This window comes from Poecilia reticulata, chromosome 1, assembly GCF_904066995.2.
Source record: "Poecilia reticulata chromosome 1, P_reticulata-male-v2, whole genome shotgun sequence".
In the NCBI taxonomy this organism is placed as follows: Eukaryota; Metazoa; Chordata; class Actinopteri; order Cyprinodontiformes; family Poeciliidae; genus Poecilia; species Poecilia reticulata.
Genome location: NC_088830.1, coordinates 17,660,292 through 17,904,084, shown reverse-complemented (window position 1 = coordinate 17,904,084; position 243,793 = coordinate 17,660,292). Strand labels below are relative to the sequence as shown.

General features: G+C 38.4%; 6 protein-coding genes and 1 long non-coding RNA gene across 43 annotated transcripts in view; 3 read left to right on the top strand and 4 right to left on the bottom strand.

Annotated features, from left to right (window-relative positions):
• Nucleotides 1-363: 363 nt before the first annotated feature.
• Nucleotides 364-32,840, bottom strand: tbck (TBC1 domain containing kinase). 2 transcript variants are annotated; one of them, XM_008406208.3, is made up of 26 exons: nt 32,692-32,840; nt 32,202-32,419; nt 31,763-31,832; nt 30,997-31,111; nt 30,549-30,622; nt 30,252-30,393; nt 30,087-30,147; nt 29,929-29,990; nt 29,378-29,439; nt 28,546-28,694; nt 28,262-28,400; nt 28,038-28,137; nt 26,285-26,334; nt 26,038-26,167; nt 25,031-25,129; nt 24,883-24,945; nt 24,640-24,766; nt 24,399-24,449; nt 23,536-23,619; nt 20,982-21,067; nt 17,862-17,898; nt 16,212-16,373; nt 8,707-8,879; nt 2,817-2,980; nt 1,363-1,522; nt 364-629 (listed from the first exon to the last, which is right to left on the bottom strand). In XM_008406208.3, exons 2-26 carry the CDS (start codon nt 32,392-32,394, stop codon nt 519-521), a joined length of 2,664 nt encoding a protein of 887 aa, XP_008404430.2. In that variant the 5' UTR covers nt 32,395-32,419; nt 32,692-32,840; the 3' UTR covers nt 364-518. The 2 variants fall into 2 exon arrangements, with proteins under 2 accessions (XP_008404430.2, XP_081463889.1); XM_081607763.1 differs by having other exon boundaries at nt 32,202-32,342; nt 32,692-32,832.
• Nucleotides 32,841-34,985: 2,145 nt separating this feature from the next.
• On the top strand, nt 34,986-40,851 carry LOC103463107 (elongation factor 1-alpha 1). 3 transcript variants are annotated; one of them, XM_008406284.3, is made up of 8 exons: nt 34,986-35,119; nt 37,097-37,261; nt 37,495-37,674; nt 37,758-38,054; nt 38,449-38,599; nt 38,825-39,081; nt 39,453-39,687; nt 40,144-40,851. In XM_008406284.3, exons 2-8 carry the CDS (start codon nt 37,118-37,120, stop codon nt 40,266-40,268), a joined length of 1,389 nt encoding a protein of 462 aa, XP_008404506.1. In that variant the 5' UTR covers nt 34,986-35,119; nt 37,097-37,117; the 3' UTR covers nt 40,269-40,851. The 3 variants fall into 3 exon arrangements, with proteins under 3 accessions (XP_008404506.1, XP_008404509.1, XP_008404514.1); XM_008406287.3 differs by lacking the exon at nt 34,986-35,119 and adding an exon at nt 35,848-35,969; XM_008406292.3 differs by lacking the exon at nt 34,986-35,119 and adding an exon at nt 35,907-35,974.
• Nucleotides 40,852-41,766: 915 nt separating this feature from the next.
• Nucleotides 41,767-142,860, bottom strand: kcnq5b (potassium voltage-gated channel, KQT-like subfamily, member 5b). 4 transcript variants are annotated; one of them, XM_008406248.3, is made up of 15 exons: nt 140,156-142,860; nt 69,604-69,694; nt 67,692-67,818; nt 64,501-64,679; nt 62,056-62,181; nt 61,581-61,691; nt 61,071-61,166; nt 59,551-59,645; nt 57,530-57,556; nt 54,424-54,480; nt 52,785-53,008; nt 50,754-50,865; nt 49,066-49,197; nt 47,010-47,136; nt 41,767-46,839 (listed from the first exon to the last, which is right to left on the bottom strand). In XM_008406248.3, the coding sequence occupies exons 1-15, from the start codon at nt 140,536-140,538 to the stop codon at nt 45,583-45,585; spliced, it is 3,144 nt and encodes a 1,047-aa protein (XP_008404470.1). In that variant the 5' UTR covers nt 140,539-142,860; the 3' UTR covers nt 41,767-45,582. The 4 variants fall into 4 exon arrangements, with proteins under 4 accessions (XP_008404470.1, XP_008404479.1, XP_008404487.1 ...); XM_008406257.3 differs by having other exon boundaries at nt 50,754-50,862; nt 140,156-142,852; XM_008406265.3 differs by lacking the exon at nt 54,424-54,480 and having other exon boundaries at nt 140,156-142,851.
• A 2,691-nt stretch (nt 142,861-145,551) lies between these two features.
• rims1b (regulating synaptic membrane exocytosis 1b) lies at nt 145,552-209,677 on the bottom strand. 27 transcript variants are annotated; one of them, XM_008406321.3, is made up of 34 exons: nt 208,498-209,583; nt 190,564-190,777; nt 186,485-186,505; nt 178,286-178,581; nt 177,088-177,959; nt 174,187-174,227; nt 173,913-174,023; nt 173,201-173,300; nt 171,815-171,938; nt 171,324-171,370; nt 170,496-170,611; nt 170,291-170,421; nt 169,950-170,121; nt 169,427-169,580; nt 169,218-169,274; nt 167,354-167,507; nt 166,760-166,876; nt 166,309-166,371; nt 165,827-165,904; nt 162,938-163,057; nt 160,270-160,359; nt 159,509-159,586; nt 158,947-159,012; nt 157,346-157,462; nt 156,937-157,037; nt 156,452-156,555; nt 156,186-156,346; nt 155,825-155,977; nt 152,622-152,839; nt 150,848-150,986; nt 150,639-150,748; nt 150,006-150,107; nt 149,084-149,223; nt 145,552-149,008 (listed from the first exon to the last, which is right to left on the bottom strand). In XM_008406321.3, exons 1-34 carry the CDS (start codon nt 208,662-208,664, stop codon nt 148,790-148,792), a joined length of 4,953 nt encoding a protein of 1,650 aa, XP_008404543.2. In that variant the 5' UTR covers nt 208,665-209,583; the 3' UTR covers nt 145,552-148,789. The 27 variants fall into 27 exon arrangements, with proteins under 27 accessions (XP_008404543.2, XP_081463715.1, XP_081463724.1 ...); XM_081607589.1 differs by having other exon boundaries at nt 157,346-157,459; XM_081607598.1 differs by lacking the exon at nt 208,498-209,583 and adding an exon at nt 192,097-192,467.
• Nucleotides 180,687-185,987, top strand: LOC145551922 (uncharacterized). The gene is made up of 2 exons (XR_014087800.1): nt 180,687-185,297; nt 185,432-185,987. It is a non-coding gene; the product is annotated as an uncharacterized LOC145551922 (long non-coding RNA).
• Nucleotides 209,678-213,108: 3,431 nt separating the features above from the next.
• LOC103463245 (keratin, type I cytoskeletal 19-like) lies at nt 213,109-219,559 on the bottom strand. The gene is made up of 8 exons (XM_008406488.3): nt 219,176-219,559; nt 217,945-218,027; nt 217,585-217,741; nt 215,404-215,568; nt 215,165-215,290; nt 214,781-215,001; nt 214,505-214,557; nt 213,109-213,897 (listed from the first exon to the last, which is right to left on the bottom strand). The coding sequence occupies exons 1-8, from the start codon at nt 219,557-219,559 to the stop codon at nt 213,791-213,793; spliced, it is 1,296 nt and encodes a 431-aa protein (XP_008404710.1). The 3' UTR covers nt 213,109-213,790.
• LOC103463217 (keratin, type I cytoskeletal 18) overlaps nt 219,557-243,793 on the top strand; it is a 26,032-nt gene continuing 1,795 nt past the window's right edge. Inside the window, exons 1-7 of one of the 5 annotated variants that reach the window (XM_081607707.1) lie at nt 219,557-219,694; nt 227,584-227,719; nt 232,407-232,544; nt 232,751-232,981; nt 237,671-237,753; nt 238,513-238,666; nt 239,800-240,072. In XM_081607707.1, coding sequence (XP_081463833.1) covers nt 232,766-232,981; nt 237,671-237,753; nt 238,513-238,666; nt 239,800-240,072 — 726 coding nt within the window. In that variant the 5' untranslated portion in view covers nt 219,557-219,694; nt 227,584-227,719; nt 232,407-232,544; nt 232,751-232,765. The other 4 variants (XM_081607712.1, XM_081607700.1, XM_081607702.1 and 1 more) reach the window with 4 other exon arrangements.

Below are 243,793 nucleotides of genomic sequence, written 5' to 3'. Positions count from 1 at the left end.
TATGGTTATTCTATAAAAAATCTCTTAGCAGCTAGATGTTTAATTGCAAATACATTCTTTTAAAAATCAGACAATGTGATTTTCTGAATTTTTCATTTTGTCTCTCATAGTTCAGGTCTACCTATGATGTCAATTACAGGCCTTTCTCATCTTTTTAAGTGGGAGAACTTGCACAATTAGTAACTGACTAAATACTTTTTTCCCCACTGTAGATCATCAGATTCAACAACATACATATGAGAAACATCAACAGATATATATTTAAAAAAATCATCTATGAATTCATTTATAGATTCATAATTTCAATGAAAGTTATACACAAACATTTACTGATCACAAAACAACATTAAACAAACAATAATCAACAATCCAGTTAAAATTTTAATCAAGCTGATGTTTTGTAACACTGTAGCATGATAACATCTGTTTACTAACATTTTTCTCTTAATTTCATCTAGAAACCCATTTGTTTTTCAGTCCTCCTGGTTATCCTTTTAATCTGAAGGTGGATCATGAGTTCAGATCTGAGGTGATGGGACAGTGAGGAGTCCTGTGGGCTTCAGCTTGCTGATCCCTCCATCCAGAATACAAACACGAGAAAAATTCACCTTGACCAGATGTGCAGCAAACTGGGAAGAAGAAAAATATACGCAAGGTCATTTCTGAAACTCAAATAGCAATCCTAATACTCTTCTAGAGCAGTAACATCTCTACTGACATGTAAAACAGAATTGATGACCACAGATCACCTTCCAATGTGTTTCTGTTGTAACTGAGGCAGATTTAGATAGACGTAAAAGAAAAATAATGTCTCTGCACACAAAATATTCTGTATGTATTTCGGATGTTTGTAGTCCAGTGATATTTTAATGTTCATTTGTTGTAATTCAGAACTTTGGTTGCTATTTTTTTCTGTGGTCTTACTGTCTCTGTTTGTGCCTTGTTTGTACCTTAAACCATACTCCTCTACAAACACTGTCATGTTCAACATTAACATACACAAAAAAGCAACAAAGAGCAACATGCTAATGATACACATATACCTAGAAATTCTGATTAAAGCTTTGCATTAAATTAGAAAGTTCTGTAAATAAATTAATCACTGTGGTATTTTCTACTTAAACGCATACAGTATCAAGTAGTTTTTTAAAATCCTGTGTAGAATGCCTGTTTATAGCACTTGTCATTAAAAATATTAAAATATTTAACACTACTTTATTCATGTTCTCACAGGAGGTGCATTCAAGCACCATTTCTGTATAAGAGACTGGTGAACATTAACAGTCAAACATAACTACAAATACAAAAAGTTTGTAATGTAGTGCGTGGCATACTCATGTATGTGTGGCTCAGCTTGCTCACCAAAGCAGCACTCTTTACAGCATGGCTGACGATCACAATCACACGCCCTCTGTAGTTCTGGAGGACTCCTGAAGCAGGACACTGCACAAGTTCACCATCAGGCCCGAAGACGCTGTTAAAGGGGATGTTGATGCTTCCTGAAACGTGTCCTCTCCCAAAGCTGGAGACAGTAGAGTTAAGGAGTGCAAAGTTTGGCAGGTGTGCTAATCCGTCTGAAGCAAAGCCCACAACTGTGGTGAACTTTGTTTATCTTTCCCACAATACACGTCTTTGAATATTGTGAGCTGCAAATGTTCTTTAGCAGCATGAAAAATGCCTGATTTAGAAAAGAATGAAAAGGATAATCATTTCTGTTAAAGGGAATGCAGACACCAACACTACATGAAAGAGGAAAGATAGAGCATTCAAAAGCCAAAACAATGCTCGAGTCCCCTGGTTAATCTTCCTACTTTATGCTATCCCCTCTCCCAGACTGCAGTATTTGGTTGGGCAGCTTTGTGCTGGGCTTACTGCATGTTACAGAATTTGGATGAGAAACTAAAAAAGCTCATCCCTCCTACATTTCTCTCCACTTCCCTTTCCCAGACACGGAGCCCTTTTAGTCGGTGATCTTTGTGTATTTGTAGCTCTACCAAGAAACCTAAGCATATCAAAAAGTAACATACATAAGACGAAAAGAAGAACATTTGTATGCATTTTTTTATGTAAATAATAGGTTTTAAGCCACGTTTGTTTGAACAAATGTTTCAGTGAGCCAGTCTGGTTTTAGGTAAGAGGTTTCAAACAGGTTATCAGAAAATGAGATTTAAGGTAACATTAACAGAGGTAACAGTGTAATTATGCAGTTCATCACATAAATAAACACTCAACCTTCAGAAAATACCGCAATATACTGTGACGATGAAGTTGGACAACATATATTTGTTAGACGGCTGAGAAAAATGTCTTGCTGAAAACATAAAAGCAGAAAAAGAGTAAATATTTACATAATTTGCTTCAGTGTCTGAACATGTAAACTGCTGAGAAATACATTGTTATCAGATTGGATTGGTAACAGCAGTTATCCTACAAAAAAATAGAAACATTATTCTCAAACCAGAATCCCAGTAGCCAACGTTAATGGTAAGCAGCAATGACCCCCACATCACCACAAACGATCATAGTGTGACCGTGCTGGAAACTTCGGTTTCAGATGACAGATTTAACTGGCTGTATTTCTGTGAAGAGAAGCTTAATGATGTAGCAAGAAATGAGGGGCTGAGCGCTGTTGTTGCCAGATTGTTTGTCCTTGTATCTCTGCAACCTTCACTGGGTCACGCCTTTCAATATAGTAAAACCCACCAGTGTATCAGCATCCACTTTTATGTAAGAATTTATATAGTAGTTTCAGCATCGATAAGCTCATAAACAGCTTAGAAACAAGACAAGTCTGGAATGATATTTATTAAGGATACTCTTCCACATTGCGAATGTCGACGGCAACAATTTTTGGCTTGCCACTTTTACTCCTTTTGGTTGGTCCGGCGAGAGAGAGTTCACAGAGGTCAATCAGATCCTCAGCCGAGATTCGGGGAGACACCTCAGCTTTCAGGTCACACAGCGCCAGGGGCTCTCGGGACTGCAGGAGAGGAGGTCAGAGGAAAAGAGATGAAGCAGGACAGAATTTCTGAACGCTGTTATGATGAATCATTTAGGGAGGAAGTGAAACCTGCCAGCTTGATTATCGTCATTAAATGATCAATAAACAGACAATTAAATCTTAATGACTCCCATGTTTATCCTTTCAGATGTACGATTTTTTTTAACAATAGCCCCACATAAAACCACTCTCATTCTCCAACATAAATAAGCATTACAAAGAAATTAGATTTATTACACCGTTGACGATTTGAAAACAAAATGTCCCTCTTCAAATGTGTAACATCACAATGCTTATAATGCAGCTAGTGGTAAAAATCTGTCGTCAGTCTGAAAGGAAGAGCCATATAAATGATGCATCAGGACTGAAAGGGTTAAATAATTCCCCTCTGTAATACTGACAGATGAGCAGCAGCCGTGGCCAGAACATAATCCTGTGGTGGGTTTGCTCGTGAGCTGCCAAACAGATTCAATGCAGCAGGCAGCCAGAGGCATGGCTGCAGGACCCAGAGCTCTGGTGGCCAAGTGTTGTACCACCCAAACGGGCTGAAAATCATTCCTCCCTAAAAGGTAACATGTAAAAGCAACACGTCTGTTTCCTGAGTAAAGCAAAAAATTAAAAATCACAAAGCTTTCACTGTATTGTAAAAAATTTTTGACACAAAAACCAGGAGGGTTAAACCAGATTACAGCCGACTGCGTCTCCAGCTGGTTACGATCCGTTCTGATTTATTTAACTTTCTTTTCAAGCATACTTTCTGAATAGTCAAATGCATCTCTCGACACTTTCTAAAAATTCAAATGTGGATTTAAAAGAAAAAAATTTTAACAGCAATATTTGCAAGCTTTGCTTCCAAACAACAGCTCTGCAACTTTCAATTTATGTTTTGAGAAGAAATGGAGCGAAAGTTCAAGCCGGAAGACTCCGCCCCCTTTGTTCGCCCATCGCCGTCATGCTCATCTCCGACCTCAGCGTTGGTCCTCACCCGGCGCGTCCAATCATCAATCAAGCTCTGCATAAAAGGATCTACACCCAAGCCGTCAGCCAGTTCCCAGGTGCGTTTAACCCACCACTGCCCCTTCTCCACCCACATCCTTCGGCTCTCCAGGACAGCACCCTTTCCTGACCTCCACCACCAGTGTCGGGGCCCCGGGGGAAGAGCATCCCTAATCAGTTATCGGGATGTTCATCGAGTTCACATCAAATCTCAGCTCAAATCAGCTGCCGGGGCCCGAGCGCCAAATAACTGTTCATTCCTGTCATTAAATCTTTTAATTGTTCCTTTTTCTCCGTCTGAGTCTTTCCAGATTGAAATATATTTTCCCTTGTTTTTTTGCATAGGTGAAATAAATCACATTTATTTATTCTGTGCCATAAATGTCGAGTAGTCCGAGATCAAATTCTGTAGGCTGTGCTAGAAGGATTGCAGAAGTTTTCTACAAGGCAAAATAGAAAACAGCAGAGCAGAAATGAACAGTCATGACACGTTGGGTCTAATTTTAGACACATTAAGGGTTTTCAAATGGTTACTGAAGTCTTTATATAAAAATGATTAAAACAACAAACTGTCTGATTTTACCTTTACCAGCAGGGAAGGCTGAGCTAGTAAAGCTACATCAGGCAAATCTGCACTAGATTTGTTTTCCTTTAAGTCTCGTAGAAGGTCAACTGATAACATATAGTAAGAACAAGTTCAATATTGGATGGTTGTGCTTACTTACATAAAGTGGATGGAATTAAATGCAATAAATTAATCTCCCAGTTCAGCAGTTTTACTGTATGTGTGTCCCCACATAATGTGATGGCATTTATACAACCATCACATTGTGTATAAATACAGAAGGTTTTAAAACTTAAATAAAACCTTAAAGTTTGTTAAAGTTGTGTGCTGTATAATTACTCCACGCTGTAAAAAGAGCAGTTCGAATAAATGCTACATCAACCTGTGATTAATGAGTGGATTATGTGACCAGGATTGTATTGTAAGATAAAAAGCTAATGCATTACTAAGATGGTAACTGTCAAAAATGTAGCTAGGAACGTTGAGTTTTGAGATACCTCTTTCTTTAAATACACACATATACAGATACACATCTGTGGTACAACCTCCTCCATTGATGAACAGAAACAGGGAAAATGCACAGCTTGTCAGGGTTCTGGGCAGATGAAGCCCTGCATGGGTATTTAAATGTCAAAGTAAGCAGGGCGAGAGTCCAGGATGGCTTACAGGAACTGTGGCATTTCACTGAACAGACAGTGACGAGTCTAAACCAGACACAAATCTTCTGCAAGAGTTTGAGTCTGCGTTTGAGTCTGTGTGTGCACCTCCAATATTAAGCAATGTTCAAAGAAGGAAAAACACTGTTTACAAATGAATAGGTTGCTGTGTTTTGGGTACTGCTTCAGGACGCACTTAAAGGGAGGGTAAAGGTAAACGCTTGCTCTCACCAAGCACCACCGATTTCCACGAAGCTCCTCCTTCAGCCTGCAGTTTGAGCTTCTGCCTCACAGACTACCCGTGGCTTCCCCACACAGCTCCGATTATGAAACAATAAAAAAAACAACAACTAATTAATGGTATGTGTTTTTTTTCATTATTGTGATGCATTTATAGAAGTATAGATCTCGGGATACATACCACACATTTGAATTTCAATTTAATTTAATACCCTGAACATCATGGAAGCATTTTTAGCTTTTGAAATTGTTTTCACCACATGTCTATTTATATGTGTGTTCAATTTGCTTTTAAGCTTTCTAAGGATGTAGTTATTTCTCGCCTTAAGGATTACATCACCTCTCTCCTATTTCAGGTGCCTGAAGAACGTATCACATCTTGTGCTCTCTGTTTTTCCAAGTCATGTGTGTTTTTGCTCAGGCCTCTGGGACTGTTAGCTTAACACAATACACTGTTGACTGGATGTTTTAAGGAGAGAGGTGAGAAGCACACAAATGCAACAATGGATCAATACCGAAGATCATAAAAATAAGCCTCGGCTGAAGGAGAGAGCACAGCAATCATCGGGGAGCCCAGGAAATGATCCGTTTATTCTTTTGTGTGTATGAATACACTCCATCTTGCCAAAAAAGTATTTGCTTGTCTGCCTTCACACAAATGTAAACTTAAGTGTTATTCCACTATTAATCCAAACCGTTCAATATGATCTCTAACCACCCTTTGCAGCGATCACAGCTTTTGCTCTTCTGGGAGGGTTTTCTCCAAGGTTTGGGAATGTTTCTGAGAATTTTTAACCTTCCTCAAATTAGGGCTGCATAATATTTGGAAAATATTGGTAAATGTAACTTGTGATGAATAAATAAATACATAATAGAACAGTGTCTTTGTATTTTGGTTGCACAGCAAACAAGGACTCCAGATGATGAGCAGTCTAGCTAGTTGCTGGAATAAAATTATATTCATCATTTCCATCTAAACAAGGTTGTATTAATAAAGTTACTTTCAACTGATGTCTGCTGTTTTGAATTTGAACATTTTAAACACCATACCACCTCATTTTCTTCTAAAATATTTTAGTGTCACCAAACCTACCACAAGAACAGAGTGTCAGTGTGCATGGCACTAAACTACCTAGCTCACATTTATTGCAGTCTAGGCAGTAATTTGTGGTATAAATATGGTGTAAAGTGATACATTTGGAATAAACTGTACAGGAATATCCCAAATGTCTTCTGTTGGGGTCAGGACTCTGTGTTGGCCGGTCAAGTTCTTATTTGTGTCCTGAGTTTGTGTCCACAGGCTGCACAGTGGCGCAGTTGGTAGAGCTGCTGCCTTGCAGCAAGAAGGTTCTGGGTTCGATTCCCGGCCCCGGTCTTTCTGCATGGAGCTTGCATGTTCTCCCTGTTCATGCATGGGTTTTCTCCGGGTACTCCGGTTTCCTCCCATAGTCCAAAAAACATGACTGTCAGGTTAATTGGTCTCTCTAAATTGTGCATGGTTGTGGAGACACACAACCATGCACAACCATGTGTGCATGGTTGTGTGTCTCTGTGTTGCCCTGCGACAGACTGGCAACCTGTCCAGGGTGACCCCGCCTCTCGCCCGGAACGTTGGCTGGAGATAGGCACCAGCAACCCTCCTGAACCCACTGAGGGACAAGGGAGTAAGAGAATGGATGGATGGAGTTGTTCAACACAGCTACATGTAAATATCAGGAAATGAAAGCTGACATTCTTAACTCTTCTCTCCTGCTCATCTTTTGATGTTAAACCCAAATGTCTTCACAACAAAACAAAGGAATTTGCCTTGATGTTCCAATATTTTTGAAGGGGACTGTACATATACATGTCTTTACATTGAAAAGTACTACATATATGACTATTTGTATTTAAGGTGCTTGTAAATAATTTTTTAAAGCTCAACAGAAATAATCTTTGTGAAGATAAGTCTTAGAAAATAAAACCTGTTAAAATAACATCTGCAGTTAAAGCTCTGTTAGAGTGAGAAGTACATAATTTACACGGCATTGAGCGTCATCTACACTTTGGGAATTATCTGGTCGGAAACTCAAATGTAACAGATTTTCAGTTAGACATAAAAGTCTCTGACTGCAAGCGAGACAAGTAGCTCAGATGGAGATAATACACTTTTAATGAGCTTATTATAAAACTGTCAGCACCTATTACATCTCTAATGCCCAGGTCTGAAGGGATGGCACTGGAAGAGAAATGAAGAATACATTTGCAGTATGATGCTAATAATTTTCAATAGAATGGAAATGGGGAGGTAATCATATTTCAAATCAAGAAGCCTTGCACTGTCACATTTTAAATTTTAGTACCTTTAGTTTAGCACTACTCTCAGTGTTGATATCATGGTCAGCACTTGTTTATTCAGTGTAATTGCATTTATAATACATGGTCCAGCTACCAGTCTCAAGGTAGGCTGTGGTCTTGGGAAAAAAAACAACCTATGGTTTCAAAACATAAAAATTTTCACCTCTACATTTTTAATGGAAATGTTGTGGTTTTAATAAGTCAGGTAGAAAGCTTTCTGCACTGGACAGGTGTCAGTAACACTCAATTATGAAAATCCAGTGTGGATTTGGGAGGCAGAAATTATTTAGAGACGAGCTCCAGGCCCGCATGTTTGGGAAAGGGTCAAAGTGATAACAGATGGACAGTCCAACAACCAAAGAGCATCCAACATAACAGTGTGGAGGTAAGAACATTTACGTGACAGCAAACACTTAATGAATCTTTTTTTTATTTGTTTGCTTTATATTTTTACCTCATCATACTTTTATGAGGTATAAATATTCTATATTAACAGCCACATAATGCAGATCTTTATCTTAGCTTGATGGTGAGTTTCCAAGATGAAATCATGTCCTAATGTTCATTTTGAGACTGACTTACTAATTACTTCACACAACTACACTACAAAACAGATCAATTATCCCTGGTAAGCTAAAAACCAGACCCAAAAATCAATCAATAGTATTTTACAATTGATGTTATAATGTATTGTGAAGTATTTGATTTGCATTTGGATTTTGTTTTGTGTGATTCTGTCATTCTATCCCACGTTTACAGTGAACCAGTCTCTATTATAAGATTTACCCAACCTCTACTCTCTCTCACTTAATTAGTTCAGAAAATTGTAAAGCAAAAAGCAACTATAAATTGCCTCCACCTTATTTTTTTTTTAATGTAAATATATGGATAATTGTGTGTGTGAGACTAACCAGGTCCGTCTTCGGCATGTCTTGGTAGTCAGACGAGAAATAAGTTGCTGTTTTCCCAAAGATGCCGTCACCGCCAGCTTTCATTGGCTGAGCATACTGTCGGTAGGTTGCGCTCTTTGGAGTCCAGCAGAAGAGGTTGATGGATTCGCGAACACAGCGCTCGATGTCAATTTCTGTACAAACAATGTGAAAGGAAAAAATAAACATACATGTACGGCACTGTAGAGCTTTTGTCTTATTTTTCAACAGACAGAAAGAAAGGAAAGACATTCCCATGCTTTTCCAGACTGCATAGGACCCTTGAGTGTGGGAGGTTGCATTAAATTGCAGCAGCATGTAGTTTGACCTTGGCAATTTGCCTTCATTAGCAACCCAAGCATTCATTTAGCACTGCCAGCGGCCTTTAAGGTAATAACTGCCTTATTTAAGCAGGTGTTGCTCCCTTGAGTTTAGTATAATAGGTTATAAATACTCTTTCATCAAAAAGCAACTTTTTTTTGTTGAATTTCAATGTAGCCTGCTTCTCATTGTGAGAACAGAGAGGATTATGGATCTGGGACTTGTTGGATTAGCCGAGGATTTGGGTAAATTAGGAATGCTGTACCCTCGCAGTCCTTCACGCAGACAGCCTCTTTCATTCTGTCGGCTTCTTCGAGGCCAGTAAGCAGGTCTGGCTAATGAGCTCTTCTTGGTGTGACCTGCACCTGGGCCAGGCTGCGGAGAAGTTATATAGAAGATTTATCATGGCCTCCCTCCGCTCCATCACAGTGTCAAGGTAAGGAGGTTGTCAGCTCTCTGGGGATAGGACCTGACACACTCAGTTACAAGGTCCATTTCAGTGAAAAACACACCGAGAGTCTGATATTCCACACCGACAGGCTAGCAGTAGTTCAACGAAACACATTTTCCCTCCCTAGGGCCATGAATGCTGCCTACAATCACTCCTTCTGCTAGAAGAGGCAGAAATGAGGAGGAGGAGATTGATTGCTTTAACAATCTCTCGGCTCAGCTGGGCATTCTAACACAGCCAATCTGCTTAACAACCAACTTGTCAGAGTAAAATAATGGAGTAAATAACATATATAGTGGCATATAGAAGTGTGAGACGTGGCTCGTTGCAATAAACTTCTGAAAAAGCTGGATTACTTAACTAAGAGTGGCAATAGAAAAAACAGGAAAAGAATTTTCACGATTAAAACATTTTATGTAAAACAAAAACCAGTTTTTTTTCTTTCAAATACAATAAATGTTTCATTTATCACTGTTTTATTATTATTTTATTGTAAACTGAAATACTAATCACTTTACAATAAGTCAGTCCAGTAGTGACTAATCTAAATACAGCAGTTTTCATGCTTGTCCAATTCTTTTGTGGCCTAATGTCAAAAAATATTTGAAAATGTTCTATTCTTGTGACTTCACAAATACATTCTTGTGATTTGCCTAACAGAGCATTATCCAGTTCAGGTCTGAACAGACACATCATGTTCAATTTTAAATTAGTGGTGATCAAATCCAATGTAAACCCATAAAAAAAACCCCGTAAAGTAGCTGTTCGGTTAAGTGCTGTAAGCTCCCAGGCAGAGTGCCAACAAGACAAACAGCTTCTTTTACACTTCAATTTCTATAGAATACATAAACGGAACCATTTTACTCAGCCTGTCTGTTGCTCTAGTTGAGCTACATTTCACACATGTGTAGCATGTGCTAAACATGCTAATCATATTTATCACATGAACAGCGTTACAATACAATTATACAATTATAAGTTACACGTCTTCAAAGACAGATGGGTTTATTATTAGATTCAAGCAATATATTTCGCTGCACACCAGCCTACTGTCACCTTGAACTGAATGTTGTATACTGTTTGCACACAATTTCTGCGACCCGTGGCTGATTTCTCAGAGCTGACAATCAATAGCTGGAGATCATCAACTCTGTGCTTGTTGTGTCTCATTGAACCAAACACTAATGTCCCACGAACAATGCCAGTGCGTTATCTGTACACACAAGGTTCATGTCGGCTAGAGAGTCGCTCTTGTCCACTGTGAATCGGTGAAGTGCATAAACACAAGAGAACTCTGCAGATTACACTGAGCTACGTGCAAAGGGTATCAAAAGAGGAGATTAATTGCCATCGATCGTCAACTTGAGATGTCCGGCTTGCTAAAAAATTAAATGTGGCACCGCTATATACCCGTTTAAAATATTTAAAGCTGCAGTATGTAACTTTTATCTAAAACATTTTGTTGCACATTTGTTTAACCTGTTACTATGTGGTGACATTATGGCAAAGGCAGTTTATTTGTGAAAAAAAAGGAGCTTCTCCACTTTCTCCCAGTGTTAACTTGAAACAATCAGAGTCAGGAGGAGGGTTTTAGCACTGCCAATCATCCTCCAGGTAATGCTGCTCATCATTCCTTCCCCCCTCTGCTCTCCGTTACCCTCCAGCTTCTTCCAGAGGGCAGAGATTCTTGTGAAAGCTCAGGCTAGTTAGCATAGCCACCGATGTCAGTGGATAAACAAGTTTCCTGAAACAATAAATCATTTTGCTGCCATTAGAACACTGAGCATAAGTACACAGGAATGATTCACAGCACTATGACCATCCTCCTGGTTCTGATTGGTTGATTTTGGTTGGAAACAGTGCATTTCTTCAGAGCGAGGAACTGGAGGAGATTGATCATTTCACAGATTATCTCATATTATCAGAACATATTGACAGTTTTAAATATGTACAAAACATTTTTAATAAAAGTTTCATACTGATGCTTTAATGCTTAAAAGTCGGGTATGTAATCTAGACAAAGAAATGTGCAGTAGAAACATACAGACATTCCTAAATTTTATAGTAGTTTAGAGATGCAAACATTAATTTTACAATTGCAGGAAATGTAGAGAATGAAAAATATTCAACGCTAGTTTTTAATCCGGATGTCTTGTCCTTATTGGAATATGTAACTATTGAACTGGGTTCCATGTGTAATGGACTTGTCAGTGGGAATTACCATCACTGACTTCATTTACTGCTCCAGTTGTCCCAAGCAGGAGGGTTAAGTGTATGAATCCTGATGTGAGGAATCCTTTAGGAATCACTATCCTGGAACAAATCAGCTAGATCCGACAGCTGCAAACTGGAATAGAGAAGGACTGAATGGGAACTTTATTCCTGCACTGATTTAACACAGATTGAGAATCTTGTATAAAACTGAAAGACAAACTGAACTTTTTTCATAAATTACACTAGCGGTGCCCAAGTCCTGTCCACGAGAGCTACCATTCTGCTTTTAGATGCATCCATTCTCCAACACACTTGAACTCATGTATGGTACTTAGGTCAAGTAGCTGAATTCCCTTCCCAGAAGTCATTCAGATTGGTAGAGGCCTTTTCGCAGGACACTCATCTGATTCAGGTGTGTTGCAGAAGGAATGTGTCTAAAACTTTCTTTCAGTCTTGGCCACTATGCTGCAGATCAGTTTCACACTGTTGGCAGTCTTGTTATAGCCTGGGCCACCTTTATTCTTATTCATATCCTCAGAGTTCTTGTGTTAAACTTCCAGTGACCAGTATAAGTTGTGTGACCAATACCAACAACACACCTGTTCCCCATTCACACCAGAGACCTTGTAACACTAATGGGTTGCATATTATGAGAGAAAATAGCTAATTGGTCACAATTTGGACATTTAAATTTAACTTCATTGTTTCATTTAGTTGCCAGTGGTTAAGACATTAATGAATATGTGCTTAATTATTTTTGAAGGGATTAGAAATTTACATTATTAAACAAGCTGTACACTGACTTCTTTAAATTGCATAAAGGTGTCACGTCTTAAGTGTCGGCCCAAAAAAAGAATTAATGAAATATTTACATAAATATAATGGGTGTGCTCTCTGAGTGAGATACTGTTCGATGCTATTTTAAATTTGGGGAAGAAAAAAAAATATTCAGCAACCAGATATAGCACTTCATAATAAAAAGCAACAAAAAATGTGGGCAAAAAAAACAATTTCTGGTATTTCTGCTTCAATCTGTGCCACACAGTGAGCTAGACAACTTCTATTTGACCTGTTTTATAATCCAAAACCAGCAGCAGGCTGTGTTGTTCTGCCTCCACACACGAGGCTCCTGTAGTTGTGAATGTGATGCATGTGGTGCCGGCTCTGTAAAAAATGAATGGAAGCTTCAGCTCAATGAGGACATCAATTTTCCACGCCTAATGGCAGAAATGAACAGCTGCAGGCCACAAATCACAGGATATGAAGCATAATTCACTAGCCGCGTATATGTAAATGTGCATGTGCGTGACTTTGTATAAACATGAAGTAAAATTTTATTGCCGTCGTTTGACAAAGGTTGCCTTCACATTTACAGACCTGAGCAAAAATATTTGAAACATATTGCCAAAAGTGCATGATTTATGCCGTCGGCAGAGTTAGAAAGATATTAACGTTTCAGAGTGACTCAGCCTCAGCACCACCTTGAATGTTATAGTGAACCTGTGAAGGAAGCCAAAGATTAAGGTGACACAGCAGGGAAGCCTTCTGACTTGAAAGGTCGATCACCAAAGACAAAATAGCACTGGAAACATGAATAGAACTGCTCAGAAATAAGAATGGTTTTCATGTTGCAATGCGAGTAAATATTGTCCTACTGAATATTGAGAAGGGCATTCATTTGTGAGTTGCCACTGAAAAAAATATATTGTTAATTTCACTTTTTAATAAAAACAAAAAGGATATTTGGCTTTTAATCAATGCTGGCTGTGCACTTGCTTTCCAAGTCATCGTCTTCTATTTTTTCTATGAACATTGGGCTTTTTGATTATGGCAACACTTGCAGAATAAAGACATTAGCACAGTGCTTAAACCTATTTGTATTAAAATAAAATATATCCCAAAACTTTTAATATATAAAAAATGTTTTAATTTTAGTCTGGGACATTGTCTGTGGCTAAGAAAACAGACAGTACCAACATAGCTTATTTAGGTACAAATTAAAAATAAGTTCTTAGGTCTTCACTGTTTTAGAGATTATAAACATTTTGCTTAAGTGGGTGGCACCAGGCTTAGCAGGCCTTGCTTGTCACAGGTTGTGTAAAAAACTGCCAACATAAACCAGACCAGAACTTTGCTGGAGGCTTAGATAAACAGTCTTTCCACTCCAGAATCAGTTCCTAATATAGTGTAAGAGGAGTTCAAAATATCATGCTATAACAATCCGGGTATAGTTAGCTGGCAATAATTTACCAAAAAAAAAAAAAACACAGTTGGCAGAAGGAGCCAGTCAGTTTAGAATAACACTAGAGAAGCTGACTGCAGCTTCAGGCCAACATATTTTACCTGTATAAGGAAAACCTGGACTCCTTCTCCCTTCTGGCCCAGACATATGTTGAAGATTGACAGAAAAACACTGAACTTTGGCAACACTAAAAGTGGACACTAGCGGAAGCTTCTCTTGCAGCATTTCTTCATCTCTTCTGAGCAAATTTTTTCCTGTATACTTATTTCATCCCAAAATATGCTCAGTTTTTTTTTTTTTTTTACACTAAGCAACACAGCCTTTTAAGGAAATAGGTGGAGCAATCACTCAGCATGAAGTGTACACTGAACATCTCAAGACATTTGTACAAGACACTAAACACTAAAAGTAAGGGGAAAAAAAGACGACATCTTTCAAAATAAATAAAATCTTTACAATGCCAGCAAATTAGAAAATAAATAGGTAATCATAAGTTAACAGTACAACTATAAAACTGTCAAACTTTGCGTTTTTGCATAGGTTGAGGAGCTAACACTAGTTCTTGTTGCACCTGCTTTGGTTTTGCACTGGTTCCTGAGGGAAGAAGACTTTTGGGTCAGTGTGGCGTTTACAAATTAAGTCAAATGGAAGCACAAAAGGTGCAACAAGAAATCTCAAAAGGAAATGACCTTTTCTACAAGTCGAACATATTCTACTCAGTTCAGTTTATTATGCTCAAACTGAAGCTTCAATTTGGTAAATAGGTTTTAAAAAGTAGACAAAAAAGAAACACAAAACTATAGAAAGCCTCTAAACATTTTTAATTGTCACTAGAAAGCTTTCTTCAGTTTCTGCTAACCTTTTATTTGAAGTATGCTTATTGTCTATTCCAGTCACCTCTAAAAATGTTCACTCCAACTTGGGTCAACAGGGCTCTTTACGATGCAGTTTAAAGTTCCCTCATCTGCTCCTGTGGCATCACTCCATATTGCAATATCTGTATTCTGCGTTTTTGCAAGGCTTGAAAACATCAGACCTTCAACTTAAGCTTTTTTTTTTACTCATACTAGGTACTGCAAAATGCTGCAAATAGCATTAGCAATCTTTTGACTTCACCTTTTGTTAAATGAAATGCATCCATCACCAGAGCCAGTGAATCAGCCCCACAGCAGAACATAGTCCGAACCATATCTTGAGATATCCAGTGGTATTTTTCCTTAAGAGCACATTTTATTTATAATCAGTCTCTTTTTCCATTAATGAACATTATTCCAGAGGAAGCTTGTTTTATTAGTTTAAGTTACCGGGAAAAAAAAACAAAAACTTTTTAGCCAAAGTGTTTTTGTGTTCTAACACTTGTGGGAACCTCTTTCGATCTCCAGCTGAAACTAGAAGTTTACACAGAGCGACTGCATAGAGACGCATCTGTTTGAAGTTAAGTCAGAACAAACTTCTCTTGTTTTGGGTCATTAAGAATTTTGGGTTTAGCAGATGTCTACATTACATCAGAATTCTTGTTAATGCATTCAAATTCAGAGGTTTGCATGCTTTTCCTCAGCATTTGGCAGAATTTCCTTTGAACTGCATAAAACGTTAATTTTAAGAATGTAAATAATTCCAACCAGAGTGGTAAATAGCAATTAAGCCCATTATTATTCAAACCCCTGATATATATGACAAAATTATTTTCATTCAAGCAAGGCGTTTGCAGGCAACAGACAACTAAACTACCTGAAGACATTAAGACAATTTGAAAGACAGGGGCTTTCAATCATATTAGATTCAAGTCAAGATTCTGGCTGGGTTGCTGCAAAACATTATTAACGTCTGTAAGTAAAACTAAGAGATTACTTTAAACCCAAATGTGCCAAGAGTATGAAATATACGGGTTCACACATATAATTCAGGTGAAATGTCGATACTGTTCCCCACCCAATTTTCCAGAGAGCTCAATCCTTCTTAATCTGAAGTTTAAAAAGTAACGCAAAGCTGGAAAACTAATTTATGGCAGTACAGCAATGAGGCTGTAAATTCCAACAAATTGAATGGGTTGGTGAATGGATGGAGGATTTCCCATACTCTTATTAGCCAAATCAACCAAATTCTATACTTTTGCAGACTGTGTAGGAATCCCGTGAGGATATTAGTTACTGTCGGTCAGTAATTTTTTTTATACTAAAATATGAAATGGAACTGAAAAGAGAGAAACAGTAAAGCAATGTTTATAAACCAGAGCAAAGTACTGGCTAACATCCTTACCTGGAAGGTCAGAGAAGAGCAGGATGCATTCATTAAAGCCATTAGCCAATAGACGGTCCCTGAGCTGCTGCAGTATGGCAACGCCAATACAAAAGGGGAACGAGGAGCTTCCCAGTAGCAGCGTGTCCCACAGGTGGAAGATTTTGTGCAGAGGAAACACGTCTGCATGCCAGGTGGAAAAACAAATACAACAGGGGAAATGTGTCACAAATACCATATCAATGTCTGGATTTTTAAAAAATTTTTTTATGAGATTTAGTTGTTCCTGCACTGTATAAACAATTACAGAGGTGGACAATTACCCTGTAAGTGAAGAAGTATGGAATAAATTTGTCCCTGTGGATTAAAACTACAAGCTTACAAGGCAAAACTGAGCAATGCCCGGAAGCATATTTGGTGTAGGAGGCAGCTGGGAAAAGGTTTAGGTGGGCGATGTTACAAAAAAAAAAAAAAAATGACTGGAAGAACATCAGCAGGTTTAGGAGCTTTAGAACAAGAACTCTCATTATGAGCCAACTCTTTTCAGGCCAAATAAAACCACATCCTGATACCATGTCCCTCTGCAATTATTATTTCAATCATATGACTTTCCGTGCTCCTAAATGTAACACATCTCCTCTCTTGACATGCATAAACATGAATCTGACTTGGTGCTTCTGTTTATGCTATTCAGATTTTTATTTATTTATTTTTTTTCCCGTCTATATGGAGGCAGAATCCCACAGTGGTGCAGTGGGCTGAGTGCTGAGAGAACGCTTCAGAGGGTCCCAACACATTAGCAGTCAACTGAATAGACTGGTGGGTGTGAGTGACAGGTAGTGTGTCTGTTTGTGAAAGGAAGCAGGGCCTCCAACCTTGTTTCATATTGGACTGAGGACATTAGCAGTCAGAAAAGCACACCTGAATACCAGGCACTGACTGGCTCTGTGGGAGGATTTTGGACAAAAGGGAAACAAACTAAACTCTGCACCCTCACATGTAAGAGAATGTGTCTGATTAATTAAAAATGGAGTTATACTACCAAGAACAGAGAACATATTGGCAATCGCACTGACCAATTGCTAATAGGGTCAGTTAATGGAAATCACTATTTTCAGATTATATGTATGCATCCAAACTCAACGTGAAAGTTGTTCAAATAGTTGTTCTACTTATGTTACTTTTACTGGTAAAAAAAAAAAATATATATATATAGGTTGGTTTGATCAAGGTTATGCTTTAAAGTGTGTAAAGATAAGAGCATGAAATAAACATACATGACCTTCTCAGTGTAACAGATGTAAACATGGAGCTATTCACTGGAATCAGTAGAAGCACATAAAAGGTAGTAGTTTAACAAACATGAAACCGGATGATCTAATTGATTATATTTCACTGCTTAAATTTTGACAGCTCAGCTTGAGATCAGAGTTTGGTAGAGAGGTGACAATCAAATGCAGCTCATTTGTCAGGCACACATATTTGAACATCAAGTTATTTAATTACAATCCAATGAAATAAGGACACATTTAAACATGAATATAAGATATAATAGAAAAAATACAGGCAGTGGTGAGTGGATCTTATATTTCTCTAGATGTTTTTCATCTAGAAAAACATCTGAAAAATGCAATTATCTGCTAGGAACAACAACAACAAAATGCAACTTACGTGTAAACATTGTGAGGAACCAGGGAATAGCATAAAGCTGTGAAGGGGAAAAAAAACAGAAAGAGAGGGAAAGACTAGTTATATTTGGACGTTATTAGAATTTATTAATCTGGACTTCAAAAAATTACATAATACTGTACTTCACATTCACATCAATAACAACTTGGAAGCACAAATGTGCTGAAAACACAAGATTAGTTTGGTTCTTAGGCAGAACTGGGAAAGCAAACAAATGAATGCCACTATGCCAGTTCTGACATCCTTCCTCTTATTCTCAGCTGAGCATAAAAAACCCCACCTGCTCTCACAGAGAGGCAGTATTCCACCTTAAACTAATGGGGCACACATTTAGCCTGTTGGATCAGTTAGAGAAAAACTATAGCTAGTCTCAGAAAAGGTAATTGACCTGTGATTGTGCAGGAGCTGGTATCTATTCAATAATAAGGACCTCTGGTGTCTGAAATAGTGATGAACCAGAGCATTACTGTGCTCCCAGTATCATCCTGAGTCACAGAAACTCTGGTTCAGCCAGATTGAATTAGTGCAGGTGCAAATTGTATACTCTGGAGAGGAGATGGGACTAAATTGAAACAGCCTGAATTAAACCACAGACTATGTGTAATCTGATTGCTAACCATGCTGAAAAAAAGAGCACTGGAAACTTACCAAAGGTCCATAATGAGTTTCTGTGTCACTGAACAAATAGATGCTGCAGCATCTATTCACTAATGGAGAATGAGTTAGGAATCTGAAAAGTGCAACTACAGAGTTTGTTGTTTATTCAGTTTTAGCTAAACTTTTTTTTCCATGCAAAGCAGACATATTGGATGTTTGCTTTGCTGTTGCCACAAGAATGTAGACTTACAACTTGAAAATCCAAATTCAGGGTACTTCGTAGTTAAAATGTTCACTTTAAAATATCTTATTCTGAGTAAAAATAAAACATGATAAAACTGTCTTCTTCAATTTTGTGAGTTTTTATGACAAACTCCAAAACTTGTAGTACCTACTGTTTCAAAATGTCTCTATGTAGTACCCATTGGAAAACAGTGTTTTGTATATATTCTTTGGCTTTGTAGGGGCTGATGGAGTATTTGCTCAGTGAAAGTTAAGTGGATTTAATGTCTTTTGTCTAATTACATAGTCTGACGTGCATGACAGCTGTATCCACACAGATTATTTAGCATTATCCAAACCTAAAACTAAAACAGAAACACGGCCAAAGTTGGCAGGACTTCAAAGGCTTAAAATCCATCAGAAAAACAGTAACTTTTTTGTGAGGCTGATTAACTGTTTCAAGGCACAGGCTGGTTATAAACATCAAGGTATATCAAAGTTTTAAAAAGTTACATTTTCAAAACTGCTAAAATGCCCTGCCATAGCGTTTATGTAGGTTAAATATATTTTCATGAGAAACCAGAAAAAGTGGCACACGAGATTTTCTCTGGCTGTGTGGAGAATAAATAAGTCAGCTCCACAGCCTGCTGATCAGCACTGCAGCTCAGCTGGCTGAATGAAGGGTCCTACGTTCCCTTATATATAAAGAAAGAAAATAAACTGGTTGCAAGTATTTAGAACTGTTAAAAAAAACAGTCTTTTTCTAACTAAAATAAGACCAGCTGTCACTCTTATTAATGCTTATGGTGTTAAGTCAGCATTACTTTTCAGATCAGCTTTTTGCATTTTCGTAATCTGGCAAAAACATTACATTTTATTGTGGGGATCTTAGTATATCAGACAGGAAGTGGTAAGGATAGAGTTGCTAAAGAGTGACTGGACCACTTTCACAACTGCTTGCACTTCTAACTTTGTTTAAATTTATGTAACAATAAAAAATTATGCTTAAACATTGCAGATTACATCCATCCATCCATCTTCTTTACACCCTTGTCCCTTAGTGGGACAAGGGTGTATGTATTCCCTTATCTCCAGCTAACGTTCCGGGCGAGAGGTGGGATAGGGATACACTAGACAGGTTCGCCAGTCTGTCGCATGGCAACACAGAGACACACAAAACAAACAATCATGCACACACACACTCACACCTAGGGGCAATTTGGAGAGGCCAATTAACCTGACAGTCATGTTTGTAAATTGTGGAAGGAAACCGGAGTACCCGGAGAAAACCTACCATGCACAGGGAGAACATGCAAACTCCATGCAGAAAGACCCGGGCCGGGAATCGAACCCAGAACCTTCTTGCTGCAAGGCAACAGCTCTACCAACTGCGCCACTGTGCAGTCCCTTGCAGATGACATTTCAAGTCTAAATCCAATATCTTACACACTTATCAATAGTGGGGTCGCGAGGTGTGCCAGTGCCTAGCTCCAGCGGTCAACAGCTTAGAGGTGGGGTGGACCCTGGACAGGTCGCCAGTCCATCACAACAACAAAACTGCATTACTTAAACAGCTGTGGGATTTTTTTCAGTCTTAAATAAAACAGTAATTTTGTTTAAATGTGGTGAAAATGAGGTAGTTTTATTTAATGCTTTCTTACAATCCACTGGCTATGCAGGACATTTAACAAGAAACTAAATTTAATTGCAGTAAATCCAATTACCAATAGTAATTTTGTGTTTTAAATGCACCACTCAAGAGCTGCAGCGTCAAAAACTCAGAAGGAAGCTGCAGGTTCTGATACTCCACTAGCCAAGATGACACACATTCATCAGCACACAACTAAATTCACGGACAGGTGGCACAGACTTTAACCTCGTCACTGAGCAAAGCTGTAAGGAGGAAGGCAAAGGGCAGCAGGAATTGACCCATTGTGAAAGAAATAAGCCAAGTCCGGCAGAAGGCAGTCATTAAGTGTGCCTGGAAGACATGAGCCGCTGTATAAATTACTAGCTGTGGACTGTGGGGAGAACTTGACCGTGACCACAAATTCAGGAAGGAAGGATGTGGAACAAAAAGTGTCAGTGGCAATGAAGAGATATAACCGGCCATCCAAGGAGGTTCCTTTGCCCTCGGCAAGGAGCAAGAAAATAAGAATAATTTTCTTCTGAATTCCTATTGAAGTAAAACTTGCAGTGTAAGATGAACATAATCTGAGCATGTCCTGCACTGGAGCCTGTTGTCATCAGTCTGACAGGACACTTTCATCCTGTGCAACTTACATCTGGAATGAAGCCAATTTCATTTAGATGGTTGCTTAGCTCTGGGTCATGAAAGGCAATCATCTGGGAGAAAACAGTCAAGTACTCTGGAACAAAAGCAAAAGAGCAAAAAGGTCAGGAAAAAAATCTATTGTATAACATTTACTCAAAAACACACAATGAATGTGGCTTTGATAGCTATGAATCAATTCACCCCTTTGCAAATTAATGTGCCATTGTTAATCGTCAAGAGAAATAAATGGATGTTTTATCGCTGCTAGTAAAATACTTTTCATAAGTTATGAAAATAATCAGAAAAATGTTAGCCGGGTGTCGCCTTCCTAAGCAATTCCGCTCAATTCTCATCTCCCTTCAGTGCACCTTCTGGGATTTCTCTCATTGAGCTCGATTTCTCTGGCTGAATTTCAACCATGCCAATCAGCGAACAGAAGGATTAGTTGTGAAAGATGAGGTCAATTTTCAGCAGTTTTTGATTTGTAGTCTGCCAGTAGTTGGCAATAGCAGCAGTGGCAGTGAACAAAGCCATTCAGTCCAAGTTGGTCACGCTTCCAAATGTTGAAATAACAGCTGCCTCATATGGACTGGTACTTCTCTCTTAGCAGAAGGGGAGGGTTGTTTAAAAGTACAGACAATTTCCAATCAGTTTCATAGTGCCGAACTGGCGTATTGCACACATTACGACCAAATGTTATCGATTGGTCAAAATGTTAAACTTCGAGAAAGCAATCCTTTTTCAATGGCCAAGGGTTCAGGGTTTCTGTGAAAAAGTCTGCAAAAAGAAGAGCAAAGGCCTGGTTTTTACCAGTTTTTACCAAATGTGCAAATTCTACAAATGCTTGAACTTATTTGCATTTATTTTGTCACATAAACTGTATTTATGTATTTAATATAGTATTTTACCACTATATGCTACATGTAGTATTTTATTATTATAGTGCTAGGTTATTGCAAGATTTAGGAAAAATACCGAATCTTGCAATATTCAGTGTATTTACTGAATACTGCAAAAATTAAAAAAATTACAAAGGGTCAATATGACCAGCCGGATATAATCATATAACATCCACAAATGATTATTATACATTTCTAATTTAATTGCATCTTATTTGCTTACAACTTCATGTAAATACTCTGGTATTTTTCTGCTAAATATGTAATGTTTAGAAGAAAACATTACTTATATGCACAGGGTTTCTGCAAAAAAAAAAACATACATTAAAATGTATGGTTTAATGTATATATTAAAACCTACTTTGTGATTTTAATGTATGGTCTAGGTTACTCACAAAAACACAACTTCAGTAGGTAAATTTGTGTTTCAATAAAGCTTCAATAAAGCTTCAATAAGCCATGTACCAGGATTCCCTGCTACATCCATGTAGCTCGTAGTAAACAATAGAGTAGGAACTTTCTGATATTCATGTTCTTGTAGCTAAAAGACCTGCAGTTCTTGAAACAGATTTTTATTGCTGGTTTCCTGTGATAAATCTGGTTGTTCAGTAATGTTAGTTGACCTAAATGGGCCTTGCAAATTTGTTACAGCATAATAATATTACACAATTCAAATAATAATAAAATAATTAAAATATTGAAGATGTAACTAACTATGCAAATTTGGTGGCATCAATATGTTTTAAGACCCTACAGAAATCCAGATAATATGTGACTATAATGGTTCTGATCCCTATGTAAGCCAAAAATAACCCCTCTGCTAATAGACATTGTTCACTAGAGTCACCAAACAACAGTCTAACAGTAGACTATGACACATAAAATAAATACGTTAACTATTTGGGTATAAAAGCATTAACTCAATGTCAGAGTAACGTGTACGAATTGATGCATAGTTGGAAAATAACGTAATTTGGCCGATAGGTACATTGCATCCCCGTAAATGTTGGGTACAAAAAATGTAAAAGGCAAAGGGCCAAAAATGACCAATGTGCTATTTTAGTTAGAAATGGCAAAATTAGCACTTAAAAATAATGTGATAGTTATTTTCTTTTTTGGGGGTGGGGGGTCTAAACATTCCATTTGGAAGTAGTTTTCCCCCACAAACAAACATTAGGCACCTCTGCGTGGCACCTATTCAAAGGATACAATAACAGTCTCATTGACTGAGATTCAGAGGTGTGCAAGGCAGCTCTTTATCACACAGGAATTGATTATCATATTTCTCTGCAGGCATTTGCAGTTTCATTTGTTTCCATATTTCTAAATGATGTGGCTCAGCTGCAGACTCCATTAAGACAGACTGAAATTAGTTTTCACAGTTTAGAAGCAACACTGAGCCCAGATTTAATCAACATTAGGGTGACAGGCTGACAACCTGTCAGCCTGTGATAATTTGTTTCTAAACTTAAAGCCTCTGACTGCGTTTAATCATTAAAGCTCAACCTGCAGTGGAAGATGATAAACAGCCTTAAAAGCACTGAGAAAGGAAGACTATACTGAAAAGATGCCGTCACAAATGTACACTGCAACACGATTGACTTTTTTTTACCAAGAAATTTTACTTGGACACAAAACAAAGGTTTCCTCTTGAATATCTTACCTTGGATGACATGTGAGTTGTCCTTCAGGAAAAAGTTGTACAGGTACTTTGGGATGAAGGCAGACATGCAGGCATATGCTAATGCTATAGAGAGAACAACATGTATACAAATTTAATGTAGAATTAAACACTTAGCATTTACATTAACATGCATCAGTCAGAAATAATTTTAGGCTTTTCATTTTAATTATCTATGTTGGGTTTTTTTTTAGGTTCAACCAAACAAACTGGGATTTACAGCGATTAAAGCAGTTCCACCAAACAATGTCAAAGTTTCAACCATCTGACCTAATTTTCACCCCATCATAGACTAGAAACTGCTGAAACATCAGTGTTGTTATTCACAGTGAAGCTGGTTTAGCATCAACCTGAAGGTGCCCACAAATATAAAAGCTTCTGCTTCAAAACAGACACCTTTGAGGCCAAATGATATGTTCAGCTGCCCACATGGACAGGCTAAATGATGCTTGAAAAAAAAATGGTTTTATTGAGATCGAGATTCAGTCTTTGTTATCACAATGACGAGAAGTCTGTTTGGAGGAGTAAAAGTGAGGTAACATAACTGAACTACACTTTTGCTAGTGAAGATTAGTTAAATTTAGTGAGTCAGAGTTACAACTAGATCTAGTTGGGGGCTAAATAAGGCATCTGATTTCTCTGGAACTTGGAGAAGGATTTTTAAGCAAAATATTGTTCATGGTGTAAGTTATTGAAAACCCTGAATTATCCTTGAAATTATTAAAGGTGCAAGTTATTTGTTCAGTCAACCTTGAAAAAAAAAGAGGTCTTAAATAAAAGACCCAATTAAAATGAAACTTATGATCAGTGCGTCCAAGCTGGAAAGTTCAAACTGGGATCCTCACCTTCGTTATTGAAGTTCAAATATAAGAACGGAGCACAAAGTGAATCCAAACCTGAAATGGAAAGTGCATCAAATAAATTAAAGGTCAAACTAAAGCACCTGTGGTCAAAAAAAGGTAGCTTCTAAAACGAGGCGTAATTGCCATCTAGTGTTCATTTATGGGTGTTACCAGGATGAAAAAAAAAAAAAGTAAGAGGCTACAGATTCAAAAAGAAGAAGAAGATGAATGGGGAGTAACTGACCCTGCCAGTAGACCAGGTCAGGATGGGAGACCACCCAGGCTTTTAACACACGCCTGAACTTGATGTGACCCTGAGGAGATGACAGCAGCTCGTCATACTGGTGGCAGCGTGGGATATCCACCTCGATCTGAACAACAAAGAAAAAGAAAACATAAAAATAAACAACTGGACCATGAAATAACATACCTTTTAAAAAAAAATAAATAAATCGACTCAGTTGTTAGCTTTTATTCTTCAGCCTACCTGTCTGTCAGTTGGTATAGGAGTATCCTTGTCAGTGCTGTCATACTTCGCTTGAATGTCACCCTATGCAAAAAAATACATAGAACAGATGAACCAATGCACCTTTTCTCATTTAAATTGAGTTTAATTGTTGCTTCAGGTTTTGTACCTCAATGCCTAGCAAAGCAGCCCAAGCCAGTCCTCTAACCAGAGGAGGAATATCCACTCTGGCCTCTTTCCACATCAGGTTTTTTTTGTATGGATAGCCCTGAAGACAAAACATGTAAAGTATCACAGAGTAAATATACAAAGCAATTTTCAATGACGATTTCAGGGATAAATTATCCAAATCAAACTGGTCCTCTGCAAAAATTTAATTGTCCCCTAAATCTATAAACTAGCCTTGACGCCACTTCCAGCCAGTGCAATAATTGTGAAATTGGGGAAAAGGGAAAGAAAAAAAATGCATCCTTTTAAAAATCTTTTACAAATTAAAATCTGAAAGTGTGGCGTGCATTTGTATGCAGCCTCTCTGAATCAATATTTTTTTTAGAAGTGGCTTTCATTATAATTAAAGCTGGACGTCTCTGCCAGCTTTGGACATCTTAATGATGGAGTTGTTGCTCATTCTTCCTGCAAACTGGTTCGAGCTCAGTCAGACGGAACGAAAAGCAGCTACAAACATAAACTTTGAAGTATCGACACAGATCCTGGACGGAATTAAGGTCTCAAATTCGACACAGGAATATGCTTTGATGTAACTCTGGCCGTATATTTAGGGTTGTTAACATCTCACAGGTTCATGTGTAGCCTCTAACAGGTTTTCTTCCAGATTTCATCAGTGTTTAGCTCCATCAAACTTCCAAACAACTCTGACCAGTTTTCGCATCTATGATGAAGAAATGCATGCTCTCGGCATGGTGCTGCTACCTCCATGTTTCAAGATGGGGGTGCATTTACTGCTATAGATTTTTTTTTAACAAAAAATACTTTACAAACCCTGTGGTTGTCCTTCCCCTTCACAATTATGCTCTATTCTGTGTTTCTCTTTCGCATGAAATACCAATGAAATATGCTGCAGATTGACGTTGAGAACGTTATGCTTGTGTATTCTACCCCAAGTGTGGATTCTGAGCGTGTAAGGCTGATGTACACAAGGACATATGCTGCCCTGACCTTGAGCAACCTGTCAAATAGGATGATGCGGATGAGCTGGTACTCTGTGTCTCTCTCGCGGATGATGAGTGGCAGCGTGACAGTGGCCGACAGCTCATTGCTGCTGTTAGACTGCGGCAAACTCGACTGTCTGGAGGAGGAAGGTGGATAGGGACATGACATTACTGGTGCCAAAAGGAATGACAAGATAATGTTAAAAAATAGTGACATGGGAGACGGGAAAGGTCTTAGAATGGAGGAGGCTTACTCGTCTTCCAGCAGAGGGTAATAGGCTTCTCCAGCAACATCCTTCAGTCTCTATACCCCCCAAAAAAAAGATTTTCTTTTTCATGTCCTGATTTCAACTCTAGTCTGCGATAAGAGTCAACAAAACAAAATGTCCAACTCGACATACATGTGCTTGCCTCTCATTTATGCTTAAAATAAAGGGCCCACTGATCTTCAGTTTTGCACAGTTTAATAATCTGTACATATAGATAATGTGGACACTAAAAAGAAAATATGCCTTTTGTAAAATTAAAAATTTGTAAAATAATTATATATTATAATCTAATGTAACTGTAACTGAATTGCTCATTTTAAATATTGAGTATCTGTGAATGTTTTCTTTTTTTAAAGTTTGGCCCTTGAAGGATCAGTTTGAGGGGATTTTTGTTCAGGGTTACATAATTAGCAACAAATAGTTTTCGTGATGTAAAAAAAAATGGATGCACATGTTTGAATTTGTTGTGGATTTATCACTAATTTTAACAGAGAAAAGTCTCGAATATAACCATAAAGCCACAGTTATCAACAATCGTCTGAATCTTTTTATGGTTTAGTTTATTTATTTATGGTTGGTTTCCTGTTGCGAAGCTACCACTAAATTATAGTCAACAAATTTTGAATAGTGTTGAGGGGAGCACTATTTCACTAATTTGAAGTTTGCCTGCTTTATCCATTCCAACCAAGTTTTTGTTCATGCTTCGGATAATTGATCTGTTACAACACTCAACCCTTTCCAGGTTTCAAACAACTGTTTATTTAACATAAAGTTGACTTAATTTGTAAGTAGTCCTACAGCCCTTAGCATACTACTGCCACCACCACCTTACCTTTACGCCTCCTAACATCCTTCCTGTCACTGTGGCCAAACATTTCAATCTTTGTCTCATCTGATCAACAAACTTTTGTCCGGAAGGCATTTGACCTGTCTGTGTTGAACATTTTATCCATTATTTAATCTATCTATCAATTTTAAGCAGCAGCTTGTTTTTTTGGTTGGCACTCTCTGTTCATTCCAATGCAAATGTGTGTTCAGTGTGGATAATGAGACTGGTGTTGCAGCTGCTTTCATGTTATGATGGCTCCAATCCAAACTAATTTATTTTCATCAGAGGGAGACGGTTGTTATTTGGACATGACTGGATTCAGGACTATACGTCCCAGACACTGAACAAAACTGGATTTGGGATGCACAAATAAGACTCCTTCTAGCACCTCTTGCTTTGACACTGTTAAGTAAATTATAGGAAATATTCCTACATTATATAATTTCCAAGGAAATTTGAATGAATTCCACCATTTCTAATCAAAATTCCAGCAAAAATAATACCTGTATCCTGTTGATGTCTACAAAAATGTGTTCTTTCTCTGAGTCTTGCTAAGAGGTATTTATCAAAAAATTAGAGGGGGTTTATGTTCACTCATTTTATAAAAGACACATTTGGGTCTGTAGCAGTAGATATGTATGTAGTTAAGCCGGCAAGTATATTTTTATACACTTTTAGGATTCTAGAAATTACACTAAGCACTCTTAGTTATTGTGAAATTTAGCGAAGTTGACCGTTACAAGCATTATACCCTGAAAAAAAGAAAAACTGAAAATTGGTGACACACTTTTGTGTATTAATTATTTTTTTCGTTCGTTTTCTTTGTGTCTTTCACCGTCAACATTTTTTCCAGTGATACGATTGTCAAAACTCGCATCTTAATGTAGTAAGGGACACAAACCGCCTTACATTTCTGAGTTGGCACAGAGGCAGCTTCACTGTGGTGTCATCAAGCAGGAAGCTTCGATCTCTCCCTTGGCCAAATGACTCCCCATCCTCCAAGACAAACCTAAAAGAAAATATAAGAGCATGCAGATATAGCATTCTAAATAGGACATGACATGCTTAAAAATGAGCATATATTCAGACATCCCCCATGTGACTGAGTGCATGTCTGTGTGCATGTGATGTACTTGGGCAATGTGCAGACTGGCGGCTTAGACTGGATGATTTCCTTGTTGGTAAGCTCCTTCTCCAGGTCTCCACCCGCGAGGCACCATAGATGGTACACCTCATCTATGCCGCGCTCTGACAGGTAATCCTCATCATCATCTAGGATTACACACAAACAAAAGCTCAAGTACTTGCAAGCAGAAACAGCGAGACAAAACAATGTTTAGTGTTTTGGCCTACTGTTTCGGGTGTAGAAAAAGAGATATTTAACCAAACTAAAGATCAGGTAATATTTGAAGGAGACCTTTGCAAAGATCACTGATGTCATCTGGGAGCTCCAGGTGTGCACATCGCAGAGAAGATGAAAACAAACTGACAGGCTTTTGGAAGGGTGGGTAGTGGCAGGAAATGCCATCAAAAACAGGGTCTCCAAGCAGCTCAGCAGGGGTTGGCCTTCAGGTTACAAAAAGCAGAAAAGGGTTAAATGCCAGCATTTGTATTATGCTTTACCAAGTCTAAGGATTGCAAAATGCTTTACACTACATTCACCCATTCATACACACATCCACACACGGAGTAAAGGGACAAAAATTGAGATGTACCAATAGAATCAGCCAGAAATCAAAATCGGTCAATCTTGATAGGAGATCAGAAGGTCGTACACCGTAAAATCTGTTTTTTTAAACCCCTGTTTATATTGGATGCAGTACAATTGTTTTCGGACCATACGTGCAAAAACCACCTGCATTTTGATACACTTATCAAATGAGCTTATTAAAAAAGAAATAGTAAAAGGTTAAGATATGCCTGAATAAATAACATTTAGACAATCTTGAATTTACTTGAATTTACTTGGATTTCTTTGCGGTTCCAAAGTAGCTGATTGTAATTTTCACTATCTTTCAATAAACAAAATCAACAGCTAAGCCTCAGTTTTGTGTCTTGACTGACATCCTGTGGTGAGAGGCAGGAAGTCGAGTTTTGCATATCTGTATTTATATTCTACAGAATTCCTCGATACATTGAGGAGAGTGTGGCTAACATTAATCAGCAAACAATAACATAATATACAGAACACATCTTCAGCAGTGGCGTGAATAAATGTGGGGGGAATCTGTAGCAAACACTAGATTTACCTTTTGGATGGCAGAAAGGTCAAACACTTCCTTAATAATTCAACAACATTCTCAGGCAGCTCCTGTGAACACATCATAAATGTGATGATCAGCTACTTTCCTCATTCAAGTTATCGCAAAAGGTCCCATTTTCAATACATCAACACTGTCAATATGTGTAAATGCCTTTAGTATGCAAGTCCTTTTAAATAGGATTGATCAATTCCACAGAATAAGGATGATTGCATCTAAAAATTTATGTTATATATTTTTGTTGTTTATTTCATTACATGTGCTAAAAAATGGTTCCTAAAACCTGGTATGAAACAAGGATACATATTGCAGACATGGCCTTTAACACACATACAAGTATTAAAAACTGAAACTTTCATGAATAAAACTAGAACTAAAACTTTTTATCAATTTGTAAAATAAACTCATGGATTAAAATCCAGAACTAACATAATTTCTATGTCTATAGAGGTACGTACATATGCTTTCTACAGTAACCAGCAGTATTAAATAGCCGTCTAATTGTGTAGGTGCAGAGACAGAGTGTTTCTCAAGCGTACCTTAATGATTTCTAAACATCCATGTTCCTCAGCAAGGACAGTGACTATATCATCCATGCAACCTGGCAAAAACAGACAACGTCTCCTTATAAGCCCAGTTGAGTTTCAGAGCACATTGCTCTACAATCACATTGGGTAAGTTAATTCTGTTTACTTACCCAAGGTTAAAATGAACTTCAGTTTGTCACTTATTTCAATGTTCTGCAAGACTCTCCTTCCCTACAATTGATTAACATCATCAGATTAGAAACTAGTCATTGTTCGGAAAAATCCAGCTGAAAAAAATAACTAAATATTTCAGAGGGTGTAGGAGGGATTCTTACTGCACATAGTTCAAAGAGTAAGATTCCAAGTGACCAAACATCCGACTTAGGTCCTGACGGCAAGGGAGTTTCACTATGTGACGGATCACTGGGGTGGAAGCAGCCCAGGGCAATCACCTCTGGGGCAAGGTATGATGGGTTGCTGGAGTCGATATGGCACAGCACATAAGCTCACACTTATCATCCTGTATGTTACGCTTCTTGAAGTTTGGTTTGGAATGAAACCAAAGAGATAGAACTGTAGCTCTGACCTCTGACTCATAGCTACCTGGGAAAATTAAAGAGGAAGCGACTTACCCAATGGGAAAATCAACATCCGCCCCATGATCAGTCATGTGGTAAAGGCCGAACTTTGCCAGTTTGACATTGCCCTAAACAAACAAAATCCATCACAAAATGAGCGTTTGTAGATATTTCCATTACTATTTATTTAAAATTTACAGTCTGGCTCCTAAAGAAGCAGAATTGCTATCTAATTGATATAAAAACCTAACAGATTTCAAAGTTTTGAAAATATATGTTTGATTTGGTCATTTGAAAATAAGGTAATATAAATAAATTTTAAATCTTAATATGTTAGGGTTTTTTTTAAACAACAAATGCAATAATTCCGTTTAGTTTTAAATATTTTAAAATCATTGCCTTCTTATTTGTGACAATTTGGCAACAGGATGCCAAAGAGTCATTTTAAAGCATAAATGTATTTGTCTTTTAACAGGAGTAACTACGTGGTTACAACCAGTACCTTGCAATCCAAAAGTACATTGTTTGGGCTGAGGGCTCTGTGCACCAAGCCATGTTTGTTCATGAAGTCCAGACCTTCAAGAACCTCGTAGGCAACCTGGAGTACCTTTTCTGGACTAACACAAATTCAATAAAAAGGAAGAGTTGGAACATTTGTGTGTCAAGGTTTTCCAGACATATTTTTAGCAATACTATAATATAAACAGCTGACAAAGTTAATGCATGCTACAGTATCTACGTTGTAGCTACCTTGCAAAATTGATAGGCATATATACTCATTAAACTTTTTAGCATTTTGTCATCTTACTACCACAAATCTTGATTGGGATTTTATGTGATAGACCAACACAAATCAGCACAAATTGTGAAGGGGAAGGAAAAGAACAACACTTTCATGCCCCAATACAATTCTGTGCAACCAACTACCTAAAGAAGTCACATGATTAGTACATACATTCTACCAGTATGTAATTTAATCTCAGTAAATAGTCAGAGCAAAGACAGCATTAACTAGAAATGCAGCCAAGAGGTCCACAGTAACTCTACAGAGACAGTGCACCACTAACAGTGGCCCTTATAGAGGAGAGGAAAACTGTTAACAGGCTGCAACAGACTTCTGACTGGTGTAGATGTTCAACCAGCCTCAACCATAGAAGAAACCCTAAACATACATCCAGGATTACAGCATAATGATTTGGTTTAAAGCACACTCATGTTTTATAATGATCTAGTCAAAATCCCAAATGAGAATTTAGATCATAACTTACCTCACTGTTTGCTCTTGCCTGAAATCACCCAGGTTCCTTGAATAGTGCTCTGCAACAACAATCAGCCGTTCTATGCAGAAAGACAAAAAGAAATTGGTGATAGACATGCATCTATTTTTTTCTTTTGTTGTTGTTGTTGTTGTTGTTGTTGTTGTTGCTTATCTTGCAGCACTAAAATTAGTTGATCATTTAGTAAGTATTTAAAAAATGTCTTTTAATACAGTGTTTCAGAGTTTTTCTTAGCATATTAGGATATTTTGGGAGTTCAAGCCTTTTCAAGAAACTAAAAATAAACAAGTCTTCTTAAGAAATCTACTGGGATTTCTCACAAAGCTTTACAGTGAATTTTTGTAACACGCTTGCAGTAAACGCAGTGCATTAAAGCTCGTCACCAGCACAACAAAATATATCGTACAACTAACAGGGTTAACAGCCATACCATGTTTCCCTCTGGAGATGTCCACATACTGACACAGTCTGGGATGAGTGGTGGTCTTAAGGATCTGGAAACGCCCCAGGATTTTAATGGAGTTGGGCGTCAGAGGGAGGCCATTGCTTCCACAAACATCATGAGGGAGAGCTGAGGCAAAGAAGGTGAAAGCCCCCAGCTGAGCATCTCTAATGGGCTTCATTGACTCAGTGATAAAAGAAAAAGTCCTAGGAATAAGATACAATTTGCAGAACATATTAAAACTGGACGTGAAATTGACACAACTTCTCATTCATGCGTTGAACAGGAGCGTTACCAAAACAGGCTGGCCGGGAGAGACAAATACTATCACTGATCTTGGCATTAAAATTGCATGCCTACGGCTGAGAATGAGCATGTCTACGAATCGCGTAATAATGAGGATAATCGTCGGATATAAGGAGTCCTACTGAAACAGATGCATTTTCCTTTCAGAAAAAAACTCAACAATGTGCATTACCTTAAAACAATGTCTTCTCACACCAAACAAAGAGGCTCTATGTTCATGACGACAGATTAAACTCGAATATAATGGGAAATGTATTATTTTCCTGATTCTGCGGTGTGACGGGAACAGCTGAGTGAGCGTGATCAATGACGCAATTTTTGTGCGACAAAGCGGTAAAACTATTTTTCTATATAAAAACAAACAAAATGCCACTTAATCCATATAATAAACATTTACGTAAATTTATCTGTGTAATAAAACTACAGATATGAATTTTATCCCTTTTTTTATTTTTATTTTTATGCTTATTTCCTGAAGTCAATGAAGTGCATGCGCTGTCTGTTATCTCCTCCCTTTTTGTAGGAAATCACTGATGTCTAAAGCATATGAACGTGTAAAGCAAACTCTAATCTGGGGTTGAGTCCATCTCGATGGTTTAATAATCTAACTACAGGAACAAGACTGCCACCTGCCAGCGGCCTCAATGAATGACTTTACACAGACTGCATTTTTCTGCCCTGGGCGAATATTTAGGTATATTACAGTCTGTTTATTTCAAACAAACCTGTTGTGGGTTCTTCTTCATGTTAGTTTTTTAAAAAAATCTTTATTTTCTTTTAGTTTGACTGCTTTTATTAATCGCAACAGTTATTTTTATTATGATAATTGACATCTGATCTCAGATCTCATATCTGAGATGTCAGATAATCAGAAAATCATCAGAAAATGAATTAAGTTAAGCAACAAAATTAAATAAAAGATATTTGAATAAAAAACATCATTTTTATTAATTACACTGAGTGGTACATTTTTTTGAAATCAAAAGTTTCTTAGAAAAACTTAATACTTTTTTTTTTTTGGAACAAAGGATGTTTAATTCAGACATTGTGGACAGTTGAAAAGCATTCATGCACTGTAGAGAAATAACCCCAATGCTTGTTTGGGGATTAGTTTTGCATGAATTACTGTATCATGCTATAAAGTAAGTGGCTCCATTTGGGTATTAAGGGGTTCCAGTTTGCTTGCAGCCTTCAGCTCATCTACATTGTTAGGTGTGGTTTCTCATTTTCTTTTTGACAGTACTTTCTAGATTCTTTATTGGGACTATTTGTTGGTCAATTTGTTGGCCAGAGGAAACTGTCCTCTCATTCTTTTTCACTTTGCTTACTTCAGACTTTTAGTACATGTTAGATTCCTGTCATCTGCAGAAATACTCAGATGACTCTGCAGTTGTCAGGTGTATCAGAGACGGACAAAATACTAATGGGCTGCTTTATGCCACAGTAATGGATCAATCATCTGAACAAAACAAAGAAGATTATTGTAGATATAGAAAGAAATAGGGTAGAACAAACACTATTTCCATCAGGGGAGAAGTGGAAGTGGATAAGGAGTCCAGACCTTCAAGAACCTCGTAGGCAACCTGGAGTACCTTTTCTGGACTAACACAAATTCAATAAAAAGCAAGAGTTGGAACATTTGTGTGTCAAGGTTTTCCAGACATATTTTAGCAATACTACAATATAAACAGCTGACAAAGTTAATGCATGCTGCAGTATGCATTAACTGTAGCATTCTGTAGCAGTCTGTCCGTGTTCACACGGACATACTGAACAGAAGACGCAACAATCCAATAAAAAAAGGACAGAGCAGATTTTCCTTCTTGAGGAGTTCACTGAGTTTATGCCACAAGATGCTGCATATCTTTCATATGTGATTTTGTGTTATGCACAACTTTGTGACTTTGTGAATAAATCTCTCTCCAAACAGAATTGACCTTTTGTGACTTTGTCTTCTTGTCTTGTCAGTGATTATTTTTGGGGCAGAAGCCAAATCTGCAAACTTCCTGATGACAGAGTTGGCTCCAGCATGAATATAACATAATATTTCTGTACTAAATACCAGTTTTCACAGAGAATTGTTTGTAATCGTTATATAAAGGGATATGTCCAAATCTATAGTTCATTCTGATAAGCAGCATTCAGACACCTGTAAATCAAAAAAGACAGTAGTGGATAATCATGGTGGACTTAATAATTATGAAAGCAAATATAAAAACACACAGTATCTCAGTTAGATTTCAAACACCATAAGACATTCAAGTCTAGAAGAAGAAGAAGAAGAGAGTTAAATGTACCAATAATGCATCAGTTAAATGTACAAATGTCTCACATTAACTGGGTTATATAAAGACCCAACATTCTATCAGACTGAAAAAAGTAATTTATTACTGGAAGCAGTGTACCTTTTCGCCACCAAATTGTGCAGAGAGGCAGCAGGGCTCCATCTAGTGGCTGAGCCTCGCAGTTTCAGTAAATGACGCATTTGACGGCAGTTGCCACAGCAGTACCTTGTCTGCGTCAGTCCCAGGACGGCACAAAAGGCAGCATCTTCTGTTTCATCCCTACTGTGAACCATTGAGCACACCTTACAGGCAAAGGTAGGTTTGGTAATGGCTTCCCGAACGACTCCTACACAAACAACGTACATTTTATTCAGCTTTTTTCCATGCTCCATTTTAAAGGCAGCTGACTTCGGGGACGTGTTAGGAGAATATCCATAGCAAGTCTGCATCTGAATGTGGAGTGTCTGTGATACCTGTTGTAATTTGATGCCATAACAAGTGCAAAAGGGAGTTCTAGTGGTGGTTAGGCCTGAGTGGCGCAGTTTCAATTGAGAATATTTTTTTATGTGAGTCGTGCGGGGCTGATGCTTCTTCGCCCATCATGCTGCTGTCACATTAGAATAAACAGTGCAGTGTAACTGTCTGGGAAGATGCTGAGACATGCAGACCCAAATATCCCTTAACGCCCTCACCTCTGCAGTATTGCATCAGCACTGCGTTCTATGCTATCAAGTCCACACTGTTTTGAAGTCATACTGGTATTTTATTTTATTTTATTCTATTTTATTTTATTTATCTATCAATAATAGCTGTGGACTGATAGCTTGCTTTGCCATTTCAAATTACGAATCATCGTGGAACATATGGACATTCATAATATGTTACTATTATTATATATATATATATATATATATATATATATATATATATATATATATATATATATATATATATATATATATATATATATATATATAAACGTCAGACATGTTGATAAAACACTGAATTGATGTTTTCTGGTTCCTCTTCCAGTTACAAGTATGAAACTCAGAAACGCGCATGCGTCCTTTAGGAGTAGCGTCAAAGGCCTTTTGAAAAAAAAAGAAAAAAAATCGTGTGCTAACTGTTAGCTTAGTTTATCACATCAGAGAAAAGTAAGCCAACGGTAAGGTAATGTCTCCAAATAATTATTTAGTGGCATGGTTTTAAATTTTGTGCGTTTACATTCTTAATGTAAGTTTGTTTAAGGTATTTTTTGTGAAATATATTCATGTTCCACGGTGACTCGTCATATGAGTTGGTGGCCGCCATTAAACTTCAACTTATTTTTGTTTCGTTTAATAAAGAAAGGCTTCTGGAGGTTAAGTTTATTTCTACAACCAGCTGTATTCCGTGTTTTCTAAATTCTCCCTTAGTATACTACTACTTTGCTAAATACCCATGCACAACCCATTATGTCTGTCCACCTTTTATATTTGCATTTTATTTTGTGTGATCCTTACATAGTAAATCAACAAGTGGGGAAACAAACATGATGTTTCACTTTGTGAATTGAGTTTCGAAAATAAATTAGCTTTTCAATAATATTTTAACTTATTGAACAGGTCTGCATAATATTATGATAAAATACATTAAAACTTGTTGTTAGGTGTAATATACCAACAAGGGGTGAGTTTACTATTGCAAGGTGGTTTATGTTCAATAAAAAAAAATATCCAAAAACTGGTCAAATAAAAAACTGACAAATATGTTGTGATGATGTGATTTTGTAATTATTAACGTTACTCATCTAATGTCAAAAGTGTATTAAAAAGGAACTCCTTTGGTTATGAATTTTTCTTAAAAAATTAAAACTGAAAATAAATGATCAACTAAATGTAGTTGATAATTTTTATTACTATACAATGTTGTAATATAGCAGCATGTCTGCAATATTCCTTTGAGTAAAGTTAAGATTCAAATTTCACATTCAGAGGTTATTTGTCTACTTACTTACTTTAATGGCGATGGGTGAATTTCAGCTGAGTTTTTGTTTCAGGATTTCCTTGTTTAATTACATTAAATGATACAGTGTGGGGGGTAAAATTCAATATCTAGATCTGCACTGCAGTGTACCTTACTAAATCGAGGCATTGGCTTAATCAGATCAATTTAATTAACATATTAGTAAAGTGTGTACTACAAATTAAAGTTGAGTTGTTTTTGATTAGCATTGTCTCACTGTTGAGGTTGTATGCTTTCTATGCTGCATGTTGTTGATTCTGACATGTTTTGTTTGTTTCTATTGTTCAGCGTCTTCTCGGCTGAGCCAGGATGGGGAAGGAGAAGCTCCACATTAACATTGTGGTTATAGGACATGTGGACTCAGGGAAGTCCACCACCACAGGCCACCTCATCTACAAGTGCGGGGGCATCGACAAAAGAACGATTGAGAAGTTTGAGAAGGAAGCTGCAGAGGTATGATTTAAATAAAATATTTTTTAGGATTTTCTGCATTGTAACTTTTCAACAGCTCACTTCAGGGGAGCCCGGTTTATCCAGAGCAAAATTTTTGCGTCTTGTGGTTGACACAGAAAAGTGGATTAAAGCGTTAAGGACAAAGGTCATGTGACAAGCAACTATTTAGTCTTCTGTAGCTTCAATATTCCCAGTAAAACACTTATATTCGTATCCTTCCTCTGCATTCTTAGATGGGAAAGGGATCCTTCAAATATGCCTGGGTTTTGGACAAACTCAAGGCAGAGCGTGAACGTGGAATCACCATCGACATCTCTCTCTGGAAGTTTGAGACAAGCAAGTATTATGTCACCATCATTGACGCTCCAGGACACAGAGACTTCATCAAGAACATGATCACTGGAACATCTCAGGTAGAAAGAAAATAAATAAGTAAAAAAAAATAAATTAGATTTTCAGTTCCTCCCCGAAGTTTTCATCTCTTTATTTCTTTCAGGCTGACTGTGCCGTGCTGATTGTGGCTGCGGGTGTGGGCGAGTTCGAAGCTGGCATCTCAAAGAACGGGCAGACTCGCGAGCATGCCTTACTTGCCTACACTCTGGGAGTGAAGCAGCTCATCGTAGGCGTCAACAAGATGGATTCAACTGAGCCCAACTACAGCCAGAAGCGCTATGAAGAGATTGTGAAGGAAGTCAGCACTTACATCAAGAAGATTGGGTACAATCCTGACACCGTGGCCTTTGTACCCATCTCAGGCTGGAATGGAGACAACATGTTGGAGCCCAGTCCTAATGTGAGTTTGACACGAGATCTTTTGGAAAAACTCTTCTTATAAGCTATACTTATTCCACCCTTTTTTCAGTTGTACTGTCATGGGTGTTTAACATGCTGAAAGAGGCTTGTAGAATCAGAGATGCAGATCTTTTGAATGTTTTCCATCTGTTGCAAAGCACTGGTGTCAAGCTCCTACAACTTTTAGACGTGTCTCTGCTTCAACTCACCTGAGTCACGTGATAAAATCATTAACAGGACTCTAGAGAACCTGACTGCATACTGAGGAGGTAATTCAGCCATTTGATTCAGGTGTGTTGGACCAGGGACACATGTAAAAGTTGAAGGAAACTCGGCACCAAAAGCTATTGTTTTCTTCCCATCTCTGACATGAAAGTAACAATGATCTCTTACAGATGACCTGGTTCAAGGGCTGGAAGATCAATCGTAAAGATGGCAGTGCCTCAGGCACCACTCTGCTGGAGGCTCTCGATGCCATCCAGCCTCCAACCCGACCCACTGACAAGCCTCTTCGTCTGCCTCTGCAGGACGTTTACAAAATTGGAGGTGAGTTGATCTTGCAGTTTTGTGACTTAGATTTTTAAGAACATATTTGTAAAATATAAAAGCCTCATTTATCAAGCGGTTTAGGAAAGGAGGGCAGAAACAAATTAGGTTTTGAGTAAATTCCCTCGGGCCTTGTCTGTTCCGCATGTTTAAGAATAGTTTTTCAGCTTACATTTAGGCACCGGGTTCACATAACGTCCGGTTGCTTCTCCGCCTCTCCATCAGGTATAGGTACTGTGCCTGTGGGTCGAGTAGAAACAGGAATCCTGAAACCTGGCATGGTGGTGACTTTTGCTCCCGTCAATGTGACCACTGAAGTCAAGTCAGTGGAGATGCACCATGAGGCCCTGAGTGAGGCGCTACCTGGAGACAATGTGGGCTTTAATGTCAAGAACGTCTCTGTGAAGGATATTCGCCGAGGCAATGTGGCTGGAGACAGCAGGAACGACCCACCACAAGAGGCAGCTGGCTTCACCTCCCAGGTCTGTTCCCTAGTAACGACCGGGATTATTATTGTTACCCAGAACCTGGAAAACTGGGTGTCCATCTTTTAGCTCAATTTGAAGGAATACGCCAGAGACAAATGTAGTTAAATGATAAATATCCATTGATTTGTACAAGCCAGCTCTTTTAGTAACTTATTGGTTGGAGACAAAATCTTTCATTTTTAAAGTAAATTGAAAGTTGAGAAAATTTGTAAAAGGTCTTTAAAAAATGACAGCCAAGACATGACTAATATAAGCCACTGTTTTTTTAAATTTATTATTAATTCTATTTTATTTGTTGCCAAGCTCTTGTTTGCTGCTATTTTTTCCAAATTCAGTATTTTACAATGCTATTACATTTTTCATAGGTGATTATCCTGAACCACCCTGGTCAAATCAGTGCTGGCTATGCCCCTGTGCTCGACTGCCACACTGCACACATCGCTTGCAAGTTTGCAGAGCTGAAGGAAAAGATAGACCGCCGCTCTGGAAAGAAGCTGGAGGATAACCCGAAGTTTCTCAAATCTGGAGATGCTGCCATTGTGGATATGATCCCAGGCAAGCCTATGTGTGTGGAGAGCTTCTCTGAGTACCCACCGCTTGGTGAGTGTCCCATCCTGCAATATAATGCCTGTCTATTACTATAGTACAGTGCCTAGCAAAAGTATTCATACCCTGTGAAGTGCTCTGCTACTCATGATGTTACAATTAGAAACATAATAAGCTTTATAAATATGTCAGACAGTCTCAGGTTATAGAATAACATTCTTGGTTTTGAACATCTCCCAGAACATTGCTCATGATAATGTTGCAAATGGCACACAATTGCAGGACATGGATGACCTAATAAATATGCAGGTTAACATTTATCAAGAGCAAAATGAAAGCAAAATATGAAAACATCCAAGATGCATGAATACTTTTACAAGGGATTGCACCTCATAGAGTAACAAATACTTGCCTACAAGAAAAAAATAATCTAAAATCTTAGGGGTTTTTTTTACCTTTTTGAGAATAGATAAAAGTTTAATTCAGAGATTTTTTGTTTTTATTCCTCAGGCCGTTTTGCTGTCCGAGACATGCGTCAAACGGTGGCGGTGGGAGTGATAAAAGGTGTGGAAAAGAAAGCCGCTACGAGCGGTAAAATCACCAAATCTGCACAGAAGGCACAGAAGGCCAAATGAACGTTGTGCTGGGCTGCTGCCCCAAACGTTCAGAGAGGCAGAAGACCCGCAGACATCTTGCTCCATTTGCACACCATAGTAAACGTCTGGTCCATTATCACAATGCATCGCAAAAGCAGACGAAGGAAAAAAAATTGTTTCAGTTAGAGATTAACGCGTTAGCTAACTGTTATACGTACATTTGATCGTATCTTGTTTCGTGCTTGAACATCACTAAGGGTTTGCATTGCAGTTCAAAGATATAGTTCAAAGATGTTAAATTTACCCTGCTAGTTTATCTAGAGATGCTCTGTAGTAACACAGTAGAGATGTTCTTCTCTGTGGTCTCTGTACAAGTAATGTTCCTCGTTCAAGCTTTAAAACTGTTTAAACTCAGCAGCTAGAAATATACAGGATGTTTGCATGTTTGCTTGCAACACCTTAGTGAAACCAGCTTTGGAAACTTAAATAGTTAAACTAAACATCCTGCCTGATATAAACTTCCTTAAAGTAGCTCTGATCCACGTTACTGTAAAGTGTGTGCAACTTAAATGCTGGTACTTGTTAGAATATGTTCGTAAAAGTAAAATATCTTTAAAAACTATGTTTGTTTCCAGTGTTTTTGTTAACTCCGTAAAGCCTGACGTATGAAATAATTGTTTGAAAAATCTTACTTGTAAAAAATAGAATAATTTAACTGTTTTTATTGAAACGTCACATAATTTCTTCTGTTTTTTTCTATTACTATTGATGTATTTAGTTTTTGCATATGATGTTAAAACCCAATGTTTACATACACTCCATTAACAGACTCAACCTGTTCTTTCTCCCTGTTAGACATTCAATTTGAATGAACGTTTAGGGTACGATAACTATTTTTTCCCATTTGTATATTGCTAAATAATGAGATATGCCTTTTTTTCCCAGAACTTTACTTTCCTCAAATTTAGAAGTTTATGTGTATTTCTCTTAAACTCTAAATCAGGTTTCATCAGACCAATACATCTTTCCAAAAATAAAACTATTTGTCTCTCAGTCCATGTTCAAACTATAATCTATCTTTTGCAGTATAGACATCTTTCTTGCTGAGTGGGCTTTCAAATTATTTTGGTAATCTGAACTAACCTAATTAAATAAAAGTTTAGCTTGATTTAATCAGTTTAAAAAAAATAACATGCTGCATCTTTTCATGCCATGTATAAAAAGATCTCATGTCTGCAATAATGTGGAGGAAGATGTATTTTGCATGCATGGCACACTTGAACAACTTTTATTTTTCATTCATATTCATCTTTATAATTTTTAAAACTATTATACAAGTTTTTATATATGCAGTTTGAATTTTTCTTGAGACTGAAATATGTTTATCGATTGATTTACTTGGAGGGAAGTGACAAAATTGTTAAAGCCACTTAGGTATGCAACATATTGAAATCAAAAATGATATGTTTGGACTTGTAGGGTTGAGTCTCAGGTCAAACCGCTATGTGTTTGGTGCAATGAAAAACACAAAACAAAGTTTCTTGAAGAATTAATTTTATTCTTGATTGAGAATAAGAGTTCATTTGCATTGTTATTACATTACAGGCTTCCTTAAACTAACCAAGGTTATTACTAATGTGTAAATATGTGGACATAATTTAAATAAATAAAAAATAAGACAAAACCTTAACATGGCAATTGTCCATTTTATGCCCATTTGCAAAATTATAAAAAAAGTACTATGCCACAAACAGAGGACCTGAAATGTGTAGCAACTTTTTGTCACAAATCAGATGCACCTTCCGGAAAACTAAATAAACACGAATGTATCACAAAAGCAAGGCACCAGAATACAGGATTTTATGAATATTTTGTGGACCTAAAGAAAAAAGGTTTGGATGCTCTTGATCCAGTTGTTGAAAAACCAAAATACTTAAAGTTCTAAGAAACTTGTCATCTTTTTCAGTTAAAGATTCATTTGAACATGAAAGCCTCATGCAAAATACATTTAAACGTCAATGGGAAAATAATTTGAGACGTAAGATGAGAGCAAAATTATGATCGCACAAACGGTAAAAAAAATGATTATGCTGTTAACTAAAGGTAGAATGTGCTGTGCAAAGAAGCGTACCTCACATTTCCATTTCATACATACTATATGTTACACTTCACTTTGAAAACATACTTTTAAAGCTGCATCCTAACTAAGTAGTGTAAAATATTTTTGGACTAGTTACATATTTTTACAGTTAAGCTGACACTTTACAGCCATTCGTGCAAGTCTTTTTTTATTTTATTTTCTAATATCATAGTTACTTAGTAAAACTAGGAACTGTTGAAAGCAAAATGGAAAAAAAATTTAAGCCCAATAACTATAGTAGATTTGTGGAAAGCTGCACATCAGTCATGCAGATATGATAAATGGATGTTTTCTTTCTTTAGCTGACATTGTTTGCTGCACTGCTCCCTTCATCTAAGAACCTGCAGCATATTTTTATGCATTACATTCCACAGCAAAAAAAAGGAATCTGTCAAAATTAGAAAGACCAAATTAGAGCTTAAACTGAAACAATTTAGTTTATTTCTTACAATATAGTTGAACAAATCAACATTTGATTCTTGCCAAATTGCAAATGTAAGACACATTCCACATTTATTTTTCTTCTGTCATATTGGTGAGCTTTACAATGCTTAAAACGTAGAAAAATATAATGTGTGTTTTAAATTAAAAACATTTAAGTAAATAATTACTGCTTTGGTTTTTCTATAAGATCCTGCAGCTGCATTTCTATTTTTTTTTTTTTTTTACAAAGAGTTGATCATTTTTGTTCAATGGTATCACATGTAATGACACATTTTTGTGTTTCACGTTTTTACTTAAATCCATATTACAGCATATTACATTGCTTATAATCAGATATAAGTAATGCTCTGTTAAACTGACAGACTAAAAGGGTATGATCCACTCTCATACACACACATATTTTTACTTACTTAAAAATGATACAGGATTGTAGTTTTTATTCCCGGTTCAAAGTATTTAATATAAATCTACAAAATGTACCATGGTGCTCATGAACTAATCAGGCTTTGGATGTTTCAGTAAAAACATTTGAAAAATAGTAAGGCCTTGTCACTGCATCTTGGTCTACTCCATGCAGCAGAAAGGGAAAAATAGTGGTAAGTTGTATTTTCACTGCTCAGCAGTTCAAGAAACCTCAAGTTAATATCAATAAGATACACATTCGGATCTCAAGTCCAGTTCAAGGTGCCGGAAATAATCTCCATCAAGAGTTAGTTTAAAGCAGATGGCAAAAAGCTAAAGGGTATCTGTGTCTGAAATAAAAAGGTCACATATTTTCTAACAGAAGTTGTGAGCCAGAAAATGACATTCAACAAATGTTTCACTCCACTGCTGAACCGTCCTTACTGTGCAACATTTATCTGGTCATAAAAACTACACTCTGTCCACATGGGTGTAGTTCTACAGTTGTTCAAAAAAATAAAATAAAAAAAAATAAAATAAAATATATATATGTGTGTGTGTGTGAAACTGTTATCTGAAAGACGTTTTTTAATTAAATACGGATGTATCTGATGCCTAAAATCACACTTTCAGAATATTTTCACAGCAGCTTCAGGAAATGATGACATTTAAGTCATCATGAGAAGCTGCACAGAGCTGAAGTAAAATGGACAAGGCATAATTACTTCAAGTGTCCTAGTTGCCCCCCACTCATTTGAAAAAGCATGTATGAAGGTTGGAGCTTAGACATTGGCAGACATTAACAATTATTGTTGCAGCATGAAGTTAGATTGTGTGTTGTTCTGTTATGGAGATTGGCTGTGCAGTTCTGCTCCTGTGTTTTGCATGAATGAATTCATGAAGGGTTTTTTTTTTTTTAGAAAAAACTGCTAATAAATGGCAAAAAAAAGAAAAAGTTCTTACATATTGATGCAAGAAGGGCTGCTTACTACTATTCAGTTTTGCTCAGGAGATGCTGAAGTAGTTGCTCACTACAAATTGCACAGTGAAGACATACAAAGGTAAAGTCCCACTCATTATTTTGCAGAGTACTTTGTGATGTAAAAAAAATGAGACCATGAAGAATCTGTTCAAAAATGTGTCCCAATGTATTTTCACTTCCCGATCAATGCCGCTGAAAAACAAACACGTCAGAGGAGACATATAAAACATACTTAGATGATTTTGATTCATGCCATACTTGAGGAAACAACAATGCAGGCCTGCTCTTCGTTGACAAAGTCTTCAAATGTGAAATGTCAGACTGTGAGAACATTTCTTGTCTACAACCCTCTTCAGAGGATCCTACAAATATTCTTTTTGAGTTCAGGACGTCTGCTAGGCTATTCCAAAAGGTTTCATTCAGTAGTAGTCATTCATTTGTTGATTTGCATGTGCAGTGGTTTGGTTGTGATGTTGAAAAATTACATCCCTCTATGTCTTAGGATTTCTTGCAGATATATAAAGAATTTGGACCATAATTTTTATTTTTTTGGCCTTAGCCTGTTCTTCCAAATCGAAACTTAATCAATGGGACTTTTAACAAAGTTGGAGTTTAGAGGGTGTGTACAATTTTGCACCAGGAAATGTTTTAGATTTTCACTCAAAAGTAGAAATGTTGCTTTTTTTCAGTTGCGCTGTTGAAATTTTCAGAAAGGATTTCTTAAGGTCTCAGTTTTTATCATCACAAAAAGCTGGCATTTTATCAGAGATGTGCACACTTATTAAGTGGATTGTTCAATGAACATTATTCAAAAAGAGGCCTAAAATGTGTGGATTTCATGAAATATGTATTTCCTGTATCCCACAGAACGAACACAGGTCAGATCAATTACTTGCAGAGATCTGGCTTCCTAAAGTGGATATGATTTTATAAAAAAACAAAATGCCCACGTTTCTCAGCTGTCATGGAATACAACAAGCTTTTTAACTCACAATAAACTATTAAGGTGGTGGGTGGCCATGCTTGTAGGTGTAGTTTATTATCTGTGCTTTACTGAAAACATGCAGTTCATGCTACGTAGCACATCGACCCATCCACTACTTAATTTAATTCAAAAATCGTTCTCTCCTTTTTATTGGCATTCATCTTTTATCTCAGATCCATCAAACACACATTAAAACACAGAGTAACTCATGCCAACATGATTAGCCTGTATGAAAAAAACAGAATCCTATCAAGAGAATCAAGATAAAAAATAAACAAAAGAAGACAAGACCCCATGTAAAATTCCCACCCATCAATCTCCCCTCCAAAAAAGAAAAAAAAAAAAAAAAAAAAACGGTCTCTGAGGTGAGATTTGTATTTCTTCCAAATGTTTAGTGAGTCTATTTTAGCCGTACGTGTGGCATGTTCAGCAGTTCGACGTTGCCAGTGGAGGCTGACGACGATGACGACGGACCACCCGCCAGGCTCCGGTTAGAGTCCTGGGTCCCTGCCCCCGCTCTATCTGCTGTCCTCAGGCGCTCAGAAGAAAACGAGCGAGCCTCAGACGTCCCCTGTGACAAAAAGTCAAACCCTTGCCCCTCCATGTCCCTGTCACTGATAAAGAGGTCCTCCTCGCCCCAACATCCTCTTCTTGTACCGCCACTCTCTCCCGCAAGGTCTTGGCAACAACTGTTGAAACCTGTTGGAGAGTCACTGCTTGTACTTGGACTTGGAGATGAAAGACTGTGGCTTTGGTGTGCATCATGAACAGGACCTACCTTCACCAGGTCCTGCACTGACATGGATTTGCCCATTCCCTGGTCCATATGGTTGGGCCTCGAGCAACAACCTGGTGCTGATGGCACGAGTGGCTCCAGCTCGAGACTCATATGCCTCCTCCAGGAGCCTTCTTCCTTTGCGTTAAGCCTGCCAGTACCATTAGTGTTCCCTAGGAGCTGCTGCCCTAATGTGCTCAATCCAAACTCAAGTCCAAGGTCCTTCCCAACATTACTGTCTTCCGTGTGGCTATGCAGACCTCTGCAGAAACTCTTGATTTCAGGAGAAGTCTCTCTAGAGGTCCCTTGGATCAGTTTGCCAGGGCCAACAGTTTGTCTGGAAGGGGGCGGCGGAAGCCTTGCCAAAAGAGGAAAGCCTTCATCTCCTACTCCTCGGCCCCCAGAACTGCTGGTACTGTTCGGGGTGAGGACAGTGGGGGAGCTCCCCACAGCCTCATCAGTGCCACTTTCAGGTGACGTGGCCTGAACCTGTTTATGATGTTGCAGGTGATGATGATAATGAGGCAGCGGCGAGGGGCTAAAAGGGGAAGATGCGAGGCCCGAGGGTGGCGTGGACGACGAGGCGTGGAGATTAAGGTTGAGTTCGTTCTGAGGCGCGAGAATGAGGTGAAGCCCTCCTTGCGAGAGCTGGGAGTTGGTTGATGAGCGTGTGGCGTAGCCGCTCGGGGGAAGCGCTCCGCCGCAGCTGACTTGAGTGGAGCCGGAGAGGTCCTTACTAAAGACCGGAGAGTTGTAGTCAGAGGTCTGCTCCAGCTCAAACAGGGGCAGCGAAGAGAGAGTGAGAGCCGAAGAGGAGCCTTTACGCAAAACCTGACGATAAATGTCCAACAGAGAGTCCAACTTTGACTCAATTGACTGAACCTGTGTAGAAAAATAAAGCGGTGAAAGCACTGAAGGTTAAAAAATTCACTTTTGAACCAAGTAACTAAATTAATTGAACTTTCTGTTTTTTTACAGAGATGCACCGCTATTAACATCTCACTGGCGTTCACTGAAAGACAATATGTTGATCACCAAAACTTCACACACACCTGTCTCTCCACCTTACAGACACGACCCAGCATGCTCATGTCCTCCAACATGTCTCCATCAGACAGCAACTTCTCTCGTATCTTCTTGTCCAGAGGGACCTGTCCCTTCCCGAGGATTTGGTCCACCCTGGATGAACACAGGACACACACAGAAACAAGCAAACAAAAAAAATTTGTCAGGAAGAAAGATGATTAGGAAAATAAAATGCAACCCAAAGCCCAGAAGAAAAAGAGATGTTGGGAAAAGAGAATAACAGAGGATATTAGGAACAGTAGAAAACTCCAGAAAGGGCTTGAGACAATAGTAATGCAATGTTCATTTAGTTAGTGCTGTAGTCCTCTCCATATATTTACTTTTAGTTAAATTTTTCCCCTTTCTGTCGGAAGATGAAACTTTCGAAAAGAAAAATGTAAATGTGATGATGGTGATGCCAAAACTTCCATTCAAGTATTGACGGAATGCTCTTCCGTTTCACTTTTCATCTAACAAGTAACATGATGCTTTTTATTCCATTACAATTATAGAAACTGTGCCTAATAAAACGAAAAAAGCCTGAGAAAACCAAAGACACTCAAAGGATCCCAACATTTAGACTGAAGAGATGAGGTTTTCCTCCACCAGTTGTTGTGAGATTCATGTTTTCTGATTAACATGAGTGTGTCTAATTTGTAAAGTGACATCACATAAATACATTTTATTGACCTGCTTTAATTAGGTATTGTTTAAATTGATGCAAAACATTACCACACGTCAACTAACATGCCCGAGGCATAGTTAATAGTAGTTTCCTTAAATATCAATTAAAAAAAACAAAGTAACTTCAAAAGTGCAAGTTAACAAATTCAGTAACTGCACCCAAGTCAGTGTTATTACCGAATTGACATAATATGTGCTGTGTGAAGGCAAATTTTGTGTGTGTGTGTGTGTGTGTGTGTGTGTGTGTGTGTGTGTGTGTATGTGCGTGTGTGTGCGTGTGTGCGTGTGTGTGTGTGCGTGTGTGTGTGTGTGTGTGTGTGTGTGTGTGTGTGTGTGTGTGTGTGTGTGTGCGGGTGTGTGCGTGCGTGTGTGTGTGTGTGTGCGTGTGTGTGTGTGTGTGTGTGTGACACGCTTTAGCATGAAGCTCCAGACACCTGAGGAATGCCAGAATTTCAACCCAAGGCAGAAGTAGAATTACATCGTTAGTGTTTGTTCAGTGGAATAGAGGACATAGAAAAGAACAGATCTGCTTGCCCCTAACAACTCAGTCAATTCAAAGCCACTTTTAAAGCCTTATGTCAGACTGGGGTAGTAAAGTAGCAAACATATTGAATGAGAAGATTTTTGCTTTAATTGAACACCTTTTACGTAAAGGTTAGTCTCTCAATGTCTCAGAAGACCGTTGTTCATAACATTAAAAAAGGTAAACGAAGATTCTGGAATTACTTTTAATGCATAACACTTAAAACTGGAAATGCGCCGATCATGTCTTTCCAGGTCAATATAATTCCAAGCACAAAAATCGTGGATCAATCCATTTTGATAATGAATTCATTTAAAGGAAGAAAACATTGCTAGTTTTGACGTAATTAAGAAATTGGGGAGAATTTTATTGTATTTTTTTTTCCTGTATCTGACCTGGGAATTACAGATCAGATCGCAGATCTCTTACTGACTAATTAATGAATCTCTGCTTATGATTGGCTGATAAAAGACTTGAATTTGTTTGCATGATTTGACTGAGTGTCATATGACGTAAACCCATGTGAGATGGAAAACAATGAAGGACTATGGGGGGACTTCTGACCCCCTGATGGAGTTTTTCCTCCCCTGGCTGCAAAACACAGACAAAGACGGGGAGGAAAAGGTCTTAGCTGGGGTGCTCAGGGTCTGTGGGCCAATTATCAAGTCCAGCCTGTGAGGAAAGCAAACATATACACACACAGAGGTACATGTGTGCATAAAGAAAATTGATCATATCATTATCTTTATGCATATTCACAATATGTTTTCTCATAAATACACACGAACACATTCATCAGCTCAGAGGCCTCAGGAATGACAGCTTATTCTTCCTACCTGGTCTGCAGACTCTTGATGCGGCACAGCATGTCCAAGTGACCGGCAGAGTACTGTTCAATCACATCTTTGACATCATACGGACGCAGAGTCTCCTTAAACTTCTTCTTTGCTACGTGAAACTTCATGATCCTGCGGGAAAAGCAGAGAAATTTTCAAATTTCAGTCAAAAGAGGGCGCTCTGACCCAATCAGAAAGGAGAATCTGCTGCTACACCTCAAGGCTATAAAATAAAATGTATCTTTCCCTTTGAATGAGACATATTAAATCCAGTCCATTAGTTTGTCTACAATAGTCTGAGCACCTGAATATTTTCCTCCTAAATTTTCTAAAAGCATCGTGTGTAGTTGTGGTTGCGTATTTGAGCTGTGTGCGTGTTACACAATTTCTGTGAAAGGGTTTATTTACCTGTGGTGCCTCAGGGCTGAACTCAGAATAAATATAAGTCTACAGAAAAGAAAGGCCAGCAGGCAACAGAATGCAAACCTAGAAGAGAGCTCCTAGGTTTGGTGCTCTCTCTCCTAACCCAGGAGAAAAGAAGGTAGACAAAGATGAACATTAAGTAGATACAAAAAATGTGACACAATGTACATTTTAGGAACAAGCTCCTTCTTGCCAACATATTTGAATATTGCGTAATTAGTAAGTAAGGAAAATTCACAAGAAAATGTAGAATGTGGACAGAACCGTTCAGTGTGCACATGGTAACGGTGGGTATTACTGCAGCCTGAAAGCAACAAGATTCAAGGTTCATGCATTGGCTACACGCTGACTCCTACCCAAAGACAACTGAAGACAAGAATTGCCCCCAAAATCGATAAGAAAAAAAATGACAAAACGTACTGAGCAAAAATTCTGTCACCTTCTGAGTTTGCTGTACTTTGTTTCTAAGCAGTTAAGAGTTTTTTGTAATATTTTAAAGTGATCTTGAGAACATTTATCAGAGAAGCAGGAGAGAGGCCCATGGGAACTCTGGAGGAGTTGCCCAGATTTACAGCAACAGGATAACTAATAGCCTTGCACTCCACAAATTTGGTCATTTTAAATAATGTCATTGCTGAAATAAAGCCATTAATGTCCTGTTTGGAGTTTGTCACAAAACCATTCAGGGGACACAGTAAACATGTAGAAGAAGATGCTCTGGTTCAATAAGATCAAAAATTGTCAGTCTGCATGCAAAACACTATATGTGGAAGAAAACTGACATTACATTTGACCCAGAACAAACCCACCCACAGTGTTAGTGGCAGCATCATGCTGAGGGCAGATCTTTCTTCAGTAGAAGTTGGTCAGAGTTGATGAGAAGATGGAATAGGAAAAAACAGTGTATCCCAATGTATCCCATTGAAACATTGCAATGTTGTAAAATACATTTATGAAACTTTTGTGATTTCAAATACTTTTGCTAGGCACCGTTGTGTCTTTACTAATCATGCACAAGTTTGCATTGTTTAAAACCGTACTAACTATACTTCCTGCATATAAACTATGCCACGGAGGCTATACAGCCCCAAAAAAAGAAAACTAAAAAAAGAACGACTTCCGGTCATTTTAGTCCTTTGAGTGCAGACAATAAAGGGCAGCTGCTGGACCGCAGTGTGCTGCAATCAGGCTTTGTTTGCATTCAGAAAAAAAGGGGAAAGCATTAGCTGGATGGAAAAAGAAAAGCGTAATCTCCTTTGACAAACCTGACAGCTCGGATGACGGTCTTGACGGAGGGCAGCAAGTCTTCCACGGAGATCTCACAGTGGCAGCCCTTATCATCAAAGGCATCGTCCCCCGTCACAGCGGAGTCTGCTGCTTATGAAACAGGCAGAAGAGAAGGACTGTTGACTTACATGTACAATGAGCAGGAAACCTATGAACACAACAGCAGCCATCATGCACTGCTTGTGCAGCTGAACCTTGAAGTTACCTCATCAAGCCCCTAATCCTGATTTGTATATAGGTTCTGGGTCCAGGAACAAAGTATTTTGATGCCTCTTTATGTGTCTCATAATGATGACAGGAGGATTTAAAGTGATTGGAGAGGAAAAGAGGGAAGAACCGATTTTGAAGCTTCTGGAACTGCGGACTAGTTGTAAAGAAAAAGGCCTCTGTGTGCCTTTAAGATTTATCGCCAACAGCAGATCTGTTCATGGGCCTTCTGAGTTATGACATCATGGTGAAGTAAGCAAGGGGTCATGAGCTTGACTGCAGGCTCAAATATAAGGACTGTAGTAGTACAGAGCATGTGTGTGAACTCAAACAGCTTGTAGTACGGCGCATAAATATTGGTTTTGTCTGTAATTATGTCGCATCTAGAGGAAAATATTTAATATTTTGACACTGAGAACGACCTAATCAGCAAGATTTTGACTAACCTGGAATTTGTTTCCATTTAGCCAACTGTATGGCTCAGACAGCCCAGATAGTCATTGAAACAACACCCCATCTATCCAGCTGTCCAACATACAACAACTGGTGAAAGGGTAAGAGAGAGAGAGAGAGAGAGAGAGAGAGAGAGAGAGAGAGAGAGAGAGACAGCTGTTTTTCTCTCCTCAACTGTCTGTCGTGGTTTGGTACAGCAGTTGTGTTGGATAGGGTGGGGAAACAGATGAAATCAACACTCGGAGTGACACATTCTCTTACTGCATGCTTATACTTTAAAGAAAGAAACAAAAACAAGATAAAGCTTCAATATTTAAATGAATTTTAAACATTTTTAGGATTAAAAACTAAATCCATTACTGGATTTCTGCCGTCTGTACTGACAGCTTAAAAAGTCTGACGCCTGATTATGTGAAAAAGGGTTTCACAGCACTGCCGCATTTTTAATGTATGCTTATTTACACTTTTCCAACAAACAGCTGGTCTGACGTCAATGACCTTCCAACTGAAGTCCATATTGCAAGCAAAGTAGAACATGTTGAGTGTAACCAGGCAAAAACATTTGGCAATGAAAAAAAAATCATTAAAAGTGAAAGCAGGTGATTAGATATGAAATTTCTATCAACTACACCTAATTGTAGTTGATAGATACTTAACTGACTAACTCACAAACTCTTAGCTAAATCCAAAATGGGCATAATTAAACAAAACCAGGAAAGATGACAGCTGTGTAATTATATGGCACCTTTGATATCAATCACTACACAGACAGAAATCTTCAAATAAATAACAGAAACATATCTTGTCTTGGCACCACTCTATTACTTCATTGTCTTGGGTAGCTATTAAAACACATGTCTGGTCCTAATGTCTTCTTCTTTATTTAATCTTAAGTTGTTAAAGGATATAACTTCTGCAGATAAGATGTTAACTCATAAATTCTCCCGAATAACCTACTTAAGAAACAAAAACTAAAGAGATTTCTGCTGTTTTGTCTTTTTGGCTAAATTTAATATTTCAGATAATGGAATACACTTTTAATGTGATATAAATAAACCTGGGTAAATAAATAATAAATAATATTCCTCAAATGATGGTTCTATTTTATCAGAGGAGGAAAGCTATCCAGACCAATCTTGCCCTACATGAAAAACAAACTACCCTGGGAACTTACTTTTCATACTAGAGCTCTGTAAAGTGTGATGTTTTTTTTTTTTGTGCTGTTTTTGTTCTTTTGTTCTTTACGTTTTCTGAAGCATGAATCCTTCTGTAATTTCTGATTGGCACAGCCACAGCCAATGTCATAAAGCTCTCAGGGAAACATTCGGTGGGTGTGCGGTGTCACTGACCGTCAGTGGTGGAGCGGGACTGGCTCTTGAGCCGGAGCGAAGGTCTGAAGCGCGTGCGGTCGTTGAAGCTCCAGCTCTTTTGAACCTTGGCAGGACTGGTGCCCTCTGTGCCACTGTCGGCCACTGGAGAACGCCGGTCGTTCACAGAGGACGTCTGGCGGTTCTTGATGCTCTGGCCGCGGGGGCTTGCCATCCTCACACGCTCTTTGAAGCTTAACTTTTGGCTGAAGTTGGAGGACAAGTAGTTGTGCAGACAGAGGTATTTTGGAGTGTGAAAGAGAAAAAAGGTAATGATGTTGGAAGTGAAAGACGGAAAAACATTGGTTAATAATTCAAGCTTCAGCTCAGTAACAGAAATCTGACTCAACTTTAGGTAAAGTTTTGCTTATTTGCATAGTATTTATGTCATTTAGAGCTTTTTCTGAGATAAGAGTAAATAATTGGAGGGCAGGAGGAAAAGACAAACATGCGTATTGATGGGGGTCCTATATATAAAATGCTAGCTCTACTTTGGGATAATGTATCAGATGTGCAGTGATGATATAAAAGCATTTATTTGTTTTGAACAAATTAGTTAGCAAGGCACGACAGTGGACAAAGGAAAATAAAGTCTTTCCATTGCTGAATTTAGTTTTTAGAAAAGTAGAGCGTACTACACTCCAAAATCTCTACATAATAAAAAAATATTACCATAACATGATACTTTGTGTTGGTCCACTCAATGAACGATTAAAACACATTTATGATTGTGGTTGTAATATGGGAAATGTCTGACTCTCTCTCTCTTTCATGTTTCATACAATATGAAAGTTGTGAAACTTTCACATATTTCATAAACATATTTCATATGTTTACAAGGTCAGGGAATGTTTGAGTGTGCTTAATGCAGAGTGGTAACATGCAAAAAGCATGAGCAGTGCAACAAACTCAAGCAGGATTTATTTCAATTGGCTAAGTGCAATGCATTAAACGTGGTAATTTTGGTTTTAAGAATAAAATAAACATATTGTCAGCAAATTAATTTAAAAGATCAGTACTTTGTTTCTGCAAAATTATCCAAATAGCACCATAAAAAAAGTTATAAAAGTTATAAAAAATACTTTTGGTTGTGGAGTAATGCATACTTTGTTCCCATAAGTTCTATTCAAGCTTGATTTCACAGGCAAATTTTGCAGTTAGTCATGGTGACTTGTGATCTTTTTCAATGGATTTGATGACAATAAAATGTGAATACTTAAAAAAAAAACAGCAAGTGAGGTAGTGCGTAAGTTCAATTTAGAGAAGTGAATGAAGAAAAAAAAAACGATACCAGAAAAAGCAAGAACATTTCACTCAAGAAAAAGCTCATAAATGTTGATTAATATACTAAATTTGCAGCTCAGACTGCAACCCGGCACAATTCTTCATCAATTTTCTGCATATAATCAAGCAAAGTAGCACATCACTCAGGCACATATCAAGGAAGGCTAATTATTATTTTAAGAGCGACACATGTTTTCCCGCAGCACTAGCTTGCTCTGGTCTATCTGAGGCTCTGCAGCCTCAAAAGGACACCCATGCACCAAGAATTAGTCAGCATTCCCAAAAAAACAAAAAAAAACAACACATCATGGAACATGGGAGCAGGGATGCCGTGTACCTATGTTTCCGAGTGGTATAACTCCTCAGTAGCTTCTGCTTATTACTATGAATTTTACTAGAAACCAAGGAGAGATAGACACATGATGATTTTACTTGATAGGTTTTTTTAAGGTGAAAAATGACTTTGAACCTCATTACCTTTCCCACTGTCAGAAAAGTGAGATATGAGTTACATAAATTTATAGCACAGAGAGTTATACTGTATACTACAAGTGTTAATTTCGGTTCATTACAACTATGACTTGCCGCTAACGCAGTATGGAAACCCAATGTTTAGTTTGAGATACTTGGAGAGTCCTAAGCACATATTTGTAGGCCACAACATAATACATTAGTATTCAAAATACCTTTTCTTTATCTTTTGCCACCCGATTTTATGTGAAACCAATTGTGATTTTCATTAACCTTAATCATCTACACCAACAGAAAACCACTTGAAATGCATTTCTCTGTCTGCAATGAATCCATATCGCACATGCTTCTGTTTCTGAATTAAATTACAGAAATAAATTAAGTTTATGACAAAAGCCCCCACCGAGAATAAAGCAACAGCGGAGTCAGTGCTGATGTTTCGGCTTCCCGAGCGCTGGCATTTAGAGGGAGCAGAACAGTGGCTTAGTGGAGGAAAATTAACATCTACTGCAGAACCGTCCAAAAAAAGGCTGCAATTTGGTGACTCATGCACTTCATGTCGATATCACTCCTTTAACCATATGAATTCCAGCAGGCCATGGCAACAAGTGCTTGAATCACAGCATGAGGTCAGGAACCTTTTTGCAGAGTCTTGTGAATCTCTATTTGTTTGTTTCGTTGTCATTTACGCATTGCCTATGTTGCATTTTTGTTCCTAACTGCATAATATTCTATGGATTCATTTTATGGATAAAGTAATACAGTTTCTGCCCTCTGTGTGCAGAGGTTTCTTGATCCCTCCTGGGCTTATTCATCCCGATGCTTCGACATATTGCGCACAGCGCACGATTCAGGCTTTTTAATCTACCTATTCAATGGCTTTCACATTATGAACAACAAATGCGACGGCATCTGTGCTGCTGTGGTTCTTCACAGACAAACATTTACTCTGTTTCATAACGGCAAACACCCAACATATTACATCACACTGGCCTTGCTGCCTTAATCGCTATCCTCCCATAATGATTCTGGAAATGCATCAACACCATTAATACATATCCTTTAGATAAATGTGCTATATAAATACATACAAACAAAGAAGAATAGCTCATAAAAAAATTAAAGGCTACCTGAGGCAAGTAATGGCTGAGAAAAAGACAAATATGTTTATATTCGTTTGGGTAGGGGTTTTTTTTTGTCCTAAATAAAAAAAAAATGCTTTTGCCGTTATTGTTTTTGAGACGAAGCACTAAACAAACAGAAGCAACAATGAGTCATTGAGCGCCTGAGTAAAAACAGCTTTTAGTGGACTAAAATATCATTACCCTCTGCCTTTAGCTGCTCTGATTAGATCAACTTTGTTGTGTCAATGCGGTTAACACAGCCTGGCTGAAAGTGTTTTTGTCTCTCCTGTTACTGCAGAGAGATCAATGAAATTCTCCAAACCTTCGTGTGAAAAAAGGGAGTTTTTATCGAAGCAAAAACAGTTTTTTTATATGAAGATAATGTATCATTGGAAGCAAATCTGCGCCTAATTAGATCAATTTTGTGACGTCTTCCAATGCAGAACAACTAAGAATATTTGGTAGAAGACCAAATAAGTTGCCTTTGCATTTTTGCCCTTTTTCACTGTAATAAATGCATTTAAAACATGCAACATAAACCATGCAACTTTTGAAAAATAATGTAATCACATGACAAGTCCTGCTCCATCTTTAAAAGACATTATTCTACCAGCATGAAGGTAATGTCCTCCTAATTGTATAAATCTTTTAAAATTGCTCTTTATGAAGACAAAAGGAGGGATTTCAGTTTTTTTTATTATGACAGCTAATTATTTTTTCAAAATAGCTTTTTATAGTTTCCTTTCAAGCTGCACTTGTCAAAATGAACTGTGCGATGTGCTGAATGAGTCATTCACAAACATAAGGAGTTACGTCTCCTGAGGATATTTAATCACTTGTACAGAGTATTTCCTCGTCTTCTGGCTGATATTAGAGTTTTAAAGCACATCATTTCTCTTTGATGAGGATGGGAAACAGTAAGTTGTGTCCTGTCAGCAGGATTTTTATTTCCCAGTGATAATTAAAAACAATGGGTCATCCTGCAATAAATGATAACAACAACAGGTTATTCGTTGTTATTTGTCAGATTAATAGTACTACTAGAAATATGATTATTCCACTGCCAGTTCAACAAAAGTGTTAAGAAATGATGAGTTTGCGAGAAGTATGACTGAATATAATGAGTGCTGTTTAACAGCACAGTTGGTTCCAATTAATATAATTGATGTGATCAAGTGACACATCGTAATCATTTCTACTCATAATCATATGTTTGTAAGACTCTGAACGCTATGCATTGACATGTTTGTAGTACTTTTAATTGCTGCTTATTTCTGCTTTTTTGTAATAAATACCACAAAATTTTACGATGAAATTTGAAGTTCATATCCCCCCCCCATTCTTAATTGCTTGATGATAAAAAATTTACATGAGGAAATACAGTTAGGTACAAGCTAAACATTGGTTAAAACTTTGACCAAATCAGGAAAAAAGTAGATACAAACAATGGCACTGATTAAGTTAGTAATATAATGACAATGTGCTTCCATATCAGCGGGGTACTTAAATAGTAAATCAGTATTTGCAAAACTTAATGCCTTCCTTATTCTAGAATAACATGACTGCAGGACTTAGCAGGGTTTGGTACCAAAGGTAAATTTCATCCAAGTTAAAAAATACAATCAATATAACGGCAGAAGAATCCCGCCTCGTTTGTAGCTGAATGTATTGATTGAGGTGTCTCAAATAATGGCAGCAGCAAGATATTGTTTTTTCTGATTGTTACAAATAAATGGCAGTAATGACTAAGTGCTGGGGCAGAAGGCAACTACACAAAGTCATCATCGGTCCTGAAATTAAATTTCTAAGACCAACTAGCAGCGAATCGGCAGTGAAAAAGGTACAAACCTGGTGGTTGACTCTCCCTGATCCTTCCTGGAGTTGGCAGATGAGAAAAACAGAGAAAAAAATATGAGAAAACAATTTATACATGGCTTCTCTAACATATTTTCCTAATTATATATTAATAATAATAATGCTGATAATAATAACAAAGCTCAAAAGAAAGAAAAATGGTGCTTTTGCATATTTTAGCCTAATGGAAAAGCCTGCAGTTACAGCTAATGATGCAGCATTATGAATGAATGAAATATGAACTGAATTTAGCCATTGGTGACAATTTCTTTTTTCTTTTTACACAGAATGAAAATCTTTCAGCACGCTCATGTCTGGAAACTAATATTATTATTTACTGAACTTCAGCACTGTGAGAAACTATCAACTGTTTCTCATTGAAAGTTAATATGGTGATAGTTTCTTTTTTTTTTTTTGACATGTTTAAAAAAAGTCTATGGTAGTCGGGCTTAGCTGGAGATCTAATTGCAAACTAACAACATAAACGCATACTTTACTTATCTTCTAATGGTTCTTAAGATTTTAGTCCACATATTGAGTCTATTGATGTAGCACTGAAACCTAAACAGATTGGCTACTTTTGATGGTGCTTTCTATTTGTGGGGAGCTCAGCTTGTACTTTTCTAGTCAACATGACAAACTGGATGTAGACAGATGATGTAATTCAACACCTTTTAAGAAGCACGATGCTTTTCTCTAACAATTGATGTGATGTACTGAAACCAGCGGGTGTCGACAGCTGTGGTGTAGGGCAAAACCTTTGCACTCAAGATTTATTAGTGGATAACTAAAACTTGCAAAAACAACAATGTGTTTCTTAGAATCAGCAAGATACAAAAGTTTTTTTTGCTGAGGCACTGTTCCAGCAACTGCAGCCTTTACAAGTACTCATAATTTACAGAAGGCAACACACTAATTCCTGGCATGCATCTCAGAAAGAAAAACAATAGCAAAACACACACTAACTACTGCAGCATGCAAATGGGAAAAGGAATCAAAAAATATTCTTCCAGAAGGAGAAAGTTGTGTTTGTTCACTAGTCAATGCTTCTTTTTTTAAACTCATGTCTTTATAAATGCCCATTTTATGCTGTTTGGATGGTTTCTCAGTATTTTCAGGCTCCAACAATAGTTTTACTGGAAAAGTCAGTGAAACATTTGGGTGAACAGACACAGCTGAATAATAAATGGGTCTTTCTTTTTTTTTTTTTTTTTTAGATATTAATGTCATAAAATAAGTTCTTGTTTCTTGCTTTAAGGTTTTTCAAACATCTTTTTATTGACACCATTACACGAGACAGACCAGAATTGATAAGAGAACAGAGGCGTCCAATAAATCTTCTACAGACGGATTATTGTTCCCCATCTTTAAAGGGATGGGTCAGCTTTGTTTAAAATGGGGTTCTGCAGAAAGACTACGAACACAGCAGACAACTCCCTGAACAATGGAGGAATGGAGATTAACATTCACCCAGGGATTTCAGATGCTGAGCCAGACAGAATCAATCAGTTTACAACATCCTAAAACAACTCCAGGCTCAAACTGCTCATAGCAGTTTATGTGACTACTACTTTAAAAACCTTTACAGCTCCATCAGTTTGCATTGGGATTCACTTTGCGTTCTTCTTCCCTTGTTAATATCAATCTCCTGTTTTTGTTTACTAAATTTTGGTCTTTTGAGCAACAGACACAGGAAGACTACTGTACCTTGTGCCGTTTTATTTTAAGAGAGCTGAAGAACCTCAAATTCAAAGATTGATTGGTGCGGTAGTGGTGAGAAGGGATTGTTGCTTGAGATTTTAGGATTCAAATTGACTTTTGGATGTAAGTTTAAGCTTATGCAATAAAAGACAGATGGAGGATCAATAATTATGGAGGGTGCATGATAAATCTGATAAGGGAAATATGTAATATACGTTCAACAGCAACAAAAGTAATTCTTTTTAATCAGAAATCCAAGAGAGAGTGTGACAAAAACACCAAATATAGACATCAGCTGTAATAGTTGTACCTACTTTGTAGGGCTGCAGGTATGCAGTGCCTTCAAGTGAGGCTTCCAGGTAGCAACGGAAACCGAGTTCTCATCAGCTGCATAACTACGCCAAACACACTGCATGCAGAATACAAACAGAAAACACCCCCCCACCCGAAATCGAGGTAAATACAAAGCAAAAAAACAAACAAGTAAATCAGGATCAAAGAGGGCACCATAAAGACGAGTGCAAAGTAGATCAGGACAATGATAAAACTAATGAAGACAGGTGATTAGTGAAAAAGAAAAAAAAAAGAAGAAAGAAAAACACACAGATGTGTCACACTTCTGGCCCCGGATGCAGGTCAGGCATGGATACATGCCTGTTGATTGGCAGGAGGCTCTCATAGTGCCGCCACGTGGCATCCAGATAGGGCCTGTCAGTGGAGTAATAACGCCACGCAGCCTGGTGTAACAGTGAGGTGCACAAGATGAAGAGACGACGTATGAGCAAAAGAGGAGAGCAAAGAAGAAAATAAAGCATGAGGGGACAGGAAGAAGTAAAGGGAAGAAGATTGGTGCATTTTTTGGAAGAATCTGTGTAAAAACAGATTTTAGAGGCTACCCCTGGGTGAAGATGGAGGCGGCTAGAGAGAGTGAGATTTACTGTCCAAAAAGATGGAAAAAAGAGAAGCTGGAGGATGAGAAAATAAACATGTTTAAAATCACATCCATTAAAATTCAGATATTAACGTACAATACCTTGCAACATTATTTTTCTTCTTATTATTATTTTCATTGTTTTGTCATTACAACCACAAACTGCAATGTAGTGTATTGGGATTTATTGTAATGCAGCTCAAAGAAATACAATATTTTGTTCCAAAGATGCACTTTTGGTGATAGTGCTCACACACACATGCACAGAATGGTGGAAGGACATTTTTTTTATCTAGTTTCAATAGTTTTCACCAATGAAAATAAAAAAAAAAATGAGAAGAGACTCAATACCTTGTAGAAACATCCCATTACAGGGATTGAATGGAACTGCATGCCACTGTTAGCAGCTCTTTTTTCATATACAACATATTTTTAAAAACTGTTTTCTTTCCATTACACAAATATGCACTACTTTGCCCTGGTCTATAAAGGAACGTCAGACCGGATTGATCCGGAGTCCTTGAGGATCGGTTCAAAGTTACTTTCTCAGCCCGCCGTTAAATTCTTCAGAGGTCATATAATGAACTACTTATTTGATTCAAGTATGCAAAAGCAGAGACACTTCTGAAAGTTGCAGGGCCCTTAAAAGACTGGATGTTGACACCTGTGGCCTAGCAAATAAAAACCCAATAAATATACTGAAGCTTAATGGTTGTAACATGACGGATTGTAGCGTGAATACTTTTGCACAATAATGTAAACTTTTGCTTCTCTTTAGTCAAACCAGTTCCAGTCCTGGTTCAGTTAATGTGCTGCACATGGTATTGAGAAGGTTTTGTTACCACGGATGAGATTTTAAAGAACAGATTCAGGAAAAGGGTCCCTAAGAAATTCAAACTTTACCTGGATGAGGTAGGCTGCAGGGTTCCTCCTCTTCTCAAAGTGCTTTTGTCTGTGCTGCTCCTGGACCTTCAGGGCAAAGCCTGAGCCCAGAATACCCTGACGAGACATGCATCAGTTGGTTCTCTCTCATATACACACAGATTTCAGTATTTTCCTCAAAATAAATAAAAAATATAGACACATTCAGTTCAATTGTGGTAAAAAGTAAGACATTCCAGTTGCTTTTGCCATTTTCCTGTATTGATGACTTAACTTTAAGTGTACAAAACCACACACTCCAATCATTAATAAACAAAAGAAGTTTAAGTGTTTCAAATCTGGTACACACAGAACAACAAATGCATCCAAAATATGTAAAATGAGAGGACATGAAGTACATATATTTTTACCATTACTGAAGGTAACACAAAACTCAGCACAGTCACAGTCCTTTCACTGTTTTCATTGGCAACAAATCCATGAAATAAATACCATATTTACAAAAAACACACAGAGAGGGAAAATACTTACAGCAGGCAAGGCAAAGAAGGAAATACCCAGTAGTGCGAACCCTGCGGACAGCATCCGTCCTGTCCATGTCTTTGGTGTCTTGTCTCCATAGCCGATGGTCGTTAGGGTAATCTGTGGCAAGCAAAAAATTATCAGTTTGTGAGAACATTCATGTGGTGTATCACTTTATAAATGCAAAATATTCTACATAATTTGAAAGTGTGTAAATTTAAATTTAAACACACAATTTAAAAAAATGACTTTTTTTGCTACTAAGTTTTCTCGCAGACACATTGAATAAGAAAAAGAAAATGAGACGTTTTAAGCATTCAAAGTAGTAAAACTACAGAGAAACTACATTGTCAGGTGAACTTCACTGCTCCAAGACATCCAACTGATATATTGGGCTGATGCCTAGAAACTTTCAGGATGTCTTTCTTTTGTTACTACTTTTTTGAACACTACTGGCATTTACAGCTAATTCCTTAAAGCTTACCGTGCCCCACCACAATGCATCGGCATAGGTGGCAAACTCTTTGTTGAACTTGTTCTCCACAAGGTAGACGAGGAACGAAGAGAAGATCAAAACCAGGAAGCCGATGTACCAGGCAGTCACCAGCTCCTGCAGGAAGGAAATCAGAGGAAGCATTCACATTTAACTGTGGCTAAGTAACAGAATTAAATTCATGTATTTTATTAAAGAAATCATCCGTTCCCTCACTTTTAAAATTATTTTCTAAAGACTGGACACCAGAGGTGTCATTTTTTTATTAAGTCCAAGTCGTGTCTGAACCGTTGAAGCTGTGAGAAAGTGAGACTTTCTACAGGCATCTTTAAAGTTGCTCCTTTTTATCCTTTACAGCTGTAGACCTGTTTGTCAGGAAATGTGTTGGCTTTCAAAATGTTGGCAGTGTTAAGATAAGAGCCTAAATAAATGTCATGACTTTTTTGTAATGCTTGATGCACTACCAACGCTAATTGCTAATTAAAAAACTTAAAGCAAGTTTATAATCCCAAGTCTGTTATTTTGTCTTAGCAAAACCCACTTTTACAGTGACTGCTCTCACACTAACAAAGTCATGTTGCCTAAGCTCTTGATGTATTCCTAATGACTCCTCACTGCAGGAAGGCTAGAAAAAGAAATCTGTGTTTGTAATTCCAGTTATTTAAGAAAAACTGGAATCAGCTAAAAATCAGTATTGGCAAGACAAAGATTTACAAAAATCTGGGATGAAAAATGTGTCTTAAAGTTTGATTTATGGACCTTTGTTAATAAGGATTTCATTTAACTTCTGCAGATGTTGTAAATGGTCTGGCACTATGAAATGTTTACTAGCACCAACCAACACTTTGCTAATCTCACGTCATTTAAAACAGTCATTTAAAACTTCATTTGCAGCTAAAAGCTAAAAAAGTAAATGTACATGTGGCAACATTTCATTGAGGTATCAAAAGGGCATAAATGCAGGCATGTGATCCTTTTATGAGTTATGTTTTTTCCTCAAAGATCCACTCGAAACAAATTTTGCAGCCGAAAGATTGCCCACGGTCAGAGGCAGGAGCGGAATCAAAGAATTTTTATAAGACGCGTCGTCATCTTGTACTCAACCTCGACCTGTTTGTGTAGTGTGAAACATTTTACCAGGAGGAGTTTATCTGAATGTGCCGCTTTGAAAGAAGCAAAGAAAAGCAGAAATGACCCGCTGTGGTTTCTACACAAATATGTCAGGCAGAAGTAAAAGAGAAAAGGTTTGTGTGGGCTGTAGGAGGTGAAGGCAGATGGATTATAGTGAGTCAAAGGAAAAGAGCAGGAAGTGGAGGGGAAACTGTGCTAGAAATGTTTTGGCCGGAACTCTGAGTTTAAATTTAACAAGATTTTCACATAGTTGCAACACATAGTTGCAGGATTAAAAGCACAAATTAAACTGGTTCCCTTATATTTTCAGATTATTGTTTTAAATAACTATGTTTTATTCATTTTTCAGGTGTAGATGTTGAGTATATGTACTGATTCATATGTGAAAGATCTCAGCGTTATGTTTCTGTGATGTCACATGACAATCTATTATTAAAAAATAGCCTACAATTATACTTTTTTCCAGTATTTCAAACTTTCTTTAAAAAAAGTATGTATGTACATAGAAGTATATATGTAGTATGCAGATGTTCACGCTCACAATACAGACAAAACTTCAATACAATTTGCAATTTTGCCGTTTTTACGTCTAACTAGTATTTTGGGCCTTATGTGCGTAATATCAATCAATTAAGTTTATTTGTATAGAAGATTTCAGCAACAAGGCAGTTCAAACTGCTTTACATCTTAAAAACATAAACATACAAAGTTCAGTCAACAATTGAGAAAACCGAATTGATGTAAATTGATGTAACAAACATCAATGTTTCATTTATTATGTTTGAAAAGGAGGCGGAGTTTTAGTCTTTATTGAGAAGAACTCAGTGTTTTGACTGCTTTGCAGTTTTCTGGAAGTTTGTTTCAGATTTTATGGTGCATAGAAGCTGAATGCTGCTTCTCCCCGTTTGGTTCTGGGGATCCAGAGCAGAACCAGAACCAGAAGACGTGGGTGATCTGGAAGATTGATGCAACAACAGCAGATCTATAATGTATTGTGATGCTAAGCCGTTTAGTGATTTATAAACTAACAGCAGTAGTTTAAAGTCTATTCTCTGAGCTACACAGAGCCAGTGTAGGGAAGGTAGAACTTGTTTGATGTGCTTTAACAGCTGTCTAAGTGAAAATTAAAGCCTGACACAGAAGAGAAACTTTTGGTTGTTTTTTTTGTGTGTGTATAACTTTAGGTTTAGGTTGTTATTTTGTTGTTGTTTTTTTTCTTTTTTTGGCTTATCGGAAACCTGACCAATCAAAGCTTTACCGGCAGTCCATTCAGTGTGATTCTCTTTGTGTTTTGTTTCTGCTGACCTTACTATGAGCGTACACCACGGACCCCAGCAGCTTCCAGGTCCCGCCTCTTCGGTCCATCCGAACCATCCGAAGAATCTGCAGGAAACGCAAGCTGCGCAGGACTGAGGTGGCAAACATGTTGGTCTGGCTGCCTGCCGACGACACCACTGCCACTGACGCGATCAGCACTATGATGTCTGGAGGAGCCAGGCGGGAGAAAAGGCAAAACACAGAAAAAGAGAAGAGAATCATTATAAAGAAATAAAATAAAAACACTTTCTCTGTCTTAATTTTGTTTAATTTTTCATTGGTCTGATTGACGCAATGTTCTTATTGCAACAGCTTACACTCAGCTGCTGGCATCCACAACAATACAATAACTTTGACTCATTTGATGCTGTAAGTCATAATGTCATCAGATAGATCTGCTGCTGGCACAAACAGGACTGCACAGAGCGAAGTAAAATTCCTCGTGCTCTGGCGCATATTGTAAAATGTTCTGCAAACTGTGACAATCAGATGCACAAACAAGATCTCAGGCAGGCAGACAGACGTACACAGGCATGACTCAGCGGAAGTTCACACAGAAACCACACGTAATAAATGCATAACATCGAACCCACAGACAACCGCTGCAGCAATCAGCTCCTGTGACTTTGTCTCTTGTCGTCCCTCCTCTATGCCGTGTCCCATCTCAGAGACATGCCGAGTGAAACTCGTACACACAACTTTTACTTTTTATATTCTCTTTGTGCGAGTTCAGAAGCAGCTTGAAAAATACATGTGTGTGGGAGGGGAAGGAGGGGGGACCAGAGCGCATAGTTCAAGACCCTTTGGGGTTTACATGGAGCACATAACCTGAATTACCCCATGTTGAAAAATAAAAGTATTTCTATTCTATTCTATTCATTTTCTGTGTTTTGCCACTACATAGATGCATTAGTTTGCTCAGTTTTTTCATTAGTACTTTAATTTGTGTGTCTGTTTAAAACTGAATACATTTCTGCATGTCACAGTGCAGTAGCACTTATTTAACACTCAATTCTAATGAGGTTTATTTGTATTATGCAAAACAGCAGGTGCAACAAACAATTCAAATAAGGCTCAACACAGCTAATACTACAAAAGGTTTTTCAAAAATGTATTTGTAAAAGGTCCCTTTTGATTACTTCTGCAGTCTGTAGATCATTCAACCACTTCATGAACAAAATTAAGTACAGGACCCTAATTCCATTATGACCAGCTTCTGGGAGTATTCCCGAGGAACCTCATCCCACTCTTCCTGGGCAGAGACCTCTGGTTCATTAATGTTGTTGAGTTTGTGTGCTGCACCCGCCCTTTTCAAATCCTGCCAGAACACTTTAGCGTGTTAAGTGACATAAGTATGAAGGGCAACCAAGTAGGAAATCTTCTGAAACCAAGCCGTGGTAGATATTAAGGCATGCTGTGATCAGTGCTCTATTTAAATATCCAATTATGTCCAAGCTTCAGCTTTCTCTAAGACAACATGACAATTTCTTCCAGGATTCCCTGATGCTAAATGGTGTAGCCACTGTTCCTTTAACTTTAAACTTGTGAACTATGCTCCCAGCTATATCTCTAGCTTTAGGGCCTATTTTAAACATTTACTAGTCTTTTACTTGTGTACATAAGACAATGATATCTTCTCTAAGCCTTTTGGATGATTCTCTTGACTTATTTCATTAAACATCTCATATTTCTGATAAGGAATGAAACATTACTGCCAGTAGTTCTGGTAAATGAGATTTTCTCAAGCACACTAATGAAGCTTCACTGGTTACAGATGAGCTGTGTCCAAAACTAAGGCTGATTAGCAAATGTGTCGTCTGCTGATAAATTCCATTCAGCGGATTGAATCATTTTTTAAGACTGAAATAGTGACTAAAACAGGGATTTTATGTCCAATAGGGATAAAATCTTCATACTACTAGATGTATTTATGGGTGAAGATAAAATCTTGCAGCTGTTAGCTCAATTAGATGAAACTGGAATGTTATTTAATTAAACTGAGTTTTGCGTAAACTCAGTTTGTGGACTTTAAACAATTGTATTTTGAATAGAGTTTATGTAAGCAAATTACATGGGTTGAACAAAGTTTTGACCTTTTGGACATGCATGTGAAACAGAAACCGATCAACAGGGCTTTACCTCATCACATCTTGTCAGGATGTTACATTGACTTAATAAAAATACATGTTTCTTGATGATTCTCCATCAAAGAAGAAAGTGAGAAGAAAAGACAGATTTTTACTTGAGTTTTTTTTTCTTCCAAAAAATAAATTCCATATTCATCATCGCTGTTGTCTTTGAGCTTCATTTTTCAGATTTTAAATTGATTTTTACCGTGCCTTCAAAATCAACTCTATTTTTTGCAAAATGTTTTTTGTTGTTGCTTTTGTCTTTCAAAGAATGATTTTATTTATTTATTTATGCCAGGTTTTCTAGAGGATATCAGTTCGGGTCAAAGTCTTTTACATATGAAAGGGCTTTCTGCAGCAGTGATTTTTTTTGTTGAAAATAAAACCTCCTAAAATCTTGCTTTTATTTTTGAACAGGGAAGAGACAATTTAACATGAAAACATATTATCATTATCAACTACAAAAAAAAAATAATATATATATATATATATATATATATATATATATATATATATATATATATATATATATATATATATATATATATATATATATATATATATATATATATTTCTGATAAGGAAATATATATATATATATATAAAGAGAAGTCTGATGCAACCCACTTTCCAGAAAGCCACAGATGTCAACTTGATTTCATTCTATCATAAACATTTTTACTCTCTTTCAAAGTTCACTCAAATTTAACTTTTTCTTGGCGTTTGTGCTTGATGTTCACCCTTTTGCTTTCCTCTTATTCCCTCAGCCTTGCAAACGGCAGCTATGACCAGGCAAGAGAAGCAGCAGAAACCGTGCCTCTTTACCCCTCGATATCACACTTCTGCATGTTCCAAGCCAAAATATCCAAGTCTGAACATCGGAAAGGATAACAGTTTGCCTCCTCTCTGCTTTTTAAACCTCTGACAACTGCTTAAATGAAACCAGCAAACCATGGTCATTATAGTTTGCTGTGGGACTGAATTCAGAGAGAGTAAGTGTTCTCCATCAGTGAGGGGCAATGGTCAGAGTGATGGAGAGGTTTAACTCACCTATGACACAGAAGGGCTTCCTGGCGAAGCGCAGACGGCCCTGCCATCCTCTGTAGCGGCAGCAGCATCCTGCCGACCAGATGCGTATGATATACTCCAAACCAAACACAACGATCATCACAAACTCCTGTTGGAAAAATCACACAAGCAAATGGAGAATCTTGAGAGAAAGGTACATGACAGAAAGCACAGGCAGGAGGTGTTTTAGTTCAGCAGACATAAGTGTAGTCTTCTATGCTTGCTGGCAGATAACATGGCAGTTGCCATATATGTTGGCTCCTTGCAAACAGAAGCATTTAAGATATCACTGGTTTGCATGTCTGACCATTTCTTCTTGACGCCATGGATGCTGAATGTCCCCCACGAAACATATATTGCAAGATGCATTGCAAATTGTGGAGTGCAGATGTCCAGTCAAGAGAACTTACCGGGTGAATGTTTGCAAGCAAAGAAGGCCTGCCAGAAATTGGTACCAATGAAGTGGAGCAAACGTGACATTAACAACCTTCATCTAATCCTTTGGTTAGGTTTTTTTTTTTAAAGAGGTTGTGATATTTATTCTCCAAAGAACATATTTGCATTTCAAGCTTTGCTTGTTATTTTGTGGATTCATCACACATTCTGCCTCATTATTGCCTTATTGTTTGTCACCAGGTGCAGAGAGCTTTTTGTGTGGTAATGACTAAGGTAGGTCCTCTGTTAATGCACACACACTGCTTCTGCTTCCATTAGATGTAACACTGATGCAATTAGTGGGGTGCACTTTGTGAAATGGTAGCGACAGCTGCAGGGGCAATTGTCTGCAGGAATTGCTGCAGTGCACAAAAGAGTGACCTTTCCTTTTTGCTACAGGCTTTTCAAAGAAGAGGAAGGAAAAAAAACTCCACAAATGTAAAATAATTTTAGGAGACTTTTAAAAGCATTGTTGCTCCTGTGCCCACCAGTGGCTCAATCTGTTCTTCTTAAATCTCTCTCCAAATGGAGTGGTGTTATGGGTACTTAAAGAATCTATAACTGAAGGTTTGAAAGTTTGAGGCCAAAAACTGACGACTTTGTCTAGAGTCTAGACAGATGCTTGGAGAGATACTGTTAGCATTTATTTAGCCAGTCTAGACTCTGCTGACAGCCAAAAGTTTGTCCAACATAAAATCAAAATAGGGTTAATAAAAAAAATGCAGTTAATTAATAAGGCTCTTAATTTGTTTCTCACTTATTTGTCACAGAACTAAGTTTTCCTTATTATATTTTATACAATAAGGAAAACTTAGAAAGGTTATTTAACGTTTTCTCAAACAATGAGACTGAAACCAGCCAAATGCACCGATATTAACTGCAGTGAACAGTGGCATATGGAGGACATGGTATCTCATCAGCACATGAAAAACAAATTTACTTATATTTTTACTCTGGGAAAGAGTGCACAGTCTGCTCTGTGCACTCTGTGGTCAGGGTCTTACTCTCAGACAGGCCTGATGTAGAGCATTGGTTTTCAAACTTTTTGACAACTGCAAGAAGAAAAATGTAAAAAAAAAAAAATAACCTTAAGAAACGTTCTCGTAAAAATTTGAAACAATTTTTTTTAAGAATTAATATGATGCAAAATTTCTAGAAAAAAAAGAACTAATTAATATAAGAACTTTAATTTGACTTTCAGACTGAGCTTTTTATGTTTTTCATACATTTCTGAGTCAAGTGTAAACAGAGTCACGTGAGTGGACTGGAGCAATTCTTGTGACATCCTTATTCCAGCCCACAGACTCTGCTAAAGGTTTAGGGATTCGCATATTACAGAAATGAGAAGAGCCCTCAGTATTGGTCATTATCTCGCTCCAGACAGTTTAATGTTTAAAGTCCTGTGTGATGGGCTCAGGAGAACAAATGAGATTTTTATACTGGTTCAAGGTTTTCTTACCAGAATTAGTAGGCATTTGGAGGAGGTGTCCTGATGAGCAGGGATGGTTGAGAACACAGAAAGGACCAGGCAGGTGAATACCAAGACGAACCTGAACAAACACAAATAATTAGAGTTAAACAAAGTGACATCAATGAGACGAGAGACTCCTATAGGGTGCGACACTGAAATGTGATTGGTCTCTGCTTGTCCCTCTAAGACACATTTCTGAAGTCGCTGCTGTGTTGAGAAAAAGCAGAACACCAAGAGGCTCCCAGTGAAATCACAGAACTTATTTCCTGTCTGCAGTGAACCATGAGCCAGACCACTATCCAATTTCTCCGAGATATCAACCTAATCATGCTTGTATGCTCAGCATGACTGGGGAGAAGCAAGCAGTGAAACTGTAGCTCCTGAAAAGCAAGTAGCTTCTGACCATTTCCATATTCAGACTGTTTTAATTTTTTCTAAGACTGATCTTTGGATCAACAACGAGCATAACTTTTTGTTATATTTTAGTTAAAAAGTCAGTGTTGATTCCTAATTAGATTTTTACCATTTGTGTTTGTTTATTATAAACCTCTTGCTAAAGGCTTTTTGAGGGTTCTATGAGGGTGGCAAATCATTGATGATAATAATATAAAAACGTATTAAACTCTTTGACACCAACTCCATTAAAATGGGCCAGCATCAAGCTGTGAGTTTAGTCCATGTTTTGTTAAACTATCTAAAAATGTTGGGTTAATATAAGAGGGAATCACATATCTTTGCTGGAGCAGACTGTTCATTAGTCGATCACTAACCTCTGAAACTGTTCCTTGGTTTTTAAAACACCACCAACTCTACTGGTAGCACAGCCTGTCATTCAGCACATCTGTACTTACACAGACACCAGGAAGTTGTTCACCACAACATCTGACAAACACAGAGTATGTCCAGTTCAATGGTTCCAGGTTGAGGATGGTGAATGTACAGCGAGGCTCAGTGTCCGAAGCCAAACGAGACAATCTAAAGCTGTGGCTATCAAACCTTGTCCTCACTTACAAATACTCCAAACAGAGGTGTATATTTTACACAGTTATGTAGATCTCCTGTTGCTGCTCTATAACGGGTTTGCGGATCTCTGGGGGCTTCAAACTGAAATAAAAGCATGCAGCTCCAAAAGTTGGAGGTTTGCTCTGTTGACATTTCCAAAGATTTGAATAATGCGAATGTGACTGGTGGGAAACATTGGGTGACAGGCATTGTGGGGCTGTCAGCTGAAAGCAAGCTCCTTGTCACTGGCACACCTACGCCTCTCGCACTTACAAGGTTGTCAGACCGAAAATTACAGAGTGACAATCAACTCCCTCCATCCACACAGCCAAACTCGTGCCTCCACTTTCAGCGCACATTTACTGCAGAAGTGGGGAAAGAGCCACTGAAAAGCTCTCTGACAACATCATTAGGTACTCATTGAAGTTTGCTAATTAATCCCACGAATGAGCATGCTCAGACGGCCTTGGTCCGGTCCGCTGCGGTGCTCGGAGACGGCGTGATTAGTGTGGAGTATCTCACTCTGTCTTTCAAACAGAGTGACCATTCTCCAGTTTCCAACAAACGATAGCTGGCTTTATAGCGGCTCGCACACACACACACACACACACACACACACACACACACACACACGCACGCACACACGCACGCACGCACGCACGCACGCACACACACACACACACACACACACACACACACACACACACACACACGCACGCACGCACGCACATACACACACGCAGTCACACAGGCAGGTTCTGGCAAACACAACATGAACATCTGTCACCTACACCACATATTCACTCACAACAGGACAAAAGCATAAACAGCAAGTGCTACTCCTGTCTGCATATTTTAATAGAATTCTCTGCAAAGTGATTTAGACAACCAATTGAGTTTTGTCCACACAATGGTGTAACATCGATCGATTAACTTGAACCATTTTAAATTTGATGGGCAGACATAGGGCAAGCACCTCTGTTGCTGTCTTTGTTTACACAGGAGGGCCTGTAGAGTCTAGACAATCAGCCTGGCCATCATTATTTCACCTTTGTTTCAATTCAAATTATAACATAATTTCTCTCTTTTTATCTTGTTTAGTTGAGTGGTGCAGGCCTAATCTTGTTTTTCTCTAACTTATGTGGTTTGATTTGACCTTTTTTCTAGCACTGTGTAAAACGTGTTACACAAAGAAAAGCTACTCGACGAAATCTGAGGACGACAACCTCCTTAACATCGGCCTCTGTCGAGTTTCTGTAAATATTTATGACCACAAACTTTACAGAGATTAAATAAAATTAAATTCCAAATGATTTAAGACAGAATCACTGTGAAACGGTATAGATATACATATATAATATATATACACTTTCAATTCAGAAACACATTTTACTGCTGATACGGCATATTGAAAGTTATTCACCTTTCAATTGCTGCCCTAATCATTCAATTGCTTCTTTGGAAAAATACTATTTTAGAAATGTGCATGCTGTTGGGCACATCGGTGCTTGTTGCTGCGACATGTTTTGCATGACTAGCCAGAACTTTTGTACGTAAATAAAACATATAATTAATTACGTTAAAACTTATAATGCATTGAAATCTACGTATTTAATTGACTGAAATGAAGGTGTTAAAGTTCTGACCCTAATGTGTGTGTGACTCAGAGAGAGCAAATAGCCCATTTCACTCAGTCTTTCATGGCGGCAACTGTTGGTTCTCACATCCCCACGGCTACCAAGAGCACGACAAGAAAAAATATGATTTTGGACAATGATGTAAGTACACACAGCTCATGGTTCACTGCCTCGTCAGGAGCCGTGCTGAACAAGCAGCTGGTGTATAAACAAAGAGCAGAGTGTCATTTTTACATGTGCGTGCTTGTATTTTTGTTTTGTTTGGCTGTTGCATAATCCTACCCTGACTGAGATGATACAATCTGAAGAAATGTGCAACAACAAGGAAGTAAAAAAAAAAGCCTCAAAAAAAGATCAGGACCCTTTAAATCTGCCTCATTATTATGGTCAACAGCATAAAGGGAAGGATTTATCCTAACTGAAATAACAGCAACAAAATCCATGCAACCTGGTTCATTTTCAGGTTAATTAGGTCAGAACACACTAATAGACTGATGATGCTAGAATGACTGGTTCCCTTTCATTACATGGTCCCAGAAGGAGCTCCTCGGAAAAATGGCATGCAGGTATATCAATCTGAAGCTGTCCATGGTCCTGAAACCAAAAACGACTGTAGCCCATGTTTACATAAGAAATCAATAAAAAAAAATTTCGAAACAACTGCTACAACATTTATTTTACTCCAGAGAAAATGTGAAACAAAAGCGTAATAAAATAGTAATATTAACAAAACTGCTTCGCATGGCATTCTTCTTCTGTTATGACTTTAAATCACTCGCTACAACTGCAAGGTCACCTATGACTACTGTGAATTGTTGTTGTAAAGTGTGTCATTTATATATAAATCTTCCTGAATGCATGCTAACTATGATCCAAACAGGCCCATAGAGTTAAATATACATTACAGGAGATCTAAGCTAGTCTCAGATGTTCTCTCAAGATGATTGTGATGGACAGAGCCGGAAGCAACAGCCGTACATTCAGTAAATCATCATCTCACATAGAGAGTTCTTGATCGTGGAACAGTGTTGGTCAACTCAACCTTCAACAGGCTTCAACAGAACATTGAGAGCATCACTTGAGGGGAAGAGAGACCAGTTAGTGATGTCCCCTGAACTGTTGAACAGCAATTTCATCACTAATGTCTGCTCTTCAGATGCAGCCACTTGCTGTACCTGCAATGCTGACACAGAGCTGCGACTGTATATCCCAGAGGAAGCTTTTGCAACACTGAAGATGACAGAAGACATTTCCATAATGCACCTGAGTGGGCTCTGAGAAAAAGCGGAGGATGCAAAGTGTGTTCAGTCAAGCAGCAGGAGCGAGGGGGTTGGATCAGGGGCTCACATTGTGTTTCTCATTCCCCATAAGACTGATGTTACGCTTCTCAGACGGTGGGGAGCACTGAGGGAGAGCGAGACAAACCGCGTGTGTTCGGAGGATTAGACGCGTTAGAATGAGCTTGCAGAGTCAGCTCAAAGACACATTTTTATGATGTCTGACTCTTGATACAGTGAGGTGTTTAAGCGGAGCCTTGTGGGTCTGTTTATTTGTTGTGTGAAGTTTTTGTTGTGCAATGTGCTCAGGAAAAAAAATGAAAAATGGGCTTTAAAAATAAAGACCGCTGAGACACATCTGAACAGAAAACTCAGTATTGGAGTTTTCCTCCTCTGCCTACAATAGAAGTAACAATCACAATAAATATTTTGTACATCTTTTAGATATTCTGCTTTGTAATGCAGGGCTGCCATACTGTTTAGGGATTTTTCTCCTACCCCATAATAAGAGGCCTTCCATATTCACACCAGACTTGGTGTGTGCATGCACCTGGTGAACCTATGATAGACTAGTGACCTGTTCAGGTTGTACTCTGGCTTTTGCCATAAACTCCAGGTCCTCCCTGTACAAAGCACAACAGTACAAAGTACGGAGAATGAATACACATGCTACGAACCATAGAGTAATTTTGCACAAACTATTTATTTATTTATTTATTTTTGATGACCTTCACAATAGGTCAGCTAAATGCAACAACCTCAAAAATCATTCCGTACAACCATGATGTTCAGTCTGTTCCTCATTCACCTTTTCATCAGTCTCTGCAAACCTGCCCTTCATCAATAATGTGTGATTGTGTGCACTTATGTTTAAGATTGCTAGTTTTGCTTCTATAAATATATATAATGATATGATGAGTAATCACGTAATAAATATTTTTTTTTTTAAATGGGAAACTTATTCACATAAAACTGTTAATATTCTACAGATTTAATCATGACAATGTCATTCAGAGTTCACTTTCTAAAACAAACAACAAAAAAAACAGATGCCTTGAAATTGGCTTCTGTCGCTTAAATATGCTCCTTCCCTTTCCGACAGACCCTGTTGAGCTCCTCGTCACAACAATGCCGTTCACAACATCGCATCTTTCGAAGGAGCGATGGAGTCAGAAGTAGTTCAAATGAAGAACTCGGCAGCATAGCAGCTCCCCCCCCAGGTGTTTTCTAATTGCAGCTGCCACTAGTCTGATGGAGCTGAGTAGCGGAGGCTCGGGGGATGGGTGCTCTGTGGGATGGGAGCTCAGCTGGAGACTGCAGCTCCAAACACTTGACTTTGCAAGGCAAACAGATGAAATTTAAATTCTGAAATATATAATCAAATCAATCCTGTTATAAGGATAAACTTAAGTTTGGTAACATGCATTCAGATGTGATTCAAGTTATAACCCAATGCAGTGGAAAAAAAATGTTAAGAGTGTTGAAAAGGTTTTCCATCTTAGGAAAAAACATGCCAGCTCTAGAGAAACCATGCGATGACGGTGGGGAGCTGATTGCATCAAGTCGTTAACTTTGCAGCCGTGTGATGACAGTAGGGAGAAAAAAGACTCTGTTGGTGTTGAAGTGTACAGAGATTTAAAAATGCTTGAGCAATTTTTGTAATATTACTTTGGTTTAGAGGCCTTTTAGTGAGAAAGTCAAAGAAAGTCATTGCATGTTAAGCGCAGCGTATTTATTAAGCAGAAGACTGCAGGCCAGCTACCTGAGCAGCCGATATATATATATGTAGAAAAAAAGTATAGCATTCTGCAGAAAAGTCATTTCACGGTAAACTATTTGCCCTAATGTTTACTTAAAAAAATAAATAAATCACATAGGTTAGGAAAATAAAGATTAAAAGGTAAGAGGGACCTATTTGTATCCAGAGAGCATGCAGTCTGATGCTACTGTATTATCCAAGCATCTCATTTCAAGAGATTACTTTGAAACTGCATAATTACAGCTGCTGATTTGGGAGTATGTAGCCGCCTTTCTTCTCTGAACACAACAGACAGAATGATTAGGGATATGTTAGTTTAGCAGTGGCTGCCGCGCTTCCAGCTAACCGCTGACAGGTTTGCATGTGCATGTTTGGCATTGCTGTCTAGTTTAATAAGGGTAAAGCATGCTAATTAGGATTCAGAATCGAGCCACTTCGTTTGAGTTCAAAGTTGGAGGCTGTATGTTATGTGAGAAGGTGACTGCAGTTATCCATATCTAGATAGCTTTACGTTATTTATCTGTAACAGGGCTGCTGCTGAATGTGGCTAGAATAGCTGTAAGGCACATTATGTAAATAAAGGTTCTCAGAACATGATAATATCCCTACTTTGTTCTCGACTTCCCAAATCAGATGCAAATGCAGCATTTTAATGAGCGATCCCGCTGGCTTGATCTGGTTCAGTTTAAGGCCTAAAAGACACTGATCTCAGAGTGTTTTTTATGCATCGCATAAACGGCTACTTTATGGAAGTATGCCAAAATATAAGGTCAATGCAACACACAAATATGTAGTTTATATATATATATATATATATATATATATATATATATATATATATATATATATATATATATATATATATATATAGCCATCTTACAGTTTTTTTTTGCCACTGCATTATTAACTTTGTAAGATTGGCACTGGAAATGTTTTTTTCCACCACTGTGACTATTTCAAAGTGTTTGACTAAACGATTTTTAAGCATGGCATGTTTAAAGTGTTGTTACAAATTTCATTCAAGTTTGGAAGAGACATTGACTGCAGCTGGAGCCAGAGCTTCAAGAACTACAAACAGCTGTATCCAGGACATGGGCTCTTCTGCATTCCTTGTGTTTTACCAGGGCTAAGAGGTAAAACAAATGTACTGTTAGTTAGTGTCCAAAGTTCTCTTTTAGATGAAGGTTAATTTTCCATTTTATGTGGAAAATAAGGTCCCAGAGTGTGGAGGAACAGTGGGAAGTTTTAAATTATTTGAAAAATCGGTGCTGATGAAGACGAGCAAAGAAAGTTTACATTTCATCTCATTTTTTTCCCTTTTGCATCTAGATTAGATTGCTTTTGCTTAAATAATCTAAGACGTTGGTGTTCAAAGTGTGGCCCCGGGTCCATGTCTGGCCCCAGGAAAAATTTTTTGCAGCTGCCCAGTGCAATTCCAGAATAGTACATATGCTGTCCCATGTCACAAGTAGTTGACGCAAGTGAAGCCTTTTTTTAATTATTATTATTTTTTTTTTTTTTTCTGCCCAAGCTTTTTTTTTTTTACTGATATTCTGAAATCTTAAAATGGAAAGTGTGAAGAAATAAACATAGTATCCCCCATAAAATGTATTAATCAAATAAAGCAAGTGCGTAGCTTGCAGCAGTGCGTTAGCGCTTCTCTTTACACAACACCCCAAATCCCAAAAAAAGAAACACCAAACAAGAGGAGCCTGTGTGAGGGCACACATGTAATCCCCTGAGCTGTGAAATGAAGCTCTATTACAAAAGCTAAATGTGAAGGCGCTACCAGAAGATAAAACCAGGGAGACCACCCACAGTGTTCAGCTATTTGAAATCAGCACATCCAACAGACCACAACAAAATTCAGCAAAACGATGGAATCCTGTAAAATGAAGCAAAGAAGAATTTATCCATATAATCCCACATGAGTGCAAACTCATAAAGCAGCGTGGTGGTAGTTTAATGTGTCTGTTCTCTCACATCGAGGAACCAGAGACGCTGAGCAAATTAAAAGTCCATCAGCAGAGCTGCAGGAGAAGTAGTAATGGAAAGTAAAGGGGAGGAACTTAACAATTTACACTTCATGAAGGCAGCGTCCCACTGTTTATGAAGCTCTGCACAGTGTCAATTACCATCCTGCATTTACTGTAACTACTGTATGTTGGCATGACTACAAATGAGGGAGGAATAATGTTGCAGATTTAACTACATAATTCTTTATTATAAAGAAGCTGAAATCATATTTTTGGAAATATTTTTGGCAAATCTCAAATCATTTAGAATTTCCCATTTCATCTTGTCAGTCCACAGAATGTTTTCCCAGAAGTCTTGGGGGTTATCAAGATCTGAAAGAAATTTAAGATGGACTTTTACATTGCAGTCTTTACACACGTTGTGTTCTTTTTGGTAAGCAGAGGGTTTCATCTTGGGACTCTCCTACAGATGGAGGTTTCCTGTGCTTCAGATGTTCCTCCGGCTTCTTTTTTGACCTCTTCGGTGAGTTGCCGATGCGCTATTGGAAATAATTTTGTTAAGCCAAACACTTCTGGAAAGGTTCTCCACTGTTCCTTGAAGCTGTCTGAAATGCTGCCAGAGGTTTTATTTAACAGTTTTCTGCTTCAGTGGAAAGGTTTGACTGTTGTTAGAGAAATTTAATTCAAAGAAAGTGGTTAATTTCAGTTGACTGATAATTTAATAAAGGAGGAATTACATTCTTATGTAAGACTAGGTTGGTTTCTAAATGTTTTCACCAGATAAATACAAAAAATAAAAATAAAAACAGTAATTTGGTATGATAAACAATAATCTGTCAGGGAGAAAACATTTTTCACAACCTCTAAAAATGTTAATCTTTTGTTAACCTGGAGATTTGACTGAGCTTGTTAGATAAAAAAAATAACAACATAAAAACAATAGTTTCTAACACAAACTCAGGTCTCATATTTGTAAAACTGCTGTTATGTGTTTGTTGGCATATTTAACATTTTACCAAGGTCTAACAATAAACAACTGAACCATATTTTGTGAAATATCAAGACTTGTCATCTAGGAAATGTCTGTTGCACTTGATGCACTCCTGTTTTGCATATCGATTATAGGAACAAAACATCTAAAATGTAAAGTTTACTACTTCAAAAAGACAGTGGAAGTCACTTTTTGGCATGATGTCCTCATCTTTACTTTTCTTATTTCATTTTGAGCCTTACGTTCACTACTCTATATATAGTCCAGGAGTGACATGCAAAATAGAAAAGTAAATCCTCTGTGATAAGGCCATTCTTACACACTGCTCAAGTATTCCTGTTCCAGTTTTTATTATTCCTTTTTTGGAGTAAATATGATCTAGAACAATCAATGACATGGGTGTATCTGTGTCACTCCCAACCCTATTGATCCTATTTTACACCTGATAATGTCTACAAGGAATTTATCTTACAGTTTTTTTTTTTTCTTTTCCAGGACTTGACTCATCGATCAAAGGTATTTGTTTAATGCATCAATACCTGGACCCGTAAGCTCTGACCTACTTCTACATCCAGTCTCTTTCTGAGCAAACAAGAATTAATGATGCCAGGTCAGGGGATAATGAGGCGCCCAGACAGAGACTTATTGAGGCTGGAAGTAGCTGAAATTCAAAAGACGCATTAATATGACAGTGTACCATCAAACAGAGGAGTAAATCATTGTCCTGCGCCAACCTCACCAAGTTATGAAAAAACAAATACTTTTAGGTCTTGAATAGCCATCACCTGTCCAGATGGCGCTCTGGATAATCAGCAGAGCCGCCACACCCACAGAGCAATGCCCTCAGTTCACAGTACATCGTGTCTTTGGACAGTGAATCAGCAAATCGGAGGTAGCTTCAATTCAGTATTGTTGCAGCCAAAATTACTTAAAAAGGATCAACAAAGCAATTTGATAAAAGACAAATTGATCTTTGCTCTGCATCGAACTTTAGTGATGTACAGAAAACAAAAAAAGACGTTGACTCAAACGCCGCACACATTAGATTTAGGAGTTTAAAAACATCACTGGAGTCAGAGACTCTGCTGCAAATTCACTTATTCTTAGGTCCATTCAAACAAACCCTTGTGACCTGAAAATGATAAGCACCCCATCAATCAGCAGTGATGGGTGGACTGGTCGATGGGCTGACATCGAGCATCCATCCTTTTGCAGTCTAAATTCGGATGATAATGAACATTGAGGCTGATAGCTTAGAAAATGAAAATGGTCTGTGTTTGCAGTGGAAAAACTAATAAAATTAATCAAACACCAAATAACAGCAAGACAGCTTTTCATTCAGTCTGCCTTTTTAAGTTTAACGTCTGCATGTTTTTAGTGTGTTAGTTTTGTTACCAAACCTACGCTAACTTAGGCTAAGTTTGTCTCACTGTGTAGCATAGGAAACCTTTGTGTTTCCTACGTTTTAATCAATCAACAAATAAAACAATTTACAAAAATACATTTGCTGTAATTGATTTGTGTGTTCTGTAACACACACAAACCAAATGGCTGTGCTATCTCTTCAACATGCTATCAATCTATGCAGAGGCCAGTGAATGAGTTAGTTAGTGCAGGTAAATGTTACCAGGTAGAGTCTCTGGAGAATTGTAGTCAGAGACTCAGTCATCAATCCTGAAAATAGATCATCCAAGGCTGCACAACATTAGACAAAATGTGAAATTACAGCACCGCTTTTTAACATTCCAAGACTCTTATTGATTGATCTAATACCACATTTTCCGTTTCCTTCTTTTCCATGTTCAAGATGTACACAAAGGACTAAAAGATGTATTGTGATTGGCTAATATGCTCTAGACATTAACCTACTGCACATTGATACTGTAGTGATGAATGGAATTCAATATATTGTGAGACTCTAAATGAAACCATGTTTCATAGAGAAAGACTGAAAGTACGGTATGACAGAGTAGAACACGTTTAGAGTATTTAAAGATTCTGGTGGAAAATTGTGTTAAAGGCAAAGATTAGTCTAAATGGATCCCTGTGACCTTTGGTCCTCCAGATGGTCCAGAATCATTACAAAACCCCACAAAACACACAGACATTGGGGTACTTTGGGATAGCTTTGCAAAACAAATATCTCTTGCATATTTTCTGCACAAACAAGAAGGCTAAAATTAACACTGCATGAAGCAACACCAAATTCTGTGGGCTTAAAGGCATCCAGGATTGACCGCCAGACAGCGGGAACCCCGTCATCAATCTCATCTCATAAAAACTTTTTTCTGATTTTGCATTTTAGCAAATAAATTCAGATACATGAAGAATAAAACATAACTTAAAAGCACCTGAAGGTCTGAGAATGGATAATGATCCATCCAGAAGGCCTTTAACACACCAGCTTTTTTTCCCCAGTGGAGCAGGGGCTTGCAGCAAGGCCTTACATGCAGAGGAAAACCAGGGGAAACATGAAGATCAGAGGTGGGAGAGGATGAGAGACAACATGGTTATCAGCAAGGCTGGAGATGGATCCCTGTGGTAGATAACTTTCAGGCACAGAGGAGAGACAGAAAGACTTCAGTAAAAAACTTAGCTCCAATATTAAGTTGATACATTCAGTTATTCCAGTCTTGTTGATGCATCACTGTTATCATCTGAAGATTAAAAAAACAGCTGTTTAAAACTATATGGGATGGAAACTAAACATGTGCTATTTCTCAGTATATTCCCATTAGAGCTTTGTTTGAGCATGAGGAACATTACTACTGATGAAATAAAGGTATTATTAACAACTTCTGACCTGAAAAAATGCACTCTGGTTATTTATACCAGCATATATCCGACGCTTTATTGTTACAACAATAGAGGGAAAATATAGATAACCTTATGGTTTTAAATCCTTGAGCGCTCACTAGTTATGTTTCTGCTTATTTTCAAGGAGGTTGTAATGAAACAGCATAGACCATAAGAGGACATAAGCATGTCTCTCGTTGTTTCTAAAGCCTAAAATTATGAATTAATTTCTTTTAGCACCAATGTTGATCTTTTTCAGAAGCTTTTATTTCTTCTTTGATGTGTCGGTCATTGCCAAAGTGAGTTGGGTAAGGACTTTCCCTTCCACTGGGCTTTTGTGAGCATTTTGATACTCTAGTGAATTATTTTCATCAATCTTTCATGGAAAAAAAAAGCAGCAAATCTGCAGATCACCTGAAACAGCATGGTGAAGAACTGGAAAATAAATCAAACAGATGAGGGTGGACATAATAAGCAGCTTTTTGAGTGTCTGTTGAGCTCCACAAGCAGCTGCTGACAGAAGATGATGTAAAACCACAGCTCCACTGTCCACTGACAGTCTGATGAAGTGATTTTTACAGCATATTTAAAGACAGTGCAGTGCAAAGCAGAGAAATGGCAAAAGATTTCAGGTGATCTGAAGCTTTCAGTACAAAAGAAAGAACATAAAACAGGGAAAAAAAATATTTCTTACGTCACAGTAGCGCAGCAAAATTAAATTAGAGAGTCTTTTATGCCTCCTTGAACAAGTTAGGATAGATCAGTGCTTTACTAACATGTTTATAAAATTTTTTGCACAAAATAGTTATCAGATAATGAGAGTTTATCTGCCTATTTTTGAGCTAGTTTCAGAATGAGTTGTTGTAAGTCTATGTCTCAATGTGATGGGCCTGGGCTTGACTGTGTTTGCTAGGTGAGGGACAATGTCCATCAAATTTGACTTAATAATTAGGGCGTTTTTGAAGCAGCTCGATTTCCACCTAACACAGGATTTACTCATTGCCAAACGCTCAAACTATTTCTACAAGTCGTGAAGAAAGACGTACAGAAGTATAAAAAACACGCAAAAAGAGAATTTTGCAAAGTAAGTCGCTGTTAAAAAGCTGGTTGGAAAAGACGAGGAAGCATTCTGTATCCCATATCACCACAAATATTTATCTCTGTGAAAACATTCAGCTGCATTCAATGATGATGCAGCACAACTGCTCAGCACAATTCACAATGAGGGAGTTTCATATACGCTCCAGCTCTTTATTTCAGCACAATGCATTGTAAGCTGCATGCTGCCCAGGTCCTTTTCAGAACATTTTCTGTAGAAGAGAAAGTACATTGCACAATGGCTTTCCAAAGCACACCTAAAGCTATAATAGCAGGCGGTGCGTTTACATTATTAAGACCCGGCATGATGAGAAGGGACAAAATGTGTTTAGCCAAATAAAAGCAATTGTGACAAAGAAATATGAATAGGAGAACTAAACAAAGAGGTAGGGTGTATTCTCTGTGGCCGATCCTGTGTCATCATCAAAAACTTTTGACTTCTTCGCAGCTATTGTTTAGAAAAAAGGACTTCACCTGTTCCCACAACTTTCGAAATGGGGTTTTCAGCACTTTTCTAACTGTTAACAACAGATATTAAACAACAGAAAAAAAACTGAAAAAAGAAAACAAAATGCACCTGACTGCATGCTGCCGCTAATGGGAAAGCCATTCTCTATGGAGCAGTGTGGGAAGCAGTGAACTTCCTGCTCTGTCGTAGTGTGGCGAACAGTACATTCCTTACTGGGCCCTCTGAGTCTCTGTTAAAGGGATTTGTTAAGTCGGTTTTACAGTGTGGGCACACTTCAGAATGATGCGTGCGACTGAGGGAGCTGCTTGGTTTTTGTGGAGACAGTAATTGAGGTGCCAGATAATCACGCTCCCTGTTCCCTGGAAAAACTGTTGACTTTTCTGTTCAAGGTAATGTGAACTTCAAGCCACCGCAAAGTGACATCAGAAAGCAAGACGCACTCAAAGGGCTCCTCCAGTGTTTCAGATGGGCAGAGAAAGCTGCTTGATGGGACGTTTTATGGCGAAAGATTGTTTTTTAATAAGTATTCTTTCAAAAGTGACGGGCGCTCAGAGGGTCAGGAAGATAAAACCCATAAATACAGGAACAGCCCGGCTGTTTTTGTTACAGTAACGATAACAACCTTGCAGTAAATTACAACCGAGACAGCCAGAGAAAGCCAAATGGAAAGACAAAATAAATCTGAGATGCTAAATCTATTCACTTCAGAATGCACAAGTTGGAAATTATGAGACGGTTTCTGGTTAAAGGGTGTGGGGAGGATGAGGTCGGAGATGGAGGTATTTTCCATCCATTAGTGGTGCGGAATGAGATACACCCATAATTCACTTTCCACATCTTCGCCGAATTAACTAATCGCATCATAATCGAGTGAGCTCTGGCTGCATGTTTCATGTCAAAGAGAAGTTGTCAACATGACTCCTCTCCGTAGCGCACTTCCGCACGCAACTGTTCTCTTCAGTGACACAAATCAGCAGAATCCAGTAAGCAAGCAGGTTATAACATGCGCTTTAATGTCTGCTGGAGCATTTTTCAAAGCCAGAATGATTTAGGATGAATTATGCATTGTAGTGCTGTTGAAGTTTTGGCAGGTGTATAATGTACAATATAATTTTATAAGAAGAAACAGGAAGCAAAACTGACATATCAGGAAAACATCCACTATATTTAGACATTTTTCACATTTTGTTATATAACATCAGAAAATCTTTGTGTAATCTATTTTTATTTTTTGTGACAAATAGAGTTGTGCACCTAATTAAGTAAGGGAAAACAACACACTTTTTAAATTTACATACAAATAATATTTAGAAAACTGTGGCACATTTTTTGCCACACTAAATAAAATTCAGTTTAAGCGATTACCTTTAAAAATCCTCTTCTGAATTCAGAAGAGGATTTTGATATAAGCTCCATCCAAATCCATTTGTTTTTTGAAGATCTTTGCTTATTAGTGAACTGACAGCATCATGAAGTTGAACACAGCAGACAAGTCAGGGATGAAGCTTTGGAGAAGTTTAAAGTAGGTTTAGGTAATAAAACTAAATCTCAATGTCTTTGACCGTCTCATGGAGCACAACTCGAAATCATCTTACACCCAACCAAGCTAAACAAACGTCCTAAGATTTCTACAAACCAAGAAAACATCCACTGAAACATTTTTATCCAATCATTCAGAGTGAAAAAGATGAGGAAAGGGTGCATGTCCAACAGTTACAAAAAGAAACAATGTCAGTACCAGTGTGAAGGTGTGTGTGTGTGCGTGTGTGTGCGTGTGTGTGCGTGTGTGTGCGTGTGTGTGCGTGCGTGTGTGTGTGTGTGCGTGGGGGTGTGCGTGTGTGTGTGTGTGTGTGCGGGCGTGTGTGTGTGTGTGCGGGCGTGTGTGTGTGTGTGTGCGTGTGCGTGCGTGTGTGTGTGTGTGGTTGTGTTTTTTGGGGAATCATTCAATGAACAAGGTAGCTTAGCTGAAAGCATGCTAATGTCATATATAAAAACTACATTCTGTTGAATATGATATGCTCCATCCCAATGTATCATTGTCCTGGACGCCCATTAAGCCAATTTGACCGCTCTTGGTTACCATGCCAAACAGCCCTCTGAGAGCACATTTATCAGTGTCGACTAATACACTAATATTTGCACAGGCACAATTTGAATAATGGGCTTTTTTTTTCTTGACAGGATGAGCAGTGATGCAGCTGGTCAGCTCACAAACCGAATACAAACAGTCATCCTAACTTTCACAAGGCAAAGCACATAGAAAAAATGCAACAACTAATGGAACAATTAGGAATCCTTCCCCTCAAGCAATCCTCTCAACAAAGGCCTTTGTGAGAAGCCTGCAGTAATGACATGTACATTATATTTTGACCTATACAAACACCTGTCAAGGTTTATGAGATAAATAACCCCGGGTGGTTTCATTCACTCTTATCCCTCTTGGTTCTTTTTTTTTTTTTTGGTCAGATCATTTTAATTCCCAAAAGCCTGTTATTGTTACTAATTACCTCCATTGATTGGCTAGTCTTCATTGAGGCCCTACAACAGCAGGTACTTATCAGCACACAAGTCTGCATGCAAAGAGTAATTTGGGTTAATATGTTTGCAGCCCACTTATCTGCACAATGTGGAGTGTCTGGAAAGCAACAAAACAGCCCTGATTGTTAATTTTTGCATCTACAAGGTACAAGCAGAATGCTAAAATAAGACTAATGACCACCTTGTTTCTCAAATCTCTTCCTTTCAGAACAATTACATACATTAGCCTTGTCATAACTAGATATTATCGCTGACTTGTGGTTCAGCCAGCAGAAGGTGTTACATAATTTGTGATCCTTTGAATCAGACCTCTGTGGAGAAGCAGCGGCTCTACTCTGAGCTCCTCCAAGGTTCTCACCCTGTCTATATGGGGGATAACTGATCAAAATTAATTTAAGAACAAAAATAATCCAAGATAATCCTAAATAATGTAATCAAATCACTGAGAAAAGAGAAAACAAACACTACAGTAGGAGTTACATCCAGACAGATATTTCTACCTATGGAGAAATATTAAAATATAGCGTTTGGTCATGAAGGAACTCTTCCAACTATGTTAGTACCACAATGTGGATACACACAAACTCTGCAATAGATTTTTTTCTTTTTAACCGGAACGAACAACGTGCAACGAGTGATGAAAAATTACCAGCAAACAGTGAATCAGAAAGTGAACGTCTGTATGCTTAAGATGCTTTTTCTACCTTTACAAATGCAAAGTCAGTGAAGCGCCGACAGGCACAGAGAACAAATAAGAAGAAAACCTAGTCTTTTTCACCTAGTGGTGAGGCAGCAGGAAGCAAAACTTCTTCTGTAAGCAGCTGCGTCAGAACGGGTCTGCTATCAAATTCATGAGTGGACACACCACAGCCCTCATCTAGAGTTGTCAAATCTCTCAATTCTATTTACTGAGCTAACAATTTCCCCCGACCTGAGAGAGGCCGAGTTGTGGCCTGACTCATTATAATTACGCACCGTGGCAGTTTGGATTTGGATGGCTGATCACTCCTCACTTGTTGGGACTGTTGACACAGGAGAAACAACACAGCTCATGGCCTGCAAGCATAAAAGTATTCACTGTGGACTTTAACATCGAGCTTCACACTGTTCTTTTATGCTGCTTTGATTGTCAAGTACCATAATAGTCATCTTTCTTCATGAAGCACTGTTTCCATGGAAACAGTCTTGCTTTGACCCTTTTCTGAAGAGAAACTTTTCAGCAGGACTAAGAATAATTTATGCTCCGAGTCGGATTATGAAAGGAATTCTGAACATGCACACGTACAGAGGTGCACATCCCTGATACATCAGGATCTGGCCAACAGCCAATCACTTGAATTTGGTGTTTTTTAAATAGCCTTTTAGAATTTGTGATGTCCTGAAACATTACTTCAAAAAAAATAAAATAAAAATACGAATGACTCATTTTGTCAAACAAATTTCTGGTTCCTTCAGGATTACGTTTTGAGTAAGAAATGCAAGAAACAGAAACAGAAGAGAAAAAATTCAGTAAGTATATATTAAAATCCAAATTTATATTTTTCATATGAATTATTCAGAGGCCTACTGGAACAAGTTAAACATGGACAAAAAGAGAACCGGTGAGAGCTGAGGCAGAACGGTGGGAGTGGCAGATAAGTTAACTAGACTTGGGATGGCAGCATCATTTCTGGAGAGGGTTTGTTCACAAAGTTTCGATTCTAAAGGAAACATGTTAAAGCCTGAAGCTAAGACAAAGTAAGTAAGAGATCCAGTGGAGATTTTAAAGATGGGGACAGATTTACAGTTGATTTTAAACCAAAAATGATAAGTGATAAGTGATTATTATTATTACATCTGATGCATTTAAGAGTACCCAGTTTTGTTTAAAAACTTGAAAGGCACCTATAGGGCTTTTTCCAGCCTGATACAATTCCCAGTTTTGTTTCTATTTTCAACGTATCAAAAAAAAAAGAAAAAGAAAAATATATAAAGAACTGAAAAAAAGCCTTGCAAGTTCTAAGACAGAGCAAATAATATTGAATCCAACAGAAAATTAAGCATTTGCAAGATAATTCCCATTTAAAGCATGCAACGCTAACACAACAGGATGTTATTATAGGACATTTGAAAGACATTACTGTTTTTATATCAGTTGTCCATGATAACGCAGATGTTTTGAAATGCTGAAGGTGCTAAAAAGTCTCAAGATTCAAGTCTGTTAGGCTGACATGGTGTAAGATTTCCCAAGCAGAGCATTGCAGAGATACTCGTTTTACAGCCCTTCTGGATTGTGACACATGCTTTCTAATAAGAGGTTTTGCAAGAGTATTTTAAGGGATGAATTAAAAAAAGGTGTTAAAGCTATTATAGATAATCTCTCGCAGAAAATGTGACATCATATTTCTTTCTGATATAATTACTGACCATTCCTGGCCGGAAGGCTAGAAACATATTCAATGCTCCTCTTATTTATATGAGCGGGTATAGCTTCTATAGATTGAAAATTTGTCACAGATTTATTATTTTTGCATCTCTATAATGATAATATGTAATTGCTGACTATTTCAGTAGAACATCCTCCTCTAAATAATTCTAAAAATGCAACAAAATAACTGTGTGCTAAAAAATAACTTTGCAAGCTGTGATACTTTGAGACTCACTCTGGATCTTGAACCTAGCAAAGCTCCACATGGAGTCTTCCATCAAGATCACTTTGAGGTACAATCCCATCTGCAATAAGAGTCTTTAGCATCAGAAGCTGAGAGGCTGTCAGAGAATTCAAAGCAATCACAGAGAAACTCTAAGACAAGAGGAGCTCATCCTGCGTCTACATCCTCCTGAAAACACGCTGCAAAGAGGAAATGAATTGTTGTGAAAATCTGCCTCCAGTCAAGAGAGTGCAGAAAGACATCTGTTCCTGATTACACCTTGCAGAGACAGCAGGAGGTTCCTTGTTCTGTCTACATCGGTCCATCTCTACTGTATCTGCTTTTTTCAGTGAATTCTTCCTCAGCATCAATCCGTCTCCTTCTTTTCTCTCTTGTTTTCTGTTTTGTTTTTTGTTTTTTTGTTTTTTTTGTCTAGCTTAATTTCAGGATGTCAGCCGTTCATGATGAAGAACCTAATAGATAGCGGCTCAGTCTCCAGTTAACGATGCGCAGTGCATCACCTCATTTTGTCAAACAAATTTCTGGTTCCTTCAGGATTACGTTTTGAGTAAGAAATGCAAGAAACAGAAACAGAAGAGAAAAAATTCAGTAAGTATATATTAAAATCCAAATTTATATTTTTTAAATCCACCGTGGTTTGAAATATGCCACTTTTTCTACTCATTCAGTCCCTAGAATTGAATGACTAAGAACTGAAAACTGAGAACCCTTTACAGTTACAAAAAAGATTGCATAAACCATGAATATACTTTGAAGAGTTTTTACTAGTAATTTTGTAATAACGTAATCTTCTATAGGATTCAAGGTTATTTTCTCTGCTAAAGAACCAGCTGAAAATTTTTTTCTCTGCTGTGTTGTTGTCTTTTGGGGGGGGCGGGTGGGGGTGAGAGTCTGGGGTAACTGGCTAGATGCTTTAGAGTCAATATCATTTTTCCTATGTCAGTATCCAGTGAAATTACTACTAAGATAGCAGCTTTAGTACAAACATAAACGTATCCTGTGAACACTATTAAGGAACATTTTAATTTTATGCTAAGACCAGATCTTATCTGACGGTGCATTAGCATAATACCAGTTGGATACATAGTTCTGGTTATGTTTTATTAATAACTTCTACAAATCGAGAAATTATCAAACACCGATGAACCTTCTCATGAGAGGCTGGCTACCAAAATACTTCAAAACAAGGATACATATGCACCTTAGGAAGCAACACTTTCAATTATTCATCCTATGGACGCTAAAACACCCCGGAACCGGTGTGTTTTCAGGCATAACGTAAAAGTTATTTTACAGAAGTGCCAAAGAGCTGCAGAAAGAAGAAGAAGAGTGTTTTTATAAGATAGGAGATTTAAATGTTTTATGGGTTTCTGTCATAATGACTACAGGAGATAGAAGGCTAATTTCAAAGTGCTCAGATATGTTGGCATCTATGTGTTTGCAGTTAAAAGGCCTAGAAATAAGGAATTTGATATGACAGCAGGCCGTGCTGATTAGTGTAAAGTGCTTTTATGTTGTAAGATAAATCCGACAACTTTTCCTCAAGTTTAGGGTTCACGTTACACTTTTGTTAAAAAAGAAACACGTTTTAGATAAAAAAAAAACAGATACTGAATCAAAACACAAAAACAAACAGATGGTAGGGGTGGGTGATATGGACTCAGTTTTATCACAATATTTTGTGCTACTATTAACAATAAAAGTGATGACAAAAACTATTTTTCTACTTATGTTTTAGGTAACTGTATGAGACAGCCCCATAAACACAAAGGCATTGTAATATAATGTAATACATTTGTAATACGCTTCAAAGAAATGTGGTTTGTATCACTGAACTGCCCACAGTAAGTGCTCTTAATTATGTTTTCAAATTTATTAGTATTTATTAATGCTTTTATTTAACAAACAGTGGTGAAACTAGTAAACATAATCACGACTAGAAGAACAGCTCTGGGGGTTTTAAGTGTCATTAATTAGACGTGGCAATGATAAATCATAACACTTGTCATGATGAGACATTTATCACAGTAAATTATACAATAAACCCCTAACAGATGGTGAAACGAGAAGGACCCTAACGTTCTCCTCCGACCACCAGAAAAGATCTTCCGCCTTTCACTCTTACACCACTTATGTATTTTCCAGACATTGTGGCCTCAGACTAACAAGCTAAAATCAAACAAGTGTCTTTTAGGCACAATGTAGCTCCCCAAGTACCTCCTTTTTTTTTATTTTTTTTTTGTAATGTACTATTTCCAACTTCTACCCAATGCAGATAATTTGAACTGTTAAAAAGCCCAAAAGGCATGACGCTAAGTGGAAGTGGGTACAGAGGTCCCGTGCCTCCAGTGGCGCTCCTCCAGACAGCATGAACTCACCAGAGCAGCATGGTACGCTCATGAGACACAGGCCATAGTGGCTTTGGAAAACCTATTGCCTGACATTTTCCATTCATAAAATTCCTGGAATTGAGATGAAGGGGGGAAATAAATCAGACTGTTGCCTTTTTCTAAATGTTACTGTGATTGGCAGAGTAAGGGTTTAGCCATATGTTTCTTCCTGCTACCATTCTCCACAGCCTTCCTTTGTTTTCCTCTGAACATTAAATAGGCATAGAGATGGGATTTGCTGAGCTTGCGTTCGCGAAGTGGTTAGAAACGAAAGCCTTTTATGACATGGAAAGATCTTTATTAGTCTGTTTAAACAAGAATCTGCTATTGATGGAAAATTCAGCATCAATCCCACTCTTCAGATAGAAAGAATATATATATATATATATATATATATGTATATATATATATATATATATATATGTGTGTGTGTGTGTGTGTGTGCATGCGTGCGTGCGTGTGTGTGTGTGTGTGTGTGTGTGTGTGTGTGTGTAGAAAGAGAGAGAGAGAGAGACGTCTTCTTTAATCTCTTCCTAACAGATCTCTTCCCAAATTGACCTCAATCTTGTGTCAGCAGAGGTAATTTATGATACATGTCCTGAAACCTGAATAATTTTTTAAAATATATTTACCAAACAAAATTGCTTAGCTGGATTGAATAAGTTAATGCATTTCCCTTTCCACTAATCTGCCGTCTTTTGAAGTGGTTTTTAGTCTATGAGGGTCTTTTCATCAACGGAGCGCCCCTGCTGTGTCAATAACCATGTTCTTGGAAGATAAAGGGATCAACTTTGAGGTAAAAATAAAAAGTAAAAACATTTAATCGTCGAAACAGAGGCAATCCTTTCCTCTGATCCACAGCGAAACAGATCAGCCTCACTATTGTTGAAAAAATGATAAACTTCTTTTGCAGCGCGCGCATTACACAAAAGCGAAGTCTGACATCCTTGGCAAGAGCTTAAAGAAAGAGCAGGAGGATAGGTCAACACAAGTAAAAAATAAAATTAAAAAAAATCCATGTATCTGAATTTTGGTCCATCCATATTTTAATATTGTTGAATAGGAGTATGTCTGCTGTGAGAGCGGTGACAAACTCGTCCTCGCTTCAGACTTATTACCTCAAGACAGAGCCATTTAATTACCTTGTTCATTAAGTAATTTATTCCTTTCATCATCAGATTTACCTCTGAATGACCCCCTCTTTTCCCTAAACCCATTAATTTCTACTCATTAGTGACTCTGCACTAGACCTGAGAAGAGTAGGATAACATGCAAATAACAAAAAAGGAAAAAGCCCTGCTCCTTAGAGGATACTGCAGCAAACTTATCAATGTGCTTTATAGTATACAGTGCTTTATACTTACTCCTACCTCTTCAATGAACTTATTGTTACGTTAGTCAGAGAAGGAGGGAATAATCTTTTGACTTTCGAAATGTTGGTCAAAACAACAGAGTAAGTGGAATAACTGCTCCCCCGTTTTCTGACCCAAATCATCTGTCACCTTTTGCCATTCTCTGATAAGTATACTGACAGTTTCTTATCAGTATAAAAGCATCGATGTTGAGACATAAAATTAGTGGGTTTCATATTTTTGAGTTGGCAAATTTAATGACGGAGGAGGAGAATCCTAAGATTGTTCCTGGGTATCCACACACACACATACGCCATAAATCTGGCCTTTGTGAAAGAGTGAAGTGAAAGCTAATGCTGAAAGACAGTGATAAGACATCTGATTTTCAATTTGCCTCACGCCATGTAGGGGCCACGTCGGTGAGACCAAAGTTGTACGTTTTCTCTGAATATAACGCAGGGCATGTGACAGAAAACTAGCAGCTCACATCAACCTGAACATTCCAGCCAAAAATTGCTGGTGGCAGCATTGTGATATGGGCACAAAGCTACTTTAAGTTGGATAGAGAAATGGCCTAGTCAAAGCAATTAGCTGATTTAGCTGCAAATTTTTCTTAAGAGGAAAACTAAATCAAAGCTGACAAATTGAATTAAAGCTTATTCCCATCTAACTTGCGGACATGATTGAGGTCTTTGATCCAGGAATGTGCAGAAACAAAGTAATATTCTAAAACTGAATGCCATCCAGTACATCTGCAATAAAAATAGTGTCAGATTCATTGTGATGACTTGTATATGAGAGATAAGCGGACGTGACATTTTTGCATCAGGCTGTTCTCTTATATTTGGTTTCTATTATGTGACATTCCATCCATCGTGCCACGTATAATTGGGATTAGAATATTTCCTACCAAAACATATGAGCCTGCCAAGTCCGGTGGCCGGTAATCCTCCTGTCTCTGGAAATAAAGCCCAATGTAAGCACCTTCGTGCTATCTAACCCAGTGCAAATCCTATCATGGACCAGTGGGCTGGTGTTTGGACTGCAAAATTAACACTCCTCACTGATCTCCAATAATTAAACACAAGCGGCAGCAGATGACCCCGGCTGCACACAACAAGGCAACAGTATGGCTGAAAAACACATACACACACTTCTATGATGATTGTGTTGCAACAAGCATCAATCAAACACGTTGTGAAGACTATTGGGATTTTTAGTTTAAGGCTAATGTTTAAATAAAATTAACTTTAGTTCCAATCGGCAGTAATTTAGGAGTTAAGGTGCATCTTCTCTTTCAAAACCTTCATTTCAGTTTTAGGAGCATAAATGCCAACACTTAATGCTTAAATTCATCAGAATTGAAACTTATTAACTCGTGCTCATCTGAAAATGTAAAGTTTGGAAACATCTCTTAGTGCTTTTGTATTGTTTGGATTTTTTGAACTTTTATTGAGAGTTTTTAAGAGAAAACTATCTTTATTTGAAAGTGTATCCACACCCACGAGTCTTTATGTGACAGTAAAGTTTGTGCAAGCATTGCACATTTTGGGTTATAAAGCAACTTCATGAGAGATTTTGACATGTAAAGAATACTGTTAAAAGTTATGTCTTCAAATTAATGCCAATTGGAAGCTATGGATGTCTCAGAGTTTTCCAATGTTAAGAGACAAAACTTAACAAAACAAGCTTGAGATTTAGAATGAACGTGCACTTTTAAGGCAGGATCCAACATTGAACTTTACTGTAAAATAAAAAAAGGTACTCATCAGCCAAGACCCAAGTTCTCTCCACTATCTGAGTCATAGCTGTGCACAAGGTAAAAATGTTTCTAAAGGGCCAACACGGTTGTTAGATTTTACAGAAATTCAAAGAAAAAATGTGCAAAAGATATAAGAGTTGTCTCCACTTCTCATTAAACTTCAGTGACGAGGCCGGTGTGTAGTTTCCACCACACACTGTTTATTTTTCTGATCACAGAAATATTCCTAAATCAAATCTGTGTCTTCACAACCAAGGTTAGAAGTGCTGCGGCCTTCCTTCTAGGCAGCTGACCAGCAACACACAGCAGCAGGTGAGCTGAGCGCTTTGCTGCCCTTTGCTCCATAAGCCTTAGAAACCTTGGATCACTAAGAAATTTCTCTGGTGTCTCATTAAAAGGAACTTGCTAGAAATGCAACACTGCTACAATTTACAACGGAACATTTTAGCAGCGGTTTGGGAATGCGACTTTTTAAAGCCTCTGCATGCATCGAGCAAAAATTAAAATAGTTTAAGTGTGAGGGATTTTATTTAGATGAAAGAAATGTATGACAATTTGTATCTGTGATTCCAAAATCTACAATCCAGCTTGATGAAGTAATTTAGTTAAGTAGAAGCAAGGCTACTCGGGATGTTAAAGTCTGCTAAAAGATCTTAAGAGTGCTCTATACACCATGAGCATCTTTCAATAACATCTCGTGTCAGAAGAATAAAGATGTATAGCTTTTATAAGAGTCTTCCTGTGGTTCAGTCTTTGTTTGCACAACTGAAATCACTCACAAGAACACAAGTTTTACTTTTTGAGAACGAGCCCTGTGGCATTTAATGCTGAAATTGTGCTCATAAATTCTGCAGATACCAGTCAGAGTTTGAATATCAGATTAAGACTGACAGGGTTGTGATGCATTAGTTCAGCATTTCTGCACTGTTTCCCTGCTGCTTGAGTGATCAGACTTTTTTGTCAGATATAAGACGACACTTTGGTGTCACTATCAGAGCAAAATGTCATCCGTGCTCAAATAGAAGGCTGGGTGATCTGATAATCCATGCAGGAGAGGGATTTAAGTCAAATGCATTAGAGTATATTGCCTCTTAGAGAAAATGTAGTTTCAAACAGTAAAACTTGAGCATGTCTTTGCCTTTGAGAGCCACAAAAGAGACTAATCCTGACACTTGGTTACAGATATCATCAAACCTCAGGTGTTAAGCTGGTGCTGAAGCATGCTGTCTACGACATGAGTGGTACTGTATGAACGCATAGCGTGAGGAACAGTCCTGCAGTATACAGGCCTGAACACAGCTGCATCATGACACATAAACTATGAAAAGCCAAAATTATTTCATGATGGTCTGAAGCACTGGGGAAATATATATATATATATATATATATATATATATATATATATATATATATATATATATATGCGTGTTTTTCCCCACATCTGTTAAAAATTTTATGATTTCCACATCCTTTTTTTTACTGATAAATTGAACTAATTCCAGATAAATGTATTTATTAAGTTATATTTACCCTGCAGCAAGACGCCACGTTGAAAGGCCATATTAATGGCCTTGATCTGATGATTGATCTGATGTTGATGTCTCAGTTAATATTTCACCCTTTTCATTCAAATTCTACAAGATGGCAACAAGGAGAGAAAAAAATGTTTAATGCAATCAAAAATGTTTGCAGACATTTAGTGGTACGATATGTGAATGTTTTGAAATAATTATGTCCGTCTTGGCTCTGAAACTGACAGGTTTCTAAATATGTCAACATCAGTTGAAAACTGCCTCAAACCTCACAGCTGCAGGCGCAAATAAATTGCTTGAGGCAGAATAGCCGGATCCTCTGCTGAATATGGATCAGGTCTGTAGACACCGACTTGTCTGCTTACCCGGCTCCAGGCTGTAGCAATCTGGCTGTCTTTAAAAGTTGCATGTGAGAAGAACATCTAGGTATCTCAATCAAAATACCAAAGATTCAAAATTTTAAAAATATTAGATGTAGGAAGAGAGTTTAAGAGAGTTTGGAAAATGTCGAATGTATGAAGACCTTGGTGTTATCTATAGTGAAGAAAAATATAAACTAAGAATACTAACGGTCTTATTTATTAATATTGTATTATGTAGTAAAGTGTATGGCAGTTTATTGATGTATTTAATGAGGTGCTCCATTATGCTCCATTAGTATCTTGAAGCAGTGCAAAAAAATAAAATAAATAAAAAAATGAAGGGTCTGTTTAATATTTCACAGCTTACTGGTTCAGTTGGAATTAAAAATTAAACACCAAACATAAAAGTGCTCATAGTTTGTGCATTTTTGGGTTCTGGCTTTGTGTTTTCCTTAGCTTCAGGATTCCTTGTTTCAGGTTTGCAGCCTTTAAGCTTCTTGAAACCAATAACTTCCTGTTTACAAAAAGGTACTGCAGCAACCTAAAAAAACAGCACCATCTATCTTTTGTTTCAGTTATCTTGAGTCCCCGACAAAAATATCGGCTTTTCAGTAAATCCTTTCAGTAAGCAAAGCCAAAGAAGACATTCAGTAATAGCACAAATCAATAAACTGAATGAAATGTGCTTAAAGTCCAGCGAACCCGAGAGGTTATACCTGGTGTCAAACACTTTCAGTAAATGGGTTTGAATCATGGATGGAAAGAAGAAATCTCTAATTCTTCAGAAAAAGTTTTTGTGAAAACATCTGGAGGTGTAAAAATGACTAAAACAAATCAAAACTGCATCATGCTTGGGAAGGAAACCAGCCACAGTAAAAATGCCAGTGTTGAATTAACACCCAAAAGTGTCTATATGTGTCCAAGTCAGCTGGCGTTAAATTCAACAATACAGAGTGTCACATTAGCATTTACAACGGTACTGGTGTTAAAATATGTTAAAAGTAACACCAGTGTAGTGTTGATCACAAAACATAATGTGGTGTTAAAAAAGTCAATAATTGACCCACAAGCTGTCAATATCTATCAAATCCAGTGGAAAATATTCAAAACAATACACAGAAATGGAAAGTTTAACTTTTCTTAAACAAATTTCAGTGTTATAGACCAATGTTAATTTAACAAAAAAATGGGTGTCAATCTTTTAACACTTTCAAAAGTGTTACTTCAACACCTGCTGACTTGGACACATATAGACACTTTTGGGTGTTAATTCAACACTGGTATTTTTACTGTGTGTGTGTGCGCTCTGTAGTTTCTGGAAATTAAAGCGTCAAATCACTGACATTTGATGAATCAGAGATTCGGAAGAACATGCATCCATTCACTTCCAGAGCACATTCCGTCTCCAACAACAAGCAGAAAAATAAATGTTGTTTTTACACACTATCAAAAGCAATTACTTTTTAGTGTGCTCGGTTGCAAATTCCTCTAAGCAGCTTCCTTTGACTGCCTGGAAAAGAGACTCTAAATAGCTTAGCGCAGAATCACACCAACATTACTGGGATCGAAGAGGAAGGAGCCAATGAAATGAGGCCAATTTCCCCACGGGCCCCATATTCCCATGAGATGCACAAACAGGTTCCACACTGAAGAGCCAATAAACTATAGTGCTGTTTTTATTTCTAGACATTTTTGAAAACATTCCCCTTATTTTCCTTCCATTTCATCATTATGCACTACTCTGCTTCGGTCAGTCACAGAAAATCCAAAAATAAAACCGTGAACGTTTATGGTTGTAAAGTGACAAGAAGTTAAAAACTTATAATTTCCAGAGACAGTAAAAAAAAGGCAATAGCCTGAGCTTCAGTACAAAGTGTGCACGGTCGACTGCAAGTTGAGGAATTTCCATCCCGGCATGTGAGAGAAAGAGCAAGCCAGCTGGTGTCTGCCAGCAGCAGCAGCAGCACTCTGATTTTCCACAACGGAGGAATTATGGCGTGAGTTGCATGTCATCCAAACCGCTCTGTGTGGCGGGAAATCGGTGTGTCTGTGTGGGAGTGTGTGAGGCCATCTACTTAGCAGGATCTATGATACTGACTCCAAGAAAACGCGCAGGCACACAAACATCGTTTCGTTTTCCTCCCCAAAACAAGTGTGCCATCACGCCGGCCACACTGGCAGGAAGGCAGCAATTCCGAGACCCAGCACTTGACGTGTTCAGCTGTGGAATCAAAACTGCTGTGGAAATCGAGCGCATACCGCGGTTAGTCAAACACTAATAACAGCTCTGGTTGAGCTCAGAATTATAGTCGGGAAGGGTGATTTCATGTCAGTCAGCTCTGATGTCTTTATTTCAGATGTGCACGGCCGGCCGCCACAGACAAACCCGTGAAGCTCGCAAGTGCATCTGCGGGCTGGTCCGTTGCCTCTTTGGTTCACACCTCGGTGGTTTTTCAGCACACTTCTATTAAGGTGAAGGGGCGCAGGGGCACGCCGGTAATCAGGAAGAACATTTAGAGTCATGACGACAAAACAGAAGCCGCGTCTTGGGTCTATCATTGAGCTCCAGATTCTATTAGCTGCACTATTAGAGCTGCTAATGAGAAGGCATTACAGAGGACAGAAATAACCTGGCACGGCGCTGCTGCTTCATCCTCACCGGGTGCCGTCATCTATAAGAATAATACGGCCTGCGACTGCAACTCTGCATCTTACGTGTACCTCGTTAACGCGTCTCAGCGGCCTCCTGGCGGGGGAGTCTGCTCGGCCCTCGTACCAGACAGGTGGGAGGGAAACATCAGAAAGATACTCGGCAGTGCTCCGTCTGGACATTTAGCAGGGCAAGGTACATGAGAGCAAGTGATGGATGGCTGAGGACTGAGCCAGTGGACATCGTAACAATGCGTGGGTGGTAAAAACAGAGACCAAATCATAAGTGGAGATTCGAGAAAAAGCACGGGATGAAAAAGATGAAAAACGGGGGCCAAGAGGATGTGAGGGGGTTTGAGAGTTTAAAGCAATGTTTCTCTTACTCCCCCCCCTCCTTATTTTCCGTCTGAGTTACACGGTCATTTGGCGGCACTGTCTGAGACCACCGGTGCGTTTCCACTCTGCTGTCTGGTCGCCTGCCTGCATGTTTATCTGCCTGACTACAGGTTCTCGCTCTCCTCAGCTCGGTTTCTCTTTCCGTCTGTCGTCCATCAAAACCAACTGTTTCTCCAGCAGCTTTTCATCGCTCGTTTCTCTAAAAGCAGAGCTTTCATTTCCCCCTTGACGCACTTCAAAGACGCACTACGACATGTTCCTATTAGAAGGTTTTCAAATTTGCTCGGGGGATTAGATGGAAACGAAGGTGGGGGTTTTATGGTAACCTGTCAATTTGTGAAACTTTGAATGTTCGTCCACTACTTTGTTTACATTTTTGAATGGTCAAACATTTCTTTTACACCAGACAAAAGTAACGTGACAAAATAAAGTTTTTATTGAAATCGACCTGGCCCTACGTGAGAAAGTAATTGCCAACTAAATCTAATAGCTGACTTGAATGGGAACACCTGCAATCTGCGACTGCAATAACAGCAATGAGCCTTTTACGTCTTTATGGGGGAATTTTAGCCACCAACAATTTTGCTGAATTATTAATTGTTCATTTGGAGAGCTTGAAAATGACCAGCCTGTTACAGGTCACCATAGCATCTCAGTTGGATTTAAGTTAAAACTTTGACTAGGCCACTCCAAAATCCTAATTTTGCTTACAAGGGAATTACTTGTGTGCTTTTCATCATCTACTGCATGACTCACGATTGCTTAAGCTGAAGGTCACAAACTGAGCAACAGAGATGTTTATCTGGATTTTCCACTTGGGAGCAGAATTCATGATTCCGTCGAAATATCCAAAAATCCCAGACCGTTTACTGCAACCAACGTGTTTGACTGTTAATATAATGTTTCTTTTCGATAAATCCAGTGGTAGTTTTATATCACATAGTGGAAAACACACCTTCTAAAAAAAGCTTGTCAGTCTCTACATTTTTCCTCACAAGGTCTCATGATTTTTACGTTTTTAAATATGTAATGGGCCTTTGTGTTGCTGTCAGTCAGCAGTGGGGCTCTCCCATTGTTGTCCAGTCTCTTTCTTATTGTTGAGTCACGAAAACAGACCTTAATTTAGGCAAGTGAGGCCTGCAGAGTGTTAAATGTTGTGAACACCTGAATGAGTCCTCCGTGTGCTCTTGGAGTAATTTAGGTTGGCTGAACTCTCCAGGCAAGGTTCATAGTTTTTTAGTGTTTATTAATTTGTGGTTCACTGTAGGTCACAGTTGTCCAGAAGTCTTAGAAATGACTTTGTAGGTCTTTCTAGACTCATTTTGAGATATTTTAGCCTGCTTCATCATTTCAGACAGGATCTCTTTAGGTGATTTCACAGGTTTAACGGTAATCAGTTGTGGCTTTGTCTCAAATAGTAAAATGTGTGATTAAATGCAGTATTTATTTTTCACTTTGTTTGGGCTGGATATTCTTCTCCCTCAATTATTTTCTGTGTTCACTCACGTTGTCTTTACTTAGTTTTAACATTTCTTTGACGATCTGAATCATTTAAGTGTGGCAAAAAAAACAACAACAAAAAAACAGAAGAAATATATGAATACTTTTTTTCAGCTCTTTATTTCTTTATGTAGTGACAACAAGGTAAAACAATACAGGGTCTGGAAAAGTAATAAAATGTATTTTACAGTCTGATTTATAATGGAAAGAAACCAAGTGAAAGTTGCCATTTGATCTAAGCCAACATCTGTGTCTATTAATAATTATGTTTTAGGTTTTGGAAAGAGGAGAGGAACTGAAGCCAGGTCAGAAAACTGGTTAGGGTTTCACTTCACTACACTGCACTTTTTTTTCTGACTTCTACTTGCAGACCTCTTTAATTCGGCTGAATTAGAATTAGGATATTAACCGTCCTGCCGGTCCTAAAACATTAATGTTGCCTGGGCATAAACAGCTTGCTCTGAAATAAGGTCCATGTCAGAATAAAAGCTGGGGGAAATCACCTGTAGTACAGCAACCTTTTAACATTGACCTCTAACATTTTTGCTTTCTGTGGTTTTTACAGGAAAAGAACAACATGATCCCACCTCAACAGCAGTTGAAAGGGGACAGCGAGCGCAGTGCCTTATCTGGTAAACCCAGCATGGTTTCTTGTAGGCACATGGTCCACGTCCAAATTTGCTTTTGCAATTCAGTTTTTACCAACAGACCCTTCTGAATCATTTATTCCCTTCTTTGCCTTAAGTAGCACTGGAATCAACTTCTCCATTCCAAGGAAACTTGCCCTGTTCTTCATCTAAACTTTCACTTCTTCTAAGCGGCATATCATGTATTTTTACACATCGTTGGTGTTTTTATTATGTTTATGCTTCACTGCCTCCCTCCACATATGGCCACAAGCCATTTTGTGGCCATATGTGGAGGGAGAATTATTACTCGTGTCATAATGCTACATCAGTCTGTTTGCCCACAATGCCCTGCAATGCAGCCCACTGCTCACAGTTGTCTGACTTCAATTGGACAGAAATATGTTTCGCTGCGCATTCACGCCTGAGTTTGATTCAACAGGATGAGTGATGATAATAATAATAATAATAATAATAATAATAATAATAATAATAATAATAATAATAATAAATATTTTTAAACCATCTTCCATCAATGCCTTACATAGGGACAACAAAATGGAAATGGTACTAATTAAAAATACAATCACAATGAAAGAAATAAAATACTAAAAGGTAAACATTAAAAACCCTTTTAAATTAAAGGGTCTCAACTCTTAAGAGACATAACCTCATAACCTTGAAGGTTCACAGACCCAGTTCCCATAAATAATTTCTGCTCAACCCTGGTCCATTAGTTGTTGCTCCTGCTCCCACTAGAAAGGACTAGATTACGTCAAGAGCTTGTCATCAAGTCATAGCAAAGCTTGGTAATGGCCATCAGTTTAGACACATTTAAGCATGGAAACATCTAATCCTCAGAGAGCTCTTGAAACCTTTTGGTACGACAGCTCCTATTGATAGCCACTCGACATTTTCTAAAACCCACAGCCGCGCTGCTTGCTGATGCCGAGGGCATCCATCCTTTTGTAGCGTTGGGGTTATCTTCTAAAAGCTACTCTCAGCTACAAAACCCATGTCACAAAGATAAGCTAATTTTATGCTGCTATTATGATCGATATAATGAATTCACCGGACTCACTTTGCCTCCGCAGTCATCAAATCGGAGAACTGAGAATAATGCTGGAATGGATAAATGCTGGTGAGTGCTTCTGCTCACATGCAACAAGAGGATTTTCATAATGATTTCAATTACACCACTGTCACTTACTTCACTAGTGTAGTAGTTATTGTTTATGTTTGGATAATTCTAATAGGGTAAAAAAAATAAAAAATAGTGAATTACAGAATTTCACATACCAATAGTTTATTTTGACTTCATCGTTATGGTATGGAGCTTGATAAGACGTAATTTATCAAATAAAAGTTAAACAAATAATAATAATACAATTGTACAACAGATGAAAAGAGTTGACATGAGCAGAACATGACCTTTCCTAATGATGACCTCCAGAGCAACATCTACAATCCCAAAATGAGTTTTGTCCCAAAGATCACCTCCCGCTCTAAAGCAGACCACAGGCAGCTAATGACATTTAAATCAGGCTGCAACTGAGCAACTTGTGATTTATTGCAGCTCATGTCACGCATGATCACTTTTCTGGGTGTGGGACCATGCGAGTTGTGCCAAAGCCACAGAGGCGGAGAATGGAAAATATTTCTGAATGGTAGAAATAAAGACCCCGACGCAGGGAGGAGGAGGGGTGGACAAAGCGGAATAACTTTAGCCGGACGAGCTGATTGGCTCGATTCGGGTCAAAAGTGCACACTGGTTAAATGTAAAGGTCAGGTACAGTATAACAGAGATTAACCAGTCCAGGACGTGGATCACTGAGCTGTTTTGTACGGGTGCTTTATATTCAAACAGATTTGGTACTAAAATAACAGAAGCGGCGGTAGCTGAGAACAGCTTGTTTTAATTGTCTCTGAAGTGGAACAGCTGGCTGTGACTACCGGGCCTCACAGCATAATAGAGACAGACAGAGAAGCGTGGAGGCGGAGGAGGGGAGGAGGTGCAGGCCAAAACTTTAATGCAGTTCTCTGCTCCTAAAGAGACTCGGCATGAAAACAGCTCCATAAATACGGCCCATCAATACATTTTACTCGACCTGAACGACTTACAGCACAAGATGCTTTTCGACCTTGGATTGAAAGGCAACAAAATATATTGTTGATTTCTAATTCAGCAACTAATATTCATGTATTTACATACAGCCGGTTAAGGGGTAGTTTAAAATCAGATGTTTGCAAACACATAATGTGAATTAAGCTTTTACTGTGTTTGGTTTAGTTAGGATTGCTACAGTTATCTTGCTAAATGCAAGTTTGATTTTTTTCCAAAAATTTACGAGTATGTTCATAATTGGTGGCAATTAATGATATAACTGTAGTCAAATACGTTGATTATCCTTCCACAAGCTTCTAGTGGACGTTTGCTGAACATTTGTTCTTTTCCTCCTGACAGAGCTGGTGCCACTGAGTCAAATGCACTTTTTCAAATATTTCCACAAATATTCAGTGGGAATCAGATGAAGGCTTCTTGATGGACTTGACATATGCATTTTGGTAGTATGCATACGTTTATTGTTTATTTGGACAATTGTCTGACTGGCGTCTTGAGATGTGGCTCAATATTTCCACATAAATCTTTTTCACTCAATCAGCACAACATGATGCTCCAGAAGGTCTTTGCCCATCGGTGAGTTGCAAAATCTAATCTGGATTCTTATGTTGCCCTTAGATTAATAACTTCTTTTCATTTAGTCATTTAGTCTATGTTGGTACATTTTATTGTGGATAGTTACACGTACTTACCAGCTACTACCAGCGTCTTTTTAAGTTCATTTGCTACTATTCTGGGATTGATACAGACATTTTACAGGCATTTCATCTTTTCAAAACATTCATTTTATCTCAGGTTTCAACCGTATTTGACATGAAGTTACGTTTCATGTCTAATTAAACATAACACTGAATAAACAACTATTGAAGATATCAGTTTCTGGCATTAAAAGGTCTTATTGGTTGCCGGGGTTTTCCATCACTTCTCGTCTTGACCATGAACCTGAAAGCGGGAGCTGTAGGAGAATTATTCTATAATGTGGTTCAGCTGTCTGCCTGTTATTAGTGCAGTGAGCAGTCCGGACATAGTCGACTTGCTATTTTTAACCTGAACACTATTAGCCGTTGACTGTATTATTGTCGCTCATGTTGTGTTCACAGCTGCCTTCAGACAAGAAGTTTAAAAATACATTTTCCAGCACTGTTCTGATAATATTCATTATGAATGTGGGAGCAAGAGAAGAAAGTTGGCGTTTTATTTTTTTTTAAAATAATTACCGTGTCAATGACAATTAGAAATGTACAGCAGCAGTATTATTGTTATTATGACAGAGGTGGCCGAAGGAGGCTGATTGTAGGGAAACATTTTGAGCACATAAAGACAGCGTCACATGCGGGACGACAGAGAGCCAGCTTTACTGTACAGGGCAGTAAATGCTTGAGGCATCCGATCATAATGTGAATTTGATAGAAATTCTGAAAAGCAGTCAAAAGCAAATGATATGCAAAGTGCAAAAAGAAACTGATGAAGAGCTAAGATAATCTCAAGCAACACCAACCTAATTGTAGGGACAGCCGGAGAACTCTCTGTTGAATGAGGGGTCAAAGTGAGGAGAATAGAAAGATCATAACCCCAGAAGGTGGAGGACGACTCAACCTCACGCTCCTACAATGAGATCTAGTAAAATGCAAGCCACTTCCTATTTAATCTTGTGATTTCATAAGTGATGTACACGGGAGTTTAGGGGAAAATACCAATGCTGCAACAAGAAAATAAACTTTTAAGATCATGTTTATATGAGTTTATGAATTACTGTGAGCAAGAACTCTGTCTAGCTTAAATGAGCAGAAAATGATATCCTTCTGCAACGACTCGTTTAACAAATATTTATGACCTGTACCGAGATGTGCCTCTTTGACTGTGATTATTTAAATGAGATGTTTAATTTCTGCTCGCAAGATTATTAGAAAGGCACCAGCATATGCAGGAATCTCCCCAAAGCCTGCTTGAAATCACGTTATATGCCAGACTGAGTCAGTTGCTCACATACCAAGTCTGAAATTAAAGTAAAAATCGCCTGGGAGGGTGTCTCAGAGAGAGAAAAAGAAAAAAAATGTATTAGCCTGTTGGTGTTTTAAGCTGTTGGTAAAAACCAATAGATCTGCTGAGTAAGAGTTTGTGAATTCTGCTCAGCGTGACAAATCTTTACGGAGTGGCGGAGGTCTGAACTTTTTTTTATTTCAAAAGTGAAGAAAAAGCAAGGAAATACAGGGACAGAGCTTATGTGGAAGCTGATAAGAGCATAGCTTCTTGCTTCGTCAGATGTGAAGGTTTTAAGAAGTCTAGGGTTGGAGACTCCAGCAGCACTAATGTATGACAGCAGTATGATGGACTGCACTAGCTTATTGTTGAATGTCTCATAAGGCTAGTCAGAGATGCACAGCAGCGTTACAATCTTAACGCAGATAAGGCAGAACATTTTTAGTAAGGTTCTATTAAAGCCCTAAAAGTAGTTAATTTCTTAACCAAAAACAGTTTGATATCTACAAGCTGTGATTGTTTTAACAAAGGCTGTTTTGTGAAGCTTTGAACAGTTTTATGAAACTTTAAATGTTTCCACTGGAATGTTGTTTAAATAATGACTAAAAATACTTACGTTTCAAATTTTTTCAGGACTATGTAATAACCCTATATTCTACATCAATTACAGATTTTTTTAACACACAGAGAGGGATCTATAAAAAAAACTGTGATAACAAAAATTGATTTTTCTCCTCAAATAAACATTGCTAAAATATCATCTCATATTGTTATGATGAACCCATTATTTCACTTAGAAAGTCTGAGTATTTTAAATTATATTGCAGATTCTATCATCCCAACCATCAGTGTGGTAGTACCTGGATTTGCACTTTTCTTTGTCATTATGAGATTTTAAAAGTGAGAGATTGTTATTCTGTCAGTTTTCGGGCGTCTTTCTCCACCACGACACATAAACCGGCAGCTCACATCAGCTCATGCACTTGACGCATTGTGATTTTGTCTCTAGTTGGGCTTGTGGGTGAAGAAGGCTTTGCAGTCACACAAACTGTAAAAAGTTATATCCAAGCACGCGGTAGAAAGAGAAGAATGCCTAGAAATGTCATGATGTGAGACGTGTGAAAACTTTGACACATTCGGCAATGTGTCAAACACACACCCAGTGTATGTTTTCAAACGCCATAAACACATGCCGTGTTTTAATATGTCAGGCCAGCTGAAAATCTGTTATTTCTTCGTGCTATGTGTTGCCTTTCTGCGTGCATATGTATCTCTCTGGATATTTAGCAACTGTACATTTGCATCAAAGTAGTTCCTCCTCCCACCTAACATCCCTGCAGACATCACAGCTCATGGAGCTCTGCAGAGCGGTCATAAACTTCCATCTAACTCACAGCACTCAAATGACTCACCGCACTCTGGCCAAAGTAGAGGCTCTTGCATTTATTACCAGCACTCCTACACTCTGACCGAGAGCAAGAGAGACTGGGAGACGATGAAAAGAAGCACTTTTTATATTTACATCAGAAATAGAAGCTTAGGGAATACCAACAACAAAGGAGCCAGGAGGAGAATTTTTAAAAAGCAAAACAGCACAAGAAGAGAACGGTTACAGCACATGAGAGACGAGGCGAATTCTGCAACGTCGAAACGAAGAGATGCCGCGCGCTCTGAACCTTGCCGTCTGAAACGAAGCATCGCCTAAGAGATGCTCACCATCACAGAATGCCGTTGCTATACACAAAACTCTTGAGGAGCGATGACGTCACCCGTCTACCTATAAATCCTCAGTGAGTGGGAGGCAGGCTGACTGAATGTGATGAACAATATAGCCTCGTTAGGAGTCTGAGAAAGAGGCAGGACAGATGGTTATTTTCAAAATAAATGAAACAGTCCTCAGCAGCCAGTGTTACTCTGGCACTGAATACTGGTTTAGGTTTAAATTAGCCCCTCGACTGCACAGCAGTCTTTCTGTGAAGTATTACGCCATCACTGGACCGGGTCAGGGAAGCTGCCAAAAGGTCGACAGCAAGACAGAAGGAAAGAATTTCTGCCAAATTATGCTTCAACACTGTATGTGTCACAAGCCCTGCAGGATTCTCGTGTTTAGTCTGGACATTTACCCATAGTGCAACACTGATTACTAACTTGGGACACCTGATCACCTGCTAAGGCCTTAAGTTATTTAAACCCTGACTCGCCTTTTGCTTTCTAGATTTTCATTTCACATTCCAACGCTTCAACATAACATACTCCACCCAGACTCTCCAGACACCACTACAGACTTTCACCCTTCATATTAGAAATTTTGATTTTAGTTTGCTTTGAATTAACTTTTGTTTCAGAAACTCATACATATGGTGTGTCTTCCTTTTTGTTGTGACCTATGAGGCAGGTCACAACAACGTGTGAAGGTGATCAACAGTATTTGTGGGTGTGTTTTAAGGCACCATTCAAAAAGATGAATTTTTTACGCTAAAAAAGAACCTCAGACCCCTGATGAAACACGGTGGTGGCGACGTCATGCCCTGGGTTTAACTATTTGTTCAGAAGGAACTGAAGTTTTTGTCAAGGTGGATGAAGTTATGAACAGTCAAATTACTCTTTATCGGATGTGAACTTGAGATATTGGCTTTAAGTGGCTTTATTGCATTTGTCATGTGAAATTAATAGAGGAACTTAAATACCATTTCAAGCCCCTAACTCCCCCGACTCAGTGAAAATGCTAAATAATTAAATCCATTAAATAAGGATCAACAGAGCATTTAGGCTTTTTTTCTTTGCAAAACAATAAAACATTTTATTTATTACCGCCGTTCAAGACTCCCAAGGACAAAAAAAATCCTTGGGTGTTTTTACCTTTTAGTGCTGCTCTGTATTCTGGTTTTGATATTTCTAAGCTGCTGAACTAATTCATATAAAACTTGCTAACTCTTATCTCTGATTTTTACGGGCATTTTTAACACAACGCACACCATACAGAGTCGGCCCTGTTTGTAACATCAAAGAAAGCACTGACAAGTGAGCCTTTTTGTCTCTCCCAATTAGATTTACGAGCAGCAGAGAGACATCCCTGAGAAACTGCAGGCTGCGGTGAACAGAAGGTCCTCTCTGACGTCACAGTGCAGGGTGAACATTCACGTGTGATCTCAAATCAAAGGTGCCGTGTGTTCGAACAACACGGAGAAACCTTTGCTTCCCAGGTTGTAAGGCTGCTTCACTCAATTTTTGTCTGTCAGACTTAGGTCAGTGTGCCTTTTTTCCTTAGCGGATGCATGTTATGCATTCTTTCCAAAGATTTTTATTAACGTATATATTTCTACATGCTTTAACGTTTTACGCATTTCTGGTTTTAAAGTATGTGTGCTTATCGATGCAAATCTATCCCAAAGTTGTCCATTTGTCTGATGATCTCACAAGCAACATTTATAATTCATAGTTCTGTTTCTCATCACCACAAGCATGTGACCAGAGTTCACAAAATGTCCTGTATTTCTGGAAGTCAGACCTATGCAAGACTTCTTTTTAGCTACACCAACATACACACGTCCAAATAAAAGTCTGCCTAAAAGCAGCTTAAAGTTTGCCGGACTTCCTCAGGGTTTTACTCCATCAGAAAAGTTCTTTCTGGTTGCATGCTCACTTTAGAGACACACTGGAGTGACTTAAGATGCAGAGTCAGAAAGTATGCCAGAATCATCTTACCTGTTTTTTTAGCTAAAGTTGTTTTTAGTTTTAGGGTACAGATCTCTTTTTTGGAGTAAAACAAAATTAGGTCAACAGGACAAAGTTTTAAATCCTCAACATCCCAGAGAAGATTAATGAGAAAACTTTAAAGAAGAGATCTTCTTGTGGGAAACTTGTTGAAAGTGTTTACTTAAAAAAAAAAAAAACTTCTGAAGTCAGAAAGGAACTGTAGAGCCATTTTGTGTTGCTTGATAAGCTGGGTGTAACAGCTGCTGTCACACTTAGATCTTTTGATAACGTAGTGCTATCATTACTGCTATGTCAGTAATGAGCTAATAAAATCCTCTGAGAGCAACGAGTTGTCCATTCTGGACAAACCGAAGTCAACAGTGGCAAATAATTTCTCAGTAAACCTGCTCTAAGCAAAGGATTTCTTATTAACAATAAATCAAACATGAAAATTTCATGCTACTTTCAGTAAGCTGTAGGCAACCGCAGGAATCTTTTTCTCATTCTACTGAACATCATGCAGCTATTAAGCACATCAGAGAACCTTGTAGTGATCCGCCTATAGCCTTATTTATGAATGAAGTAGTTGACACAATCCTGAGCTACATGCTTTATCGTTGCATCAGTTAATAATTTAAACACCCATCACTCAAATGTGTTCAGGAGGACAACAGTTCAGATTTGACGAGCTGCTTGGCTGCGAGCGTGGATTTACAGCAGCAATGCTGATGGTGTACACAGAAGCTCAGCAGCCCTGTTTAAAGGTTAATAGGGTTTATCTATGTGGGCTGACTGTTACAAATAGTCAAAAATGGTGTGTTAAACAAAGGCTGGCAATGTATTAAAATCTGAGCTCCAAAGCTTGTTCGTGCGGGAAATGAGGATGGGGGAGGATAGTTTGGGCCTGGAGGGTCGGCAAAACACAAAAAGCTTTTGGGAAACCTCAGCGTTCTGAGAAACATGATCACTTTCTGCCTTTACTGTAGTTCTTCAGCTGCACTGGGATATGCAAACAAAGCTCACAGTTGAATTCCCATTTTAACTTTCCTACACTCACCCTCGCCTCTTTATCTCCTCTGCCTGGAGGCCAATGCACGCTTTGCCTTGTGAAACCCTCTACTTCCCTCCTATAGGGATGTGATCCATTTGCCCTTCTAGGTTCCTCCCTCCCGTCCTGAGCCCCACTCCACTCCTCTGCTCTGTGTTTCAGTTTGTTGAACTGCGCTCCAATTAGTATGGCCCCACAAGGCAGCACTGTACCAGTCAGGACACTTTATAAGGACATCTCCACACACTGAACACGCTCAGTGCTTTATTAACCGTTACGTTTTGTCCACACATATTCAATCAGCAGTAATGACTCAGGATTACAGCAGGGAATGTGTGTTACAATCGCATGCTTTGATTTCGCAGTGGATTTGGAATCACCTTGCGGGTCCCAACTGCATGTTTCATCAATTTTAAACAACAAAAGGCTCAGGAATATAAATTATAATTACTTTTTGCAATGCATTGCATCATGTGTAAACTGAGAATGTCACTACTGGTACTTTAAATGTGATATTTCTGAGAATAATAAGTGCAATATCTCCTGAACAAAAAGTTTGGTTGAGAAAAAAAAATAAAATTTCCACAGGACAATTGGTAAAATGAGCAGCTCTTGCGACACGTGGTTTCATGCTTCAGAATCCCTACTCTGTGCTTGTTAATCAGTGATGATTGAGTTGAATTTTTTCAGGATTACATATTTTCTCATTTTCCCCTCAAAACAAAGTTTAAAAAAATAAAACGAGAACAAAGAAAAGCATACTCTGCCTCTCCAATATCACACTACAGCAAAAATGGAGCCTTGAGTGTTCAAGTTAAACTTTTGTGTTTGCATTTCAGTTGCAGTAGCATAATTACCATGAACTGCTATTACACAAGCAAATAATTTTATGTCATTCCTCTTAACTACAACTTTTTTTAAAAACCAAAGAAAGTTCATCAACTGTTGGCATTTCTACTGACTTTCACCTGATTCAGTTTGCTGCTTGTCTCTTACGCTGCTCTTGTTTAAAAGACAGAAAATCTGTTCAGAAAGTCAGAGTTGATTCCATACTGCTGTCGTCTTCCACTATCACGTTTTCTGTCAAATTTCTTTAACTTCCTTTAATACATTGAAGAAAGTCGTGAGAGGAAACCTTCGTGTGCCTTCATGAACTGAATCCCTGGTGTCAAGAACCAAAGCTGATAACAGCAAATAGGAAATCTCCATGTGTCCTTTTGATTATTGTGAGTTGGTCAAAACTCAGTAATTTACACCGCCAAAATGCAGATCGGTCTATTTGCATTTTGGATTTCATAAGTGCACAGGGGAGAATTTTAGTTGGTTTTTGTTCTGACAATTCATATTTACAAAAAATAAACGACCACACCACTTATCATTGGATTCCATTGACCCTTGTTGTTGACACATCCACTTACACTGTGTGCAAATAAATTCTGAAACAACTTAATGTGCTAAATCCCTACAACATTATTTGAATAAAATATTTTTACTCAACAAAGAACTGCCTCTTCCACTGAAATTAGCATAGTCCAATAATACATGTATAGTCTTTCTTGAACTATTTAAACCGTGTATAATAAGTTCTGTGTATTTAAATATATAATTGTTTTTTTATTATTATTTCGTTTTCAATGTTCAAGTTTAATTTCTGTAACTAAATTTGAACATAACCTATCAACAAATATGACAATATAATAAGGATGTATTATTTACATAATAAGGATGTAAGCAATACATCCTTATTATTTACATACAATAAGGATGTAAATGTAATGTAAACCCAAGATAGCCTGAGGTCTAACAGCGCCACAGGCAGCTTTAAACATATATCTTACCATTTCTAAAGTGTGACAAACCGCAGCCTTTAACCTCACACTCAATAGTCCTCCTCTCTCGGGTCCAATCAGGCAGACTGAACGGCTGCAGAGGCAACACTTAAGCAATCCTCCTGCACGCTGAGTGGTGTACACGGTGTATTTATTTTGCTCTCGCTATCATCTTCACTGACACCTTCCATTTTGATCTAGAGTCTTCCTGAAAAGTACCAATTACCGAGAAGAGAAGGGGGACAAAGAGGCTGAAAACACTTTCGCCAACATGGACAAAAAGACAAAAACGCTCAGAACTGGACTATTTGCATGGAGATTTGCATGACAATCTTGTGTCCACATCCAGTTTTACTACTCCACTCTGAACCTCTAGTGGTTCAGAGTGGTTCAGAGTGGAGTACAGTGAGTAGAACAGTCAATGGACCATAATGTGATAAACCAACAACACTGTGGAAACAGGAGGAAAATGGTTCATGCTTTCCAACATCTTTAACAAATTTGTTGAAAAAATTAAATGGGAAAGACTTAAGTACTATGAATACTTTTGCAAGATAATGAACAGGAATATCTGTAGAGTGCTCAACTCACTTAGGATAGTTACTTGGCCAGCCCTCTTTGCACAAACTCTGACCTCCTTTATTAGCCAATGCCGTCAATAGCATTGTGTAGCATGGCTTTCAACATGCTACACAACATGGTTTGGCCCTTTAAAATAACTCTCCTGATAATTTCTTCCCTATTCAGTCTTTGAAAATGAGATTCTTTTCTTTCTATTAGTTTCATTACTGCCGTTTTTGTTACTTAGTTTCTTTATCTGCAGAAAGGTCAATTAACTTAGATGTTTTGTGATAAAGTCGAGGGAGGGAGGATTAATTCTTTTTTTAAGTAAGGAAAAATTTTTCTGACTTTCTTAGGAAAATCACTAATAAAAAGGCCTAATTATGTGTTTTATTTAAAACCCAGAATTTTGCAGTCACTGGATCCACAGTTTTACTTGTTAATGGTATTAAACTCCACGGCCGCTTTAAATCATCTTATTTCATTCACATTTGCAGCATTTCTTGTTTGTGCATCATAACAATTTTTCGGCAGTAATTACCAGTCTTTGCAGTTGCTCCATCTTGCCTCACTCTTGCAAGACCTGCATACATAATCACACCAGTGGAGGACAGATCAGCATGTTCACAGCATCTAAAAGACGCTGAGAGCAAGATCAGACCCACATGCTGGGAGCCAACACTGACACCACATTAACGCTCTCTCTTGGTGACCCTCGTTTGGTTTCTATGATGACATATCAGTCTTTCAAGACCCAAGGCTTCCATTAACGACTGGCTTCATAATTAAGACATGACTGCTCTGGGAAAATAGCTTAGCTGTGCAAGTGAAACAAGAGTGAGAGGGAACGTGACCGAGGGAGGAGAGAAATTCAAGCCTGCTTTAGTGACAGGTTTTAAGAGGAATGGCGAAAAGATTGGGAATAGTGTTGCAAGAGAGAGACGTGCACAGTGGAGCGTTGGAGGATAAAATAAAGATTTAGCAGCTCTTAAAGTATTTTAGAGACTATGTTATAAGGCAGGCAGCAGTTGTTCTAAGTATTTCTTTTAAGATGCAACAATTGATCTCAAATTTACCAAGTATTTGGCATTAACTTACAATTTAGCAGGTAATTCAGTCAAACCACCTACTTTCAAACTTTATCAAAGGGAAAATCTCATTATTCCATATGGAGGCTTTTTTACAAAATGATTATTCATGACTAGTATTCATAGGTAAGAAATAATTTAAAGTATGTCAATTAAGAAAACAAAGCAGTAAGTGTGAGACGTACAGGCATACTTTTTCTTTTCCTAAAACGAGTTCCAGTAAATGAAAAGATAAGGTGAGATGCACTGGGAAGGCAGTAGAAAGATTTCATGATTTTTCTTAAGTTGGTCCTGCTGATTTCGACTTTGATCATTCAGGGTTTTTTTCTGCCTAAGGAGCAATGGTTGAAACCAAACTCAACACTAATAGATGCTGCTTCTGCATCCGTGTATGCGACCGATATCCATTGAGCCACGTTTTCTGCATGTTGCTTGTTAATGTTCCCACAAAACTCAGCTGCAGAATGGGTTTGGAAGATTTTTAGGTAAAACATACAAACAAACTAAACCAAAACAAGTTTTTAATAAAAAACCTCTTCCAAATATCTCACGGAGCTGGGAAAGTTTTTTTTCATTTTGTATTATATGATGACTGCATCATTATGTTGTGGGATTGCTTTTTTTTTCCAACAGTTGACCAAGATTAACCACCTGGAGTAAGAATCTCCAGCAGAAGAACAACGATGAAAATTTGGGTCAAGAACTGAAAAGGGTAGATAGATGCCACCCAACCAGGCTCAGTGAGATCAAGCTATCTCCCAAGGAGGAATGTAAAGAAATTATGCAAAGCTATGGCTGACAAGTTTCAAAACGTGGTTTTGACTCAGGTGTCTCATTCCAAAGGCACAGCACGTTTCTTTGAAAGTCATAGTGAAAGTTTGTTGATTTACAAAAATTGTGGATAATTTCCTGATAAAACATAAGATTTGTATTTTTGGATGAAAGTGTTTTTTTTTTTCTGTCATTATTATCGCTTATCACCAGAATAATAGGAGTATCAAGTTTGCTTTTCACATGGCGTTCCATGTGTTTCATGATTAACATCAGAACAATCAGTAATTAGTAAGGTGATAACCCCCAGCCTTCCACAAAATTCAACAAAATTCATCACAGGTGCAAAAAGTTCTGAAATGATTTGTACAGTGCATACTCCTAAGGATAAGGGAGACACGTTGGAGGTGAACGAGGCCCTGATAAGGGGGCCTGATCCAGGCGTGGGAGTCCTGCTACAGCCGCCTGTGCAGCTGCTGTGTTTGGGTCCGCTGGCAGGTCAGATGGTGAAGAGTACAAGCTATGTGCTTGTGTGAACGTGGTGGAAGGCTGGGGGTTATTTTTAAGAGCCGCCGCTGATCTGAAACACGAAACCCCACCAACATCGCCACCTCGCCTCCACCTCCTCGACATCTTTCCTCTCTTCGCCTCCTCCATCCCTCCCTCTCCTTTCCCATGGCATCCCATTTCCCTGTGTAATTAGGCTTCTAATTAAGGCTGTAGATGTTGAGAGGATGAATGCCCACTCGGTCTCTTTCTCTCACTCCGTGAAGCCTTCAGGCTACGGCACAAAGTCTGCAACACAAAGACTTTGCCAGAGGTGACTCCTGTGATTAAATCCCAGATTTGGATTTTCGATAAGAAACCTTAATTTGGTTTGAAAATGTGTGGAAAAATGCAATTAAATGTTAAATCCAAAATCTGAGAAGCAGCACAAAGAGTTTGGAGGCTGGGGCTGTAATATAACCTCCGATTCAAGGCCAAATACAACTCCAATCCACAGAGAACCTGGAGTATCTATAATGAAAGGACAACTGATAACTATTAAAATTGTAGGACTTTTAAACATTGAGAGCCCTCAATTATCAGGGAGAGTCACGATTGTGGTGGCTGACGAACAAAAAAGTTCAGGGTGCGCATGTGTGCGCGTGTGCAGGTGTGTGTGTGTGTGTGTGTGTGTGTGTGTGTGTGGGTGTGTGTGTGTGTGTGTGTGTGTGTGTGTGTGTGTGTGTGTGTGTGTGTGTGTGTGTGTGTGTGTGTGTGTGTGTATGCGTGCGTGTGTGTGTGTGTGTGTGTGTGTGCTCATATGCGGGCAGAAGAAGCAAGTGACATCAACACTTCTGTACAAAGCATGTTGTGACACATCATCTGTTTTAAATACATTGAGCTGTTTGTAATCAATGCCACATGTACAGACCAGAATTGTGAAAATACTTGTTCCTTTTTTATTTTCGTCTTGTACAAAACTACAATCAGAGCATACTATTGATGGTGTTAAAGAAATTACGTTATTTCAGCAATTTTAAGAGTGTGAGGCAAACAGCTGGCATGAAAGAAAGAGAGAGGGCTCAGCTGGGACTATCGGTGTTAAAGATTAAATGACCAATACCACAGGGTTCGGAGACGCTCCAGTCAGGTGTCCTTTTCACATCACCGACAGACAAAAATGTCAAATTACAGACATTACAACAAGGGAGGTTGTTTATGGTGAGAATGTTGTAGAAGCCGTATTTACCCATTTAGACTTTAAACTATTGCATAGTTTAATGTGTTGCTCGTGTTACTTTTGGCTGACAGGTTTGATGAGTTACTGACTGAAAAGCATCTGCAAGCAGCCATTGGATTTCACTGAATTTGCTTTTTTTTTTTCTGAACACCTTCATTAAACGAAAGTATAGCAAGATTTGAGAGGTTGGAAAAATGCCTTGGTCAGTTTAGATGCACTTCCAGGTACTTATGGCTAAAACATTTAGCAAACAAGGGGAACAAAAATCAGCAAGAAGATCAACTTGATGCAAAAGAGGCTTTTGTGTAGAGCTGTGTTGAGACGCAGCTTTTTTATTTTTTATTTATTTATTTTTTATCTCCATTGACATTTAACTGATTTTCTTCAATTGGCAGACATTTCCAGATGTCTTTTAATAATTTTATTTGCACCTAGGCATTTTTGGCAATCAGGTTTTATTTTATCTTACCTCCCCTTTGGAAATAAAATGTCTGTCTTGCTTTTGTTGTCATGGCATTCAAGTACTACATTATCCTATTATTCAACAGATCAATTGATCTGTTGACACCAGATCAATTATGTTTTTCTCATCAAAATACGTGCATTTACATCCATTGGTTTAGGTTTTACAACAATTATATTATCTGTTTCAGGCATAATGTTTATTGCTCATCTTACAATTATTGACTGTATGATGATTTTATTATCTGATTTGATTATTCTGATGATGGCATTTGAAACAATGTAATGTTCATTGCACGTTTCACAATTGGTGACTGTATGATGTTTTTATGATGTAAAGCATTTTGAACTGCCTTGTTGCTTGAATGTGCCATGCAAATAAATTGAATTGAATTGAATACATTAATTTATCTCTTAATTCACACAACTTTCTGGAAAATCCAAGAAATACACATGTTGAAAGTAAAGCAGTGAAAATTTTGAAGTTCAGGTAAAAAAAAATTTTAATAAAGAACATAAGTGAATAATGATATGAAACTTGTCTGATGGAATAAAATGATGCTATTACTTGCCATATATGATGTAGCATCAAATGCAAGGTGAAAAGGCTGTTGTTTGCTTTTGCTGTAATCTAATCCTTTAGATTCAACATTATGCAAATAAAAAGACACAAATGGCTCCACTTGGCAATGAAAAACACAAATTTGCTGCTTTATGCTGTTTTGTACAGTCCTATACTTTAAAATTGTCATGTGTTCATGTCTGATCCCAAGAGGAGGTTTGTCAATCGATCATGTAAATAATTATACTCCTCCTTGCCATAATCTCAAAGGCCTGTTAAAACCTCCGTCAGTCACGGAGGATGGACACGGTGACCAGTGACTACGCACATGGCGAATGCTCGAGCAAAGACGACGTGTGAACATGTATGTCGAAGCTTGTGGTAGAGTGTGGACAGATGGACGGATCTGCATATGGATTGGATGTGTGGGCTTTAAGTGTGTGTGAGGGCTCACACATGTTTGTCTGCCTAGTGGGCAAGAGTGGTCACTGTTTTCTGTATGTAGTTAGATTGTTTGCGTGTGTGCGTGTGTGTGTGTGTGCGTGTGTGTGCGTGTACATGTGTGTATTAGAGTGGACCAGGGTGAGAAACAGCTGATGGGTTCAAATTTAAAGCGTGACAGTGAATGTGTGGGAGAAGCGATGAAGGATGAGTGGCCTCGCTGCAGCACAGGCAGCTGCCGGTCACATTCAAATCGCAGAAGTCTGTGGATTCCACATACAAAGGGATCCGCTTGTCAGAGGTTGATCTTTTTTGTTGTTTTTAATTAAACTTTTTGCTCCTGAAAAATTTAATCCCAATCTCTCATTTGTAGACAATTGTTCCTTACAGGATGACATTAAATCAGAGTTACTTATTTCTGTTCAGGTCATGTAGAATGATCAAAATTACTGCTAATGCAAAATGCCACAGAAGAATAGATTTTATTTAAAGAATTTTTTTCCAACTTTCTTCAACCTTCAGCCTATTCCTCTTGAGAGAACTACTTAAGCTCAACCTGTTTTAAAGGTACACTTACCCACAATTTTTTTATGGAGTGAAGTCAGAGCTTTGTGATGGTGTCTAAAACAGTGACTTTGTTGTCCTTAAGCCCTTTTGTAACTAATCTGGCCATTTATTTAGGCACATTGTCCATTTAATGTCACCAATTTCCCCCAAATGTTTCCTTGGAATGTTTTTTATAGTTCTTTTTCTCATAATGCCATATATTTCTGAATGACATCAGTTCATCCTGCACCAAAACACTCACACAACATAATACTGCTATTATGTTGTGTGGTAACTCAGTTGAGTGTGGTAACTCAACTGAGTTACCACACAACTGATAACTCAGTTTATTTTGAGTAACTCTTAGGATTGAGTAACTCTGAGTGCGGTAACTGAGTTACCACACAACCACCTAATGCTCAGTTGAAACTCCTAAGGTTGCGTTGTTTCTATCTTTTGACTCAAAACGATGCAACGACCAAAGATTTGAATTCTAGTCTGAGCAGACCACTTGGCACATTTCATGAAAAATTAAGGTTTGCGTGCATTTGAAAACTGCATTCTGGCGTTTTAATTTGTGATAACTCAAGACAAACAAATATTTTTGAATGTTGTTTTCTATGCAGGGTAAACAGAAACAGAAATTGACTAAAGTCAGGAAAGGTAGGTCTGGCTTTATAGAAACCAGAGATTGTAAACTGGCTAGGAATCTCTTGTTTGTGATGGGGGGTTTCATGTTTTTTAGTCTTTGAAAGAAATCAGTTCCATCCACTTTCGATATCCACTTAACCCTTACAGGGCTGGTGTCAAGCAGTCAGTGGGTGAGGAGTGGGGTTCATGCTGGACAGGTCAACAGACTATCACAGAGCAACAAAGGGACACACAGGACACAGTTAACTGCGGTACAGTTAATTGTGTGTACATGCTGAGGTCAGCCTAGATTTGCAGAAGTTAGAATACATTACAAAGCATGACCTTCTGGTTCATCTCTACGAGAAACTGCTAAGTTTCTGCGTTCTGGCACAAGAGAAGAAAGAAGTGAAACATGTAGATTTAAACTGAAACTTTAATTTGGTGCACAGCTATTTTTATCTTGTAGTTCTACTCTGAAACCTTGTGCATCTTTATTGATGTGTGTGAGACTGGGGGACAGCTGATAAAAATGTTAATCTATATATTGAAATACTCAATACTTTATGCCATTTTTGTATCAAAAATGGCATAGAGTATTGACAACTTCCCACCTGGGAGTCAGATCTCGACAGGGAGCTCAGATTGACAAAGCTCCGTCACTGGGCAGTCTGCGATTTAAACAGATATCGTCAGCCCATGTCATCATTTCTACTGTGCTAATGCAGAGAAAATTTTACAAATATTTACATTTTTAAGTTGTTCTCAAACATCAGTTCTGTCACGTTGGCGCTGCTAGCAAGTGGCATCTTCTGGAGTGTTTCTGCCACTGCAGCGGTGCCGCTGAAAAAAGCTCCACAATTTGGGCGAATGTGAATGGGGTTGGTTTATAAATGATGACGTAAATAAGTGTGTTTGAATATTCAACTTTTTGAGTACAAATAATATCATTTGACAGCCATAGTCCTCCAATCAGAAGCATGCCATGAGACGACACAAACAGCATGCAGCTCTTATCCTAGAATGAGCTCATGAAATATTCTCCCAATCAATTCTGACAGCCATATTTAACACATCATATTCTGTCACAGTTAACAAGCTAAAGCAAAGCTGCTAATCAAAACAAACCACGCAACATTTTGTTTGTTTGTTTTTTTAGATGCAGGCCCTCTTTTTTTCTTCCCATGTCTGTTCATAAGTAGAACGGGACTCTGTTGCACAATTTAGAGACGTTTTATACTATTTAGATAACCAAAGAAATAACAAAAGCAGTACAGATTAGTTCAGCGCCAACACCTTCAAACGGCACGTCTGATTACTAGTCAGCTTCCTGTTTAATTCATCCGTACGGACTTGATCGCTTCTGCGTAGAATCTGAGTCACAGAGAGAAATGCAATGAGACGAGCAGTACGGCTGTTGAAAGAGGAACACAGGCTATATGACAACCCTGCAGTTGTTTTTAACTAGACCACTGTCTCCTTGGTTAATTAGAGAGAAGGCAATGTGCACGCAACTTCACACTGTGTTTACAAGACTCTAAAAGTTTTCTCTCTGTTGCTGATTGGTGCAGATGTAATGACTCCTGCTAACATGTCTGCTCCAGTTTAACGCGAACCTCTGGCTCTTGAAAGGAGGGAGCATAGGAGTATAAAATTTTGTTGCACCAAATTAGCTGACTTTATCAGTTTAACCTGTGGTCTCACAGCTTGACTCTTTTCTACTTTCAACCTCAATAGTGTCTTTAGGTTTTAGTCCCAATAACAGCAGCAGGAGGTCCCATATCAAGGGGTTTCACTGAGATGAAGCTGAGACATCATATAGTTACAAAGGCGGGAGCGTGATATGGTGCATATATATATGTTAGTTTCAGTAATTAGTTAATATGTTCTCAGTCAGATGCCTCTTTTATAAAGGGAAAGCACACACATACCCAAAAACTCTCGAGCTGGACGTCCTTTTAAAGTTTAAACACATGCTAAAATGCCCATTCAGTTAAACCATTCTGGAAATGGATTGTTAATTTGAGATTAGAATATTAAAATTTTGCCTTGTACTAGCAACTTTTGTTTTTTCCTCAGGTATGAGATTGTACTACTTCACTATCATACTAAACACAAGGATGCATTCACATCGATGCTCTGGCTGCACTGATCAGAAGTAAACAAAATAAGGGATGCACCGATTTATCGGCCAGAAGATTTTCAGCAGCGAGTTTCTTAGTTTCTGGGAGATCTGTGCTCAATCGATACTTAAATGTGAAGTTTACCTCAGCAAAGGTCTAAAAATCAACCACTGTCCTCTTCTTCTGCTTGACTGGTAGAAATAGACTCATATTCTATTTCCTTAACTGTTATGTTGCTGAAATGAAAGCGTCCCCTTTGTCTTTTCTCTTGGGAGAGCCAGTAAAATCCTTTTAATTCCCTGGCAGCTTTTTTGGAGACCAGGTGTCCACTTGTTTAACTATGTATTGATCGGATTTCTGCACCTCTTCCTCATATAACAGCAGACAGGCTGACCTTTGCACTCAGTTTCCCATGCATGTTCATGTTAGGTCTTAAAGAAAAGGTCACTTGCGGGAAGTCCAAGAAGGAAGTTGCACAATTTGGTGGTTAAAGCAGTCATGGCAGGCGATCAAGGATCAAGTGGCTTTTGGGACGAAGCAGCAGATGGTTGATGACAAAAGCTGCTTGGCATGCATTACCATTTAACCAGGTGCATAGAAAGAGAGGAGGTGTGTTCATTTATTTCCTATGCTGCTCAAACTCATATGCATAAGAAGTGGCTTCGGTGGTTAAAAATTATTTTGCAGGAGCAGGAGTCTGAATACACAATAAAATAAAAACTGGACAGCTTTATTTACTGTGTAAGAAGCAAGTAAGCAACTATTTGCTTTTTTAACCTCAATAATCACATCACTTTTTATGAATAACTGTAAAGATGTCTAAAGGTATTTTTAAAATTATGTTATAGCTAATCTAGAATTGTCATTCTATGTTAACTAAAACTATTATCCTTCTGAGAAGATATTTAATCCATCATTTTAGCAGTTATAGAGTAATACCATTAGCAGATTGATATTAAAAACCAGTTTTTTCAAGCTTGTATTAAGTAATATCAAGCATTTATCTCCTCAAGTAAAATGCTGTTAGACAGTAGGACGATAAATACGACTGTCACCATAGGCTTATTTATGGCGGATCATCAATCATGCTATTAATTGATCGTGTAAATAATTAATTGCATGATCAAATTAAAATGAGCTCGATTTGTATATTTTTAAGAGAAATTGTGTTTACCAAGACTTTATAATCCATTGGTTTTGGTTTTAAGTGGTTTTTATTTCAGTTTTATTTATTACTTTTGGTTGTCTTCTTTTATTTTGAATATTTAAAATATTTTCCAGGTCTAGTGCCAAGTGTTCTTTACAAATTGAAAGTTTACTGGTCTTTGAGAAGGTGAACTTGCATCCTTATGCCCTTATCAATACATTGCTGGAAAATGGTCTCAAAACAACAATATTATTATTTCGTTAATCATTTCTGGGACAAGTTATCGTCCAGCAAAATTTGTTATTATGACAGGCCTGACGATATGAACCATTCACATCTTTAGAATAAACATATAAAAACTAGTTTGACTTCAGGTTATTTGATCAGAGATGAGTTAAAATTTCATTGAAATTACGAAGAAAACCCTGATTACTCCAAATCCCGTAGCAGTGAGGATGCATGATATGCAATGCTTACAAAGAAACAAAACCTTTTTCTGGAGTGTTTCTAGAGAAATGTTCAGTTTGGCTGAATTTTTTTTTTCCAGAAAGAAATTTTCCTCTGTATCAACCCACAGACCTAAAACTTAAATGGACATAAAAGGAAAATTTAGTTTCCAGAAAAGAAGTGGGACAATTTAAGATATTCATATCAAAAAATGTCTCTATATGTTTCTCTGTGCTGAGGGTTTATCAGGCTGAATGAGTATCATCAAAAAAGAAAACAATCTATTCTTGTTCTTTGCTATTTTTTTCTTTTTGTGACATCTAACCGGACAACAGAGCTTCTTTCACTGTCATCAAGTTACATTGAGCAAACAGAAAAAAACATTTTTGCAATACTGATTTACTTAGTTATTCTGATCTCACAGCAGACAATTTGAAAAAAATTAATATGCCTTTTTATACAGCGTATGTAAACTTCTGGTTTCAGCTGTAAAGATAATTTGTGTCAATGTTGCCGGATGAAAATACATCAATAATAACAAAGTTTAGTTAAAAGGAAGAGTTTTTCTTAAATTATAGTTATGATGGTGGTTTAGGTCATTTTACAAAATGCATTACTCTATATATACAACGAGAAACTTAGTCAGTCTCATGTGCTCAACAGTTGCTTTCATACTTAAGTTCAATTTCCTGCAAGCAGCACATAGAAGCTGCAGTGAATAACTTTGCAGCTCACATAGTTTGAGAAGTAGATCTAAATATAAGTTATGAATAAAATCTCTCATTAAAATGTATTTAATCCTCCTATAAAACCAAAAACGACGGTTGGTTTTCCATGTCCTCACAAACTGCCAAGAGCAATAATTCTACTTCACAATCCCCAGCACCGCAGCCAGACTCAAATATAAATTACTTTGACAAATATTTTTTTTCCAAAAACCAGCCGCTGCGCCTAGATTCGAGCTCTGGCAGTGCAGGAGCGTGACTTAATTGCTGCGACGAGCCATCATGACGGTCATTCAAACACGGAGATAAAGTGCTTCATTAGGGAGCTATTAACGCAAAAGGAACAGCTTTTATGAAATGCATTTTTAGAAGGATGTAAAGGGGAAAGAGCTTCAGCAAAAGCCTCTCAGATTGCTGCAAAACAGAAAGTCACAAGTCTTCCGTCAACAGACCTTTCACATCGCTTTCATCTCTGACATGTGATCGGGCTACTGTACCTCATTCTAATCTTTTCTCTGCAGTCAACCTCGGCTATTAAAAGCCAGTCTGGGTAACATGAACGCCGGGATGCAGTCACTTGAGTCACTCCTGTTATTCCAACAAGCAGCTGTTGAGTGTTTCTCCTCAGCTTGGTTCCCAAAAACCCGGCCTCCACCGTGAGCATTAGCTGACCGTTCAGCAGACTCCGGATGAAGTTTTTTTTTTTTTTTTTTTTAAACAAACACTCAAAGTTTCCTGCTTTTTGAATCTACAGCCAGACGTGACTTGGCAACCAAAAGCGATAGGCAACAGCTCAGAGACAATTTGACAGGCTTATATTGAGATCGTAAGTGACATTTGTTTCAGACTTTGGATACAAAGTATCTCACGCATGCTTTGCTACTGAGACAACTGGATGATTCAAAGCTGACATGACTTAACATTGCCTTTGAGTAAACTATGTCCTGTTTAAACATTACGCTACAATGGCGAACACTTGCAGGACTCACACACCAGTCATCATTTTAAGACCTGGATTGAAAACTGAAACAGCAGCCATGTCAGAAAACCACAATTCATGAGGTTACGTGAGATTACGTTTGTTCCCACATTTTTCACTTGGAGTCATTCAATTCCTACCTTTTAAATATGCCCTAATATTGGCAGGGAAATGGAAACTTGTTTTAGCCACTTGAAATAATCACATCTCCTCATTTACAGCTTCTGTTGGGCCGATCTGTGCAAAAGCAAACGCATAATAGAACTGGAACGGCATCCATAGAGAGATGAGAATAACTTAAAGAGCTTCACTTTATTCGTCTGGTAGATAAACATGAAAGTGCATTTCATTCACAAAAACCTTAAAATCAGTTTAATGAGTTCAGTCAGGCCAAAAATAAGGTTTCCTTTCTATTCAGAGCTGGAATTTGCTTGGGCAAAAAAAATTTCTGGGTAATTCAGTTTTCTGCTCTGTGTAAAAACACTCAACACAGGCAATTCTTCATCGGGCTTTGGTTCAGCATGAGTGTATTTGGTCAGTGCTACTTCTGAGACAGACACCTTCTTATGGCACAGGACAGAGCGATAACAGTTTCAGCATAAAGGAATGAATAAACAATTTTACTCGCTTATTCCTTAACTCGTTGAATGAAAAAGTGACAAAATATGATTCTATCTGGCCGTTGCAGAAATACATGTAAGAGAAATCAAAGTTAGCAAATCAAAAACAACTAATCTCACATTTATGAAACATGGTGAAAGTTGAACCAAATTCGAATCTTTATTGCTTCAACATACTCCATATTTATACTCCAAATAATTAAAATAATGAAATTTCCTCGGGTAACCGTTCACTTACCAAAAGTTTTACTTTTGATACATTTTTAATGCAACATTGTGCAGGAGTTATTTTTTTCTGTTTTCTTTGGCGAGACCGTCTTGTCCTTCTCCTACACACCTGTTTTAAGAAATACCAGGGTAAAGTATTTTTCCCATTTTACAACAGAAAAGCCAAGAACACATGAAATAACCTATAGGCCTGGCAGGCAACGCACTGCCTGATGGTTCTAGTTTTATTTTTGGCCCTGGGCCACAAAATCTGCTTATTTTCTTTCTTGCCTATTTGAAAAGAACCATTTTCAAATCCATTACTGTCCCTTAACATTAAGTCCCTTGTATTTCATTGAAGTTTGCCTGTGTGTGGGATAATAAGCCTCATTATCTTGCCAACAACGTCCTCGGTGACATGTTTTGGTTTTTCTGATGCTCCCGTGATGAATTTGGCTACTTTGCAGGTCTTTATCCTTGCCATGTTGTAATAAACTACCGCATCAAACATGTCAGAGCTTATGCAGCTTCATCCACAGTATCTAATATATCTCTTCAGAGTAGAATCCACTGTAATGTGTGTCAATACGCCTGATGTTAAGCCTCTATACGATGTTGATATGCCTACTCTTTGCTAATTACATTTCGAAAAGGCATTGCTGTCTGCCGGTCGGTGCAGCTACATTATGAAAAGCTGACATAACAATCCTGCAGGAATAAGTGCTGCACACACACACTGCCAGAAGTCTTGAAAAAGTCAAAATGAGAGGCACAAAAAGACCTCTTCATGTCAGCTGCATGTGTGTAATTTCCTCCTCCTTCAGCCAACCAACTTCCATTTCACACACACACACAATCATATAGCACTCTATCTAGATGACACTGGACTCTGCCTGGGGTGACCTCGGAAGCAAACTTGCCACTAATGTGATCTGACAAGTCCGCTACAAGAAAGTGCTAACAGAGCAGTAAATGGGTAAAAGCACCCTTGCCCTCATTCATACCTCAGCACTTTCACCTTAGCCCAAGTCCCAAATTTCTGAAGACAAATGAGGGAAGACATTGTTTGGGTTGTGGCTGTGTGAAAAAAAAAAAAGAAGTCGTCAGATATCAAGAGGACTCAAAACACTAAAGGACAGGGTCATAACTCTGCAAATAATGCAGGCTGACCAGAAAATTTAACTTCTTCTGCCATTTTGCCTCCTCGGGCTCTTGTGTCTACGAGGGATGTAACGAGATCTCACGATATTAAAACGCCACATTATTTCTTGTCTAAGCGAAGCCTGTCAGCACGCAGCTTCTTCTGGAGAAATACGTTAACGCTGTTACTTTGAAGTTGAACGCTTTAGGTGTGACACCTGGTGTAAACGTTGGAGACTCTTATTTTGATGGAGGAAGTAGCTTCTAGTTACCCTGCTCTGCTGACAGAATCAACAAATAATGTCTTCCTGCCAGGCAACTAATAATAATACTAACTTAGATAAACACAAAGTTACCACCAGTTTTTAAATGTTTGCTAGGAAAGACGTCTTTGCCAGAACACAAAAGCCATTAAAACTCTTAAATGTGTCCTTTTCAAATTTAGAACTAAAAAAGTCTAAAATATTTACAGACTCTGTAATTTAGGTAATGTTTTAAGTTATGTTTAATGTTTTAAATTAGTATCGGTCCTTCAGAGTCTTTTATTTATATATATATATATTTATCTAGTGATGGATTGCTCAATGTCTCTACAATGTCCGGAGTTGTCCTTGAACTTCCAGAGACACAAAGATAGTTGCAAATTGTTGCAAATTGTCACCTTTCTATATCACCTGAAGAACATTCCCAGACATTAAAGGACTAATGTCCCGACATGATCTTAAGAAACTCATGAGTTTTGTGATGTGGCTGTATCCTAACACTCCTAAATTGTTTTAGGTGGTGTTCATGAGATGATAGCTGGGTGTATGAGCAATACCTGGTGATGATAAAAACAGACTTCATTATGCACCGCGTCTCAGTTGAGATGAGTGATGCTCACAGAGACCTACACCAATGCTTGAGGTATGTGATCTGACAAGAAAACCTTAGAAATTATTTTAATCTACAAAAGAATAATGCCGTCCTGTTGGCAAAATAATCTTTTGCCAACAAAGGGGGCCGATGTCTAAGCATCCCTCCTTGCAGAATGTCTCTACAGTGTCCTGAGTTTTCTCTATAGTTCACTCGACAGATAAAATGACGAGTTTACGCCTAGAACTTGAGGTGGACAAGGACAAAGATTAGCTTTGTGTCTGGTGAATTATTTGTGTTGATATGTTTTTATAACCTTTGGTTCCTAGGAGACAAATTAAGCAAACTGGGGAAAAAAATGGCAGAATCTCCCTATTTTTGTTTTTTAAAGAAAAGTTTGGGTATTTTTTTTCTTCTGCTAAAGACATGTGTACATTGTTTTTTTATGTATGTCACCACAAGTTAAGTGGGAGCATCCATGTTGATGCCGCCGCATAGCAACCAAGGTCACAAAAATCTGGGCAGCACGATGATATCTATAGAGGGTCCAGGAATCCCCTGGTGGACGGGTACAGATGGCAAAATGTATTTACTGTCAGAGCAGACAGTAAATGTACTGACATAGGACTAAAGACTAAAGAAGACCAAAACCTGTCTGTCTGACTTAAAATGCATGTTCTCTTGTAATTCCAATATTGAACATAGGTTGAAAGAAATAGCCCTCTGCGTCACATCATGTTTAAACAGGAAGTTGTTAATTACAAATTAAGAGTTCCTAGACACTTAGACTAACTGAAAATACAACTGAGAACATTTACATCTATGTTACAGAAATTGTTAATAATTCCCCTATAAAATTGCTAATGACAATTATTACATAACATGGTATTTTTTCTTCTTTTATGTGTGAGATTATGCAACAAAAGATTAATTTATTTTTAAGATTTTTAACAAATTCTTACCAGGGGCTGCAAAAAATGTAGAGAGCTCTGTGTACGCAGGTTAACCTTGTATTTACCTCTGAAAAAAAAAATTAAGTTACCCTATAACATAATTTCAGCAGTGACAGTATGAATAATTCATCTGCAGTCAATATGGTCTTGGAGTGCTTTACTCGTGCATAGTGTGAAAGGGGGAACTAATGGGAGGAGTCAAGCCATAACAACCGGAGTATTCAGACATGTGATGTAAACATCGCTGAAGTTAAAGATTCTTCAGCAAACTACAGTTGAGCAGGAGCAATAAGGAAGTAATGAAAGCAAGGCAAGACAGGAAGAACAAAAAAAGCCCATCTGCTTCCTGTTCGTCTGTCCTTACTCACGCAGTCATCTCTGTCTGCTGTTTGCTCTTTCAGCTCTTCCAACAGACTATGCTATCTGCTGGGGGAGGTAATGCACAGCAAGGCTACCCAGCTGTTATGCTTCGCCTTGCGGGTAAGACAGGAAGGTCAGAGGACCTCTGGCCTGTCACCCAATGTGATGCCGTAACACCAGACTCATGCCAAAGTCGGAGCCGGCAGCACAGCCTGATGTTGCTGCTGTTCGCCCCCCGACTACAGGACCAGTTTTCAGCATGCATGATCTCTCTGCCTGGTTGGCTAGCACGGTAGGTGGAAGTAACTCCACTGTCCTTGCACTGGGCCACCTCCCCAACCCCCACCACCACCACCATCCTACACATACGTTGTGACTGCTGCAGTCCTGAATCCTTTCCCACATCACATTACAACAGCACATGTAGTCGCTATATTTAACCGTGTGCTTTTCCAGAGGCAACTCAGATTTTTTTGGGTCATTTTGACGTCAGCGCTGATGTCAGATAAGCATGTGTGTTGAGGCTTCACAAAAACAAGGTGATGATTTGTAGGAACTGTTGCACATTTAATATTTCTGGTCCATTCTGATCTGAGTCAAACAAAGACCAGTGTCAGCATTTGGAAGAACTCAGCTGGAATCCACCTTCATTCTGAATTATATCCCCCCCCTCCCCCAAATAAAAGAAAACAGGAAAAAATAAAAAGCAGCTTAAGCACCAGAAGGCAACATCTTGTTTCTATGGAAACACAAAAATTGCCCCTTCATTTTGGGACACACTAAGAGGTTGTTTGTGTTGTTTACATAAATAACATTAAAAAAAATGTCTTTCTCTGCACGAAGCTCCGCAGCAGGTGAGCAATCGTCTTCAAAGCACAATCTGCCGACATTGCACTCAACTTCTGACAAACCACTAAACTCTGAGCATAAAATTAGTCAACACCTCATCCTCTTTATCAAACTCCCCCCCTACACCCTCCCAGCACCAAGCATCTGTCAGCGCACTTGTGATTAACACTCAGACCAGGACCGACTAACACTGCCAAAGAAATGAGCTAATAGAGAGGACAGTGCTGTGCTCAAACTCTTTATTTGCACTGCAGAGCAGCCGCGCAGAGTGATGACAGAGATACAAACAGCACTCTCAGGAGAGACAAGAGAAATCGAGGTAAAGAGGTGAGGGGCGATGAATGCTCCAAGGAGATCTTGGTTTAACACCCAGACAATCATTCTGATGTGAAGCCTTTGCAAGGCTGCAGCATGAAATTTTCCCTGGAAAGGAAAATAAAATTAATTCACTTGTGGTTTTGAAGTAAATACAAGGACAAGAGGTGAGCCACAGGGGAAGCAAGAAAGGTTAGAGGTCTGAGGAGATGAAAAAGAAGAGGTGGGCAATTGACTATAAAGGTGACTCATTCCGTAACCGTGTCACACTTGTGCAATGAGTGGCTGAGGCAACCTGTGATGAAAACACAGAGACCAGAAAGTGACACAAGGGGCAATAAGCACGGAGAGAACTGGTGGAAATCTAAACGTTCATTCATGAGGTCAGACATGGGTCAGTGCATTGATGCTTGTTATGAATTGTCAAAGCCCTCTTGGAGCAATTTTGGTAGGACAGTTGCTTTAGCAATGTTCTCTAGTGATTTGTGTTTTCTCCATTTGTGTTTAGTGGTCCACTGGCATCCCAGAGCCTCAGAAATGCTTTCCAGGCTGGTAGATGTCAATGACTTTGTTTCTCGTGGGTTTTTTAATGCCTTTAGAGCAGGATATGATGTGGTGCCTTTTGGAATCTTTTAACTTGTTTCATGTTGTCAGATCTACTCAGATCACTTTTTTATTCTGCACCTCTGGCAGGAAATGAGCCTGTGGAACTGAGTTAGGTTAAAAGCAAGTGTGGATAATTTGTACTAATCCATTAATTGCTTTTGAAAATAGAATGTGTTTGATGAGCTGAAACATACATTGACAACTTAGACCCTTACCTTGGCCCAAATATTTTCAAAGCACTGCTAATACATGAACAACTGCCATGCATCCATAGATCAGGTCTATTCTATGGATGCATGCATCTTTTAAATATTTTGTCATGCTTCTGTGCTTCCTCTGACTTCATTTTTAAAGATCCAACATATAATGAAAAAGCAAACTTTAAAGTTATCCCTTCTCACTGCTTCCAAATGTGAAAGGTATTACAGAGCAATGCTGTAAAGGTAAAGGCTGATTCCAGTAGACAGACTTTCTTTTTCTGTCCATTTTCCCCTCTTTTAGAATATCATACATCGTTTCGGGTATTGCATAGTTATTGCTTTCTTATCTCCAAATCTTCCAACACTTCCACAACTGCAAATTGCAGGAGGCGACGGAGCAAACTCAGACTTTCAGAAGGAGCAAACAGGTGCAGGCTGAAGCACAATACCCACAATTCATGTGTACAGGCGTGTGCTGCACCAACGGCGTTGGCCTTGTGTTTGCAGACGAGCCATCTCTGACAACACAGCAAAGGGAAACTCCCCCAAAACAAACTCATGTCTGAAACACGAAACCTACAGCCGGTCGCCCCCATCAGCTATGACTGCTTCTCAGACAGCCACAGTAATTTACATATGCATCAGCACAACTTCCACAGGTGATTCATTTTGACTCTGAGTAAAAATGTAAAAATAAATCGCATGGCCATAATATGAAAAAATAATTTTTGTGTAAAAATAAATGAGTGTTCTTATTTGACTGTATTGTTTATTAAAATATAAGAGACAGAAACTGGAAAAAGCCCAAATGAAGAGCATTAATACACTAATGTTACACAACAGAAGCTGCAAAATGTGCTCAGGCAAACAAAAGATTATTTAAGATCACAAGTAATTAATATTTTTTGTCTAATTTAATATTTTACTGCTTTCTTTTTGCTTTGCATTGTTTTTTTCAACACTTAACTATTTGATTTTAAATATATTGAATAACAATGTCAAGTTTTAGTTTAAGATGGGTTTGTACCTGTACAAATGCAGTTTTCACTCCATAAATTCCTCAAACGTGTGTATATATATGTTTCCTTCATCCATTTCAAAATACTTCCTCAAAAGAAAGAACAGCAAGGCTGTATTTCAAAATGTGCTGCTAAGACTATTTCCCAACTCAAACTCTACTCAAAATGCAGCTCAAGCTCCAACTGCACTGAGAACGGTTAAGGACAAGAACGCTTCCCTTCATAATTGCAGCTGTGAGAACTAGTGCTGGATACTGTGTTGAATCACAATCATTAGCACAACATCAGTGTGTGTTATCCTGCAATTCCAAAAGACTGCTTGGACGCAATCGTTGATAGGACACTGTGTTTCATTTTGTCATCCATTTACAATTTGGATACCAGCAGTATATTTGGCCAGGTGGTTTAATCCTAGCTGCCTTAAATTGATCTATAATTATCCGTCCATCCATTACCTACATCCACTTGTCCATGCAGGATCACAGGCAGCCTGTAGCTTATCTACAGCGGTCATTGAGCGAGAGCTGGACAAGTTGCCAGTCCAGGCCGTATCAACTCAGAGACACACAGGACAAACAACCATGCATGGACAAACTCAAACCTATGGGCAATTTGGAGAAACTACTCAACCTAACAGCCATGTTTTTTTTTTTTGTTTGTTTTTTGTTGTTTTTTTTTTGGCTGTGGAAAGAAGCCGGACTACCCACAATATGCATGGGGACCACATAAAAACTCTGTGCAGAAAGATCCAAGCCTGGGATTCAAACCCAGAACCTTCCTCCTGAAAAGCAAAAGTTCTGCTTTTGTAGATGTTTTTGATAGAGTAAGGTTTGTGAACGCATTATTTCCAGACATCGAAGTGTCAATGAGCCATTTTCTAACATAAAGGTAGAGCTTTTTTTTACAGTTCAAAACTGAACACGGAGACGAGAACAGGAGCACAAGCCGTGGTTGATCTTTATCTCTGAGCGTCTGAAGAACACCACTTGAGCAACTGTCTGTGCCCAAGATGAGCTGGCATTCGGCATGACTGAAAGAATCCAGGAGGTTTTAAATAGGTTTCAGAGACAGTTGTTAAAAACACTACACTGGGCACAGATATGAAATGAAATGAGTACACGACCAGGCTGAGAAGAAGCTCTGCAGTGCTTCACAAATGAATCAGATGTCTTGTCAGAAGCTAATATACTCTGTGATGCTCTGCTCATCACTTTTGCATTGACTCAACATTTAGCGATAACCATGTGCTTAAAGACAATGCATTTCAACACTCTTCTGCTCAAACTAGACGCTTGTTCAACACTGGCTTGCATTTATGTGAAGCTTCTTTCCAATCAGTTATATGTCGAAAGGCTGAAAGCAGACAGGATGCAAACAGGCTGTGGAAAGCTTTAAAAGATTGACACACACACGATCTAAATATGTAAAATCTGTTTGGTTTCTTTGTTGTTTTTTTTACAGACAGACATAGTGATTGTAAAAAAACAAAAAAAGTTGTCAAACATTTGATTGAACTTTTATTTGTCAACATATAATTAATTAAAGATCTTGTTCCCACTGATCTTGGATTTGCAGTGCCTTATGAAAGTACTCGTAAACCTTTCACAACTTTTGTCAGTTTACAACGCCGTATTTCGATGTGTTGCATTGGGATTTGGGGTGACAGACCAACATAAAGCAGCTCCTCGTAATTGCAAAGCGAACACAAACTTACAAGGTTTTCAATTTTTCTTACAAATGCAAGTCAGAAAAGCATGGAACTCTGATCTCCCTGGTGAGGGAAAACTACCACAGCGTAATGCTCCCACCACCATGCATCATTTTGGGGATGGTGAGACAAAATGCTTGACTATAAAGAACAGCGAGATGAATACATCTGCAAAAACATCTAATTCTATCAAACATGGCAGTGAAGGGCTGGTGATTGGATGCTGTCCATTACGGAGTAGGTGTTAGACTATTTTCATCAAAGTTTTCTCAAATCAAATGTGATTCTAAGCCCAATTTGAGATCATCGCAACATGATAATGATCCCAATGAACAAGGAAACTATAGGTTACTTTTTTTACATCCTCCTAGACTTAGAGGAGCTTAGATCCATCCATCCATCCATCCATGAGAGAATAGACTTCAATCTGTGTTTAAAATATGATTTATGACTTTATACATTGTTTAATTTTCACTGAGCATATATTTTTTAATATGTCCTTATGAGTAAAACCTTGGAAATGAAAATATCTGGCCAAATAGAAAGACTTATTATCTCTTGGCAAACAGCAGAAAAATCTGCAAAAGCCTTCATGGAAAACAGATATGGATTTACAATAGCTGGGATGTGACAAAAGCGAAAATGTAATAAATAACAGCAGCAGGATTGATAGCAGCCTGTGATTAGTCATTCAGATGTCTGCAAAACATTTTATTATGTCTGTTTGCTCCACATGGCCAACAGCAGCCATCAAATGGAGCTTTCTGGATGAGCCAGGATCCATTACTGCAGTCTGTAAATCCACATATTTCCAACAAACAGCCAACGTTTAACAAGTCAGAGCAGCGAGTTCATGTCACAGCTCTGTGAACCCCACTCCCACTCCAGAAACCTGAGGTGTAGGAAAACTTTACCCCCCTCCCCAGCACCCCCTCCAACCTCTACCCCCAAACTTTTCCTGCCTGTGTGGACACATTTGCAAGGATAAGAGCTTGTTAATTCTGAGGTGGGCTGAATGGCAGCACTGTGTATGTGTGTGCTCGAGCAGGAAGGAGGGCAGCCTGGGACCCCAGGCACAACTCAGCGCAGCACAAAGATCGGCTCAGTGCTGTTGCTGTCACACGAAAGGGAAACGCTAAAAAATGAGCAGTTTGCAGGAGTCTCACAGGGTCTGAGCAACCGTGGGATCCATGTGAACAAAGTACGAGCACAGTATCTCCCGTCAGTCAGGTGGGTACAAAAGCATCCCTGGTGGTATCTGTGAAGCAGATCCATCTCTGATTACACAGCTAACACACACAGCTTGTGTGTGATTGTATTTTTCCAAAGCCACAAATCTCAAGACATACAGTGTTGAGGGTACGATATCGTTTCAGGCATCAGAACTAATGAGAATGCACTGTGTCGGCATGTCAAACGCGAGATAATAGGACAACTTGGGCACAGCGAGAGAAACCCGTGAGCCTCTTTACTTCCTTTACCTGTTCCTGACAGGATAGATCAGACGGCAGAGATAAAGACAAAAAAACAGAGATGTGAGGCTCGTATGACTTTTTGAAGGAGCATTTTCAACAAAAAAAAAGGAAACTGAAATGTTTTTGTTGCATGAGGTCCGGTATTTTTACGACCAAATCTTTAAAACAAATATGCTTTTGCGGAGCCCAGCTTAAAGACAAAAAAATTACTTTACAGTAGAGATGCACCAATCACTACAGATACCAAACTTTCCACTTTTCCTTAAGCATCTGACTTGCCAAGTCGGATGCCTTCTTTCAAAGCAGTGTAAAGCATAAAAGCAAAACTGTGCTGCAGCCTATTTGAAAAATTAAGTAGTTTAAAACCCAAACAGAAAATGAGGGAATATCAAAACATTTCCCATTCATCAGACAGCTTTTCCAGGCCAATACTGATTTTCAGTTGTCTTTGACATTTAATTATGCAGATTATAATTTTGATAGATTCTTTTTTTTAAGACAGTAAAACTTAAAAATAAAAATGAAATTGTTGCACACTCACTGGCAGAGATAGAAAAATCAGATAGGGAAATTCAACAAATCCAGTTTATGCATCAAAAATATATTCACACAAATTTTTTCTCACTTTCAGTAAGATAAAAAAAAGTGGATCAAAGTACAAGCCATTTATAATTTAACCTCCCTACTAAGAGTCGCAGCTAACTGGTGAAAACTGGTTATGATCTCCAGATGATCGATCAGTAAATCTCTAAGAAATGTGGATAATTGCTTCGTTTTCCATTGGATTCGAAACTACTAATTCCATCAAAGAGCCTGCTGAAGTTTTTTTTGTTTCGCCTTTGAATTACATGCCGTAAATTGAAAAATCAGAACTGGCAGGGGAAATTCTAACCTTTACCTGATTTTAATAAAATTCAAGAAGGAGCCTAAAGGAAAATGCCCTGGGTTGATCCGTTAATAGACCACAAATTATTGAGGTTCTCCATCTTAATGCATTTATTGAACAGAAAAGAAAAAGATTCTTCAGTTCCTGACCTGCTGCTAAATGTTTAGAGCTGATATTTTTCCAGCTGATTGTATTGGGTTGTATAATATCATTTTTAAATCTACCCCTTTATGAACTGGAAAAAACATGTATTTATACCATTCACAAAAAAATAAAAAATAAAAATATCTTGCTTCTCTGAACCAAATAATTAAATTCATGTCCCAAACACACACAGTAAAAAAAAAACACTTGACAGGTGAAATGAGGTTATTATCTTGTCACAAGGCAATGATCTTCTGAAAATTTGCAGGAAATCACATGCATGTTACTTTGATGGATACCAGCCCGCAAAGCTTTTTGAGACCTCGGCTAAAAGTGGATGAGAACAGACAGAGAGGAGAGTAGAGACAAAAAAAAAGCCACAGTGGAGCCAGAAAGCATGATCAGACACCCTGTTAAAGCCATTTTCCATTCAGTAAAACACTTTCAGAGCTGTTAAACAGTTTATACAAGCTACCATATTGTTTGAATCATGACGGAGTAGCCAATTAAAATCTGACACATTCATAGTTAAATTTATATGAACTGTTCGTAAAGCAGTATCTTATTTTTTTTCCACATAAAAATCAACTAAACATGCATATGCTTCTGTACATAAGTGAAATAAATAAGTAGTTGAAATGCATCATACCAAGATTACATTTTTATTATTGTGAAATGTGGATGTGAAAGCACTTTGCTTTTAAAAGATGCTCTAACACTTTTGGGCATGGAGGAAGGAGTCAGGAACTTTCAATGTGTAATCCATGACCTTCTGTTTCCCTAAAGTATATGTACAATATGACGAAGAGGCCCATTATTATTAGCTACTCTTCAAACGTAGAAAGATAAGAAACCATCCTATAATGTGTGTTGATTTCCACCAGTCAAAATATGATGCAAAGAAAATAGCTTAAGAGTAAAGACTAATCACTGTTTGGTTTGACTCTAAGATGTACATGTTTCAGAGTAATTTATTCTTAAAAGAAAGTACTGCAGTACCTGTATGCGAGAAATGGTTTTCTAGTTTCCTTTAGCTGAACAACAAACTGAAAGCTTCCTCCATTATCACCCTGGCAAATGAATGCTTTCTGTTTTTATTTCACCTGTGCCTTTGAACAAAAAAAAAAAAAATCTAGAAGTGGACAAAGCAATCAGCTGGCGTGAAGCAACCTGGATCGAGTTATTTTCAGTCTAAGCAAACTTCACCATAGAAGAGCAGGTCAAAAACTTCAAACTTTCAAATCTGCCTTTTTCCAATCAGGCAAGGCACAATGCCTCAGTCAGCTATGTAGCAACAACCTTCCTTTCTGAATGTGTTACTGAGTGAAGGGAACCTAAAGGAGGTTTTAATGTCGGTTATCACTCTCTATGATCCTGGCGTTAAAAGCATCACAGGTGTCACGCCTTTTAACTGCTAAAAATTATTTTAAAAATTAGCTGTCCGGACACTTAGATTCTTTGTGAAAGCCTTTCCGATGTATAACGTTTTAAAATTTATATTTTTTAAATGCATAGCTGCTTCTGCTGGTATTTCATTGTGTTTATTTACAATTTAACGACCAGACAGATGGTTTTAATGATCATTTCTAATGTAAGACACTATATAAAGATGGCATCAATTATTTTATTTCTACAGTTATCCTCAACCAAACAAATGAACCCTTTAGCGACCAGAGTTCCATAAAGCCCGCCTGCATTGATTTTATGGTTGCAAACTTTTAAAAAGTGTGCAATGAGTAAGTGCTCCTGTTGCTTTTTCCAATATAACTTTCAGTATCAGTAACTTGTTTCTGTTTTTTTCACTACGGAAAAACAGATAAAAAGGCAAAACCACCAACATGTGCAATATCCCCTCTGACAGGATGGTCATAAGGGAGTTGATATTTTCAGTTTTACAAAAGTCCACCTTGTATTTATTTATTTATTTTTTGACTAATGAAAATTTTCTAAAAGAACCAGGGAACAAGCCCAGCAACTTCCCTGAGGTGCTGCGGTGTAATGAGGCCTCTGAACACTTTGGTATTATAATCACAAATCAGGCAAAATTATGCATTATTAATCAAATGCTTCGCCAACACAGTAATTATTTAAAACATTGTCCAAAACACAAACAGACCTCTTGGAAATAATTGCGTCTTCATGTATTTTGCAACAGTTAAGTGTATGACTATTTTATCAACTTTGTTCACTTTGGTCATTATTATAAAAAAATAACCCTGCAAATAATTTAAGTGCATCTTTAGAAAAATACGCTTTTATCCAATTAAACAAAAGACATGGCCTACATGCATTATTTTCAGTTTCGGTTGAGAAAAATCGCAAAACCATTTTTTACAGCTACACTATTAAACTGGTCTTTTGATACACTTTGTTTCAACAGCAGTAAAATTAATAGCAAATACCCCCTTTTTAATAACTACATCCACTGACAGTGAAGGTGCTGGACTGCAAGAATTGTCCAACTTTTCAAGAACATCTTCAATCGTAGCTGCACTCATGACAAATCAAACAGACGGGCTGGGAGTTAAGAGTTCAGCTTCATCTCCAGCTTGAGCTCATGGGCACAGGAATGAAAGAGGGTCGTTCACCAAGTTCACAGCCAGCCAGTCGAGCTTCCCCAACGCTTACAGACGTCTTTCTCCACGAAAGACGTCTGTAAGCTTGAAAAAGATCCCTGTGGGTGAGTGTGAGTCAACATTTTCATAAGATCCGCTCATTTACATTTTTATTGCAACTTTTTGAAGGAACGGCTTATTGGACAAAAAGGAAACGGAACAACATGTTTTGTTGTTGTTTTTTAGGTTCTGGTTGAAGTTCCAGGGAAGGACGATGTTGAAAACGGAGACAGATGCCACATGAAGAACAGTGTTAGCCCAATTAAACTAACTTACTGTGCAAATATTTGCCAATAACGGTCTTAGGATTGCAACATGCAGTGATTCAAAAAGTGCAGCAATTTCTATTTCAATTGCTACTCAGCAATTGAAATAGAAGTAAAATCTGCTTTTTTAATATAAAATAGAATAGCCAACAGAGGAAAGTAGGTGTTTTTAATTTTAAACAAAGCCACCACATTTTAGGAAATATTAACTGTAGTTATTTTAAAGTTGATTATCTATTCACATTTGATGTATAGATTTGTTTATATATCTGAAGCACATTCGTATACATACTGAATATGAAGCACATGAAAAAATGAAATAGTCAAAATTGGAAATGGCAGGTCAGACTTTAGAGAAAACCACGAAGTGCCGTTGGGCAGGAAAATAATGATTGGTTTGGCACCAATGGTTTCAATGTCCTAATCAAGACAAGAATCCTGATTAAAGTATTGAAAATTATCTTTATCTGTGTCATCTGAATGAACTGAACTATCAATGCCTAGCATCTGACCTGATCTGTCCACAGCATTCACAGAGCGTACAAATGGGGAGAGCAGCTGAAACACTAAATAATAAATCTTCTGACTTTCAAAACAGTCCTAAGTTTTACGGGTGGAGAACAGTTTTTCTTCTATGAGTTGTTACCTGGAGCAGCACTGAAATATGTTTCAAGCAAAAAAAGAAAGATCAACAAGTCATATCAAAACAAAGAGAAACCACACAAAATTTAGCTTAGAATCGAGCAAACCTCTCCCTGATCGTTTGAAGCTGTTGTTGTATAAGCATCAAAAAGATATTGCTGCCCATGTAGAAACTTATATTGTGCAGCTTCCAAAACATCACTGGCATGTAAGTGTTTATAATGATAAAACGTAATGTGGTACTTCACTGCACTTAAAGACGTCTATGTTTTAAATTGGGACTGCATGAAATTTGGAGAAAACTAAATTTCAGTATTGTTACTAGATTTTCATGATGATAACTGTTATAGATAATCTACTTTTTTAAATGTTTTGTGCAGCTCTATTGATTCTATTGAAGTAATTGGCTCCAACACGCTTTTCTCCAATGATAATTTTTATATTACTCAGATTTTAGTGAGGAGTGACGAGCGACATAAAATAATTCATTTTGAGACATCTTTAGTGTCTGTTGATGTTTTTGTTTTACTCTGTCAAGCACATTCAACAAATTTTGAGTTGATAGTTTTTTTAAATGTATCAACACAAGATGTCTGAGCTTGAAAAAAATCCCTGTTTCGTCTTCTTGCTAAAAACATTATGACTTGTCAGAAAAGTTTTTTATGAAAAAAAAAATGTCTTGCAGGTAATTCAAGTAAAAAAAAAAAGTTTATTTACTCATAATTTTTCTCATATGACACCTCTGAATTATGAGCTCCATTTTTAAGACATTTCAGTTTGCTGGCTTCTGCGATGCCTGTGCCTTTATTTAAAATCTCTTGGACATTTGACATATTGGTACCAGGGACAACAGCCCCCAGTGCTCGCACAAAACATGAGTGCCACCCACCACCACTGATGACAATCAGAAAAAGTTGATTTGAGAATCATTAAAACAGTTTTCTTCTTGAGAACAAACGATCCACGCACCAGTAAAACCACATAAACGTTAAGAAAGTTGTACTCGAGAGTCGACATGTGTCTCAACTTACTTCCTCTGAGAAACAGTTCCACAACAACAGCAGCCACTGACTGGAAAAGCCAGAGGAGAAAAAGAAATACGCAGAGCTAAAAGATGTTTCAGAGTCCGCTGACTCCAGACCTGTTTGAAACATCATCACTACACAGAAATGCAGAAGCAAGTCGGATCATTTTTAGCAGAGCACATTCATAATGCAGTAAAATCACACAGATGTTACATCAGCACTCACCTTTTTTACTGCCATGCAAGAAGAAAAATGTGACCAAAAGCCAGGGACCCAACTCTGCTTAGCTTAACATATCATTTTTACATTAAAAAAATTTTGTTTTTACTTACAATTTTGGGAAAAATTTGGTAACATGACATTGTGTACATAGACATTTCTTATGATTACAACATAAATAAGTAGAACAAATAATCCAATCTTGGGCTGACCTATAAAGTTGTTAAGTCTCCCAATTATGTAGTTAGAAACCAATGCAATACTGAGTCACTAAAGTCTAATTGCTGCAGACACGATCCGATCTTTGATTTATTTGTATTTTTTTGTCTTGTATCTGCAACAAAATATTTTAAAATCAAAATCTTAAACATGTTCATAACAAATGTAATTTCAGCCTTGCCAATCTGGAAACAAATTAATAATTATTTAAGACAAGAATACTGGTGTATACCTCGTACAATAAATGTTGCCAACCTTACGTGGTTTGACGGTTTCTGGGGTCCCTAAACATCTGCTTAGTTCTACTATGCCTTCGTCTGGCTGTAACTGTCAGTTCTCCTCATCTATTGATGAACATCAAGCTGCGGGATTTTGTGTTATAAAATTAACTCCGTTGTTAAAATGAACCTGTTTCCTCGCCTGCGGGCCACCAACATCTACCCAAACAAAACTTGAAGTAAGCTTTGAGGCCTTCGTTTTTTCCAGTTCTGACCCGGCTCATCAACAGGTGTGTAAACTTTCAGCGCGTCTAATCTGATGTCTGTGCATGGAAGCGGTGAGATGAACTTACACGAAAGCGTGGTAGATGAACGCCCAGGTTCTGGGTCTCTCCAGGACGTTGTATAGGTAGTTTTGAAGCCGCCGGTAGCGCACGTTTCTCCGGCCGCTCTGGGCGCTGTACACCAGCGGCTTTCCCAGGAGGCTGAGTCGAGCTCCCTGCTTCCCTGCCAGGCTGTCCGAACCGCGACCGCCAGCTGCGCCGGTGCCGCCGCTGGCTGTGGTGGCAGAGGGGGACAGCAACCCATCTCCCGCGTTGTTCATCATCATCTTTCGTCCGGACTCCACATCTTTTATGCCGTAGCCCTCGTTATGATGCCTGGGTGATGCTCTCATCCAGAGCCCGCTGCCTCCACCTCCGCCTCCGCCTTCGTCTCCGCTGTGGTTCCTGGGCATGGCATCACCAAAGCTGGCAGCAAGTGCGCGGAGGGTCTCCAATCGTGTCCGATACGCACTACGGTCCTCTCGGCACGTGTGAGGCACTTAGCTGAGAGCGAGAGCAGCTGCGCCCGACACTGGCCCGGCCCGGCACACTTTCACCGCCCTCTTCCCCCCTTACATCAACATCCTAGTGTACACAAATACCCGGCGCGCCTAAAAGGTGCCCACATGTGCCTGTCTTGGTAGCGACAGACCGCAGGGTGTCCGCGCTACAGCGAGGCGAGATTCACGTTCCACTGCGCTCTGCTCCGCAGCCTGTTGCGAGAGAGCGGCAGATGCGCATTAGTTCTGTTCTCTCTGCATCACATTTGTTTCTGCTTTTCATTTAGGAATAAAGGCCTCCTGACTCCAAGTTTCTTTGTTCTCAGGAGGAGGAGGAGGAGGCAGCGCGCCGAGGCTGATCTGATGCAAATGAGTAACCGTCGCGTTTATGCTTATTTCCCACTAAAGTTCCGGACTAAACTTAGAGCCTGTAAATTAACATGCATTTTATTCGAGCTTATGTTTGGTGTACAGAATTTGCAGCATGCAATGTCAAATATCACACTTTTCAAAGATGCATACACTGTATTTACCTTTTAAACAATGCAACACAAAAGTGCTGGATTGCTATTATTATATTTATCCATATTTTATTGCCACGCCACATGTTTGCAGGATGTGATTATGAACGTCATCCCCTTTCTGGTTCATGTATTTATGTCGCGGAGTCACAATTAAAATGTGGGTGAAAAGGCTGCCAAGAACGGAAAACACTTCTTTCATTTGAAGTGAAAGTTTAAGGAGGGGGGGCGTCGCGGGGGGAACCTTAGCGTCAGTTATGCCTCCGCGTGTGAACTTCCTCCTCCTTACCCGTCGACGCCGCTTTTGTCGTGTCTGACTGGTTCCTATTTTCTCCGCATCGACCTGACCTTTGTGATAATCGCGTTTCTAAGAAGCAGATCTCGCACAGCGTCCTGTCGCAAAAAAAAACAAAAAGAAAACGCAGTAACCTGCATGGCGCTCAGGTGCGTTCTGAGTTTATTGCAGAGAAAGTGCAAGAGACGCTTCCTCCTCCTGGCGGATTTGGTCTTCTTACGAAACGACGCCATCTGCTGGTGGCTGACTTTCTGTTCAGGCTCCACTGACTCAAGTTTGAGAAAATCCCAAGACGCCAAGAACTTAAAAAAAAAAAAAAAGGGAGACATTAGTACAACACCTATTCCTAAATTTCGTAAATTCGTAAAGATGGCTGCATGTACCTGTACCCTGATGATCAAGTTGCAGATTTTGGATTTATTCTGCCCTTTCCAACACTGACCTGTAATGTTTACCCGACCCCAGAGCTAGGGATAACAGACTATCATTTATTCGCCGTCCATGGTTCCCACTGTACATAGGTTATTCTTCCATAATGTCCTGGGGGGTGAAACAATCCCCAATAACTTGACGTTTTCCTCGTCTCCACTGTTTTATCTCCATGGCTTTCTGACAGTCAAAGCTTGAGTCTCCACAGAGTTAACCCAAGGAAACATCCTCAGCTGTGTAAAATGCTACTTCTTGTTTACCTAATTCCTGCTGTTCATGTTGCCAGTTACTTACCAATCTGTTTCCTTTATGGAGTCTGACCCGGAAGCCATTCCCATGAAGCCATTCCTTTCCAGCTCTCACATTATCATAGACCGCTTACCTTTACTGAGTTGTGGTTGACTTTTCAGGTCCAAACCTACTATGCTTGTCACAATTACAGTATAAGTTGGAACTGATCAAATATAGCTTATGCTTACTTCTCACTCTTAAGGTCTATGGAGTTTTTCTGTGGACATTTCCTTCTTTGTCAAGTGACTTAGATTAGTCCATGTGTCATTTTCAGTTTTATTTTAAGACACCCAGTTTTGACAGACGAATCTCTCAAGCAGTAGAAGTAAACTTAAACGACATGTTTTGGTGCCTGTCGCCAAGACACAATGTGGCTTCCTGTTCTTACTCCAGCTGTTCAACAAATTCCCTTCCACAATGTTCAGCTCTGCACAGCTGGAGTGTAGATGACACTCATGGATGCTTCATTTCTCTCGGGACGGTTACGCTGGAGCACATTCTGAGCAGCTGACCAAAGGCTTCTGGGGAAAGGCTGACGTCGCTGAGGCCGTGACACGCCGCTGGAGGCTTCTTCAAAGCCATCTGGAGACCCATTACCAGCATCCCGGCACACAAACGTTCATCAAAGCCATAGAAGCACCAGGAAATGCACTAAAAAGAACGTTAGGGATCCTCAACTGTGCACCAAGATGGAGGTTATATGATAGAAAAAAAACTGCTCATATGTAAGGAACAGAGCATGGCACAGAAGTGAGGTGAAAGATTTTGTCACTCAAGAATTACATGGCATAGGTCTGGAAAATGTAAACCCAGTCAGAAGACCAACACAGAGGGCTCTGGATTTACAAAGAGATGGTCGGTGTCACAAGAAGGACATATTGTTGGCGTTTTTAACATCATGATTTAGAAGACTCTTCAAGTAGGGTAATAAAAGAGACCTGTAACAAAAAAAGTCCTTCAACATTAGAGGAACACATATGGTTTATTAGAGCAAAAAACACAAACTTAATGTTACTGCTGATTGTATGTTAAATGCAAGAACTGCAGTATCTTTTCCTGGAACACAGCAACAGATGCTGGTGTTCGGTTTTGTGAGGCAGAAGAATCAGAGGGCTTTTTGATGAAGTTTTCGCCTTCGTTTCTCTTGACTGGTATGTCAGAGCGCAAGCTACTGTTATCTTGCTCTCGTGTGGGAAAGCAACGATGAACTCAGAACCTTAAAACTGAGGAGACGTCATGTCATCTTTTCAAACGCGGTTTCCAGAATCACCCCGTCTCACATCTCCATGGAAAACATCAAAACAGCTCAGCGTTTCTTTGAGTCAGCAGAAGGTTTGCAGATTAGGAGCTCTAAGTTTTCATTTGCTTCGTTTAGTTTCTTTGGGAAGAACATCTCGACGGATTTCAATAAAGCTAAATTTGTGACATGTATATTCCAGCTCTTTCCAAGACTCTCTCTTACTCTCTCTTTCCACTCCTGTGGTACTTTTGACCTGATTTGATTAATCTTTTTCCATAGAGCGAGATGGAAATTTTATTGTGGCGTCTCTTACATGACATGTGATCAGCTCTCTGCTTTTCCACAAGGCCCCCATCCATGTGTTGAACCAGAGGGCCGTGACCCCTGGTGCAGCAGCGAAGGGAACAGAGAAGGCCCGGGGGCCCGGCTGGCATGGCAAGTGTGCTGGGAGGATTAGTTAAGATTGCCTGCAGATGTTGTTTCAAGGGGCCCTCTGTTTATTTAATGAGAAGAACATAAATCTCTCAAGCTCTCTGCTGCACTGCATTACATGTTAGGTCACGCATGAGGCCATGAGACTCTGACTTCCTCTATGGAAATATAACAGCAATGAAATAATCAGTAAATGGGGTACAGAGGTGTAATGAGCTTTCATCAACAAACACTGCTGTTTTCGGTCTTTTTCTTGGTTTGTGGCTTGTTGAGAATTTTGTGGTCTGTTCTGCACTAAAGGATAAATAAGTTTTACTTTGACATTGTTATATATTCATTCTGTTTATATTTTTCAGATTTAAATTAGTCCAATAAAAAGAAATTAATATAGGACAGGAGGAAAATATGGCAAGTGATATGAAAGAAAAAAAAAAAAAACCAGAGTAATAAAGCCTAAAACTTCAAAACTGAAATTATTGGTTTACTAATAAACTAGAAGAAAATGCACATAAACGTTAAGCTTAGTTTAGCGGGACAACAATTAAGGAGGTAGATCTTAAAATGTCATCAGGAATACTGAACTAAAAAGGCTTGAACATGACAGAAACTATCATGCTTCCTACTTTTCCCATATGCAAAGGCAGTTTCATCATTTTCTCCCCGTTTGAAGGCTAGAGGAAATGTTTTTTTTTCTTTTTTTTTTTTGTAAAAAATATTTTCCCCCAGAGGAGAAAACAATGCTTCAAATGTTAGCTGCATTGTGTAAGCTCGGCAGAAAAGTGTAAAGCTGCTCAACAACAGAATGGTGACTAAAAAGAGAAAAGAATAGCAAGTGCTAAAATTGTGCAACAATTCTTGAAGTGTGTAATTGCTTTGCTTCAGTGACTCATATGAGGGTTAGGCTATATGTGTATGCATATATGGATGCTGCAGTGTTCTCCCAGTGTGCTAGGGTGGAGTCAAATTAATGCTGGTGACATCATTCACAGCTGAGTGAGTGAGAATAAGGTGGAGACGTGGTGTTGGGCTTCCTCTTCCTGTTCAGATCACTTGCAATAAGCACTCAGTTCTCACTTCAGGCCCAGTGTTACCACTCTGTCATGCTCCACTCCTGTATGCTTGTTTTCATGAAACAGTCACTCACTAAAGCATTATCCAAAAAAAGTTTTCTCATTTAAGAAAACCCTTAGTTAGTTGATTTACTGTGCTTCTCAAATCTATTCATACCCTTTGCAGCTGTTCACTTTTTTCACACACAGGCGTTAATGTACTTTACTAGGATTTTATGTTGAAAACCAATACAAAGTAGTGTATAATTGTGCAGTACGTGCATGTATATAGGATTTATGTAAAATCCTATATACATAAATGTATGTAGGATTTGAAAATCCTATATATTTATGTATATAGGATATACACATATCCTATATATGGATATATAGGATATATCCATATATATCCTATATATATGGATATATATATATAGGATATATATATATTTCCTATATATATAGGATATATATATATATATCCTATATATATATCCTATATATATATCAGTGTAAAAATAATTTTACACTGATAAAATTATTTATCAGTGTAAATAATTTTACACTGATCAACTTCAAAAAGTTAAGTGACAATACACGTCTCATTTTAAGATGGCTAAATATTGGCGACAGAACAATTACGCTTGGCAAAAACTCAAACGATACAGATTTTTTTCCACACATTCGTTTTTTTATTTGTAAATAATAAAAATGAACTTTTTTTTTGATATATAAAACATACACATCATTTGAGCCACATCTGTTATACAAACAATAATTGTTGCAGTGAATGCTTTACTATTCTAATTTTCTCATTGCTTCAGTGGAACACAGAAGATTGTAAACAATTATCAATTTTTTTTCTCTCTCTCCTGTTAATACTGACAAAAAGAAAGGTGTTGAGGGAGAGGAGGAGGGTGGTGGGGGGCTTCACCAGACGATGCAAAGAAAACGCTTGTGAAGAGGGATTGAACTTGGCCCTTTCGGTTTCAGTGTTCAGACTGTATAACACCTTGTAACCCATTACCTCGATGCGTCCATCTGCATGGTCCCTAATCGTATGTAGTGTTATTACCACTTAAATGACTTGGCCCCTTTTACAGTAATCGATAGTCGGCTGTTGAATAATATGATTCTCTGTTTATTTGCTGTATAACTTAAAAGCCCACGTGTCACCATATCTGAAATTATTTTAAAACATAATTATCTCCATATAGTTTTGATGTTATTTGTACATATTTATTCATACATCACCTCAGCCCCCTGTGAGGTATACTGTGAAGTGGAATAATAATAATAATAATAATAGTAAGAGGGGCTGTGAGCTCTGCTCAGTATGACTGTACAGTACAGTACATCTTCTAGAGGATCAGGGAAAGACATCAGCATAATCTCGGGTTTCAGTTTGAAAGACATTCAGCACCAGACAGAGGGACGTGGAACAGACTCCAGCTGAGTTCAAATGTCTTTTGCGATATGGGAATGGCTTCTTGGTTTTTATCTCTTTAATATTCAAGTACGAGCAAAACTGTACAACTGCATGCAACATACAAGCGGCCCTACAGTACGTGGAACTAACACGCGTCAAGGTCAGTGTCTTTTTTTTTTCCTGTATCGGTTTTACAAAAAAAGAAGGAAAAAAAAAAGAAAAAGAAAGGAAAAAGAAAAAGAAGTGCATGCAGCTTGGAACGCATTCCCAAGTCATGCCGGCCCCTCCTCACGTGGTGGCGGGAGGTGTCTGCAGACAAGACTGGCAGATGAGTGTTGGTGTCCCGACTTTCATGTTCGCATAGATGCATGAGGAAACTGCGATCTATTCTTCTTTTCTGCTTCAAGACAAAATAAGTAACCTGAACCAACGGGATTGTTGCTTTTTTTTTTTTTCCTTTTTCATAACTACATGTTTTGTTTTGTTTGTTTTGTTTTTTTGAAAAGTTAAACTTTTTCTAGTAAAAAATCAAGCTTTTGTGCTTGTATTAAAAACAAGATAAACTAAGGTTTGAATAAAAACCTTTTAACGTGCTGGGGTGAGGGAAGGCACTCCCTCAGAAATGTGAAAAGTTACGTGGTCCAATCTAGCTCTGGCATAGGTGAACAATAGCATTTATTTATTTTTTATCTGACGGTGATACTCTATCTCTTGGACATTTCAAAGTGACATAACCTTGATTTATTTGTCAACCCCCTACAACACAATCAAACAAAGACAAGTGGTTGAACATTGATCTCATTATCGGGTGTAAAAATCTAAGACATGTCACTGCTTCGGTCCAACAATTTGCCTCCATTCTCGGCTCATTTCCTTGGCAACGCTCTTGGAGGATCATTAGGAGGTTTGCTGCATCTCCGAGAAAGGAGAGGGTTTAGGGGAATGAATGCCAGATTTTTCAGGATTTTCCTGTCTGTTTCTGCATTTCTTCTCCTAAAATTTGCAAAAAAATACATTGTAAACAAAAAGACATGAGGTTCCGTGAGGGACACTTTGAGCTTCTTAAGGGGACGTCGGTTTGGATCAGCAGGAGGATCTCTGCAATACATATCCAAGAAAGTGTGGGAACTCATTTTAACCCGCGCAGCTCTGAGCAACACTGCGCTGGACAGTCACGTTTAATGTGGTGCTCTGCCATGTGATGAACTGATACGGGTCAAAGGGCTGTTTATGGCAGAGTGGACCACATGCTGCATGTCTAATGGGTGACTGTTCAATACTTATGTTTGGAAAGAATAATTAAAACGAAAATGCGTGACACGGCATTTGCAGGAATGTATTCCCCTTGGAGAAATTTGTTTTTTTCATGGTTTACCATCCCTTTGGTGAGGCTGCAACTTTAAAATAAAATAAAAAAATTGAATTAGACAATTTAATGATGCTCTCCAGCCACCAGGATTATCAGTATTAGGTTGAATTGTCAAGGATTCTTACAGTTTCACGGGTCACATGTGGGAATTCTTCTACAACTTCTGCACCCAAATCTATTTCAGTATTTGACAAATGAGGCTTTACAACGTGCAGCAAGATCTCCATTGTTCCACCCAGGAAATTTCCAGGTGAACTCAGTGAAAGAACAGAGGCAAAATGGTGGACCATCCGTTATTATTACCTATCATCCCGGAGAAGAGCTGCAGACTAAATTTTGTGTCCTTTAAAAATCTCTTTTTTTCATCATGCACACTTCAGACTGACCACATTATCATGAACATTTTGCACACTGCAAAAACATTTTGTGCCTGTAGTAACAAAAGGAAAGAAAGGAACGCCACAGAATTCACTCTTAAAAGACTATGGCCCAAGAGTAGCCATGGTAAACATGTTGAAAAGAGAATATCTTGACAAAGAAAGGGACCAGTGATCTAGGCACCAGAAGAAAGCCCTGTGCTTCCAGACTGAACACCCATGCGGGGGAGGGCAGGGCGGCATCCTGACGGGGAGAGAGAGAGAGCAGGAGTACCGGCAGTCTGATGGGCTTCTGGAGGAGGCCGCTGCAGAAAGGACTGCGCCCCCTGCAGTCAGCGAAGGGATTTTACCTCTGTCACGAGGCCATACATTCCAATGCTTACGTACATTTCTTTGCTAGGTTGATTCGGTTAAAAACCACCCTGTTTCTTTTTGATTCACCGACACTCACAGCTATCATATTCCGACCGGAGAGCAAGAGATAAACCATGAGATTTTTCTTTGAATGGAAACGAAACACCGAAATATGACGCTCCCTACGACAGACAAAAATAACTGCGGCAGGAGTGATTGTCAGATTTCAACAAAGCTTTCTCGCTGTGACCGGTTCTGATTGTTGTTGTTCTATGTTTCTACCTTTTATTGTATGGGCCTCTCTTCAGTTTCTTTCCTTAAGTTTTTTTAATTTTTTTTCCCCTTTCCTTCAAGGGATAGTGTAGCACTGTTGGTCCACTAGGTTCGAACACCAGGCGGTCCCGAGGAGCTGTCAAGAGATGATTGGGAAGCTCTCCGCGTCAGGGATGCCAGCGTCGGATCGACCAAAGAGGACGGAGGGAACAGCTTGTACCAACCAATGACTGTGTTTGACAAGTCTAACTCATCCAGTAGGATCTGTGAAACTCCCATGAAACTTTTATGGTCCATCCTGCCATAGTCACCCCAGACGATAACCTGAGGGAGAAGATGTGCTTTAAGCTACTCAGCTCAATCATGTGATGAAGAGGGGAAACAAAATATGGCACTCACCTGTAGGACTTTCCCCTGTGGGCTCTCCTCAAACAGCAGTGCTTGCTGGTACAGGGGGTCAAGTGTTTTCCGTGCAATCTTAGTTTTCTTTTTGGCTACATATGCTCCATTATTCAGCAGGTAGACTTTGACATATGGAGCTAAAGAATAGAAAAAACAATAAAATGGTCTGAAAATACAAGATGATCCAGATTTTCCCAAAAAAATAAAAAATAAATAAATAAATAAAACTGGTTTTTGTCTAATTGGAAGAAAAAAGAAAAAGAAAAAAAATTGTTTGTATTCAGATCATATAAACATTGCAAAGCAAAAGAGAGCAGAGGACCAACAGTGTCTCGCAAAATGCATATTGAAGTTTTTTCATATTTTGGAATGTCACGGTCACACCCTTCAATGTTATTGGGATTTAATGTGAAAGACCAACACAAATGAGTACACAATTGTTAAATACAGGATTTTCAACTGGTTTTTAAAATTAACAGTCTGAAAGGTGTGCCATGCATTTGCATTCGGCACTCTTTACTCTGTGTGCTCACAAATGTCCCCCATACTCATTATGACTGGGCTTGAGCAACTGGCTAAGAAGAATGAAAAAAAAACAAAAAACGTCAGTTTTCACAAATGCAAACTCAAAAGAGTTCTTGGCAGTACCAAAACACTTGATGTACCAGCTGCTATTTGAGTTTTATCATACGACTCTGAGCAAAAAAACGGCTTTGCAAACAATCAGCAAACAAAGTCAAAAAAAGAGAGTTTTTGGATCAGGGCTAAAGAAGCAGCCATTGCTTCTTTAGAAGCAGCAGAGGTGCCCTGTACTCAGGGCTAAAGAAGCAGCCATTGCTTCTTTAGCCCTGAGTACAGGGCACCTCTGCAAATCATCTGCAGAAGCAGTAGCTGGGTGTTAACAGATGCAGGTTCTTACCAGGCAGAGATTTGGATCCTGGCTTTTGTACGAGTCCTCGAGCTCTGATGACCTCCACCTCCAGCTGCCCTTTTTTCTCTATCATTCCAATCTGAATGTCACCTGAGTAATGAGAGAGCAACGCTTGCTGAGAGGAACGACAAGTGGTTCAAATGATAAAAGGAGACAATGATGTGATGCTGTGAACCCAGACTAAACAGGACAGCAGCTAAGCTGTCACCTCAGAGCTTTGCTAAGACAATGGGAAGCTCCTGAAGTGGTTAATGACTGGACAGAGAAAAAGACATCTATATGTCTAAATAAACACGAGACAACTGATAGTAGGTATCGTCAAAAAATAACCAAATGGAAAAAAAAATCTTTAGAAAAACAAAACAAATAATTAAAAACTAAATTAGAACTGAACAAAGAACTACACATATTTAAATAAACAAAAAATATTTAAAATATATTTAAAAACTAACAAAGTTAGTTATGAGAGAGGAAGAAAAGACAGGTAGACAAGATGCGAAAGACTTATAGCAATGGGAGGAGAGAGAGCAATTTATATCATAGATGGGACAAATAAATGAGAAGAGAAATAATAAGCTGAATATATAGACAACAGCAGAGACAAGTGTTACAATTTAGTACCTATGGCAGGAGTAGCCAGAGTTTGCCTGCCCACCAACTGTGCTGGTCCCAGTCCATCCAGGAAATCGCTGAACTGGCTGCTGGCACCCAGATTTAAACTAACACAGAAACTAATACAGAAAACACAAACAAAACAGAGCAAACTTGTTTTTTGTGAAGTTCAGATAAATTTCATCTGTTTTTCAGGAGGAGATTTGTAGTTTACTCACTTTCCCTCAGAGTTGCAGCTGTTCATGCTGCCGTTGTTGGACTCCCTGCTGGGCTGGCGGCTCATGTTCCTGGAAAGCTCCACGGCCATGCCAGTCTCTGTGCTCCTCTGAATGCCCTTTTCCTTTTTAGTCTTCCCCTCTAGAAAAAAAAAAGATAGAAAAGAGGCAAGAGCAAAAAACTTTTAATCCAACAGTTTATGGCCTTCGAATTCAACGCAACAGATAAACATAAGCTCCCGAGGTCAGGCAGAGAGACTGATCCAGAATGATCCTAGTCTGCCGTTTTGATTAAAATTGTTGCATGAACATTTCAGCCCATGCTTTGGACCGAAGGCATGAACTTTGTGCGTAAATCTCTTTTGAAACAATATTTTAATACCGCAGAACATGTTTGTAAATGACAAAAACGCAACATTTTTCCAACATCTTTCAAGCCTAATTCTCTGATTTTCTACTTGTACATGTACAATCCTTGTAATCCAGGGAATATACATATTAAACAAAACAAAATAAACCACAATACCTACAGTAAAAAGCTGCAGTATTCCCACTCCTTGAACATTTTCACATGTCAGATTTTTATTATTTGAATGCCACATCTCCTTTTCCTTTCACTTCAGAATTATGCCCTACTTTGTGTTGATCTATAACACAAAATCCCAATAAGATCTATAACATTTTACAGATTCAATACAAAAGTGTATAAGGGACGTGAATGTTGCTACCATTTAATTTACACAACAGAAGACAGACATTAAATACGCAGCAATACATTTGAATAAACTAATTTAGATTCTAGTTCATTCTACGAGTTGCAAATCAAAACAGTCCGTTAGTCGCAAAACGTCAAATAGCATGAAATAGCTGGAGGATAAAGCTCAGCTTTGACCATATGAATCCAGCAAAACGAGGTTACAGCCTTACCTGACGTTGCTGTCATCCATCATGACCAAAATAGATTTTTTTATGAATTAGTGTTGGACTCTGTCCCGTCTCTCTCTCTCTCTCTTTTTTCTCCCATCTTTACATCAGAGATGAAACAGCGAAAGTAGGAGAACCAACCTCCGACTGCTCCCCCCCCCAGGCCAAGTGCTTTTTAATAGCTTTTTATGCCAGGAACATAAAAAGCTATTAAAAGCATACCCTGAGTGAAAAGAGTGGATGCTGGACATTTAAACTCTAAGGCAGGAGAAGATTTTGTCTTCTTCGGAAGGAAAGAGCACTTAAAATTTTCTGGGTCTGGACTAAAGCATGTTTTAATTTGTCAGGAAAAAATCATCAAGAGAACAAATATTTAGGATGTTGTAAATCATCATTATTTCCAATAATTTAAGTAACATTGTAGAGCTTAAAATGTAACTTAAATGAAGTCTTCTAAATAAATACAACAGTTGTTCTTCTCCCTCCCCAAACAACAAAAAAGTATTAAAAATGAAGGTTAAGGGAAAACAATAGAAAACTTGTGTCTTTTTACAACTTGATATTGAGTCAGTTGCTGACAACAAATTTTGTCAGTGAAGAATAAAACTGTGAAGATACCCAGGGACTAAAATCTCAACATGATGACATAAATGTTATCCAAATCCCTACCCACAAAATTTCTACTGTTTTCATCGGAATTTTAAATTTTATGAATAATTCCCCAAATTTCTTCTGATGTCCAGGTGATCAAAGACAAGGCATTCAAATTATAACTAAACCTTGAGGACTACGTAATCCTGTTTTAGAGGACAATAGTGATACAAAGTTTGAACAGTTTGTATGTGTGACTCACCAGGGTCGCTGATCTGTGAGGTGCTGCGGCTGCGGTTCTTGCCGACGATGGCCACGAAGCGAGCGCTGATGCTGGAGCGTCTCTTCTTGCTGCCGCCGCTTACGGTGCCCAAAGCGGTGTCTGATTGGCTGCCATCTGTGCGCTCCTGCGTGTAGATCTCACCGCTCACACTGGAGCTCTTCATCATGTTCCGACCCATAGAAGATCGCATCTGCCGACTGTAAGGTAGAGGACTCCGGATAAATCTAGGACCTTGTTGGTGTTATTGAGTGGGCTCTTAATTAATGTATGTAATAACATTCCAATAATCTGGGATAACATAAAACAGCAGGAGCAGAACAGAAAGTGAACTTCTGTTTATTACGCCAAATGGGAACCAAATGGAATACACCTTCTGTTTTAAATGAATATAACTCGAGTTTACAGTTGTGGTAGGACTGAAAAAGAGTGTTCATTAACCAAAAGCCATGATGTTATGAGTTCAAGTTTCTTCTTAAACATTGCACTAAACATGAGCAGCAGCAGCAGCAGTAACGTGAGCGGTGCCGCCTCCTAGGGTTTTGGAGGAGCCAGCGCACGTCGATCCCCTCGGAGGGCATCAGTGTGCTGCAGGACAGCGCGGCCACACTGCCTCTTTCACTCAGACTTTCCGCTCCCAGCGGCTCCCTGACAGCTACAGTCCAATGACCGAGAGGAGCAGGGGAGAGGGAGGAAAGAGGGAGTGTGGTTTGAGGCCTCTCCACTGCCTCCTGCAGGGGAGTTAGAGAATTTCTGGCAGAGGATGGGTAGGATGGAAGGGGAAGGTCCTGGTCTTGAGGATGGAGAGGGTCCGGGCAGTCACAGCACAGAAGGCATGCAAGGAGGGATCTAAGACATGCAGGGGGTGGGGGGGTAGCACAAATACATAAACACACGGACAAAAGGAAAAATATGATTTCAGTGCAAACATGTAGTTTTTGCATTTTTGTAATATTTAGCTCAATCTCTCAAAGATACTTTAAGTGTGTATACAGTGGATCTCAAAAGTGCAGAGTATTTAAAAGGCCATGCTTTGTTATGTCAAAAAGTGACACTTTGTTTCATAATTTCAAAACCTTTTCTGCAAATAGTGGATCAATTATCTTGTACAATTCAACAGAAAAACATAGTTTATTTGTGGAAAAAGAAAAAAAGCTTAAAAAAACTACAATAACCTTGTGGTGAAGCATGTTTTGATTTCTTTTTAGAATTCAATCATTTTGAATTCAGAGCTGCAATAAAGTAAAGCAACAGGAATAGAAATAAAGTTTAGACGTTCCTGTTGGATTTTCTTATTTATTTTATTTATCTGCTTCTTTTAGATAACTAATGTTTACAAAGATGTAGTGCACAAAGGTATCTGTCAGGGGAAGTGGACAAAAATATATTGAAAAATAGCTGATTATGAGACTAAAACTGGTCAGGAAGGCCAACAGCAACACTGAAAATACCAAAGGACTGTCCAGCTATTCGTGGCTCTTTTCTGAATGTTTATAATTTGTTTTTCTGTAGATGGAAATACTGTTTTTGTCAAGGCAGATAAAGTTCCAAATTCCATCCAACTTTGTCCCCAATCTTACTGTTGTCGACTAGTGAACATGAAGAGGGATTCACATTTTCAGCATAACAGTGATGCCAAACATATTGTACATCCAAATGATCAAAAAGATGAATTCATGAGAAGAAAACAATTTTGGAATGGCATGATCAGATTTATTTTTAGTTTTCTTAGAACAGATTTGTCTGTTTTTCAGCCAAATTGTGAATGAAGTGGGTATTTAGGTTTATGGAGGTTTTGAAATAATCTTCCATGGTCTCATTTTGTCAAATTCCAGAACAAACACTTCGGCACTAATGAAATCCCCGGTATGCGTAATTTTTTTTCAGAAAAAAATAAAGCAAAAAAAAAAAAAAAAATTACATTCAATTACTTAAAATGTAAATTGCACAGGCAATTAGAGAAGAATAGTTGTTGGAAGGTTGTATACAAAAAAAACAATAAAAGTGAATGTGGTATGTGATTGTGTAATCCACGTCTTCTCTGTTTCCTTCTCCTTCCATGAAGTTGGACAAACAAACTGTCCTGAAGCAGATAACAGAATCCATGAAGACAGACAATAACAGCCTGATTACCTTCAGAATACATCCAATTAGATCCCCAGTTAAAGTGGGTGAACATTGCCTAGTTAGCCACACAAGTCTTGTAGAGGACACAGAAAAAGTGGAAAAAGGTGGCCTGAAATAAAAGATCAAAACTGAACAATGTGTAGAAGAACGCAAGTGATGCAGAGCTAGTCTGCAATATTGAAGACGACATGGTAAAGTTTAAAGAAACGGCTCTTTCAGCAGCAGTCGTATTAGTAGAGGAACAAGCGCTGAGACAAGGATCGTTTAAAGTCTTCACACTCAAACAGACTCCTCTCACATCTGACTCTTTAAAGTGTGAGAGTTTCTGCTTATCCATAAAATCGTTTGGACTGTAAAGAACAGGGTCACCTTCTCTCACTTTCCCAGACTTCAATATATTTGCCAGCTAATAAGCTGCACTACATCACCACCTGACCCATGGAGGACCACTGGGATTGGGTCATTTGTCCCTGTCAGTGCCCTGCTTCTGGTCAGCCAGCACTGTGTGTGTGTGTGTGTGTGTGTGTGTGTGTGTGTGTGTGTGTGTGTGTGTGTGTGTGTGTGTGTGTGTGTGTGTGTGTGTGTGTGTGTGTGTGCGCGTGTGTGTGCGTGTGTGTGCGTGTGTGTGCGTGTGTGTGCGTGTGCGTGCGTGTGTGTGTGGGGGGTGCGTGTGTGTTTGAGTTCAAAATGTCCTTTTTATATCAGCTTGACGTCAGCTGAACCTAATCGTGGTTTGCTTATGTTTAGTTTCGCTTCAGTTCTTGCTTATTTTCAGATAATTTATTAGTTGAGTTCAGCATTGGATGCTGTTTATCATCAGGCTTTCGGACAGCTACGTGTGATAAAGCGTCATGACGCTGGTGGAAATCACTGCATCCACTCATTCAAATATAGTAAACCTACAAACAATATTTAATGTGTTAATGTGCAGACAATCAAATCTATTTTAATTATGTTCAGTTCAACGTTATTCAGTAAATTACATAACGGTGGTGTTTTTTCCTCAGTCATAAGGGAGGGAAAGATTGATTTTAGAGGAGGTGGAGAATTATTGTTACCTGGACTCCCTTGTGTCTCCTGCTACCGTGTGTCTTCTGCGTTTCAACTCCTGAGAGAAGCGTCTCTTTCCTGCTTCCCTCTCTTTCTCCTCCTCTCCGTTCACCTCCCACGATATCCTCCTGTCGTTTTTGTCCTCCTCTAAAGACTTTGATCTAAGTTTGTTTTTAAGTTGTCCCATTTGGTGAGTTTGCGTGATTGTTTGTATGTGAAAGATGTGTGTCACAGAGGAGGCGAATCATGCAGAGGAGTGGAAGCATGCAGCATTCAGAAAAAAAAAAAACTGTGATTAGCATGCAGTTAAAAAAAAAAAAGTAAAATATTGTTCAGATTGCGACCAGAGCACGCGCCAAAAAAACTGACCTGAGCCGTCCTCCAGGCCGCTCTGATTGTATAGACATGTAACTGGTGCTACTGAGGCGAGAGGCACTGCTGGCACGGGAGAGAGCCGACACGTCGCTCATGTCGCTGTCCGAAGACCTGGCCGACATGTTGTCACTGCTGCGCCTCTGCTCTGCGTACATCTGCAATCAAAGCTCTGGCGGGTTAATCTGATTTATGCCAAACTAGGGATTAAACACCTACATTCTGAAAGAGTGATCAGAAGAAGACGAGTTGGAGATGCATACCTCCCGTTTGGTCTTGAGGTCTGTTTGAGAGTTGTGGGAGGCTGAAGGCCGGTAGGAATGTACTTTCATTGGCAGCTGCCGGGCTCGCTCCTCCACTGCTAGGGCTGATACAAATAAGAAGATAAATAAAGCTTTAAAAAGAGAGTAAAAAAAAATGTTACCTTGAAAAACATATTGATTGATAACCCTCATATGTACAAAGAGAAAAATCTTTTTCATGCCATTTTGACCTTGCATTAGAAATCTTCAATATGATCAAAGTGAATCCAAAGTAGAGTATATATTTAAAAATCAAAGGATAAAAAAAAAATTTGATGAAAGATAAAAACAACATATTTGCATCATTTTACATTCTCCAGGCGCAGCACTCTTAACTTATAAACTTAATGTAAAGCTTCATTGCCAAATGTTGACTTTGGTGTAGCTTTAAACTGCTAGTATATTTTTTTTCTGTTTTGCTTTGTATTATGGCTTGAGAAACATACCGTGCTCTATGCTGCTGCTCTTCGCAGGGAGCTGTGGAAGCTGCCGACCCCTTCGACCGGATAACACAGTTGGAGGAGAAGGGCTGCCGTGTGGGTGTGCTCTAACAATAAGCATCAAAGACAAGAAAACAGGTGGAATGATGACACATGTCCAGTCCCAAAATTAAATATTGACATATTTAAAAATGGAATCACAGGAGCAACAAAATGACATCTGCAGAAAAGTTCAGACAATAAAGTTAGGAGAGAAGGAAAGGGAGTAAAAGACAATTTTCTGGGTATGTTCTCTACACAGTCAAGGCTACACACATCCTAGAAGAGCACATGGGGGCAAAAAATACCTGCTTGAAAACATGAACACAAGCACACATAGGGGGAGAAAAAGATCAACACAGGTAACAACATGCACCTGTCCGGCCGCGGCGAGTTAGGACAGGAACCTGACAGCACTGTCTGTACAAAGGGCCTCAGGGGGCCCCCTCTTCTTCTACTGCCCCTTAGGATAGAGGTGGGCTGAATTCGACTGCTGGCAGCAAATAAAAAAAAAGAATATCAAACTGTCTAAAGAGAGCAAAAAAATACCTCAAGAAAAATGTTTCACTCCTCTTGGGTTCAGGTTTTTCATACAACAACCCCGCAAATACATGTTACTGTGATTTTGGCTATTGTGAACTAAGAAATAATTTGACAGACATTAGGATAAGACTATTAGTATTCAGATCTAGCAGATGTTTGTTTTTGTTGTTTTTTTTTACAAGAGATGCACCAATCAATTGCGTAAAGATTGTACTGAGATTCTACTTTCCTACTTTATTAACTGCAACAAAATGAAACACTTTCACCATATTTGCATCAGCCAACAGCGTAAACCTCAAGGCAAATTTTTTGAGTTGGATAAAGATCTGTAACATTTAAGGGACATATTGTGTGATGTGTACGATTCTGAAAATCGTTTTTATATACTTTTTGTACTAAAAACATCTACCTCTCATCTCAGAACCCACAGCAAATATTCTCTATAGTCCTTATAAATAACATCAGAAAGAGTCAAAAACAAAGCCCACAATATCAGAAATGAATTTGGTATCAGTCAGGAAAAAACATTATGGCTGCTGCTCCATTTTGTACCAGCTCTGACCATCTGATAATGATTTGCACCAAACATACCAGGAGCTGCTTGGGGTTCAACAGATGGCTATAAACATTCAGCATGTGAGTTTAAACTGCAAATGACCTAAACACACAACTGAAGGCTCCCTGAAGGTGGGAACTGCCACTACACGATGAAATGAATTGCTCTCTCATCACTTAATATCACTATCAAATGTCAGTTTGCCTGTGAATGCAAACTACACAATGGGACATGGGGGTATTTTTTAATCTCATATCTGCAATTTTGATTCATCTCACATTATTTGTCTGTCACACTCACTAAACCTTCTTACATTCATGGAGTTGTGAGATCAGTTGTAGATCCACTATATTTTATTATGTTGTATTGCACTGTATCACATTACACAATAAAATTGTTAGACTTTGTTAAAGAATTGTGTTCTAAAACCTTCTATTAAGATATTAACGTTATAAAGGCTGCCAAAATCTGATGAATAAAACTTTGAATAAACAGTAAATTTCATTTTAATTACTATTAAGCCCACAATTATTCACACTTATGGCAGATTTAGATTCAAAACATTTTAAAAAATATTGGAAGTTTGTTTCTGATAGTTTATGAGGCAAGCATCTCTAAAAAAAAAAAGTAAAATATATGTAAACGTAAAAGGAGTTTACATTTTTTTTAAGATGGCTTGTTGAAAATGATTTATATCACACTGATTTTGCGCTGATTGCCTGGGGCAATTCAACGTCATATGTAGTGCTGCATCCTTAAAGATCTCACCAAGCAGTTTAGATGCTCGTAGTCATTAAGAATGAAGTGATGATAAAAATGAGAGGAGAGGAAACTGATCAAATGAATGAATGAATCTTGGAATACAAAAATGACCTTACCTGTCCAATTCAAGACACTTTCTGCTTTCCCAGAGACAGTTTAGACTGGATGAATTAATACTCTCCCTGTTTTGACAACCAAAAACATAGAGGAAGACAAAGAAAGTGTGTGGAAAGCAGTCACCGCTTATATGTGCACTGAATGTTGCCTGAGGATTAAAAAAAAACTAAGATCCCAAAACTGATGCTGTACTTCTTTAGGGAGGATTATGAAAGCAATTTAACTGAGAACTGCACATCATGTAAACTCTTTTTCTTCCCTAATAACAATGTCGTACCAAATAAAGTGCTTTAAAGCCAAAGTAGTGTTGAAAATGACAGTGGGAGTTCAGCAGAGAAGCAGCTGCAGCAGAATAAATATGGAATTGCACAGCTTCAGAGCACAAGTCTTTACGAGAAAGGGAAACGAAACAGCATCGATCGCAAGGTTTGCGATATCAAGTTTGAGCTCTAAGCAATAGGAAATGCTTCCAGACGGAAAAAGTCAAGGAGGTTTGAGCAGCAAAGAAAAGCAGAAGCAAGAAGTAGGGAGAAAGCAGATGGGAGGGCAGGCCTGGTATACCTCTCTTCCTCTGGGGCCACATGCTCTACTAAGATCCTGGGGCTTGGGGGAGTCCTGCGGGGCAAAGAATTGGAGCACCTAGAGGGGTAGGAGAAGGAGGAGCGTTCCAGGGTGAGAACACCAGGAGATTTTGTTAGTAAAGGCCATGAATGTACTGCACACTTCATGGCACAGTATCAGAAAGCTAGAAGAGACATAAGCCATCTGTAGTCACACAGAACATCAGGACTACTTGAGAAAAAGTTCATCGTATGTGTTTGTCTGTACTTTGGAATTTTCATACCAGCTCATTTACATGTGAACACATAATCTGAAAATTATATCTGAAGGACTGAGATAACTTTCCACAGCAAAATGTAGGACTGAAATCATGTTGAAACAAATTAGTTTTGCTATAAAACCCCAACTTTACGATTCTTCAGTTCTTCAATTCCACAATGTTGGGAAAGTGTAAGTAAGTATTTAAATTCCGCAGCTACTATTTCTGTAAAGGTTAATCTGGACCAATTGGCATCCACAGATGCCAGTTGCATGGAGAGAAAGGTTTTTCATATTCGTCATAAAGCATTCTTGTGAACGTTTGGAGAGAAAATACATAGTTATGAGGGAGAAGGGCACATGTACATGTTATGAGATGGAGTGAAAACATGGAGAATCTTTAAAACAATAAATACTGGATCACACCATCCTCGTAAACACACACATGTAAAAGTCACTGTAGAGCTGCCCGAGTCGCACGTTGCACATTTTTTGTCGGATACCTGTCTCTGTCAGAGGAGTGAAAGTTGGTGTCTGGTCTCAGACATGTGGTGCTGGCACTCCTCACTCTGTCCAGGGACGGCTGCAGGTCGCTGCAACGCCACAAAATGGCAGCAAAGCAAGGCAGAGAAACAGAGATAAAAAAAAACAAAACAAGATCAGCTAGATACAATGTGTGATGATAAAGAGTAGAGTGTTTTATTAAAATACAGGAAGAAGAGAGAAAGGACAGGCAGAGATTTAAGAAGGTGGTGTGGGGGGGAGAGGTAGAATCAGACGGCACAGAAACATGTAATGGCTCTGTTGCTACACTTATCATAGCAAGTCATTCCTAGCAACCAAATGCTGGGAGATCACTGAGATGGTAGGCTGATGAGTTACCATGGAAACCAGGTGTCAGAGGCAGAATGATTGGTTTGTATGAGTTCATAATTGGTTCACAGATATTTGTATACGTCTGTGTGTTTGTCCCATTTCACTTTCTGACATCAAGTGGCTTTAAATGGATGCCATCGTATTACATCGCATGACCTAAATGTTGGAAGTGGCAATCCTGCAACTAAACAAAGAACATGCAGCGACATGGAAACAGGCAAACTGAGAAGTAATTGGATCATGTTTGAATCAACAAATGCAATTTACAAATGCAAATAACACAACACATAAAAACAAATGCATTTCCACAAAAGGAGAGAAAAACAAACCAACAAATTTAAGCTGGGGTTCAGTTGAATAGTTTCTTTTATTCACCTTAATTAACCCTGAAGTAGCAGCAATGATGAGTACTCATGGGCTCGTATGAGATTATGGTGTCAAAATAAACTTGAGTAAAAACGTCTCCAGGTTGCATAGTAATAAAAAATGTACGACATGATCTAATTGTTTGCATTCTAAACCAAAAGCAGCAACAGTGAATGGTCGTTTTATACAGCATTATAAACATAAATACTGTTATTAATAAATAAATAATAAACACTCCAAAAAGTGGATATATGCCCTGATAAAATAAAAACAATGTATATTTTTAATGCATAGATTATTTTGTCAATCACATTTTTATTTCATTATGTATTTCATAACAGACTTAATTTGTGATCTTTATTTTGTGAGTTTCAGGGCTTACCTCCACTTTTGGCAGCAAAAAAATCCTTTTAATAAATATATTTTTTATGTCATAGGGGACATTCATTTATTTGATTGAATATTTATTAACAACATTATTTCTTTTTCTATTTTGAATGAAATAGCTCTTCACGATCGCTAAAACTTTAGAGTCATAATATAGTAATTGTTGTAAGTTTTATTCTAATAAATATTGGGATTAATACATTCCAAATTTGCAGCCTTGTTTTTAACATCTTCCATTTTTTCACATTATAAATGGAGTTCATGGTGGTAAAAAAAAAGGTAAAAAAAAAAAGAGGTAAGACAAAGCTGCCTAAGATTTCATGGGTTCCCTGCTTACGTTTTCATCATCTCATTTCTTGTCTCTCAATTTTTGTGTCCAAAAAAAATTACTGCTTCTGTCTTAGCGTTTGTTTTTCTTGTCTTAAGTACTGGTACGAATTAGGCCTGTAGGAAGAAATTTATTTCCACTTAGCCAGATGTTTTGATGTTCAAAGCAAAAAATCTAAATCTGCTCATCTTAAATCTAAATACTAGTTGTAGATGTTATTAGATAATGATTTGTTTAAATCTCAACACAAGTAATTTACCTATACATCCAATTGCAGTGCAAAGTTTGTGTGATGTAATAAACAAATATAGAAATAAAACATTTAGTAAGTATACGGTAAACCATTTCAGAAGTCCTTCCACTTTTAAGGTGACATTAACCTGTAAAACTCAATTAAAACATTAACTTACATCTTTTTGAGAAAAACGGAAACAGAAATTTACCTGATTGAAACAACTTTTGATTCAATTTCAGCATTTCAAATGCTGAATTTTACTCTTGATTTGGATATGTGCTTACATTCATCTTTGTGCTGAAAAATGTATATTTTTTATTGTCAGCTGTCTTAGAACCTTGGAAGTTTTGTGGCAAAACATTTTTCTTTTTTAAATTGTTCATTACTCTCTCCATCCTAACTAAGACTTCAGTCCAAGCTAGAAAATAAAAACATGACAAAGCATTATGCTACCACCCCCATGCTTCACTCTGTGCCTGTGTGTTCAATTTTTGGAATGAGTTGTCAGGAAGTTTAAGGAAAAACCTACTAGACCACACATATTTGAGCTTGACCAGAGGCGTTCTACAAGATGCCAAGTGTTTAGTCTAAATATGGTGGGTGATCCTGAGCAAAGCCACATGTACAACTTTAAAAGAGTGTACAAACTTAACCAAACACAGTATTGTTTGGTTAACAATCTATATCTCTCCTTAACAGCTTTAGTATATTTTTTCCTTTGAGTTTTACAGGTCATAGCTAATATTTAAAGAGGGAAAATGAAATGGTTTATCTTGATTTAACTTCTTTAAATCACAAAAACCTCGCATTTTAAAAGCTGTGTGCAGATTTCTTTTAATGTACTGTTAATTGCAAAAGTAGATCACTAATTTAAAACTGGTGTAATGCTTCACATGTTAGAATTAGCCGTCAGTCGAGAGTAAAACCATGTTTCAGACTGAATGAGAGTGGAAATGTGTGAAATTCGCTCTGTTCTTACCTAACCGTAACCTCGTCTGTGAACCTGAGAACACGGTGTGTGAGGATGCTACGAGGCAAGATGCCGCCCCCCTCTTGTCTGGTGTATGGCTTACTCTTTAGGCATGCAGGGAGGGTGGAGCTGGGTGCCAAACACCCGCATGCAAAGAAAGGCAAAGGAAAACAAAATGACACATGCAAGTGACAGAGTGAAACAGCAACTAAACACACAAAGGTGGGGCTAAGAAATGAAAATCTGCATCACAACATCAAGCTTAAAGCGCACTGAACAAATGTTGCCTTCTTACTGATAAAGCAGGCTTTTTTTTGTTGTTGCTTTTTTGGGGCGGGGGGTTCTTTGCACCTAAATGCATCAGATCATCAAACCAATTTCAGTATCAGACTAAAGTAATTTTATTTACTGAGGAAAAAGCAACAAGCCAAACCAACCTGCCGCAATGTGAACCATACCATTCCCTTGTTAAATCATGAGATAACTGTGATTAGCTACATTTTTTGGAAAGCTGAGTTCAACTATGCAAGCCACACAGAGATCCAGGCATCCACAATTAAGAAGTCCCTTAAAAGATTACAGAAAGCATTATACCCACAATCTGAAGCAATTCAGGAACAGATGAGAAAAACGTAATTGAAATCTACCTGGAAAATGCAATTACAGCCACAGTCCAGAAATTGAGAAATCATAGAAAAGTGATACATTTTCCTAGGAACAGGAGGCTTCATAAAATTATTCTAAGAGCACATTGCAAACTAATTCAGGAGGTTAAAAACGAACCCAGAACAATATGTAAAGCAGCATCCCCCAATCTTTGCTCCCCACAGAAAGGACTTGCTCCCCTAGAGGACTATGGGGATCAGGGTTTGAGATTTTAGTCACATCTATTGCACATCTCAGGACACCTTATAAACCTTAAAGCATCAACATCCAGAAGCTCCCTCCTCTATATCGACTTACACAATGGTCTTCTTCTCCCTTCCACTCTTGATTATAATACTTCTAAGGCAAACTGGTGGAAGCACATGAATGCATCAAAATAAAACTTGCTCACACACCCTGCTTGTCAATGCTACCAAGATTACTACATATTTAATTGACTGTGGAAGGTCATAAATCTAAACTCTACCTAGTCAAAGTTTTAACTTAAATATGACTGAGAGGCTGTAGCAGTTTACACCACTTCACAGTGGTGTAAACATTTCCTTGCCACCACAGGTAGAACAACCAATTTTGAAAGAAGATTGCTTTTTCATTTAGGGCTAGACTGATTTTGTTAAGTTTTCCACTGTATAAATTAAATCCTCATTTGAAAATTGTTTATTTGTATTCTTCCAGGTTGTCTGACAATAACATTTGCTTTATGATCAGGGGGAAACCAGCACTGTAGCTACATGACATATTACTCAGTGCAGGTGAGTTTTCTGTAAGCTCAGATCGCCTTCAGATTTTTAAGATAAAGGAAATACTAAATGAAACGTAAGCTAAACTAAATTCCATCTGCAACATAAGAGCAAGGATTTCATTACATAAAGGCAGAGAGATAGTTTATCTAGTTGGAGATTATGTGTAATGCTTATTACATAATAGAATCTATTTCTTGAGAGAAAACCACAGTGCTGTAGATTTGTATAATCTATGTACATATAATTTAAAAGGTTATAGCTGGGAAGTTTATTCTGTTCAATATGAGAGTTTTTGCCTCATGGTAGTTATGTAGCTATGAGTACAGTAGTGCAGATGATGACAGATTAATTTTACGCTGAGTCAGATATGAAAAAATGGAAAAGCTAAGCGTATGGAAATGAATACCACAGTCAATATCTATAAGTGCAATGACTACGCTTAGCAAGCTTTGCCTTCAGACCTGCGTGACACTGCCTGTAGCGCCATATATCTCTGGCTTTTCGAATTCAATTTTAGCATCTTGTCTTGTTTGAAAGAAATGTTTCACAATTATTCTCATACTTGCTATATTATACTTTATATATTTTCTCAGATACTCGTCTCCATTTCTTTGTGGTTATATTTTGGTTCTTAACTGATGAAATCAAGAACTGAAGAGTTCTTGGTTTGTATGATTGCATCCCGTTGCTAAGTTAACCAAAGCTAAATGGAGACCTCATTGCCTCATTTCGTTTCAGCTCTCTAACATACAACTCCAGGTAAGATGGTATAGAACATGTGAACATGTTTTGAACATGTGTGTTTCACTGACAATTAGTTTTCCATGTCGAGGGATGAAATATTCAGTAGAAATGGCACTTGTAATTCTGGCATTTGCTGTTCATAATTTTGAGACCCCAATAGCAATTTTTGTCATATGCAAAGTGTTTGGAATCAATAAATTGGGACCAACAAATGGTTGTGTTTGATTTAAAGAGCATTTCTTTAATAAACTTAAGCAACATTATATTGCTCCAATAAATGTGATCAAATGTCCCTTAGAGTTATTTTGTTTTCTCTTGTCAATTGGTCAAAAGGCTCAAAATGGGATCAGAATCAAAACCTTTAGAAACGTGGTGCCGGTAGGTTTTCTTTAGAAAATATAGATATTTTAAATTATCTCGTTTTTACTAAAATTTATACCTTGCAAGATATGAATTGATATACAATGGTTTAGTAAAGGGGGACAAGATGGTTTGCTCACAACACTGAAATTGTAGTAGGAAAAGATGAAAGGGCAAAACGTAGGCATGAAATAGGTGTACAAATTGGTGATGGGTGAATTAATCCAGACCGGCTTCTGCAACATTCTGACCACAACAACAACACAATGGGAGGCTTGTTGTACCAAAAAGATTCACCAATTTCACAAATGAGTAACTGAAATAAGACAAGCACAGAGTAAAAGGAAGGAAAGACAAGATTGCCTTCCGAGTGTAAAACGCTTACCTGTAAATGTCTTTATGGATACCATTTACTAAAAGGGGCATTTTGGGGGGGAGCGTGTTGCTGTATCTACCTATGCTCCTGGTTGAACGAGTAGAAATCATGCACATTGAAAGCAAGACAAGAAAAAAAGCGGAAAATAGAGAAAATATCTCAGAGAAAATGCTAGGAAATGAGAAAGAAAGCTTTGTCTTTGTTCAGCCCATGGAGAGGGTAGGCTTCTTATCCACTTTTATATTGATTAATGTGTTTTGTATTATATGCATATATATATAAGGCAGTAGTGAAAATCTAAAGGAATTCTGGAAAAGAAATTCAAAGTATGCTGCAGTACCTAGGCACAAATGCAAAATCCTTTGATTTCATGCAGATGCAGAAAATCAGAAACATTCAACTCATTCCTTATACACCAAAAAACGTCTGTTAAGATGAAGTTGTTAAGGTATGATGGCAACCATTAAAACACAGCTGAATGGTGTTTGTACCTGTTGGTATGTAGGCACTCTGCACTCCCGCCTCGAATTGATCTGTTCATCTCCAGGACCTCACTGTCAGTGCCATGACGATGAGTGAACGAATGAAAAACGACCCAGGAAAACACACACACACAAAAAAAAACAAAAAAAAAACAGGATGGCAGCGCAGATGAGCAAAGTGGATTTATGAATGATAGAAAGCAGGAAAAATATTTTTCATATTACAGTTATGTCTAAGACGAACACAGTTAGGCGTATTAGTAGAATTAGTTTGGTGAAAGCAGATTACAAACAAAACAAAAACAACTAAGCAAATTAAGAGGCGACCTTCACAAAATAAATCTAACGTTTAACAATTTTAGGGTTTTGTAGCGCAAAATGTTGTGAGCAGTTACTGATAAATTACTGTTTTACACATTTCTTCACTCCAGAGTTTCAAGACGCCCCAATATTAGTTTACCTGTCCTCTGAATACTCGTAGTCTGAGTCGCCGGAGCGCTGGTGCTCCAGGGAGGACTCGTGGTAGTGTGTCGGGGAACGTGAGTGGTTGCGGTTTTGGTGAATCTCATCCAAACTCCTGAAGAAAATGTATACATTTACATTAAAGTATATGTAATCCACTACATATTTATTTAATACACTATGGATTCTGACTGAAAGACATTGATTACTACAAATAAGAAACAAACAAAAAAAAAAGTTTGCTTGATTATTACAGGGATCCAAAGAACAAGTCCTGACGTGTGTGATACAACGACTTGTAAAGTGTTTGCATCACTCAGACTTTTCCACATTAAGCTATGTTAAGCCCCTTTGTAAAAATAAAGGGATAAACAAAAAGATTTTCTTACCACTCTTCCACTGGGGTCAAATTTGTGAAGCATGTAGTTTCCCTGACAACAATTTCTCTAAACTGAACTTTTGATCTGCCATGGGACTGCTGATTTTTTTTTCTCTACTAATGCTCTCCTTTGCCTGCCTTGTCAGTTTAGATGTGCAGAAGACTACAGGCAGAAATAAAAGGAAATGTGAGACGCTGTTGCGGGAAGCTGACCTTTGCATGGGCACGTGTGGGGGCCGAGACCGAGCCCTGCAGGAGTCCTCTCTGTGAGGAGACACGGAGCGGGAGCGGTGCTGGATGGGGCGCTGCTGATCTGGGACAGCCAACGTGCTGCTCCGATCTCTCTCACGGGAGTTTCGCTCTCCACCTTGGCACAAACACAGGATGTGGACACGCATGACCAAAAAAAAAAAAAAAAAAAAAACATCCTTCAGGGATTTATATGGATACAAACATAAATTCGCAATCAAGAAAGAGTGAACCCACTCAGATCAAACCTTTTCATTTCATTTAAAAATGATGCGTCAGTTAAAAGAGGTATTCGATTCACTACTGCTACAACAACAACTACTACTACTACTACTACTACTACAGATGCAAATCTTTTGCTGGATGTAGAACATCACATCAAGATGTTTTACAAGCAAATCAAGTGCCTGACTGTTTCTGCAGTGCCTCTTTCAGGCCAGAGATTTAAAAATGTATGTAGCACCAGATGAACTACTAATCAAACCGTTAAAGTTGTAACTTAACTACAGACAAAGCTATTTTTTTTGACCAAGCGATCAAATAAAGTTAAAAAGCAATAGTTCTTGATTCAAATAACCTATTGTAGCTATATTTAAACATGTATTTGTGGAAAAAATGAACATAAGTGTTATTTAATTCTAGTTTATAATATATTACGAAGTGAAAGGTGCTCTGTTTCTTCCTGCTTAATTATCCAGAAAAGACATGTGTATTAAATTAGACAGAAATATTTTGGGTAAAGTTATTATGCATTTTTAGTGAATTTCTGTTTAGTTTTTTCTGGGGGGTTATGTATTTTTGTCTTAATGAGTAAATATTTTCAATCATTAAAAATCCTTGTTCATTCTTGCTTCCAGTTCCTTGATATCTTCCATTTGGAGTCAGTTCACCTGAAATTGCTTAGTTATTATCCTCCACAATCATTATGCTACCTGGTTATCTTCCAGGTTGCTCTACTGTTTTTCTGTTAATGTTGGGTTTTTCTCAAGTCTTCTGGTATTTCCTGTGTTTTATACATCTTTCTTCAAAATAAAGTTACTGACTCTCTGAGTCTGCTTTTTTTTCTGGGGCCTGGAGTCTCTGGAGATGACTGTACAAAGAAGGATTTTTCATTAAATGAAAAACATTGCAGACAACCAACCCTCAGCATCGACTTCATGTGGAATTGTTTTTTGGTCTGCCATCCTTTTCATACTGCCAATGAGCATACTAGTGCTCCTTTTGTCACAAACAACACCTTTAAGGCATCTAAAAAGGGCAAAATTAACTTTGAACATGTACGACTCAGGCGCACATTAGACTGGTGAAAACTAAAGCTACTGCAGAAACAGACAAACAACAAAGACATTTACTGCTGGTCAAAAAAGTAAAACATAAAAAGCAAAATATATCAATATAAATAAAGAGGTCATCCTCATGTGCATGTTGTCTCCTGTGAAGTGAGCCACAAGCTGGTAGGACTAAAAACATGCAGGGGATTGAGAGTAAGTGAAATGGCAGAGAACAAAGGAGCTCTGCAGTCTAACATGCACTCAGTGCTTCAGTAAGTCTACAGTCCAGCAGAGGAGGAGAAACAGTTCACTGCAGCTTCTGGAAAGGTCAGTACAAACTAAAGGGCACAAGATTACAGTGGACTGTGCTGCAGGACACGATGAAGAGTAAAAAAAAGTCACAACAGAATTGTGTATTTTTAATACGATGGTGCAAATTAGATGTTTAAATTATTTATACGAGGGGAGGAAGGATGCAAGAAGAAGCTTCTCACCAAGTGCTGGACAATTACAAGCTACTACAAGGGAAAAACTCAGTAATCATGCCCCCCACCCACCTTTAGTCCCACCTATCAAACCATCATCAAACTCTGTATCAATGATGCGATGAGACCCTGCATACACACATAAACAGGGTAAGACAGGGCAAAGCTGAGACGTCCTGACACAAAGGAGAAAGCTCAGAAAAGGGAGAGGTTAACCGGTGCAGACTCAAACACATAGCAGGTCCAACGAAATGCAGAAAACTGCATCCTGAAGGACATACTCTGTAGTTTCTTGCTCGGACTGTCTCCGTGGACGTGTCGGCGCGGAAGGTATGGAGAGGGCTGAGGCAGAGGTATGGAGGACACGTCATGGGTTTGGAGTTTGTACCAGTGGGGGGTGTCGTCCAATAAGGCCGTCTCAAGCTCTATTAGGATCTGACAGGACAGAGACAGAGGACAGATGATGGAAAAGAAGAACTGAGAATCAAAAAATGAGTGTTTCATGTGTCATCAGAATGGTGATGTTAATATTTGTAAAGGATGTAATGACTATTAATCTTTTAAGTTAAAAATAAAATAAATATTTGAATGACTTTAGCAATTTGTTCAAACACACACAACCATTGCTTGAGAGGAAAAAACATAAAACCTTTATAGCTGTAAATTTTGTCCTTTGTCAGAATTTACATTAAAAAAATGTCAGCACAGCATGATTTGTACTTTTCCATTCATTATAAATAGAGCAACATTTTAGCAATGTGATGTTCTGTGATCAGAACGGAGACATTGTGAGGCATCGCCAACCTCGCCCAGAAATTCGCTCTCTTCCTCCTGCACTCTGGGCTGATCCCAGACAGTGATTTCCAGCATGCGCTCTCTGAAGTCCCGCCGGTGAACATGGGAATATATGAAAGTCTGGTTCCACTTTGGCTCAGAGCTCTTCTTCACCGTTTTAGTTCGTCGTTTACTCTTGTCACTGGAACCCAAAAGAAAAGCCAGCAAAATGAGTTCAAGCGGATGATATAACCTTTAAAATGCAAAATGTAAATGTTATACTTATATAATACAAGCGCTGGGGGATGGTATGGTTAGCCCGATACGGGCAAAGCAGAGTGGTAAAGATAAAATACATGAAACCTCCTTACCTCCGATCCGGCAGGAAGTACATTTTGACATATGGGTTTCGAGGTCGGCCGTCTGGTCGAGGTGGCAGGTCTATGGCTTGAAGGACGTTGACAATCAGCTGGTGACCCACTTTGTCGTACCACAGCTTTACCTAAAAAGATGTTGAAATGTAGTTTCCCTCCACTGGAGACAAACCTCAGACCAAACACGTCTTTCTTTACTTACAGAAAGCTGTCCAGGCAGCACAAGAGGAAGGTCTCGAAGGGTGCCAGGACTGGTAGGGGACATTACCGATATAGAGGGACGATCCATCTTCTGTGACTCAAATGAACTGGAGCCAGCTGATAGACGAAAAACAAAGGTTCTGGTGAAATATTGTAATAGTGAGACTACAGAGTGAACAGTAGAAAGAACGAGAACATTTTGCAGATAGTTTCTGAAGGTCCCTGCCTTTTGACTCATAGTATCCAACAATACATTATTCATATTTTTACACTAAGTTTACTACAGATTTGAGTTTTCAATCATGTTAGTTACCGGGCCTGTAAACCATGCTTTTAAGAAGTGAACCACGAAAAAGCAAGGACTTCGTTCTGAAAAGTATACTGAGCAATTCAAAACCATTTATAAAGATGGAATGTGGAAAGTTCAAACACGTTGCTGATTTCAGACATTTTTTAACCAGGAGCAGCAGGATTTGATAGAAACCCTTAATTCTTACAACAATAACAGATACATTTCCTGAAAATGTGCACCTTTTTTCCATCAAAAGTAAAGTCATCTGTGTAGACTGAAGTTTGTAGCTGCACAAGAAAATTAAACTGAAATTCTTCAAAAATCTTTCTCCACTCTACAAGTTATTAACCACACTGTAAGAAGCCTGGATTTTTTTTCAAAGCCTTTGTAAAACTTAAATGCAATTTTTAGGAAAAGCCACAAATGTACTAAATATATTTGACGTTGAAATGTAAAACTGTGTTTCTAAGTCGCCTTCTTCATGTAATGCGCTGCTCTCCATTCATGGCCGGCAACAACAAAGCTAAAAGCACTTACTGGATTCTAGTGGAGGGTGTGGGGAGCCTGGGATTCTTGGGATGTCTCTGTAAAAGGTAGCAGGTTGGAAGACATTCAAATTCAGACAGAACTACGTTGCTCATAGTTTTTATGAGCATATTGAAGTGTTTCTTTTTTACAAAATGATGTGGAACAAACAGCTCAATTGTGAACAGAATAAAGGCCATCCATAAAAATAGGCTTAGGTAGCACAATGGGTAGGAGAGGAAAGAAAGAAACATCTGGAAAAGAGGATTTTTCTGATGGATCATCAGGATTTTAGGGAGGACACACTGTAAAGGGCCTCCACCCATTAAATCTACTTACTGATAGGCTCTATAGACTTTTCTCAAAAGGTTTTTGGACATAATTCGACTGATGGAGCTTTTATACAAGAGGAAAGATATCAAACGCATCTGTTAGAATAAAACCTGTGCCGTTACTCCTCTACTTTAAATGCAATAGTTGCATACTGATAACACCAGTCTTACCCTATTGGCCTTGAGACTACGATCTCCACTTGAGGTTCGGCTTTGGATTCAAGAATGATGTTGTACACTTCCTTCTTGGTTGCTCCTGGCAATGACTTCCCGTTCCATTGTAAGACCTCGTCGCCTGGAAATCAGATTACCAGCAGATGATGCAACCCGAGTTTAGTTTTGATTTGTGTATCAGGTACAAAGTTGTTACATGATGAAAAGTGTGATATCGGGGGAGGACTGGCTTTAGAGACTATCAGGGTTTTCCCTTTTGGGCTGGTGGTTTAGCAGCTGGTGGTTTAGCTCGTGGAGACACCGTCACTCTCACCCCACGCAGCACGTTGTTATCTTGCAGCACCACTATGCCTCAAACTTTGCCATATCAAATGCCTCCTCTACCTCTCCTCCACTCGGGCAGATCTCCTCAGTGTGCAGCCAGGGAGACTTGTAAACACATGGACAAGCACTACAATGAGGCTAGCCGGCTGACAATGAAGAGTGGAGATCAGAAAAACTCATCCTATTAAAGCTGGAGTATGTAACTTTTATTTTAAAAAAATGCTTTCTACATATTTGTTGAAACTGTCACTATGCTGTGAGAGTGTAGTATGAGACAGGTATTCTGTGAAAAAACTGAGCACCTCTCCCTTCTCCCAGTGCTCCCAGAAATACACATCAGAAACAACAAATCAGTCAAGAGGAGGGTCTCCGTCTCATAACATACTGACATGACATGATGAAAATTTTACCAAATATGTAAAAAAAATAAAAAAATAAAAAAATTAACAAAAGTTACATACCAACTTGGAAGAAATGTTTTTGATTTATTTCTGCTAAGACCATTAAAACATATTTACCAGTATTCTCATTTTCAATGAACAAATGGTATAATTCTAGATCTCTATGCTGTGTGTTAAAGTTATAGCATTTAATTCAATTCAATTTAAAAATACTTTATTGATCGCAAAGGGAAATTAAATGTGGTTGCAACGCTCACTAATTCAGGATCATTTCTCAAGCCCCCCAGACCCTCACTGTCTGGTGGGACCTGCTTGTGAAGACAGTTCATCAAATAAAAATAGCTTTAAATTTTGATGTTGAATCTTGATATTGTAGTAGCAAACTTTGAAATATATTCTCCATGTTACAGATGCAAAAATATTAGTAAAATAGAACATGTAAAAAATTCAAAGCATAAAAAAAATTATCCAATAACTAAAAACATTTTGTATATTTTTAGCAGGAAAAAAATACTTTATTTCATCCGGTAACTAGCAGGTTTACAATACAACCTAATTTCAAGAATTCCCTAGAAAGGCAATCACTTACTGGGACAACTGAGTCTGTTCATGTAAAAATAACTCTTGGTAGAAAACAATGTGTAAATCTGTTCTTTACCTGCACGTAGATGTCCCACAACATCTGCCAGACTGCCTTTTTTGACTTTGGTGATGAAGGCCCCAAGTCTTCCAGACTCTGTAATTTTTCCTCCAACAACCTGCACAGAGTATACAGTAATCAATGCAACTAAAAACGAAAGCACGTATGAGTTTCTCTAGATCTTGTTGTAACATTAGTCCTTTAATGCTGGAAATGTCCATCAGGTGACAGAAGGCCGACTTTGTAATTGTCTTTATATGTCTCTGAAGGTTCAGGTCTAAGTCCTTTCACGGATTTAGACTTCAACCTCAGTCATGCTTTTTCAGTAGTTTCTAGCAGAAGCTGTGTGCTTCAGTTGTTATTCAGTTTTGTTTCATCAGCAACAATTATTTTGCTGAAATTACTGTTTCGATTTCAAATCAAATCGTTGATTTCCATGTGTAAGACCAACATTCACACATTGATTTGTTCTATGCATCTGCTCAGAGTTTAACAAACTCATCTTTTAAATTACAACTTTCCATGGGTATTGTGACAATCAGCCTTGATCTTTAGATTGGATTTGAGAAGGAATAATTTTTAGGCTTAAGCACACTGTTTAAATACAGATCTCACATGCTGACAGTCTTTAAAGATTATACAGGCTCCTCAGGAAACAGAACATTTACACCTTCAGCTTAAGGAATATGTTTTCTCTGAATGCAAAACAACAACGAAGTTGTGCTCTCACTTTGAGGCCCAGTAGGGAGCCGGCCTCGCGGGGCAGAGCCGACCTCTTGCTTAATGTGATACGCCCAATCAGGTGGTCACCCTCTTTGGACGGCTGCCACGTAACCGGATGCTGCAATGACAGAAAACAAAGGAAACAGCATACGAGAGTTCAGATTATTCAGAGGAATGACGTGTACATATTCAAGTTTAACTAAATGTGATTCTAAATTAATTAAAATTCTCCTATAGGAATGCACTCACAGCAGTGGCCATTAAAATCCTTTCATACTTACATGCCACACTGTAGGATCTAAAGGATGACAGTCCAAATCTCCTGTGAGGACAGAGAGCAGGACAAGTAGAGATTAATATCTTTGCTTCAGGTTGTATTAATAGAAAGATTTTATAAATATTGAGAACTTAACTTAGATAAAATAGGTTAATGCAGGTGGTAGGCTACTTGAGGACCAGGGTTGTAAACGGTCATGGGCTCAATTTTAACCATCCTTTGGAAAGACACTTGACCTCAATTTAAGGGGTGAGGGGTGCGATATTGTCACAAAATTATATCACGAAATATTTTTTAAATACCTTGATAACGATATTCCACATTTTCAACTTTTTCTTTTTTGGGAGAGGAGGGCTACTTTTTTTTTTTTTTTTACTTTCCTTTATAAAGTCACATAAAAAAAATGTTAATTTGTAAATATATACAAAATCACACAATATTAATGCACAAAAGAAAATCAAAAATTGATAAATATAAATGTAAACTAATTTGACTTAAAAAAAAAAAACACCCTGAAATTAGATACCAAATGAAACTACAGAAAATAAACTGCTGTGCTTCATCATAACATTAGCTTTACAAGATGAGAACGCGGTTTCCACTTGTTTTAAAAGCAATCCCTATGTGCAACACTAAGAATCTTCCATCTTAAAATGGTCAACACCAAAATATTTCACATAGGAAACCCTACACACACCAAACTTAAAAACCAAGTTCCGCTTTCATTTCTTCCATCTGTCCCTGACATTTCCTCCTCCTTCCTCTCTTAACGCAGCGCCGTTTTCGTTGCTTTATTAACAATGAGTGAAATTTGTTACTCTTCTTCCGTAAATATATCTGACTCGGGATGTAGAGTAACAAGGAGCTTCAACTCTTGCCTCAACTAATTTATTTAAATGTTTACGGGTTAGCAGACGTAACTAGCTGCAGCTAGCTAGCTTCTTCTCTATGCTACTGTTTTCTGAGTAGCCATCGAGTCAACCGGGTGCTGAAAAAAAAAACGATCAGGAAATACTTCTCCTATTTCATATCGGTGACCCTGAACTGAACCTTGCTCAGAGCTGCGAGATATTTATTTATTTTCTGGGAGGACATCGGTGTTTCAGAAAGTTTTTTCGCCGTGTTTGACCGGTTTATACTTTCTGTGTGGAGTGGAGAGGTGAGCTGAAGCAGGGCAGAACACGGTGTAACCAGGAAACAGCGAGTATGGGAACTGCAGCGGCCACAACACTACTGTATATTCTTACCTTACCGTAGATATATAAGCTAATTCTGTGAAATACGGTCCAGTCAAGACTGTAGACCAGTTGACCAGCTTCTTCTTTGCTTTTTTATGGCGGTTCAGCCATATTTGCCTTCACCGTCACAACTTGAATGTTGCTGCATGTGATGGTTGAGTCACATATTACGCCATGACATTTGCGTCAAGATCAAATTTATTTCCCGGGCAAGTTTTTTTTTTTTTTTTTTTACGATATTATTGTGTATGATATGATATATGATATAATATGGCCCACCCCTAACTACAATCAATCTGTGCTGCATGAAGGTGAGCATGTCTGTAAATTTGGCTCCAGGTTCAAAACTCTTGAAGTGACCAGTGTGAGAAGCAAACAAGTATAGTTTCTGTCTATTTACCATTTACTTCACTATACATCAAGACTTATGTTATGTGCTCTGGCATGCCAACACTACTGCAATATTCTGCCACAAGCATCAACATCAATCATAATGCCAAATATAGTTCTAATTTTATCAAAAAAGACAGTTGAGCAGAACCATTTTTACAAAAACTTTTTAAGCTATTTTAAAAACAGAAAAGATATTTAAAACCATCTTTCTCTTTTGAGTTCCACTGCGTATTTAAAACGGCTAATAATCAGAATCTACACTATTTACCCATTAGTGTCCTCTGAGTTACATTAATCTGGATTAAAACAGCCCATTTCTGTGACCAATGAGGATGATTAGCTGATTGGGCACAACTAACTCCACCTGCTGGCCCTTGAAAGCAACTATCCCAGCAGGTCTTATTTTAGTAATGCTGAGAGCGCAGTATACAGCGTGTTGCCACAACCAGGCATGATTTCAGATGGTAGTCCATGCTTGGCTGTGGCAGCTGGATGTTCGCAGAGCATTACGTAGCCAGCGAGCCAGTGACCTAATTCCACAAATCTGCTGGCCTAAATCATTGGGACTCTTCAAATAAACGAGAGCTTTTCTCAGAGCAGCAGACTATATCCGCAGCACACAGAGGTGTAGATGACGCACAGATATAGTAATGCACGCTGTGCTGAGTGGCTGCAACATTTCTATCAGTTGGCATTTACTTTTACAGTCCAGACACTGAAAGTACTGATAATGTAACGGTCTCAGAGATTAGAATCTCACTCTGCTTCAAAATGATTAAAAAATGTATGTTTTTAAACCGGTTTTGTTGTTGTGGTAAGAATATGACTACAATTCCTTATAAAGCTAAATTTGCATGTAAATTACCCTGTCTTGATGCATCTCTAGGATCACATTTCTTCTGCTTAACTCTGTCATAGGTTGAAAAATGTGTCTGACCTTTTGCACAATCAATCAGTGCTGTCTGCAGTTCCTGTAGATCAGATTACAAATACCCATGCAACCATTTACTCCACTGATTCTAGTCTTACAAGCATAGAATGCATGTAAATGTGTTTTGCCATGACTTGGAGGATGATGAGAGGATAGCAAGTGCAAAGATCAAATTTAGTTTGAATGCACAAAACAAAGAGAGACAGATGGGAGAAAAGGTGAGATTCAGCAAATAACTATCACAATGGCTGTGCAATAGTATTCAAATAGGAAAGGATGGCATGGGAGTTCAGAGAGATTTAGATTAGTAAGTAAGTGGACTGAACACATCTGTCTGACTGACCTTTCTCGCTGACGCTTTCCATGTCCACGTCGTCACAGCTAGTGGAACCGCCCTCCTCTTCTGAGCTGCTGATGGACATCTGTCTCTTGTTGATTCCGCGCTTGCCTTTGTATGACCGAGGAGGGGGCGGCCGCAAAGAATCGGACTGGTCTGAGCTCTGCGAGTCTTTCCTCAACAGGTGGTCCCCACCCTTGTCTCTTGTTGTGCCAGTCTCCAGGCGGGAGTTGTTTGAGCCCTGATCATTGGGCACCAGTCCTCCAGTCTGGGGCCCTGATTTCCCTCCACCTCCTGTAGGTGGTGGTCCACCTCCCATCCCCGCGGTCCTGTCACCAGGAAAGGCTCGGTGGTTCTCAAGGAGGCCCTTGCGCTCTCCTTCACCACCTCCACCCCTCCTGGCCAGACGGTTTGGAGGTACATGACCTCCCCCACCACCTCCTTCACCTGGTCCCAATCCAACCTCATTGATTGCGAGATCACTGTGCCGTCGCTCGTGCCGTACCTTGGATACCTTTGCGTGCATTCGCATCTCCTGCTCCTCTTTTTGTGGTTTTACAGGATACCTTGCCAGGTTGGGGTCACTCCGATAACGATTCTGGAACTCTTCTTCACGGCGCTGCCTCTCCCTCTGTTCCTCATCCTCCGGATGTCTGCGGTGCATCCCTGAATGCCTCAAGTTGTCCTCCCCATCCTCATAATCTTGAGAGTGTATCTTCTCCAGTCGCCGTCCTTCTCCGAACCGTCTCTCTCTGTCTCCAGTGCTGACACGCTCATCCAAGGATGACTGAGACTGAAGCTTGCCAGGAGGTCTGCGACCACTGCCCCGTCCCATCCCTCCCCTCCCGTTTTGTTCATGAAGGGATACTGGCCTTTTTCTAGGTAGGAAGAGACAATACTTGTTGTTGAATCTAAACACACATTTCTAGCAATAACTATTTAGATCCTATTTTACGTTAAATGTTAGTAGCTGAGTTTTGGAAATCCTGGAGTTTGTAAGTGCCTTGTATAAATTCCCATTGAGGACTTAATGGCAGTAATCTGAACAGTTTGTAACAAAGGCCTGGATCAATATCTGAAACTTTTGTATCACAAGGTATTACTGAACTTTTTTCATAGTGCTCTTATTGTTAAAGTGGAAAATGGTGGACATAAGGTATAAAGACAAAAACATATAGATCCAATTTTTCAATTTGTGACTTACTTTTCTTTTGGTGGTTCACTTTGGGAGCGAGAGCCAGGCATGGTGTCACCAGCCTTGGCAGGGAGGACTCCGGCGGGCAGCTGTGTCCCGTCTGGCGGCCCTGCGTTTGTGCTGGAGGGCGGAGCTTGCGATCTGGAGCGGAGAAGCTTCCTGTCACGCTGACCCTCACCTCCTGTGGCCGGGTCGTTCAAGGAGGTGCCCAGGCTCCCGGACCTCGCCCCTGACCCCGAAAACCATTCTCCTGATTTGGTGAGAATCTCCTGCTGCTTACGGCACAGGTTGCAAACCCACATTACCTGAAAGGTTGAAAGGAAACACATGTTTTACAGACTCATTTCAGAAGACAGAGATAAATTGTCTCACAACATGAGAGAAATGCCAAACCTATCAGTGGCTTGGTACATACAACATATACTTTGCAAAAAACAAACAGCAAAAGAACCATAAAACTTACTAATAAATAGACCATAAAACAATTGAATAGCAGTTCATGGGAGGTGATTTTGTGTGTTTAGTTTTAAAAATGTTTCGCACTGCTCCTCGAACATACCTCTTTTCCATTCACACCAAACCCAGAAGAGAGGCTGTATCTAAATTGAGCTTTATTTAAATTAATGTGATGTAAAATCAAAATCTGCACAACATATGACATTTTGTGGAGAAGTACTGGTCATTGTGCACCATTATTTTTCATTTTGTTCCTGAAAATTAGAAAAGAAAAATCACTCTGTGAAATGTGCCATTTTACACCAATCATCAGTTAGTGTGAACCAGTCAGAAGAATATTTTGTACCCGACAACCAGTGACTTAAAGCAAACATTGGCATTGTTCTTTTACTCAAATTTTGTGGTAATTTACCTTTGTGGTTCCACTGAATAATGTCTGCTGTAGAACGTTGCTTATGACTTATTTGAATTCAGTTTCAACTGAGTTTGCTTCATTTATATTGTGCTAATAGGCAACATCGTCTCAAGGAACTTTATTAAAAGAAAACGCATACTCAAGTTTTCAATTAAAAATTCGATGTTCAAAACTGCCTTATTTATTGGAAAGGCAGAAAATGCAATCAAGCAATCAACACATATACTGATGGGGAAAACACAACACATTACAAAAGCGTATGCAAAATATTTTTAGCTGCATTTTTTGCTGGATAATGATGAACTATCCCAAAAAAGAGATCTGAACAATAGCAAAAGGAGATATGCCTTAATATACAGTTTTCTGGACGTGTACAGGTCAGTTAAATTATATTTGAGACATAAACTTTTTATGACTATTTATTTCCAGCTGTCAAAAAAAGTGCTGTGTTACAAAAACAAAAGCGAACGTCATTTGGCTAAATGTCTGAAATAGTTTGTTGTTGAGAATTCTAACCTGAAATACGAGAAATTACTAGAGGGTTTAAAATAGCAAAGGGGCAAAGTAAACTGAGGGTTAATTTGTTGATAACTCCAGAGAGAAGCTTATTTTAAAAATAAAAACTTAATTCAGAAATAATTCACATTCTGTTTTTTTTCCCCAACATTTAACTGAATATCGGTTACATACCTTGAAATTTCTTATTGAAAGTTGTGCTAATTCAGCTACAGCTAACAAATAAAAAAACTGCTTAAATAAACCTCGTATCACTAATGCATTCTTATAACACAACAAATCAGTACCGTATTTATTAATGTATTAAGTCATTTTAGGTCATGCAAAGATAAATACTTGGTTTTGTGACCAAAAGTTTAATGTTGCTGCTGAACAAGAAGGGAATGTTTTTTGCGATGCACAGTAAACAGATGCATAGTGTGTTCTTAAAAAATGACACTGGTGCATTCAAATATGATAAAAGGACATGAAGGATATTTCATTCTTATTCACAAAACCTCTGCAGACCTCTAATACTTACATGTAGCCATGGCTATTGAATATCACCTCACTTCGACAGCACAAAAACAGGATTTATCTCCCTCCGCATTTATAATCCCTCTGGTTTATTTTTGCAGAGAATAAATCCGAAAAAGCAAAGAAACACAGACGTCCTATGTGTTCGGCTGTATAACCGCTGCACAAAACAAAAAACACCTCCTTGACCTTTAGAAAAATCCAAAAAGCTACTCCTTGACAGCCACTGAGATGCATTTAGCAGTCAGTTTAGCGTTTAGCCTTCAGTATGCCAAACCACATTCATCATGGCCTGATTGAATCCCAGTTGGCGCATGTCCAGACTAATCTAAAGCTAAATCAGCTGCTCGCGCTGCGCACAGCTGTCAGGCTGCCGCCCAGCCTCACACTGCCACCTCTTTCTCCCTCTGACTTTCCTCTTCAGCTGACGGCCAGCAGATTAGAAGTGGCCAGTAATCCTTTCATTTTCTCACTATTATTCGGCTCATCATTAACTGCGGAATACCCGCTCACAATCCTCAACTTTCCACTGTTGCGGTCGCTGACCTTTAGGGGCTCTCCTCACCAGAGAGCTCTTTCGTCCGCTTTTGTATCAGCTCTGTCTGACTGCCACAGCTGAGACATATAGCAGATCATCAACCACTGCTTAAAGAACTCAAGCCTCTTCTCCCTGGTACTTGATCTACAGTGATCTTGTCAGCGTTGTGCACTTGAGCAGCCTGCTGTGATTATTTCTCTGTGAGTAACTGTGCACTTCGAAAAGGCAAGTTTTCTTTGTTCACAGTGGAAGCCAGTAGAGGTTCTCTGCCGTTTTTGCTTAATCCCCTTTTCTCTTGTTTTGTGGGTAGACAGGAAGCTCAGGCTCTGCACCCTTTTGTTATTGTTAAAGATAGAGCTATGTGGGGGCGTTTTGTTTGTTGTTTAGGCTTTGGAGATCCTAAAGCTTAGAGCTTTCTTCTGTTTGTTCTTTTTCTCCAGTTTTTTTTTTTTTTTGCCTTAATAATAGCAAAGCAAATACTTGGTTTCAATGGGCATCACTTATTTCTGGGGTTGTAACACGCACTTTCACGATTCTCCTCAGTTCCCAGTGTAACTAACAGATATGACACATTTCATTGAAAGTTCTTCATTTATAGAGTACAATATGCATTTAAATATATGTTTTTCCACAAAACAAATTTTACTGTTAGTATATATATGTATATGTGTGTGTCTGCATGTGTGGGGGTGTGCGTGCGTGTGTGTGTATGTGTATAGACATTTTTAAAGGTTATTAGAATTGACATTTTCAGGAGGAAAAGACTTGAAAACAAATAGAGTAGCTGCTACGTTACCTGCCAACCTGAATCTAATGTCGTTGGGTTAAACAAAGCAGTTTGTATCGTCTGAATAGAAACAGACGATTGCAGTTTGTGTTAGGTCCTTTTGAAGTCTCTCAGTTAAGGTAAGTAGGTTCTCACTCTGCAGGGATACACACAGGCAGTAGTTTTTAGAATTGCTATCTGGATTAACTATTATTCTATATTGTTAGAATAGATTCCTCGAATATGTAATAGTAAAACTTTGTTCCTTTGAAAAAGTCATTTGGACCCAGAATTTCTCATGTATATGTTTTTTGGTACAAAAACAGCTGTAATGTGTCTTGTGGAGGAAAAAAAAAAAGATTTTATTTGTACATATATATCTGCCCATAACCTGCAGGACTCTGGGCTATTTTTGAAAACGTATTATAAACCATTTATTGGCAAATCACTTCTAATACTTTAAAATGTATAGTTAGAGCATGGCAAAACATGAAAAATTGTGAACAGTTGTTCAAGGTTTTTTTCCCCCTTCATCCCTTTGCTTCCTTTTCTTGACTCTCCTTTTTTCCTTGCAACGTTATTCTGTCTCTTCAGCATACGACCAGGCAGGGTACACCTGTCTGGTTTGACAAATGAAGACACCGCACATCTGCCATTCAAATGTCTGCACTAAAAACCATCCGCCTTCCTCTCCCACCCACACGTTTCCTCTGTGCATCTGCTAACCAAATGGTGAAGTCGCGCATCGCTGCAGCAGTTCTGCTTACAGCAGTGAGATGCTTTCATTCAAGCCTCTCAATGAGTGAGCATCAGCTTTCCATAAAGGGCAAGAATGGATGGGCGTCATGAGGGTGATAGATCAGCGAGGAGGGGGCAGTCTGCTCTGGGAGTGTGCAGGGATCCCAGCATTCAACACGCAACCAGACAGCATGACATACGAGGCAGCGGCATGCGTAAAGTGCCATCGTTCATGGCTGAGTGGTAAATCCTGAATGGTTGGAAGAAAGACGACCGCAGAAGACATAATGCTCCATTTCTCTTAATAAGGCAGTAGATCAACTCTACAAGCAGGAAGCACAGCGAGGGTGGAGATCGGCTGACAGCAAAGCAGCACATCTGTTGAGGCTGTAAATCCACAAGCTCTTCATTTCTTTCTCATCGGACGCGGAGACGACTTTTAGCTGTATTTCACTGCTCTTGACACAAACGATGGCCATTTAATGAGAGTCAAAAACATGACATGATGGAGTCTTACTAGTGGATTTTAGGATTTCCAAGATGGTGGCAATAATGGATAAAAGCATGGTAGAGATTTTAAGATGACACATGCTACCTCGTGAACCATACTGAATGTTTTTTTTTTTTTTTTTTGGTCTTTTAGGAATAAATAGTGTATTGACAAAGAGGTAAATCTAAGATTGACAAATCTCATGGTGTACAGCATAAAAAATCTACAGCTTTAATATGCCATAAATTGGTTTTTTTTCCCCTTGTTTATATTTTTTCTTATTTTTGAATTGCAGCTAAAAATGCAAATTAGGTAATTAACTATTAACCTTAAACAGAAATTAAGTAATAACTTTCTTTATCAGAATATTTTCCTGACCTGACACAGAATAATCAACTGAATAATAGCAGATAATATTATTTTTCTCACTTTTTCATTCTGGGTGGGTAATTCAAAACCGTGTTTTCAATTTATTTTTTATGAACTCGGGTAGTACACTTACCAGTGCAACATTACATATTATAATAAAATTCAAAATAATTCAAATCACTGGCAGATTTAGATTAGACTATAGTTTTCTTTCAACTAGGAGTTTTGTTTCTGAGCGGGGCATCTCTTAAAATCTAAATGGGAACTTTAGTTTTGATTATCACTATGAAATAGTATGTGCACTGTTTTGAGATAATGTGACAGCAGACATGTGTGTTTGGAGGGTGGAGGGGGCTACACAAATAGAAACATGCAACAGAAGGATGCTAAATGGAGACACAAGTGGACAGGGTCTGTAGGAGTTTTATGGAGGCATCTGAGCTGGATGAGAACATAGAGCTGGAGTGTGAGCAGAGAAGGTTAGTCATCCAGTACTGACAAACATGACTAAGACTAATGCAGTACACAGTGCGGTATAGAAAGTGCAGTGTCAGCTTTAAGCAGAAAGTAAGAAACATTTTCTGTGGATGTTTCTGAGTGCATCTTTACTTTTACCACACATAAACTTATTCACAGCTGACAAGATTCTAAAATATGCAAACAAGCCTAAGACACCTAAGGAAGAGCTAAAATGTGACTCAGTAAGAACAAATAGTAGTCCAGATTACACAAAGATCTTTTTAGAACAGATATTTTTACATTGGCACCAAATACGTGTTTAGCACCCAGCGTTTGTCTGTCCTCCACTGGGAGGCAGTGCTGCTCCTCTACACAGGAGACGGCTTGTCAGCAGTTAGTTTCCTTTCTGGGAGCCATCTGGAGCTGACATTAAACACACATAAACAAACAATGAGCCTTTAACAAGCAACAACACCAACAAAAGCAGGGCAGTTGTTACACAAAAAGGACTATGTAACAGACATCAGCTTCCTCACACAGACCACATTTAGTTCAGGGTCGCTCTAAGAATGATGGTCACTGAGTTATACAAGTTATTTCCTGTGGCCAAATGAATAACAAGTTTCCTTTTTTGGGGATTATTAAAGTACATCTACTCTATTATTCTATAATTCTTGCAGTTTTTTTCTTTGTGTATTTATATTTCTGTCAAACAGATTTGCTCTTTAGTTGAAATGTACATGGCATATTGCAGAAGAGATGGACTTTATTTTCAAGGCCTTTTTTGCTCACTACATCTCAAATATTGCAGAGAATAACTTAGCAGTAATAGTAAAAAGCTAACGAAAGCATTATAAGAGCAAGGTGATTAAATAACACAAGGAATATCTTCTGCATTGAAGGATAACAGCACTGAACATGATGGATCACATACTGTGGAAGATTGTGCTGCCACAGGCAGATCTGCCCCTGAAGCAGTATCTCTTTGCACCTATGCAGTTTGCCAAAATTTCAATGAGTCAATAAGTTTGTGAAACAGTATTTGTTCCCTTAGAGACTTGTGTTTTTCGTTTTCCATGCCCAACTACAGATCAAGAAACTCATTTTATCAGAGGAAGGTCACCTCAGACGATACAAAAAGCTGTTTTTAAATCATTTGATTTAAGGCAGCATTCCTGTGATGCAGTAATTGCCCCCCTTTTGACAGAAATCGAAATAAAAATAAAAAACTGCTGCTTTGATAGGACAAGACTGAGATGCAAATGTTATTTAAAACCGTTTTGTTCGGTTTTTCTTAAACTCAAGTGCAGGCATCCATTACAGACACACTGAATAGTTTGAAAAGATTGGGCCAGCATCCACACTGGAAAAGAGGCAAGTGATAAGAATTTGATCTTGCAGGAAGAGGAGATGAGTAATTGGAGATGCAGTTTGTCTTACTGGAGTTTGTCTTACTGTTCAGGAGGGGCGACGAAAATCCAAGGGAATTACTAGCATCCACAGATCATGAGTTTGGCAGGTGGTGATTTTTGTCTGTTTCAGGAGGAGCTATGGAGAGCAAGTGGTGGAGGGTGGATATTCAGGTGAGTGCGTGGCAGAGATCCAGAGAGAGATTCTAGATGGGTACTAGAGAAGTGACAAAGAGGCAGACAATGGAGGATCTGGAGAGGGTTAAAAGAGCCGAGAGTGATGATGAAGCATAGGGGCTAGGAAGTCCAAAGAGGAGGAGACCGGACAGCGAGGAGGAAGATACCTCGGGTAAGTCTTGAGTCACAAAATATTTAACAAAGGTCTAGAAAGGCCGGATTACCACAACTTAAAAAAAAAGCTAAACATATTTGGCACCTGCTTTAGAGAAAGCGCTCTTCTGACTACTCCCCCTTCCTAATTAGGTCAGATGTGTTCCAGTGTATACCACGCCTGCATGAGAAAAGCAAGCATTTTACCAGCATTGAATGGAGAAGTAGCTCATATAATGAGCTCGGGAGATGTGCAGTTTCACCAGGTGTTTCCTAATTACTGCTGGCTAGTCTGAAGGAGCTGAGTGGGGGAGGTCTGCTCTGTGAGACGGAAGATCGGACGCTTGGAAACTGCAGCTCCAAGGATTAGCTTTGTCCTCTAAGGCAGTGCTCAATCTTCTCAACCATTTTGCACTGCTGAATAGTTGCCACAAGAGATTAAAGGATTTCTTAAACATACATGAAAGAATCAAAGCAATACTTCAGATATGTTTTTGATGAGGGAATAAAATTATAGCATGATGTAAAGCTCAAAATAGTCGATTTTATACAATACTGCCCCTTTAAATACTGAAATACTCACAGTCTTTAGAGGCTGAGAAGAGCCCTGCTCTAGAGATAGTGTTTGATTTGGCCTGCTAGAGTAGGAATAGTAGTAACAAACTCGATGGATGGCCAAGTCGGACAGGTTTTTGAAAGAAAACTAAGAGGAACAAATGAACCTGAACTCAGCCCGTCTCCCCGTGGTAAGGCTGCTCTCGTCTCAAACACAAAGACAGGGAAACGTGCACAGGCATCATTGTGTTTTAAGGAGAAAGCTTTGTGGGGAAAAATTAATTGTTACGGTATATTCATGCTAGTTGCAGTGCCAATCACCCAAATCTAATCTTTAAGATCCGCTCCCCCTCCCCGCCCCTCGACCAGCACAGTCATGCCCACAACCATGGGAAGAAGGGTTGGGATTGCTAATGAAGGGTCAGACACTGAAGACAGCTTGTGTTATATTCCTCATGCTTGGTCTGCTTCTTAGTGGAGTTTCAGTGTTTGAACTCATTCGCAGCTTTGGTAAACCATATGAGCCAAAAGAATTGACACAAACCCTGCATTTCACCTCTGAAACTGTGAATGAGCACAGACCTGAATGTGGGAGAGGGAACAATATCTGTGACCCATGCAAAAAATAATCTGTTACCAAACAGTCCTTACCCTGTCGTTCACTATGAGACACTTTGCAAGGGGAGGAGACAAACAATGGACACAGGGTTAGTCATGAAGATTTAAAACAATGCTTTTGATCACATCAGCTGCGGGTTTCCAACCCAAAAAGTTGAAGAAAAGTACGATAGATGCTCTGAGACATAAACCGAACGGACTCTGTCTGCTCAGTGGATTCAATAATCCATCAGTGGATTTATGCAAACACTGGCTTCATTCCAAACTGATAGTTTTCTCTCTTGGATTTGACCATTTCATCTCCTTTTCTTTCTTTGAGATTGGAAATTACACACCGGGCAAAAGGTTACATGACAATATTATCCATATTTCCAACGATGTTTCATAACATGTCAACACTTGGTGAGAGGTCTGAGCTCCAGATCTGAAAGCAGCCAATGTCTTTTTTTTTAACCCTTAGAGGGGAAACACATCACATTTGTGGCACAAAGAGAACACAAAAGAGATGCTAACCACTTTGTCCTCCTTTGTGGCATGCAGTCCAGGTAGCAGAGAGAATTAGGAAAAATGGAAAAATAAAGGATTGGAGAAAAGAGGAAAGGAAGACATGTTTTGATAGTAGAAACGATGCAAGAAGTAAAATGCAGAGGAAGGGAAATGAATGATGTGGATATTGTGAAAAGAATAAAGTGGCAAAAGAAAGAAGGGAGACAGAGGATGTGGTGCAGAACTTGTTAGTTACATTCTGCAGGATATTTAAACATACTTCATATTTAGTGAGTCTCAAGATGGGGGACACAACTTAATGCAAATGCATGTGGGTGGCTGCCGCAGGTACATGCATGAGCCAGCGTGGCGTGATCCTAGCATGACATCAGGCTACACCTCCCCTGCAAAAGGACGAACTCAGCTAATCAGAAGCCACATTCCTCCACGTTCTTTCTTTCTAGCCTTCTAAGTACATGCTTACTCTTTTAACTACTTAATATTTATGCACTTGTTTATACCGCAGAAATTTTGCGTAGCACCTCGCTACCTTTTTAAAACCACTCCTTAAAATGTGTAAAAATAGAAACCTTAACATAAATTCCTTCATTTTGTTGTAGGATAATTTCACACAAGGAAATGTAGAAAAAAAAAATCTAACTTTACTTTGACTTGTTAATTACTGGGGAAACGTAAACAAACATCCACTGGTATCACTAACAAATTTGAAAACATGTAACTTAAGAATTTTAAAATATACTTTGCTGAGTTGACCTGAGTAGACACGAGCATTAAATTGGTTATCAATTGCTTTCTATTGTTGTGCTGTATTAATATGACATCATACACAGGGCTATTCCTGATTGATTATCATCATAAATCATTGAATGGCAAGAAAAAAAATAGCTTTTCTGCTTAACTTTCTTATATCTAAATTAATTGTTATAATCTTAAAACAATTGGAAATGTGATAAAGAAGGCTGAGCAAGGAATCACTTATTTTTCTGTCACAAACCGCCAGTACTGTAAGCTGAAGTGGAAATTAAAATCCTAGTGCTACAAAGTTATAATGATAACCAGTCGACGGTGTATTCATGACAACTGGCTGTTTTAAAGATGTAAACCAAGAACAGTAACTTGACCGATCCAATATGATCACCCTTACATTTTGGATGGTCCTCCACACTACAGAGGCATAGGCACATTTAATTGTGTCTATGTCATTTTTTATCATTCAGGGATTCTGGTAGTATTCAAAAGTTTCATTCTAATGTATTACTTTTATTAGGTTTTAATGCAGTGTGCAATGTTTTCCTTCATTTAATGTTCTAGTGTTTAACATTAATTAATTAACAATAATAAGAAAGAACTGTGAAGGCAGCCTTTTAAAGTAAGATTTTACTAAAAAAAAACAAAAAAAACAAGCCCTAAGCTAAAAAAAAAAAAAAAAAAAAAATTTTTCAGCATATTAGTCAAAGCACTTTTTTTTCACCAAATTAGGTGATGGTATTCACATGATTCAATTATTGGACTGGGAACGCAAAATAAAAAAAAAACATTTGTTCTATGATTCACAATTCACTGGAAGAGCAGTCTGGTTTGACTTTGAGTCATTGTAGTTATGTTAGTCTTTTCGATTCCACATTTCAACATGTCTTGCATTTAAAAGAGAGATGAATGAATTCACCGGCAGGGAAACTATCTTTATCCAATAATCTGAGTGATATTTTCAGACCTGGGTATATGTGTTCCCAGTGTGATTCCAGTCCCATCTGGGATGAGTGGACACTGAACAGATTGGCCACCAGCATGCTGAGGATGACGGGCCGAGATTCAGGTAAAGTAAGCAGAAGGAGTGTTCTCTCTTAGGTTGGAGGAGAGCCCAGAGAAGGCTTAGATGGAGGAGGGTTGGGTCTTAAAATAGCACAAAAATGTTTGGTTATGGGTGGGAAATCACACTGTTCCAATCTGGAGCGACCTTACCATTGTTTTATTATTCATAGCTTGGGAGTTTTTTTGCTTCTTAAATCTTTTCAAATATGACTGTTACTACTCAGAGTATTCATGTGTTGTGTTCATTAGTTGTCTAATTAAATCCAGAAGATTATTAACAGATTTTAGTAGAGATGGTGTAACTTTGAAGTTTTCACTTTAATAGATGAGCTCTCTCAGAGCATTTTCTTCTACTGTTTTATCATAACTCCTAAAGTCACGTACTAGTGTAAAATTCAGACTTTGTAAAGCAAAACCTGTATGTGCACCAATCACGAATTTTATATCATAAATTTAGCCATGCGTGGGATAAAATATAGCTCTACAGGGAAACATAGCAGACCTGTAGGTAGATAAAGAGGCTTATTTTAGGTTCAGCTATAAGAAATTCTACATCCGAATGCTTTGTGACAGGCTACACACTAAAACAAAAAGGGAAACTAACAAGTTAAGATGGCATATACATGCTTGCTAATAGTCGTAGACAGATGGATATGACATCGCCGAAGTTCACCTCCGGTTAGGCACTCAAGAAAACAACTATTTCACTGTTTCAAACGATTATCAAGCTCCATTAAATAATCTCAATTGACAAGATTGGTCAAACGATTCCATTTGTGAAAACAGTGTGTTGTAAATTGTGTTCAGTGTATAGTCCAGTTTAATTGTAGTGTTGTTGCACTTTTTAAGCTTGACCTGATCTAAAGTGGTCTGGATGTAATATTACGAACTGAAATTTTTTGCTTTCATTTATTTGTTTATTGCCAACAGAATAAAAAATTCTAAAACTCACAAACAGTGATGCACTGAATTTGAAACCAGTGGAGAATATATTAGTTAAAGGTTCACTTGTCTTCGGTATCTTAGATTTCAAATTTTTGTTCCACCAAAAATATTTTTGTTTGCAGCAAGAATTTATAGGATAATGTCAGAAGTGTGCAGAAAACGATGCCATGAGCATGTAGAACCAAATGTGTGCCCAGAGAAAGGTAACGGATTAAGATAATCATTGTCTAATCAGGAGAAATATTAGTAGATTTGTATTTCCAACATAATCACTATTTTCAGCCCTGAAAGTCCATTGTTTTAAATGATGTGCTCCACTGTCTGTATCTCTGCCCATTTGAGCTAGTCTGCAGCACATCAGCAGACACGGCGTGTCTCTGTTTTTATGGTAACAATAATATTCTGAAGAGATAAGAGTTGAGTGAAATGCAGCCTGAAGCCAGCTGCTCTTGTTCTTTTCTGTGCTGTCCTGGAGATGTGGCTTGAGAAAAGCAGCACAATCAAAGGCTGACATGCTTACTTTGACAAATACAGTATCATCACAACACAAAAGCCAAAACTAGTGTGCTTTCGTGTTCAAGTGTGCAAAGGTGCTTCAGTTCATAATCATTCCACGACACTAAAAACCTCGTTTTTATTTTAAAAGAAAGCTTTGAAAGGCCTATGTCGGGAGTAAAGCCATTCTTTTGGGACACTTTGGTTTCTTTCAAAGTGTGCAAGGAAGCAAGAGGAGAAAGCATACAAACACAGCACAGAAGCAGAAGGACTAGCTTTACATTATCTACAGCAGGGATGAGGTGAGTGTGTAAAGAAACAAAGAGGAGGAATTTAGAGTTAAGGAGTCTTACATTGTTGGAGCGCAAAGATACCCGCCCCCCACAGCGAGCGCAGAATTTGGTCTGGCAGTATGAGCAGAGATGGCCGCAGCCATCGGCAAACTTGGTCTTGTGGCAAATGCCGCAGGTGGGAGCGTCGTCCTTCTGCTGCGTCTGCTGACGTCGCGTCTCGACCCCGATGCGACGCACTTCCAGTTTGTAGCTCTCGAACTGCTTGTGCAGTTTCCTGTAAGAGAGGTTAGAAAGGCCAGCATAAGACACTGGTGTCAATCTTTAACACATGATTGACAGGTTTTTCCTTATTTCCCTTAAACAAACTTCAACATGAGGTAGAAGAAAGTAATAAACAATGTTAAATAAATACAGCTCCTTATAAAACTGCTTACATTTTCAAATTTTGCTGCTTTGCAAACTTAAACTTCCCTGTATTTTATGGACAACAACTTAGCAAAAAATGAAAGAAAAGGAGGCATGTTTCTTTTATTTTGAACAAAAGACCAAGTTAAGTTGCTGAACCTTTTAAAATGTATCCCAAATTGTTGGTAAAAGGTAAAGTTATTTTATTGATATAACACGTTTTCAGCAACAAGGCAATACAAAGTGCTTTACAGGAATTAGAAGGAAAGAGCAAAAGAAGAAAAATGTTGATCTAAATTATGTAAACTAATTTAGATCAAATGTTGATCTTGTTCAGGGTTGCTAAGTATCCTCTGGTCTAATTTCATTTCTTAGTTGGAAGAACAGGAGTCTAAAAAATAGTCTAATAATGTTGATCCAAACACATAAACTATATAAACTAGAGACTCCTTTTCAGGGTTGGTAGACAAGTGTAAGTAAGTATCCTCTGGTCTAATTCCTTTTCAGGGTTGGAAGAACATGAGTCTAAAACGTAGCTGCTAAGGTAGTTTTTCTGGATTCTAGTTTTGTTCTAATGGCGGTACTTGGAAAACTTGGTATGTTCTTAGGTGATTCTTGGTATCAAAAGTTTGAGAACACCTTGATCTAGCAAATTAGATTCCAGGTAAATGCATTGAAATCTGAAGTTGAAAAGTCATAAAAATCTGAAAAAGTTAAAGGAACATAATTTTTTTTTTTTTTACAAGGCTCCATAAATTACAGCAATAGAGAACAATGTCACCGGCAATTAGAGCTGCACATGAAAGGGTTGTTTAAAAAATACATTTTATTCTCATTAAAGAAAACTTGGTGCTTCTCTGTGCCTCTCAGCCTTTCATCCTGCTTCCTGGCTGTGATGGAAATGACCTGCGAGGGAATTGCAGATCAGGACAAGCGAAAACCCCCACGCTGCTGTTTTAACTATCAAAGAACAGTGCATTAGTGTGGGAAGCCTCACACACAGGGATGCAGACATGCTCTAACCACCGCGCTGGGGGAGTAAAAACCTCCTCATTCACAAATGTGCTGCCAGTTTGTCCGTCACCTGTTGAATCTACATTCTCCTATTGTACTGATATGCTTCTGTCGATATACTCTAACACAACTAGTTAGTTAAAGCTTGTGATCCTGAGCAGTTTCAGCAGTTACCTGGGTTCATTGAAAGCAGACATGTCGTTGAAGATACGACCTTCAGCTGCTGGGTGGAAAACTGACTGAAAACGTATCTCCTCATGCGATGAAAGAAGGTTCTTTTTGGAGAAATAATTGAACAAATAAGGATCCTCCACCATGACCCATCCACATCCAAGTAGCGATGCTCAGTGTGAAAGCAAAAAAAAAAATAAAAAAATCTGTATTTCTCAGTCTGCACTCGGGAAAGTTGTCCACGTAAAACCTTGACGCAATTCAAAAAGCAATTCAGACTCCATGAATTAAAAAAAAAAATGTATTCATGTAATGTTGCTAGCCCATGGTCTGAGTCTGTTCAGCTGTCTGTAGCTCTAAGTGTTGCAGTAACAGACAGCCTCCATGCTCGGTTGGAACAGGGAGGTGACTGGCAGTCTGGGACTCGTCACAGCCAATCAGCTGGTATGTGGAAAAAGGCTGGGACAGTCACCCTGTGATGTGAAATGTCCAATGAATACTTGAGACATAAGAGTCTCACCATAAAGTGATTTTATCCTCCGGGATATCTGAGGTCAGGTTCTGTCAAAAGCAGTTAATATGTCAGTCGCACCACATACTGCTTGTGGTGTCTTTCCTTTTGCGTAAACACAGATTAGACGCTTCCAGAGGCTGGAGCTTCCAGCCAGCAGGAGGGAGACAAGAAGATATACAAACAGCACTGTTTTGAGAACCTTTCAGCCATTGTCGCATTTGCAATGGAGAGTTGCTTGTCAATGTGAACACCAGTTGACCAAAGTGCTTCACAGTTACACCAACAATAACACCGTCTATTTGCATAAAATAGCCAGAAGGAGCTTTCTGTGTGAAAAAATATATTGTATCTTTCCAGTCAGAGCAACGGACTGGTTTAAGTCAGACCATGTAAACAACATGTCTATTAATTTGTCACTCATATTAGAAATACATTTCATATTTTGTTCTCGGTCGTTTCACGGGGCTGGTTTTGACTGATTCAAAGGTTTTCTTGTCACTGTTTCCGTAGAGTTTTCCTCCAAGTCTCTGTGTTTCCACATTTACTTTCCTCAGTGCCTCAGCTCTCGCTCAGCTGTTCGTCAGTTTGTAATTAGACTTATCTGTGCAGGATTACAGTAATCAACCTCCCCTACATAAATACACCTCAGTTCAGTCAGGCCCTTATGTTAAACAACATCATTTTATCCTGCCTTGCTTCCTGTATGATTTCTTCACTCGCCACTCCTGTGCTCCAGTGGCTTGCAAGGTTTTCAGTTTTTCTTCCTCAGATCAACATTTAGAGTGATTGCACCTCTTCTTGTCGGCACATGGTTTGCACAACAACCATCAATCATGACAACCACTATGAAGGTATCCTGTGGTTTTTAAAGAAGGGTGTTGTGTATTTTCCATGCACATAGTGTGATTTTATATCACATTGAGGTAGCGAATCTGCTGTATATATCAAAAACTTAAAGGAAATTTGACTTTGCATCATAACTGCCTCTGACGCCTTGAAATTCTCTTCTTTTGACACTCACCATTCAGCACATCATTGCAACAATACTCTGTCATTACGCCGTTTACAACCGTTGTTAGGAGCGTTGTAGTTTGTTGGATAAGCTCAGCAGACTTGCAGTTCCACAAAGTGTTTGCTAATTGCTGTTGCCACTAGTCTGGTGGAGCTAAGTGGAAGTGTCAGGAGGAGAGAGGTGGTGTGAAAGCTCGACTGGGGACTTGAGCTCCAAAGGAGAAACTTTGGGTAAATGCGTAGGCCCCAGTTCGGCACCCCGAATGGCGGCCAGATCTAATTATTCCTCAAACATGTATGAAATAGTCAAAGCACCACTCCAGGTTTGTTTTTGATGAGGGAATAATATTTTAGCATGACATAAAGCTCAAAAAAGTTGATGATTTTGCATAATGCCATCCTTTTAAAAAGCTACATGTTGAACTTTTACATCATAACATTCTCATTGTTTAAAGTCTGTTTATTGAGATGACAGAAAAATAACGAGAGGGATTGGAGTTTTTTTCAACTGTGTGGAGAAGAGAGTAGTACCACATCCTCCATAACAAGATCATGACCTAAAACAAATCAGTATGTCTGCCAAGTACTGGTTGTAAACGGAATCAAAACCCACAGCTTGATCTCATCGGGATGATCTGGGTTGATTTGAAACCTGGACATGTAAGAAACTCCTCAAACATGTTACTGAAAGTGAAGGGTGGCTCCATCTCTGATGTCAGAGACTGGTAGATGGCTACAAAAAATGCTTTACCAGAATTATTAAAGCCAAAGGCTATGGCTTTAGTTAGTAAGGGCTAAATGATCCTAAATCTTTGCTCATATAATACATATTTTTGTCAGCATCTTTTGTTCAGTGAGTTACACATGGTTATTTTGGGTGTTTGCCTGTAATGAAGAGCAACTGCCTTGTTGCTATCTGAAACGTGTTTACAAATTTACTGTACCACAATATAACTATGTCATAGGATTATATTCTAAGATCAAATAAAATATAGGCCGTGTAAATTCCAACTGCCACCCTGTTTTTCCCAAAAGATGCTTCAGACAGGCTCTAATTTAACTCATGGATGATTAGTGCGGATTGGAAAAACCCACAGCTGTACCTCGGAACGAAAAACAACATGACACTGACACAGCAGGAACGTCATACACCTGACCTCTGACCCCCCTGAGAACAGATGTATCCTGCCAATGGGAGGCCAGGGGGCTGAGCCAGGTCCGGGCGCCATGGGAACAGCTGTCAGAAACGCAGGGTGCATGGTCGGTTATCATGGCAACGCAGTGGCGTCAGGCACCACGTGTCGGTGGGTGTTAGTGTGCCATATTTCCTGGCATTTCCACACATTCAGCAGAGATGCAGTGTTAAAGAGGCACAAGGCGGCTTGGGTATTAAAAATAAATCTGCAGTCCTCCTGGACAGTACATACTCTTCCCTGGTAGATTTCAGTGTTTTTTTGTTGTTGTTTTTTTTTTTGTAGCAGCTCACACAGACACACATTTAACAAGAAAAGTGATCACAAAGAAATCCAAGCTGCACACTTTGTAAGTAATATACTTCCTCCAAGTCCTGACATCTAGATTTCTACCACACAAAAATCAGATACACCAAACAGGCACAATCAACGTGGACAACAGTCTGATTAACACAGCTTTTTTTTTTTTTTACCAAAAGCAGTTCAGTTGTTGTAGCAAAATTCAGAACAACAGATGACATGGTGCTCTGATTTTGGGACTAAATTCAGCTGCGGAGGTGAAACTTTATCTAACGGCTTTTTGAGGCATGAGTGTCTTTTTGGAGAACGCCTCGCACCTGGGACTTGATGCCGTTAACTCACAGACATTTGAGCTAGTCCTTCTCGAGTCATGGCTTCATGTTGCTCAGTTCTGTGTTACAAAGATGTCCCATCAGGTAAGGACAAGCGTTCGGTGTTCACTCAGCTGTGCGTTTATTGATTACATGCCTGAGCCATCTGCTGCCCCAGGGGTCAGACGCGGTGCCTAGAAGCGCAGGAAGTGACAGGGTACTACGGTGTTTTGGTCGAGTCCTGAGAAACATCAATCTAAATACCTGTTCCCTACCCAATGGTGCAAACATAGCCTCAGTAAAGCATTTCAGCAGCATTGTATTTACTTCAGCTTTAGTTTTATCACACTTGAATCTAAGAGATTATCAAACAAATTTTATGATCTCAAATGTATTACTTGATTAAATATATAACACTATTTTTTAATGATAATTTCAGCTAAATGGAGAAAAAAAATCATTCCTAAAACTACAGTAATTTAAAATGGTAGAAATAGAAATTGTTTGTCTTTGAGCATGCTCAGACTGCCTATTAGTTTAATCTGTATTTATACCAAATAATTATAGATGCAAGACTTGGACATGAAATTGAGCCAAATGTTGCTTTGGTTTTCTTTGAGTTTAAGGGTGGAAGCAGTCTGTTTTGCCTTTTGCTACTAGCACTTTTCTCTCCTACGGTATTACTCATTTTTCAGCTGAATGTCACATATTTATCTCGCAGACCAGAAATAAAAGTTGTCTTGCTGAACACAACTTGTGAAAACAATGACTTGGCAAATGCTTGCTGTTATTAAAGTGAAATGTAATATCCGTGTGTAACTTTGCCCTGGCTGTGCGGTGTATGTTGCCTTGTGGGAGGAAGCCAAACAGATGTAGAAAGCCCACGCACTAGACTGACTAATACCTACAGATCAGATGCACAAAGCGCTGCTCCACGGTGATGAAGGAGAACGTGAGCACAAATCTAGTGTTGGCATGTGGCTGCAGTCTGAGGGGTGTGAAGTGAATAACGGACCAGCAGGGACACGGAGCCAGATGTTGGTTAGCCCAGCTGTGTCCCTGTCAACACTGGTGTGTACGGAGCTGCACACACACATATTTGCAAGCAAGCAACAATACAGTGACACACACACACACACACATATGCAACAATACAGTGACCTAAACTTTCATGTATGTCTGTGTGTGTGCGTGTATCCGGCGAGGCATCATGCACTATTAAGCCTGACAGGCTGAAATACTTGCCTCCTGCTTACGTCATTGCACTCTCTTGTTCTCGCCATCGTTTCCACCCCTGTCCCAACTGACTTCACCAGTCGCTGGTGTTGAGTTGTTAATTAGCACCACTAATAATACACTGCCAAACGATGGGGAGGGGAGGCAGCTTGTGTGGCAGTACTATTTCTGTCTGATCAGCTGATTTTCAGCGATGCCCCGCAGAAGATTCTCTGTCAGAAGAGAAAACGTTCCAACACAACCAGTCTGGGAGTTTCAGATTGTGATGAGACACAAATAACGAGCTTTCTATTTATATCTGATTTGTAGCAAACTTTCATTTTTCACAACTGATATAACATGACCTAAGACTTTTTAAACACAAGAGTGTTCAAAATTTTGAAAACGATATTGTGCAACATGTCTATCAAAAAGGGGTGTGCAGAAAGCCTTCTAAATCCTGTGTTTCACATGGATTGTATGAAGCAATCTTTGCATTCAAACATCTGGGTATTCATAAATCTTTTGGCTGGAAATTATCATCATTTGCATACCACATCCCAAAAATACTCTTATTCCAGAGCCCCATTGTGTCTGTTGCTAAATATAATGACAAAGTTGCCAAGGTGGAAACACTGGTCCTCAAACCTGACAGGCTGATTTCTAACAACACAATGAATAAAGGCAGTCTTTAAAGCTACCATGACATAAACAGATGTTTGATAAAGTCTTTATTCCAAAATAGTCCGTTTCAAAATAAACAAAAATGCCTCAAAATGTTGCAAGCTACAGTATTTTTAAAGAAAAGTTAGTAGTATTGAGAAATGGATATGAACCAAACCCAGTAAGGCCTCAGTGAAACTGGTCCAGGTCTGATTTTACATGTTGGATAAATAATTACTTTATGTCTCCCAGGTACAATTATGCTGCTGCAGTTCATCCTCCACTTAGATGAAAACTATTATATACACACACAGAACAAAAAATAAAGACAAGTTTTCCACCTCAGTGTCTGAAATTAAATCAGATTAAACTTTTCTCGTTTCAGGTCAGCTAAAACCTTACCAACATAATTTCTATTTTCTAAATACTGGAGATTTCTGTCCATTTGACAGAACTGGGGTAACTGAGTCAGATTTTTAGGCTGCCTTCAAAGTTTTTTTTAATGTCCAGATTACTTTTATTTAATTTAAGAACGCAATAGATAAAGTTTCTGATAGTGTGTGAAGATGCAGAGGTAAGCCCAGATGTAATGTCTTCACGTCTGCTCTATATTTAGAAGCTGATGTGTTATTAAACAGGTTTTAAAAAGTTGCCAATTGCCTAACTCGTGCAATCCAGAACACTGACTGTATTAAAAACTCATAAACACCATCGGGTATGGAGTTCTGCGGGGCTGAAAGCTGGGTTTAGCAAATACCAGTCAAGAAAGAAACTGAAATTTTCAAGTAGGTGCAGAGAACAAAACAAGTTTTCTGGATCAATACCCTGAACACTCTGAGAGATGCAAGAGTGGATGATGAAGAAGAAAATGTCTCCACCTGTGATGAAGCCAGATACCAAAAAAGACAAGACAAGTTGACACATGATGGGTGACGGCAAGACGAGGAGGGGTAGGCTCCAGGAGGGAGGCAGAGCGATAAAAAAAGGTATATGAAAGAGAAGAGAAAGCACAGGGATCAGGAAGAGGGAAGGAAAAGGTAACAGACTAATTCCCATAAGTCTTTCTGTCTGACAAACTGCTGTCTGCAGGGACAAGGTGAAAGAATAAGAAGAAAGCAAAGGATGAAATAAAGGAGCAGTGTCGGAAACGAGCGTGGGCCAGAGAGCAGCAGAGGAGAGAAGCCGATGCATCCGGAGCCTCTCTAAAAATACCACTGAAGGAGAGGAGTGGATGATGGAAAGAGGCGGGAGGATGGAAACAAGGAGAAAAAGCAGATCCATCCTTTCAGGAAGCTGACTTCATGAAAGCAGGAGTGTTAAGAGTTTTACCAGAAATTAAAACGTAAACCTGAGTACACTGTGAGACAGGAGAAAACCTTTTCAGCTGCTGCAAAGAGGCAATGAACTAAGAAAAAAAAAAAAAATAGTGGATGGATGCTTAAGCAAATGCACATCTTCTTGGGGTTTGTTGTTTGCCTGCTGAGACATTCTCCATGACAACTTGATCATATTTGCCTTTCTTCACTGTCAGGAGGCTATAAAACGGTACATCCCAGTGCTTGCAGAAAGACAGCGCCCAGATGGACGGTGTGTATTTATCTGTAGGGCAGCCATTTCTCAAACAATCTGGTCCGTCCCTGGTGAACGGAAAGGCTTTGTTTCCCAGATGTCCTTTCATCCAGCATCCAGTCTGAACACTCACATCACACCTCCTCAGACTGAAGGCGTCACGCAGGCTCACTGGTTCAGTGCTCATCTTAAAGGGACGGAAGAAGCCAATTTTGGAATCCGCATATTTATTATACTAGAAAAGAATCTGGATTTTACATTTCAATAATTCGCTTTTCTTAACTGTACAAATCCAGCCATGTATCCATCAGAGGCAAAAGTGTTTTGAAACTTTTCACAGCGGGTTATGTTACAGCCACGCCTTAAAACAATTTTAATGTTTTAATGTATTCACAAGTCTTTCAAAGCCTCCAATAGGGTTTCTTAGAGGACTGCCCTGTATTTGTCTCCATGCATTTACTCATCAGTTCTTAGCATCCACCTGTCTCCAGCGCTTTGTGAGAGCAAGCACTCAGGCACCCCGAACGGTTGCCATGGGAGATTCAAGGATCCCTCAAACGTGCATGAAAGAATCATAGCAGCACTTCAGGTATGTTTTTGATGAGGGAATAACATGTAATACGGTGTAATGCTAAGAAAAGGTTAATTTTACATAAAAACTACTGCAGAACTGCTAAATTTCCTGTCAAAAACCGTGACAGTAACTAAGGTGTTTATCTTTTGGGGAGTGGGATCTCCAGTGAAAATGAAGAGATCCTGTTTATAGAGCATAGATGCATAATGACGGAGGTTTTCACTCAGTCGTTGACTGCAGCAGCCTCTCCCTCAGACGGTGCTTGGCTGTTGATAACACATTTATTGATGTTGTGATGTATATATGGAGCGAAGTGCTTTTTTGGCATGAGCCCTTGAGCTTATGAGTGTATCTCTCTCTTTCTTCTGCTCCTCTTGCATTAATGTTACCTTTCCTCTCCATTTATATCCCATCTTACCCTCTTTCCATTTCCCCCCCCCTTTCCTTGATAACTTGTTCTTTCTCCTCACAGCTCACAGTTGATCTATTTTCCATGCTTCTGTCCGGTTGTTTTTCTGTTTACAGTAAGAAAATATAGGAATCTACTGTACATATTGTAACACTAACCTATTAAGTTTATAACCTCCAACTGTCTGGTTCTTTCAAGATTCTTCAATTTAACACTATTTACTTTCTGTGATCAGTCTGTAGTCAATTTGTATTCTCTAAAACCTGCTCAGCTATTATAAGAAAAGCTTAATAGCTGAAAGTGTTTTTTCATTGATTATTGAGAGCAATATAAAATGTAAATAGAAATTGAAAACTTGTCACCTAGTACATCTTTGCATTTCCTTTTTCATTTTTGGAGAAATGGCTGACTAATTTTCATTTAATAACAAACTTAGAATCTCAAGTCTATATCTGATAGGGGTTTGAATATTTTGGGGCTTCACTGAACTTGAATGGCACACTTCTGCCTTTTCCCATTTTGAAAATTTGCAAATAGAACAGACAGATTTGTGCCTTTTGTTTGTCATGTCATATTTATACACCAGGAAAACAATAAGTTGTTGATGACAAAATAAGCTTTTTTTCTCTAAACAAACTTAAAAAAGTTAAACAGACAATTTAAAAATCACTTTTTTTCATTCATTTTATAGGAAATGGTAGAGGTGCCATTACGTTTTACAGTGCCTGGGAAAACGAAAACACTACTCATGAAAGAAAACTGGCAGCCTTTTCGCTACAAGGCCTCTAAAACGTTCTGCTGCAACCAATCACATTCTGAAGCCAGATGCTTAATGAAATGAAGTCCACTTGTGTGGCCGCATGATTTTTCCGTATGTACACACCTTTTTGAAAGGCCCCAGACAACACCATGAAGACCGAGGGGCTCTCTAAACACGCTGCGATCTGACGAAGCTGTTCGGAAGTACAAACTCGGATTGGTGTAAGAAAAATCTAAATATCCACAAAGAAAAATCACGTGCTCAAAGTTGTGGGGATATTCTGTAAATTAAATTATTAATTCATTTTAATTCCAGGCCGTGTGGTAATAAACATAAAAATATGCCAGGGGTGGGGGGAGGGTAATTACTTTCACAGAAAACAAAAAAAGTTCAAGTGAAATTTATTTGATTGGGACAATGCTTTCAAAGCCTCCTTGAAAGAATCCAAGAAACCTAAAACAAAACCAAATACAGGAAGTGTTTGTGCAGTATTACAGTACATGTGTGTGCGTTAGTTTTTATTCCATTCATTGATTTTATAATGTCTTAAAACGGAGTTATACTGAAATCAAGCTATCCTTAGCTTGCAAAATACCTGCAGACTAAAAGGTCCCAGTTGGCCTATGAGGTTTTTATGACCACAACAACATGGTTAAATAAGAAAGTATAAAAAATCCAAAGCCTTTGTTTGAAATCTGAATTGTGTTTTGGCATCGGGTTAGCTTTTCTTTAGTTTTTTTTTTTACGGTTATCTTCCAGTGAGATGTTGCAGAGCACGGCCAGCTTGTTTGGTGCCGCCAGACAACGCAAAGCTTATTTAACTAAAGAATTCATTTGTCGCTTCTAGCAGGAATCACTTAGCTCAATGAGGAGACTTTGACTTTAACAATATATTTCTTATGTTTCAGTGGAAAATCTTGCAGTTTTAAACTAAACAATTATTGAAATGTTAATTTAAAAAAAAATGTTGTGTTTGCAGATGCCAGGCAGACCTTCATAATATTATCTCACTGTTTCTCTCAGTGCTAACACAGACTGATGTTGGAGGGGAAAACAGATGTAAAGAGCCTGGCGAGCCTAAGCAGAATGCACTAGCATTAAATTTTCATACTAGGGAGGTCTGGGAGCTTTAAAAAGGTTACTCCCTCAGTCTCACCTTGCCAGGCATTATGAAACGCCACGTCTTTCGGGGTTAGAGGTCAAACTTGCTTAATGTCACGTTTTTGTTCTCCCGGTCACTGTAGCTGCTGATTAACCAGATCTTGAGCAAGCGCAGCTGAATCAACACACAAACACATGACTGTTTCCCAAATGAATTTGTAATGTCATATTACTGTAAGGAGGTTTCTAAGGATCACCTGTTTAAATATAATCCCATTCCTGTTGTATTTATTGGTGCAAATGCGACAGTTTGACTGACACAAATAGAAATCCACCCAATTTCACCCGAAGGCTGAACTCCATTGTTTGTCCCCAGACAGATGCAACAGGCTGAACATAAAAGTACAAACATTTAACAAAATGGAGCAGTCTCAAGATGAAACACATAATTAAAAAAATGTTCCCTTGTTCCTAGTTGGTGATTTAAAAAGAAACAAGTCTATATGCAGCACCTCATTGAGTTTTTGCAAGTCAGAATTAGAATTCAGTGTATTAATTTTATTTTAACTGAACAATTTATATTCAGTCAGTACTTTGTAGTATCACCTTTCTCTGCATATGCAGCTGTAAATCTTTTGGATTACATCTCCACCAGTTTTGAACATCTATATTGCAAAGGAGCTCAGCTGAATCGAATTGGAGAATTCACTCATCAGCATGTCATTCAGCGCTGCAGAGGCCTGGTAACGAGCATTCATTTTAATTCAGGTGAGATTCATGTTAAAGTTGCAGGATAGCGACTCTCAAGGACTGGATATGGGCATGTCTGATCTAGTGCCCATATCTTTTCTTTTTTTTTTACAACATAACTCAAGCTACAGCTCAGTTTTCTGGTCATGTGTTATATTTTTAATTTGATTTACATCTGGACTCTACTTGAGCCACTGTGGCACATTAATATGTTTTGAGCTAAAAAAAATTCATTGCAACTCTGAGTGCATACTTTTGGTCATTGTTCCTGCAGGAAGATGAAAATCTCTCAGTTCTCAGTCTCAAATCTTCTGCAAAAACCTCAAACAGGTTTTCTTCCAGGATTACTCTTAATTTAGCCTAATCTGACTTTTACACTTTTATTCATAAAACAATTTGAAAACCATAATTTTACACCCACATTATAATCACGCACTACTTTGTGCTTGTCTGTCACATGAACCCCCCCCCCAAAAAAAAACATATAGATGTTTGTAGTTATGACAAAGTGTCAAAAAATCTAAACAGTACGAATACAGTAAGGCCCTGCAGAGCGTAGTTACAGAGAAAGTTTTTGAGGTGTTAGAAGCCTCATACCCTCTGCAGCTGTTTCAGCAGTCAGTGCATCAACCAACAGCACAACATGCTCACTACCAGCTTGGTATACAGCACAAGAGAACAGCAAAGCAATCTGCCTCAGTTTGTGCCACTTCGTCTAAAACACAGAAGCTCAGTCAGATATTTGAAATAAACTGTGTACATTTTCTTGTCATGATACGAGATTTAAAAACATAAAATACACGAGCTTCATTTGTCTGAGTGGGTGTATGAAGCAGGATTGAATGTTCACACAAGATAACTCAGTCTGCAATGTATCTGACTTAAATTCAGTTTTGGGTCAATACTGAAACAGGTTAATAGGAAGGGAGAGCAGAAAAGATCCAGATCATCAACAGCAGCCTGTGAAATGAATACCTAAATATTTCAGGAACTGCTTCCATGTGAGTGCTATTTTCAGCACTAATCCATAATTCAACATTTGCATTTTTCTGTATGAAAAAAAAGAAACTCTTAAGTCTGCTATAAAGTTCTTCCTTTCATTTTCTAAAAAAACAGCATCATACAACCTGTGGGTTTGTTTTGCTCACGTTTTCAACGCAAAGAAACTTTGAGACATAAGGTGATCAGAGAAGTCTTAAAATCAAGGCTAAGAAGTGACAGGCTTCTACAGAGAGGGGTTATCTAAGAACAGAGAGTCAAAAATGTCTTGACCCCGATGAAGAACAGCATCTCCACAGCATGACACTCCCAAGACCGTGTCTTACCGCAACACGTTCAGAGTGAAGTGTACTTAGTTTTCTGCAACACATATCCCTTGACCTTTTTTTAATTTATATTAAATTACAACTACAAACGTATAAGTATATTTATTTATTTTATCTTTATTATTTATTTTATTTAGTTAAAAGATCAATTTTGCCCCCCTTTCCCCAAAAGAAGTCAGTAAAGCATAATATTGATGGTCTGTGTTGAAAATAAAAAAGTCAGTCGGTCATTAATGTTGATGTTACAGCCATCTACTGGCCTGACACTGAATTTGTGTTAATGGAGCAAAAACCCAAAGAGGCTTGTGACAGTTAGACTACTGTGGCCTATTAACAATGTTTAAAACGTAGTTAATGTAGTGTTAGAACATGAGCTTTACAACCAAACACAAGCACTCTCTATAAAGTATGAGAGGCAGGTTTAAAATGCTCGTCGAAAGCCACAGGTTCAACACTCTCAGTACAAGTTTTCTGACCTATAAGTCTAAATATTGATAAGGAAAAACAGAGCCCACGGATAGATACGTAACCTTTTGTAAAACAGTATCTGTGTTCGACGGCTCACATGAACGAGACCTTTACTGACCTCTTCATGCACCCCTTAAAGGCAGAGGCATCAGGAAGCAAACAGAGAGAGCCCATCTCTGTTGGAATAGGATTTCTTCATTCTTATAGTCTTCCATTTTTTTCTCCCTGTCATACAACCACTCTAATGCTAAAAACCTCTAAATCCTGCCTCCGTCTCCCTCCATCTGCGCCGCGTGTTTTGATGTCTTTTTCTCACCATCTGCTGTCGAGGAGTCTGCAACGCCTAAACAGCGTGCTCCTTTTTAGTGACTTAAACTAGCATTGTTACCAATAGTTTTCACATTTACAAACTGTGGGGACTATAAGAGCACCACTTTTCATTTGTTGTATGAGCCTCCTTATTTCTCCTATGACCCCTTGAACACTTAAGCAGGATAAAAAAAACAAACATTAAACTGTCTCCTGATTTATGTTCCTCCACCAAAACGCTTTTAGAGCTAAGATTGAACGTGTGGTGATATTAAACTAATGGCCAAACCATCTACACAACAAAGACAAAAATAGATCAGGACAGTGCTAATAAGTTAACAATAGAAAGCAAAGAGGACTTCTTCAGGCAACAGTAGCAGCTCTGTTAGAAATTGTATTTTGAAGAATTAAAGTGCATTGACTAACAAACGCTCTCGAAATGTGTTTGATATAATTAATGTCATGTATGATGTCAGTGTCAACAATCTCATGCACTCACAGCACCAACATTAAATTGCTTCATTGATAAGTTATTTTAAAGTTCAAGGCTTAATTCTTTACTCAGTCCTTGAAACAACAAGAATCAAGGCCAGTATGTCGTTCTTAAAGATGGCATTGTTTTTAAAGAAAAAGAGTTCAATTCGGTATAGGACACTAACATCATCAAAAAAAGGAAACACCAGCGAAAATGAACCAAGAGTTCAAACTATGCTTGTGTAAAATATTTTTAAAGCAAGATTACTGTAAAAAGAAAAAAAATGGGTGCTGCTCTTATATATGAGTCATACCTTAAGAGCATCATTTTACATAAAAGACAGCAAAGAAATGTTTGCTGTCATCTAAACAAAATGAAATGTTGAAAAGTGAAAAGATGTCTGCATGAAGACTTCTAGCTATGCCGAAATGTGGTTGAAAGAAGTATTTAATTTTTCAAATAGGTTAAAAAAAATTAAAAAGTCTTTAATTTAGCTAAGTTTAGGACAGGTCAGCAAGTATACAAGCTAAAAAATTTGAAATTTGAACCAAAATTTTCTTCTACTTAAAATCAAATCCTAACACAAACACCCTGTTATTAGTCATTAGTTGTTGTTTTTTTTTTTCTTTTTCTGCTAGCCTAATGTGCAAATACACCAATTCAGCTTCTGGCTGCAGGTTCAACCAAAACATTGTAAAGCATTCAGTCTTCTGAGCATAAACATATTTCATTATGATTAGATTTTGCGAACATGAATTGTATATCATGTAATTGTAAAACATGTAAATAAGATTCTGTTGTTTTATCGAAACGTGTTTCTCTTGTAAATGAGAGCAATGGATCTCAATGGATCTCAATTTATCTTTATAAATAAAGATAAATTAAAAATAAAATATAAACAATTTCCAGGGACTTGATGAGAAATTTTTGGCTGGCAAAGAATACAAAGTCCCATTTTTTTGTTATTGATGTTTAGTTTTTTTTTTTTTTTTTTGGAGGTCTGGAACGTGAAAGAACGCTCAGGTGTTGCTTACACAATAGATGTAGCAGGTGTTCCAGATCAGGCCGTTTGCTTGAAGCTTGGACAGATAGAAGTCAGTATCAGTTTAACCTTATCAGTGCCAGGTGCTGCAGTCTCAGACAGCTCTGCAGACAGACTGGACAGGGCTGGCAGGTGGGACTGTCTCAGCAGACTGGATATTCCTTAACGCTCGTACGTCGGAGCTCTAAAACATCTTTTCATTTCATAAGAAATTGTCATAAAAATAAAGCACTGCTTGTTTTAGCTGCACTCAAACATCTATAAGTAATAATGCATAACGACTGCAGACATTACCACAGATATTTTTTTTATAGGCTTTAACTTTTATGTAGGATTTCCTGCCATCTTTCATTGGTTTGTATTTGTTTTTTTTGTTTGTTTTTTTTTGTTAAGTATACTTTAATGCACATGAGCTACCAATCAAAATGTTGTCACATAAGTAATAAACTGTTGGCTGGATAAACTGTATAAGTTGTTTCCCGCCATCAGTAAGTTATGATTTCACTTTAAATAAAAATCCAGTGTAACAACTTGAATTCAGCAGTAACGTGATTAGTAGGCAGCGTCCACTTGTGTAATTAAAATTAAACCTATTATTAACCTACATTCAAAAATGATACATGTGACTGAAAACTAACACTGAATATCTTCTTGAACATGGCGTTTCAACACGGCGGTGCCATCACACTAGTGTTGTGATGATAGAGGTGGCAAACGACTGGAGGTCCACCTTCCAGCAGGACAACTCCCCTAAGCACATACAGAGCGACAATGGAACCGAAAATTGATGTTCCAGACCACCGCTATCCACTCTGACAGAGCTTGAGCTATTGTGGGCAACAGCAATTTTCTGCCTCTTCATGGCCAAAGCAGGTAGAGGCATGCAATCAAAAAACTTGCAGTTTCAGCAAAAAGGTGGTTCTATAAAGCACTGCCTAAGAGATGGGCAACACATGTACAACACATATCCAAAAATACAGATTTTGATTTGAAAAGGAAAAATACTGAAAACCATCACTCATAGTTATCTTTGCGATGCTTTATGGAATGAAGCACTATTAAAATCCAAACAAACTTATGGCGATTGAGACGAAATGTGGAAAAGTTACACAATACTTTGTTAGGCACAGAACTGTCACAGTCAGTCAAGAGGAGGAGCAATGAGATGCATTTAATATCAGCGTCTGAATAAACTGTGTACTGTAATAAACGTCGGAGGCTGCCTCGCAATTATCGGCACATTTCTGCAAAAATCCCATCTGTCCCCTGTTCATGGTGCCCTGGCTCCATTAATGATTAGCCAGATGATGAAGCCATTATGAACCTGCGCCTGAGCCTCATGGAACATTAAATACATCCCTTCCTCTCAAGGGGCCCTCGCAGAGCTTCCCTTTAGGCTGCAGTCAGGAAATGAAGCCAGCCATTAGAACCAGAGCAAAAACCTGAGGATGCTGCATGCCTGATAAACAGTTCTGGCAGAGACCCTCACTGTTGGGGTGGGTTGGAGGTGTATGGGCTGGGGTTACAGTGCGAGCTCTGCATCAACCCAGAACTGCCTGGGTTGATGCAAACACATTCTCTGGGGCAGCTGAAGTACATCCAGTCCTATCAATGGGGTTCGACTGTACCAGGTTTTTTTTTTCTTTCTTTCTTTTCTTTTTCAGAGAGGCTCCTTCGACGGACTGCAATCTGATCACTGCACGTAGCGTTTGCAAACATATTACAATAATTTTACACTCTGTTCCAGTCTGTTCAGGCCTGCTGGATGTTCCAACCACACCCCATCTTCATCTCTGGGAAGAGGAACGCACAAATGCTCGCACAGCGCACAGTCGTACTCATCGTAAAGCAGCTTTTTTTTCGCTAGTGGTTTGGCAGTGTCACTTTTCCTTGCACACGCACGCATGGACACACTCACACGGTGTGTGAATGTGTGTGTGTGTGTGTGTGTGTGCGTGTACGATGCTCCCAGCAGCCCACACCGATACGGCGCACGCCATTTGGCCGTGCGTAAAATGGGAAATCACCGCGGAGTTGAAGGTGGATGTGTAAAACTGAGGGTTGGGGTGCAGTAGTCCTCCATTGATGAAAATGAATGGGTGAAAGATATACGAGGCTATGATTCATCCTTCCATCTCCTTTCCCCCTCTGTCACACCCCATCCTCGGACCAGCACCTGTAACGGATCCTGACCCTGTTTCAGGCCATCGTCACCCACCATGACCGCTTATTGATTTGATTTGGGGAAGAAAAAGCTGTAAATCTTATGATAGTTTCGCGTCTCACATCTTTATTACGGCTGTAGAGGCGCAAAAATGATGGTCGATGGTTGTATGAGATTACCTCTAACCTCTATTTCTTAAGCTATGCCTTATGACTTCAGAAACAGTTTTTTTTTTAAAGTGTTGGCCTTACTTCAGCATCTCTTGTTCTTTCTCTTCCTCTTTCTTCTGCCGAGCCATCACGTCCATGATGATCTTGCGCTCCTCCTCGGTGAGGTGGCTAAGGTCCGGCAGATCCGGCATGGACGGCGGCACGGTGGGTGGGCGAGGGCCGCCCTGGGGCCCCACCGAGGCGGACATCTTTTCGACCACCACCACCCCACCTCCACCACCACCTCCTCCTGGTTCTCCTCGGCGTGTCGTTTCGGCTAACAGGTTCCTGAGGCGCACCTCACGACGTGTTCCCCGGGCGGAGTAGCAGCGGCAGCCGCGGCTTAGGCGAGCAGCGGCTCATGGTTGCAGGCACCTCTAGTTGTGCTTTTGTGTTGCGCCCCCTCTGGGTGTTTCCCCCACCTCCCCGTCTTTACTCCTTCACGGCGAGCCCATCTCCGTATTTTTTGTTATTATTATTATTATTTAGTCTCTCCTCACGCTCGCGTTTCGAATCTCTTCGTCAGGCCTGCGGCGTGTCTCTTCCCTCTTCCCCACCCCGGACTGGTGCTTGGACGTTGGGGCGGTAAAGGCGGAGTCCTCGGTGCCTCTCCGCTGCCTCCCTGGGAATGGAGCCCTCCTTCCTCCCTCTCTGGTGTTTTTTTTTTTTTTTTTTTTGCGGAGGAGCGTCTAATCATGTGAGGACTGGCTCGTCACCGTCATGATCTGAAAGCTTGTACACGCCACATCCCGGCGTTTTCATTTAAAAGCAGTCCCACTCCACATGAATACGCAAATCATGTATAAATCTAACATTTCTTTCCTCCTCTCGCGATACGTTGTACCGCTTTATTGGCTCAATTTAAAAATGAATACAGTCAGTTTAAAACATCAAGTGCAGAAGTGTTTCAGCACCATGGACAGCAGCTCAACTGACGTTCACGTCTCTGCAAAGTTTTAAATATGGGTTTATTATCTAAAATGTCATGTTTTTGTGTAACCCAAACAACTTTTTGCTGTTGAATTTGAACGGTGTCAGTCATAAATGTTTTTGGGGTTTTTTTCATGTGAGCCTGTCTGTTGAGTTAGAGAGCAGAAGTGAATGTTCTGTTTTCTTAATTATATTATTTCTTTTTTTTATTAAATCTGTGAGGCTTTTAATGAACAGGTGTCTTTATACTAGAATTAAATCACTCAGAAGGGTCCTATAGTTTTTAATTAGGCACTGCATTGAATATTATTTTTGGGCTACCTAAGTGAAAGGGAACTAAATGCAAATGTAAACCTGGGAAATTCAACAGTTTCATAGTTTTATTTGTGAAACATTTTTCTAACAAATATGGCTGTGCAAGGCTGAAAACGCATGCTGCACCTAACGTGGCGGTGGCAACATTGTGCTTGTTCTTCAACACTGACACGATATCTGTTCAGAGTTTATGGAAAGCTGGATCAAGCTAAAAAGTGTAATACAAGACAATCATCTTGAATCCAAAAGACCTGTGGCAGGACAGGGCAGAGATCAAAAACATACAGCTAAAGCTACAATTCACAGGTTTAGATCAAAGCATGTTAACGTGTCAGAATGGCCCAGTCAAAGTCTGCATTTAAGCCCAATTGAGAATATGAGGCAAACCTTGATGATTGATATGTATTGGTGTGCATTTATTCAGTTACAATTACTTATGTAACTTTTTGGCAAAAATTTAGTTTTAAGATTAGTTTTATTTCAATGTGCCATTTACTTCACTTGAGTAACATTGTTATGAAGTATTGCTACTCTCACTTAAGCAAAAAAAAGAAATAAAAAATCTTAATACTCTGTTAGCTCTGTCTTTAAATAGTGAGGAGGAATACAAATAAATCAAACATATTTTTACATATTAACACTGACTTACCTTTTCACAATTATATACTAGTCGAGCTATAAGATAAAATCCCAGTATAATATGTAAGAAAAAGTGTGAATAATTCACAGACCCAAAACCTTTTACAACACCATATATTTTATATCATCCAAAGTGATTTGGATCAAAAAAGGCTATTGTCTTATAAAATCTGCTCTATTCTATTCTCTGTTTTTCTATTCTATTATATTCCACGGTGCCTTCATGTATTACTATAGCTCTATCTAAGCTCTATCTAGAGGTATTGTAGTCCAATCCATGTGTTAAATTAGAAATTCATACGTTTTAGTTTCACATCCCTCCTGTCCTGTCTTAAATTGATCTTCATAGCTTCATAACTGCCTCTTTCCACGCTGCTTTACATTCAGAACCAGACTCCCGGGCTTCACCGATCTGGACCTGGCACCGGTTTCTCCCGGATGACGTAATGCCGAGAGCGTGGCTGCCACCGTCCAGCAGATGGCATCAACCCTGACTGCTGCTGCTGCTGCTGCTGCTGCTGCTGCTGCTGCTGCTGCTGCTGCCTCCGTCAGCCGACGTCACCGAGGAGGTGACTGTACCGCGGTGGCGTCAGCTTCCCGTGGTGCAGGATTTTGTCATCATTTAGGTCGTGACTGGGGAACAAAAAGCTCCAAATGACAGATTCGTGCTACAGAGACGTGCTTCGTGGAGACGTCCCTAGAGGTCTATGGCAACCCGATTAACACTAGAATAGTGAGGCAGGATCTTCTTAACGGAGAGACAGTCATAATTCGGATTTCAGCCATTCAGAATGTCAGTCGTCTACTCTAAAACCATATATTTCCGGTTATGCTTGCGTATATAAGTTGAAAGATGTGTAAGATTACTAACCAGCAAAAACGTAATGATAACTATCTACAAAGATACTTTTAATATATGGGGCCTAAATTTAACATGAAACATGTGAAACAAAATCAGTGCTTTATATGTAGATAAGTCATCGTTCAGCTATCTGCGATATCTGGAGAAAATTGACGGAATATAAAAGACAATAAAAATGGACAAATTTATGCTATTCATATCTAAGATATTTTATTTTTTTATTTTACTTAAAGAAAGAACGTGTTTTTTGTTTTTACTCTTCTACAAATTTATTCCAGCACAGATAATTTATCTCCCCCTGCCCTGTCTATCTCTTTTTTCTCTCTCTTTAAGAATAATAATCTTTTAAGAGTTTTGTTAGACCTACTGCCAACAAAAGACACCGACTCAATTATAAGCAAATTACATTTAAATCCATCTAAACATAATCAATATAAAATACACTGAACTAAACTTTGTTATATAATTAAGAATTTATATGACTATAGCTATTACTTCTGAAATGGTTATGTATTTATTTAGAAATAAATATTTGTAAATAAATCTTTTCATCAACTATGAAAATAACAACACAACCTTCACAGATAAGAACCAGAGACACATATGTGAAGGAAATGGAATATTGTGTAACATTTCCATCTCTAATTTTCAAGAGTAAAACAGCTTTGCTTTGCCTATATCGATACATGCATGTTCTAGTACAATTACAAGAAAGCTTTAATTGAAAAAATTAATAATGAAACAATAAAAAAAATTGCTTCAGCAACATGCCTTTTTAATAAGCTAAATGTTGTAAATAATTATGTAACAAAATTAAAGTTTTTCATTTTGGAAATTTATGAAAAAAAGAATGAGTGACAATACATAATAAAAATTATCGTGAATATACTGACATCTAGTGGACATTTTAAAACAGTGCATATTGTGGATTAAAGTAGCAACAAGGGAGATATGATCAGAAAGATGGACATTAAAGATGGAGCAAATCTCTTCATAAAAATAGTAAACTTTTAAAATAAAATAAAAAATCTCATATGAAAAGGCATTTCCAAACTTTTTTGGTAAATGTTTGCTAAATTGAATGATCAGATCAGAGGTAAAAAATAAAAAAAAATAAAAAGGGCCAAAATTGAGAACTTAGTAAAGAGATTAGTACTTGACTTTATGTCATATCTCTGTATCTCATATGTTAATTACGAACTACTTTTTTTTTCTTTAAAGGATAAAATATAATTCAGTTAAATGACCTTCAACTGCAGTGTGCCATTTGGGCAGGAAAAATACCTTTTTAATAGAATATTGACAAGAAAATTCTCAGATGATAATGTCTGACAGACAGGGCAAAATGTACTAACCTAAATATACAAAAGCCCAAATAGACTAAAAAAGGTTTCAGTTTGTATCAATAACACACTTGTTGATTTTTCCCCTGGTTTAACTTTATATGGTCTTAGCTTTTGATTAATCTTGTCATTTCTTCTTTAGTCAGTGAGAGCTGGAGTTCTTGTCTTGTGACATTTCAGTAGTGGTTGCAGTGCTGTGTAATAATCCTTACATTTACATTACCGTCTCCTTTCCTGTATCTACATAGGTCAGCTAAGTTTTATTCATCACTCCTGAATACACCCCTTGGTTTTTAATTTATTACACCCGATACTTTTGTGGTCACAGGTTAATAGTTTTTATTTGTCCACCTGTTATTTGTTATCTATCTCCTGTCATTTGGTAGAATATATTAATTGTTTGGGGGGTTTTTCTCAGTGATCAGGGCAGCTAAACTCTCTGTGACTTTCCTTCAACCTGTATCTAATTGTCATGTAAACAAAATTGCTTCATTTATTACTATGCCACCTCTTTTCATCTCACCTTGTGTGTTTGCAATAGAAAAATGGTTGAAAACACAATAATGTTTTCTGCCAATCTTCTTTATTGTCATTAGAAATGGAAATTAAACAAGATAAAGACACACACAACTTTTCAGAAAAAAATAATAAACAGATACAACTCTCAGAGGGGGCGAGAGTTGATCAGAAACACTTCAACCAAAGCAGGAATCCGGACAGTGGTTCCCTTTAAAAAAGTGATACCAGTCGCTTTAGCAATATGTCACTTGAGAGTGTAGAATACGCCAAATGCAGCACCTTAACATTTTTAAATATTAGGAACAAGAAATACGTTTTTTCATAACCTTTCACACTCAAAGTGACAGCCTCTTATAAACCAACAACAACACAGAAAGGGGAGCTAATATTTGTTTTTCTAAATCTAGCCAAAAACCTTTGCACTTGTTCATTTTTATCATTATAAGACTTTATTCCCGCAGGTGCAATACCTGGAATAGGATTTCTTTTTCTGATGTAGCTTATAGTTTTACTGCTTATGTAGTCTGGCTTTCTAAGCACAGAATTTTCAAAGTAATTCTAGCTTTGCATATGTCCTCCAGTCTTTAAGTCAAAATAAATAACGTGATGAAAAAAATCGAAACATCTAAGCTACACAAAGATCTGGAAGGTAAATAGTTATACTTTCTGTGTTTCTCAGAGACCTTAATACAAAAGACGCTGCTTCTTGATTGTTTTTTGGCTCAGTTTAGTTGCTGACGACTGAAGTGTCTACATCTTCTGTACGTGACACCACTTTTCCGTCCACAAGCTCTTCAATCACCACTTTTGTCCTCTTGGTAATGACCGGTTTATCTGTGGAAGACATTCATAATAAAAAAACTATTACTTTTACCTTGCGTGGATGATAACATATATCTCTTCAATATCTGTCATAGAGCTATGAAATCACTAAACTGCAACATAGACAAATGTGTTTCCTCGCTGCTAGACAATGAATCTGAATAACCAAGAACTGTAGTGTTCAAGATGTGCTCCATTTATGCAAATATGTGTGAAGCTTCTGATAAAAAGAATGTGATATATTTTGTTTGCTGGCAAATTAAATTGTTTTGCAATTAATTATTGCAATATCTTAAGAAATCAGACGGCAAAACAATGTTGGAGAGATCATCACAAAGCGCTGATCTCCATCTCCCCTCACTTCAGTCCCGACACAAGTTACATAACTTAAAAGTCAGTGCAACCAAATATGGCGAAAATATATGTAAACAAAAAAAAAAGATTTAAAGAGATGGAAAAATTAAGTAAATAAAAAATATATTAAATCCATTTTGCTATTTGGCAAATAGTAAACATTTAGCAGTCCTCTACATACATCCATAACTGGGAAAGTTAAGCTTGACATTGCAGAAGATGTAAATATAAATTTAAGCAAAACACTGCCTTGCAGCAAACTTACGTTCTTCTACTACTTGTTTTTTAACTTCTTTCACTTCCACAACAATATTTTTCCTGGAAGAAAGACAACAGTTAGTTTTTTTGTTCATACGGTCTGAAACAGACATTATGTCAGTTACATGGTAAAGCACGGTAAGTGCTCAGTTATTTTCACTCAGGACTCGTGTTCATCTAATATAATCCTTTACACCATTATGTGAAAGTGCATCTTAAACCTGTCTCCTATGCTACAGACCGTTTCAAACATTTCTACTGCCTTTGATCAATTTTTTCTTACTTCACATCCTCCCCATCCAGCAGTCTTCGGTACTCTGCTATCTCCATCTCCAGTCTGGTTTTAATGTCCAGCAGGCGTTGGTATTCTGAGGCCTGTCGCTCGATGTCCAACTTCATATTGGCGATCTCGGCCTCCAGGCTGTCCACCATTTCTTGAAGTTGGCGCAGCTTAAGGCTGTAGCGGCACTCTGTGTCATGCAGCTCGCCCTCCAAGCTACTTTTCTGCTCAGAAGAACAAGCAAGTTATTTTAGTGCTTACTGAGGACTAACTGCTTGTTTTTTGGACATTGCATATAAAACCTGAGGTCGTTACAAATGGTAACGGACATGTTAAATGATTTATGATTGGATTGTTCATGTTACTTCTACTAGTGTAGTGGATTACCAGTGAAAGCTGGGACTGTAGCTCTATCTGCAGACTCTGAAGTCTCCTTTTCAGGTCGCTGATCTCACTTCGGGAGACCTCTATAGTCTCTGTGCTGCTTGCCATCTTCTTGCTCAGCTCGTCAAACTGAAAGATATCAAGATTGACGTAAAACAACCCTAAATACTCTCCAAGCCTTCTCTTAAATTTGAGCATGAAATGAATACAAAGCTAGTCGCGTTCTGTCCGACTTTCCCCACCTTGTCCTTGTACCAGGCTTCCATCTCACGGCGGTTCTTCTCTGCAACGTTCTCATACTGAGATCGCATATCTTCCATGATCTTGGACAGGTCCTCCTGGGGTTTGGCATCAACCTCAACATTCACAGAGCTGGATTGCATGTTATTGCGCAGGCCTTCCATTTCCTAAAAAAAAAAAAAGGACAACACAGTTAAAGATGAAGAACAGAGAGAAGTGAGTTCTGGAGAAGTGCTAAAGTCTTAGATTAAAAAAAAATTGTGAACAATGTCTGGACATTCACTGGATCTTCTTTGTTCTTGCAATGATGACTGGTGTTTAAAAAGGATTTGTTAGCATGGGTGATGTGAGACTTGTAATCATCAGACGATCTTGCTTGAGTCATTCTTGGTAGCCTCAGGGTTGGCGGCTTTTCAAAGGTGTGTCAATTTTGGCTCAACAGTCAGTCTCGACAAATTTTGTTTGTAAAAAAAAATAATTACATTTGCTTGGAGATCTATACTTGTTTCACGGGTGAGTTAATATTTTTCTTTCTTTTTTGCCTAAAGTTTCTCTGACAAACGACTGATGTGTGCCTCAATTCTCTGTTCCTAATTTCAATGTTTTAAGTTGAATTTTTCTTCTTGTACATTTACCTGAATGCATTGCTGGTAGTCTGGGGGTCAAATTTGTATTTGTGAGAAATGGATCAGCAAGTTATACAGAGTTCTTTTTTTAAGTGATGCTCTCAAAAATCATTACAGTCCTATTGTTTAACCCTTTGTACTGTATTATAAGAAATAATCTCATAGTTCTAAATTAATATGTTTGGTACGTGTGGAATATACTTAAACCAGCCTTAGTGAGCTACAAACACAAACTCAGATTTGAGACTTGCAGTAGTCTGAGGTAAATTTGCTGTACAATGTTTTATAGTAGTTACAGTTTACAGTATTAAGTATTAGTTGTGATACATGAGGTGTCCAGATATGTTACGGGACAGAGTATCAGTCATTTTTTAGACAGATTCCTGCTATGTGTATCCTTTTGTTTAAGAAATTCAATAAATAAATAAATAAATAAATAAATAAATAAATAAATAAATAAATAAATAATAATTGATTACTCTTGTATCAATACGATTCAATATGTTTGGGAAATTAAGATATTAAAATGCATCCAGCACATACATCAGTTAAAACAAAGCAGTCTGTGTTAGCATTTTCTCAACAGCAAAAATATATATTTTATTATCTCATTGAAAATTTTATTTCAGCTATTAGATAGTACTGTTTTTGTTGCATGACTCAATTAATAGGTTCAAAACATTTTTATTATATTTTGTTTTCAGTAAACAAGGACTTTGCATGAAGCCATTTTAGGCAGGTATAGGATCCCATAGGCATGGTTTTTGAGAAAAACAAGTTTGATGAATAGGCAGAGGTCTCATAAACATCTACCTCATGGGATTATTGGATCAAAAGTCCTTTTCATGCAATGCCTGATAAAGTGTCTTGATGAATGACATGTTCTAGAAACCATAAAGTAACATAATATTTCCTTCTGCCCCTCCTGTTGCTCTGCACTGATGGTCAGCTGACTCAAAGACTCTCATGGTCGTCTTTCCCACTTGCAATAAAGACATAATATTTTATCATGAAACATAAAACATTAGTGAGGTGTAAACTAAAGGAATGCCACTAATGACTCTTATTAAAATAATAATGTCTTTAATGTTTGAGCAACCAATGGCTTGTCTGTTAAGCAACTGACTGCAGGCTAGCAGAGCAGATAGCCACTTTTTAATCGGCTAAAATCGGTTTGTTGTTCTGGTGTTACTATAACAAACAGAGTGGCAAAACAGTATGCATATGCTGCACAATGTACACTTCAAAGCTCCTTCCAAATTTAGTGGTTGTTTATTCTAAAATCTGGTCAAGGTCTATCAATCGAAATGGGGGGAAAAAAAACAAAAAAAAAAACATCAAAGCTCTGTATGTGGCATTATTTTAGCAATAAAATATCTTCTTGATGTTTCTGAGGTTTAAATTAAAGATATTAAGTCAATTTAGTTTTATTTTGTTTAAATATCAACAATGTCATGGTGTTTTAGTCAAGGACATACTGTGAGAATTTCCTTGTTTCCCATGCCTGTTAGCTAAGCTGAACCATTGATCATTACAGATCTGTTGTCAGTATCTCACCTCTTTATGGTTCTTCTTCATAAAGATCAGCTCTTCCTTCAGACCCTCCACCTGCATCTCCAAGTCGGCCCGAGTCATGGTCAAGTCGTCCAAGACTCTGCGCAGGCCAGCGATGTCCGTCTCCACTGACATGCGCATTGCCAACTCGTTCTCAAACCTGTGACGAGAGAGGTTTGTGTTGCTGTAACTGCTTAACAGCATCAATGAACAAACAAAAAAAGTGCAACCAAACTGGCTCCACCTGTTTTTCAACTTTACTTACTGGTACGAGTCTGCAAAAATGTCCGGTTGATCTGACTCAACCGTGTGAATGCCCAACATCATTAGTAAATCTCTGGAAAATAAATTATTTTCACTTACTTCACTTTGAAGTCGTCTGTTGCCAGCTTGGTATTGTCGATCTGCAGCATCAACTCGCAGTTTGATAGCGTGGCGACTCTTATCTGGAAAAAAACCCATCATGCAGATGTGTTAGTGATTGCGTCAGTTTACTTTGAATTTTCACTGGAGTGCATCCTATATTGGATGTTCGTTTATTCTCCAAAGAGTGTGGGAAAAACACATTTCTTCACAGTTGCTTCAAGCTCCAACATGTAAATAATGTCAAGTTGTTCTTGATTTTGCTTGGAAAAATCAAACACCTGGGGGATGCTGTTGAAAAACATCTGCATGTCATCAATCAGGGTGCATTCTGGTGGGGACTGGACTTAAAGAAGAAAGATTTTCAAGAAAGCCAATTTGTAGAAAAAAAAACAACTAAAAATGAATATTTTACAGTAGCCTACCAGAGCATAGGTTATTTATGAAATTTTTAGATGTAGTAGGGGCATCACCAAAGGTGGTACAAAAGGGGTTATGACCACTCCAATAATGTGCCATCAATATTTTTAGGGACTAATAAAAGTTTAATTATTTATTTTATGAAAAAAATTCAAGAATTAAGAATAGATAATAAAAACAAATAAAGTAATAACAAAAAATTGCTGGTTCACTCTGAGCTTTTAATTCACAGGGTTTTGTTTCAAAACTGTTCCACAACAATAGCCCCACCTTTTACTTCACCTCCATCGTGTCACATAGCAGCAAGCTTTAAGCCCATGCTCCACGCCTCCTTTATTGTTATAATACTTTTGTTTTATAGCAATAAAACAAAACCGCTACGTCATGCAGGGACATGCATGACGTAGTTACTATAACATCGGGATGAAGGAATTAAATGATGAAGTGTTTATGAAAGACACTTAAGATAAGTTTTTTGTATTTTTTTTTATGTGCATTAGGTCTAAAAACATTGAAGATAATGCGTGCTTATGACTTTTTTGTCATTTGCATTTACAAAACAAAAAACATGCGTGGGACACACACCTGACTTTCTGCCAGGGGGAGGGGAGATATTCTAAATCCAGCCATGCCTAAATGTTTTTAAATATTTTTCTACGAATAGAAATTTTGGGCATCAACGGTCATTATTATTATTATTATTATTATTATTATTATTAATCGTAGTAATATTATTTTATGTGTAATAAAAAGTCCAACATTCAACTGTGGTTTATAGAGTTCATGTGCGTTTATAAGTTTCAAAGTTTACCTTGTTGCGCAGGTCCTCGATGATTGCCTCGTACTTGCTGTAGTCCCTGACGGCGGGGGTCTTGTTTTTGTACCATTCCCGGATCTGGGTCTCCAGCTGAAGGTTGGCAGCCTCCAGCGAGCGCACCTTCTCCAGGTAGGAGGCCAGTCGGTCGTTCAGGTTCTGCATCGTCGCCTTCTCGTTGGTGGTGACGCTCAGGTTGTTGCCGCCCGCGAGCCCCTGCGTCAGGTCAAAGCCAGAGCCCAGACCGTTGGAAGCGTACGACACGCGGACGTTCCTGCCTCCGGCCCCGCCGTACACGCTGGTACCGCGAGAGACTCTCTTGGAGGAGCTCATGGAGTAGAGTGACATGGAGGAGGACAATCCTGAGCGCGAGGAGGTCATGGCTGCTGCTACTGCTGCTGGTGGTGATGTTTCTACGGGTCGGTAGAGCGTCTCTGAGGCGGTGTGGAGGAACCGGTGCTGAGGCAGCGCGGACGATGGATTTTATAAGCCTTCTCGGGTGGGAGCGGCCGACAGGTAGGTGGAAAGATGCTACCATTCCAGGTGTGACCACCTGGGCGTGGTGTGGCGCGGAATTCACGTTAATTCCCAGTCAGGTAACGGCTGTCATTCCACGTTACAGTTCAGGAGACATTAAAAAAGGTGTGAGACATATTTTATCTCTTTGAACGTCCCTTGTAATTACTTCTGATTAATTCAACTTTAAAACGAAGGAATTCCTCAGTAGGATTAATTTTTCGGGCCGTTTTACCGCAGCGTCTAGCTAAAATCATTTATTAATCATTTCCGCACACTCACTTATTAATAGATAAAATAAAGCCGAGGTGGAGGTACAAAAAAAATAAAGAAAAGTGCTGAGAAACTTCCCTTTTGCTGCTTCCATAGGAAGAATGGCCACCAGTTTACTGGTTTGAGTCATACAATTGTGGGTCAAAACAATGTCAGTATCGAGAGTCAATGACTAGAAGCAAAAGTTGGTGCTAATCAATTAAGGATTATAAATAGACCTTAAAGAGATCAGAAAATTCAGACCTCCTCACTCTCTTGCTCAACCTCCCTTACATTACATTTTGTAGGTTTGGCACCATCATCTGACTGATTCAAGTATCTGCTTTGTACCACAGTTGAAATATATGTCATGCTTTTAAATATGTTGTTGCCTGGATTTTCATTTTAGAGTCAAATGTGAGAACATCTGTTGACAGCTGAAGCTAGCCTAAATTGGGACCTGTAAAAAACACACTGAATGGTAGAAAAAAAAGAAAAAAAAGAAAGTAAACTAAAATTAAGCACTGGCTTTCTTTTTCCACTTCTTTCTGATTGTGGACCTTGAAAAGTCAGTTGTAAACAATGTATGAGGGATTGCTTTTTATTTTGAAGTTACCTAGGAGTCCTGTTGAACCTCCCTACTGCCACGCCACTGACTGATCTTTGTTAGTTGAGCACTTCCTGGAGCTAACAATGGAGCTGAATTTCCTGCATTTGTTCCTAATTTGTCTGCATGTTGGAACACAAACCTTTTATAGATTAATGTATGACTTTCCATTTTGGTGAATAACAACAGTTCTCTCTTTGTAAAACTGTTCAAAATCTTATTTGCGTGCACGTTAACATTTACAAAACGTATTTCTGCTCTTATAAAACAACTGATAACATGCCGTATAGTCTTTGTGTTTGTCTTATTTTTTATGTCTCCAACTTGAGTAAATGAGGAAGTCCTTTTCTCCATCTATGCAGAAAGAGATTTAGTGTGCCTATGTATGCCAGATCACTACCAGTGGGCAACTACAGACTGACATGAGGTGGTTAATTATGACATGCAGCTGCTTTGTGTAAACAAGTGGCTAACTCAGCTGTTGACTGAAATGCAACATCCATTCAGATCTGATACAATGAGGGTAGATATAATTAATCTTCCAACTCTGGCTTACGGTACAGAAACACTTGTTCCATTAGTGCTTGAAGAGTCTATGGAGCAAAGGATTATTTACCTAAAAGGATCTGATGTAAATGTTAAAAAATATCTTACAGTAAGATATTTTTGAACATTTATTAGTCTTTTGCCTTAGGCTCCAGCAATTAATGAGGCTATTGTGGAGGAGTACTTCTGTACTCAAGTATGTGTTCTTATCTCAGTATTTAATGCTACAGTATGTGGCTTTTATGAAAAATGTTTTTTTTTTACATATTTGTTAAAACTACCTCTATGACAATCTATGAAAATGCACTGCTCCCGGCCAAGAAACAACCAGAATCAGGAGGAAGGCCTTAGCTCTGTCAATCAACCTTGGGTATGCGCTGCTCAATGTGCTAATGTGGCAGAAACAGTTGAGTTTGTCCAACTTATTAAGAGTTGAAAAACTCAACTTATTAGGCTGCTGCTAGTTGTGGAGGAAAGAGAGCAACGAGGAGGGGTGAGTAGCGCATTCATGAGGGTGATTAACAGCACACATATCACATGAACCGAAAGCTTTTCTCATCTTAATCTGTGTATTAAAAAATCAGTTTTTATTTCTTCCATATACGTTGATATAATTTTCAGCAATGACTTTCTTTTTGCCACTCTTTCATAAGAGCCAGATTTGTAGAGCTCATTATTTCGTACGTCACGAGAAGATCCCGCATGAGCTTTGGATCTCTACAACTTTGAAAAGTTATTCAAATTTGCCTTTGGCTGCCTTTTGATTAATCCTGTTGTTGCCTGGTCTGGCAGTGTAGCTAGTTGTCCAAGTCGTTGTAGGATTGCACTTGCTTCTCACATGATGAAATTAACAGCTCTCACAAAATGCTCCAAGTAACATATCTTCTAAAAATGGAGTGAGGCTTTCAGGAATATGTTGTCGTCAGCCAAGTTGTTCATGCAGGTGATGTAGATAAAGAAATGCAATTCTAGTGATTCTGACAGTACAAACAGCTGACCAGCTTGTGAGGTAAATGTTTGCTGCATCAGAGCATATTCAGAAAATCCCTCAGTTAGCATAAGCTCTTTTTCAGAAAAGTCAAAAACCATCTCAAGCGAGCATAAATTTTTTGCAAAATTTAGGAAGTTCTTACAAATTTTCCCATTTGTAACGCATTTTTAAGTAATGCGTTACTTAAAAATGCACATAAGAAAAACATTGATGGCTATTGTGGAAAACTAAAAATAATGAATACAAGATATTAGGAATGGATTATCCCTCGATAAGATTGACTGATCCATATCAATCGCTATACCAAGCATTTTTTAAATTATCTTCCACTTGAGAGAAATATCGAGTGTTGTTTTTAAATTTATAGTTACACAATTTGCCACTACTGCTGTATTTGTGATAATAATCACACATCCCTCCCTTTTGGTCTTTGCCTCCTGCAAGGTTTAAGACTAATTACAAGTCAGAGGTGTTTAACTGAGCTGATAAATATTGGTCTTGGCAGAAGATGGCATTTACTCCTAAATAAACAGAAGCTATAAGGAACAGACCTTTTTTTTTTCCCCCAGCAGTTGTCAAAAGAGTTTCTATTTACATAATGAGAATTCCTCAGATCTCAAATTGGCTCTGATGGAACATGTTTTCCCTCAAAGCTGGTAAGATTTTCTGAAGCATATCAACCACAGATCATGTTCTCATTGCAAGATGCATGAAGTGTGACAGTTCCAGGTGACTAACAGGATTTATTTTGGGGACAATTAACTCCTGTTATTAAATCAAATTTTGTTTTTCTACTGTTTGATTTGTTTTTCCTGAGAAGTGCTTATTCAGGTTCCAAATAAAAAATGAAAGAAGATAACCTGCAGAGCAAGGCGAGTTCAAACCACTGCAGAGCAACACAGCAGCTTGTTGTCAACAACAAAAAAGCCTAAATTTTGAACCTTCTTTAAGTAACCTTCTTTATGTGGGGAACAGCAAGGCTGAGGATGATAGATTATAACACTTAGCTTGGGCCAACTTACATTTTGTGTTAGCATTCAACAGTGCATCTTTAAATGTGCAATTATGGCAAATGGAAATATTGTTTTTCAGCTCAGTGCAGCTATTTTTTTGATTCTTTGCTAATCTTTTGATTTCTTGTTTGCTGGGTACACCTTTTATTATTGTTTTTGCTCTTTGGTTAGTATTTTTTTTGATGCAGTCATGTTTGTTGAAAAGTAAAGGGTTTGCTCTCAAAGGTATTCCTTCCCATTTAGTCTTCAAAGTCATTTACACTTTCCCACGTTACTCTGCTCAGCACAGGGCTCTTGTTTAATGATAGCCTCTGGGAGCTGTTTTAGTCTTTTTATTTACAGAGTTTTCATGTACCTACTATTGATCTGAATAGTTTTATGTCTCAGTCTCTTGATAAGGAAGCTACAAATGATTGAGTTGTCTCACTCTGGCACAATTCATCCGAGCTGACGTGTTTTGAAGTATGTGCCCTGCCTATTTCTATGTAACTCTAAATGACATCTGAACTCACCACTCCCAGATTAATTGTTTTGTAAGACACACGCAACTGATTATGACAACAGTAATTGTTTTTTTGCACTCAGATGCTGTGAAGCTGTGGAAAAACGAGATAACTGGGGCTTTAGTGTAATGTTAAGGTTTTATCCTTTCCGCTCAACTTCCTCCATTTATCTCTTTTGTAATATTGAGTGTGTGTATATTATTTAATAGAAAGGGCCTTCGCAACATTGACATTGTTGTGTAATGATTTTAAAGCTCTTTGTTCTCAGGCTTTCAGGAGTACTACCTGCCTGCATGCATGAGAAACGTTTTGAAATATTTTTTTAGTTGTGGGTTGTCTTTGTTTCTACAAACTGAAATGTGCGGAATGGTGCGCGGCAGGTAGTTCACCACATAATTGTCTGTCTCCCCTTGAATGGCCAGCGTTTGATTTGAAGGTGCGGCAGGTTTGATTGATAGAAACAAAATGTACAATAAGAATAACTATGTTGTCATTCTGGTTCTGTCTGCCTTAACAGTGTCTTGAACCAGGTGACTCAAATTTTCTTCCAGACGATTGTTAGAACTCCTGCCTTGTAACGACACCTGTATCCGTGTCAGGATGATAAGGGGAAACAAATCCCGACAACTAGTCATTCAGTTTGCCTTCAGGGTTTTTTTTTTCCCCAAACGCTTCCCTATATTTTTCACCTGTAAAACGTTTTTTTTTTTGCTTTCACAACGTGCCAAACAACATGTTGAAACAAGCAAATGTCTTACAGGTTATGCTGATAACACTTGTACCCTTTGATTTAGGACAAAAGTTTCCTTAAAATTAAACAAAGTTACAAAACCATTAAGAAGACAGCTGCAGCTGAAAAGAACACTCCTCTCTCATGAATCATGCAAATCAGTGAAAAGAGACGTTGAAGGAAAAGTACTAATTGTGTTGAGTGAAGTACAAAGACAGCTCTGATTTGACAAATTGTTATTTCTTAAGTCGCTTATCAGCTTCTTGGTTCAAGAACAGAGAATATTCAAATATAACTTAAGAATAATCTAAAATCATTACTATATAGAAAGCTTTCAGTTTTAATACAGACCTTGCTAGTAAAAGGCTGGACCCCCTTTTTGCCTCTAGAGCTTTATGGCTTTGAATCAACAAGGTTTTCAGAAACATTTCTCAGAGATCTTGGTCTATACTCACATGACCACATCACATTTTAGCTGGAGATTTACTGTCTGCACATCCATAATCCAAATCTTCTGTTCCACCAACCCAAAGGAAAAAACCAAAAGTTATTGGGTTGATATCTGGGGACTGTTAAGACTACTGAAATAGAGTAAACTTATTGCTATGCTCAGGGACAGAAAGAACAGAGAGAGGTGACAGCCATCACCTCTCTCTGTTCTTTTAATTCTTTCCATTTGTATCTCTTTTTTTGTGATTTTCACCACGTGTTTTGTTTATGTTTTGTCAAAATCTTTCTAACGGTATTTGCTAGGACTCTGTGTGGCTACAGTAAACAGAATCTTTGAGTCTTTTGCAGTTTTCTTTTAGAAGATGCTTGCAGCAGTTGTGAAGTCACAGTACAACTACTCACAAAGCAGAATAAGATTTTTTTTTCTTGAATGCAATTCTTAAAAACTTCACACTTTCTGTGAACCTGCTTTGAAAATTGACACTTAATTTTCCATCTGTATTTTTACTGTATATTTGTTATGCAAAAACATACCCTATGAGATTGCATCTCTAAGCTTGTTTGTGTTGTGACTCACTGCATTACATTACAGCAAGAATGAACAGCAAACAAAGATGACAAAGATGGGGGCTGAACTCCAGACAGTTTGCAGACATTGTTGTAACCTGCCTCAGTCTCAGGAGGTGGTTGCAAACAGATCTTCTTCCCCCAATAATTTCATGATGGTGCTCATGAGAGCAGTTGTTGAGTCAAAAGGTCATAAAACACAATTTCAGTCTGTGCAACTCTAGATATATTAAAGCAGGTCAGCAGATAACTTTAATTTAGATATTTGTGATTAACAAACATACTTACAATTAGATACATGGTTTGTTTTTAAGATGTTAGTGTAAAAATGTAAAAAGCACCTCAGATCGGAACTTTAACTTACATTTATATAACCTTTAAAAACTGTTGGACTTTTAGAGTTGACATTTTGATAGCTACATATATACCTTGTGGTGTGAATATTTATTGAAGAGCAATGCTTGAAGAATCTCATCCATGAATACATGTCAACATTTCTCCTATATGCATGACTTTAATTTACTAATTTCGAAATTCAGGACAGACGTTTAAATAATCCATAATTAGTGAACTTTAAATATTAGTCAATGGGCTGAACTCAATGAATGTAAATGATCTCTTTATTAAGTAGTATTCTTAAATGTCAGAAAATAAACCTGCAGATTTCTTTTCTGTTTTGGGTGGACTAAAGTGATGTCGTCAATCTGCTGCTGCAGCAGCAGTGTGTTGAGCAGTTCTGCCTGATGATGCACAAATAATTTGCTGCAGATCTGATGATGTATCAGTGAGATATAACTGTAAAAAACTTCAAGGGCCGCAGTGGAGTCAAATTTCAATGTAATCCAAATGGTCCGTTTAAAGTTTGATAAAGATCTTTCAGATTTAGTTTGATGCAAATCGGATCATGCATGTGTGTTTTAGAACCAACCGTACACAAAATAAACGGTCCTGGAATTGGCCACTTTGCCACGCTCACCTGCTCTATTCAACAGTCACTGTTCAGTGTATGATTCAATATCACCTGTGTCATCAGACACGACTTGGAAATCGTAAGTGTGAGTGTGTAAAAGGAGGACATCCATCAACAAGATATGTGACTTCATGTTCTAAGTAGGAGGGGCTAAAGTGATGCCACCGAATGACCATGTAAATGTGTTAAGAGCTGGTCTGGAATGACACACAAACAGTTTGATCCAGCTCAGGCCTTGTGTGTGGACGTTATTAGAGGCTTGGTCACTTGTACATGATTTGATGCAGCAAAAAGCTTTTGATAGCTTTTGATCTTCAGCACCGTAAGATTGAGTCGAGTCATTTTGAAGTCTGTAATTCAAAAGTGGTGGAGAAGTTCACTCAGACGGAATGTGTGTAAAACAGACAAAATGGCAGCTTTTATCCCAAATTGCCAACTTCCTTTTGGGTTTGGACAAAGGGCTCCAGGGACAATTTTGAAAGTTTTGAGAAGTTATGTGTCTACCAAATTTCATAATATTGGATCAAAACATGACTCGTTATATTCATTGTATTAAAAACTAAATAAAAATATACATATAAATGTTTTAAATGATACAGTATAGTTAAGCTAGGGTCAGTAAGTCCAGGATAAATGGTTAGATAAATACCAGCTTTGTATAAACTTGACAACGTGAGAGAGGCTTATTTAACTTAAGCTGACAATCTCTCTTACAACAAAGACCGGTTAAGAATTCCTAGTAATATAATCTGCTCAATATGTTTGGATTTAGGTTACATAAACTACAATCCTGATCTTAATTGGTGTGCATTATAATATATTGTCTGGTCAATAACATGTTATGAAGTTTGTTTTGTGATTGCTTGAGGCTTTATTCAAGAGGATTTGATGTTTGTCCTTTAAATTCCTTAAATAAAGGACTCTTTGTTTAGAAAGTGGAAACTAAGAGTCCACCCTTCACAGGAACAGAGGAATGCAGAGTTACCTAGAGGTCGGATTCATGAAAGTGCTTGATGTTAAACCCATAGTCTGAGGTTGGCTTGTTTCTTTTCTCTCTCTCCCTCTCTTGTACACAGTGTCCACAGCTACAGCCTCCACCTCTCCTCCTGAAATTTGAATAGCAAGTTAGCACCAGCTTGGGATGTCACTTACTAACAAACACGAATGCTATGCATTAGGAGGCATTTCTTGGGTCGCAGAAGGAAGCAACATTACCTTCAGAAACAGGATCTGTGACATTGTTCCTTTTTATGGGCGCAGAAATCATCAGTCCCAGACGCTTGACGGCGAGCTGCCTTTGTTTCATCGAGGATTTTGACTAGGCGGCAAATGTTCTTGTCATCTTTGCCAATAAGGAGAAACCACCTTGCTGAGAGGGCGTGGGAATGTGTTGACAGTAAGCAGACAATCCTGATTCCTGATTGTTTTGGTTTGCATACTGTTTTTTTATGATTTAGAAACGTCTTCGCAATACTGCCCAGTAGGTTGTCTGCCTGGTATTACATTGAACTAACTCTTTCTCTTATGTGACAACTGATAAGTATGACCTTAACTAACTGGTTTTAAACTCTCCTGAGAAAATTTGCATAATGAATTAACGTCTAGACGGAGACAATATTTGTAAAGTGGTTGTAGCTCTTTGCATCCATAACTCAAACATCCTGCCTCTTATTTACTCAGTGGAGAAGTCAAATATGCATAGACACAGCAGCTGGAAGTTCACAGACACAGCTCTTTGAAGTCAAAGCAGGCGTATACATTTCATATTAAAAAAATTTGTGCAGACCAGTTCAGACTATTTCAGTGCAAGGTATTCAGATTTAGATAAAAAAAAATGTAAGGATGCCATTCAGTTCGGTTCTGAATTTCTGTTCAGTTCCAATCTGTCTTCCATTCCATTCTTTCTTCTTATAAAAATATACAATCATAATGTTATGTTTCTACACTCAATATTATTTGGGATGAACTGAAAGCTTTTTGGTACCACAATAACTGAAAACTAAAACTTTCACATGCTCTGCTGTTCAGCTGATTTTGTAGATATTTTATGATTTAATTAAGTTGATTCTAGAAACTTTCTTTTATAGGACATGAAATACAACTTCTAGGTAAATTTTCATGAAGCACAAAGTATAGTCTTCCATAATCAGTCTAGAAAGTGTGTTTTTAAAATACTCTGGTGTACGGCTATAAAGCAGGGGTCCCCAAACGTTTTCCTGTGAGGGCCACATAACTTTTCCCTTCTCTGCTGGGGGCCGAAGTCAGTTTGTAACAGAAAAGGTGTGACAATTGCAGGAGTGCCTAAATGTAAAAATGTATTGTTTTCCAGAAAGCACAATCAAATAACTCTCTCTGGGTTCTTCACAGAAAAAAATCCAGGAAGGATTATAGTCCGTATTTTCCGAACTATGAGCCGTACCGGACTATAAGCCACAACCTCAAAGTAAAAAAAACAACAACAAAAAAAACAGTAACGTACACATATAAACCGCAGATATCTCTGCCGCTCCAGGTTTTCCACAGCGATGCAGCAGCACAGGGGGCAGGACACCCACAATTTTAGTCATTACAGGTCAATTGAATATCACATTTATTACGGTTGAAAAATAAAAAGTTGTAGAAAAAGTTTGGTAGTTTCCGAACGGTAACTGTAACAGTAAAAGTGCTGATCCTTTGTGTCCTAGCATGTGCTAAATGAAAATGGGCGCCTTCTTTTTCTTCTTCTTTAGATTTCAATGGCAGCTTGCGTCCATTATTGTTGCACTACTGCCATCTACTGGATCCTAATATCTATACCTCAAATTCTCATAATGATCCTAGTATTATTTAAAAAAAAACGAAAAATCTTCTTTTTCCCCTCAATGCTATTTAACTGATCAACAACATTCTCAAATTTCAATTCCCTATTAAAACCTAGTTCCGTTTTAATGGGCGCTTTCTTCTTTTATTTCCAATTTTGACTTCCTGCTAAAGAGCCCCCTGGTGGTTGAAGAAAAATCCACATATAAGCGGCTTATAAATACGGTATATGAAAAAAAAACTGAATGCTCTCTGGTATTGTTCAGGGGGCCGTACAAAATGTGGAGGCGGGCCGGATGCGGCCCGCCTGGGCCATAGTTTGGGGACCGCTGCTATAAAGCAACATCTTAAAACACTGTTCACTGCAGGTGATTAAATAACACCTTAAATGTGCATTAAACTTTCTTTTTAACAAAAGATGTGCTTTTGTCATATAAACTGTAAACAAATTATGCTACATTTCTAAAAGTATTGGATGACTTGTCTGTCCAACCATCCAATAGCTTCAACTTATTTAAGATTGAGTTGCAGGGGACATAGTTGGGTTTCATTACCCAAGCTTGGCGTTCAGGTATGTCCAACTATTTGCTTCCCACAACCCTAAAGCCAGCCTTTGCAAGTGGAGGTGCTAGCTTCTTTCGGCTGAGCTTCACTATTACCAGCAGTTACAATGTATTGTGTTCTCTGGATTGAAGAATCATGTATCGGTAACACTTTCTTTGAAGGGGGGGTGAATAAGACTGACATGACACTGTCATAAACATGACATAACACCTGTCATGAACATGAATAAGCCTTCATGAATATTTATGACTGTTGTCATAAAGCGTCATTCGGTAAATTATGACACTTTTAATACAAAGTTAACATTATTCAAAATGTCTTTGTTATGACAACTTGACATTAACCAAGAAATCATTACTGATATAAATTTGTTATAAAAGTATTACTGATTGCACTTTAAAAATTAGGTAACTTTATGTTATTAAAGGTAAAGTTTAATCAGTATGGCAAGAATAAACAGACACTATTTCCAGATAAAAGGTAAAATAATATTGTTGAAGTGCCATGGGTTTGTTGAGACCACATCTAGTACTAAGAATAAATATATCTTGCAGAACATAACAGTAAATAACTGATCACTTATTTATGTTTTTAATTAGATTTGATATATGTATTTCTTAAATTTTATTTTTTATGTCTGTGTTAATGTCATGGGGCTGATGACTCCATGACACTTTCAATTTGACTCATTAGGATTTGATTAAGAACCAAATTTGTTCTTTGTAATTTCTGTACAGTAAAACTATTAATCTATAAATCAATAGACAGGTCTATATAAAGATATAATCCATGTTTCTGTCTCATATTTGTATGGCATTAAAAGGATCTGGAACTTTTTGTTTTTCCACTGAAAGCTCTGGTTTGCACAATAAATGCCATGCGGGTGAAGTTTTATGGATGATACTCTGATGTCCCATTCTCCTGAAGGCAGCACAGAGCTGCACCACCAGAAACTGACAAACACTGAAGAGAAGAAGAGTTATGATTAATGTAGTTACAGTTCTATCCATGTTTTAATGTTGCAGAGCTAAGTTATTTTGCAAATAGATCAAAGTTTGAACTGGCATGTTATACATCTTTTATTTGGTCATTTTGTGGAATATTTAACAACTAGAAAATGACACAAAATAGAATATTTTTTCCACTCTGATTGGCTGCTGCTAGGCCTACAAATTTTAACTTGAATGTTCATTGCATTTTTCGTAGATGCCTGTGAAAATAATTTTTATTCACATGGCTGTTTTGTTTTCTGGGAAATTAGTTTTGATGATAAATACAGAAGCAAGCATAAAAATCAAAACATCTACAATAGTGATAGTAATATTAATGATAAAATAATAGTCAGTGCAAAGGAGCCTGCAAATTCTTTGGTGGGGGGCGGTGAGGGACCTGGATAAAGGCTGGGGGGCGCTGGCCCAAAAAAGGTTGAGAAACACTGACTTAAACTCTCTATTATCAGTGGTTTTAAGTGACCTTTGTGTTTTTACAACTTCAGGTGTTTATGCTCTTTTAGTAAAGCCACAGTGTCATTAAACATGACGCTTTAAAGCATGTTCGTACATTAATTTCAATAGACTGTTAATCTAATGATGCAATGTTGCTTTTTAGGCTACTACACCCTGGACATGCTGTGATTATTCACAAAGCTGTAAGAATGATTCATGTAACTTTCAGCAGTTATATTTTTAATACTGACAAGTGACTAATTTTAAAGCGTTACATTTGTCTTAGGTCAACTTGTTAGATCAGCAAAATAACAAAGATAAACTAAACATTTACGTAAGAAACAAATATTAGTTTTGCAGCGTGATGCCATGAATTTAATTATTTTGTGGTGACGAACGTTGTATAAGTAACATTAAAATACAAATATATTTTTCTTGTATAGAAATCAATCAAGCTGACATTTATATCTGGTTGTAGTTTGTTAAATGATGCTGTTTTGAGATTTGCCAAACCAACATACAAAAGCAATTCATTCGTTTAAGTTCACGGTCTTTCTTACATAATACCCTTTGACCCCTTTTGTTTACATACTGAGAGCTTTGGTGGAACAGACCTCTGGTCAGACCAAACATCTGTCTCAGAACATATTCTGGTTTTATTATTCGATGGCTGTGATGATACTTAGCAGGGTACCTTAGCCTGCTGGCTGTTTGAGGAAGATATGGAAACACATGTAAATTTTAAAGAGCAAATACAGCGTGGCTGCTGTAAATGGAAAGGCCTTTCCTTTAGCAACATTTGAATCACATCATACTATTTAAAGAATCAACCTTTGACCCAGACAGTCTGGCAGAGACGCTTTAATTTTACCAAACTAGCCTTTACAGATCTTAAGCAAGAGGTGAGTCAAATCAGAGGTTCTGTGGAACAGACTTGTGTTAGTTATGGTGTGTTCAACCTGTTATTACGGAACAACTAAAATCCACGCCAGTCCTGTCACTGTGTTTCCCTGAACATTCTCTTTGTAGCTTGTGCTGCTGCCTGTTTGAAAGCAGCTCAGTAATCCTGGATCAGGGAGCACAAAAGCCCCCAGAGTGTTGGTGAGGTAAGCGCTACATCCAGGACTTACCCCATGACTCTCCTTCGTCCCACATTCTGCCTGGCGGGGGAGATGGGGCAGGGAGGAAACGTCCCTGTCCTGGCTGATCCTGAACTCTACACATTGATGCATATATGCTGTGATACTAAACAGCCGCCACTCTTCTCTGTGTCAGAGTTTGGCTGCCAATGAGCGGGGACACAGTGGGGAAGTCAACCAGCTCTCCGCAGAGGAATAAGGCAGATGTGTTGGATTGGCGTGGCGTGACCAGGAGGACATAACAACTCTCTCATAGAGTGCCACGTCACTTCAGGTGAGTATCAGTGGGTAAACATTTACCTTGTAAACACTTTTGTCATCATGTGGTTTCAGGTGGGAGGCAGAGTGTTTGCTGTGAAAGTTGTAAACCCTTATATTACCGTGAATGTGGCTCTCCCAGCTGTGTGCAGGCTCAGTACTTTTAGCCGTCACAGGTGCTGCATTTTTACTCTGGGACATTTTCTGCTGCTTGTGGGATAGGAAACATTTGGATGAATGCTCTCCCAGGACTCCATGGACCTGCTGCAGGACTCCAGCCACACCATGTGGGACCTGAACACTCGACTGAAGAGTTTCATGGAGCAGGTTAACAGGCTGCAGGAGGCCAACCACCAGCTGGAGGCTCAGATAGCCGAGTGGAGCTTCAAGAATGCCTCTCGCAGCCAGAACTGGTCCAAGCAGGAGCAAACCGTCAGGTACCTGCGTTCACAGGTGATTATTAGAAATCATTGACTAATAAATAATAACAAAAACTGAAGAACTGATTCCATGAGATGTTGATTTTCAGACTTTTAAGTGGTAATGTTAAGATTTGTCCCAATTACGTCGTTTTAAATTGAATGTGCATGAAAGATTAAGCACCAGTGACTGTGGATTTTTGTCTTGTTTCAATTTAATGACTGCTTCCCATGCAGGAATGTTAAGATTCTGGTTTGAATAACTTAATGACAACAACTTAGCTACTTCATACAGTACATATAAATTTTTTTTATAGAGATATTAAATCACGATTAAATTCACACTCATTGTCAGTAAAAACTTGACAAGTTAATGCATATAAAGAAATCAGCTCACATTAGGTCATTATGTATTCCATGTCAGATAGAAATACTTATTTTTGACAACGGGGCATCGCCTATGGAGAAACTACTCACATCCATTCAGTTGGATTCAAGACATGTGATTCACTGGGACAGCCAGCAGGTTTATATACTTTCTCTGAAACCAATTCAGATTTCCTTGGCTTTTTATTCCTGTTGCATCTTTGTTTGCTGTTTGCTGAAAATTGTAAGTATTGTTATTGTGCAACACTCCCCCCTTCTCTCTCTCTACTTCCCCTTCTGAGAGGATGGAGATGTGCTACCAGCTCTCCATCTAACGGGTGAATTGAGTTTCCTAAATCTGCCGGGATTTACCCTGCCCAGAACTGAAGTAAACTCTGATTAAGCTGGTGTCGAGAAAGACTAGCCTGGTTTCTGACGACCTCCATCCAGATGTGCCACTCTTTTTCACCCTGTGAATTAGCCAGATTGAGAAGCCTGCAACCAACTAGTTTCACAAAGCACCTGTTAACGGTCGCACTTTCTCTTTATTACAACTTGCACTTGTTACTGAACCAGGTTGGTTTTAGTGACTCGGGCAAGTCCCAAGGGTGTTGTTTTAGTTTTGGGCTTTAAGCAACCTATAAAACATTTCCCACTTTTTCCTCTCCAGAATCAAACTTCATAGCTATTTTATGACCATCAAAGAACTTTAAGGTGACTCATTAATTGAATGTCCATAACATCTTTTAGATTTTTTTAATGCTAATTATTTTATTAGTAAGGCAATTTTGCAAGGGTCAATATAAGCTTAATTCAGTAGCAGAAATAATCAAATAAGTAAAATTAATCATCTAGTCTATCTTTTCCTGCAGGTCTGATGAGCTTTCGTCTCTGCTTCGATGGTGAGCTCACACAGGACTTGGGTGCTGGCAGGAAGAGTACTGACTTAGAGCGGCAGGTCTCGAGTTTTAGGGTGACTTCCTCTTGTGCGTATCGGTCTTCAGCTTCTTGTCTTGCAGCTCTGAAGCTTCCTTCCCCTCGTCTCACAATCTTTCTGATCCATTGAGATGTAGACGAGCTGGTCTCATGGAAGGAACACACCAGTTCTTCCTCTTTGCCTTTGTTCTTTGCCTTTGTCCTTATCTTCATCTTTGCCTTGGTCTTTGTCTTTGGGGTCTAAACCCAGCTGTTGAGAGAAGTGCGATTTGAAGCCACATGTTGCGGGGCTGATGGGTTGGTCCCCATGCGCAGAACAGTCTTTGGCTCTGTGGCCCCGGCTCTTCTTCCAGCTGCAGAGTTCTTTGTCCATCTCGATCTTGGCTCGAAGCTGCCTGAAGGATCCAACCAAAGATTCCTCTTTTGCACCCACCTTTTAAAGGGTTTATCCACCCTTTTGGTTTGTTTGCATTGGCTAGCACTGTTGCTGTGCCTGTCTCATTGGCTGACTGCTTGGACAGATGATCTCATATCCATCACCGTCTTGGAGACATTATGACCTGATGTCTGTTCTAATGACCCCGAGTTGCTCAACAGTCCTCCTACGTCTGTTGCCTGCCCAACTTTTTCTTTGGAAAGTTTAAGTTCAGCAATAAGGCCTTGGTCATCTCTGCCCTCCCATCAGTTATTCTTTCCCCCTGACCTTTCACCTACCATCTACCTCCAACACAACATCAGTGACCTTTAATTACAGTTACAACATTTTACACCATTTCCAGTTCAATGCCAAATCACATTTATAACCTTTTAGTTTCTCTGATTTAGCAGTCATTTATAATATTATAATAACCATAACTTATTAGTTACTCTTATGATAATCATAATGTGAGTTATTACAGACATTTCTGAAAAGAAACCTAGAATAATCCATTATTCTAATTATTTGATACCAAGTTACAGTTACTTGTTTCAACTGTAAGTACTTCCGCAAGTGTAAGAGTAAGTGTAAGTATTCTTATAATCAAACCAACATCAACCATTGGTTAAACCAATATTTATCATTGGCTTAATTATAAGTTATTATTATTAATTTAAGGATTTTACTCTGGGTTTTATCCAATTACTCAAAATGTTTAAATTTTATTCTTTAAACCTTTACTGCTTTGAAATAAGGAATAGTCTGAACTATTTTTATACATATGCAGGCTGGAAACTTCATCTTTCATGACTCTCTTTCTACCTGACTAGGATTTTTTATGATTAAATAGAAAAAAGTAGAATTAAAGCAAAGTTTGCAGGACACAATAACAACCAGATTATTATTTTTTACCATCTGAGCCTACTGTTGGATCTTGATGTCACCTGTGTAATCAATTTTAAAGGTAACTTTATTGATTGTTACTATTAAACTAAAATCTCCAGCATGGGGAAGTGGGATGATCTCGACTTTTCTCGACAGTATATGCAACTTGGCATGCTCAGCACTCTCCAATCTCCAGGTCAGACATAGAACCCCATTAAATCAACTTGCTGCAGAGAATCACAAATACTCGTCTGTGTCATTTTGGCTGGACTGGAGCCAGAAAACCTGGCTAATGTCACTCAACATTAATACTATGGGAATGATTCTCACTTTGAGGAATGTCTTGTTCTGTGGAACATTAACTAACTTGTATGATCGGCGCTGCAATGTCACAAGACTGAGGTTTATGGCGTCTTCTTTCTTTTTACTTGCTCTTTTACACTTCTCAGTAAGCGTCAAGGACTTGACAGATGTTTGATGTCTTCCTTTTTTCTGTTTAAATTCTCCATAATATAAAGTGTAGCACATGTTTCCATGACACCAGTCATCTCAACAATGCTGTTTCTTTATCGGTTTGTCTGTAGTACTTATATGTCAGCATGGGATTAATATTTTGGTTTTCGTTTGGGCACATACTTGAAGATGAGTAGTCGCCCTACAAGTGCTCCCTCACCTCTCAGAGGGTCTAGTAATACCCTTATAATAATTGGAACCTCATGTTTATAGTAAAGTCTGGGACTATTCCATGCTATCATTGGCTCTCTCTCCTTCAGTGTGGGTGTGTTTCTCTCTAAGAGTTGTATGTGTGAGAAACTAAAGAGAAATGAGGGTGTGAAATATATTTGATGTATGTGCCAAACAATACAGAGAACTATTTCCTCTTGTATTCTTCACTGGCACATGAGAGTTTTTGTTTTGTGCTTCAAAACAGCACTTCAAGAAAATTGTTTTTGATATTTTCATCTGGCATATGTGCTTTGAAGCATCATAAGGTCCCGTTGTTATCTTAAGTTTAAAAAAAAAAAGTGTTGTTCCTTTACTAACAACTGTAAAATTGACATCTGCTTTACATCTTCCTACCAGCAGTAAAATAAAAGTTTTTAGTGAGACAGTCTATATTCCTTTGTTCGAAATCTAAAATATTTGCCTGAACTGGTTTTTAATTCACTGAACAGACATTCTTTAAAAGACAGATTTAAATTTATGGAACCTAAAAACAGGAAGGGAAATGTAATGTTTTTGCCACTTTAGTGTTGCACAAGCAGGAATGCCACAATATAGTTAAACTCAGAGTTGTATAGTGTAACTATATTGAATATTCTTCACACAGGGATTGATTTTTTTTAATGATCTGTGCTTTTTATTTTAAAATATTGCTAATGTTGTTTGACTCTTGTCTTGCAGCCTAGCAGGCCTATATTACACTTTGCAATACATGGAAATAAGTGATGACTTTATTAAAATCCTTTCATGCTTGTGAACTGTATGGGTGCCAGTCACAAAAAACACACACAGCAGTTCAACAGGTCGGGGAGCTACGTTTCATAACTCTACACTCCAACAAATACTTTTAAAATACTTTGATCTGCTGCTGACATCATGCTGTACACTAATATGTTTTGTGTGAGATGTTTCTTACTGTCTTATATCTTGCTAAAATGACTCCTCTGCTTTGAGCTGTGTCAAACAAAGTCCATGCAAGAAAGACTGATGAAGAAAAAACTCACCGTTTGCAAACTTTACATTCCGGTTTGCAAACTTTTGCAGAATATTACGCAAATTTGGAATGAAAAGGAGTGGATGGATGGATGGATGGATGGATGGATGGATGGATGGATGGATGGATGGATGGATGGATGGATGGATGGATGGATGGATGGATGGATGGATGGATGGATGGATGGATGGATGGATGGATGGATGGATGGATGGATGGATGGATGGATGGATGGATGTCAACTAAGATTAGTTATTTATCATTGCCACTCTTCTGATTGATTTGAGAAGGAAAGCAAAGTGCAAATCAACATGTTCTTGTTATTTTACTTTTACGTATTAGATTTTTTTTTTCACCTGTGTCATGACCTGAATGTGTTTTTGTTCATGTGTTTCTGTCAGATTTGTGATCTCCTCATGGAGAACGCCCAGTTGGCATTACAGTCTGACAACATGAGGTCCAAAGCTGCTGCTATCCAAGCCAGGTCAGCTGTGCTTCACTTTTGTTTTCCTGAATGTTCTGATGCTCCACTTTTTCTAGTCAGTACTAAAACTAAATAGATGATTTTGAGTTGATATGTAATAGATCGGACCTAAAACGATCTATTTATCCTGCTAAACGACTCAATATCAAAGAGGCTAGCTAAGGATTGTTTTCTTTAAAATACATGGTAATATTTATAAATATGAGGAGCCTTTATGGGATAATTATTACAAGCGTATGGAATGGTCTCACTCCATACGGGAATGTATGCATTACTCTTTGTTTACATCCTGACTTCCAGCCTGTTACTGAGGTCAGTTCCTGCTTCTGTGAACCGGCCAGTATGCAAATCCAGGCAAGGCTTTGTGCCGCTTCAGCATTTTCACTTATGTATTGATGCGGAGCGACACCGAGCTCCCTGCCAACTCCCTCTGCTGTCAGCTTTTAACCCATGAAGAACAGAAGCAGCTCCTTGTTCTTTTTATAGCTCCACCTGATGTGTCTCCTGACCAGCTGAACGTGTCAGAGAGACTCTACATTCTGATAATGACGCCTTTAAGACTTTTCAACTTTTGTGTCATTTGAACGTTTATTGTTTTATATCTTGCCATTTTCATGAATGAAAATTGTTCTCAGTTCAGCTGTGTTGCAATCGGTGGAAAACTTTAACAACAGCTTTTAGAATTTACTTCAAGGTAATTTATGTTATAAATTTCAGTCATGAACTTAACTTAAATGTGCATACACTGCCCGGTTTTAGGTGTGAGACAGAGGAGAGGACCACCAGACGCCTTGAGCAGCAAGTGTCCCTGCTGCGGGAGGCAAAGCGAGAGGCAGACGAAAGCAGCAAGGCACTGCAAGCCGAGTGCCACCGCTCCATGACACAGCTGCAGCAGATGGACCAGGAGTTTATGGTCTGTGTTTCCCCTCTGCTATACCTTTGGGGAAATAAGTATTTGATACATTGTTGTTTCCTTACTTACAAAGAATGGAGAGATCTGTCATTATCATTGTAGGTACAGCTCAGCTGTGAGAGAGACAGCATATTTTCTCCACTGTTAATACACGATTAGCTTTATTTGCTTCCAAGTTTTCTTTTCCACCCTCTAGATGAGGCATACAAACACAGAACCTAAGCCTGAGGTTTCTGTAGTTATGTTGGCTTGAACTTGAGCAGCTACAGGATGTGTTAGCCACTTCACTTCACCTTTCTCTACTCATTTATTGCAGAAACATTTGGGTTTTTGTTCATTCAAATCCAGGTTGAATTCAGAAATGTGGACTTAATGACAAGTATATTATTGCTATTTTCAAAAGTTACTATTTACTCTGACAAAAAAGCCTCATTGGAATGTCTTTTTCAATTGTGGATTTACCTTGAAATATTAGTAATTTATCCCATATTGTGTATCAAATAGCATAATCAAATAATGTGAAAGAAAATTTATGATAACATTCCTGTCTGTATTATAGGGAGAATAGCAAGAGTTAGCATGTTACTGAAGCACATTAACAGTTTTAACCTTACATTTGCTAATCTGGTAGAAAACTAACATAACAAATGTTATTGTAAAATTATGACTCCTGTTGGAAAATACTTGTGGTCCCTACATGACCCTCATTAGGCAGCATTAAAATGATTAAAGGCATTTTAATTTGAGATGCCTCATGTAATTATTACCTACAACCGTGACAGGAGAGCTATGAGTGACCTGTTCCAACCTCAACATAATTATTGGGTGTGTGTGTGTGTGTTGCTTTGAGTTTAACAGTTCACAGCATCTTCTGATCTGCCTGTCTCTCCTTGACTTTCTCTATTAGTTCTTTACCTCTGCATTGCATGCTCTATCTGCTTTCTACTCAACTCATACGCCCAATATCTTTTTCACATTTTTGTTTGTTTTTTTTCCTATGTTCCCCTTGTCACTCCCATATTACTTTTAATATTTGTGTTTTTTTTCTCCTTGACACCCTCCACTCTGTTTGCATCATCTCCTTTCCTCCTCCCTCCCTCCCTTTTCGGCTCCCTGTGGTTGGCTGTGTCCAGGCAGCCCAGGCTCTGCAGCTGCAGCAGGCCGGCTCCTGTGATGCTCTGTTAGCAGCAGCAGGAAGGGAGGAGGAGGATGGCAAAGCGATGGAGCTCACCCAGCTCTTCGACCAAATCAGAGCGCAGTGCGACCAGAGCAGACCTGCCGGCCCGGCTGAGAGACACCGTGTCCTGGGAACAGCCTCAGACCCAGCTGCCGGCTTGGTGGGGCCTAGCCAGTCTGGATCCGGAGCAGCAGCAGCTTCCAGAACACACAGAGGAGCTGTTGCTGAGGTAGGCATTCACTTCCACGTCCTCACCCATTTTTTTTTTTACTTTCCCTTCATGGTTTCTGGCTGTAATCCAGCATGGCACACCCTTAAGACAAATATCAGCCCAGGAAGATAGTGGGATATCTGTGATGAAAGGCTTGCAGTTTAAAAGCTGCTGTTCTCTGTCTTTCTTTCTGTATCATCAGTGTTTGTTCTTTACTTCTTGTGGGTCTGTGTACGAATTTAATGGTTTGTCTCCTCACTTTTCTTATTAAATGCTGCTTAAAGAAGTATAGTCCTTAGTGGTCAGCTTGTGAGGTAAATAACCCCTGATCTTCATTAAATATATATATATATATATATATATATATATATATATATATATATATATATATATATATATATATATATATATATGTCTCAAACTACAGGAAAAGCCATTCCTAATCTCTCCTAATATTTTTTCAGTATTGCTAGATAAAGCTGAGTCTGGAATGATTATTCGACTAATCCCGTAAGCAGAGGTTATGCAATTCCTTTTTTTAATAGGATAAATCCACATGTTTTAGATGTGTATATTCAGTTCTCTGGTTTGTGTTGTTTTCTGCTAATCTGAGACATCTTGAGGAAAAAAACAGTGTGATCAAAATCACAGTTTTTAAAACTTTCCATTTTAGTTTTGCTTAGAATTTAAGCTAAAAAATATTTTTAAAAGATTGTAAGACAAAAAAGTTGAAGATAAGCAGCCAAGAAAAGAACAACCAAAGCTACAGCTATGGTTGTAGCTAGAATTTTAATTCATAAAATAAACATTTATATGGTGATTTATCCAGTGAGGAAGATTAAGTTGGAAGAATAAAGTGGGGACATCAAATCACCATGAAATTAAAATCTTTTTGTTATGAACCCAGTAAATTCGCCACATTGGTGAGTGACCACATGTGACAAGAGTACGACAAAAAAATGAAAATAACATAAAAATCTAGCAGCATTACATTGATGTTGCAATGTTCTGACCAGCAGTGTTGCCCTGTTTCCCACGGCTGTCATGTCTTCCATATTTCTGCACAATGACAATAAAATTATGATTCTGATTCTCTGATTTACAAACCAATGTGTCACCAGGATCGTAAATTACTTTATACTATAATTTATACTACTACGTTGTATTGGCAAGTATTTGTCTCCGTCTCACTTTTATCCATATAATCGGTTCTCATTTCAGTCATAAGGATAAAATTACACAACAGTGATGTGGCTGTGACAGCATTAGTCTAAGAACTCCATCTGCAGGTAGTTTAACAACATGTTGTTTGGCCCTTACAGATCACTTCAAGCTGATGCATAAGAAATGCTGGCTGGAAAGGAAGCTAAAATATAGTAGACAGGCAGGACAGCAGTGGTTTCACTGCAGCAGAGGACATGTAAAACAGAAAACTACATAGAGGGAACGCGATGAAGTGCAGAATTATGTGGAGCAGGACTGAGCAGATGAACCAGCAGTGACTAAAGAACCAAAGAAGAATTTATACTGAGGAGAAATGACATTTGTAATCTGTCCTAATATCAGTAGGTTTTACGACCCCTGACACTACTGAGCAGATTGGGGGCAGAACGTAATCATAGACAAATAGAATTAAACAGGATAAATAGCAGAAAGGGAACTAAGCATCAACCAGAAACTAATAAGTACTACAGAAAAAATACAAATAGTTAATAAGAAAGGCTGGGAAACTCAGACACAGTGAGAAAACAGGAAGTAAAGAGAACACTGAAAAGAGAGGTCCAGGCTAACCAATATAAAACATGAAGCTACAAATAAAAAACCAAAGACAATTTTAAACACAACAAACTCAACTGTTGAAACATGATAAAGTCCAACATGACGATCCTTGGTGGTCGATCTGCTGACTCTGCAACTTATCTTCTGGCAGGAAGTTCTGTTTCCCTCAGCATTGGGTTGTTCCTTCTCTTAAAGCCAAGTTTCCAATTGAGATATAATCTCATGTCAAAAGATGTTTCCAACACAAAAAACCGATGAAAAGAAATCTTCATCTGTTGACTTTCACAAAACCCATCTGTGAGGACGTTTGTAGCAAACCTCTTATTTAATGTTTCTTTGTAATGACAATAAGAAGTTGAACATCCATTCAACCTACCTGTTAGAAACATCTCTATCTGTCAGTATAACCATTTATTTTCTAATCACTGTGACAAATTGCCAGACAGGGCAGATGCAAATGTTGAGTCATCATCCATATAAGTGCATGTCCCATGTTGGGGATATTACTTCAAAGAATCTTTTTTTTTTTATATTTCAGAATAGTATGTTTGAATTTGACATTAGGTTCTAATTTATTAGATTTTAAATGTTTAAGACTTTTAGCTATTTGGCTCTACTATACGTATTTATACAGGAAAATCTTAACACCTCTGAGAATCGATGCCATGCATTGTCAACAGAAGGATTTTCACTGATAACAAATGCAAGTGCCTACCAACAAATTTTTAAATCCTTTTATTAAAAGTTTGAACTCCCCAAGAGTGGCCAGTCTGGAGAGTTTCAGGTCCTGCTGAAGCCTGTTCCAGGTGGAGGGACCAGAAAAGGAGAAAGCCTTTTTGCCAAGTCCAACATGACGAAGGAACTCACCGAAGGAACGCTGAATGTAATAAAGTCCAATATTTTTAAATAGACTTCTGATTAAATTCTAGAAGATGCATTTAAGTGAAGTTCTCTATCCTTTTTGTGTGTGTGCAACCTCTAACTTGGCTGGACTGTCACGTTTAACTTCTCCACACCTAATTGGCAATGAGTCAGAAAGAACTGCTGATTTGTGCTCAGTGAACTGTGGACAACTAAGACGCGTTTCAAAACAAATTCACAGACAAGGCATCTCACGCAATAAAACTTGACACTTATGTTAAGACGCTGTGAAGCAAGGCAGCCTGGTTCATGGGCGAGTGCCACGTTTTCAAGCTTCTCTACAATGGCTTTCTCTGTTGTTATTCACACAGAAGCATAAACTCACAACTGAATGTGATGACAAAAGGGATAGAGATGTTATCTACTCTAAATCAGAAAGTTAAATACTTTGGATTTCCAAAGTAGGAATCCACCTTGAATACAACCACAAATTTACTGTGTCTGGCTGGGAATTTATGTAGGAAACCAGAAGAAGTGGTGATGTATTTTAAGCATTTTCAAGTGTGGCATGCATTTGCATATAATCAAAACATCACCTTTAGCTGCAATTAGATGGTAGACTTTCACGTTATCCATATATTTGTTCTCCCCAGCATGGCTTGTGTCAAACTGCAGAGGGAACTTCTTGTGGCGTTCTTCAACAATGACGTTCTTCTGCTATAAGGCCTAAATTTGTGATAATTGCATTAGTTGTTTTGTCATCATATTCTATCACCTGAACCAAGGATCTTTGCAGTTCCTTAGGAGACCTTGGTAGAGGTGTAGTTCTTCCATTTCCTTTATATTTTCACAAGATGGTGTGTACAAAGCTCAGGATATTGTTTTATACTCTAACTCTGGTTTGAACTTCTACCCAGCTTTTTTCCCCCCGATCTTCATGATACTGATTGGTCACCAATGATATCTAACAAACCTCTGAGGCCATCACAAAACAGCTGCATTTATGAGGTTAAATTGCATACATCCTGACAGTATTTATTAAAAAGGTAACTTTTTAAAGAAGTTGGGAGGTTATTTGGGTAATGTGCTTTGTTTTATT

What these genes read in the sequence shown, in the direction of transcription:
- tbck (XM_008406208.3), bottom strand. Translation starts at nt 32,394, where the DNA reads ATGAAGCCCATTAGAGATGCTCAGCTGGGGGCTTTCACCTTCTTTGCC. An exon ending in ACCTTTCTGCCATCCAAAAG is followed by an intron (nt 28,695 to 29,377) that starts GTAAATCTAGTG and finishes TGTAACCTGAAG; the next exon opens with GCCAACCCCTGCTGAGCTGC. An exon ending in ACATGCCGAAGACGGACCTG is followed by an intron (nt 2,981 to 8,706) that starts GTTAGTCTCACA and finishes CCTCTCCTGCAG; the next exon opens with TCCCGAGAGCCCCTGGCGCT.
- LOC103463107 (XM_008406284.3), top strand. Translation starts at nt 37,118, where the DNA reads ATGGGGAAGGAGAAGCTCCACATTAACATTGTGGTTATAGGACATGTG. An exon ending in TTGAGAAGGAAGCTGCAGAG is followed by an intron (nt 37,262 to 37,494) that starts GTATGATTTAAA and finishes CTGCATTCTTAG; the next exon opens with ATGGGAAAGGGATCCTTCAA. An exon ending in TGATCACTGGAACATCTCAG is followed by an intron (nt 37,675 to 37,757) that starts GTAGAAAGAAAA and finishes TATTTCTTTCAG; the next exon opens with GCTGACTGTGCCGTGCTGAT.
- kcnq5b (XM_008406248.3), bottom strand. Translation starts at nt 140,538, where the DNA reads ATGCCCAGGAACCACAGCGGAGACGAAGGCGGAGGCGGAGGTGGAGGC. An exon ending in CAGGGAGAGTCAACCACCAG is followed by an intron (nt 54,481 to 57,529) that starts GTTTGTACCTTT and finishes CTTGGTTTCTAG; the next exon opens with TAAAATTCATAGTAATAAGC. An exon ending in ATCAAGAGTCTGCAGACCAG is followed by an intron (nt 47,137 to 49,065) that starts GTAGGAAGAATA and finishes GTGTTCATCCAG; the next exon opens with GGTGGACCAAATCCTCGGGA.
- rims1b (XM_008406321.3), bottom strand. Translation starts at nt 208,664, where the DNA reads ATGTCCGCCTCGGTGGGGCCCCAGGGCGGCCCTCGCCCACCCACCGTG. An exon ending in GAGCAGCAGCATAGAGCACG is followed by an intron (nt 156,556 to 156,936) that starts GTATGTTTCTCA and finishes TATTTGTATCAG; the next exon opens with CCCTAGCAGTGGAGGAGCGA. An exon ending in TCTGGCTACTCCTGCCATAG is followed by an intron (nt 150,108 to 150,638) that starts GTACTAAATTGT and finishes CTCATTACTCAG; the next exon opens with GTGACATTCAGATTGGAATG.
- LOC103463245 (XM_008406488.3), bottom strand. Translation starts at nt 219,559, where the DNA reads ATGACCTCCTCGCGCTCAGGATTGTCCTCCTCCATGTCACTCTACTCC. An exon ending in TGAAGAAGAACCATAAAGAG is followed by an intron (nt 215,569 to 217,584) that starts GTGAGATACTGA and finishes TTTTTTTTTTAG; the next exon opens with GAAATGGAAGGCCTGCGCAA. An exon ending in AAGCCTGGTACAAGGACAAG is followed by an intron (nt 215,291 to 215,403) that starts GTGGGGAAAGTC and finishes GATATCTTTCAG; the next exon opens with TTTGACGAGCTGAGCAAGAA.